General features: G+C 42.4%; 17 protein-coding genes across 33 annotated transcripts in view; 6 read left to right on the top strand and 11 right to left on the bottom strand.

Annotated features, from left to right (window-relative positions):
* Window positions 1-1008: 1008 nt before the first annotated feature.
* rerea (arginine-glutamic acid dipeptide (RE) repeats a) lies at window positions 1009-124511 on the bottom strand. 6 transcript variants are annotated; one of them, XM_075476562.1, is made up of 23 exons: window positions 124236-124511; window positions 99306-99372; window positions 74511-75015; window positions 63110-63180; window positions 38977-39082; window positions 37342-37438; window positions 35633-35737; window positions 31019-31067; window positions 30304-30428; window positions 29292-29391; window positions 28419-28517; window positions 18521-18601; window positions 9239-9401; window positions 9030-9122; window positions 8284-8483; window positions 7897-8058; window positions 7690-7803; window positions 6193-7571; window positions 5393-5615; window positions 4586-5303; window positions 3599-3772; window positions 3314-3494; window positions 1009-3228 (listed from the first exon to the last, which is right to left on the bottom strand). In XM_075476562.1, exons 3-23 carry the CDS (start codon window positions 74869-74871, stop codon window positions 3195-3197), a joined length of 4635 nt encoding a protein of 1544 aa, XP_075332677.1. In that variant the 5' UTR covers window positions 74872-75015; window positions 99306-99372; window positions 124236-124511; the 3' UTR covers window positions 1009-3194. The 6 variants fall into 6 exon arrangements, with proteins under 6 accessions (XP_075332677.1, XP_075332679.1, XP_075332680.1 ...); XM_075476564.1 differs by lacking the exon at window positions 99306-99372; XM_075476565.1 differs by lacking the exons at window positions 99306-99372; window positions 124236-124511 and adding an exon at window positions 91714-91790 and having other exon boundaries at window positions 3599-3742.
* Window positions 124512-126333: 1822 nt separating this feature from the next.
* Window positions 126334-135174, bottom strand: eno1a (enolase 1a, (alpha)). Of its 3 annotated transcripts, none has more exons than XM_075476568.1 (12): window positions 135066-135174; window positions 132907-133001; window positions 131048-131143; window positions 130503-130561; window positions 130046-130115; window positions 128828-128961; window positions 128440-128662; window positions 127877-128074; window positions 127302-127503; window positions 127097-127205; window positions 126946-127004; window positions 126334-126831 (listed from the first exon to the last, which is right to left on the bottom strand). In XM_075476568.1, the coding sequence occupies exons 2-12, from the start codon at window positions 132989-132991 to the stop codon at window positions 126768-126770; spliced, it is 1299 nt and encodes a 432-aa protein (XP_075332683.1). In that variant the 5' UTR covers window positions 132992-133001; window positions 135066-135174; the 3' UTR covers window positions 126334-126767. The 3 variants fall into 3 exon arrangements, with proteins under 3 accessions (XP_075332683.1, XP_075332685.1, XP_075332684.1); XM_075476570.1 differs by lacking the exon at window positions 130503-130561 and adding an exon at window positions 130840-130898; XM_075476569.1 differs by lacking the exon at window positions 135066-135174 and adding an exon at window positions 134955-134974.
* Window positions 135175-144225: 9051 nt separating this feature from the next.
* Window positions 144226-149854, top strand: ca6 (carbonic anhydrase VI). Its single transcript, XM_075475644.1, has 10 exons — window positions 144226-144384; window positions 144976-145155; window positions 145572-145720; window positions 146041-146136; window positions 148041-148107; window positions 148236-148393; window positions 148492-148618; window positions 148746-148829; window positions 148926-148958; window positions 149033-149854. Exons 1-10 carry the CDS (start codon window positions 144291-144293, stop codon window positions 149665-149667), a joined length of 1623 nt encoding a protein of 540 aa, XP_075331759.1. The 5' UTR covers window positions 144226-144290; the 3' UTR covers window positions 149668-149854.
* An 85-nt stretch (window positions 149855-149939) lies between these two features.
* On the bottom strand, window positions 149940-157073 carry slc2a5 (solute carrier family 2 member 5). The gene is made up of 12 exons (XM_075475645.1): window positions 157029-157073; window positions 156791-156889; window positions 156549-156709; window positions 156341-156465; window positions 156103-156255; window positions 155870-155995; window positions 155602-155789; window positions 155324-155434; window positions 155106-155207; window positions 152873-152948; window positions 152528-152655; window positions 149940-150336 (listed from the first exon to the last, which is right to left on the bottom strand). The coding sequence occupies exons 1-12, from the start codon at window positions 157071-157073 to the stop codon at window positions 150112-150114; spliced, it is 1539 nt and encodes a 512-aa protein (XP_075331760.1). The 3' UTR covers window positions 149940-150111.
* A 5067-nt stretch (window positions 157074-162140) lies between these two features.
* On the bottom strand, window positions 162141-170076 carry gpr157 (G protein-coupled receptor 157). The gene is made up of 4 exons (XM_075476571.1): window positions 169492-170076; window positions 165383-165596; window positions 163225-163419; window positions 162141-162782 (listed from the first exon to the last, which is right to left on the bottom strand). The coding sequence occupies exons 1-4, from the start codon at window positions 169866-169868 to the stop codon at window positions 162561-162563; spliced, it is 1008 nt and encodes a 335-aa protein (XP_075332686.1). The 5' UTR covers window positions 169869-170076; the 3' UTR covers window positions 162141-162560.
* A 21320-nt stretch (window positions 170077-191396) lies between these two features.
* Window positions 191397-199205, top strand: spsb1 (splA/ryanodine receptor domain and SOCS box containing 1). Of its 6 annotated transcripts, none has more exons than XM_075476573.1 (3): window positions 191397-191625; window positions 195439-196323; window positions 197687-199205. In XM_075476573.1, the coding sequence occupies exons 2-3, from the start codon at window positions 195630-195632 to the stop codon at window positions 197812-197814; spliced, it is 822 nt and encodes a 273-aa protein (XP_075332688.1). In that variant the 5' UTR covers window positions 191397-191625; window positions 195439-195629; the 3' UTR covers window positions 197815-199205. The 6 variants fall into 6 exon arrangements, with proteins under 6 accessions (XP_075332688.1, XP_075332689.1, XP_075332690.1 ...); XM_075476574.1 differs by having other exon boundaries at window positions 195443-196323; XM_075476575.1 differs by having other exon boundaries at window positions 191397-191554.
* A 4924-nt stretch (window positions 199206-204129) lies between these two features.
* On the top strand, window positions 204130-211758 carry slc25a33 (solute carrier family 25 member 33). Its single transcript, XM_075476580.1, has 7 exons — window positions 204130-204350; window positions 206423-206596; window positions 208113-208190; window positions 209231-209331; window positions 209509-209575; window positions 210480-210760; window positions 210860-211758. The coding sequence occupies exons 1-7, from the start codon at window positions 204310-204312 to the stop codon at window positions 211057-211059; spliced, it is 942 nt and encodes a 313-aa protein (XP_075332695.1). The 5' UTR covers window positions 204130-204309; the 3' UTR covers window positions 211060-211758.
* A 2111-nt stretch (window positions 211759-213869) lies between these two features.
* Window positions 213870-219046, top strand: LOC142390809 (uncharacterized). The gene is made up of 8 exons (XM_075476579.1): window positions 213870-214304; window positions 215448-215486; window positions 215577-215885; window positions 216227-216535; window positions 216840-217154; window positions 217331-217480; window positions 217579-217652; window positions 218193-219046. Exons 1-7 carry the CDS (start codon window positions 214274-214276, stop codon window positions 217620-217622), a joined length of 1197 nt encoding a protein of 398 aa, XP_075332694.1. The 5' UTR covers window positions 213870-214273; the 3' UTR covers window positions 217623-217652; window positions 218193-219046.
* Window positions 219047-219048: 2 nt separating this feature from the next.
* Window positions 219049-224385, bottom strand: LOC142390811 (uncharacterized). Its single transcript, XM_075476581.1, has 7 exons — window positions 224206-224385; window positions 223908-224006; window positions 222772-222803; window positions 222291-222316; window positions 222100-222153; window positions 221946-222008; window positions 219049-220221 (listed from the first exon to the last, which is right to left on the bottom strand). Exons 1-7 carry the CDS (start codon window positions 224285-224287, stop codon window positions 220014-220016), a joined length of 564 nt encoding a protein of 187 aa, XP_075332696.1. The 5' UTR covers window positions 224288-224385; the 3' UTR covers window positions 219049-220013.
* Window positions 224386-225106: 721 nt separating this feature from the next.
* LOC142390813 (uncharacterized) lies at window positions 225107-228261 on the bottom strand. Of its 2 annotated transcripts, none has more exons than XM_075476583.1 (7): window positions 228128-228261; window positions 227871-227910; window positions 226043-227782; window positions 225876-225942; window positions 225698-225764; window positions 225497-225616; window positions 225107-225413 (listed from the first exon to the last, which is right to left on the bottom strand). In XM_075476583.1, the coding sequence occupies exons 1-7, from the start codon at window positions 228128-228130 to the stop codon at window positions 225297-225299; spliced, it is 2154 nt and encodes a 717-aa protein (XP_075332698.1). In that variant the 5' UTR covers window positions 228131-228261; the 3' UTR covers window positions 225107-225296. The 2 variants fall into 2 exon arrangements, with proteins under 2 accessions (XP_075332698.1, XP_075332697.1); XM_075476582.1 differs by having other exon boundaries at window positions 225698-225767; window positions 228128-228260.
* A 184-nt stretch (window positions 228262-228445) lies between these two features.
* dnase1l1l (deoxyribonuclease I-like 1-like) lies at window positions 228446-231656 on the bottom strand. Its single transcript, XM_075476584.1, has 8 exons — window positions 231516-231656; window positions 231337-231425; window positions 231161-231247; window positions 230950-231071; window positions 229242-229354; window positions 228895-229052; window positions 228684-228780; window positions 228446-228599 (listed from the first exon to the last, which is right to left on the bottom strand). The coding sequence occupies exons 1-8, from the start codon at window positions 231654-231656 to the stop codon at window positions 228519-228521; spliced, it is 888 nt and encodes a 295-aa protein (XP_075332699.1). The 3' UTR covers window positions 228446-228518.
* Window positions 231657-232474: 818 nt separating this feature from the next.
* Window positions 232475-239826, bottom strand: traf3ip3 (TRAF3 interacting protein 3). Its single transcript, XM_075476586.1, has 15 exons — window positions 239585-239826; window positions 238458-238577; window positions 237342-237794; window positions 237098-237242; window positions 236890-237007; window positions 236677-236704; window positions 236393-236422; window positions 236147-236242; window positions 235389-235460; window positions 235043-235183; window positions 234738-234875; window positions 234522-234657; window positions 234254-234396; window positions 233525-233641; window positions 232475-233352 (listed from the first exon to the last, which is right to left on the bottom strand). Exons 3-15 carry the CDS (start codon window positions 237759-237761, stop codon window positions 233152-233154), a joined length of 1785 nt encoding a protein of 594 aa, XP_075332701.1. The 5' UTR covers window positions 237762-237794; window positions 238458-238577; window positions 239585-239826; the 3' UTR covers window positions 232475-233151.
* A 171-nt stretch (window positions 239827-239997) lies between these two features.
* On the top strand, window positions 239998-245135 carry atp5pb (ATP synthase peripheral stalk-membrane subunit b). Its single transcript, XM_075476587.1, has 7 exons — window positions 239998-240116; window positions 240875-240911; window positions 241488-241633; window positions 241834-241997; window positions 242190-242315; window positions 243114-243293; window positions 244890-245135. Exons 1-7 carry the CDS (start codon window positions 240089-240091, stop codon window positions 244965-244967), a joined length of 759 nt encoding a protein of 252 aa, XP_075332702.1. The 5' UTR covers window positions 239998-240088; the 3' UTR covers window positions 244968-245135.
* A 2056-nt stretch (window positions 245136-247191) lies between these two features.
* eps8l3b (EPS8 signaling adaptor L3b) lies at window positions 247192-255679 on the top strand. Its single transcript, XM_075475646.1, has 18 exons — window positions 247192-247298; window positions 247385-247449; window positions 247542-247700; window positions 249203-249352; window positions 249490-249575; window positions 249681-249814; window positions 250021-250142; window positions 250279-250408; window positions 250517-250593; window positions 250711-250785; window positions 250891-251036; window positions 253021-253231; window positions 253586-253614; window positions 253717-253810; window positions 254516-254632; window positions 254720-254808; window positions 254925-255057; window positions 255139-255679. Exons 1-18 carry the CDS (start codon window positions 247268-247270, stop codon window positions 255178-255180), a joined length of 1890 nt encoding a protein of 629 aa, XP_075331761.1. The 5' UTR covers window positions 247192-247267; the 3' UTR covers window positions 255181-255679.
* Window positions 255680-257096: 1417 nt separating this feature from the next.
* Window positions 257097-264508, bottom strand: LOC142390255 (glutathione S-transferase Mu 4-like). The gene is made up of 8 exons (XM_075475647.1): window positions 264389-264508; window positions 261661-261736; window positions 261503-261567; window positions 261334-261415; window positions 261121-261218; window positions 260947-261042; window positions 257864-257974; window positions 257097-257258 (listed from the first exon to the last, which is right to left on the bottom strand). Exons 1-8 carry the CDS (start codon window positions 264422-264424, stop codon window positions 257166-257168), a joined length of 657 nt encoding a protein of 218 aa, XP_075331762.1. The 5' UTR covers window positions 264425-264508; the 3' UTR covers window positions 257097-257165.
* A 1643-nt stretch (window positions 264509-266151) lies between these two features.
* On the bottom strand, window positions 266152-272224 carry LOC142390817 (glutathione S-transferase Mu 4-like). Its single transcript, XM_075476588.1, has 8 exons — window positions 272068-272224; window positions 269092-269167; window positions 268947-269011; window positions 268778-268859; window positions 268565-268662; window positions 268391-268486; window positions 266862-266972; window positions 266152-266494 (listed from the first exon to the last, which is right to left on the bottom strand). Exons 1-8 carry the CDS (start codon window positions 272101-272103, stop codon window positions 266399-266401), a joined length of 660 nt encoding a protein of 219 aa, XP_075332703.1. The 5' UTR covers window positions 272104-272224; the 3' UTR covers window positions 266152-266398.
* Window positions 272225-278324: 6100 nt separating this feature from the next.
* The window catches only part of ampd2b (adenosine monophosphate deaminase 2b), a 23721-nt gene continuing 17425 nt past the window's right edge, over window positions 278325-284620 (bottom strand). For all 4 annotated transcript variants that reach the window (XM_075476589.1, XM_075476591.1, XM_075476590.1 and 1 more), the window contains 8 exons: window positions 284573-284620; window positions 284297-284460; window positions 283515-283641; window positions 283252-283415; window positions 282258-282378; window positions 281857-282030; window positions 280926-281036; window positions 278325-280831 (listed from right to left, as the gene is read on the bottom strand). The exon at window positions 284573-284620 is cut by the window's right edge and continues 84 nt beyond it. In XM_075476589.1, the coding sequence (XP_075332704.1) occupies window positions 280616-280831; window positions 280926-281036; window positions 281857-282030; window positions 282258-282378; window positions 283252-283415; window positions 283515-283641; window positions 284297-284460; window positions 284573-284620 (1125 nt within the window). In that variant the 3' untranslated portion in view covers window positions 278325-280615. The remainder of the gene's footprint in view (window positions 280832-280925; window positions 281037-281856; window positions 282031-282257; window positions 282379-283251; window positions 283416-283514; window positions 283642-284296; window positions 284461-284572) is intronic.

Genomic DNA, 284620 nt, shown 5'->3' on the forward strand with positions numbered 1-284620 from the left:
GAGGATGGATGAAATGAGGAGGCTCTATGTCCTGGACCTGCTGCATCAGACACAAAAACACTGCGAGAACAGCAAAAGACATATCGTTATTCAGACAGAAAGATAACTTTTTTTTTTTAGGACTATGAATCCCTGTGTGCCTGCCTGAGGGGTACACACAGTATCATGAGAAGGATTTGAGCTGACACAAGTCACAGTCGCTCCATCGCCGGTGTGAATGAGGAGGAGGGGATGAATTATTCAAACAGCCAGCTCTGCTCGGCTCCGACGTCTTGTTGTTTTATGGGGAGGTGAGGCGAGCAGCCAACAACAAGCAGCATCTCCTCACAAGGCTGCCACTGTCACGTGACATCCACAGGACGCAGCCTGCGAGGAACCTCGATTTTACCGAGGACAGGGCATCATTTCAGAGAGCAGCAGTGGAATAATAGCTCCCTCTCAAAATGACAGCCATCGCCGCACCACACCATCACAGATTGCTGGCCTATCACTCCCTACTCGCAGGATGAAATGACAGCCCTGCCCCGCTGATAGCAAGGCATCGCAGCCTGAGTAGGTGTTCTTTGTGGCTTAGCCCGGCTTTGATGTTTTTAAAGTGAAGCAGTGCAAAATTCAGCGCCGAGATTCACAACCTGCTGCTGCAGTGATCTTTCAAAGCTCTGTTTGTGAATCTGGGAAAATGGAAGGCTGGGGGGGCAACAAACAGCGATGTCTTACCTTTTCTGGAATAAATATCTATTATTCCAGAGAAAATGTTACAGCAAGTAACAGTCGCTCTGCTCAGCTAGAGAATGACATATCACAAATGTATAAAACAGAGGAAATTAGGGGCATACTTTGAGAGCAATTCAGCATTTGAGCAGTGAGTAGTCAAAGTTGTTTACCTTGAAACTGGATTGTAGTGGGCGATTAGATTTAGTGTGCTCTACCTCGGCGTACAAACAACCCTGTTTACGACAAAGATGCAGCGAACGGCATAAAGAAAACAATAAAAGATGGAGGCGTACCTTGTGGTGTAACTTAGTCGTTTATTTTAATTCCACAAATTTTTCAAAAAAATTACAAAATACTCAAATGGAGAGAACACAGGACTCACAATTTTTCTTATTATTTCTACTTTTTGTTTACATTGTGTCATCCCATGGCGACTACTCATATATACAATAAGCTTCAAGATACCAGTATATATATAAATCTTAGCAGTCAGAATTTACATTCTGCTATTGCCGCTTTGAAACAAGAAGCTAAACCATTGACAACACTTAACATCAAAGGTTTCGGAGACACAAAAAGAGGGAATAAAAGGCGAGGGAATCATTGGGAAATGAGGCAAAGGATGACGATGAAGAGTACGTTGTCAGGAGAGAGACAGGAATCGGTGAAAGATGGCAAGACAGTGACAGGCTGTTGTCAGAGCTTTAAAGACTTATTCATAAAGGGGCAGGAGTTTGCAGGCATTTAGATGTAAATATAGTGCTCCATGGGAAGATATGGTCACCTTTAAATGCAAGTACAGTATCTTCAACTGGTTAAAATAGATGGAAAAATATATATATAAAAAAAAAGCAAAAAAAAAAAAAGCCACAGTTTTTTTTTTTAAATGTCCATGACAGTCGAACAGTCTTAGTGCATGGAACTGAGGCGGAGAGAAAACAACAAAAACATGGGCTCATGTGCACTGGTATGACACGTCAACACTACTTGTAACAGTCAGTGGCACACGAACACATCACTCCTGAGCCCGAGGAGGCCATGTGTCTCGAACCAAGGCATACGAAAACATAGAGGAATGCACTAACAAATCATCGTCCCTGCACCTCACGGTGGTCACGTGTTGGCAGACCTCCTCTAGTGTCACAGTGAACATTATTACAGCCTAGTTGGAGGACGACTCGGTTCGGTTTTAGCCCTGCAACCAACACTGATGACTGGACCAGGTCAGGAAAAGGAACTCCAGAGGACAAACTGTTACCGACTCACCACCACTCGCACATTAAAAACAATCCTGAAGTCCTGCTGGGCTCGGCCAACAGTGAACAAAGTTTAAAATCGGGTCCTGATTATTTAAAATATATATACGTCGAAGTTGAACTGCGGATTTCTTCAGTTCAGCCGGAAATGTTTCAGGTGTCCAAATTGCTAAGATCATAATTAAAACCACTCTGTGTAAAAACAACAGAAAGCAATCAAGAACTACTCCTTTTTTATTTATTTTTTGGTTTAAATACGAATTAAAAGGATAAAACCAGTTGAGTAGAGCTCAAGGATGCTCCTTCAGTGCAAAGTTTTCCTTTTCTTTTTAGTCCGTGGCCTCGGTGTGCACTCTGCTGAAGCGTCGGGGACGTGCGTCGCCTCTTCAAGTGTTTCAAATCAGTAACTCGACGCATTCTGACAACCTGCTGCGTGTCACAGGTGATGAATGGATGTGGAGGGTGTGACGGGGTTAGGCTTTACATACAGTAGTGTATGTGGGACTAAATCTAACACAGTGATGTCACAACTGAACCGCAACTCTCGGAAACTGCTCATATAATGCCATGGTGTTCCCCTCTGAAACAAGGGATAATGCTTTAAAACAATTATTTTGGAGGCTGAAACGACTTGGTTTGGAGTCCACACCTAGTAACAATAATAATTATAATATTTATATGTTTTATATACTATTTACAGACTCAAAAACGCCATGCTGTAGCTTTTCTTAAAATTATGAAAAACCTCCAACAATGTATTAAAATAAATGTTGAATTTAAGATAGCACTTGTTATTTTTCCATAAATGGTCTGACGGGTCTTTTTTTTTGTTTTCTCGATAAGCACAGTGTCTTGTTCTAGCACCTACAAAAAAATGTCAGGGAAGCTTGTCATGCAGGAGTCTTGAGGACGTTGTCACTATTGGCTATATACCAACAAAAAAAAAAAAAAAAAAAAAGAGAAAAAAAAAAAAAAAGAGAAGTCAATGTCTTGATAAAATAATAGTTAAAAAAAAAACAAAAAAACCCAAAAAAAACAAACAAACAAAAAAAGTCCTTGACAGGAACAAAACCAAATTTCAGAGGAATTCTCAGATGATCCACTTGGTCTTTTTCTGTTCTTCAAAACTGAATGTGTTTAGAGGTCCACGAGGAGCCTTTGCAAGACCGATCTGTAACAACTTCCTGTGTCCTGCATCTGTCAATCGCCGCCTCCCCTGACTGGTTACAGCTGCTTGTCACTTTCTTTCTTCAGCCGGCTGGAAGAGAAAGAGCATCGAGTCTTAAAATCTGGACAGTCAGAACCATGCTCATTCCAAGTCTGATGTCTGGTGCTTATCTGACCTGTAGTAGTCCTCCTGACCGGGCAGCGGCCCTCCGTGCATGTGATGGTGTCCGTGGAGCCACTGCTGCTCCATTGCCAGCCTCTGGAGCTCGGCCGACTGAGCGTGCATGGCCTGCAGCTGGTGGGCTGCAGACATGGGAGGTGGAAGACCTCCTTGTAGGTCCCGGGGGTATGGAGAACCTGGGCATAACACAATAAGAATATATCAAGAGGTCTGGCAGGGCTCTGGGTGAAAGATCAGATCAGATATTTCTGGTTATGAGACTTGACAGGTGAGAGCCTACCGAAGACGGGGTGGCGCAGCATCTCGTGTTCATGTGGCGGCTGGCCCAGGAGAGGGTTGGGGATGGCGCCGGGTGGGTAAGGGAAGCGAGCCAGGTGAGGTCCAGCTCCCAGGGGATCCACTGCCAGGGGATGGGCCCCAGAACCTGGAGGACACACAAGACATTCACCACCACCTACTGGGTGTCAGAATCTTGTATTCAAAGTACACTCATTACAAGATTGTGTATCACAGAAAGTGCATAGTACAGGCATTGGCAATACACAGCTTCATATAATGTTACTCCTCTCATGGGTCAGTGCAGGGACAACTTAACTGTACGTTGTAACTGGAAACTTCATGAGGATTTAACTTGCCTTTATCCAATGTCAAATGTCAACATTAGCAGAGAATTTAATTTAGAGGTGATGTTCCAGATCAAGTGGTAAAAAAATATTTGAGTCCCCTTTGCTCACTATTCACTGTGATGAGAATATATGTATTAGTAGTATGATTTCCAGAAAGCTTGATTCAAGTTACAGCACACCGACTGATGCAGTTATCTGTATACTACAAGACATTCAACTCAATTCAACTTCCTTGAAAGTTTCTTACTCTTTAGTTTTTGTTGTAAATAGCTAAACTTGAATCACAGAAAATGAAAAGGTTACTTAAATAACAATCCACACTCATCTACCATTTATTTTACTGAAGCCTGTTTGTTGCATTTTACCACAGAACGCAGACAAGCTCAGTTCAGTAAATGAAGCAAAGAAGTGGCACCAATTCAAAGAGCAGCGGTATGTTAAAATATATCCAATCACATTATATTTCACTTTTATCTAATGTTTAACTAAAAACAACTATCATCTAGCAAACGCTCACATGATCGGTTTGGTGAACACTTCCCAGCATCTACTGTGAGTCGTGTGTCTAGAATTCTGTGAAGAGGTGCCATTTCTGCAGTGTTAAAAGAGCATTTATGTCTACAAGCAGGGCTTTCTTTTACCTTGGTGAAGGGGATCCTGCTGGTGGAGGTGGAGATGGGAGTGAATGTGCGAGTGCTGGTGGTGGTGCGGCGTGACATTGAACATCTGCAGACGGGCGATGGGGTCATTGGCCACTGTGGCCATCCTCTCAGCATGGAGTCTCTCTGCGGCCAACCTCTCTGGGTAGCTCATTTCTGGCCGAAGCTGGGGCCCTGCTAGAGCTAGCCGCTCACGCTCCAGTGGGTTCAGGCTCGGATGGAAGGAGGCAAACGGGTGATGGCTGGCCATGGGGGGCAAAGTGATGGCCCCATGTCTGGCAAAGTGCTCCATGGGGTTTGTGGAAGGGTGGAGTGTGTCCATTTCTGGAGGTTTGACTTCGAAACCAGGTTTCATCCTTTCTCTGAGCTCCCTCTCACGGATCTCCCTCTCGCGCATCTCCCGCTCTCGCAGCTCACGTTCCCGCATGCCCGGGTCAGCGTTGTACAGGCCGGGCATGTGGTAAGCCAGCAGCGGGTCCGCGGGGTTGAGGGACACAAAGAAGGGGTGGTTTCGATTGGTGGGTGACATGACGTGGGGTCTGGCGTACTCGCTGAGGGTGCGCAGGGCCGGGGTGTCAGGACCGATGTACGGAGGCACGGCTGCAATCGTAGTTGGAGGGCCGTCAAAGTGTTGACGCATGTGAGCGGGGCCAGCCATCTGAGGTTCACCCATTCTGCTTTCATGAGAGCTGGAAGCTTTCTGTAAGGACACATGTGCAACGTTTAGTATGAAAAAGATTAAATAAACAGATGCCAGAGAAAGAGGTAAAGGAAGGTAAAAGCACTCACCGCAGCACGCTCCACCTCCTTCTCTCGCTCCCGCTCTCGTTCCCGTTCTTTTTCCCTTTCCCTCTCTCGTTCCTTCTCCTCCCTTGCTTTCTGTTCTGCTTCCCTCTTGGCTTTCTCCAGAGCTTCCTCTCGCTTCTTGGCCAGTTTAGATGAAGCCAGTGGAGTGAAATAATAATCCGTCCGAGCACAAGAGTTGTAACCCCGGTCCAGGTGCTTGTAGAACCTGTTAAAACAATTGACATTTTCTCAAATAGCTGAATTTCAGTTCTTAAATTCATACTTGTTCCAAAGAGGTGAGACAAAACAAGCTACAGCTATTTTGTGTGCTGAACGGCATTTTAATATCCCATCAGATTAAAACCAGCTTGTATAAGCTTACACTAGTTCATTATTCAAAAGGAAACAAACTCCCACAGCACCTGCTGCTGCTATGCTGACTATGAATTAAAATCCTCATTGCTATTCATTGACTGTCTGAGAGTCACTTAAGCACAAGGCAACTACAGACACTCATATTCAAATGCTCAGATCCTCAGTTCACTCACATCTCTCTGTAATTAATCTCCCTGTGCTCCAACCCTGATAATTCTGAGCCATCAGCCACCAAAAGCTCAAGGCTAATTGTGGCCTTGGATGCCTGTTTTGCTGACGACATTGGATTTGTTGCCTACATCAAAGCCTTAAAGCAGGAAGCAAGTAACTTTATAGTTGGAAAAGTAAGCAGCTCAACACACTGATAAATAACAGCTTATGCAGGTTTTTCTTCTCCTGTTGTTTGGTCACAGTGTTGCCAGACGTACCGTGCTGACTGGCTGGCGTGACTGGGCGTATTGACGACCGTAGGTTCTGGAGAAGGGCTTCTCTGGGGAGGAGGTGGACTCTCAGGCTCTTCTGGCTCATCCAGAGGCTCCTCTTTGATGTGTACAGGTGGGATTACTGGGCCAGGACCAGCACAGGCTACTGAGGCAGGGAGTGGCATGGAGATGGAAGAGGATGGGGCGGAAGAAGATGGAGGCTGTAAGCCAGGCATAGAGTTTGAGGAGGATGGGGGAGGGCCAGTTGGAGGTAGAACTGTACTGAAAGGATGAGAGGAGAAAGGTGATTGAGGTGGCCCGTTGGGGTGTGGGGCCGCTGCGGAGGGCGGGAGCGGAGGAGCTGCCGGAGGCTGGTGGCTGGCTGAAGGTGGCAGACTTTGGGACTGGGTGAGAACTGGAGGTTGGGCTGGTGGAGGCTGAAGCTGCTGCCCCTGAGGCATGAGCTGGAGGGGAGGTGGGTGTGCTGATGGAGGATGATGGTTGGATAAGGAGCTGAGGGGCTTGAGGGCAGGAGGTGGAGGCAGGTTTGAAGGCATCTGAGGGAATGGAGGTGCCGACACGTGGGGTGGGTGTTTGTGAGACTGTGAGGCGGGTATCTGAGGGATGGGTGTAGTTGGAGGGGGCTTGATGTGAGGCATCGACATGGGTGCAGGGGGCAGTGGCTGCTCTCTTGGAGGCTGGCCTCCACTTTGAGAGGATGACTGGGACTGAGAAGGAGGCGTGTGAGCCCTCTGCTGTGACTGGCCAGAAACTGGTGGGGGTGGGACCTGAGAGGGACCCACAGGGAATCCCTGAGGGGTCATGGCAAGAGGGTGTGGCATGTGGGAAGGTCCAGGCTGTAGTGGATGTGGCATGGGAGCCATGGGGCCGTGATGTGGGCTGGGTAAAGACTGAGGTGGGACTGTGGGGCCAGGAGGCGGAGCCTGAGTTATAGGTGAATGAGGAGAAGGAAGCCTTTGAGGATGGAGCGCTGCTCCAGACTGGATGAGAGAAAGAGGGCTGGTCTGTGGCAGAGGCTGAGGAGGTAGAGAGGTGGAGGCAGCTGCAGGGGAGACCTGTTGGGGCAGTGCTTGGGTTGAGGTTGTAGGTGGAAGAGGTGCTGAAGGGGTAGCCGAGGTGCCGGGTTGACACTGGATGACTGGAGGATGCTGGCTCTGCAGGAGCTGCTGCTGCTGGGCGGAGGAATCCGAGTCGCTCTCATTGTCACGGGGGCTGGGGATGCTCGGGGAAGAGCTCCGGTTGTCCTGGTCAATGTCTTTTGGATCGCTACTAAGCTCTTCATTAATGCTTCGCCCGTCAGAGCTCTCACCCTCTCCCTCACCCTCTCCCTCGCATTCTGATGGCGAGTCCTGCCGACTCAACTCCTGTTGAACCAAGCGGAGAACAGGATGAGCCTCATCACATATTATTAATCTTTAAATTTCACAGAAATACATACTGATGAACTAAAAACAAAAAAGAACAAAACAAACCGAGACTCACTTGTGTCTTGGACTTTTTGGCATTGGCCCTCTCAGGCTCTTCTGAGTCTGAAGCTCCCTTATCTCTTTGCCGTTTGGCACTCTTCATGGGTGAAGGAGCCTCCTCTTTAATCTTCTGTGAGGCAAAAGTAGCAGAACCATTAGATTATACTTCACAGGTATACAAGCACAGAGACACAGGGTTTTGATAATTCGCAGTCATTTTTACCTTGCTTGGCTTCTTCATGGAGTCCGTCTTGCTGTCAGTGCTGTCGGTGCTAGCTGCGCTGGGTGAAGTCCGACCACTGGAGCGCAAATCCTCGTTGGTAGGCGAGGCTCGGCCATCGGGACTGGCTGTCTGCTTCTTACGACCACTACGTAGCGTTGACATCTGTTAACACGAGAGATATTAAGCCTCCATGTGACCTTCAACAATAACATCCTCAAACTTTAGAGCCTTTTAACAACACTTAATAGGTGATATAATGCAGGTTAAAGTTGTCCCTGCACTATTTGTCATGTGATGATAGGCTCTGTAATGCGGCTGTTCATTACTCCAGGGATAACTCTGACAATATGTTTCTTAAGGTGAAAATAGATGTATGTGGTGGCGCACCGAGCCTCGGTTCCTTCGGGTCCTCATGCTATGCTTCCCGCTGAGTCCATCCTCTTCCTCTTTGACGGGTTTGAACATAAATGGCGGCGGGTCCACGGGCTTCTCGATGGGGGGCAGCTCAGCGTACTTCTTGAAGTGAATGCGGCAGTCGGTGCAAAGCAAGATGTTCTCCCGGCCCCCGTGGTGCCAGTCCTTGGAGGCTGAGGAAAGCCATTTACAGTTGTGAAATAAGACACTCTCTCGTGGGTGGTGAAAGGAACAAACAACACACAGAAATGAGCTGACATCTACAGAATACAGAGAATGCAACTAACTCTGTATTTCAACATTTAATAAGATTAATTCATTTCCATACAGAAGAAAAATCAAGGACTACGTCTCATCTAGCCTTTCATACATTCTATATTCAAAACATTCAGTGATGTAATCATAAGGTCTATACGGGTTAACACTGTAAAGCCAAAGGTATCAGCCTTCCTTGTTGTGATGGCAACCTAAGTGTGATCAGATGGGAGTCTGGTACTGGGAGCCAGCTGTGTGGAAAAGGGGGAAGGATAATGAGGTGCAGAGCGTGAACGAGCTGTGGGCTCATGTCTGACTTGATCAAATTAGTTTTGACATCTTCTGATGCCCATCTGTCACACAGCACAGTGCTGGGCGGGATCACACGAATCCTGAGACTGAACAGGAATAGCCGAATGCATACGAGGAGTGTGTGTAGAAAATGTTTGAAGTGGGTTCCTTACTGGTAGTGAAACAGTGGCGGCAGGCGTAACCCTTTAGCTCCTGCTCGCTGTCTTCACTGTCAAAGTCATCTTCACTGGCTGAGCTGAGGTCCACTGGAAGAACGACAAAGAAGAAACCCTTCAGATAAACGTTTCACTGCCAGAAGATACTTGTCATGTCTCCCCCTTTTCATCTCATCTGAAAATAAAAGGGTTAAAATACAACATACAAAACTCGCTTGAAGGGGGGCGCGAGGGGGTGTTGACTGGAGTAGAAGCTGTTCGTGTCTTGATGCGGCGGAAGACAGGCTGGCGGCGGTGTCTGCGGTGGGCTCTACAACTGGCTGCCTCAGGTGTCTTCTTCCAATAGTAGTAGAAGGTAATTAACTCTCCCTGAAAGAAACAATAAATTCTGATGAGGGGCTGTCAGCTTTGATCGAAAAGTTGTGCCTGAATCAGAAAGGTGTCGACAAATAACTGGATCATCTTCATCTTCACTTAGACACCGATTGATCAAGTTGAAAATTCTACTCCAGCAGTCGGCACGGCATTTGACAGTGAAAGAACACGGAGTTGGGTCAGTCCATGCCGGGATTTGTAGCTGGCTGGCCATGTTTGTGCTACGGCCCTGTCTGTCCCCGGATTAGGCGAGAAGGCTCACTGAATGTAGGGATATTAGGATCAGTGCAATGGTGGCTGCCTGGGTGGCAGGAGGTTGAATGGGAACAAAAGAACATGTCAGGCAGAGCTTTGGCGCTACAAATAGGGAGTGAAATGGCTCCTCGCCCCTTCACTGGAAGAGTCAATTGAACTTTAATCAAACATTCAGAGGGGCGCACTTGCCAGCGAGCCAAGCGGATAAATCCAGTGTACAAAAGGCCGCCAGGAAATCAATACCCAACCGAAACATTAACACATGCAATCATGGATCAGAAAGCACTTTGCCGAGGCAGCCGGTGCATATTAACAGCTTCTTTCCGGCAACACTCAAAACAAACAAGCCCAGAGAATTTCAGACAGGAGTCAGAAACAGTTGTGTAGTTTACGACGAAGCTTCACCTTTCTCCCAAACCATAAACTCACTAGTTAGTAGTCCTCCACTGGCTCCACATAAAATTCATGAAGTCATGTGGTGTGATTGTTTGGTGAGCGGTAAGTCACCTGTAATCTTTAAAGCCCAGAGGGCAGCCATCTACAGTCTGAGGTCTGTTAAACTGCTGTTCAACAAAGCTCCCACGGTTTAATGGCTATTGACTGTTTTCCTTGACATAAATTAGTCAGTCCATTGCTCTCTAAAATGCATTAACAGCTTTTCAGCAATGGCCCAACAATGTCTATAAAAATGAACCAACACAAACAACAGCAGGAAAAGGATTTGATGAAAAGCACATTTAGAAATTGTTGTAAAATGACTGTTTGACACAAAGCCAACGGTTTCGAAGTATAAGAGGCCGGTGGTAATAATGGAAACAAAGAGGCAACAGCAGCTTTCATTTCTTATCATGAAAAGCATGTTGTCGGCTGTGGGAAAACACAGGCCAGCAGTTATTCCTTTATCACTTCAAAAGGTCGTTTTGAGAATCTAACATTAAGAACTAGTCTTTCTCAATCAGTGCTTTGATTGGCAGAAAATGCCTGACTCAGTGGGCTTAGGCCACTTTAATAAGACCTCTCTTCATGTGGCTCTTAAGGGAAATTTATATCTCCCAGACACTGTAGGGCTCCATCTTATCAGGCCAAGCAGTGCTGGGAACATTTACTGTGGGTGTCTGAGACTCTGAGCTCAGTGAAACCTCACATTTCAGGGTAAATTAAGGTGCAACACTGACAAAGCAACCCCACAGCTTGTGATAGTTATTTTTCACATTTCTGCAGATGAGTACATCTGGTGAAATGGACTTGTGGCTTCCACGTGCGAGACTCTTGAGAAGACAAAAACCAATTGAACAAAGAAAAATGAATCTACTTTACAAACATTTCCAGGCTGTGCTTTGTTCAATTTTATGGCAAAAACAGAGCAGCAAATAATTATGATGTCCCCAAAAAGCTCTGTTGTGCTGCCATCCATTTGTAGTCGTTTCCTGTGCATCTCCCTCTTCAACCTGTCCGGCCAGTTGGGAAGGCAGGCCGCAGGTGCTAACTGAGGGAAGGCAGGCATCCTGATGTGAAATCTAATTGAAATGTGCAGATCAAAACTGTCGAGTGGTGCCGAGCGCTGGCTTTGCTCTGTGCTTAATGACTGTTCTCAGCAGTGCCCCTCTGCCTCCTCGCTGCGGGCTGACAACTACACGGCCTCGGCAACAGCTTGGCAGACACGAGGAAAGGTCACCCTGCCTCTCCATCACTTACACTGTGTCAAGCACCATTACATTAGGCTGGGGCTAATGAAAACATTAACTTGAGCCTTTGAATGGGAATTAACAGGTGCGCTGATGAGCTGCTGCAGGAACACAAAAGAGGCAGCTTTACAAAAAAAAGTCAGTAAATTTACGCAACTGAAAGTCCTTTTTTTTTTTTTAAAAAAAAAGAAGCCAAGAAAAATAAGATCTATTAAAATAAAAGCTGTGACGAGCACAAAAAGTGTCATTTTTTTTTCAAACACCAATCTTGGATGCAGTCAGCAAAGGAAATATTGCTGTGTGTGAGACTTCACAGGAAACACTTCAATGTGTAGTTGAGTGATACAATGTCTGAGTTAAAAGGAGTCAAAGATGAACAAGGCGTTTGTGTGGCTGGGAGAAGCTTTGAACTGTAAATTAGTGTCAAAGGGAGACTGAGAGATTACCCCTACGCTTGCCTCCATGTCAAATTTAGGTCCTCTGAAGCCACATCAGTCCCATCTCCTACACGGACTGTGTACTTTTCTCTACCAAAGTCACTTTGTCACGCTGCCATATGCCCACGGCAACACTAACTTTCATTACCTTCTGTTTCTAGCCCATGATCGGATGTTTGGTCAGATGTGTGTGTGTGTGTGTGTGTACCTACTGAAGTTTCTGCGTGAAGTAGCCATTTCTTCATAAATGGAAGAAGACAGTAATACAAACAATTCCTTGAACCTGCATCCAAAACTGTTCAACAGTATGTAGTTGGAAAAAAAATGAAGGTCACACTTGAAATAGAAATCAAGGCAGGCCCTGGTTTTTTTTGGCGTCAGTATTTTCTCAAAACCCACTGAATCACTGCAGAATGGCACAAACTGTGCTGCTGCTGCTGCTCTGCAGAACATGAGATAGTGACAACATAAGCTCAGCATTATGAGGCCTTTTAGACTGCTTCCATCTGCAGGAGCTTTCTGGCTGCTGGATTATCCGACAAGGAAAGGGCTTACGCTCCTATCACGAAACTCTTCCATTCCGGTTACTGCCACTTAAAATGGGCGAACACACACAAATAGGCAGTAACTATTTGCAAAGTGCCAGAAAAATGGGTTTCAACAGTCGTTTAATTATCCCATTTATAGCAACTGGAGTTGATAAAAGGGCCAAACATGCAGAAGTTTCTTGTTGACACATCAATACATTTACGTGTAAAAGTTTAATTTTAATATTTTTTTTTTTGGGTTAGAAAGTATTCACTTATTCTGTGAAAGAGGTCAACTGGCAATAGAGGATAATAAGATGATAAGATTTTGGCTGAATAAGATTGACCATGAAACCACTCACAGCAGAATTGCTGGTGGGAGTGCTGGTTGAGTGGGAGTGTGAGCGAATGATTCTCCACTGGGCTCTGTGGTCCAATGTGCACGGGCAGGGCTGAGGGCGAGGGCTAAACTCATGTATTTACACCCTCATCCGCTCTCAGGCCTAGGCCTGAACAGATGGTTTCTGTTTTTCCTGGCAGATTTGTGACAGAGCCACAAAAGGCCCCTGCTTTGACATGAAGCCAAACGGTTAAGGCCGTTACTGGCAAGAGCAGGGGAAGGAGGAGAGAACAGGGGAGAACGGGGTAGAGGGGGAGGGACGAGTGTGGAGGAAAGCTGAGAGGGAGAAAACTGAAGAGCCAGCAGTGGATAACAATGGACAATCAACACTAAAACCAACCACAAACCATTCTAAAAATCTCTCAGCAAATAAAAATTTCTATTGCCTGACCACCTGAAATATTTCTCAGAGAGCACGGGGAGCATGCCGTTTCTGGGCTCTGGCGGCTGATGTTGAGTTGTGTAAACATCCATTAGAGCAGCATGAACCTGAGCTCCCTCCCGTTTCCTCCACAGTCTGCAAATGGAGGAGGGAGGATTGCTTCCTGAGTCATTTCAGAAAGGTGAAAGGGGAAGTATTTCTGAGCTAAATCAAACCACGGTTTAATTATATATGCGCTTGACCCTTCGACTTGTGATTCCTCATCGCCCATGGCAGGTTGTACAGCGTATCATTTGTAGGGATGTTCGACTTTTTTCATCATCCTCATGTTGACTGTAACTGTAGGAGACAACTTGGTGAATGCTTATGGAGTTAAGGGGGTCAGACTTGTACTTAGTGAAGCATACAGGAACATTTAAGGTGTTTTTTACTTTTATTACCTTTACGTCTTTTAACATAGTTTGAATAAAAATACGAGTGACCTTTAAAGAATACGAATAACAGAATAAATTTTAATTGAAAACTTAAGCTCATCCAATCTGTGATGTAATAAGAAGTTAAAGAAGCCAGAGGCAGGCATAAGAGCATTCTGTGATACCGGGTAAAATAAGAAGCAGTCTCATACAATGTTAAATTTCATTGTTGGTTTAGACTCCGAGTTTAATGAAGGTGCTTAACTTCTCCTTAGTCTTCCCCAAGTAACTGTAACTGAATTAAAGAGAAACAAAAATTCAGTTTTTTTTTTAAATAATAAAACTTCTTTTTAAACTGCCAAGGTTGCATGGTGTTTTTGATTAAGAAAACTGAAGGTCAAATATTTGTGGTATCAGCCACATGTACAACATGTAGTCAATCAAAAAATAAACCAACGGCACTGTCATGTCTCTAAGACAATGGACTCGGAACAGTGAGAGGATCCCGGCTGGTGGAACAGGCTGCATGTGAAAGGCGGTTAAATAGACAGCCAGTCCCTGCTGTGCCGAGCCTTTCTGCCGGAGAATGACTGAATAAGCTCCGCTTTCACAGGTCAGGGATGCGCATGCTGAAGAATCAGCACTCGTGTTTTTCCTGCTGTAAGCGTTTTTGCCAATGAAAGCAGATTGGATGGCAACGGTGCCTTTTTGCTGAAGGGTCGATCCGCCGTGTTCTGCTGATAAGCCAGTCCCTAAAAACCACAACGCGAAGCCTACCAAAGAACTCAATTACACAGGGAACGCTGGCTCTCAGGGCCGTGTCTGTTATTCTGAAGAAAAAAAAGAAAAAGATTTTGCCAACACTCAGCTGAGCTGAATTGCTTGCGGTCTGCTAAAAGAACATCAATATTTTCTGGTTGGGTTTCTATCAGCCAAAGGCAATTTCACTGCCAAAACAAGTTCTATCATTTACCAAAACCAGAAGCTGTTCTGTCGCACCACTGACAGCTGCTGCCAACTGCACCTGGTCCTGTAGATTCTTGCCGGTTTAATTGGTGTTTGAAACTAAGTTTTTATAATCACACTCAGTCACAAGGTTCTGGCTGCTGAACTAAGGACATGGCAATGAATTCCATTTGACGTTTGTACAGATTGTACTGGGGCAAACATCTGCTGTGAGGTTGGGTCGAGAACACTGCTCTCCTGTTGGGGAGGGGACACACAAAGTGAGAACAAGATGCAATGTTGCCGGCACGTTACATCCCGGTTGATCTGAACGCCAAACACAACGGGGCTGCGATTGAAAAGAAATCTCACATAGAGCTCGGGTCACTTGAAAAATCAGGAATGAATAGCCGTAAATAAACACAAGATCGAGCATGCAGGCAAAAATCACTGGCTTTGATTCTCAAGCATTTCAATCATCTTCCCCAGATGTGGGAAACTAAACTGCTGTCTGGGAGAACTTGTTTAGTGTGTGATGGGATGAGGAGCCAAACGCACGCAGTGGTTTCACCTGTGCTAGCTTTCCAAACGCAGTATCACTGCAGCTCCAAGTCTTTTCCACCTCCACGCCAAAGCAAGGCAGGAACCAACAACATTAAAAAAAAGATGTCACTTCAAATCAACTTGATGATTCATTCCGTCTTTCCTGGCCGGTAAATCCACCTGGCTTTTAGCTGACGTTTTAGGCAAAAACTACTGCAATACTAAAACGCATTTCTACATAACTGGAAAAACTGCAGACTAAAAGTCAGACTGACACTAAATTATGTTGGCATTTCTGAAAGTCACTACACTTCATGCACTTAAAGATTTAAACAAAGGGGGAGAAGTCACACGAGACTCAAAGACAGAAAGCAGAAATAAAGACACCGAATTGATAAAAATACACACATGCTTCGAGCTTTTCGTCTGAGCTAGTAAATGGTTTTACGTTGCCTCACTGACTTTATTAGATTACTCTTGCTCTGTTCTCTATTGCTATTCATTTCTATGATCTGTAAATATATAGTATAATACACTTATATGCAAGCATGTAGTAAGTAAATTACTTGTGTTTTCATGCAATCTAAAATCTCCCTCTCAGGACACAAAAACACACTGAATACAATTTCAAGCATGAGCTGTTTTTGCAATAATGTTTTTTGCTCAGTGATGCATATTTCACTTTATGACTTCTGCAAAGTGAAAGGGAACTGGTGACTGAACAGTGAAAATAGTTGTTTCTGTCATGAAACAGTCAAACTGCAGGGATCTTAAATATGTTCTTGTTTGCACATTAATGTCTAAACAGCAGTGAATCCACAAATCGTCTGCTGTATCGTTCCCAACCTAGGATGTTCTTTTAGGTTCAGTGCTGTGGGGAGATAAATGAAAACTCTCCATTTCTATCCAGCTGTCTGTGTTGAGCTTCATGGCAAACAAAGCTGATACAAATCAGTTCAGCAAATACAGTTTGTTTATATCTCCTAAAACAACATCATCATGAAAACGCCTCCAGTAAAAATATGAGTTATTTGTGATCTGCCATTTCAGCATATTTAGCTGTTCAAACACTCGAAGCAGCGAGCTCATGTTCCATGACGTCCTCTCTGGAGTGAAGGAAATGGTGGCAGCAAAGCCAGTTGCAGACGGTCAAACGACACACCCACTTCCCCCTCTGGGTTTTATGTGACTTTATATAAGGCATTCCTGACTGTTAGTCAGGCCTGGTGTGTTTACACAGCGCTGGGTGCTTACCCTTGGCACTGGCTGTTCGAGCCGTTCTGCCGCTTCAGGGCCAGTGTGGCTAATAGGAGCTAGCGGGAGGAGCAGTGAGGGGCAGACACACGCTGTACTGGACCTCTGTAGCCCTTGATATCAGCCAAAGGGCTTTAAGCTGTGCACTCTGGCCGGGATTTAGGGCAGGAGCACGAATATTTGTGCAACATGCTTCTCTTTTCATGGCTTGTCATGTGAGGGGAGCAGCAGAAATGTACACGTGTGACTGGAGATAAAGAGGAAATCTCTGTCATTTCGCAGACTGAAAATATCTTGAGATATTGTTATGTTCCAGAGATAGGATTTGGGAATGAACAGGTAGAGAGGAAAAAAAAAAATGGAGCTTTCCTCTGGGCATTGACTGGCACTCACTCAGATCAGAAACAAAGTTGTTTTTTCCCCCCGCTGCGACAACCCAGGCTTTTCTGTGTCTATACTGAGCTGACGCCTATTTCACCCTTTCTCCTCAGGTTGCTACTTCCCTCCACTTGCTCTTACCGTCATCCTTTCAAATGTTTAAAGGCCAGTTTATTTTCCATTTGCAGGGGGAAAATTAATCTTTCTCTGCTCTGTGGTGGTGGCGGGCCCAGATCCTGGAGGAGGTCTATTACCTTTCCTGCCAAGTAGACTCCCCTCCAGGTTGAATTGCATTAATACTTCTTTTATAGCCAATCAACTGGACAAGTCATATATTTCAAAAGCAGTAAAAATAATTGGAGAAACCTCTATAAGGAAACAGTATTCATACACTTTAATCTCTTATTCAAAAGGTTCAAATTGGCTCTCGGGAATAAAAAATGCTGCACAAAGGAAGTGACACCAAAGGGCTCTTGTGTGTATGAAAGTTGGGTTGTTTGAGGAGGAGGGCTGACAAACGCTAACCTCACAGCAGACAAGGAAATGAGGCAGATGAGAAGTATGACAAACAGTTTGTGATTTTTCCTTGAGGTCTGTGTCAGCACTGTACCGGCACCCTTTCAACAGGAGCAGCCGCACAAAAACAGCAAAGTCTGCACACGTTTATGAACCACAATGCTTCTCTGAGAATAATTTACCAGCCAAGTCAAAGGTGTAAAAAGACTGAGGCCACACGAGCTACTTGTTCCCTGTTGTAGGAAAACGTAAAATCAAGAAGTTCTGATGCACTAAGAGTTTTAGGATCTATTGTAAGAAAAAAAAAGAAAAAAAAAGAAGCTCAATACAATGTTATCTATCAGCAAACAGGAACAACAAACCATGGTTGCTATATTTTGTTTTCAACGGTAGGACTCTATTCGATAAGGTTAACAGATGTTAATCATTGCAGGGCCTGGATTTGAGCCATCAGTACCATGAAACAGGTCACGCAGTTGTTCAGTTACCACACAGACGTGTGTGTGCACACACACACACACACACACACACACACAGAGGAGGCAAATGTGACAGAACTAATACTCCAGTAATTGTGTACATAAATAACACGATTACAAGGTGCGAGATACTGAACGACCATCTTTCAAAAACCAAAAGCTTTGGCACCAACGACCAAACCTTACTACTGCCAGGAAACTAGAGTTGCCACCGAGTTAGAAATGTAAGCAGCGTTTCCACAGCTCACTCTCAGTAATTCATATTTTAGGATGCTGCCAAATGTTGTTTACATCAGCAATGTGTCCAAACAATTTAGCCTTTATTCATCCAAAATTCTCCAAACTTATTTACAGAATCTATAAAGCGAAACTGATTTATTAGGCTTCGGTAAAAGACGGCCTTTAAAGTTATTACCTCTGGCATAAGAAATCAGACTTAAATTTGGCACCATCAGACATTAAGTGTTTACAATTCTGAAAACAGATGAGAAAATAAAAAGCAACAAATGTGAAGTGCTGCTATAAAACACAAACAAGCAGGCTACTTCCCGGACCTGAGATAAGCTACAAATCACAACTTATTTACTAGCTGCTATCAGAGGGGGCAGATTAATATTCTGCAGGTAACTTCCCTTGTTGCAAGTGAAGCACAACAAGTTTCTTTTACCATCAAGTCTGATAATATTGCAAGACTGTTGCTCGCACTTCTTATCAACAAGGCCTCAGGTTAAAAAATAAAAACAAAAACAGCCGTGCTTAAAATATCGCACTGAAGATGCTTTACTGTTTAAGCTCTCCAGTAGTTTCAAGCATGTTCCTCATTTTGTACGTTTGCGTGTTAAAAAAACCAAACACACACAAAAAAAGCACAATGTATAAGTTCAGCTAAATGACCTTACCGTTTCTTTGTTGGGCAGCAGCTCTTTCCGGATCCTGAAGAAGTTCTTGCCAAACTGTCTCAACCCTTTAATGAAGCGCTTCTGCAATGTTTCACAGAGGGAAAAAGAGAGAAAAAAAAGACGAGTTAGTGTATGTGAAGTCAGCTTAGCTGCGGTGGCATAAAGTTACTGCTGAGCATCAAGGTAAAAAACAAAAAAACAAAACACTGTTTTCATATCGCCAGTCTGTGGTTGGAGAGGTTTGATGTGTGTTTTAGGAACCTCTGTAGCAGTTTAAACACCCGAGCAAACACAGCCATGTCAGGGCAAAATGAGAGAGGAAATGACAAGCAAGGCAGCGAGAAACGCCGAGATTAAGCTCGTCTCTTTATGTGCTGTGAAAATAGTTACACAAATACCATATGATATGAAAACATACGCAGCAGACATGGAGAGCTTGCTGTTAAGTCTCACCAGGAAAAGTTCAATGTCAAAACCTAAACTTGAGTGTTGGAAAGCAAAAAAAATAAAAATGTCTCGGTGGGAACGATCCATTTCCATTTTTCACAATTTTAGACTCATAAGAAATATGTCAAGATTCAAAATCAACCCATATATTCTGATAAGGGAGAAAGGAGCTGAACTACTAGATGACAGAGATTGCTACTTCACGACATGGGCTTCAATCTGACATGAAAAGTGAACGTGAACATGCCACCTCACCTTAATGAGATCAAAAACAACACCAGAAACAAATAAAACCAAAAATCTAAACAGCCCGGATAAATTTTCTTCTCCTTTAAGAGCCACAGACTGCAAGCCATTAAAAGCGACGGCTGAAAACATTCATAACCAGCGAAGCAGACAACCAACAGATTTACTTTCTTGCTCCAGAGGCGAGCCCCGTTCCCCAGTGATCTCAGCCAACCGTTTCCACCAAGTAACTCCAGCAAAAAGAAGGGAAAAGTCCACAGGGAGTGCAGCACAAATCTCTACGTCCAGCCACAGGTAAAGGGCTGGTGAAAAAAATCTGGGGACAAATCCACAACGTCTCCGACAGCACGGCGATTTTTTTTCTTAACAAGAAAGAAATAGCTTGTCACTCTCTGCTCTTCCACTACAAAGGGGAAGGCTTTACATGTGATCTTTCTGCAAGAGAGCCTCTGGTTTGCAGCAGGCTGGAAAACCTGAAGTGGAGTTGTGTGCTTCATGTTAGTGTGAGGCACAGTGCTCATTTCAGCCTGTTCTCATTTCCTCTAACACTGAAAGAGCAGGCTTCTCATCTCTACTCTCACATAAAAAAAAAAGAAAAGAAAAAACCAGAGCCTCTGTTTGTTATTAAAAACACACCAAAAATAGCTGCCCTGAGAGGAAACTAAAGCAGTCCTTTCAATGCATTCAGAGCCTGGGGTGAGCATACACAGAGGAAAAACTCGCTGGCAGCCTGAGAGGGGAGGCAGGCTGACACAATTTGTGAGGAGAAAGGTCCTGGACATGGTGGAAGGAGACAAGTGAGAGGGAAAACCAGACATGGAGCCTCTCGTGTGTTTTTGAGACCTCATTTTCCATGCCGTTTACAGTGCGTTATGTAACCACAGATTGTTTACATATTCAGCTTTGTGAAGAACAAAGGCCAAATGTACAGGAGTAAAACGCCAGCTGCAAAACACAACTATATATTATTACAGGCAAGAAGGAGAAGGAATGAATCATTATAGTTATGATATCCTCATGTCAAAAACAAACCACGGCAGTCTCAGGTTGTGCAGTTCTAGGGTGTAACCGTGAAAACAAAAAGTAAAGATTGAAAGTATAGACTAAACAATCAAACATGAGAGACCTAATCAAAAGCCACATGCTCTTCCCTCTCTGCTGACATCTGAACAAAAAGGCCTGTCCCATCAGCGTCACGGGACAGCGCTTAATTTGCATTCATCACACTGACAGCGGAGCGGTTGATTAGCCAGTAGATGGAGCAGTCTCTAACGCATGTGAAACCCATCTCCGACCACTTGAGGGGTTAAGGGCAGATTACCATTTACGCCGTCACTCAAACTTCACTCCAAAACATAACCGGTGTTACACCGCTGGAGAGATTCAGGGGATCAACATCACAGGCCCTGTTCGACAGGCGATGATAAAACCAGGTGTATGTCTGTCTAAAATATTAGCTTGCAATTTTTCTTAGGGAGTATATTTGAAAAATTGCCCGGGGATCCACAAATATATGAGGTGCTTCTCAGTATGAGGGGATAGGATGCAGATACACTTCCATGACATCTCTTTAGCTGCCATAATGTGAACACATCTATACCTGAGCTTGTGGGGCTGCTATGTTAAAAATCAATTAGACCTTCTCATGTAGCCTCTGTCTCTCCTAATTATGTCCCCTTAATTACGTTTCCCCAACTGCACTATTTACTCAGTCTGAGCGTTCATCTCCACAGTGGAGCTGTGTGCATGCTCCCCCTCACTCCTCCTTTCAGTTTTCTTTTTCTCGCTGGCTCCCTCCTCCCTCTCTACATGTCGGCTCCAGTTTAAGGCTCCATTTCAGCTGCCTGGGCTCACTGCTCTGCAGCCCAGCTAATAAATCATCCGCCAATCTGCTCCCTGAATCGCTCTGCCCCTGCTCCGATTGCTCCAGCCCTCGGTTGCTAGGCAACACAGCAGCAGAGGAGGGGCTGAGAGAGCCAGAGCAAGCAGGAGAGAGAGGGAGAAAGGGGAGGAGGGGGTGGCAGCTGAGTGGAAGTGCTACCAAATGGCCATCCGCTGTGCAGAAACAACAGGCTTCTCTCTCTGAGTGTGTTCCAGAGAGCTGGCGCTTTTCACCCTCCCCAAGTTTCCCCTTAGAGCCTAACAGTACGCCATTGTGAGGCTGGAGAGGAGTCACATAAAAGGAGGAGGAGAACCAGAAAAGAATCATTCAATGGGCCATTGTTGTGTGTGCGCACATCCTGCTTGAGAGCCGATTGTTTGGAGTTGTAAAACTGGTTAATATAATGTGGACACAGGCACAAAGATGCTATCATGATGACAAACAGAGGGCAGACACACACAGGGAACATAATTCCCACTAAATGTCATTCCGTGAAAACACTGACGCAAGACTGTCCAAGGGAAAACAAACCTACTTTCACCCAAAATGGAGTCATTATACTCGACTTGTTGTTAAAAGCTGACCTTTTTGAGCCTGCTGTGTATAAACACAGAGGGCTGAGGACAATCAGGAAGTACGCCGAAACCGAAGGGGAAAAAAACCCCAAAAAACACAGTCTTTTATGAAATATCAGCTCGTAATAAGATTGGCCACGGTGTTGAGAGGAAATCACAACATCCTTGAATAAAGAGAACCGCACCGACAGACTCTTTACTACCCACATCCTTTCTGCACAGACACCATACAAAAAGATGCAATCTATGTTTAGATTTACCAAAGGGTGTGCTAATGTTAAAGCTGAAATATGGCCTTCAGAAATAAAAAATCTAAATTATACTTCTCTGTAGCTGTAGCCTTCCTGTAACAGACAGGAAGCAGATTTTATATTCACTCAATAATGAATACGACACCACTGAAAACATGACCTTTGGAAGGCAAACTAACAACCACTGCTTTCTGTAGCTTGTACTGACACAAAAGGTGACAGGAAATTCCAGTACACACCCATCCTGCCCGTTATTTAGTTACCAAACACACACCCCTCTCAAAAAAAAAAAAAAAAAAAAAAAACATTGCTGGCACTGTAGCGTAAATGTGATTAAACACGGATGACATTACAGCCTGCAGCCAAAAATACAAGGCAGTGGGGGTTTTTAATAAGTGCGGTGTTGTTGCTTTGGTGATGTGTCTCCACTCTGTATGCTTGTGTTCTACCACTGGGGGGCCGCTCTTCTGTCCTCTCTCGTCTCTCTCACAGCCCCCCCCCCCCGCCTCAGTACAGTCATCCATCAGCTAAAGACACAGCCGGAGATAAGCCACGGCACAGCGCAGCTGGTTGAGAAATAGACCTCCCGCCCTGCAGCAGTCATAGATCAGCGTCTGACTCTGACATGGCGACACACAGCAAGGCTGCAGCTGCTGCTGCTTTTGATTGTTTATATGGCACCTCCTGTTGGCCGATGCAATATTAGCACCACTTATTTACAATCGGGAATAACGGTAGCCACAGGTGAATACATTTTAGTCGACTTTTTTCTCTCTCTTTTTTTTCCCCAAGAGTCCTTCGATCACCCTTCACCTTGTCTGCAGGTCTGGTGGGTGCACACTGCTACTAAAACATTAACTTCATGATAAAATGAACTCACTTCCGACATTGAGATCAAAGAATATGAGGCGTATGATATCTGCACACATGAAAGGATCATGTCGCGGCATCATTAACAAAATCTGTAATACACAGCAGCTAAATAAGAGGTATTTGTCTTTTATCTGTCACAGTATCCCACAACAGCTGTAAAAGTAAGGCCTGTGTAAGTTTTAGGTTTTATTGCACAATGACTATATTAACCAAACTTCTTCATTTGCTGAGCCACAACTTTATTTCATAACTCAGAACATGCGTCAGCAGTGGTCATCTACAGACCGACAGCCAGCCACCCAGTCGCAACCCATGGTAACAAGATTCTTTAGACTGAAGAGTAGATGATGTGTCCACAGTTATTAATTGTATCCTGTCAGCCAATTACGGTTTCATGCATTACAAGAGCAAGCGCTCAGTTGCAGCATTATTTCCATTTCATAACGGGGCATCAGTGGAGAAACACGTAATGACAGCAAGAAAAGACGCAACCTGTCAGCTTTTCGCTTGACGTGCTTTTTGTTCTCAATATCAAATGGTTGATTTTTTGCCCTGTGGTCGCTGTTAGCATTGATTTGGCAGCTGATGAAACGCATACGCGCTGGGACTTCCTTTTTTTCTGTCAGTAAAAGGCAGAGGACTGCTCTCTGTCTGAAACCGTTTTCACCAAACGGCAACAACAGATCACATTTCCTCCGTTTCTTGGTGGTTAAATCAACCGCTGCTCTACCCTAAACAGCCCAATGCATAAAAAGCTACATAGAGGTTAAAGCTGTGCACTTGATGTTTCTTATGAATCATTTATTTATACTTTTACATTTTAACTGCTTAATAATGCATGAGAGTTTTCTTTGGTGTAATTTAGAGTCATCGCCAAACTCGCACATTATATGGCTCGAGAGGTGCTCATTTAAAGATGATGGATTTTCACTGTGTGAAAGTTGTTCTAATAATGACACTGTAAAAGATTGTTTAGGGGCAGAATGACACAATTCGTCTTTGCTGCCAGCACTTCCTGCTGCACTATAATGAAATGATTTATAAATGATCTTCTATCCTTCTGTGTGTGGGGGGGCAAAAAGTAGAATTATTATCAAATGATGGTGAGACATGGTTCAGTATTGTATGTTATTTGGCAGCAGCTGCAGGCAAAGAGAGGACAAGAGAAGTAGAGATGGGGGCAAGAGATGTCACAGGGGGAGGGGAAGGTGACAAGTGACCCTGCAGACAGGCTGATTTTGTCATTTAAGTGGCCCCCACTGTCACTTTTATTCATATCTCTGGAAGAAAGGATGTGATGAAAAAGAGCAGGCAGGAATAATGATGCCAGTCCTAGAAGGGGGTGAGACGGAAGGGTGATAAATAAATAAGGAGCAGCATTGGCTGGCTTCAAGAGCGTCAAGGTTGGAGCTACATTTACACCTGTCCCTCAAGGCTGCGGGGCTGAAAAGGCACAAGTGGTGATCAGATCACTGTGAGCCATGTCCTTGACAGGCCGGAGTCAAGGCACTGCCTCCCCCACCTGAGGACAATGTGGGGCAAGTGGAGCGCGTGACTGCTTCCACCGGGAGACGCAAACCGCAACCGGCTCGGAATGATGCGATTATTTGTTTCACATAAAAAACATAAACAACAATATTCTTAAAACAGGCCATTTGTAGTGTTTTGTTAATTTTCTTAATAATATATATACTTTTTTTAAAACGACACGTCCATGTGTATCTAGACACCTCCCTTTTTATTAAGTTAATTAAAGCACCAAAAACAATATCATTGGCCCAAAGTCTTCTTGAGAATGACGCCACGAGTCTTGCAAGCCTTCCATTTGGAAGTTTCATCCAGAGTTCTTGTCATAAACCTTTAAGCTTAAGGATGTTAAATGGGGAGTGTCACACAGTAATGTTCAAGTCTCTCCAGAGATGCTCTGCTATTTCTGATCCAGATTTCAACCAACTAACTAACTAACTAACAATAACTTCCAGAGTTTTCTTCAAGTCACTTCTTTCTCGGAGGTTCTCGTTGTCTTGATAAAACGTACGCCTTCACTTCAGCCCAAGAACCTGACGACTTCAGTAAAGAAAATGTATACACTTTATGTGTATTAAGAGGAATGGAGACAACCTTGCTAAAAACATATTAACTGAAAAAGATTAAAAGGATGAGTCAAACAGCTGTTGCCAGACTGAGCTGGCACGCCGTTCACTCATCTGACTGACTGCCGTCTTCCCAGATATGATCAAATATTCCACATATTCCCAGAGATTAAAGTCATTCTTTCCTCTTGTGGATGTCCACTGCAGCTGTTGTTTTTTTTCCTCCTCAATTTTTGTGTAGATGAAAGGATACCTACTTCTTCTAATGAGCTTCAACAACTAGGAGCGTGGCCTATACTTTCGGCTCGGGGGAACTCTACGCGGCCGAGTTTATTTGCTTCAAACTTCACAGACTATGTGATTCACATATCTTTTCAGCGACTTTTCTGAAGATTGCGTCAGATTTGCTTTGCTGGTGAGTGAAACCCAGCTCATCTTTCCCCCTATCCCGACAAGTCTCCCACCACTTTTTTTTAGAAAAATCGTCCGCACGGAATGATGCTGTCATTACAGCGAAGGAGAAATTCACAGCAAGCTGTCATGTGCTTTATGGTAAGAAATGGTTACTGTCAGGCCAGTCTGGACCTCATTCATAATGACCATTGACTTGTTTGTTACCCGTCTGACCACATCCCTCCATCCTCAATTTCTCAGTCTGGCCTGGCAGCCAGATCTATCAAGCCTATTGGTAGTTTCATATTTCTTCCACTTTACAGTGATGAAGGCTACAGCGCTTTTAGGAACTTCAAAGGCTTCAGAAATGCCTCGACACAATCCTGCGTTTACCGGACAAATCGCTTTCAGCTATTACAGACTATTCTCTTGACCTCATGGTTTGGTTTTCACTCTGACACATGCCACCACCTTTAGATTATTACAGACGAGCATTTGGGAGCTTTATGTCCAGTGGATTCAAATAAGGACAGGTGGACAAGTGGTAAAAACAAGCACCACCACAGATATATTTAGGATGGACCAACACTTCATAAAGGCTCTGAATGCTTAATGTCAAAAGGATATTTGTCTGATTCAGGTCTTCAGTGAGATAAGCATTTGTTTTCAAGCCATCTTGGTCTGTGCAGCAAAGTTCAATAAAGATATATTTAAATATCAAAGGTTAGATACTGAAGATTTTTTAATCGTCTGAACCAGGTCATTTATAGCTTCTGCTGTCAAGCTCTTGCGACCATTCTTTGACTAGTGGTATGTGGTGAACTCGCTGCGGTGGAGTGCCACAATAAAGCCTCCCATCAACATGCGCCCCCCCCCCGATCACCTTCACACAGCTGTTCAGCCTGGTGCCAGCAAGCAAGCATAAATAAAGGAAAACTCATAACTAGTCCACAAAAGAATGGGCGACTTGATTTGTAGGGCTGCCCCCTAATAAACGACTTTAGCCGATAATAAAATCTTTTGTCAAGACAAATTTTCATTGGTTGGTTATTTGTGGGGCGGAGCAGGTGTCGGTGCTTTGCGTGAATTTATTGCATACGCTTATTGTTACTAGATTAGAAGCAACAGAATACCTTCCTCTCTCATTCAGAGTGACATTCTGGTCTGCTGTCGTGTGGCTTCTCGTTCATCGCCTCTATGGTCGTTACGTAATAAACCGACAGAGAGTCTTACTCTTTGTGCTTGAAGCAGTGAGGGACTGTCCTACAACATTTAATTGTTTGTTCAAAAATGTTGCAAGAAGGAATATATATATATATATTTTAGGGCTGTGACTCGATTAAAATTTTTAATCGCGTTAACTACAGGCTTTGAAATTAATTAATCGAAATTAATCGCATTTTAATCGCATATACTTTATCCTTTAGAAAATTAACATTTTCAACAATATTTCAACAAACACAGAACATATCCCTATTTGAAATCTGAATGTAGCATGCATGAAAACACAGTATATAGAATCTTGGATGTTAAGCTGCGTTGGGCCCCCGTTAGCTTCCACGCTAGCTGCAACATGTTCCGAGACAATAATTGCTCGGCGGCCAGCAATCGGATAAACCAATGAAGTGAATCAATCCTGTGAAAGAACGAAAACAAGTGAATGAAACCTGCACTCACCCATTATGAAGTTAACTCTGCCAGCACCTCCATAACCTGCTCAGCCAACTCCTTGACGTCGGGTATGGTTGGTAACGTTACGGCGGCTAGCATAGCAACGAGGCTGCTAGGCTTGCTAAATCGGTAAGCATTAGGCTACTGAAGAAAGCTAGTCTTTTTAGCTACGTTATATTATCATCTTTCTTCTCGGCTATAACCTTTGTTTACGGCCACTGGCCCTAACCTGACGCCCTAGCTGTCAAATCACCGGAAGTTTTCACCGGAAGTACTCGCGCACACACAAAAGCTCTCTCCAGACATATCTTTCTTTCATTCCGCCCAGATGAAATTTAATGCCGCATGAAATATTGGCTACACAACGAGCCCCTCGTCAGCCCTCATCATCAGTAAATTTCTGAGTGGGTGCGATCAGTCTTGCTTGACTTGCGTCCATCCGTCTGTACTTAAAAAAAAAAATAAAAAAATTATAGTGTGCGATTAAAATGCGTTATTTTTTTTAACGCGCTAATATGTGTGTAGTTAATTAATCGAAATTAACGCGCTAAGTTCCAGCCCTAATATATATATATATTTTTTTTCTCTCTAAATTCTACAAAAAAGATGAGAATTAACTATTATGAAAGTGCAACATGTAGTGAACCATTTGTTTCTAAATTGTGACTGCTGGTCGACCACGAAAGGTTTAAGTCAAGGGCAGCCCAATTGATTTGTAGCACTTAATTGTGGTCCATCGCTAGCCTGCGGCTTTATTCAAATGTAATGCATGCTTTCATTTCTACAAGATACGAGATGCTGGGAAAAAGTTCTCCAAAAGATGATACAGAGATGATAACAAAAAACGGTAAAATCAGGCCGGGTGTTATCTTTAAAAGGGAGTGGGTATGCAAACATGCAGCCGAGTGCGTTGTAACATATAACAGCCAAAGCCGCAGTGCTCAGTCATTTTGACATAGAGTATTTCAGCACTTCCATTCCCCTCCTTCCCACTCATGATGTGGTGTTTGATCAGCCATTTTCTGATTTTTCCCTTCAGCAGCTGTGGTGAAATTCACATCCACATTCAAATGGAGTCTAACATTACCAGCCCCCAATCCTTTCCCTTTCCAGACTTCCATGCAAAAGATTTATTTTGTGGGTGACAAACAGGATGCAGCTGCTCTTGAGCCTTGGAGGAGCTGGAAACTGACGAGTGTTTTTACTGATGCCGTGTGAGGCCAAGCCAAGAGCCCTGTGTTAGCTCTCTCTCTCTCACTCAACAGCTCCCTCTAAAGACACAAACTCAGCTCTGACGGACAGCAAGTACCCGCACAAAGAAAACACCCCAACTGCAGGAAATTAATTGGTAGAAAATCAACTTTTTTGAGCATGAAAAGTGAACGGTTTAATGTTTAAATAAAAAATGTATTCCACAAATTAGTAATAATAATAATAATAATAATGATAAAACAAAAGGCGTCTTACCACTTCATCGTCAGACCAGCACTTCTCTATCAATTTGGGTACCGGCTTCTTCACCAGGCGCTGCAGAGCCTTTCCTGCATCATAGCTGCTCTCATGAAGCTGAGAAAAACCAAAATAAAAGCATCAACACATGTATATTCAGTATAAAACAATGTATAGATGTACAAAAAAACCAAAAACAAAACAAAAAAAAACAAAAAAAAACATTTAAGCAGCTGCCTAGTTTCTTCAACAACATCAGAGCGACTTCTGGGCTGTTTTCACATCTTTTGTGGGTCGTCATGCAAAACAAAGAGATTCTACGTCTAGGTCTGACTGAACTTGTTAGTGCAAATCTTATAGCATTAGAGGAAATGCCTGCCAAGACCTGAGAACCAGCCTGGAAATAAAACAACACAGGGACAAAGGCAATTGCTGTGCAGCTTTAAGCTTTGTGTCACATTCGATTGGGTGAAACAGGCAGCGCTGGAGCTCTTCCTCCGAGAATAAACAAGCATTACTCATTGGAATTGCAAATAAAGACGAAGGTCAAGAGACAATGACCTGCTCGCTATGTTAATTTTGCAGTTTATAGAGTCGGAATATAAATGCCCTGTTTATGATGACTCTAATCTCTTTGTTGTGCTTGATTCTTCTGCATTCATTGTCAATGTGACGGACAAATCTCTCATTATGCGTAATGTTTTGTTAGCCTCTGAGGCTGGGTTTACCAAAGGGGGCCTGTCGGCTGGCTCTGGGGCCTTATCATCGCCCACCTCTGCACAGCTAAATCACAGCAGCAACCTGCGGTGACATCTCAGCAGTTCAGATATTATTGTGTAACATTTTCTGTCAGGTGGGGTAAAGTGTTCCAACTGTTGCATAGCTACTTACAGTGTTAAGTGCGTTTAATGTAGTATCATCTCGAGAGGCTGCTAGACAACCGTCTTCTGTTGAGCCTCCATCACACATGCCTGCAAAGGCAGCCATACTCCTGTGGACACAGAAAAATGCTAAACAATGCAGTTACATGCTGTCATAATAGTGTTTTTTTTTACTTTACAACCATGCACGTGGCTGTATGCGTGGGCCACCTGTGCACTTCTTCTGGCATTCAACACGGCCAACCGCGTAACATCATAAAACTAAAAAAAGTTTAACAGCGCGCGACAAACGCACAATATTCACCAAAGAGGTCACCTCACTGACCAAACATCCACGAGTAAACTCTGTAATAAGTAAGGTAAAGCTGCAACGGGTATTTTGATCATTGTTTCATTCATTTTGATTTGTGCATTTAATAGATCCAAAATTTACAATTAAGCCAGTGGCTTATTTTGGGGTTTTGGGCCACTTGAGTCTTTGTACTTAGTACTGGCAAGCAGAAAACCAAATATCAGATAAAAATAGACCTCAGTGGAATTTCTGCAATGCTGTCTGCCATGGTGACTGACTGATTGATTGATTATATTGCGGCTCCTGATGACAAAATACCAGAGAAACCTGTTAACACATATCACATGAACCGCAAAAACATCTCAGGGAGCGCTGATGACTGATTTGGTCCCACGATACCGCTCCAGATGAAGTGTTACATTATTAAGTCGCATCAAAAATGCCAATCGGAACGTGCTAAGAAATTACAGACATTTTCCTTTACAGATATTTGGAAATGTGATGGGTGGAAGCCACTGCTGTTCTTCAGAAGTTAAGATATTGGGAAACTACACTCATTGATGTCAGGCGGGACAACTTGGAGTTGCTTGTTGTCTTTTTTCAAAAATAACACTCAAATCTTTCAATTGGCTTCTTTTGTGAAGTGAGTTAAGACTTTATTGTCATGTAGATGCATAAGTATTGTGCAACAGGTTAGATTTTGTGGGTCCCCATGTTTCTCTGGACTCACCTTGCGGCTCTGAGGTACATGAGAAGGTCACAGTCGTTGACCCCCGGCATCCAGACCAGCTCCTCTTTCTCGGTCACGGCCTGGCCACCAGGGGAGGGGAAAGGCTGCAGCTCTGGGAGCTTGGCCTAATTAGGTCCGCGGAGAAAGAGAGGGACAGATGGTGTCATACTGCAAATAGCTCACAAGCTTGAAGAAAATATCAGCTTTCAACTCCCTGTCATCGGGTTTTTGCTGTGTGGCTGAGTGGTGGCGGCGGGGACAAATTACAGTCACAATGATTCAACATCTTGACACACAAGTATGCTACTCTAATGACTTTGTCCTTGCTGTGGATCAGATGTACAGCACTGTTTGCATATGACCTTTTATTAAAAGAAAGATGTGACTTCCTGATATGTTTGTGCTTTTAAAACAGTAGTTATTGACACGAGTGTGAGACAGCGAGTATGCTTACATGCACAAAGAGTAACATTACAAATACAACCATATTTATTTTATCTTATTGGTGGACTTAAATGATTTGTTGCACTAATGCTTACAGCTGTAAGCTGAACAGCCAAAATGTGTTGACACGTGTCGTTTGGATCTGAAAGTTAAATTTAACTGGGAGGCATGGAAAGAGTTGGCTGACGGTGTGGTAATAACATACAAGTCCGATATCATTCTGAAGGCTGTATCTCAGCTCCACACTGACGTGTGCTCTACTAAGACTTACTTGGTGACTGGGTCCCACTCGGATTTCCCCCTGTGTGCTGTTTAGTCGTCTGGGAAGAGACAAAGACAGCAGATTGAAACAAAATGATTACTCGTTCAAATCTATCTGAGAGTGAAAAAAAAAAAAAAGAAGCCTGTCGGCAAACTGAGGCCTGTTGAAAAACCAAAATGAAACTACAAAAAACAGCGAATTCACAGACGCTTAAAAGCAGAGAGCAAATAAAATGTCAGAAACCACAAATTTACAACGAGGACAAGATCAAACGAGGGGACAATGTACTGTCAGTCATGGAACTTATTATGAGAAAGTATGTCACACGTGCAAGAAGTACATTGTGTTTCATTCTGAGAGGCAAATAAAGATTTCAGGAGAATATTCCTGCTTGGCTGCTCCTGCGTTACGAGCCGAGCAGAGAACATTTGCAGGCCTAATATTATGGATGCAGCAATAAAACAGAATCCCCTGAAAGGAGGCGGAGGGGTGGAGGTGGAGGTGGGGGAGCTGGCTCTGGATATGCAGGGTGAGAGCCTCTGGAAGCGGCTGCTGGTACAAACGTTGGTAGCCATAGCAACAGCAATTTAATAATAGTGTTCTGATTCTACAGCTGCAGTGGATTAAAGAAAATGACAAGATGTTCCTTCTGAAAAGCCTTTCCCTCTGTTGCCTAGGCAACAGCGCCGATTTTCATACAAGAGAGCGAGGAGAGGCCCAGAATCTGTCAGCGTGATTTGCACCCAGAGAAGCTCGCACTTCATCACAGAGACCTGGAGGAAACTTGAGAAGCCAAAACCCTCTGGTCTTTTTCCAACCCTCAGACCTACACAAAACCTGTGACAGGCGCATATTTGACCCAACTCCCCTTTCCTCTTCCTGATAGAACTCCTCCACAACGTCCTCTCCGACAGGATGGGGCGATTAGAGGTGTAATCCATACCGTCGTGAACTATGGCTGACAGAGGTGCTGGCACATATCTAGATATCAACAGTCCAAAAACTAAATTTCGGCAACAGTAAATGACCGCTGCAGAAACTGCCTACAGCTCTGGAGCATGTCGCAATACTCCATCTCTTTTTATAACAAACATTCTCAATGTATGAGACAAACTAAATGTACAGCACTCAAGTTTTCAGACCGCAAGAACCCAAAGTGGCGAGCAGAGCAGATGAAAGTAAAATGTGGTGCTCTCCAGTGGCACCAGCACTCCTGACTGGGTCCTAAAGGTTTCACAGCACATTCATCAGCCTTGAATCCTACTTTAAACTGGGTTTAAAGCACCAGCATGTGAATGATACTTTCCCAATAGTTGTTACTGGTGAATAGTACTATGAATTTGGATTTATTTGAGATGACTGAAACATCTGACTCCATTATCCACAACAATCATACAACATATATAAGAAATGAAGGTGAGTGTGCATGAATCTTATCCGTGTTTAAGCAAAAAGTAAAAAAGCTGCAAATGTGTTTCTGACAACATACAGCTGGCCAGGTCCAAGGTGTGTTTGGCAGGAGGTTGTAAGGATGACAAATGAGGACGGGTGCACCAGAATAAGAACAGTGTGTCTGAAGACAGCCGCGCTTTTATGCTACAAGAGTCTTGAGAGACGAGGCAGAATACAGATCGCAGCCAGAAGCTCAAGAGGATTTGCCTTTAAGACTGCTGAATTACTTTCACAGAAACACCCAACTGAACAAGCAGACACGTACATGTTTGTAGCAGAATTAGTTCCTTATAAATAGGAAAACTTTTACACTCACAGTGCACAAATGTTGTTCTCACTTATAACGTTAATTATAGTCTCTCCTCATCAGCAGATAAAAGAAGGCTGACAAGAGCAGTAAACAATTTAAAACATGCTCACTTTTCATGCACATGCTCAGGTTGAAGCCAGCATTACCACACAATCCTGTCAAGTAATTACAAGCTTACTTATAAAACCCAAACAACGTGACAGTCTGGTAAACTTTGTGTGCGTGCAATCAAGGAAAACCCCACCCCCTCCATCAATTTCAGCCAATCGCAGCGCCAGACTGTGGCACACTGACATAATTGCAGCATAGCAAAGACACACTCAACTTCAAGGTATTAGTCTTGTGACAAGCGGCTTGTGCAAATCACAGCTCGCAAGCAAAGCCGGCTGAGCTTTGATGGCGCCTCGACAATGCTTTACACGCCATGTCGTTCCGGTTGTAAACAGGAGCTGCAAAATGGGAGCGCGGAAAGCCTCTCCGGGTACTCAGCCCGTCATATGACCACTCTGGCTGCACGTTTATCAGTAGTAAACACTGCGCCTTAATCGATACTGTGATTAGGTATGTCAAAGGTGCGAGACACAGCTGCATTTCCACGATGACAGCGAAACCACGCAGCGGTATGTGAGCTGCGGTGACAGCCCGAATGCTCAACAGCATGCCGTTATCGGGATACCGTCACAACGTGCACACTCCTTCATTCCCCACGACACAAACACAGCCGCTCAACACAATGACAGTGACTCGGACAGCTTGCAAACACCACAGTTTCGTCAGTCAGCTGGAACACGACCCATACAAATAAGACGAGACAGCACTCGCACTCGCGCAGCAACCGATAACGGCACGAGAGAGCACGAGCGTGTGGTGGGAGACCTACCTCCGAGGACTGAACAAATCGTCCATTTCTGACATCGAGCCCTAAGGTTGGGTGGTGACACTGTGTGTACAAAGCTCGTCGGGTCTAACTCCCCCTCTCACACCTATTACTAGGTGCTCAAAATGGAGAACCACGCATTCACTCCCGTAGAGGTGTTCACTGAGCTTGTGCTGTGACCTCAGCCAGCACGTAGAGCGTCGCGAGCTCGGCTCTCTCCTCTCCAGACACTACTGAGCATGTGCTGCGACCTCACACAAGCGCACGCGCGCACACAGACGCACAGACACACTGAGAGACAGGCGGACACTAATGCAGGATGTGGAATTCATGTCTCATTGTATGTCTGCACCATAATAAACAAAAGTGAAATTGCAATGCTGCAGACACCTCGCTCTGAATACTGAACGAGCAGAGCAGAGAAGGGAGGGAGAAAGGGAGGGAGGGAGGGAGTGGAAGACTAGACTGAACAGGGGCCCCAACGAGGGGGGCTTCTCACCAACAACCCTGAGTGGCAATAACAAGAACAGCTGTCACTGCAACACGTGAGACGCTCCAATCACAGCCAGAGGATAATAACAAAGGGGTTCACCCATTTTGCATGTACAACAGCTTATCCTGCTTTATACATCCTTTAGGCACATTTAACTTTCCCACAACACAGACGTAACAGCGATGTTGATGTTGAAATGTTCAAATACTGTACTGCAGAGAACATTAAAGCCTTAATATTCACAATTCTGTCTTGGGCACAATAAACAAACTCAATCGAATATATGCTGAGTTTAGTTATACCTCTAAAAAAAGGCTCTTGCTAATCTTTAAAGTCCACAAGATGTTGCACTCTTGCTGTTTGATAATTACACCATTCTGAAACACATCGACACCTCATACCTGTTATCTTCCCTGAACAAATATCCAACGTCTAAATAAACTATATACAGCTATAGACTAAAGATCAAGCACAACAGCTGTTTTATTTTTAACTGAAATCACCAAATCCTGAAAAAGGTGACGCCAAGCCATCATTCTTTTTCTATTTTTTTTTAATCTACACCTGTGCTTTTCCTGCTGTGACGTGCCTGAAGTCTTCTGTTAATTTTGTTCCAAAAGATCAGTTATTTAAATATGAAATGTAACCAATTTTATCAAATACTTAAACAATTAAAAAGCCACAGGGGGTCTTTCCTTCCAGCCCCCTCCCCATAATTATACCGTATTAGGGTAATTTTTTGTGTATAGATAAGATTATCAGCATTAATAAGCAGACAGTAGCATTAGATAATGTAGCTGCACACAAAGGAGAGTTGTTTAAAAAAACAAACAAAAAAAAACTGTAATAGCATATTACCACTGCCAAATGATACAGGAACAAGTAAATACATTCATCTGGTGTGAAATTACACAATATTTGACTTTCTACTGATATGTCACATGTTTCACTGTTTCTGTTGTGCATTAAGTGCATCAGATATAATATTAACGGCTTCGTTTTTAAAGCAATTAATCCATGATGACCAACAACTTTGTTGAAGAAAAAGAAAAAGAAAAAAAAGTAAAACTTCTAAAACCTGAATGTTTTCCGGAAAAACTCAAATTGCCCGCTTTAAACTTTTAGTTTTCCATCTCTGAAGAAACCAGAAAAATCATCAAAAGGGGCTCAACCTTTAGATTTTAGGGTACATTATTGACGTAGTCCTAATATCTGAAAAATGTGGGCGTGATGCCAACACGGAGTCATTTCTTAAGACCCAGAGGAACACATGAAGTGGTTGTAATACATTAATTGTGAAGGGCCCAGCTGCTTTTTTTTTTTTTAAACTTATCTGACATTTATAGACAAATCATGATAAACCAAAATGGTAAATACTGGTTAGACGTAGGTCTTTTTAATTGTCTTATTCATTTTCGGACCTGTGGAGAAAAAAAAAATCAAGGGGGGACTGTTATCAGTGGCAAAATAAGTGGAAGGTGAGCTCCTCACCTGGTCTCTGGGTTGTATCCGAGGATATAGAAAAAGGAGTCAATGCGGGCTCTGAACTCCCGGGCAGCAAAAATGTCGGAGAAATGGGAAATGTTGCATTTCCCCCTGCAGAAGAGAAGACAGCCTCTGTTAGACAGAAACAAATGGATGACAAAGTGATGCCCTGGCAGTAGCACCAGTGGCTGTAATTAGGAGCTTTTTGGATGTTCATCAATCGGAGGTGACAAACACAGCGGCAGGTATCTACTGCCTGTCAGTGCCTGCTGAGGGAGTAAACACCAGCTAAATAGGTCTGCTGTAGCTAAGGTGTGGGAGACAAATAAGACGCCGTCGACATCTAGAGAGGAATTCAACCCGTCTGCCCCCCCGCACCATCCCTACCCCCCAATGAGCCAAGAGGGTTGAAGCTCTGACCGCATCTCGATACCATTTCCTGTTTCCAGCACCCTGCTGTCTGACTCTATCATAGTAACAGACATTGCAGGCATATGAAGTTGGGCAGCCTTGCAGAGAAACAGGATCTTCCTCTCCCTGAAAAAGATTAAAGAGCGCCAAGGAGAGCCGTCTTTGGAGAGCTGCGGCATTACAGCATCCCGCTGGAATTCCCTCCCGTTTATCTAAAGCCCAGAGAATAAGTCAAATCAAAGGGAGCTCTGCGTAGCAGAGGTTGCAGCTAATTTCCCCTGAAATCAGTGGTTTCTGGAAGACAGGGATTTGCTGCTCACAGATGGTTCTGGTTAAAGAGAAGGGGAAGATGGAGATGAGGGATGGTGTGGTCAGCCAGGAATGGATGAAGAGACAGAGGCTGGGACAAAGAATGATCACCCAGTCAGCCTTCACGTGTGCCCACAGACATAAAGCACAGGGTGAGAGCCAACAGCTGCACAGCTTCTGACCCTTGTGTGCACGTGAAACTGATACTGAAGCGTGTTAATCAGCGTTTTAATGGAAGACGACATGAGGACTGTGTCTAATTTTTTATGGGTTTGCATCTTTACACATTTGGTCGGTTTTGGCAGAACCTTTTCCCAGTGTTATATAAATGTGGTGAAAATCTACCATAAGAGCAACAAATACTGCTGCTGTCTTGGTTCGTCTGAGCAGTCAGAAATATATGAATGATGTGGTCGTGAAACCATTTTGCTGCAGAGGATAAGACGTATACAACCAGATGTTCATTACGTTACACTGTATAGAATATTGAAAGGTTCAGAGTGGAGAAGTATAACAAGATTGTGATGCTTTGATTTTTTTTAAATGTGAGGTTTCCTGCGTTTTGCTACCACTTGAATAGTGAATTCTTGGTCCAACAGCACATAAGGTTATGGACTATACTACTTTTCTGAAATGTAAAATCTTTATCTCACACCATTTGTAAATATGTCCATTATCCATATGAAATACATGAACTACAGTCTGCCGTGACAGAAAATGACTAAATCAAAAGAACAGCAGAGGGCGCCACTAAAAAGTGACAGAAATTCCAGTATTTCATGTAAAAGCCATCATCTCTCCATGAAAACAGAGCTCAACAAACAAAGGCAACAACAAAAACAACAAAACAAAACATTTGCCAGGACTGCTTAAGGAAAACACTGCGGTTCCAGCATGTCCAGTCTTACTGGACATCACGAGGAGGACACCGGTGCAGCGCTTCTCTTCTGTCACAGCTATGATATCAAAGCTCTATAGTGTGTTTGTTTGTGTACCTGAGAGCAGCAGCATGATAAGTGTCCACGTAGTCAGAGATGAAGAGTTCTCGACTCCTGACCACTGGGTCTGTGATGACCAGCTCCCGGCCGGAGTCTGCAGGAAGACAAAAGCGCACTCATCATATACATGAAATAACAAAAACTTATTATTCCAGCACACAAGAGGCAACAAAGATTAAGGAGTCAAGAGGTTTTTTTTTTGCTTGAACTCCCTCATGAACTCCTGAGCATAGATCTGTGTACACCTGCAGTAACAACTACCTCTGCAGAGGTCAATATTCTGCCACATAATTCAATAAAGTCAATAATCTGCCTTGCCCTGAGGACAGGAAGTAATGTTCAGTTCTCCAGTGAAATCACCTCAACAGGGGGGTTTAAGATACATCTCCAAGAAGGAGCTGAGGACTCATCTTTTTACATATGACCAGAGCTGTGGTGTGCTGTGGCTAACCACGCTCCAGCTCTTGTGACATCAATTCTAATAATCTCGACTCCCTGCTGCAAGGACGGACGGCAGACAGCAGCGGGTGGTGCTTTGGTGGGAGGGGCAGCATACGTGGTGTTTGGCTGATCATCTCGATGACACAAAAGAAAACAGCAGAACTGAACGCATTCTTATGGGTTCTCTGAAAACTAAACTGTTATGAGTATAAACTTAGAGCTGGTTGCATTCTGTGAAGCAAACTGAAAAAAAAACTAAACAAAAAGAAATCAGCCATTAGAGACAGACTGGCTAACGAGAAGCGCTAACAGGATGTGTCAACGGGAGAGTTGGTGAGTATCGTGAGACTGAGTTTGTTCCCACAACTCAGTTCGAGTAGAAGCGTTAAAAAAAATAAAAATCAGCAGCTTGAAAAAGAAACTACAAAGCTGTGTTTGAACTTCAAGTATGTGTTACAAACCCTCCAGAGGTATGAAGGACCTTCAAGGGCAACATTTTGGCCAATATGCAACATGACAGCAAAACGTTTCAACGATAACAGTAACCCATCAATCATTTGTATGTTCGAGCAGAAAGTAAAACATTTACAACTATTTCATAATTGAACAAATTCTTAACTTGTTAAAATTAGACTTTTTTTTTAATATACTATGTTAATATGATCAAATGTACAACGTGATGTTTTATGGCTATTTTAGTCGAATTTAAATACTTATCCATCAATTTATTATTTGAAGGTTTTGATCGTCACCGGGACTTTTTATTCAGTTGGAAAATGTCACTGGTACAGCTTATGTTTCCTTTGATGTGTATGTATTAGAGTGAGATGAGTCCACTGGCACCAATGGTGTTGAGTGTGTATGCTCAAGGGCCACATGACACTGCGGGTTATTAACACTTGACAGTGCTGCTGTCTGGCCTGAGGGAGTGTTACCCAGGGAACAGCACAGAGGCATGGGATTGGCTTGGCTGCCTGGGACTTTGTCATCTAGTTTCTGTTTGAAATGCAATTCACAGCAAGCTCACATATCACCCAACAGCCTGGAGAGCAGAGGCAAGTAGGTGTGTACGTGTGCGTCTTTGTGAGGGCATATCGAGGGAGGTGATGCACACAATTTAAGCATATTTGCGTCAGTGTGCTGCATCTATGCACATATGTGTGGTTTTTGAAGCTCTCGACAAACACTCACCGTTCTCATTGTTGCGGTCCTGCACCAGGTGCTGGTACACAGAATCAGGCACCTCTGACTGGCGGTAGTACCATTTCACATTCATCAGCAGATGGTCCCGTTTACTCTGAAACACACAGAGACACAGAGCGTATGAACAGGAGACACAAAAATCCCACATGTAGACAAACAGACATCATTTTGTTTGATTACAAAGTCACAAACTGACTTTTTGGCACAGAATTATGCTGTGCAGATGCACTTTTTTTTAGAATTCACACAGACTGATGCCAAAAAAAAAAATCCCACAGAGACCAAGTCAATTAAAAAGAGATTGTAGGGTATTCAGAGACTTAATAAAGAAAACACTAGGATGGCCATCGCTAGGGGACCTATAAAGGAGAACCATTGTGGATAAAACTGCCTTGGTTTGCCTTCACCCAACTCAACTGAGATATTTAACACAGTGTAGCAGAGTACCACTGAAGTATCTTTGATCTTTATGCTCTTTTATTGCTGCCACCCACTGGCCCTTTTTATTAAGTGCAAGTAAGCAAATACATGTAATTCTTCAGATGACCAGCAAGTGGCGGCACTGAGGCGAAAAGAGAGCCTTTCCAAAGGAGTGTAAAAACAGAGAGGGAAGGAAGAGGGGGAGGTGGGAAAAAAAATGGTGAAAAATGTAGCTAATCCTGAGGTGAGGGATGAAAAGGGCAAAATACTGTTTTCATTTCACATTCTAAAATATTTATTGTGTCTTCATACAAGCCCGACAGCCCGTCACAGCGGTTTGAAAGAGCACTGGAGAGACAGTGAGGCTGGGTGCTGGAATTCGACGCAATCCTATTGGCCCTTGCCATCTTTATTAGGGATTTGCCCGCACTCTACTGTGCTGCCCTGAGCAAAGAGACCGAAAACACCTGCACCACCCGTTGACCACAGGAAAAAATGAACATGTAAAATAGAAAGAGGCTATGTTAATCTAAGACAGACAGTTCAACTTCCACCCTTTCCAGACTCTGGTACATGTGAACACTTCTTTGTGTGTTGAGGAACATGAGGTCAGAGTAAAGATATTTAAAGCCTTTCGAGTACATTGTTCTGTTATGTCACTGGGGAGGAGACTGAGCACAAGCAGCCAAGCAAATCATCACCTCCCTGAAACCTCAAGCCCACCTCTGGTTTTCCCATTCTCTCCATTCCTCACTCCTCCACTTTTCTCAGACCAATGCTTCACTCCACCACCTCTTCATTTTCTTTCGTTTGAGCTCCCCTTTCTCCAGCCTTGAGGAGGGCGGGGGAATGAGTGACTAAGTGAGCCTGGACGTGTTAAACAGCAGCTGGCATGCAGTCGGTCAGCTGCTTTACTGCTCTGGATGATTACAGGAGCGTACACGCAACATCACACAGCCGCACACACATTTCTTCTGATTCAACAGAGAGCCATACTGATGGACTGACACAAGGACCCCTGAGCATGAAGGCATACTGTGTGTGAAGACATGTGTGCAATGACGTCATGTTCCTCCCCCTCCCTTCCAGCAGTCAGCCCAGCCACCCCAATCTCTTGTCTATCCAGTGTACAGACACTGTTGCCTTCTAGACTAACAGACTGCCTGCCACAGCAGAGTGAGTTGTTATCTGCTGCTTATACATAATTAATACTTTAAGGAGACGGTAACTGCTACAAGTGTGCTCCCCAAACATTTCATTTTCTGCCTGTAAAACCACAAAATCAAAGGGATTTTAGAGAGCAGGAGCGCAGCCTGCTGCAAACAGAAACACACGTATGGCGGACGCAAAGACGCAGGCGCATACAGCCCTCTTATTCATAGGCTTACATTGTTTCAAACAGAGACCAAATGTTATTTCCACTATCATTGGTTTCCTTGTTGCTACAGAGCGGCTGCCGCTCTCAAGGGCCGATTGCTGTTATGAAGCTCACAGCAGCGTTAAGCCCTCTCAGGCAAAAGAGGGAGGGAGATGGAGAGAAAGACTGAGAGTGCAACATATGGGGCACGTAGTGGGAGTCGAGCATAGCTTTCAATTATCACAATTCTATAAACATGCGGGGTGGAAAAATGAGTAGATAACACGGGGAGAAAATGAAGGGAGATGATAGACAGCTCAGACTTGACAAACGAACTACTAGTTGCATTGTCTGGGTTTGCAAAGCCTGCAATAGAAAATGACAGAGGGAGAGCATATAAGAACCACAATGCTGAATTGATTAGAGACATTCCATGCTGCCTGCTGAGAGCTGAGCAAAGCTGAATCTCGCACAATGTCAAGACATCTTTGTCTGTCCTGCCAGAGGCTAAACATTGCCCGGCCCTCCCTCCTCCTGAGCCCTAAACCCTAGGAAAAGTGCACACTGCAGAGAAGCCAAAAGACTTACTAACCCACTACTGAGAGGAGGAAATGAAACAAGAGCAGAAAAAAAAGGGGGAAAGTGCAAAGAAGCAGAGTGGAGCAGATAAGGAGGGTAAAACACGGGGGGGGGGGGGGGGGGGGGGGGTTGGATAAAGGTTAGAGGAGTATGGCCATCTCATTTCATCAGACTTAAAATTACAACTCCGCTCCTCCCACTTTAGTGGAACCCCCAGGGTACAAGGCTACCCCTTTATTCACTGAGGTGATATAAATCTGAGAGTCATGCTTTGGGGATGAACACAATGACACCCCCTTCCTCCACTAGCTCAGACTGGCCTGTGGTATTCTTGGGATAATTCATCAGACAGAGGCTGAAAAACAGGAGAGCCATATCCCAGAGGCTTATATATGTGTTAACATTACAAGATTTAAATGTGTTCTTGTAGAGTAAATAAAGAAAAGCGTCAATATTAATAAAAGAAAACAAATGCATTAATCTCTCTTGTAACAGCAGCTAAGACAAGCCTGCGTGAGCTAGTTAATTCTGCCTTCGACTAGCTAAAGGTGGCCGGCCCCTTGGGTCTATAATGGCTGTGCAGTTTTCTTTGTATAGCTGCATGCGTGTGCAGTCAACTCTGGAGCTGGGGCCCCTGTGTACAACCGCAATACTACAAAGACTGCGAGTAAGAAAGGGATACAGAGGGCAGCTTTTTCCTCTTTACATGGACTGTCTTTAAATGTGAAAAGAACCGGCTCTGTTATTTAGGGGAAGAATCTGTAATGGTATACACTTAAGATGGACCGGGCGAGGAAGGAATTCTGTTTTCAAGTTTCAAGAGTGTGAAATAAAAGCAGCACTTCTTAATGCAAAACCCCTCCTAATGCTGAAACCAACCTCCGATAGTGCTCCTATGAATGCAGAACAGCGAGTGCTCGCTTACGTGTGCTCATACTGGCCTTGACAACATAGTCACTGCCTTTAAGTCAGGGAATGCAGTTACAACCTGTAAACCTCAAACCTTGTGCTATATTCCTCCTTCTCCTCGCTGCAAAGCTTTGCTTTAAACAATACCAGATCCTCCTGCTCCCACACGACAGCCCCAGCAGTGCACCTCGTTAACAGGAAAGCTCTGTTTATTTTCACTGCTTTTCAAACACTCTCTTCTTCCTTTGCCAACCCTGTTAGTGACCCGCCTCTTACCCTAACTGGTGACAACAGCAGCCTGGATCTATGGCTTCCTTCTGAAGGCAGTAACCAAGAAGTAAGGAAGCAGAGACGGACCTCTAACACACAGACAAAGGAGATGGCGGGGAGTGAGGGAGGGAAAAGGGGGAGGTCAAGCAGACATGAGCAACAGCAGCAGCGGCTCAATGTTAGCAAGGAATGTCAAGCAGTTGAGCTAGGCTAGCAGAGTGCTGAACTAAGAGCTTAGTTAGCCAATGCCCCAGGGGCCGGGAAGCCTTGGGTATGATAGATCCAGGCTGGTAGCGGTGTGACATTGACACGGGGGCTCAAAATGGTAGGGAGGGCAGTGTGGGAATGTTCACCTTGCATGTCGCAAGGGGAGAGTTAGCACAACCAAAGAACAAAAGGCTGATTGTGGCATTTGGAAGCAGCGATGGGATCTGGGAGGAATAATCTGCTGCTCCGACATGATAAGATTAGAGAGCAGAGGCAGGAAGAGCTGGCTGGGAAGATCACACATTCACTCACATTACCGGACACAGAGGAAGATGATGGATCTGATTGGAAGGGTTTTCCACCTTGCTTTCTCCCCTTCCTTATTTTCTCCCGCTCTCAGTGAGACAGGGATCTGCCAGCACACTAGCACTTAATAAGCACTTCCATCTGGACGACAGAACACACAAACCTGCGTGTGCTTGTGAACGTGCACTCGCGAGGTACAGCAGATCTGCTGTGCTCAAGCAATCTTCCACATCTCAGTGACTGACAAAGGAGGTGTTTAAAGAAATGCCAGCATGCTGTGTGAACCAACACACAAACGCACACATACATACACAGAAATAACAGGCTTTCAGGGTAAGCACCACTATTCTTCTCCCCAACCTTTCAGTAGAGGCAGGCAGGGACTCTGCGTCAGAGGTAAGAGAAAGCATCTAAATCACTGTCAGAGCAGGCAGCAGCAGAAATCCACTCCTTTCCTTATGGCTTTCACACTGAGCACTTTGCTACTTGGAGGGAGGCTCGCCTCTCAAGCCAACATCTACAACATTAAAAAAAAAACAAATGCTGATTACAATGTTTGTGAGGAGGAACTGTGCACATGCTGCTTCCCCGCCTGGCAGCAAGAACAAATGGAGGGAGTGTGGGAGGAGAGGCAAGTCCCAGCTGCGGTTGGCGGCGATGGCAGGACCTTTGAGTCGTGTCTACACAAGGGTGCCTCTCCCTCTATCTGCTTCTCTTTGGCTTGACCTGTTTGGATATTAAATCGCCACCCTCTGCTTTGAACACGCTGAGCCCATCTGTCAGCCCAGGTCCATATTGGACTGGATGAGCATTAGCCGATTCAAAAAGTGGGCAGATTTGCTCTGGTTGTTCACTGTTTTTATGTTGTGTGTGCATTTTCGAAGCATTAGCGCCGACGCCTGCCTTAAATCTAAATCCCCCTTTTATGGAATCAAGAAGACACACATTAATCACTTCACGACAGACTCACTAGTTGTGTCATTGTGCAAATTAATGACAGACAGCAACACATACGAGGATGTTAACAGGTCCTCGTCTCATTCAGGCAAAGACAAAAAGATGATGGCAGCAGATAGAGAGAAGGAAAAAAAGTAAGGAGAAGAGAGCGGTTGAGTCACGCGAAACACACAGATGATACTAATTAAGACTTCAGGGCTGAGGGCCACTGCTGGTGCATAATACCAGCAACAACAGGCGCTCTTTACGCTGTGGAGAGTCACAAGCGCCACACATGACTACCAGATCTGAGATCTAATGCCTCCAACACTTTGCTTCCCTCCATTTTGGTAACAAACAAGACAAAGTGCATCTGCATTATTTCAATTTCTCCTTTCATATGAACGTGTCCCAGAGGCAGAAGTAATAAGAAAAATGCATCATGTTGAGCATAACACTCCCCTTCCAGAGCGACAGTGAGAACCGAGAAGCACTGGCTGCTCGCTCCATGAAATAGCTAAGCTGCGTCCAACTTAAATATTTGCCTTAGCCTTCAAAACACTTGTGCTGCACGGCAGTTTTAGCCAAGAAACTCAAGACAAGCTAAGTGGTGGTGGAGAGCAGCACTGTTTCAGTTGAAAGAGGAGAGCATATAAAGAACACACTCACTGATGATGATAATTAACTTAAGACCAAAACTGAGGAACGGGGACCTAACAAATACTTTTCGGTGGTTTAGGCCAATACATTAGCTATTTCTTTTATTTATATTTACTTTTATTTTGAGGAACTCAGAGATCTTTGCAGATCTAACAGGATATAAACTAAAATGAAGTTTCAAATAAGCCTTGAACCCCCCCGACTGCAAAAGGACAGGTAGAGGGATTTATTACAGCTGATATCTGGGTGATACATCATAAGACTGACTTTATTTCCCAGGCTCTCCCTCTCAGGCAGACATAATGTTAAAGCCTGCCAGAAAACATTGTCATACCTACCTTCAGCCTTTTATTTAGTAGCTTCAAAGCAATCTCACTTTGATACCTGGCTTACAGTGCATGTTAGCCTATTTGCCAGCGCACGTGTGTGTGTGTGTGTGTGTTGTGCATAACCCCGGATGTTCTTGGGAGAGCAGAGACTTGTCTGGTCTCAAGATAATACCTGTGAGTCAGAATTCACAGCAAGAACCAAACACAAAAACACTGAGGAATGCAAACAATTTTTCTTTTATCCTTTGGAAGATGCAGATTTGTGTTGTGCAGAGTGTTCAAACCACCTGCTGTTTCGTTTGTCTATAATCTACTGTGGAAGCTTTGCCTTGTTAGCATAGTATGGGGAGGTAATGAGACATCTTACTAATACTGACTAAACCACTGCTTTAGAAGAAGACAGGAGGGAATGCTCACAGAGAGGGGCGTGCAGAAAGGATGGGAATATCAGCTTGCATATGTGCGTATTTGTAATACTGGATATCTGCCCAGCCAGTTAATCCAAACCCCTGTGACTGCATGACTACCTGTGACAGCCTCCTGAGAAAGGCATGGTAACGATGGAGCTGCGGGCTGATCGGGAGGGAACACAGGAAATGAGAGGGTTTGTTTAAGGCATAATAATCAATGTCCAACCTTAGTGTAACTCACACACACATCCGGGCACTTACACTCACACATATACAATTGCCAGTTATGTTTATGCTTCCCCGTTCTCCACACTGCTACTGACATGACTATAGCTAGTGTGCTCTGATGTTGTTTCATCCGATCACGCACCACCTGCTTCTTGCAACCTGGCACACGTCGTGCGAGTGGTAGTTTTGAAAAACAGGAAGGGCTGCAGGGAACGAGTGTACGAGCGGGTCTGTCTCTACAGGCATCTGCACTTCCCAGCAAAACACAAAAAACAATAACCATTTTAATGTTGGGGGGGGGGCGACAAAAAACATTAAAAACCACTTAAAAAGGTAAAACAGAAGTTGACACAATACAGTTAAATCTGTATATGCAAATTGTATCCTGTGGTGTCATTTTCTCAGCAGTGATTAATCCAGTTTATGAAGAAAACTGAAGTGAGTCTAGCGTGTGTTGACGTCACAATTTGCTCTGTTAATGACGCAGTGATCATAATCACAGCTTGATGTGCAGCTTATGGAGTGTGTGTGTAAAAGGTAGGCAGGCTGGTTTTTTCATTGTGTGTGTGGGGAGTGGTCAGAGAGGTGTGTTTGCTTTGAGATATGGTGAAAAAGGAACATGGTGTGTGCATGAGTATGGATGCTTTGGTCTGCTTTTTTGTAAGCGTCTGTGGGGAGTATGTGTGAAAGTGACATACAGGCTCAGGTTTTTAGTGTGTGTGTGTGTGTGTGTGTGTGCGCTGCTCTGTGGTCACCATAGGAGGAATATTTATGACCCATCTAACACACACACGTAAATACACACAAATACAAACACAGAGACACCCGGGAGGGAGAAGAGTGATAAACAGCAGGAGATAGGGGAAAATAAGCACTGAATGGTAGTGCAAGCATGCAAAAACCAGATCTTAACGCTGAGCAGGAAACCGGACAGACAGCATTGCACACAGCCTCGCAGAGCCCATATCTTCATGGGCTCAACCATTTGTGATTGTTCTGTTTTGTCCGCTTCTGAAGATATCCATCTCTGACTCTCCCTCCTCCCTCTCCGTCTGAAGGTGACCTCGCCTGTCTGTCAGTCTCTAGTGATGACACCGGCCCTATCAGTAATACATCATGTAAGCTGTGTATCAGCCAGATGCTGCTCAAACTGAGCAGTGGGTGGTCTGTCAGGCATGCTTGGTTTGTACAATATGCAAATAATCACATGCAAATTACCTGCCTCTGTGTGTGTGTGAGAAAATATATCAGTATGGACGCAAATGAAAAACGCTATCTGATGTGTGTTGGAAGATTTAAAAAGGTTGCAGGCCTTTCGCCAAAAAACAGGCAGAGACTGCGGTACGAAAGCTGGAGAAGAATGCAATTAGAACTCATGTACATGTGTGCGCGCGCACACACTCACACAAACGGAGGCCAGAAGCTTAGAGCAGCCTCCTGCTGTTCTCCAACAAGAGGTGTATTGTAGACAACACAGCTGCAATAACAAGGCTGGCCCAGTGCTAGAGGGAGATGTGCTGCACGACTCTTAGTCTAGACCAGAGACAACAGCCATATTCTAACATGATTAAGGATGGGGTTATGTCTGTGTCAAGACAGCCACATCTTTAAATTCATTTGTAACATGTCTGATCTGTTGATGAATTTTAAGACACCATGATAAAACATTTTGCTTCCCCAAACTTGAGAACAGGAAGTATTATTTTACTAAGTTAAAACCCGTTCTGGTATCAGTTATAGCATGCAGAGATATTTTTAAACTGGGGGGAAAAGGCTGACATGTAAAAATCAAGATGTTTGTACTATAAGCTGTCCATACGGGACATGGTACTGTCAGCAGGTTGAACTAAAAGGGAAAAAAGTGTAAATGAAGATATTATGTTTAATTAAAAAACTAGCAGAAGGCGCATGTAAATCTTCTAATTTGATAGAACTAATTAATGATCAGAGCAAAAACTGGTGGTGTAAAAGGAAAACACGGGGAGAAGAAAAGTATAAACGATAGATGTTAGTAAAGCAGATACGACGCACAGCTGGTTCTGTAATTACTGAGCACATGCTGTGAATACAACTCATGGCTTTAGACATTTTTGTCCACACATTCGGTCAAACAGTCGAGAACCCGCTGATGTCATCTTTTCTTTTTTTTCTTTTTTTCTAAATCAAATATGCATTGGGGTGACATAACTTTTCATTAATGAACCCCTTTTTCTTTGTTTGGTTTCATCTTTGCAAAATACCGAGTCAAAGGGTGACTATTTTGCCACAGGAAAACAAAATGTCTCGATTTGGTGGATAAATGAATATTTTTAACCCCGCAAAGTAAAACTGCAGCACCTTTGCAGGTGCCCCCCTGATGACTTCTCGGACACCAGGAAATACAGACGGTTAAGTCAACACGTCCTTACTAATTGATAACAAGAGGGAAAAACACTGGAGTCATGACGAGCATTGTGTGTAAAACACACTGGTTATCTCTCACACGTGCACAAACAGAGCACCCACGGAGAGAGAGTGTGAGACAAAGAGGTTGAACAGCACACAAACATCTCCGCTCTGTGCAACCCGAGCACATCAAAGCTTTCTCCGCCCATTTATCTGAGTCTGCCTGTAAATCAAAAGACATTCTTTGAACATGCACTCACACACACACACACACAGAGAATGAACTGCATTTGCTTTGTGTAGCAGCGTCTTCCGGGACTGGATAGGTAAGGTGAAGGATTTGTTGTAGAAGAGGGAATTACTCGCCTCAGCTCACTCTGTGAAAGGGGAGAGGAGGATGACTGTTTACCAGGAGGAGAAGAAGAATGAAAAGAGGTGGGGAAGACAGAGAGGTTGTTGCCTTGTCTTAGACGGTGCTTTATTCTCTGCAAGTCACCTATTCACTTCACTTTCACCTCTCACTTGCCCTGACAGTATCAATGAAAGGAGATGTGCACACATACACACAGCTACCGCTTTCTTTAACAAAAACAGGCTCAACGGTGTAGGCAGGAAGTCAGTTTAGTGTAAATAGCTGCAACAGCACGTTCGGAGTGACGCACTATTAGCATAAGAAGGATAAATGCACAAACACAATGAGAGATGATTTGAGAGGGAAAAAAAACCCAAGAATGCACCCACACACGCATATAATCTGTGCATCCCAGTGTGACCATATGGTTTGGCGGGGACTTCCTAACCACCACAGAGGAAGTGTCCGTTTACAGTGCACAGTTCAGCTGTCCGCCATCACATCCTGTCTCCCAGCTCTAAACGGCCATGCTCGGCTCAACCCAGTCACAGCTTTGAAGTTAAATCAAGCAGAAGGGAGACACAGTTCACCATACCATGCAATCAGCATGAGCATGAGATGTGAGGGGGCACGCAACCTCAGATGACAAAGCAGCATAAAGAGAGAGCTTTATGTGTGAAGCTGGTTCCCATTCAGACTGTGTTACTTGGTAGATTTTCACATTTTTCCTCTTTTTTTGGTGCTGTGATTGACATCCACTTGTCCTTGTGTGGAAGATTATATGCCGTTCTTACAGCTGGCTTACTGTTACAGAGTGGATGGATGTAATAGATTGCATCTGGAGAGTGATATGATCTTCTGACGATGGAGCGATCCAGCAGACATTGACTAACAGGGTGGAATCCAACAGGGCGGGGTTATTGATGACTCTCTTAAACAGTGGGTATCATTGCCATGGCAGCCCATACATTATCATCATGTAACCACACCCCTTCACCGTCCCAGACCAATGGGCAGGCAGCTGCCAAGCAAACAATCTCCAGCAGTGTTAGAATGGTGGGGGGGGGGTATGCTAAATGTGCCACTTCATCTGGTGATTGACACAGAGGCTCTTGTTTACCGGCGCCATGGAGATTTGCATCTTTTTACTGCTGCCCCTCCTTTTCCCGCTGCCCCTCCTTTTCCCCTTCTTCTCCTCCTGTCCCCCCCGCTTCACTCCCACAATCCTCCCTGTTTGTGGCAGCTCTGCATGAAGTGGATATTACCCCACCCTGCTGCTACGATATTGATCAGCCTCCTCCTCTCCCCACTCCTCCTTTCTCTCCTCTCTTCATAGGCCACTGCATTGATTCTACCTCTCCCTCTGAGCCTGCCAGCCAGGAGTGATTACACAGGCTGCTCACATACAGTGTAGCAAACACACACATTAAGAGTCTTTGGAAGGGATGTGGGGACGTGTAGCCTTGCTGTACGTTAAAGGCCATAAAGCTCAGTGGCTGCTGCATCAGCTCAGAGAAAACACTGCTTCTTTTCATTCAAGGAAACCAATGACTCCAAGCTTAGCGTGACATATTACCATAGTAAATATAGTTGTTATAGCACGTTAGCATTGCACGCAAGCCATCTGGCACGTAGCTAAATGCACTCTGGTGTTTTTCTGTCAGGCTTGTGCTAAAGACAGCTGCGGTAGGGCTTGACAGGTGGACTCCAGACACCTTGTGATTTTCTGCAGAAACACAAAGAGCGAATACAAGCTCCTTATATGGACGTGTGGGGCAACACTCATCAGCTTAAGACTATAAACTAGCCTACTTAAGTCAATACAGTTAATCTAAACAACTAAGATTGGGTGAAATAACAGATACAATACTTTATCAGAGGAAAAATCCGCTGTGTACACTTGGAGATTTAAGGTTGTGATTAAAAACAGCGTTACTGAATGACTGGAGAGTTACACAAGCCCGCTGCATTTCCACAACAAAGACAAACGGGAGCTGTTGGCTCGTCCGCAAACACCAGGACAATGATTAGCTAACCATCCATCTCCTACTTACCAGATACCATTTCTGTTAGTGACAATAGCCTACAGAGTATGAAAGGTTTCGTCGATGAGAAGTCCTGGCTGATAAGCTAACAGAAGCAGTGTGGGCTGAGGTAGCAAGAGCAACCCACTTATCTCTGTGTAACCTCTCCCTGGCAGCAGCAACAATCCTAGAGAGAGTCGAAAGCAGCAGGACAGAGATCCCACATATTATACACACCCTCACTGCCATTTGGCATTTAAGTGGCATTTTAGCATGACGGCAAACAGTTTGCACCCAATTATGGCCAGTTGCTGCTCTGTAATGAGTTAAGGAAGAGTCTTCAACTGCCACCCTCACTAGAGCTGGACTGTTAAGACTAAAGGCGCTAGCATGGTTGCCGCATCTGTCACGGCGGTGTCGCACCGTGACGTCAAAATGACGTTTCAGGCATGGCGCTTCCCTTGAACAGACGGCGCAGCCCGTTGTCATGCACCAGTCGATTTTTGTAACTTGGCGGCGCCACCAACGAAAAACCGGATGAACCGATGTGAGACCGGCTCAGTCAGGAGGTGCGTTTGTACAGGCAGCTGTACGACACTGCAGTGTATCAGCACAGGGAGCACGTAAACTCCTAATACTCGTGCAAAGAGATTGGCAGAACTTTGGGGAAAGAGGGAGAGTTCTGTAAGAATGTGTGGAAGAAGCTACGGGACAGATACGTGAAGGCAAAGAAGAGGGCAGAGACTCTGTTGATGCCGGGGGCTTCAAACCTTCACCTCTATTAACTGAATTAAAAACTTAAAATGATCCGAAAACTGCAGCAGTATCATTAATTGCAGTGTTCCTGCTCTTGACAGCGGCATTGTTTTCTTCTCCACTTTCGTGGTTGTAGAGTAGCGGTAACCTTAACGTAGCAGCGCCACCTCTGTGACGGAGAAAATTGCAACTACTGGCGCGCAACGACTTGCGCCACTATACATGGCGGGCACGAAATCGTGACGTCATCAACACTGCTCGCGCTAGCAGACGCGGCAACCATGCTAGAGCCTTAACTCTCTCAGTGATAACCACCATCTGTGCCTTTAGACGTAAAGCTGGAGGGGACTGCCAACAATGTGGGCCAATCCAGTGTGAAACGTTAACAGGTAAGTAAAGTAAAATCAAAGATAAAGACAATGAAGAGAGCAAGGATAGTGCAAAGGTGATCAATAGTAGTAATCAATATTTCCTTACTGTAGTTCTCATTTTTTGGATGAGCACTTGTCCAATACAACAAATTAGACCCGTTCAATGGCTTTATTTCAGTTTATTTCAGTGTGATTAAAAAAAAAAGAAGAAAAAAATGCTTTGAAGTAACAGAAATTCATCGGTCAATTAGTAGCTGCAAAAAAAGCTGAAGCTGTGTTTTGGCAAATAAATAACATCATGCCTCATTATCACTCAAAGTAGGCCCATCTACAAACCCCTGTGATGATCTAGTGGTGCATCTTTTGAGGTGATATTTTGGGCCAAAAAGTACTTCAGGAGTCGCTCTGCCATCTGTTAACAGCAAGCTTCTCAAGTCCCCTGCAGGACTTGTCACAGTCTACAGCAAGAGGAGTGCAAGCACAATTTCCACTGCAGTGTGAACACAGATGAAATGAGGTGTGCGTTCTGTGTAAATGTGTGTGTCTCGACTCTGTGGGGAGGACAGGACGAGAGGTCAATGTCTATCCAAGAAGCACACGTAGACAGACGGGGGTCTCAATCACCTTCATCACCCCTTCACACCCTCCACTCACTGACGGAGAGAGCCACAGCACTCATCCACCAACTCCATTTCCCACTGACAGGGCTACGCATTAAATCATCCCATTTCACCTGGAGAGGAGGGTTACGGTAGGAGAAAGAGAGACCCCCCCCTCCCCTCAAACGCTGTCTTCTCTTGCTGGAGTGAGAATGTAAATTCAGAAATCCCCATGTGTGGGGTGAAATCAGATCAACCCTTTCACCCAAAATGCCAACAGTCACAATATCTGTCCAAAGGACCAGACAGCAGAGCAGATAAAGAGAGGAGGGGGTGGGTAAAAGTGTAGTAAAAAGTGAATCAGCCACAAAATGGGGAGGGCATTATGGACAACGATAAATGGGCTATTAAGCCCAACAGCCCAGGGTTAGCTTGTCGTGACGCTGAAGTCAAAGTCTGTACAGCTAACCGTGTTAGTCCAAGCAGAACACACACTCACTTTAACATCCTTATGCCATTTCTCACTCCGTTTGGTGCAAAGGACTTTGAATTGCCTTTGTTTACAACATGTGCCGAACCAAAGAAACCTGCATTTGCAGGGCCTGAAACTGATGTAAAACACCTTAATCCTTCTCACTTTTTTACCCTAACTATTAGGACTCGATCCTTTTAAATAGCATGTCAATGCGGACTGAAATGCAGGGCGGCAGCTTTCCGTTATCACTTCACAGGGGAGCAGCCATTAGATACTGTAGAAGACATAACTGGGAGCTTTACAAATAGAGACTTATGGGGGGTCTGAATATTTCTAATCTTTTCATTAAGATAGTGCTTTGGCTAATTTAACAGTGGGTTTAATAACGCAGACTTTCCTCCCTCTGCTCTGTACACAAGTGTTAACTGGCTGCTGGAACAAAGGCGGCTCTGTTCATAAACAACACAGCCGAACTGTTAAGTACATTCCTATAAAGAGAGGAACAAAGAGCATTTGAGCGTGGCGGGAGGAGAAATGAATACAGCTACTAAGGGGATAGCACAGCTCGGTCCTTTGATGGCAGGAAATGTCTTTACCATCACTGATTGTGTTTATGCTGTTTTGTAGCACACTTTTTAAGATTACGGCAACAATATAATAAAAAGGTAGTACTGTGGGATCTCTGAGGAAATGTTTGCAAAGGATTAAGGCTGACAAAGAAAGGGAGTCAGTGTGGTATGTATTGACAAACAGCAGACAAAGACGCTAGAGAATTCAGAGGTTTGGACTGTTTTTGGTAATAACAACAGAGCACCGGAGGTTTACACAAGGCAGGAATAATGAAGTGTACAATGCTTTTTGTGTGGATGCGAATCACCAAAAAAAAAATATAAAAGCCCGAACACCTATCTGCAGAATAATTGAAGTGTGTGCGCAAGTGTGGTGAAGCGTTTCTGAGCCTTGGCAGCTGTGGTTCCCTCAGTCCATCCACTGGCAGTGACAGACAGGCAAATATAATCTAGACTCGCCCATCAAAGTAAAGGCAACAACCAGCCACAGCGGGCGGAAACGAGATGCACCAAATGGAAAACACACACACACACACACACGTCCCTGTGTTTGAGGGAAAACAAGTACAACACCTTTTTCACGTTTTGTCTTAATTTTTTCCTTTTTTTTAATCTCCTGAATTACTCTTTAGTGTGCACCTAACCAAAGACGAGCATTTTTTGTGAGAATATGGAACTGAGCTCAGTCAATCTCTGGGGATGTTGATGGATTTTCACATTTGAGAGGATTTTACAAAACATACAGGAATCCCCCCCCCCCCCCCCCCAAAAAAAAACCCAAAAAACAGAGAAATACCTGGAACTATGAGTCCCATGAGCATTTTATTAAACAGTACCAGATCAGCTCCAGTGCTATAGCTTGATAACAAGATTGGCTCAATTACACTTTGTTAGTTTGTAGGTTTAGAGGGTTTTCTTGTTCACATAAACAGGCATCACATGAGATAATGCGTACGAGCGTTTTCAAGCAGAGATATTCCCCTTTCACGATCAAAGCGTGAGCATATGTGCACCAGTTGTCTTGCATTAGATCAACAAGCATTCAGAGATGAAGGATAGATAGAGTTAGCTGGGAGTCAAGCTGCCGCACATGTACAAAATGTCAGAGGGTCTGTATAAGCTTGCAGTTCTGCTGCAGGGGAGCCGCTGTAGATGGCAGCCTGTGGTGATGTTGCTGTTGTTTTAAAGGCTGCGTGAGGCAGCGGGTTCCAAGGTACAAAGTGTAGACATTCCTCAGACCTCACAGCAATCCCTGAAATTTCCTCTTCTCGTGTCTGCTCCTCTCTTTGACCGATGCCCTTCTTCCCCTCTTTCCTTCCCGTTTCTCTCCCTACTGGCAACAGTTAATTTGCACCATGTGTTCTTTAATGGAGAAAGAGAGGGGGAAAAAAAAAAATAGGGCCCTAGTAGAAGCGTGTGAACCCGATACCACTGTAAATCTCCACTTCCACAGCGTTACACCCTCCGCCCCTCCTCCTCCTCTCCTGGTCTCTCTCATTCTTTTTTTATTGGCATGTCACACATTGGACAAGCTGGAAATTACACTGAGCCGAGCTGAGAACCAGCGGTGAAGCATGCCAGATATATACTTAAGCTGAGAGAGAGAGGGGAAAAGGAAAAAAAAATAGGGGACAGAAGTGAAGTGGTAATGTAATGTGAAAGAAGACTAGGTGGTTGGTTAAAATTAGCCTCCCATTTTCAGAGCAGAGGGCAATCCAATTAAAGCTTGACCAGTGCACGCAAATGTGTTTAGTGTCTGGTTACTACACTCGGCACTGGGTGGCCAGAAAGAGGAAAAGAAAAAAAGCATTCTCTTCCCAATACTGAGACACTGAAAAGTACGAGTGAGAAAGGGGGGGAAAAAAAAAAGGGAACTCATCCACAATTTAAGTCCCAGTTGTGCAAGACCATATAAACATAAGCTTTCTTCAAAGGACCCATCACCCTCTCATTTAGCATGCAACCCCTCTACAGAGCAGTTGATCTTTTACATTTTTTAACAGGAAGACTTGACCAGGTAATTCAACACTTCAGGGTATTATTTTCATGTATACAACAACCAGGATGGGGGTGCTGTTGGTTATGAGAGCCGAAAATCTATAAGCTTTTTTAAGAGGCCCCCCCCCCCCTTATCAAAGCCCAGTGCCAAAGAAGACACAAGTGTCTGTTTGCTTTTCTGATTTTCAGCTCTTCACGCAAAAGCACAATTAATTCATATTAGATGCGTGTGAGAGACAGAGTAAATATTTCCCTCTTGTGACAAGCTAGAAAAAGGTACTGCTGGATATTTTAACAGGATAGTGGGGTGAAAGCAGCACTTGTATCTATAAGTAAGGCCAAGGTTTTATCTCTCACTTTAAAATGTCATAACACATTTCTCAACATCTATTTGTGGGGGAAAAAAAATAAAAAAATACAAACAGGCAAGCAGACAGGTGAAAAGGGATGATGCTCCAAAAGGAGAAGAGCGGGCAAACATGCCTCTCTGCTGAATAATTTAGGATTGGTCAAAGAGTAGCTATTGATTGAGCTTCTAAAGAGCCTCGTGAAAACGCTACAGCCGCTGGCCTTGCCCCTTCAGCCCAACCAGCCCCCATTGTTCGGAGGTTGCGCCCACTCCCCATCTGGGAAAATAATCACCACTCATAAAAACACATACAAACCCCGTTTTGATTTCAGCCCCCCCCCCCCCCCCCCCTCCCGTCTTCGATCCAAGAGCAAGAGATAATCCTATTGGCTGAACAACTAGTTTCCATAGCAGCATTAAGCTAATGCATAGGGATGGCAGAGTAGGTGAAAGAAGAAAGTGTTATCTGTCCAAAAAGATAAAAAGAGGGAGAAAAAAAAAGAGAGAGAAGCCATGGTGAGGGTTGAGTAGGTTTTATACCTACAAGGAGTGCTGAATGCAGCTCACTCCACTCTCTTTGGGGCTGAAATGCATTATTTCAACCTTTGCAATTTTCTATTGCTTTATATATTCATCACAGTGCACGTGTGTGGACAATCAATCTTACCTGCCTCTCCAAAGAGACAAACTGTAGCTGTGAGAGATGCATGCCTGTCTCTATCTAATCTGAGAAATGCACCAAGCATGCAAACTGACACCAGAGTAGGACTGGTACTTTCCAGTGTTGCACACCGCGACTTCTTAAGGGCATGTTTGCATAGAGGCAGCAGCTGCTGCGGCAAGTGACCCCAACACCTCGGCTGAATGTGCTAATGTTATTATAAAGAATGGCATTAATGGCTTCACCTCAATGAAATTTAAAGTGCGCACAGACAGAGGAGGAGAGAAAGAATGGGAGGGGAGGGCAGGACTGGTGGGGTGCCTCATACCTCATACAAGAGCATTAATCAAAACGGCCATAATGGGGGAAGTCACCTGATACGGTGATAAAAAAAAGAAAGAAAGAAAAAAAACTTCGCTCATGGGTTGTAGTTACAGCCAACTGCGAGGAGAGCAAACTGAGAGGGCTATTTGTCATATAAATGTAGGTAATCTGAGAAGAATTCATCTGTTTAAATTAATTTAAAAATCCACGAATGGCATTTTGTTTTTCTTTTCTAGTTCATGGCCAAAAAGACCTGATGCAATACATATGTATGCTAGTTATCACGTTTACAGGAAGTCGATGCGTTAAGAAGCATTGTGTCGGCAATAATCTGTTCTGTTTTCATTTTGTATTAAAGTGACACTGAAAGGGCATTCAGAGTTTAGCAGCCATTGTGCTGTGATGCTATTGCTTTAAAGCTGCACCTCAGAGGGATACGTGACAGGCAGAATGCTTCAATCAAACAGCTTGAAGCAGGTCCGAATGGCCTGCCGTGTCTATAGAAACATAGATGCCCTTGTCAACGCTGCTTCCTCACAGCGAGCACAGAGACAAGCAGACACTTAAGACAGCCCCACACACAACTGTGAACGCCTGCACCTCCACAATGTTCATGCCTGTGAAATGTACCAGCTCGCTTACAGCAGCCGGAACTGTGGAATGAGGGCTGAGCACGCATACACACACAAACACAAAATTGCCCCTAATGACTGTAGCGCCCCTCTCTCAAGAGATGGCAGCGGCTGCCGCTCTACTCAATAAATATTAACAAGAAGTGCGACTGATGGCGGTGCTCACTGATCCATAATTGCATTTCAAATGTTCAGTGGGGGTGGGGCAGAGGGTGGTCAGAGGGAGAAATGGGAAGATAAAAAGGGGAAACTCTGGCTTCAAGGCAGTGACAACCGACAAGTGATGGCTGTCTAGTCAACCTCCTGCCATCATCTCAATGGATCAGCACCAAAGAGGGCTGTTTTACTGTCAAATGGTGTTGACTCGCTGCTGCATGCATCACAGACCATTGGGAGTGTGTGTGTGTGTGTGTGTTTGGGGGGGGGGGGGAGAGATCAGAGGGATGGCTGGGAAGTACATTATCCATCCAACATGTACATTAAGTGATATTTTTTGCATCAATCTGAATACATTAAGACCGCAAGCTAATTAGCATGAGGATCTCATTGTTAAGCTAATTCTCAGCACTTTGGATTCCATTAGGGCTGTAAGTCAGGGTCCGCAGAAAACCTAATAGCTGCTCATGTTAAGAATGCGTATTTATGCACATATATTTGCATCTTTGAATGGGTGGCATTTTCCAAGGCATGGTTATAAGCTCCCGCTCAAACCGTCAGATGAGAGAGAAACAATTAAGATTTGGTGTATGTAGCACGGGCACACGTATGTTAATTACAAGACTATTGTGGTGTTATATATAACCAACACAAACTGATGTGTGAATACATGTATAACCACACCTGTACAGCAAAAATGTACAGCACACGGAGAACTGCAGATGTTAAAAATAATCTCATCACACTTTCATCACCATATAGTGACTTTGTAGCATTGTAAATTTGCACCAGTCATTTAAGTCTGGACAATATTCAAAGCAAATCTGCAACGCTGTGTGACAGTTGCAGAAACAACCGTCACCCTGAAACTGTCAAAAAAATAAAAAACAACACAAATAGTCCTTAATTTTATACTGTTTCTATATTAAACCAAGTCTACGTAGCCGGGCAGGGACCTGGGAATCAGACATGGTTTTAATGCAGTTGATGGCAAAAGTTCAAAATGCTTCCCACAAAATACGAATAAAGAATAAATATACAGCTGACATTAATCTTTAGGGATAATTCTGCTTTATTTGACAGCTTTAGCTTTGGAGAGAGTAAATATGTAAAAGAGAAAGTCAATTATTAAAGAAATTGGCAAATATCGCAGTTGTGTTTCTTGGCTTCAGATCAAGCTTATTTCTTCACTTACAGCCTCGCTGATTTGGCATTAAGTGGACATGCAAACCTTTTTTCCACAGATCTTAAAAGCGATTTTGCACAGATGCACGGCCAAAGATCACCCAGTATGAGCTATGGTTTATCACTCAACTCAAGTTTTCTCTGCAGACACAACATTTGTTTTAGTATATGTCATACATTCGATTGGCACACGTAGATTACCTTGAGTCCCACATACACACATCCGCAGCACATGTACGGCCATGTTACTTGACAGAGCTGGAAGCCTGAACAAACACACCATCGCGACACGAATGCACCGCTTGTCAGAATTTGCTTGAACAAATTTCACAGTGGAAATAAAGCAAATGCAATCTTGTGATGGCTGTAAACTTGCAGCGCTGCCAAATGAAAGACACCAAATGAAAATCTGTGAATACAGCACGCACATGTGCTGTATATGGGTTAGATGACAAAGAAAATCCTTCGTCTGCTTAAGCTAATCAGGCCTGCAACATATGAGATGGACTCCTGGCAAGATAATTAGCATTGTACGCGGCATCTAATTAAATGTCCATAAGCAGGAAAATCCAGGGGTAGAGTTGTGTGTGTGTGTGTGTGTGTGTGTGGCTAACAGTGGGAGAAAGAACATGTGTGGGTGTGTGCTGGCATACTGGGCTGCTCAATCCCTTGTTCCCGGAGGGAGAAACGCTGCAATCACTCCATTAGCAAAAGTCGGAGGGAGACAGGGATGCTGGGAAGAAGCAGAGAAAGAGAAGGATATGGGGAGGAACGGAAGAGGGGGGGAGGGGGGAACACAGCTGACTTGGCCAATAACAGCAAATGAGGTTAGATACAAGCAGAGAGGGTGGTAGTAGGGTCAATGAGCGTCGAGGACATGGACACAATGACTTGAACATGGGATGGGAGGAGGGAGGGAGGGAGGGAGCTGAGTGACAGCAGATAAAGAGAAGTGAGGGGTGAGGGAGAAATGAAGTGAAGAGGCCGACATAAGGGAGTGAGAGAAATGAAGACAGAGGAGACAAACGTGGTAAGAACAGCAGGAAGGATAGATGAAATCAGGTTCAGTGGGCAGGTCTGGCAGCAGACTGTTCAACACTCAGAAGTTGTATTGTTTTAAGATCGTGCGCTCAGGAAAAAAAGAAAGCAATTTCCGGATGTCTTTGTGTGTGCATGCGTTGTGCTGACCCAGATAAATATGCATCAAACTGAAGTTACACGACCAGAATACAAACATGGCAAATAAACAAGTCCCATGCAGGCACCCTCACACAAACCATTAACGTCTGTGGCTGGCTTCCAACAAATATAGATTGTTAACACATTACAAGGTCATGGCAGTGAGGCGAAACTGAAACCAGCCCCTGTGGAAAAACACACTGGAGGATTGTTGGCCCCTAATTGACCTAACTGATAACACCAGAGAAACTCAAAGACACATCTTCATGATGGGTTCGTGAGCATTTAAGTCCCCTCAACATAAATTTGTCTTAATTCCTTCATTTGAATACATTCACATTCACATTTCATACAGTACTGTTCTAACAACAACTTTTTTTTGTTTTTACGGCTTAAATTTTTTTTCATCTTACTGCGCAAGTTTTTTGTTCGTAATTCAGTCATTTCAATCATATTATTACACATTTTCCCTCCTCAATCAATTTAAATATGCTATCGCAGAAAACTGACGAGTGGCAGCGTTTGACATTTCTTTGAAAGCCTTGTCCACTCCTACTTTAGTTTAAAAAACGGTTGAAATGGCCTCCCAGCGGACATCTTTGTATCTGGGCAGACATGTTAGGAGGAAGGCAGGAGGCTGAGATCTATAATGCTGGATCAATATGTCACAGAGGTTGCAGTGGGCACCACAGCTGCCCCTGTTGAGTAAACAAGCTCAGGAAAATGATTGTCCTCCAAGTCAAGAATGACCCCAATCATGCTGCAGGATTGATTTTGTTCCCACCTTTTCTTTCCCTTTTTCTGTTTTGCATGCGTCGTTACTTAAAGACGGCTAAACGTTTGTGTGTGTACATAAAACCAAATGCATGCAGCGTGACTGAGTTCAGAATGACTCCAAACACAGAGTGCGAAACAGATATGGGGAGAAAAAGAGGCGGGCTTCTATCCTTGTTCTTATCCACACAAGGGAGATTGATGGCTGTGCTCATGTTTTCTACACACCACTAATTGGATTCACAGATCATTAGATAAAGTACACAAGTGAGCCTGTTCCAGCTTAAAGACTGGGGCAGATAGACAGGGAAATAGAGAAGGGTGCGAGAGGGGCAATATTGATGAGGTTGTTTGGTTCAGGACCAATAAAATTCCCTCCCCCTCTACTGTGCCTCCAAAGTCCTGTTCTGCCTCTTAGAGGGGGGTTGATCGATAATTTGTGCTGCACAAAAGAGGTTCGGGGGAGGGGGGTGAGGCAGGGAGCGATGAGAAATAAAGAGAATAATGTTTGGCTCTCTTACATGAATCTCAAGTTGCCTGGTGTCACTCCTTAATATTTCATTGCAAGGGGAGGACAAGAGATGACACCAGCCATTATGTTCCACAAAAGAGCACAATCAGTGGGTGATTTTCTTTTTTCTTTTCTTTTTCCCTCTCCCAAAGGCACACCAGAGGCACAAGCCTGTGCCCCAGTTTTGAGGATGACGGGGTACATCAAAGTTAGGCCAGCAAGGTGGTAGTTTATTCCGACATGTGCTCTCACATACGAAATCAGCCGTCATTGTTAAAGAGGCTGTCAGTGTAGTAGCAGGGTTTATGTGATGTGTCACCCAGTGACAAAGTGAGCTCACTGAAAAACGCTGTACTTGCTCAGAAAGCCAGCAGGGCTTGTTGTTTTAACATAGGAAGACAAGGGTACAGTCTGCTCAAACACATACAAGCATGCAGATGGCTGTTGGTTAATTACAGATGGACTGGGGGAGGGAGTAACAGAGACACAGACACAGAGATCTGAAGATGGAGGTCAGCTAATGCAGCCAGTCTTCTATCCCTTCTCCCTGGACTATTACCTCTGTCAGCCCCAGACCTCTCGGGGCGCTCTTTAACAAGGTGCAGGTGCGTGGGTTTTCATGGAAGAGCGTGTGCGTGCACGAGGAGGGGTTCTTGCCGTCCTCAGCATTCTCTGGCTGCAATCCGATTAAAGCCCCGCTACTGTGGGGCCTGGCTGCCAGGCCTTCAGCTCACCTTAAAACTTATTTTATACCCAACAACGGCCCATTATTTTCAACACAACTCATACACACTCACTCAGATGTGTCCCATCAGTTACACACATACACAGATATATACATTCACTATTCTACCTTTTCAGAGAGCAGTGCATGTGGCCATTGAGCTGACTGTGGCTTTTGGCAGCGATTACTTTGGCCCTGGGGCCTAGCCGCTCCTCACTAAGTGTTTTTTGCTCTGCTTAGACAGCCCATCTCTTACAAGATGGGCTGTACTCGCTTCAGGAAGCTTAGCCATGCCTTCATTAGGCAACACGATCCCATCGACTACATATTGCCCATTAAATGGCGGTCACGTTTGCAGAAACCTTGACCAAGAATGTGTTCCGCTTTTCGTCTGTGGCAGTTAGAGATCACATAAAAGACTTATTAAAAACAATCACATTCAGTTGGATAATCAATTTCAGGCTTCACTGATAAATACGCATTTTGACCAGCAAATGTCCCCAGCCAAGAAGCAACAATTGTTCGGGTGCACTGACCTCAGAGAAAAAAAAAATCCAACATGGAGGAATCTATTATCACCGATGACATACAAACACCACTTTTGACGACAAAGCCACGCAAGATCTTCTTTATCTTACTCGAATAAAGAAATTCTGTGTGTGGCTGTGAAATGTTCCTGATTCATGTACAGTGTGTCAGTCAATTACAATAGAGCAAGCTAACTGCAACTCTCAAAATGTAATGCTGCGTCCTCTTTCATCTGCAAGAACAAAGAGCAATCTGTTGTGGGTGAACCTCAGAGTAACTTCCCTTTTAGAAAACAGAGACTGCAGAGAGAAAAATCAATTGAGAGAGAGAGAGAGAGAGAGAGAGAGAGAGAGAGAGAGAGAGAGACAAAGCGAGTGTGTGTGATACATTTTAAATGCCGTGTTGCTGAAAAACAAGCATCAACTCACTAAACTGACTGTGCCTGATGAATCAGCCATTCTCGGCAGCAAATTAAAAACTAATTTCTTCCTTTATTCAAGGGAAGAGGTAATTTGCTCACATTAGATTGTAAAAAAAAAAAACAACAACAAAAAAATCTATTTAAACCTGGTCATGGTCTCCCTCGTTAAATCAATTAAGTGCATCTACAAACATCTATATTTTCATTACACAACACGTTGCAATAATTGGATCTAAAAGGTGGGTAACGGACGAGCCAGACTCTCAGAGGGGTTCTTTTTTTTTTAAATGCTATCTGTCCACACAGCAAAACCAAAGATATAAAGTCATTTTAAAATCAAACTGTTTGTCACTGGGATCAATATTAAACTCTCTACAGACTTTTTGATGCACATGCACCTGTAGCAGCTGTAATTTCTTCTCTCGTGTGTCTAAAAGGTGCATTTTCCAGCACTGGACATGGGGCGGCTTTGGTGGGTTTGTGCTGAGAACAAAAGGGGCGTCAGAGAGGCAGATAGGAAGTGAAAAATCCACTCACCAGCTTGAAATCCTGAATGCTACAAATGAAGTAGGGAGTATTGGGCCGCCGACTCTCGATGTACACACAATCTGCAAATGAGGAGGAAGAAAAAACAACAAAAAAACTGAGTTTCAAAGATGATGCACGCACTTATCAAAGCATTCATGTTTTCAAGCAGCCACACTCGGTAATATATCATTTTGTGTGCTGTTACCTCTGCTGAAAAGACATTTTCTCCTTGAGTCAAATTCAATTGGAATGCGAGTAATAGGATTAAAGACTTTTGGAGCGCTACAAGGTTGCCTTTCCAAAGCAAACATTACGCCCAAGGGGAATTATGTTATTGTTCCACTCCATTTATACACCAGTGAGCAATACTGACTTTAACCTCATCCCGCCCCCCGAGTCATCACACCACGGAGGGACAAAAATCTGGCGGGGGGGGGGATTTTGAAAGCTCATTTCCTGTCGTTCTAGGAAAAAAAAAAAATCACTAACAAAAAAAAAATAAAACCTGTTATGCATCCTTAATAATAACATTCAATGTCAAATGTTGTATGCGTTTGTCTCATTTCATGTCACAGTGTAAAATACAAGATATGACAGGGCAAGATTGTACAACCACACCCATAATCATCAGAGATGTAAAAAAAAAAAAAACATGTCAAGTGAAGACAAGTTCAGATACTGTGGCCAAGTTTTGGAGAATTTCATGGACATACTCAGACAGGGGCGTTGTTAGGATTCTTAATACATTTGGGGCTCAGCCCAGCCCAGAAAAGTCTGGAAATTTTAAATTGTTCAAGAGTAAACGAATTTAAGAAGTAATGTACCATCTTGTCATCTTAGGCCTGCTTTTACAAAATAAAAATAACCATAAAAAGTCAAATCTGAGGTGTCATTAAGCTCTAGTAATACTGATCTTTTATTCCTAGCAGCTGGATTAAAGCACCGAGAAGGAATTTAGGCCTCGACATGGATGGTATTCGTGTTGTACTGGATGTTTTTAACAATGGTATCATCTTTTGAGTGTCTTTTTTTTTCATTTTTTTATTTAGCACATCAAAGAATCTGCCTCTACTGTGAAACAAGGGTTGCTTTTGATTTGTAGCAAACCATATTAACTCTGCGTCTCATCTCATCTCCTCTTCTTCACTTGATCTCATGGTGCCCCATCTGTTTGTTGCACTATTCATCACTTAGTCCTGCTCACAAGGGTTTTTTCCCCACTTCTGTTGTTTGGGTCTGATATTCAAAAAGTAAGTTATTTATTCATTTATTTAATACAAGCTCAGATTTTTCTTTCACATTTTTTCACATTGCAGGTGTCCCTTAAAACAAATTCTATTTCACGATGCTCTGATGGTTCAACAGCGGCTGCTTTTCCAACTGTGTTACCATTTCTATGTTCTTACTTCGTTGTGAAGTGACAATCACGCAGGGTTTTGGTTCTTTCACTATTCAGCTAAAAGGAAAAAGAATTTCCCAGTTTGACATGAAGTCTTTTTTTACAGCTACACCCTAATCATCCGTGTGCCTTGGAAATACCCCTTTCATTAATGGTGTGCTTTGTTCCTAAAAGTGTTTCAGAACCCACGAGTCACGCAAGCTGGATAAAGATCGCTCCTCTTCGCCAACTTGTGCTTGTAGATGAAGCTGTGCCATTCTGCTGCTGTATTTACAGGATCAACTCCGCCAGAGGAAAAAAACAAAACTATTCGATCCAAGCAATTACCTGCCTGATAATCTCTCACTGAATCGCACCACGCAAAATATGTAAACGCCAGACACAAACAGCGCAGATACCCTTTAGACAGGATGCACATAGATGCGAAGATTTAACGCTCGCAGGCGGGCGGGTGAGCCTGATGCTTGGAACTGTAGCGACTTCAGGTAATGAGATCAGACACGCGATTAGTGAGGCGGTTTGATTGGTTAGACTCTAACCAAAAAGCTCTAACCGTTACAGCCTCCACTGCTACTTGGGCAAAAGTCAACTTTACACTGCAAGCTACGCTAGCAAAGCAAAGCAAAGCAAAGCAAAGCAAAGCAAAGCAAAGGGCCCATAATTCATTCTGGCCGCGAGACACTTGAAACGTGTACGTGTGACAGCCAGGTACAAGCACATATACACATCTCAAAAGCGGCAGAAAGACAGACAGTGTCTGTCTGGCAATATGAAGTAGATGCTGCGAGCATGAAACACAGAAAAATCAAAGCACAGCCTGTTCATGTTTTTTTAAGCAACCATTTCTGTGAGTTCAATACATTATTGGAATAAATCTGTTTTAAATTCTTCTGCTTTGAGATCCAAGCTGAACAGAAAACTTTGACGCCTGCGTACTCAGACATAAACCTGGGTGGCTGCAGGGGGGTTTGCTCCACTCTCCACCCATCTTTACACACAGTCCACAGTACTGCAGCCTGCGTGATGCTGACATTACTTTGGAGTTTTTCCCTTTTTTAATCCATTTTGAAAGTAACAAGACAGAAAGACAGCGCAGCGTTTGACATCAGCTGTCAACTGCACCAAACCACATCAGTCAGCAGCATTTTCTTTTTTTCTTAATGTTCCCGTGCACCACAACACCACTTGGACAAATCCCATCGAGCCCTCGTGCAAGTTCAAAGTTGGTTCAACTTGTGAACGTTCAAACAAATGTGCTTTTCCACGGGCAAGTATGCCGCATTATTATGTTCACATAAAGTTTTATTTTTCTTCTGCATACAAATGGTTTCCACTGAGGTCCCCTATAGTTTATTAAAAACGTCTGTGGAGAACAAAAGTCCAAAGAGATAGGTTGTGTTCTCCACTCATTACTGTTCGTGTCCTATTTTCCCTGCAGTTTGGTGTCGTAGCATCATCGGTCACCATAGAAGCACTGTTGCTAAAAGCAGTCGGTGCTTGTTAGCGTTATTTGCGACGCAGACATTGCAAATAGCATTTATAAACAATAACATGTGGCGACATAAAAACATCAAACAGCATTTAGATGAGCAGCAACAGTGTACAAATGCAGATGCCACCGGGCCTTCTTTCACTGATGGAGACAATTGCTTCATTAGATTAGATGAATCAGGTGACAAAAATCTAATTGCTTTTACAACGCTACTATAATTTCTCATACAAACTACAGCTCTCTGATCCAGTTTTCTAGGTCTGAAGCCTGTTATAGGGTTGCCGAACGGCACATAACCAATTCAAGTTCAACACTGGCTCCAAAGCAGCACCGGTCAAGGCAGGTATTACAGAACTGCATTACACTGTAATATTAGAACTATTAGAACTAATATGATTATTTAAAAAAACTGAGGAGTATGAGTCACACCAGTATATCATACGTCTAATAAGCTTTGGATTAGCCTAAGTGAGAGAGAAAAATACTTATTTCAGCCCCTTTGTTGCATTCATTTTTAAAATGGTGCTTAATGATGTCAGCAGCCGCTCTGTAACATTGTGGGCGAAGAAGTGGCTTTGGCTGGCTGTGTTGTTAAATTGAATGTGACTGGTGGTATGGCCAGGTCGTGAACTCTCATCTCCTTAACAAAAACATTCACGCTGCAGAGGACAAGAACACACAGCCACTTCTGTGGAGAAGAAAAGGAGGAGGCGGCAGGGGAAATGGCTCGTGGTTACTGCTAAGCCTGCCACAGCACTTTCAGGGCACAGACAAGTGTTAATAGACTTATTATAGAAAAGAGGGACTTGAAATCACAAAAGTCACGCTACACTGCTTCTTAGCTGAGACACAGAAACGAGAGTGTGTCCAAACTGTGCAAAACACATATTCAGTTTGGTTCAAATAAGATCCTTCAGTTGACCGACAGGCAAAGCGTTCCAAAGACACTGCTTAAGAATAGATCTGACACACGTTCATAAATGACTTTTTGTTCAGACAGAGCCTATGAAAGGCTTTCGGCCTGCTCGCAGGGTGTGTTTTCTACAACAGTTTTGTTGCAACAGAGTGCGGCACTTCTGCTACCATTAAAATGTACGCACATTTATGAGGGAGGACGACATTTTGCTGCTCTGCGAGCTTACAGACAAAAAAAGCCGCCAAAGGTAAGATTTACACTGACAACACAACCTCCTGCTGCTGGTGTCACCAAAACACAAGCCGAGCCTTTCCAAGGACAAGCACTAAGCCGCACTCTGCCTGACAAAAGATCGGCAGTTACCTTTTTTCAATGACTGACACTGCCATCATCTGTTATTTATTTGTTTGTGTCAACACAGTTATCGATCTGGCTGTGGTTTATCTTACCGCTTGCAGAGGAAAAGAGGGGTGGCAAAGATATTAAATGGCTCTGACACCCAAGATACCATTTGTAGAGGGGCTGGTGTGTACAAGTGCGCCTCTGACATCACAGGCTTTGTTTTTTTGAGAGGTTCTGTGTGTGTGTCTAACCCCAGGGTGGGCTTGTTATCTGCTGTGAGCTGAATGAGCTGTTCTAAATGGAGGGAGGGGGAGTTTATCGCCCACACTGGGTCTGAGTGACGCATTATATCTCTCTCACTACTGCCCTCTTTCCATTTTTCCCCCCTGTCCCTCTTTTTCCCCCCTCCTCCTCTACACCATCCCTGGAAGTCATTTACAAGATAACATGAATGAAAATATCCATCAGTGCTATTGTGTGATCTGTGAGCAACGCTGGGTGTGTGTGTGTGTTGAGAGACACAGCAAAGCGGGTAGGGGAGGAGGAGGAGGGAGCAGGATGGAGGGAGTGGGGGGAGGGCAGAGAACAAAAGAGACTAATCTGAATGAGATGACATGTTTCGAAAGAGTCAAATTCGGGGGAATTAGGGTTTAGTATCCCCCTCACCTTGGCGGCAAATTCATTTAGAAAGGCCAGATCTCCGTGTCTACACCCATGAGCACATCAACGGGCAAAAAGAACCGACAGAGAGAGTGAAAAAGATAGGTGGTGGTGAAGAGAGAGAGAGGAGGGGGGGACAGGGATCTAGTTTAATCATTCACAGACAGCATGCGAGTCTATTCTTCGAACGTCAAAAGCATATTTCAGAATTCATTTTGGGCACTAAAAGTCTTCCTCTCAAGGGCATTTCTGTGAGAGTGACTATAACACGAAAGTTAAATCCAAGTTAACGCTTCAGACTCTGCCTTTTGAATGAAAAGAAGGCAATTGAGCTCAGGGAGCCTGCGTGGGATAACGGGGAAGGGGAAGGAGGAGGGTGGGGTTGAAATGGGCAACCCAGTTCCTCAAGGGTCTGCCTGGCTTGTTAAACATTCCTGCCATTTTGTGCATTTGGAAGTGGGTCTCCTTGCTCAAGTGGAGAGGTGGAAAGGGGAGGGATGAGAGGGTTTTAACAGTGCTGGGGGTCTTTATGGGGGATGGGCCGATTTTCTTATTTTTGTTTTTTTTTAAGTTAGTCTTAGCAGCATGAATGTAGTCTTCACTGTATTAGAACGGAGACCTCAGCAGGGCATTAGTAAATGAGTGCTCTCATTCCTTCGGCAGCTGTAAGTTTAACGCGCTGTACAATCTATTTCTGACTGCCCTGCCACACAGACAAAGGCTGGGAGCTCAATACTTTTTACAAAAGGAGATAATGGCGAAGCTACCGAGTACAGTTCCTCACACCCGAACGAACCCTTCACTGAAACCCGATTCTGTTGGACACTGTTCCTCAAATCACACCATCACCGCTGAGTTTTAGTAATTGCATATCGACTGTTATAACCTCATGACACACACACAAAATAATTTTTTGCAGCTGTAGCTCTTTGTTCAGCCTGCTATTCTGTTAAGGCTGCCAAGCATGTCTAATGTAAAACACACCTACCCTCAGCAAAACAGCCATGTGCTATTCTCTCGGTATCAAGCAAATAAGATGCAGTTTAATTTGCTGCAGCATTCCAGCAGGGGGGGGGTGTGTGTGTGTGTGTCTTAGATACTATCAGAGCGGCTTTCTTTTACGAGCCAGCAACAATGAGCAAGTCACATTGTGAACGCGGTCAAATATGCCAGTGTTTTGTAAACAGTGCTGTGGGAAAGGGGGGGTATTTTAGGATATGAGACGGGCTTATTAAATCAAAAGGGAGTGTTTGTTTAAGTCTTGTTTGCAGGTGGGGAGAGTTAACCATGAGGCAGGATGCACCTGCATTGTTAAAAGTAGTGCTGGGCTCAAAGTGAAAGAACACACACACACACACACACACACTGACAAACACACAGCAAAGGAGAGTGTGGCTTTAAAAAAAAGAAAGAAAAGCTACCCCTCCCTTTAGTCTACTGATCCTAAAATTAAATAGCACAAGGAATGTAATAATGGAAGCACAGTGGTGTGAGGTGACTAGAGGGCGAATAAAGACAAAGACAGCTTGGAAGAAAGAAGGAGAGTGGTGTTACAACTGATTCACCACAGACTCCAGCAGCTCAGTGATCAAGACCAGTTGATGGCCAAGGCTGCTTTGTCCTACTTCCTGTTGGGTCCTTCCCAGTGGGGTGGCGTTACAAGCAGTCAAGGCCTAAAGGTGCAAGGACACTTGATTCTCCCTCGGCTTTCCTCCTACTATTCCCCTCAATCAACACAACAAGTCTCTCTTCTTCTCGCTGGAAAAGCAATGGGAAATACCTGGCAAGCGATACCATCAGCTCTCTAAAATAAGGGCAGGCCTACAGCTGACTGAGCTCCTGGGGGAGAACAGAGGCTCTTTGACAACACAACCCCCCACCTTCTCCCCCACCTCCACCCCTCCCGGCTAGCCCACGCTTTCTCATTTAGCAGTCGGCAGGTGGTTGAATTTCACTAAAAAGTCCTTTTCCCAGAGTCTCCAGCGTGGGGAGAGACAGTAGAGCAGAGAGGGCCTTTTTAAAAATAGATCTGTTCAGTTAACGACAGGCTACAGATTCACACTGCCATGTTTCAACAGGAAATGACTCCCAGGACTTGTCCCTTATGTAAACTCAACTAGAGGCTGCTAAGTGATCGACAGCGAGCCTTTGCAACACAGGAGATGTGCTATGCTAATATGCCAATCCAACATTTAGGCTGCGGCTACACGGAAACGTTTTTCACTGTAAACGATACTTTTTCTTATCGTTTCGCTGTCGCGGCCACACGGAGCCGGCGTTCCCACTACCCCAAAACGATAGTTTTTGAAAACGGGTTCCAGAGTGGGAAAATTTGAAAACGGCCTCGTTTCGTTTCCATTGTTACAGCAAAAACGTTTTTGCGTCAGCCACACGTTGACGCTGGGAGCCAATTTTAACACCTCTCTATTGTCTCACAGCGTGGCGTGACACAGTGGCGTGTGTACTGTATCGTTTCATCGTTGTCGTCTGGACAGCAGCGCGTTTCCGTGTGGTCGCAAGAATTTTCGAACCCGTTTTCAAAAAAAACCTCGTTTCGTTTTCGTGTAGCCGTAGCCTTACTGAAACCACATTTTACTGGCTTCTCAAACTTGCTCCAGATTTGAAAAACTAACGTTTCTTCTCTAAAGCATAATGAACGATATTTGGCTGATTTTCTCAAAATACTAATGAAACAATTAACATGGGGGATTTGCGTGAGGGCCGACAGTTAGTCCTAAGTTTGACAAAAGGAGATGGACTGGTTATTGAGCCCTTTGTGTGTATGTGTGTGTCTCAGACAGACAGTCCTGCTGTGCATGCACATGACACACACACACACACACACACACACACCCCCTGCGGTGGTTGCAGCAAAAAGTGCCATGTGTTCACATCAACAACTTCCTACACACTCATAAACACAAGGTGTTTTTCTCAGTCGAGCCTGCATCTTCTATGAATTCTACAGAGCATTCACTCGAGAAATGATCACTTTCTACGAGGAAATGACTGAAATTAAGCAAGTCTGCTCTTTGGTGTGATAATGAGGCCGCTATGTTGCATCACGTACACTTAAGTAGAAGGGCAGAAGTGTGTGTGTGAGACAAGTGTGATGGGAGGGGGTCTCCATTTTAAACTCGCCAGCCAGCTTAGTCAGTCAGTGAGGAAGGAAGGAGACACGCAATGGCAGCCAGCCACCGGCGACAAGCAAAGTCCTGCTGCAGTAGAGAGAGGGGATGAGCACTGGGGATGGTATTGTGTGTGAGAGACATACTGAGCTGCTCTGTGTTGGAGTGCGCTTATCAGTGACAAGAAACAGAAAAACTGTAAAAAATCTAATAAAAAAAAAAAATCTCACACCAATATTTATTTGGACCAGCTTCAACTTTGATTAAAGCGAGCATTTGCCATGGTGGATTTTAGATAAGTTTAAGCAATGTCCCAACATTTCCAGTCATTTTCTTCCTTGTATTGACCATTGGAGAGTCGAACCGCTGCAAAAAGCTTCTTCGGCACATCCCAAAGATTTTCAGTGGGGTTAACATCTGGGCTCTGTGGTGGCCAGTCTAAGTGTGAAAAGGATGTTTCATGCTCCCTGAACAACTCTTTCACAAGTTGAGCCCGATGAATCCTGACACCGTCATCCTGGAATATGCCCGTAACATCAGGGAAGAAAAAACAAAAACTATCGGATGGAAAAACTTGGTCATTCTGTTTGTCTGGATAATCAGCTAACCTCGTTTTTTGGGGCGCATAATGTTGCTCAACATAGACCTGACCAACTAATGCAAGCCCAGATCATTTGCTCAGTTAAATGCAAGCGGTAGTCAGGTAGTGCACATCAATAGAATACATTGTGTATCACTAAGTATGTGTAATGAAGATGTATATTTATATATGTATACATATTGAGTACTGAATTTATTTTTGTGTCTCCATGCTTTTAAGGATGTCTCATATTGATCCCCTCTGGCAGTGAGTATAATCTCTAAAGAGAGGATCTGTACTCTAAGGTGGGGGTGGATGAGTGTAAAGAACAGGCTTGGAGCTGTTGAGCCAGGCCTAGAGAGGTGGTGTAGGCTCAGCCACAAGGTACAGATCGATCTGGCATGTCTGTTTGCCCTGCACTGGGCTCTTCGCCCCGGCAGCGGACCATACAAATAGCCCCAGACACAGTCCACTGGCCACCAACACACACACACACTCCTCCATGCCTTTTTAACAGCAGCAATGCTTGAGTTAGCTGCAGGCCCACCTACTGGCCACTTGCACTTCCCTTTCCACCGTTCCCCACCAAATCGATGTGCTCCAGGCAGGCAGCTTGCCTGAACTCATTTTCAAGGGATAGAAAGGCTAAGCAGAGAGATTGGAGGATGGCTGGAAACTGGGAGGGTTTCACTACTAGCTTCACTGTTATTTCTTATGTGATGTCACAGGTCTGTATGTTTCTAAAACCCCCTGTGACAAAAGCAATCAAAACAGCAACTGGTCTAGAATCTATTTCGGTTTCTGCACTGCTCTCCATCACAGCCCTCCTCTCTCCATGTCTCGGGTGGTGCAAATCCCTCTCTGAGGGTGGTCAGTTTTACATATTGTGTGTCACTAGACGGCTATAAAGGGATTTAACATTTAGTAAAGCATAATCCATTGCAGGCTTTGTGCCTGCCTAAGCTGCACACATCAAATCTGATTGCAAGAAGGCTGCCACCAATGACCAAGCAGGAGGAGGAAAATAAGCACACACACACACACACACACACACACACACACACACACACACACACACACACACACACACACGGCTTATCTCTTGAACAATAAGGAGAGGAGACAGCAGGAAGTCAGTTGGAAAGGTGGAGGATCTTCAATGTTGACACCGGGATGTAAATTACAAATGAGTGTACGGGTGCTGAGGCTGTCACTACTGAGTCGAGGCTCATTCCTAATCTAAACTGATCTAACAGCTCCAGCCCTCATGGTAAGTGTGGGTTGTGACATTCAAGCTCCTCTAAACCTGTCAAACTAATTGAAGGAGAAGACGGGAAACATAAATATTCCACATCAACCAGAGGCTGGCTGCACTGTTCGCTCGGTTGGAGGAAATATCGGGCAGGGTTAATCAGCCGAGATGGTCAACTTTACATCTTCAGACTTCAAGGATGGAATTCGCCGATTCCATTTCAATAAAAAAAATATATATAGATAAATAAATATTTCAATGAAATCCCAGTTAGCCTTTTCTCCTTTTCACATCACGGTCGGCATGGCTGATTATAGCGTCTCTTACTGGACAAAAAAGCATCTAACATTTATGTTTTTGAGGGTATGAATTGTATTCAAAGCTGCGTCAGAAGACTCAGCAGCAGTTCATTATATTCGTCAGGTCCAACTCTGATTGTCAGTGATGTAAAGTTGACACCTGGGTGAAAGTGTTCTACTTGGGGCTGCAAGAGTGAGCAAAGCCTTGAAATAAGTTTCACCTAGTAGCTTACCAACCCCACTATGTCAAAATGAACTGAAACTGACAGGAGCACCAACCTGCAGATAAAGAGAGACACGATGGATCCATTTTACCAGTTTTTTTTTTTTCATAGCGGCTGCCATCCGCACTCCGTCTAACTGTATACAGCTGACTTCTACTGCAGGGCAGTCAAAAATTACAAGTTTTTTTACAGACACAATGCTTATTAGAAACTGCACTCCACCAAAGTTAAATGTCATTCCTCTCTTGCATAGTGTGCTGAACATTTGTGCGGATGGGTGTACACCGAGGTAGTTACAGAAGAGGAAGATAAAGCAAAACACTGGCTCTAATTTCTTAAGTCTTCCAATTAAATTCTTAAGCAGTGTGAGAATGTCCCCTTCCACTCCTTGACCTTTTGCTAGTTCCTAGATGAATTGAACGACACAGCTGCCATGATTTCACTGCGAGGCGAATGGCACTGAGCAGCAGGAGAGCAGATGAGTAAGTCTGGCTTCCTTCTGTCACTAACAGTTGACACTGTCACCTGTAATAAGACCAGTTTATAAATAGTACGTGAATGTGGGGCTGTGTTTACAGCAATGGAAAAGGTTTGTTCTCTTTTCATCCTGGGTCATCTGATTCAATCAAGACATGATACCGCAGCTCAAAAATCTCATCTCTCCAGGAAACTGGAGTACGTTTTGGCCCCAGAGGAGACGGCATATTTTCAGCGAGTCAGACGGTGTTAGGATGAAATCATTATCATGGCTGTCGTCACGATCACATCATCCAGTGAAGCACCACTTTGCTTTATTGACTTAGCTCAAGACAAAGCTCTGAGTGGGTCATGGAATTGATTGCATGATGCATCGGCCTCTAGCCTGGGGGAGTGTTTCTGCTGTTAGAGAGTTGATACTTTTGAGAGTCTGCAATCCCTCTGCAGCTTACTGCAACAGAGACGCTGGCTCTTTAAGAAGGATCAATTATCGCCCAATTAAGGTTTTATTATTATTTTCGTTTAACTCCTAAACTAATCTTATGGAGTACAAAGCCTGATGTGCACGTGAGATGTTAAAAAGTGTCGACCCACCTGGTAACATAACTTAAAAAAAAAAAAAAAAAAAAGCCAGGACTCACCTCCGGGTCTGTAAACAACATCGTCTTCTGTAATGAAGGAAGTGATTTCTCCATTCTCTGTGCGCTCATAGCGCGACTTCTTCTTCGGCATCTTCTTTTTGCCTTTCTTGCCAGCCTCCTCGGCCGTGCCGCTGCCCCCGCCGGTGCTGCCATTGTCGTTGTCCTCATCCTCGCTGTGCTCGCTCTCTGCATAGTTCTTGGCCCCGCCCTCCAGCGTGCAGCTGCGCCGGGGCCTGGAGCTCTCACTTTCACGGTCGCCTCGGTCTCCGTCCTGCCGGCGAGACTTACCGGCCTCTCTTTTGTCCCTGTCCCTGTCTCTGTCCCGCTCCTTCTCCCTTTCCTTCTCTTTGTCGGCCGTCATGATCCGCCACGTGCCTTCCTCAGTCCTCTCACGGCTGGGCCTCCGTGAAAGGTAGACTGTGAGCCTGGGCTTCAGTCTTCTGAATTTACCAGTCAAATCCAGGGAAAATTTGGCCACACCAACAACCCCAGTGTTTCAGAAAAGCTGTGGATACAAAAAAAAAAAAAAAAAGAAAATTAGTATAATTTAATAACCACTGCCTTTATGTAAAAAGCTACATTTTCATGGTAAAAAGAGTTATTTTCTATCTCTTGTGAGTGATAAAAGCAAGATTTGCTCCTGGAGATGAGGCAGCTGTGCATGCTATTCTCAACATTCCCCACCACAACTGTGTATGCTCTGGAGAGAACTTAGCAGTTTCATCAAAGAACAAACTTTCTAGGTTCCTACTTGAAACACATTTCCATTCTTTAAGAGAGGTGCTAAAGCAGTTTTAAAGAGTAAAGGAGAGAATAAAAAAAAAAGGCACAGCAGGCTATCCTACCGAATATTGACGTAAAGGCTCACAGCCTGCAGAAGTTTCACTGCGACAATATGTCAAGAGTTTTGTTAGGGTTTTCTTTTTTTTCTTGGCACAAAAAGTAGAAATCTGGCTTGTAAGGTCACAGGAAATGTGTAGCATAAAGCTCAATGACAGTCTTAACTGGCTAGCTTCTCGGCACACCATTTGCGATGACACCAGGCTCAATATTCTGCTCATCCCTGAGTGTGTGTGTGCTTGTGTACTCTGGCTTATTGGACTGCACCGCACCCCAACCCTCTGCCCTGGCTGACAGTCACCAAAGTGATAATTCGAAGTGACAGCTCTGGAGGGAAGAATCTAGCAATTCGCTGGGTAAGGGAGGGGAGAGAGAGGAGGCACAGTCAGTCATTTACCATCCCTAGTCTGCTGCCACTTGCATCCATCTTCACCCAGCCACCACTTTCTCATGCCATGTAGAAATCCTCCAGAAAGAGTGAAGTGGGCATAGCTGAAGCAGCACGATGTCTGCACTGCCCCTTACACAGAGCGCCCATAAAGGAGGCTACTCATTTACTGCCAGTGTTCAGCTCCTCCACCCCCCGGCAACAAATTAACTAGAAATAGTTATTACAGCCCCGAGAGGGATCAGTCCAGGCAATCAGCACCCGCGTTACCATGGTCGTGAGGGCACGGAGGAAGACTGGAAGTGAAAAATGAGGGAGGGAAAGAAATTGAGCCAGGTTAAAAAAAAAAAAAATTGAACCCCATGTCGGTTCAGAACAAGTATTTAATGGAGGAGTGAGGTGAAGAACAGAGAGAGAGAGAGAAGGCGCCAAGGTGGAAAAAATATTTTTGGTTCAAACCGGCACACGAACGCACACAATGAAGGGCTGTTTGACAACGGCACTCCTCAGCAGCGGGTGCTGTCATCTCTGAGCAGACACCAACTGACAGGGCAGCTGCTCTTGTCGTCGGCTTCAACACAAACACCGGGCCTGATTAAACTGCAGCCTCGTCACAGCCCCATTAATCACCTAATGATGAGTTACCACGGCGACCACTGGGCTGCCGGCATAGACACACAAGAACACATTAGTGAACACAGATGATGAAAGAGCTCTGGAGCGTTTTTAACGGGCATGTTTGTGCAAGGACACACACCCGCCACCAATACATACCTAAGAAGGTGTGAAAAGACACAGTGTGGCCCCCTCCTGTGCCTCGTGTCCAAAATTAACTTTCTGACTCAACGGCTATGGGTACATGAGAAAATCCACCAGCCAAGCACATTTTTACTGGCCAAAATACCAAGCACTTTTTGTCCTCTAACATAACCCCCCCTACACACACACACACACACTTAATTCAATGTCAAAACTCTACTAAACTTATTTATATCTAATACACATAATTAGCAAACATAAAAGCCACATTGAAGATCCTCGATCATTATCAATTCAAACCTCCTCATCACACTTCTCGCTCTCTACTGCAATCACCCTCTCTTTTTGCAGTCGATAAAGTCCCGCCCCTGCTCTGCCTCTCATTGGCTGGTGTTCATTGCTTGGTTGGGGTTCTGGGTTTCACCAAAAATGTCAATATCACAGAACAGCTGCAGCACATCCTGTAAATGGCACCAAAATGGAGCAGAGATCCAGTTTTGTTTTATTATTATCATAAATGACTCTTGATACATTTACCTGTCAATATGGCTGAAAGCCTTCACAGATTTATTACTAAAAATAAAAATCGATCTACATTGTACACTTGCCAGGTGTCCATTTCAGACTCTGGCAGTCCGCATCCAGCAGCAGGTCTCGGAGGTGTGAGGTGTATGAAAACATTCCTGACGGCACCATTTATGCACTGCTCTAATCCTGGGGGCTGCGAGAATCTGTGTATAAGCCAAGCACCTCTTCTGTCCTCTAATCAGTAACATAAGCCTCTTCCAGGGAAACCAACAAGGACTCTAAACTGTTGCAAATGGAGGGCTGACCCATACCCCTTTGATGTTTGGGGCAGATGTTAAACCCCAGTAAGGATCTCTACAATCTAGGTGCTATTAGTTTGCATCTGGATACACTTTATGCAACTGCCTCATTCCAATTTCTGAATCTCCAATTATCTTTCTGAAGCTTTTGTCAATTGTATCTTTTAACCATAAAAGGAAAAATAGATCTTTGCACAGACGCAGGCACCTGCTCATATAATCATTTTTTTGTGTTGCAACAGCAATACCAGCATTTCTGTGGTCTCACGTAGTAATTGAGGTTGAGCAAATTGAGTGAGTAAAAAGCAGCGAGTGAGTTTGAAGTACCCACTCTGTGGGTATGAAAAGTCGACGTATCTATGGCTGAGAGGGGAGACAATGAAGTACAGAAAGTGAGATACAAAGAGAAAGCGAGGGAGACGGCCCTCCACCCACTACCCAAAAAACAAAGTGCTTCGCGTAAAGCAGCTCTGACTGCCTGGCCGATGAATACCGCTGTGAGGGGGCAGGTAAGGCTTGGAGCTATTACACATCAATCACTGGGCCAGGACCCTTTGAAAGATACCAGCTGTCTTAATGGAAAAGCGAAGGAGGGGGAAAGAAAGAGGCTGGAGAGGGGTAGAGGGGGTCCCAGCTAACGGCACCTAATCCACCATTTACATTAGTGCAACGGAGTCAAGGGCTAGCAGCCAGCGGGGCCAAGCTCAAATACATTTCTCTTTTGCATGCCAGCTATAATAAGACCTCTGGCTTGAAAAACTACACAGTTTGTGACTCTATTAACACATCATCCCCCACAATGACCACACAGCAGGTTTCAGTTACTAAACGCAGCTTTATTTTCCTGCTCTCTGTCTCCTGAACAGCCTTTGGAGAGGTATGTTTTATTCATTCCAATCACTCCCACATTCAACTAAATCCATGCTCATCTCCGCAGGTCCAATCAAAACTTGTCGTAGGATAAACACTCAAATATTCATGCTTTGCTTGAGAACCCATACAGCGCGAAAACGCCGTAGGATTTATGTTCTATCATGTCAAATTTAGGGAAACGATTCCAAATGTTGCACAAGATGTACACTTTTCCTACATTTTAATGCAGATAAAAATGTAACAACAATGACCAACGCGGGGATCCACTCAGATTAGGGAGAGACTGAAAAGTCATTCATGGCATATTCAATTGGAGAATTATGAAGAGGCAAAATGTGATTGGCAAGGATTTAGGGCCGGCTTTAGAAAGGGATTGAATGAAATACTCGCGTGAATACAGATTAGAGGAGAACAATGTTAGCATTAATATACACAGGGTTATTAACAATGAGGGCGACACAAATTGATCTGAATAAACCAGCCAGATCCTCGGCAGCGTACGCATCCTTGCTGTGGTGATTTTGAGCTGCAGCAGGTTTTTGTCAGCTCGAATCCATTACTCAGTGTGATCTAATCTAAGCTGCCATCCAAGCTCCCTAGAAACAACAGCACAATGAAAGGCTCAGCTGGAGGCGAGGGGTAGGCCACTTCATAAGGGATCCTCTGTGGTCTCTGCACCCAGCCTGCTTTGTCTTACCTGGCGCTATCCTTGCTTGCTTTATACTCCGAGGCCCTCTCTGTTTTAGTTCACATTGGAAGGGCAGAGACATTTGTCTGCTCCACTTGTTTTTCAATTCACTGATGATAACCACATCTTTTTTTTTTTCTCTCCCTCTGCTAAAGCTGAGTTCACAAACGCTCTATATTTAGCCAACATCCGGGGTTGGTTTAGTAGGTAAAAGCCATGCTTGGAAGAAGAAGAAGAAGAAAAAAAAAAAAAAAGGCAAAGCGTGGGGCTTTCCAACATAAACATTTAAACCTGCCCAGACTCTTGTGGTATGAAGCAAATCACTGCAGCACAAGAGCAGATTCTAACGCAAAATGACACTGAGTGCTCTGACGTATCACTATCTAAAAAGATGAACTAGGACATTTTGCAAAATCTCACTTGGCTAACAATACGAGTCCAAACTGATCAAATGTGTTCGCTGTCCAATGGTCAAAGGGCCCTTCAAGCCACATAAAGGAACATCCTCTGTGATCCACACGGTCTAAGCCTCTTCTCTATCTCTAAAGACGGCCAAATCCCCCTCCACTCACTATTTGTGGGCTCTCCACGAGTTCTCCAAATGTCCCTGAGGGGGCCGCACCACAATGCAAGACCTCTATTATCTACGTGGGTTTGCGAGCAGGGAATCATTTTGCAGCCTAATACCAGCTACTTCATAACACAGCACCTCTGGGTTTGCCATGTCTGGCTGAAGCAAAGCTGACTGCTATTTCATCAGCTCTGGCCGCTCTACGAGGCATCGTGTTTAGACAAGGCTCTGGGGTGAGTGGGGGGGTGCCAGGGTTGTCCATTGTCACCCTTTCTCTTTCTTCTAAATGAGGAAGTCCTGAAAATTGTAATCGTGTGGGAGCCAGTAAAGGACTTCTCCTAATGTGTCATTGATAACTGAGGAAGGAGAATGTGAGCTATGTGCTGGCAGACAGTGCTACTACAGACAAGGCGCTTAATTGAATTAGTCTTTAGATCTGTGGGCAGCTTCTTTATAGTGTGATTATAATGTCTGATTTGAAAGGATTTCTGGAGTCTTTCACCTCCGGTGAGGGAGTGACAATTCAACATTTTTTGGTGTATTAATACTGTTGAATTGGAAATTTACCCCCAAAGTAAAGCTGGGATCATAAGCGGTATAAAAACATGCTGGGGAAATATTTATGGCTGATTTGTTCTGGAGAATATCTCTCTCATGTACGTGTCTCCAAACATTTATCTTCACAAAACAGAGTTGAGCTGTAGCAGGGGGGGAGGACGGGGAGTCACATGTCATCTTTTAAATTTTTTTTGTTCAATCAGATGCATGCAGTAAAAAGATTTACTGGGAGAGGGGGGGGGGGGGATTTTTGTCAACTGTTTAAAGCACTCTTGAAATTTTAATATCTAAGCACTCAATCATGTATCACTTTCACTGATATTCCGCAATCAAATATCCCCACTCTTCCTCTGCAATCTGCCCATCAGCTTAACGAGCCTATCCATCAGCTCAACTTCAACTGGTAGCCTAAATGAGTGCGAGAGGGGAGGAAATGTATTCATACGGCTGCCCTACATCCTCCAGCTACACTAATCACTATGCCACACAGAGAGACGTGCCAACACTGAGGAAAAAACAACACAAATAGATTAGAGTGACAGATAAGACAGCTCTGAGGTTTCAGACTGACAGCACAGACCAGCAGGGGCACAGACGGATGTCTTCAGAAACGGCTTCCAAAAACAAAGCCATTAGGTCAATACACAAAACCATCCCTCGACCTGAAATATTAAACAGTGTGTGGTGGCAAATTCTGTTCTATCCCTGAGCAGATGGTCAGGGTGGTGGAAGACAATCCCTCCTTTCAATTGCTTATAATGATCCCAGCTAAAAAACACCTCCACCTCTACATACCACAGGATGGTATTACCTGTAATTAGGTAGGTCTCTTTTTTCATACGTCAACGGCTCTCTTCTAACCACCACTACACAAACCATCCTGACTCGTTTAAATTAGAAAACAACTAAAGCAGAGTATTCCCCTGTTTATCCCCTTTTTTTTTTGGTTCATCAACATGATGATTTCAGCACTCTTGCAACCACAGCTTCAAATCTCAAGATAATGTGTAAACACTGCAAATAGATGCTGTCAGTAAACCTTCTACATTTGGAGATTTGTTTGTTGGAGGAAAAAGGACTGGTTTAGAGAGCAGTCTGCAGGGGAGGCGACTCTGGGAGGGCAAAATTCAGTGCAACGGTCAACCTTGTCATCCACCATCTCAGTCATGCAGGGCTGTGATCCAAGTCAGAGGCCAAAGAACCCTCTGCAGTGCGCACAAGTTAAATAATATCAATGTGGCTAACCTGTGACGCTAGCCATGCTTAACAAACTATAACCAAAGACAAGGTGGTTTACTCGATTCTGCCTGCATCTCTTTTCACTCACACCCCCCCAGCAGCTCGGGGTGATGAAAGCACTGCTGGAACAAGCATGATCTGAGCTCAGAGCTCCCATATCCTCTGAGGACAGCTCATAAAACATGCAGTGCCTGGGACTGGGCCTCTTACAGCAGTGGCATTTTAGTGCACTCTGCCACAAACACCCAGGCCGCACACACGGGCAGCCTGCAAATACACACAATGAGAGTGTGAAGAAGTCGGACCTGCATGGTTTACTGCGTTGGCCACAAGCTCACAAGTGAGAGGTGCTCACCTAAATAAAGACATAAGCTACACAAAGAAATGATTTTCCAAAAAATATTAAACAGCAGGAGTCAGCTGTAAGAACAATGGGCTTTTGGAAAAATGTAAGACTTACAAGCCGAGTATTACACAGTGTACAGTGGTGATCTGCGGATTAACTGTGTCTGTTCATGTGTGAAATGGAGACTTGATCCCCAACTGATAGTGTGCTATGCCTCAAGCAAACATAAGCTGCATATTATTCATCTTTACCAAACACCTAACAGCTGCCATATATTGGATTACAGATTGCGTCCTTCAGAGTGCAACAACAATGGCGCATTAAAAACACATTCCCAACAGCATCACAACTCAGACTTCCTGTAGTCTGACTGTCTTCTTTAAGCCAGAGATGAACAAAGCTGGCTGCGTGTCTGACTTGCAGTGAATAAGCCTCAGATATTCTTGGAATGTTAATGTTAGGCTTCGACTACGGCAGTCTCACAGACGTCTCCTCTCATCACCAGAACATTAATAACAGTGAAAATAAAACGTTAGCCCGGCCTAAACAAATAACATACTTTTAAATATGAGAATGACATGCTTTATCAATAATTGAGCACACACTGCTGGAGTTTAACTGTTAAAAGACCACAAATGTTAACTAATCGCATGCTTGCATTGTGTTTAAGCACACCGTATGCTGTGTCCATGCATAGGAAATTAGCCTCAAATGCAATGTGCTATTTGCTCGGTGAAAATCTAAGAGGGCTGGTTTGTGGAGCTACACTCTTGTTAAAATAGCTTCCTGCTGCATCTGCAGGCTTATAAAAAGCATATTCACTACAGTACCACATTCATCTGTCTGTATGCACACATGTCAAGCTAAAAAAGTGTTGGTTACTGACACACACACACACTACATAAATATATAAACAAAAACTGCTGCTGCCGCTGAGCAACTGTATTTGCAGTCCTGGTTAGACTATGTTCTCAACCGATAAATGGCTGGAGTGTAATGTGCCTTGACCTTCTATCTTTCTTTCAGCAGCTCTTTACATATATTGCTGTCTCTCCTCATATATCACTTGGGTAAATGGCGTCCTTCACCCTGCTCCCTCATGTCCCCTCCTTAAAAGGCTGAGGGGACATCTTTGTCTGCTGTACTCAATTGACAGCCCTGGCAGCCTCCTCAACAAGCACAAGGGGAGGGGGGAACAAGGCTCAACGAGGGGAAATGCCGCAATGAATAATTATGTTTCATAACATGCCCCACCCCCACCCTCCTTTATTAGCATCAAACAATAATTAACAGGGAACAAGGGGCAATGAAAAGTCTGCTTTTCCCTTTTCGGAACACGGGGGTCAATATGCCCTTCAACCCTTTCCCGCTGTCATAGCTGAAGACGCCGCGTCTCTCTAGAAACGTGCTCTTAGCTTATTTATGATGCCAGTTGCTCCGCTGGAGAAAAACCAGCATTCCTGCTACACTCAGCAAAACCGGCCGGATCACTTTACGCAGCAGTTCACCACTTCCATCTCTACACCTCCTCTCAGCAGGCCAACCCAACAATTCAATAATGAATATGAAAAGCCTCCTAATTGAAGTCCGTGGGAGTTGGAGCAGCTGAAAATATGTGGCCACTGTACACAGGCTTGACTTGATTACGTTTTTGTTTAACATTGAAAAAGAAAAAGGAAAAGAGAAAAAAAAAACTCTGATCAGCAGTAGCAAAGCCATTTGTGATCGAATTAGCTTGCACTAAGAGCTCCATTGATCTTGGCGCTCATCTGTGCGGATGAGGCCTAGAAAGGCAGCTGGTAATCCAATAGCAGGGATGGGAAGTGCTTCAAGGACTCTGCTGTGTTTACCCACCTATTCCCTTCACAGAGAGGCATGATGTTAGTGTACGCCACTCGCTGGACTGATTGGAAGCCTCTGGGCCTTGGGAGCACCGGTGAAATGAAAAAGAGCCGCAGTGTGACCAGAAGCAAGGTACTCGAAAGCTGAAAGTAATTGTTTTCACCACAGCTATCATGTAATGAGTAAACAGGATGAATCGAGCAGAGCCTAGACGAGTGTTTAAATATGCTCAGCGGCAACATAGCCCTAATATAGGCTTGACTTAATTATCCAAACCCGAAATCAAGCAGCAACACCGTCATCAATTTAAAGGTTCTCCTCACTTGCGATTTAAAGTATCAGGTTGGGGGAAATCGATGGAGGGAAATCTGTCTTTACACTGTGATAGCTTCATTGCAGCCAGGACCGACTCTAGCCGTAGGAATCAATTTTGCATGATGTAAGTGACATCGAACAAGCGTCCAGAGGGCAGAGATCCTGTGACATGAGGAGAGAGAAAAAAAAAGCAAAGCTAAGGTCGTAAAAGGCAACATATACCTGTTCAAGTGAAGTGTGCCTCAACAGTATTGCTGTTGTGCATTAAGCGCAGAGCTGCTACCACGACAGCGCAGATTCTCACACACATACACGCACCCATAATACATCAAGGATTCATGAGCGAATGCTCAATAACAGACCGAGTTCATTTCTCTCCTTCATATCACTGCAGCAAGAAAGGAGTGAGAACTCTTTAGCAACCCACAGACACACCACAAACACACACTACTCTCTTACCACACTAATAACCTTGGGCTGTCTACCAATGCCATGGCTTTATGGAACAGTATGGGCTCTAAATAGAAGCTCAATTTCTCACCAGCAGTCTGTAACAGCTCTATCTCTGCCACCATGTCATTAAATATTTATCCAAGCAGAGTGGCAGATATCAAGGTGATAACCATTTAAAAATCCAAATCTGGGGCTTTTTTTTTTTTTTCCCCCTCGCCCCCCATCCTCTCACAGCCCAAACTCACTCCAGCACTGCCACAACAAAGAGCCATTTCTAAAAGGATTATCTACAAGTGTTCCTTTAATCAGTGCATAGCAGAACTGTAGAAAATCCCTGAACAACAGTCCCAGTGGAACACCTTTCTCTGAAGCCCTATCAGGCAGAGGATCTCCTTCACTGACAGCGACTGACTGAGTGGGAGCGAGTGTGTTTGAGGATGAAAAGATGTGCTGCTACCTCGCTGTGATGTCCTCTCCAACAATCTCAGAACAAAGGCCTGTATTTTGAAGTGGAGTTATGATGGCACAGGGCTCTTAAGGTCCTCTGTTGCTGTCTGTCCTATTGCTTTCCATCCTTTCTGTTAGCCTGCTGTTTGTTATGCTTGTGAGATAAGCCACTGCTGTGGGTGGCTCGGTGTACTACAGCAACCGGTGTGCTGCTTGAGAGCCAAAGCCGACAGTCTGTGGGAGGGATTGTGGGTGTTATAGATCACCGGGAGACAGATGTCCGGTCTTGCCCCAGCGCTGACTCAAGCACTAACCCCAATAACTGTGTGTTTGCAAACTGGGCTGCTTCCTGGTGGGTCTTAAGTTGATCTTTATCAGACTTTATCATGGCAACCCTTCTCTTGTACTGGCACAGGGGCTCAGCAGCTTTGTTATTTATGAAATAGAAGAAGTGGAAGTCTACTTTACCGCTACAGCCTGATAAACATTACAAGCAGTCTTGTGGAAGCAAAAACTCTGATTCAGTGAGCACAATTTAAACCAGACTTGAGCGTAAAAAAACAACAACAACCGAGAGCCCAGGTAAATGTATAAGTATTAAATCTATTTAGCAAATGCTACTTAAGAACAGGTGACCGACGGGGCAACGGTATCACCGTCTCTCCCATGAACGTATCGATAATTTCCGTTGCATTCGAGCATCTGTTGTCTTCACCTTGCTCTCTCTTTGTTTTACTGTGCACTGTCACAGTTAATGATTCCCTCAAGATCTCCATTTTCAAAACATGATTTACATGTCTGAAATGCACAGTTGAGCAGAAACAGGTTTGAGAAATAACCATTACAGTCACGCTGAATCCAAAGAGCAAGTGGAGAGAGCTTAGAAATTTCAGTATCAGCATACTGCCTTTCAGTTTCTTTGTGTTTACATATCTGAATTGTGCAGTCATCCCTTCAAGAGAGAATCACCGCCAGCAAAAACAATTACATGCCCCCCGCCCCACCGCACAAGCCTTTCACTGGCTGCCTCAGCTCAGCTCATTAGATCGTCCTGTGAATTAACTCTAGTTAACTTAAAGCACTGACACACATCAAGAATAGTCATTTGCCTGTCTTTTTAGCATAAAAAAAAACAGGCATGATTTGCCGGTTCAGAGAGATCATCTTCCTACACGCAGCCTGGGGCAGCTCCTCCTGTCTACCTCATTATTTTTAAGAAGAACAAGGGCACTGATGAATTCTGCTGGATTAAATGTAAGGTGCTCTTGTTGCGACCTGGCTTACGCAGAACAGCCGTCTGCTTTAAGCTCCTCTTCTCACAGACTAAATGAAGTAATTCGCCAGCACTATAAATACGCATCAAAAAAAGAAGAAGAAGAAGAAGAATAAGAAGAAGAAGATTCCCACTCAGCTGAGCTGCAGAATCAAAGTGGAATTGTTGGACTACATCACTCCCACACTGCTGTACATTCTGCAGTTAGAAAACCTGTCAAACGTTGGCTTTATGTGGATACTAACTGAACTGACAAGCACCACCGATACACTTTGACTGATAAAGACATTCATTCCGGCTTAGAGAGTTTTTCCAGATGCGAGTGCCTGCAATGCTCCAGCGCTTCATTTCAAGACTGAATGAGGTAGTCGCTGTGTTTTCCCATTTAAGTTTCCGGGGTGACAAATGAAAAGCAAAATCCCCCATACAACTAATCAAATGAGGGAGTGACACTAAGTCAATATTTTCGCATTGTGTGGACAGGCAATATATCCGCAGTTACAGCCTGCGCTTGGAGGCTTAGGCAATGCCAGAGTCACAGCGTTATAAGGATAATGTGTCGATAATGTTGCTCGGTGTGGCTGTAAAAAGCCGCGCCAATAAAGACACCGTATCAAAAGACGACCTTTATCAAGTATTGACTACTTTACCAACTTGACAGACGGTGTGTAGACTCATTCTGAGGACAGGCATAGCCTCTCGTGAAATGGCTGCGAGAAAACAAAGACGAAAATGTAATTGGACTTTGATCTGTTGAGGAGCGAGGATAAACTCACTCACTCCGAGAGCAGCCACGAAGAGAACAATATATCAACACACCAACCTCAAATGTTATGGAGCAGAAAAAAAAATAGAGGAAGAAGAAAAAATAAGAGCTAAACGCACTGAGCACCGTCTCTACTTAGGAAACTCTGACTGTAACCATTTCAAGCAGACACCGTAAGGCTAACGTTTCATTGTTCTAAGGCGTTTTTCAAAAGAAACCCAGATAATTAGCTGCTTTTGATTACACTTTTAAAAAATAAAAATAAAAAAAAATTAAAAAGGGGGGGGGGGGGGGGGGGGTAGTAGAAAAACCGTCAACACAAAACGAAGCACATATAATCTCCACAAGCCTGGTTAAACACAAGCAAGATCAATGGGCAAATTTATCAGCAAATATTACCATTCGCTGCCTGGCAAGTAATCATTAAGGAATGGCACTGATGAATTATTCATTGGCTAATGTATAATTCACACTTTACAGCAGATTCGATGCATAAATAAAGCTGTGGTACATTTAAACACATTAAATGTTTACTTGATAAAATAGGATTGGTATGCGCCGCATGAATGCTTCCCCACTGGTGTCGTTTGATTGCTGGTCCCATTGAAGCTGCGTGTAAAAGGTCGATACCTGAATACCGGCAACTGATTCTTTTAACATGTGATCTCAACAACGATGGCTGTTTGGGTGGAGCACCAAAAAATTCCACGCAATACGTTTCTAAGCAAATAAAAGGAGTCAGGATTGGTGACTGAAACCGCACGTCACAGCCATGTAGCGATTTAATTTTCAGGCGTGTGATGATTTATGTACCGTCACGTTATCTCCCTCGCACATCAGCAGTGTTTAACCCTCATAGCAAGATTGCAAGGTTATTCTTATAGATGTGTCAGCGCTGGTGTCAAAGGGGCAGACAGTCAACAGGGAGGACAAATAGGTACAGAGGACACACGGGCTCCATCTGATGTTGTTCAGAGGAGGCAGGCCCTGTGGGGACCGCCATTCCACTTTATGACCATACACTGAATTAACAGGGCCAGATGTCCCCCCCACCCCCACCTCCCTAACACTTAACATGTGAGAAAACCGCCCTCCGATGGGCTCAGCTGCTTTAAGGATGTACAGACATAGAGAGAGGGGGGAGGAAATGGGGCCCATTTTCAATTATCCCAATTTCTCACTCGTCGCTTGCTCCTGAGGTTTATGTTAATTAAAGATATGAACCCCTTCCTCTGCGCACAAACGCACTGGTTGGAATTTTTTTCTATGAACAGTCAGAGCACCTCTCCAGTCCTTCATCGCTCTCCATTTCTGTAGTCACCCACCAGAGGGTACTGCCTCCTTAACAGTGCTACTATTGTTACTATGTCAATCTGTGGCTAATGTATTCAAAATGAGTCACTGAACTATCTGCGAGGACAATAGGTCATGAGGAGCAGAGCGAGCTTGTACCATTTAGACGTAAAAACCCGCAAAAGACCCGACGAGAGTCGTCTTCGCACCATGAGTGAGTTTCAGTGTGTGGGATGGAGTTACTACCAAAAAAAGAAAATGGTATGGAAGTTATAGAGTTGTAGATTTTTCCACCTGCATTTTTGACGAGGCAGTTCTTGCCTTCACACATTCAGAGGACACAATCTGCCTTTGTTTATATGCTAAAGACCCGTACAGTCACACATTATGTGTTTCCATTCGTGTAACCTATTGTAATAATAAGTAGATCATGGCATTGTAATTACAGTGGAACACAAATGAGTTAGACCATTACTCAAATAGAAACGATTTCGAGACCCGAGCAGACTCCCTCGTTAGGGAGAAAATGAGAAGTCTGCCAACACGGCTTTAAATACGACCTGCTTTTCTCCAATTCTTTATGCATTACATCATAACATTTGGAAATAAATAAATAAACCACACAGACAACCTCTATGAGTTATTCCAACATCCAGCTCCTGCCATCATCCTGACACGGGGAGGAAAGGAGGGGGCAGAGACGCAGCGTGGTGCAACCCCAGTGAGGGCCATCATGCGAGCAGATTAAATAACGTTTTTCCAATGCCCTGTCAAACACTGAGCCGCCTCTGCGCTGCTAGACAGCCGTTACAGCCTCCCACTATGGAGCATCTCTCCCTTTGTGTGGCCAGAAACAGCCTCTTTGATCCTGATATCACCTCTCTGATTCCTCGGAGGTGACACTCATGCGCACGCCTGTATGTGAGCTGCATGTTTACCAGCTCTCTGTACCTTGTCAGCGGTGAGACGAGTGTTTGTGAAGCAGGGGTGACTCACGCTGCTACTATGCTTTCCCTGGTTTACATGAATCAACAACACAGACTGTGGACCCGGATCAAATTCCACCTCAGTTTTAATTTCCCACAAACACTGTAAGGAAGCGCTGCAAAAAGAGACGATTGAAATGATAGCGACATTAGAATGACTGTGCGTACATGATTTAGAATGAGGCTGCTGTATCCTCATCTGACAGTGAAACGCTCAGCCCACTCTAGCCATACAACCCCATAGTGCAAAACAACTCCGCCTCCTGTATACAACTCAATTAAGACGGCCAACCACTTCCTCTTCCATTCAGTCCACATGTAGTGAAACTAAATGGATATTCTAACCTCTGGGGAAGTGAGGAGGATGCCATTTCAGAATAGGTTCAGAGGGACAAGCTATACAAGTTTTCCCACGTGACAGTGTAGGATGAGATCGTGATTATATTCAATCAAGATGAAGCTGGCGCTGAAGTCCTTTCTGTCACACCGCTGATTGTTGCCCGTCAACCTAAAAAATTGATCGTTCAAAAGTGTTTTGTTTAGGATGCTGTATTTTTTACAATTTAGTGGCACAAGAACAGGTGATATCAACTAAAAATCCTCAGTGAAAGGGATATGCACTTCAAAGGAAGCTCAAACCCTTAACTACCATTCACATCCAAAATTAGATTCAAAGTGCAGTTATGAGCCACAGGGACAACAAGAAAGATCATTAGTGTTAACTTCTCCCTCTAAGTGTACCTTATTATCAATATGTTGTCACACAGTCACATCCACATGACTTTTAAAGCTGTGTGAACTCTAATATGTTTAAGCTAATACCTCAAGATCCTTCCACTGCTTGCAGTGTTACATTAGCCAAAGCACCGCCGTCCCACTCAAGTGGATTAATCACATCTGAATCGTTAAACTAGAGGTCACTTCTCAGCTGCAGAGGACAAAAACTGACACAGGAAGCCGGGAACGGCGTAGATTAGCTCCTGGCAATTAGCAACGCAACATCTGAATCCATGTAACAGTCCAGTGAGCATGTTCACATGGATCTAGAAAGAAACAGTTGTCGTGTTCATCCAACCAAGACCAGATGTTTAAAATACACGCAAACATGTCATTCCAACCGAAACTGAGCTTCTCAAGGCCGGACGAACACATCCGGAAGAGATCAAATGACTCTGCACGTATACACTCAACCAGACTCAAATGGACCTAAAACCTTAGTGCATGTTAACGCAGCCGGATTCCCTAGAAAGCTGCTGTCATTCAGTGGTTTTTCAAAAAAAAAAAAAATAAATCACAATTCAAACCTACAAGCTGAACTTGCATGTACAGCGATGCCTTTGAATGGTTTCTTACGACAATGTTGCATCACAGCACATTTTTCAGTCTCTGGCTCAGTTCCCTTCCCCAGCATGTAAACACGGACAAGGATGGCGGTCCAGTGAAACATCACAGTCGAGCTGTAACCGTGGCTCGACTGAACAGTGCATGTAACCGCGCCGAGAGGAAAAATGCAGCAGCCGGAGAGCGGGATTTCAGAAAGGAGTGTTTATGTGGCAGAGATTGAAGGCCCCCCCCCCTGTTAAATTTGAATCTTTGTCAGGGAGGAAGCTTTCTTTGTGCTTATGGAGCTGCATACCATGTGGATTCAGCATGTGACATCAAGAATAGCTATGATCAGTTTTAAGTAAACACACCCTCCTCCCTCTTTCACAATAACTCAAAAACACTATAAGCTGCCTTTCAGACAAATAACTGTAGTCTGCTCCTAAATCCTAAACTGGTGCCCCTAAACACACACACACACACACACACACACACACACACACACACACACACACACACACACACACATCCCACCAGAAAGCCCCCACCCCACTTTGCTCTTTTCAACAACAGGCTAGGACCCCCACCACACACACACACACACACACACACACTGAGAGCTGCATGTGCTTAGGCCAGAGTTCATAGCCTCTAGGGTGCTGAAAGGAGGGGGGGGGGGGTCAAAGTAATTTGGTGGTTCTTCAACAGTTTGGAACTGGTAAAGCCGGTCTCATACCCACGCTTTCCTATCCAAATTTTAAAGAAGAAAGAAAGATAAATAAATAAATACTTTTCATTATTCAGGTCCTATGATCAATTCATGGCAGGGGTAATGCTGCAAATCACACACTCATTCCTTCATTGAAAAACCAGGGGAAATCCCCCACTCATCAAGATCTTTTTTAGCATTTCTCTTGTCAAAACAACTCATTTTCCCCACTCAAGGTCGTTTGAACCCCCCCCCTAAACACAGACACGAGTAACTTTCACGTCTGTACGTTTCCTGGGCAGCCAGCCTGGCGTGTAAACTCTCCCGTTTACTTCATTATTCTCACTCTAAAACCATTAGCTCCTGAAGGACTGTAGCGGGCTGGGCAGGTCATAGAGGTTGCTTCGGGGTGCACAACAGTCCAGAGAGAGCCAAGTTTTACAACAATGCAGCCAACTTTCAGCTCCCCAGAGCACTCAAAACATTTGACTCCAGGTCACTCACGCTTCCTCCTCCGGGTATAAACAAAATTAGGACACGTCTAGCTGAAACTGCAACTGTCACCCGGCTTTTAGTCACCACTATTGCCCGAATTCAGTTTCTTTTATCACCCATACATACACCCCCCCCCCCCCCGTCCTCCTCCAACCACAACTATCCTGCAATCTTTTTTTTTTCTCTTTTTTTCCCCCTATTCAACTACTCACCCGCCAGTCTGGTGATTCTTGGAGTCCCACAGACTGCTGCAAACAAGTTGAAAAGACGATCCTTGTCCGAGGTGACCCAGCGAACCTTAAAAAAAAAAAAAAAAAAAAAAGGGCAAGCCAGCTGGACCAAATCCAAGAACCGGGACAAAACGAAGCGAATACTTTTTATCCCCCCCACCCCCCCACCCCACGTTTAAAAAGAAAAAAAAACGCTGCCCGCACGGAGGGGCTCGGGCGAGCACTTGCTTCAACAAAAGACGGTTTCACTTTACTGATAGACTGCTCACGTCCGAAATAACCCGATAAAAAGGCACCGCAACGTTAGCGCGTCTCCCCCGAAACTGCTCCTGATTCCTTTGGCCGTGTTGTTGCTGCCGATGATAAGTGTCCTCATGAAAAGTAACACGGCGCTTGTTTCGAGAGGTAGGAAACCAGTGAGTTCGCTGTTAACAGGCTCTGCTTCCTTTTTCCACACACTCTCACACCGCACCATACACACACACGCGCACGCGTGCGCGCGCCCCCTCTTCTCCTCTCCCTCTTTCCTATGCACACACACTCCACGCTCTCCCTATCGCTGCCTTCGTCTCTGTAAACCACCCCCCCCCCACCCACCCTCCTCCTCCTCCTCCTCCTCCTCCTTCTCTTCAGCTGTTCAACAGACGCATCCACATGGCTGACCTAGTCTTTCTTTATCCAGACACAAGTGAAGGAGAATTACGCCGACCACACTAAAAAAAAAAAGCGAAATAAAAACTCGAGCGAAACAAAAACCATGGACTGGACTCAAGTAATCGTCAGGGACAAAGGGGTGGTGGTTGGGGGACGCCAATGGGGCTGGTGATTGATGGCAGCCCCGCAGGGAAGCGCAGCGCACACCGACTGTGTGTGTGTGTGTGTGTGTGTGTGTGCGTGCGTGCAACTGCACGAGGAAGCGAGATCCACGGCAGCCAAAGTGGCCCGACCGACCATCATCAGTCGATCAATGATAACGCTCGTGGGAATGTGACTAAAACACAAGCGCGAGACAATGGGAGCCGAGAAAGCTCGTACCTCTGTGAATAGTGGCTTAATAGCCCACACTTACTCTGCGCACACGTTGTAATGGTAATATAAATATATAAATAACCACATAAAATGGCGTTCTCACGTACAGGTCGCCGAATTAAATCTGGAAACATTAGTGTGTGCACCTCCAGGGACACGCGCAAGAGGGAGGCGACTGGATGCTGCTCAGCCTTGGTGAGCTCGTTTGCATTTTTTGGATAATGAATTAATTAGTCACCCCACCCATAAGAAGGCAGGAACAAGTAGGGATGATGATGTGAGTAGTCCATTAGCCATATTTGGGAGGCAGATTTTAACAGCCCGCATGTCACATCAATCCCCCCCCCCCCCCCCCCCCCCATATCTCATTTTCGCGCTTTGCAGTTTTGTGCCCGTCATGTCAGTCATGTCAGGAAACACCTCACACACAGTTTGCTTATTCTTTGTCTGAACGCCGCCAGTGGACTCTCCACACACGAGGAGAGAGCGGAAAACAAAGATTGGACTGCTTCATAGTCATAAATTAATAGGATCGTTTTCATTTCACCCAAAGAGCAGGTTGACACATTTTCATCATCTTAAACGTGATATTGGCTCGCCGTCAGAATCCAATTAACTACAGCAAATAGTCCGCGCATTTGAGGTCCTTTTTTTTTTTGCACAGAAGCCAAACATGGGGCAGCAGGAGACACGGGCAGGAGGGATCAATAGAGATTGAGTTGAGGGTGGTGTGCAGGGGGCCCTTCATTGTGCTACAAACCACGTTGGTCGCCTTTGCTTCAGTAGTGGTGGGGGTTGTGGGGATTCTGCTGGTAAAAAACCTCTTCCAGCTCCTGAGGCAACTGTCCTGAGAAGCCCCCCCCCCCCCCCCACAAGTAACCTAACACCACAGCAGCCACAGAGCCTCCCTTATCACAGTATGTATACATTTCACAAGGTCAATGTTTATGATATTTACACACGCTCACAGAGTCTGCACCCTCGCCTTAGTTACACAAACATTTAAAGGATCCAAGATTGATAAGGAGGTGGAAAAGCACGTCAATCTCAGTTTCTACCAGACAGCCAAACAGCCGTTTTTTTTGTGTTCTGAGAAGACGGAAGCAAAACAGCAACATTTTCAGGACAACGTGAGGCTTAAGTTGGCCCAAGACGGCAGTGAGCGAGTTGAGTGCAAGTGAATCCTCTCTGAGGGCTGTGCACAGCAAAGCTGGATTGGCTGGCGGGGCAGGCTCCCCTCCCTGGCAGATGAGATCCCATTATCAGGCAGACGAGAACTCCACCTCCAGGATTTCACAGCTCCTCTGTTTATCACATGGCTCTGTCAAGTTGGGCACCATTAACAGATAATGAAAGAAGACAACCGGTGCAGTTACAAGCAAAGCACTCCACATTCTACAGGCCTAAGCATGTATCTGGGAAGCTGACTGTGTCTATTCAATTTTGTTCGGCATTCAAACGGGCAATCACAATACCTTTTCCCCACGAGCACCTTTCTTCTGTGGCTATAAAGCCTTTTTTCCCCCTGACAAAATAAAACTGGTTACTCCGTCTCCGTTTCTGAATTCAGGGGGAAATAAACTCTAATAGGGTTGTGCACTGCTGGAACAAGAAACATTACATTCTCCTTAAAATTGTTAACAATTTTCCTTGGAAGAGCCAAACAGAACCAGAAGGCGTGGACCGGGAAAACAAGGGATCATATATCAAACATTAACTGTCAAACCGAAAACGGTTTCATTCATGCACATCAATGAATAATTAGTACAAGTGTTGCTGAGCAAAGAGAATCAAAGACCAACATGCCCCTCGCCTTCTCCCTCCCAGTCTGACTACTCCATTTATGCTTTACAGGATCCTGAAGAAACTTGGGCTCATTAAAAATGAATACTTAACAAAAGCCGTGGCTGACACAAACTGTTTGCTTTAGCCCGATTTCTTCACGCCGGGGGGAAAAAAAAACACAAGCCACTCAGAGGCAGCAAACGGAGAGCGAGAGAAGGAGAGAAACAGAATAAGTGCTCAGTAATACAAATAAGTCAGCCAGTAGCTGAAACAACAGGGAAAAAAAGTGACACGATGACTGAGCCAAGCCTGTGAGAGACTTGGCAAGCCTCAGAGGCCTTGGCCTCTTAAGCACTCATATCTAGTAACTTCATTTAATACATTCACCAGGGATGAGCACACAAGTTGAAGGAAAAAGAGATTGGGGGGAAGAAAACAGACTTGTAAACCAAGAGGAGGGTTAGGTTGTGGGTGGTGGTGGGGGTGTACTTCAGAAGCTCGACTTTAACACATGACTAAGTCTCTACAATGTAACAAGCCAGCTCCTCTGCTGCCAAAGCATAATAAAAGAAGGAAAAACGGACGTGCAAGATTGATCTATGAGAATATTTGAACCATTCTGAGACAGGTATTACCTAAAGGGCCCTTTCTTCTTGTATTAGAAATCGGAACAGTGCTATTCCAGATGGGGCTTTAAAGCAGCGCCTGTCTTTGTCACACGTACTACATCCATAAAGAACAAAGGCTCTGTGTGACTGCTGTTAGAAGTTACTGTTCCTCATACTGAGAACAAGAGCCGAGAGTCCCTCCCATTTCTCCACTGGCAGGCAAAGCTGACTCCAAATCATTCACTGCCCCTTCACTGCGCCTTCATGGACTCTTAAGAGAGCACTTTACAAGTTACGGGAATCCGAGGGAAAAATAGGGTCTAACGCGACTAATTAAAACAGAGTCTTTGCCTGAAGGGGGTTTGGGAGGAGGGGAAGCAATAAAACAATCCTCCTCAATCTCCCAAGAAAGTAACTCAAAGAAATGACCCCACAAAATATGGTTAACTTCACACTCGTGGATACCAGGATTCAAGGATTTTCAGGGGGGGTTGTTGGCTTTGCTGCAAAGAATAGAGCTTGACAGGGAAACGAAAAGGGTAGCGGAGGGTTGAGCATCTCTCTTTATTATCAAACACCTCATCAAAATGATATGAGAAAACTAAATGGAAATAAAGCCATTCTTTGGAGACAATCCAAGTAGATAGTAACCGAGCAGCTACCTAGCGAGCTTTTATTTGCTATCATTAACACAAGTTGTAAAAATGTGATGGAAGCCAAGGAATGGTATTTCACTTTAGGCAATCAGTGCAAGGTCTAGCCTCAAATAGCTATCTTGTTTACATAGCTATTCACAGTCACATTTGGTAGCCTCGCAACACTCTGAAAACCAAGACACTTGTAGGCTACATATGCTTAAACTCTTTGCCAAACTACACAGGCTACTCATGAGAATGAAACTTGCTTGCATTAGCCATTTGGTAAACGTGTAGCATATCTACAAGAACAACAACAACAAAAGAAAAAACAATAATGGAAGTAAATCTTACTCCAGACGGAGGCAGCTAACACCTCGCAGATGAATTGATTAAATGTTACTGGGAGAAAGCACAGCGTTTTTTTTCCTTTTTTAAAAATACAGCAAACACCGACTGCTCATGTGCAGACTGAGATACATTTACACAAGCAAAAAAACAAGCCGCCGTTAATAGAAGCCGAAGCTACAAATTGATTCACACAGAGAGCTCCACAGTTTCCATTAGATCGCAGCTCACTGGGATGAAGAGCGGATCCAGGATAAAAGCAAAGCAGGGCGTGGAATGCTTATGAAAACATAAACAAAATCTTTTTGGTTCTAAGCTCACACGTATGGAAGGTGAAAACGGCCGCAAAACAAACGCACACGTGTAATACCTCAGATAGCATTTCACTAAGCCCCTGATTTTCCACAGACATTCTTCGAGCTCTCACATGGACTGTGTGTCTGTCTGATTCTCCAGGCAAAACAGGGCCTCATTCATGTGAATAAAAGAGCAGTTCAGCCTGCCGTGGCTGCACTGAGAGCGGCCTCGGAGGAATGAGACTGTATTTTCAAGAGGGCCAAGGAGAGACAGGGCACTGTGGTGTAAAAGAGGAAGTTTACATTTCGGGCAAGTCCTTTTGTGAACAAAGACACGGCAGGATAAACAAACGGCGCATGTGTCTGACGCTTAGTTCTGGGACTAGCCGGGGAAAATCCTCTTCTCAGTGGAGTGTGACTGTGATTAAAAGTGATCAGGCGCTATTTGAGCATATGAGGGCCGTGGTCCTGAAAGCAAGCGACGGAGTGGCAGTTGGGGTGTGTAATTATTGTGTGGTTACAGTCTCCAAGCTAATGCACTCAGATAGCCAGTGACTGCTCTATTTCACACAGGGCACATGGCTGTCTCACCTCCACTCGCTGCCACCCTGTGGACAATGAGCAGGGCTGCAGCTTTGTTCTGAAGGGGGGAGGGGGAACCAAGGCTCATTCATGTGTAAAACAAACAACAACCAAAAAAAAATAATAATAATAATCAACTCCATACAAAAGAATCAGTGACATGTGTATGCTCAACACAGCACACAATGCGACATCTTTTCTCCTCCCCAGTACCACAGCTTATTCAGAAATCAATTCCTCTACTCTGGCTTCTATTCTCAGTGTGAAAGCTGAAGATTCACCCATCTAATTTACAGATAGATGGTGATAACCAGAACAAGCACATCTATTATAGGTCAGAGGAACACGATGCCCAAGTCCTTCGAGCCACTTTTTAATTTCTTGGAGTCTTCCACCTCACTGTCCTCTTTCCTTTTTTTTCCCCATTTAGCATGAATGATAGCAGAGAGAAGTTATCTCAAAGGCAAATGTACGGTCAGCGTGTGTCAGCACGGGGTGCGGTGAGAAAGGGATGCCTTATTCAAAGAGACAGCACACACTCAGAGTGCTGAGGATGTTTTATGAGATTAGACTGTTTTTATGGGAGCGAATGGTTAAAAGTCTGTGCTCAGTCGGAGCAGACAGTCTGGAGGATCAGTGCTGAGGTCAAGAGGAGCCACTTAGCTGTGTTTTAGCCTTGCAACCCCTACAGCGGTCAGATTCAACTCTTCCACTGTGGGAGTAGATAAGAAAAGCTTGGAATTGGTCCTGCAGAAAGAGATGGCTACAATTTGGCAATTCATGCCTGTTTTTTACTTATAACTTCTGGGAGGAATGAAAAGGAAGTCATGGGAATCGATAGAAAGTTGGGAAGCTGATTTGTTAGCCACAATATGTATTAGATTAGCTGTGCCAGCACTGATCCCCGTTAAATCTTCCTCTAAGCAAACAAACAAAGCAGTAAGCGATTCAGACTCAAAATCAATCTTATTTAAGCGACAACTCACTTGACGATCTATTATCACAACAGGTTCATTTGTAAATTAAAGAGATATGCAGCTAATGCGTCACAGCATTGACAAGAACAAAAACAGTCCCTTTGATAGGTTTCTTGAGGAAATTCTGAACTGAAATCACAGCATAATGGATTGTGACTACATAGCAAGCTCACCAGCCTACTAAGTCCTTTCCTTCATTATCTGGACTCTGTGGCCACTCATAATCCTGCTGTGGCCACAGAGAATTACAACCCAGAAGTGGTGAATAGGAACTTTGGCAAATTTCTTGTCAGGACATACAAATTCTGAATGATGTACAGAACATAAAAATGTGTGCGCGAGCGTGTGCGTGTAGTAGGAGGTGAGAGTGTGTGGTAGAGTTAGCAACCCAGTGGGAGAGAAGGGGGGTGAGAAATAGAGGAATGCTGTTGATATTCAACACAGAGCAGAGTGGAAATATGAAATATAGCATGGTAACTGTCTTTATGAACTGTGAGGCATAGATGGAGGAGGAGTGGTGCAGCATTAGCTCCTCAATCCCACTCATGGAAGACGGATGGGTGGATGGCAAGATAGATGGGTTGAGTGAGGAAAGGAAGGGGGAGAAAAAGAAAGAAAAAAAACAGAGAAAGGGAAAGAGTGGAGGCTGCATCTCTCTCTGTTCCTGCTCACATCAGCAGCAGGAGGGCAGAGATGTGCGGAAGCCACAGCAAGCCAATTACCAAACTCATTAAATAACCTGCTAGCCAGCTTTGAACTGCAGCCCCATCTGTATCGTGACTGGATTCTCCATTGCTGTTGTGGACATTCAGATAAATACTGCAGTCTGCCTTGAAAATGGCACAAGAGCTGGCACAAAACGGCAAGACAATAATCACATTCAATTTAAGGTAATGGAAACTGAGCTTACAGTCTGAAAGAATAGTAGTTTTGGAGCTTTGATGGTGCAACAGTGCAAAAAGGCACCTGTAAATAAGAAAGAAAAAACACACGGACAAACAGGTAATGTTAAAAAGAAGAAAGCAAATGATTAAAGAAAAAAAAAACAAAGCCAAGAATGAATTAGCTTGAGTTAGCAACTGAAGGGCATGAGCTGCTCCCTCCAGAAGGATTCATACAGCGGGGAAGTTGTTTGCGCTACAGGAAAAGAAGAAGCAGCAAAACAAGAGGTGAGGATGATGATGAAGACACATCACACCAAGAGACACAAAGCGAGAACGGGATCAAGACCCATGCGTGAGGTAGAAGAGTTAGGGCAGAGGAAAAATGCTGCCTTAGTCATCGGTCGAGTGTCACAAACCATTGTTCACTAACCTTGACTTCATTTACCTCCTAGCTCAATGCCACACTGCCTCTCAACAAGTACTGACACAACGACGGTCTGCAAGAGAAAAACAGGAGGGGAGGAAAACATACACACAGAGGACAGGGGGGGGGGGGGGGACACATGAACGATGTGTAAATGGAACAAACGAGGTGATAACAGATTGACAGTAGAGGTGTATGCCTGGGTGAAGACGGCTGCCATATTTGGCAGCGACTGAAGGCGACAAAGGCGCTCAAAAAAAATTGGAACAAAAAGCAGCCATATTCACAGTGTCATTTTCTATGAAACTGTAAGCATTTATCCAAAGCTACTATTCATCTCTGACTTCTCAATAAACCTCTCTGGATACACACAGATGGAGGAACTTACACCTGCAATACACACTGTAAAACAAAGACACACGCACGCACACACACCCCTGAACCTCCCCCATTATCCCATGAGCCCTCTCTTCTCTGCCTCGCTCTACAAGAGCTTGGAAATAAAAACATCACAGCTCTGCCTCGCAGCACTTGTTCAATAACATTGACATTTCACATTCAGCATCCGCACACGGAGAGAGATTCCCTGCATTTACTCTCTTTAACACACAAAAACACAAAGCCAGCGCACGCACACGCGCCCGGTACGTGTCAGTGTAAGCATTTTAATACAGCAAAGATGGGGATGTGCAATGTGTGCGCAGCTCAGTCCCGCAGTCGCCTAACACCTAAATTAATTCCATGGGGTAAAGTTCACATCTGTGTTTTAACAAATATTTCTACAACAACTAAGAAATTAAAAGATACGGATTCTCACACTAAACTACTCTGAAGAAATCCTAATCGTTTTAGTCAATCATTGGCAGTTAGTTCGTGGCAAAAACAGGCACAAGCCCAGGAGAAAATGGGGAAAATATGTCTGCACGGTTCAAAATAATATAGACGTTTCAGGGAGCTAATAAGGAGGTGATCACGATGTGTAGGAGTTCAGTCTGTGCTGTAAAGTGGAGTGTTGCTGATGATTAATTCATCGTTAAGTCACAGCAAAGACAACACAAACAGCATCCCCAGATATTCACCAGATGTACAGTATCATTCTGTTTTATCATTCCCTTCCTGCATTTCACAAATTCAGCCTGCTTGCAGTGAAATGTTCTGCTCGGCTTTGAATTGGAAAATAACACACAGTGCAGTGAATAAAATCAAAGTCGTTCCATCCAGGCAGTAACAGCAGTGCTCTACACTACAGTAAGCAGGGTAAACAGTACCGTTATCTGACATTCGGTTGGGGGGGGTGTAGCACAAACATACACACACACACACACACACACACACACACACTAACATCCGCCCATATAAGCCTTTCTATTGTGACATTTCTATTCACACTGTTCTCAAACTCCTCTAAGATGATGTGGGGGCCAGAGATGTTGGATTTCAACATTTGGTTTGACTATCTTTTGGATTATTATCCCACTCTATGGAACACATTTTATATAATAGTTGCCACCTGAGGACAAAATGAAATGTGCAGTGGGCCACCTACTGCCAGGGCTCAATGGTGCCACCAGGTGCAGCCTAACCTGGATGGCTGAGCAGGGACATCTGTTTGACAGCATTAGCGCCATCAGAGCCCTGCCATAACCACAGATTAAATGGCAGTAAATCTGAGGATTAGATCCGTGTATGAATAGCCCACATTGATTTTCCAATCTCTTCAATAACTCGGGATTTCCTTGGTGACAGACAAGCAAGCACACACACACACAAACACAGACTCGTCTTTCTCCCAGTTTTGTAAAAACCCGCTAATATCTTTGTGACTAACCCATCTCCATTTTAATCTGCTCATATCGCGGCCTGAAGGCTGCCACATTATTCCTTCAACAAACTGCCTATCCATCCAGTCTCTCCCAGTAGTGACAACAGGGAAACTAAGACAAACTCGAGAGGCCCAGAAATGTCCTTTCCCATATTGCATTATGTGTGCTCATGTGAAAGCCAGATCGCTTCTGTGCTCTGCAAGTTGAGACATATCTTTTGTGAGCATCGTGGGGTGATGGGGATGATGACAAAGACAAACTGCCCTCTCTGTCTTTAGAAGCCTCACCTCGGCCTAAAAAGCTAAATATGCATCCATCCAAGCAATTCACTCTGTCCTACTGCCACCTTTTTGACCCAACAACCCTCAAAAAACTTTGCTGAAACCCCAATCCTCTCTGACCAACGCACCCCCCTCGGAGGCCGGCTGACATCAAAGAGAAGCGTTTGGTTTTCGTGACCTCAGTCTGCCTCGCAGGGTCTCGGGCTGTCCACCACATGCTTGTAACAAAAGCTGCTATGTTAACACCAGGCTTACGTTAACCATTCCCAACACCTCAACAGCGCAGCATGAAGAAACCAGAGACAGCTTTCCACACTCAAACAGGACAGCGAGCGTGTTCGGATATGAGCAATGAGTCCAAATGGTGCTTCTAAAGAGATGGAAATGAGCTGCAAAATGTTCATGTAATGTAGAATAGAATAATGCATTGTTCATCTAGGGCCAGATAAAAGCTGAAAAAGCCTAGAATAACATAGAGCACAAAGCACTATTTTCTTCTCAAGTGAACTCAGCATCCATATTCAGCAATATGCAAGCAACCTTCCAAAATGGCTGTCCTGGCCATCATGGTTGACCTAAACCTCGGCTGAGTCAAACAAAAGCGACTGCCTGATGATTAGAGTGCGTTGTTAGATAGCTCTATTAACCTTTAAAAAGAGCAGGTGTGTAGCAAAGTGGAACGCTCTCCTACGACATTCAGAAAAGAAATGAGTGAGGAGAGTAAGAGCGAGAGAGATGGAGAAACTCGATGTGACAGTAGAGCTGCTCCAATTAGGTAAGCACATTGAGCCATCAGGCCGGCACATTCATCAACACACAGAATGCCAGTCAGCAGCACCAGAAGGCTCGCCCGCCTCTCTAACGCGCTACTGCTACTGTGGTGTGCCGGGGAGGGAAGTGAAGAGTGACAGGGAGGCATTTGCAAAGCAGATTTGGATCATTCTCCACAGCATTTGGCAGTGCAAATGTTTCTACGCATGGTTTGGGTGGTTTTTACTAGCATTTACCCTCCCATAATAGGTTGACCACGGGCTGCTAATGATAACATTATCATACATTCACAGTAATTATCTCGACCCATGGAGTGTCAAGATCAATGGACGGCAAAATCTGAATCCATTGATTAGTCTGCCGCTGTTAAGCTGCTGAAACATATTTTGCAGGCAGTCGATGTGTTGTTGGATGGCCTGTCAATGAAATTGGGCCTCTGCCTGTTTTCAGACAGCAGTATCCAGACGTGGGGTTAAACGGGTGGATCTGTGCCACGTTGGACGTGAACTGAATAGGCAGGGCTGATGTGGTCGCTCCACTCATCATACCGGCAGCCTCAGCTACAACTATTAGACACAAAACTCCAAATTACAGAATTTTCCATTGTCATTGAGTGGTTCATTTATAAAAACTAGATTATCAACAATGAGCAAGTTTCCATTCCAAAGACCGTGTTCCAACTCAAACACATTCAAAATGCACGTTGAACAAAACAAAAAGGACAGATTACACTCTATACGGTACCGGAGTGTACTGAACTTATAATGACACGATAAGATTTGGGTCAGTCAGAAGCCTAAAGGACCCGTCTATAGCATAACTACAGGACCAGCTGAGATGTTCGGCGCCTCCTTTACAGTCTCCATCAAGAATAACCAACAAAATATCAAAAACTAAATGGTAGGTACATTTTGAAGGTCACCTTTGGCATATAGGCCAAAAACGAGCTTTGTGTTTTTTATATCCTTTTATTAATCGACTTTTTTAGTTTTCTTCCTCCAGATTTACGGTAAGCCAACACATTTGGAAGGAAAAAACAAATAAACACCTTTGTTTATTGTATTACCAAACTTGTTAATAGCCATTTTTTTAATAATGTGCTGACATTTTATTGATTTCATAACTCACTGAATGAATCAAGAGGACAACGGGTGAGACTAGTTGATTAAGGGAAACAATCCTCATTTACAAACCTGTGGCACAGATGTTAATTAAGCCACATAGAGTAATAAGCAGTTGACAATATAATTAAAAAAATTAAAAAAATAAATAAATAAACCCAAGTAAAAATAATAGAAAATAGAGAATATAGACCCAAATTCCAAACAGGGTTGATTGAACACCTCTCTTCTAATCAATGCAGCTTTCAAGCATTGGACTACATTATCAGCTACAGATCCCTCTGCTGAGCAGCGCTCGTGCTTAAAATCATAAACCGCTTGTATTCTCCTGCTCCTGACTTTTCCTCAATCACAACCGTAATGTGAGAGCTGCCCGGTTTTGTCAGGAGGTAGCTGATTGCACTGATGAGCAGAGAGCTGCTGCAGAGAAGAAAGTGGGCCATTGAAAATTAACAAATAATGATGACAACATGACACTGATAACATTGCGAGGAAGATATTGGAGTTACCAAATAGAGCGCGTCAGTTTTTATGGATCGTCTAGTAACCAGGCAAGAGAAACAAACAGTAATCCTTAAAAAAAAAAAAGGCTTGCAAAAAGTAATACTTCTACAATGTAGCAGCAGCAGCAGCATGTAAATCACATTTCAGCGAGCCCAATATAACCACAGGTTCAACTCTATTCTTGGGTTTGCCTCTCGTCATCCTTCGGTGAGCATGATGCAACTAATTTTAGCATACAAAGGCTAATGCAGGTAAATCACACCTCGTGGACTTGAAAGCTTGACACTAAGCAACCCAGAACACTAGCTAGCTCGAGTGGGCGAGAAATGAACCTTGTTATGTGTCCTGACACTGGGCCCTGCTCCCCAGCAAATAAAAACATGCCTCTCACTTACTGGCTGCCTGCGCTCAGAGCCCCATACATCAGCATTATAAAGGAGCTCGGCAGCCTCAAGGTCAGCTCAATTTCCTCCTGCCGTTATGAAGTATCAGAATCACAGCGAGGGGGGGCACCCACACACATGTAAAGAAATGATTTAGGGAGTGCGAGAGGGGAGGGAGAGAAAGAAGGAAGGGAAAAAAAGGGAGAGGGGGTTGAAGTGTGAAAGAGAGGTGGTGTGTAATACAATAGGGAACTGTGACAAATCACCAGGAGAGAACCTGCCTCTTCAACAGCAAAGATGTGCGAGTCTGGACATTTGCGAGAAAATCTAGAGAGCATTAAGCCTACTTGTTCATTCCACACACTGCGAATATGGGAGTCTATAGCATAAGTAATAGGATTGAGCAGATTCTGTTTGACAAGTTGATTCCACTTGTGTAATCGCTCGAGTGTAGTCCGCAAAACTACTGAGCAATTAGGCCAACTGAAATATTGTTTAAGAAAATGTGAATACAATGTTTACCATCAAATGTAATTAAATTTTAAGCTCTTACATGAGAAGACGTGAGCTAATGCCTTTTTTTTCCTTTTGAGATCTGGGCCCATTCATCACATGCCCAAGCAATTTGATAAATTACACAGAAGCATGAAAGCTGATCATGTGCGTGGCAGAGTGTGGTGCCTGTGTGTGTTTGCCTCTGCCTGAGTAGGCAGTCATCCTTGGCTGCCTCACTGGCTGAGGTTTGACATCTTCAGCTAAGAGCCTGGGGAAATAACAGCAAATTCACTTAATGGCACCACCTCATCTATTCCTCATACAGAAAGAGGAGATAGAGAGGGAGAGTTCCTCGAGGTGTTACAAAATGGCTGTGTGCTCTCGGCTGTGCTGCCGTCTCCCATCCGTGTGGGTGCAGGTGTGTGGGTAAACACTGAGAGCAATGAGATCCATCATGGGCCCCGGTCGACCAAAGCTGTAATTTGCACTCAACTCTGACCCTTTTGCAAAAAGCCAGCCAGCCTTTGCTGACGCTGTGGAGGTTTTGTGGTGACAGCGCAGTCTGGCTTGATATGTGTGTGTGGTCACACATGGTATGCGTGTGGTGATCTGCGCGGGTGTAGACAAACACATACAGAGCTACACTTAATGGCTGCAGGTACTCTGCGCTTGTCTGTGCGGGTGTAAGTAAGCACGCGTGCGTATGTTTTGTGTCTGCAGGGAGTGTTGCAGAGCCAGAGGTATAATGGCCCCACTCCATCTTTGTGTGAGGTATTGCAGAACAGTCCAAAGAAGAGCACAGCAGCTGGGAGGAAGCCTAGACTGGCTTGCAGTTGGATAACATCTCAGGGTAACAGCAGGTATGCTATCAGTGCAGCCCGATCCCCTCAGGGCTATTTTCAGAGACTCTGACCCCAGTGTGACTGGCTGGATGACGTCTCTGTGCCCGCAACACAGGAAGACCATGACCCAAAAACCATGCTGCTGCTTCCTCTCGGTTGCACATCATTTCATTCCAGCAGCCCTGAACTGGTCTGCTAATGTTCAGATGTTTGAGGAAAAAAAAAAAAGAAAAAAAAAAGGACTCAATGACTAAATGTACAAGGACGACAGTTTTTAAAAGAGCATCTTACACAACAAAGACAATTCCAAGTAATATATTTCTATGTAAACAATATCTTACAACCACAGCTCAAGAGGTCACAGACACAGAGAGCTCAATGACATGCATTTCTACAGCCTTTTTCAACAACATTTTATAGAGTTACACCTTTTTGGAATTATGAATCACAATCAGAGCTGAAAGCAATCAAAGAGGCTTGACAAAAGAGGCTATACAGCCATTAATGTAGTTTTGAGGGGGAGTAGTACAACTGGCACCTTTACTCCAGATTAATGGCACAAATGTACACAGCTTGTTACAGCTATGTAGTCTATGAACAGGAATTGGTAACACACACACAGCTCACATTATACTCCCGTAATAGAAACTAAAAAGTAGCCGTCAGGATCATATACAGCTGCAACTATTATTTTCATTTTTGGTCAAAGACACACATTAATTTTGTAATCAGTTGATTGTCGATGAAAAAGAACTGTGAGAAAAGCCCATCAGCCTTACCTCGAGCCCAGTTTGATTTTGGTCTCAACGTGGTGTGCAGTTTTTAACAGATTGACTCTCATCGAAGTGTTTTAAAAACAAGCAGAGAGCACATTATTACGATCCCGAATGTTAACAGTTTTGGATCAAGACTTGGTCATAAAACAAATGGGAGGGAACATATTCTCGACCCTGCAAAAACAGAAGAAAAAAAAGAAATTGCCACAGTCTCGGTGTAGAAAAATCGAACTAATGTTACATCACGCTGTGCTCTTTATATAAATTTCTAGCTGTTGCAACTGTTAAAAGACCAGCTGATAACAGTCGGATAATATGTATCTGTGAGCAGCGGTGCTAGAGTAGGAAGATGGATGCCTCCTGTGAGCCTCGCTCTTATATAAAGCTATCTCCTCTCCCATGTTACTGAATGGCTTCCCACCACTTTGCTCCCCATGGTTAGCTTGTCAGACCCCCCCCCCCCTTTTCTCTTCTCTCTGCACCTGCATGTGACACTGCAACTGTTTTGTCACCCACCTCCTCATCCCCCAGGAGAAAAATGCTCAGCCCCACCCAGCTAGCTCCCAGCAGCCCCTGGGGCCCGGGACAATTAAAACGAGGCAGGAGCTCAGTCGAGCTGTCATGCCGAGTCTCAGATGGGACCTCGGATGGCTGTGTGGCTGCAGATGTAATGGGAGTGTGGTATGTGAGGATGAGGAAAATAATACTGTGTCTGTTGTACTTGAGATCAGCATTGACTCGAGTACAAGGTGATGGCAGTATATCAACACCCTGAAAGCAATGCAGTCTGGCTGGAGTGATATATTTGGCCTTACAGTACTCAGACATCGCCCGAATGCGCACACACACACCCACAAATCCACTGCCATATTCCAGTGTCAGCCAATTACAGGCCTGCCCTGACTGCCCTTGACTACAATCCCTAACCTCCCTCCACAATCCATGTCAAACCTCTCTTCACTGACTTTTTTTCTCTCCCCCCCGCCTCTCGCTCCCCTCTGTGCTGCTTCTTCTTTTACTCATCGTCTCTGTCTTTAGGGTCTGAAATATTTAGCAGTCCTATCTCAATGCACCTTCAGGCAGAGAGTCTGAGCTGTCTCCCAAATCAGGTGGGAAGTGGCTCGCGAGAGCACGAGGGGGAGAGATGAGGAAGGACTGGTGCAAGATCTCATCAACATTATTAAATCGTTTCAGCAGTCCCTGGGTGGTCCCGGCTTGTGTTATTTCTCAGTCAGGGTTCAGTGGCCTCAGCTCCTAGGGTTGAGTTTGGCCGGTTTCTGTACAAAGCAGGTGTCTGGGGAGTTTCCCCTCAATTAAACAGAGGTAAAGTAATGCCTCTCACTGTGGCGGCGCCATGAATACATTAGTCTACCTGTCACCACAGGCTACAGCATCGAGATGCGTGAAGAAGACATCCAGCTGCTGGTTAAGCAAACTAGTGCGAGGATTCCGTTTTAAAATACTGCTCCAATATTAAGCATATGAAATGGGCTAAAGCAAATGATCTAAAACCTTTTTTCATGAGTAGGAATACATCAGTATAATTTCCAGTATACTCTAACTGGATGCCAGAATCTTATCTAAGTTACTGGCAGTTAGGCGACATTATTTGTAGGTGGAGGACATTAAACCCTTGTTGTGTTAATTAAAACTCAATTAAATGAAGTCGATAAAAAATTAGCGTGACCCTCGACCACAGTGAGGGATACAGCCGGGAAAGCTGGATTTGTTGCATTGTTTTTAAGGGCAGGCTGACGGAGACGATAGTTTTAGGAAAAGAAACCAAAGCCGAAATATTCAGTTCATCCAGTGATCTGATTAATTCAAAGCGGGAAACATCTGGGGAATCGACGACACCCACGACGAGAACAAAGAACGATCTCACATTTTTATACACGCACATAAAGACAATTGCATCACTTATATGGTTACTGTTCTGCACTTGCTTATCTAGACAGCACAAACTACCAGGCGACCATTTCACTCAATATAAAAAAGCCATCTGAAAAAGGGTTTATATAAATATGTCAACAGCAGCAATAGTGCCTGCCTTTGTCAGTCCTTATGTGAGAGTATTACATTGTGCCGGACAGGCGCATTGAAAAGGGCTGATTGATGGCTTTACTGAAGGCTGCCTGTCCACCTTTCTCCCTGATGAGACATGTCAATGTAAAGACACATGAATGCAGCAGCCTGTCCTCCATTTTCTCCTCCTCTCTCCTTGTCAGAGGCAGGGGGAATGACGCAGTAAATACAGATGCAGTGTGCACTATAATTCTGGGGCCCACTGCCTTTTATCTGCAGTGACAGCCACTGCTGCCGTAGAAATCAAACACCCGGGTGTGAGGAAAAAGCTAGCATTCCCTTTAATAAACTGCCAGGCAAAGCAGGGTAGAAAAGGAGGCACTCAGCTCTGCTCTGCACTGGCCAGGCTTGGCTGAGCAGCAGCAGCTGAGGGAAGCAGCAAAATAGAAATGAGGAGAGCGCTCCTTCAGGCATTAGTAGGTATTATGCCGCTCACGCAGGCTCAGGCATCCAGCATCATTGCACTTACCAAGAGCCGTCTGAGCCAATCGGTCAGCGGGGAATGTTGGGTACTCGGCAGTGATATGCACACTGGGATGAGGACTTGTGTGAGACGGTGGGCAGCACACACGGCTCCTGCTCCCCAGCTCTGCCGCTGCCCCCTTTGAGCTGCCAGGGTCAATTAATTACACCCCTCTCTTAATGCTATCCATTAGGATAAACAGAAATAAGTGAGGAGCACTCTGACAAGAAGGAGAACTGTGCATCGTCTCCAGCTTACTCACCATGACTGCAAAAGGAAAAGCTCGCCTTCAGATAACAATATAAAATTAGTCCTTTCTAAAAAAAAAAAAAAAAAAACAATGTAAAACTGGAATGTAATTTGATCACAGTCAACTAAAATCTATTTTGTTCTTGCTGCTAGTCGGCCATGATTAAACATCACACACCTATGTGGTACACAGGAAGAAAAACTAAAGACCAAATTATCAACAAATTTGTTCAAATACATATTTGATCAATTAATGAATTGTGAACGCATAATTTCTCTCCAAATTATCCGACAAACTCATTTCTCTTTGTGTGCGTTCGACGAGTGGATGATGAAGGCTGCTGCTTGGGAAATAGGCAGCTTTTTGTTCTGACCCCACAGCTGTCACAGCAAAAGAGGGCCAGTCACTGGCAGCACACACAAGCATTTTACTTATATGCAGTCACACAAGCGCACGCACACACATACACCCACCTTTGTGCAGCACAGAAGGGACAAGAATGTAGGGGCTTTTGGAGCCAAGACCCCTGGGGATATACTGTCAAACTGTTGAGGAGACGGGGGGGGTAAGTAACTAAATACCTGGTCTATGTTAGTTCTTGGTGGCACCAGTAACACCATTAATGCTCTTCCTTAAAATCCAATTATGAGACATGTGTGTCTACACAAATCAGCCATTTTCATTTGAGCTGGTGGTCTTCTTTATCACCATTACTACGGCAGTAATTGAGGCAGCGCTGTGGAGAGGCAACGCAGTTTACCTCCATCTGAGAGGTCAAGAGGAATGCAATTGGTTGACAATGATTATGCTCTTGCTGATTAGGCTGTGGTCTACTGCTGAATATTTAGCACTGATTAGACTAAACCCTGTAGAGAGCCATGTGGCTCACTAACAAAAGGGACAAGCCACAGGGCAGGGAGGAATGGCTACTAATCAACACAAGCCCACTGAACCACGCAGTCTCGGACTTAATGATTGGATCAATCTGATTTCCACAATTTCACGTTGTGCTTAGCAACACTCCATTTATGATCATGTTATTTAATACATATCGTGAAGATAAACAACAGCGGTGAATGAGAATGATTAATTTTCACCAATATCTCATCAACACAACCTGAAAAAAAAAAATTACAGGAAGGAATTGAGATGGAGTGCAGTCATTTATCACAACAGAGAAATTATGGACGTAATTTGCATGTTGCAAACAGATCTATGTTTGACTGCATCAAAGGAAATCCATACAGCTCCCCTACATTACTAAATTATATACAAAATTGCACTAGAATCCAATTGTGGATGGGCCACCAGAAGTATTTACTCATCTGCTGTCGAGATATTAAAACCGATGATCATTCCTGATTAAAGCGGAACAGAGGGTGGACGAGGAAGCATGGAAAAGATGTTCAAAGAGGGAAGGAGACAAGCAAGGTGGAAATGAGACACGAAGAAGAAGGAAACATGACCAGGAGGAATGACAGCAGGGCAGAAAGAGCAGGAAAAAACAGACAGATGGAGGCAGGCAGAAGTGCACTTATTTGCTGAGATTTTAAGTGTCTTGATCCTCTATGAGGAGGTGAAACTGATTAGGTTTATATCAAACGGCTGCTTGTAACACTGTGCCTGTCGCTGAGAGTGCAAATCACAGTCTAGTCAGGTCCCCCCCCCCCCCCCATTCCAAAGAGCCAGCTCTCTCCTCACTTGTCTCTCTTTTATTCAATGCCGCACAGCCTCCGAAAGCATCAGTTTGTCAGAGTGATAGATGCAGACACCACCACTGACCTAAATCAATCTTTTCCAGCACATTAACCTCTGTGTCCCTCCACCTTTTACGCAAATCATAAAACACCAACATAGGGGAACACTAACACAATCGTCACGTAACACTGCACAATGAGAACTATGCCCACAAACCCCACCGAGGTGCATTATCACCCAGTGCTTTTAATCCTGAAAAAAAGCCTAAGCAGGAGAGAAAATAGCAGACTATAAGGCTTAATAAATCTGTTCCTAAAGGGACTTTTTTTTTTTTTTTTTTTTTTTAAATCCAACACAGTGACCAAAAGAAAAGAAAAAAAGAAAAGATGTTGTGCAAAGTGGAGGGCACAAAAACATTTTGTCCACCTTGGAGCCAACAAGGAAAAGATCAATAATATCGTAATTAGTCTGGCCCATGTTTATGAAATGCAATAATCATTCATTAAAGATGCAGACAGCAGCGTGCAGGCAGCCTGGCCGGGCATCGGAGCTGCGTGCGAGGGTAGGAGAAGGGAGGGGATGGGAGGACTGGCGTAAAAGATTCATGGTTTGATATCTCTCCTGTATAATGGGCTCCTCCGGGGAGCTGCAGGGGCTCCACTGCAGCGACTGACTGCCTGGCTGGATGGCTGCCTGGCTTGCTCCAGCTCTGCCCAGCCTGCTTCTGCCACCGATGTCTGCTCCTCAAGATTAAAAAAAAAAAAAAAAAAAAGACTTGCCTAACCATGAAAAGCCACTCGGTGAAAACAGAGAGCAGGGATATGCACATGCACACATAAAAGGAACTGACTTGATTCAATATTGTGTGACAAAGAATGTGGGGGCCAAACGGAGAGGGAATGAAGGAGGGGAGACGAGCTTCTTCTCGAGAGAAAACAGCTGCATAAATATTGAGGATGCTTGTCACATTTAGTGGAAATATGGCAGCTTTTCTTGAAAAAAAAAAAAGTATATTTTCAAATCTGTCATAAAATTCTACTGATGTGTGTAAGAGTGATGTTGTATCTTGCTCTGCAAACCAGCAATTTGGCTCCTGTGAGATTGAGATTTGTTCCTTTCAAGCTAAGATGATGGAACTCTTTAGTAGTCTAATACATACATCTATATATATATATATATACGTACATTTTTGTGACTAAAAGAATTAATAAGAAATTGAGATTCTAAATAAGACAAGAGATTCACTATGTAGCCTGAGCATGGCGGATTGATAAATAACATAATGTGTTCTTCTATGCATTTAACCCTTTTTCAGATGTTTGCTTAACTCCTGATGGCACAGTTGCACTTTTGAGGTTTTATCCTCACATCACCTCTTCTGTGGCAGTAATCGGCCTGTGAGAAAAGGGATACTCGTACAAATAACTCACAGCTTTGCAAACGTCATATTTACATAAACTCTGACCGCCGTGAAACCAAGACTCGGTCCTTTCAGGATCTCTCAGAGCATGTGTGGTGAACAGCTTTTTCCTACCGACTCGCTTCTTGCAGAACTCATTGGATAAAAGCAGACAAGATGTCATACATGTACTAATACAGCCCAAACACAGAATCCAATCATTTGTGCCAAGAAACAATAAACTGCACAAACACCGCAGCTATCGAATCTGCAAAGTGCAAATCTATTTTCGAGCAAAACACAACTACTGAGCACTTCCTCGAGCTGCAGCTCCACAAGGAGCCATCGAGGAAAATAGCAAGATGGACACTTGTGCTAAATTAGCAATCATTTTGACACATGCCGACTAGATTTTGAGTAGCAGGGCTGCTGAAGATTCGTGAATCTCAGCTAAATATGGAGTGTTTGGCTGTGCAATCTACTGCCAATTTCATGTCAGAAAAAAAAAAACGCACTGAAAGGCTTCAGGTACAGAGTGGAGAATAGGCATAGTTACAGAAATCAAGACCTATTCTCGCTGACACATGGGCATGTCAGCATTGTTTTACAGAAAACAAAAATCCTCTTTGAGCCAACACGACACACCGCCCACCAGTCGGTGCCTCCTCTTTACCCCGGCAAAGAGAGTGAAAAAAATTTGGAGATTAAGGTTGTAACGTGTTGGGCTAATCATAACATAGACAGTTTAGCGCCATCTCGCATAATTAAATGCTTTGCACTAACCACCTAATGCATACTAATTTAGAACAATCCACTCCGAGAGTTGGCAGACCATGAAGCTCCCTGCAAAGGAGGTGCCCATCTCCCTCTCTCTGCATGGGTGTGTGCTTATGCAAGACACACACGGGCGTTGATTTGCACAGGAGTGAGGTTCTAAAGGTCAGGCCGTGCACTTGAAAGAAAAGGTCAAGCATTATTACAACATGACTAAATAAACAGGATCTGCACAGCCCCCAGTCCAGCCGCTGTGGATGCACAAAGTCTCTATCTACAAGCTGTACTACCTGCCCGTTTGGCTGGTGGGGATTCAGCTTCATCCCTTGTCTTTATCCACATATCCCTCAAGCTCTATGACAGCTGACATGAGGACTGTCATATCCTGCCTAGATTCTTATCCCCATGCTGGCTTTATTGCTCTCTTCCTCCTGAGTCACAAACACACACATGCATACAAAGAAACAGCGAGAGGGAGGCAGGGCTGCTGGAGCGTGCTTTAAAGCACATTAATATTAATTGCAGCAGTAGCTGGAATGATAACATAGACAAGATGCCCCTGTGAGGGAGCTGGGCGCAGTCAGCCCCTGGTTTTTTGTTAGCAGCTCTACTCATCTGTAAGATGGGGCTCGGTGAGATGCCCGTACGAAGAGTATTTCATCTTCGAATTGCTTGTTTTATATTAAAAGGGGTCTAGCCTCGCCAGCGAGGGGAATTTGTGTCAGTGAGTCGTAACTGTGTGCGTGGGGGCGTCTGTGTTCGCGAGTGTGCATGAGCGAGGCTGTGATAAAAACTAGCAAGATGAATTATTAGACTACTGACATCAACAGCAATCGAAATGTGCTTCAAATAACAGAGTGCTTAAGCGATTCTGCTTTCATCTCTCCTATTACTCCTGGCTTGGCCACCTTTTATGTCTTCCACACTAAACTCAGTATTCTGCGAGCAGGGAGCTCGGCTTTAGATGTAAATAATCTACTGTTCTGGTGAGAGAACCTGATGTATCAAGACAGGGGAACAAATACAAATTGATTTGAAGCCTGGGAGGTGGAGCCTACATCACCTCTCTATTTTTACCCACCTTCCCCTAAAGGAATAGCAGACAAGCCATAAGCATCAACAGATGACAGCTATATCCTATAGCCCTCCATTTTTTATTTTTTTTTCAAACTACGGTATGTCAATTACTATTGACGAGCCTGACACCGCCTTTACTACCACCTCATGGTGGTGGATTTTTTTCCTGCAAGGTTTTGTGCTCCTTTCCACCCCCAAAGACTCATCAATGCTCCATTAACAAGTCAAATCAGGTGGTGCTGCAGATATTTGAAGAGAACCAAGGCTGAAAGCAGAGATGTGGATATCAGAGGATTCATTCAAGAGGTCTGGGAGGTATTCCACCAGTCGCACCACAGGATCACAAACACAGAGAGGAGGTGAACAGAGGGGGGAAAATAAGGGGAAAAAGACAACACACTGTTGGCTAAACACTTGTGAGTGGTTTATGACTCAAAAGACAGGAAGGGAGATGGGCACGTGGTAATGTATCTTTCCGACACGCCTTCAGGCAGCCCAACAGATTGCAATCTCCTGGGTTCCCAAGTAGTCAAACATTGTTTTTCATCTTATGCGTCACAAACAATTAAAACCAGCCAGTCAAGTCTTCTTCCCTATGAGCTCCATTCGCTTATAAACATTAAAGGAATCTAAAAGGAAAAAAAAAAATTATTCCACTCCCACTTGTGTATATGTGGGCACACACCCGCATCTCTAAGCCCAAGTCCCAGAAAATGTCACACGTATTTTTGTCACTTTCATCATCTTTATCTCTCTGCGACAGCAAATACAAAGTAGACAAGCCGTGTGTAATGCGAGCAGCTGCTTTAGCATGGCGGAGTGATAAAGGGAAAAAGCCAAAAGAAAAAGGCGCCAGGGTTAAAAAAAATAATAATAATTAAGTGTCCTGCTTTCTTCGTCTTCATTGATGCTATTGGACAGTAAAGGCAAGAAAAAACAACAAATCATGTGAAGAGTCAGGCGGCAGAAAAAGGGAACAGACGACATTAAAGCAAAAAAACAAAAACATTGTGCATTGTTTCATGTTGAAATTTTCACAATCTTGTTGTTGATTAGACGAAAAGGCAGAGTGTTAAATACTGAGGGAAACGAGGAGAAGAAAGGGTGAACTGCAGGTTCTGAGCGCTGCCAGAGGTGGTGGTGAATCTCTCCCCTGTGACAAAGCTGTCGCACTGAGGAGTGAAATTTAAACTCCAGCCGTTATAAAAATGTTCTGGCTGTCATTACAGAGTCCATGTGTCTACGCTCTCGTGCATGAGAGCGCAGGTGCACGAGCGTGATACAAAGCCAGATGCCGCCTTACTTCACTGGTGCTTAGAGCGAAGGCTGGCTTTGTGCTGAGCATGTTCATTTGCTTTGTGCCAAGAATAAAGAGAGGCACAAAGTCTGACAGCGCTCCCCTCGCCCTCAATCACAATCACGAAACGTGCGCACAAACAAAACAACAACCACCTCGATGAGAGAGTCGGCAATGCAGCCGTACCAAAAACTTAAACCAACCGCAGCAAATCGAGATGGAGCGGTGCCGACTGGACCCATCCAGCTGAAATGATCCGAGATGTGATCAGCACTTAATCAGGTTGTCATCAGCAGCAGCCTATTAATGTATAAATGAAGATGCAAAGGAAGAGATTTTGAAGGGCAGGAATTAGTTCATCTGAACAAACAACAAGGCCTCAGTGAGACCATGACAAATAGCATTTTCTTCATTTGAGAAGGTGGTGAAATGAGGAGGAGGATATGGGAGCTGCTATGCCCCAGCTCAACTAAGTGACACTGAATCCAACAGAGAGTCGATTTGCTGCTTTTGAGTGCCTGGAAACTTGTCGGGTAGAGTGCTCACAGGGGAGACAGACAGATGGAGAAATGGAGGGACAGAGCCTCACCTGTCGCTCTCCTCTATTTGTCTGTGCATCCCTGAAGGCTTTTGGGCTGCTTGGTACAACAAAGGGGTTTGTGAAAGGGGGGGGGGGGCAGAGAAAAAGCTTGGTGGGCATCCGCAGAAAGCAAAGGAAAAAAAAGAGGACACATTTACAGGTATACAGAGAGGAGCAGCTGGTTAAGAGCTGAGGCTCAGGTTTCAAGCGATCAATAATCATGCACTCCTCCACAACAACAGAAATATGGATAACACGTCAGCGTACCTTACTTTGAATTCAAGCTACATTGCAGGCCTTTAAATTCTAAAAACAGTTCTGGTAAACACTTAGAGCAAACAACACATCCTCAAAATGTAAGTCCAAAGACAGTGTTGCATGCACAAACAGATCCTCAAACGTTTAAAGTAAGCTTTAACCCGACTTTCAGCTGCACTAAGATGACTGTTTGAATCTGGGCAGCTGATGACAGGAGTAATTTGCCACATCGTTGATTTGAAAAGGAGCACTTGAAGATGACACAGAAAGACAACTGTACTGTCATTTTAAAGAGGATCTATGAAATCAATGGGACGAGTTCAATGCCGTCTCTCCCTCTTTCTCTCTTGCAGCACTCTACATAAGCAGCAATAACCACCACAGAGGCCACCATCTAGCTCACCGATATCCTGTGCAGGGCGTCCGCACGCCTCCAGGCTACAAGGCTTCTCTCACTCCATCAGTGCAACGGTCACATCAACAACTTCACGCACAAGGCAGAGAGGAGGTGGTGGTAGAGAAAGAAAGCAGCTGGGGGGGGGGGTACCCCAGGCAAGCCAAAGCCAGATAGAGAGGGCTGTAAGGCAGGGGGAGGAAGAAAAAAAAAAAGAGGGGTTGGGGGAGACTAGCAGAGTGTCTTCATTAGAGTACAGCAGCTAGCCAAGCACTGTAGTAAGAGCGGCTCATCCTCTCAGTTAATTAGGATTTCTGCTGCTTCATTTTGTGGCGAGGGACAGGATGTTGGAGGCTTGATTGCTTTTTATTTCCCAGCCTAACAGCTCGGCTGCCTCTGCCGCTTTATTGACAGAAAATCTTACATATTTACAGCTTCGCAGCAAACATCAATTTCAATAATTACAAGAAAACTGTTGGAGGACACAATGAAGCGCACGCTTTTTTTTTTGCTTTTTTTTCCCCTTTCCTTCTTCCCAACGCCACCACCACTCAAAAGCCCCACCCACCCCTCCTTCTCAGGGTCTCATTTCCATAGATGTGCCCTTTTCGGGGCTGCATATCATAAACGCATTAAAACACACGCTGATTTGCCTCAGTAACACTCTGCTCCTTTAACATTTTTGCAACTAATCCCCGGGTCAGAAAGGCAGAACAAATGCTGTGGATGACACAATTTACATTCAACACTCACCTCAGCATTTATGTAAACAAAACACACGAAAGAGCAACTGATTGCATGAGGCACTCTTCATACTCAAAATACACATCACGTCTCTTAAGTGAAAAACTGAAGTGGGAAAAAATAAAAAAATATAAAAAAAATCCTACATGGGATTACAAAAGCGACGCCCTCCTTTTAACTACATCTTTACACAGAGAACATCTCACTATATGATGAGGTGCATGCGTGAGAGTGAGCTGAAAGCTGGTCTAAGACGGCGGTTTACAGAAATAACTCTGAAAGGCAACAGATATCAGATTCAAACGGGAGAAGCACAGATTTCATTTGAATAAAATCAATAATTGTGTTGACTTGCAGTGTATTGCTTCCATGTCTTTTCATCTTGCTTTCTAATGTTTCTTTCATGAGCCAGCTCACTGCTGGTGACATTATAGCTACAGCACTTCCACAAGTCCCCGATGGACCGGTGAAAATGGTTGGCGTAAAACACAATTAGTACGGTCCATATGGCTGCTAGTGGAGGAGGAGCAGGAGAGGTCCCATGTGGTCTTTATAGAGGCCTGCTCCTGTGTTACCTTAAAGATCAAACTGCTGTCATAATAATTGGATCATTTGAATTCTGCCACTTGCGTTTAGTAAAGCACCACTTCTCCAACGGATCCTCACACTGCAGAATGAGTCTTGGTGACTAAATTGACCAACCTTAGCCGATGCCCTAATCAATAGCTCCTTTATCGTGATTAATGATTCATTGTTGGATAATGGGCAAAAATTAATATGAGGGGAGTTTTGCTTCCTGATTTCAGTGCTCAGCCCTATTGATTGGTTATAACACCCCCCCCCCCCCTTTTGAGCAATGGAATGTGCAGATAAGAGAGCAATGTCTTCCTCCAATGTAAACTGAGCACAGAGAAAACGATTTACTGTGCTTTAGGTGCGTTTCATTCACTGATAGCTCTGTATGCCCAGCCTGACAAGCATTTTCTTGCCTGAGAAACGCAGACACCTTTTACTGAGGAGAAGCGAACAACAACAGCTTGAGGCAACAGATTTATTACAAATTGATCTATTAGATAGCACTGCTGTGCTTTGCTGTTCCCCCCCACCTCTCCCTCTCTCTCAGTCTCTGACAAGCTTCCCCTGATGGTAGCTAGAGTGTATCAGAGAGGAAGTGCTACAGTGGCAAATCCAAACCCAATCCTCAGAACTCATTTTCTCTGTGCCGGCTCCTGAAACTGAGGTATAGAGACAAGACATCCATCCTTAAACCCGGTCGATCCGGCCCCAAGTCCCAGCGTCTAAACTGAAGGCTCAGCACGCTCAATAGGTGTGTGCCTAACTTGCAAGGACAAGCAAGGACACCGTTTACCGGAAGCACCTTGTGAACAGGAGAGCGGAGAGTCACAATGTCAACGGGGTCTTTCCCTTCAGGCAGCATAAACCCTGAGTAACCTTTCTCTTGCCTGCAGTCTGCATTAAAACATCAGTCACAGACCACGCAGCTCTACAACATGCGCCTTGTGTGCATCATCCCAACATAAGTGCAGGATCCGTATTAGTCACAGAGACCACAAAGCACAACGAGCACATTATCAAAAGATCTATGAATGATTTGTCTCAACTAGTGTTGAAAATCAATGTCCAGCACACCCATTATTGTGCAAAAATGCACACCATAACAAGCCATTACAGCCACTTTAATTAATGGCAAAGCCATGTTCGTCTACACAATGGAGAGCCGTTATTGACAAATCTCTCCATAAAATAATCAATTGAATCAACTGTATTGTTTAGACTTGCTAATCGAGGTGGCGCTCTGATAACTATAACAACAGCTTTCCCTCGATCGCCTCCTCTGAGGAACACCGTAGGTTTTTACACCTCCTTATCATTTCAACCAAAAAAAATGTACGACAATTCACCTCAGTCTGACACAGATCTATAATTAACCAAGCCAACAAGTGAAGACTCACTAAAACGTTTGTATATCAGAAACATCAATGGAAACGTCCTTGTTCCAGTGCTGGAGCAGAACACGACTTGTTCCCTTTTAAGGTTAAACAAAACAGAGCAGAAGGTCTGTCGGGGTTATGTGGCCCATTCAGTCACATATATTTGTGCTGGAAAGCAGTAACAATGAGCGCTAATAGAAAACTACACACACTCCATTGTGCTGCTCTCCTTGAAGCACCTCCACCTTTTTATCTGTGCTGAAGAGGAAAATAGCCAACAGAGAGAAAAAAAAAAAAAAAAAGCTATTGGCTTCTGGATAGAAAACGAGCGTGCGCGTATAGCTGGGAAAGGTAAAACCCTAAATATGTTGAAACATTCAGGGGAGAGTGCGTATATGTCTTCAGGCGGGCAGCTGCAGGGGGTATGCGCACTAAAACACTGGTATGCATTGTTTGTGTTTCTGCACCACTAGCACCATGCCATGTCATTACATGAGGCAATCTCTTACCTAATCAGTACTGACACACACACACAGCAGCAGCAAAGCACTCCTCCTTCTCCAACCACCCCACCCCTCTCTTCTTCTCCTCAGGGGCCAGCCAGCTGATCCTACACCATTTCATTTTTCCTCTTTCCTCAAATGGCTGACTGTTATTTTAGACTTTCACTCACAACTCATGTGTTCTCACACTGTCAGTGTCTCAGTGCTATGAATAGTCCTTCTTTACAAAAACACTGAAAAAATTAGATCGTCACCCGCTTCTCAGGTTTCGGTTTTTACATACGATTGGTGCGACTTACGAAGAATCCCAAATGGTGTAAAGATTCCCAGAAAAACGTGCTCGCCGTCTTTTCTTCCCCGCGTTCGTTTGCCGTTGCTTCGCAACTCAAATATTACACGCAACACTCCGTTTTCAGTGTCCACACACACTCCATTGTACAACCACTCAGGTACACAGAGCACAAAGGACACTGAAATGTGGTGAGTTGCAACATGCTTAACTCAACAAGGGAAATATGCAAGCTATCTGTGACCTTCTGAGATGTGGGCAACAACACAAAACACAATGTATCTTGTTAGATAAGAGGTGCGCATGGCAAGCCAGCCCTGAAACAAACCTTGCCACGGCCGAGCTCACGTGGAAAGCAGATTTGATCACATCTAGTGCATCAAGTACAACTAGCAGCAGGCGGCAAGACAGTTTGCAATTGTTAACACGAATGCCACTTGCCGGCACCAGCTTCGTGGCACAATTGTGGAGCGGCAGAGCCAAGCCCGAATCAAACAAAGACGAGATGTGATGCAGCGTGCTTGGATCTCCTCTTATGAGAGGTGAAGGGAAGCTGTCAAAGAACACAAAACACATCCAACGTCTTGCCTCGTCTGACTCGCTCGGGGAAGCCAGGAGAAAGAGGAAGAGAGCGAGGAAGAATGTGCTTGCCTCATGTCTGCCAGTCGGCCCCGTGCGTGTCAGTCCAATATCTTAAAACAACACATGCAAGGCTTTGCTACAGCCAATTACCCGGCTCTTGGCACGGGAACTGAAAAACATCTTCGGAGAACAATAAAGAGAGCTTGGCTTGTTGTGCGGGCTGTCAGTAAGTGCTGACAGATTGTTATTTTTAATGAATATACAGCACTTGAATGGCCCATCAAGAGGTCTTTGAGCGAACATTGCTCCTTTGTTCGGGGCATTAATTTTCTATGTAACAGCCAGATATCTTGCAATGAAACACATATCTAGGAAAAAGCTAAATCAGTTCATCCACTTGCTTCCTTATTGTCGGCTGGATGCTCTTTGATGCGAGCATACATAATCACAGGGATACAAGCAAAAGGCAACATACTTTTTGAATGTGTATGTGATACTTTGGTTACTTTCTGTGCCGCCTCTAGACAGCATATGTTTCGCTACTTGCATCTCCTGCCGACATCATTTCATTCTGTGGATGAAAACCTTGAGCAAAACTGTCTCAAACAAAACATAAATCAGCCTAATCACCTCTCTTTGAAACGTAATATAGTCGCTGACAGTATAATACCTCTCTTAAAATACAGGGTAGTCGCTCCAATGACAGCTTACAGCACCATCTTGTACCGCAACATAATGCCACAGTGCTTGAGACTACAGAATGTAAGTAGCTGAAGCTGGAGACAGACTTTATGATAGAGAATCATCCTTCATAACGACTACGGAAGGAAAGCGGTGACAGCATATAGGCGGAAAACAGCAAAATGCCACTTGAGCTCATCGCGTGAATATTGAATTCCAGGGCATGTGTATTGACACATCATCCAACAAAGAGGTGTCAAAAAAAAAAAAATCATTCCCTGGCCTTTACTTGCAGGCAGCAGCCTTTCCTCAAATGCATATTAGTCACCGAAGGCAAATAGCAGGTTTATTACACTTCTCTTATCATTACTCTCTTGCTACTAAAGCCACACGGCTAGATTAACATTCAATGGACAGGGTGTGTCACTGGATATATGACTGAGAGTAATTTTACCCACTGCTGCTCCCGTTCAAAATGAAACACCATAAAGCACCCTGGACCACATAACAGCTCTGCGAATAACATGAAAGCAACAAACAAACACCATAAATGTGCCGTTTTAAGCCATTCTAAATTATCATCTTGGCAGAGGCTAGAGAATTCTCCTTTCACAAAAACCAGACATTGAAGGTGCTTTTCAGTCACAGCTGTGCTTAAGTGGTAATCAACATATAGCCTGTAATGGCAGACCGCTGTACCTAACCCTGGCAAGTTTATGGTCTAAGTGGTAGTTAAAGAAAATCTAAATCGCAACCGCTAAGCCACTGTAAGAAGGACATGCCACTAAGAAAAAAATCCAAGATGGGAGATGGTTCAAAGGTTAGAAAGATGTGATGATCTGTAACAAACTCGCTCGACTGTTTTCCCACACAAATGTGCTGTTAAATCAAATCCAACTGAAATTTATCCGTCACACAACTTAACGATTCAAATTGCTTTTCTCTGGTCCTTTTCTAACACTAACACAGTGCAATCCTAAAGAACGATTCAATAACACACACACACACACAATTTATAGAACAGTAGTGGGCAGGGTGCTAGAGCTGAAGGTGTTCTTTTTTTTCTTTTTTTAGGACAAGTGGGAGTGACGCTTTTTGACCCCGACCTTCTTTGCTCCGAAATCCAACAAATTGCCACCTCCGACTTATTGGTCTTTACTTTCAATTTGGCGTCAGACCAAAATGGCTTCACGCCAGTGTTCTGGCGTTTGGCTTCACGGCTCAAGTCCACAAAGTTACTGTGAGAGGAAGCACACAGAAACGGCAGTTTTCTTTAAATATCAGGGGTAAGTCTCTTTACGAGAGAGACAGCAGAGCAAGGGGTGCGACGAGATAAAGTCATGGGTGTACGTGTGAGTGTGCTTTCTAACCCAAACCCGGAGTTACAAACATTAGCCTGTAGCCAATATTACAGACCACAAGTGCATTTCTTCTTGTGATTTCCTGTGCTGTGACCTTTCTCTCCAGTATGTCATTATCCAGAGACTTGAACAGTTGCCAAAGGATGGTTATATGCTGGTAAGTAGTAGTGTAGCAGCAGCACATTATCAAAAGCTGCCCTTGTTAAGCTCTTTACAGCCATTGAATGCAATGTATTGTCAAGCTCATTTTACAGCAATGGTGTCAGGACATCAAAAAGTGTACAGATGATTTCCTTACGCCCTGCCTGACGGCGACAAGTGAGGCAATGCGGGCTTTGCTGTCAACATAGAATCACATTCTCCCAGTGAAACAAAAACAGCTCCTTAGGTATAAAGCAAACAAATGTTTCTTTCTGCTTTGATGGTTTACCATAGTGTGTTTTCATTAGCTATAGTGGAGCGCACTACTGGGCAGGGTAATGTCAGGAGATAAGCACAAGAAAAAATAAAGTTAGAAATAACTCATAAGCTTTCAGTCCATCAAACAACTGTTGTTTTCTTTGTTTTTGAATGGTACTTTCTTCTTAGAGTCACACAGCAACTTAGATATGATTCATCTTTGCATTTACAGTCCTTTTCAGGATAGTTTACTCAACATTTCTATTCTTAAGTGTTGTGAGAGGATTCTCTTTTTTTGGAAAAAAAAAAAAAAAAAACTTATTAGTACATCATAACTCAAATGATACAATGATTCTGCTGTAGAAACTTTGCAAACACCACCGCGGCACTCCATTTAATCTCCTCTGCTGTAATGTTTTGAAATGCTCGGAGTTGATGCATATTGCATTTTCCTTTTAACAGAGGAGGAAAAAGTGAAGATTTTTGCCAGCCTTGCATCTTTGTTTTCACAAGTCAACACGACTGGGCCGTCATCTGGTTATGGTTTTGTACGAAACCAGCCCAGACTGTCCTCGTAAAATTACTATGTGCAACACAACAAACAACTGAGCACAAGTAAAACACACAAAGACAGCAGGTTAGCATCGCCTGCTAACGTTTCCTGGAGCTAATGACAATAGCTCCATGGGCTCTGACTACTCCCCGGAAAAGACACACTACACTGGGTAGTTGAAATAAAGAAAAACGCTTGCTGTGAGGCATTTCAACATTGCTGAAGGTTTGCATCTAAAAGCGGTATATAAATAAATGTCACGTTGTGTGTGCTGCATGTGGCCTGAGCTAACCGGTGTCAATGAGCTGTTTGTAACCAGGCATTACACTGCTCCTAGCTGGCATTCCCAATCAGTGCTAGTCATTGGCGTTAGCCGCTAACGTCAGTACATGGTAACCAGCAACAGTGAGGGGCAAACAAGTCTATCAGCTAACTGGCTAGCTGATGCTAATAGGCAAATTAGCCCAACAGCTAGCAAGCACAGATGAACGTTAACAGTCCCAACGTTTACAAACTATTCCACCATATTTGTCATTTCTTGCTCGTTTGTTGATGCATGTCCAAAGCAAAGAAGAAACCGACTGCAGCTCACAGCACTTACCTTAGAGAGCTTGATCTACAACATCTGTGATTTGTTTGATGAGAGACTGCAACAATAAACAATAGCAGCAGCAGGGGCAATTAGCCAACGTTAGTTAGCCAAGTGTCGCCACTACACGAGCAGTACAACAGCTGTAGTGCCACCTGTATGTCTTTTCTTATGTAGCTATAACGGAGCGAGCCACATTTGATATAATGCTGTCATAAGTGATGGACTTGAGAGTAAAGAGGGAGTAATCGTTGCCGGGATGCTCAGACTAGTGAGTATGAGAGGTACTCAGCATGACAGCATCCTTCTTCATCTTGGGGTGAAAGCAGTTGGGGGTTCTCAAAGTTCAACCGGTAAAATATCGTCACCCACTGGCCAAAGCTGGGAACATCCAACCTCACTGGGACTCCTCAGGGGTGTCAACTGAGCATCAGCTCCAGCTTCATCCTTGTGAAGCCCAAGACAATGACTGAGTGCACCCGGACTGTCAGTAAGCACAGAAACATGTTCATCTCGGGAGTTTTGAATGTAAAACGACATAGCAATACTTACTGATTATCATATTATTGAAAAAAATAAAAAATAAAAAAACAATAAAACAGAACATAATACCTGTGAGAGTAATAGATCAGCAATGCACAAAACATGACAGTGAAACATTGTCACGTGAATTTTGTTTCTGAGTAGAATAAAAAGAAATATTCCTGACACACATCAACAGAATCTACAATTATTTTACAGAGTAAAACATACAGTTTTGTAATAGCACTTGGCGAAAACGATGGATTAGAAAGCAACTGCTCCTAAAAGAGGGGTGAGCTAATTCTGCACAGCACATAAAACATTAGGAGACTCTTTGTTTCGTACAGGTGCGACAAAAACAATCTTAGAAAGGTAATGAATGGCAGAGCTGAATCACGCGGCACCAAAGATTACATGTTACAGGTCAGTCAAACACAGCTTTTATAGCTGGAAAAAAAAAATCATAATAGAACCTCTATGTGATGCTGTTATCAATGCGCATGCGCACAGTGAATATGGAGTATCAAAGAGAAGTTGTAGCGGGATTCTTGTCGGTTTATTCGTTCATCTATGTAGTCACCCCCTTACAAGTAACCGCAGCTGAAGCCGGTTTTGCTCTTTTTCATACCAGCAAAAGAACCATTTCATCATAACCTTTCTTTCAAAAGACGTTTATATTTTCTCAGTCTGCATCCTGAGGCTCACTCATTTGCCGTTTGAAAGAAAGAAATTATAATCACGCCTGCCTTCTCATTGAATTCGAGATTTTGTTTCAATTTTCGAGTTGGTGCGTTTTGCAATCTTTCAATAAGGGGTCCGTCTTAAGTACGACTACGGTCTGTGCAGGAATCGTCACCCACTCGCGCTACAAGGTGCAGTGTGGATATTTCATCACTAGATGGCGCAAAACTAAAAGAAATGTATCCCGTTTCTCTGGGGCGTTCCAATCAAGCCCATGTAGCAGTATCAGTTCATAATCCTCATGTCAAATGATTAATTTGGTAAAAGAGCATTTCCAATGGATTAAGGTTTAACTCACGCATGCACTGGTCAATGAAATGCCGCTCAGGCATCTCTGGAGTTCAATCTGTAATAGGTTGCGTCTTTGCAACAGCCATTTGTAAAACATGTCCTTTGTGACGGTTAGACAATACAGACAGGTTCAGAGAGGGCTCAAACAAAGAATACTGGTGTGGCATGAACCCAGCTGGCAATCCCTTGTGGTGCCATGCCATTGGTGAATAGACCCTCATTTATCTTGGCATGGCTCAGTACAAAAAGAGCTTGCAGAGTGCCTCAAGATTCTTTTACCCAGGGGACAAAATTGGCATCACACAGCACTGGGTTCATGTTTCTGCCTTTGGCAGGCTTTCAGATTGCATCACAGGCTTCACACAGGCATGAGCAGTTACTCAAGAGAATTTTCTGCAGCAAATTTGACTTATTCTGCCAGGAAGCTACACTTCTCTTAACCAATTGTGATTTTAATAGTGCCTTCAGGAGCTGTTCGAGGTTTTATTATGAAGCTCTGAAATCAAAAGAAAACTTGAAGCTTCTTTGTGTGAATAAAAAAGGAAAAAACAAAAACAACTTTTGAAACTATATTTTTATTACACATTTCTGCCAACGCATGTCAGCCTTGTCAGATGCGACACATTGCACATACAGAACTCTTAACAGTGCTCGAGGCAGAGCCTTACTAAAGTTACAGTAGCTCAATACTCAGAGGACCACAGTCACTAAAACTCACAAGAAGTTAAACAAAAATCTCTCACACAGTGACACAGACACAGACAAACACAAGGACCGACACTATTCAGGAGCTGAAGCATAGGTTGAGGATGAGCTGAGCCGTGGCTGCTTGAGAACGTACGGTTCCGTCTCCACGCCACAGACTTGGACCTTTGATGACAGCGGTGCCATCTTCTCTCCATACAGGGCAGGCGACCTAGCGTGGCGTATATGTGTGGGGATTATTTATGAGCAATAAACACGCAGTGGCCCAAGGAGGAGGACCCCAGCTCAGATGGGGTGCCTGAAGTTCTGGCCGGCAAAACGGGCCTTGTCACCGAGCTCCTCTTCAATCCTGAGAAAAGGGATGATAGTTTGTTAGGGGACACGAAAACTGATGCAATCACTTTTTTTTTTTGTTTGTTTGTTTTTATGAGCTGGTCATTTTTTGTTTTTGGTGCAAACTCACCTGAGGAGCTGGTTGTACTTGGCCAAACGCTCAGATCGGCAAGGTGCTCCCGTCTTGATCTGGGAAAAGGAATAGTACGACATTAGATCCAAGTCGGGCTTAAGTACCATATGAGGAAAAAAAAAAAATAATAATAATAAACTCAATTTACTTGTCCAGTGCAGAGGCCGACCACAAGGTCAGCAATGAAGGTGTCCTCCGTCTCTCCAGAGCGGTGGCTCACCATCACACCCCAGCCGTTGCTCTGGGCCATCTTGCAGCTATAAACAAAAAGGATGACCCCCTCCCCCTGTTAGTCAGCTTATTTCATGTTTACTGCCTGCAACAAGTGTGAGGGCACTGCTGAGGACACTCACGCCTTCAAGGACTCCGTGACCGAGCCAATCTGGTTGACTTTCAGCAGCAGACAGTTGCAGGACTTTTCAGCCACACCCTTGGCAATGCGTTTGGGGTTGGTGACAGTGAGGTCGTCTCCCACCACCTGGATGCTGGTGCTGGCTGTGAATTTGCTCCATGCCTCCCAGTCATCCTGGTCGAAGGGGTCCTCGATGGAAACAACTGCGAGGCAACAAAGAAAGACATAAGGGCCATTGTAAACAACAAACACACCAGCATCATTTCAGAAGAACATTTAGTGAGTTGTCCATCTCCAAAAGTTGCAATAATTATTTCTGTCACTTGGGTGCAGCGGAAACTACTAAATACCTCAACTCCTGTATGCTAATAAGCCTGTGCTAACTTAAACATGCATGTCCATTCATGCCGCTTGTTGTGGCCAAGAAAACAGAGTGAAGTGAAATACTGAATGGTTCTACACACAAAATATCCATGGCTTCATTTTTGCAATTTAATTTCTGCAAAAGCAGCATCCTCACTGGCACAGACAATGCTATGTTTCAAGCTGTAAAGGAAGACAAGTGTTAAAACCCACCAGGGTAATCTTTGACAAAGCTCCTATAGAGATCAGCCAGCTTGTCAGAAGAGATGTAGCGGCTGGGGTCATCTGGAGACTTGAAGTCCAGGTCATATTTGCCACCCTTGTAGAACTCAGAAGCGGCCACATCCATGCCGATAACAATCTTGTCAGTGTAGCCGGCCTTGGCAATTGCATTCTTTAGCAGCTCCAGAGCTGGCAAAAATAAAAAATACTGTGGTGAAAATGCAGCTAATGTGCTTCTATTCAAATCAAAGCAATCATTTTCATAGACGAGTAGCCACTGAGGACTCTGCACCGCTGGGGCATTTGTCCCATCAGCATGTTGACTTGACACTGGAGTCAGAGCTCAGGCCTTAATTTAGAAACTGGATGTCAGCCCTTAGAGTAAAATGACAAGTGAAGTGAATGGAGGGTCTAAGAATGCACTGCTTTCAAGACACTCCCCTGTGGGCATGTTAAAGAGAACTAAAAAGACTAAATGTTTCATGAAGCAGTTCTTACTCTGTTAAATAATGATCGATTACAAACCAACAGTGTGGCAGAGCAATTTCTCACACCTTCTTTGTTCTCCAGGATGTTGGGGGCGAAGCCGCCCTCATCTCCTACATTGGTGGCATCCTTGCCATATTTCTCCTTGATGACGTTCTTCAGGTTGTGGTAGACCTCGGCACCAACGCGCATTGCCTCCTTGAAGCTGCTGGCTCCAACAGGGAGGATCATGAACTCCTGCATGGCCAGCTTGTTGCCTGCATGGGAGCCGCCATTAATGACGTTGAAAGCCTGAGGAGAAAGCAGAGGCGATCAGCTTTCTAGTCCAGTGGAATCATGGCTGCCTATAATGATTAGTTGGATCACTTGCGAAGAGTTAATGTCCGCTAGGCCAACATCAATAGCTTCCAAAAGGCCTTCAGTTCATCGCTTAGCTAATTGCACCATTATGCTCACAGGGACAGGGAGAATGACTTCAGGGTTGCCAGCCAGGTCAGCAATGTGGCGGTAGAGGGGAACGCCCTTCTCTGCTGCACCAGCCTTGCACACAGCCAGGGAGACGCCCAGGATGGCATTGGCACCAAACTTAGCTGAGGGAGGAGGACAATCAATTCACTATGCCGTGTATAAAGTGCACGTCTATCCAGACTACATTTCTGCTGCCTGCATACAATGTATGAGTGATGACATTTTCCTTAACATCTACAGTATCATACTACAGTGTTAAAAATGTTACTCAATGTGCAAGTCAAATGTTGAATTTTCAACAAAAATGTGGACATTCCTCTCATTTTTCCCACCGTTCACTGAAGTCTAAACTGAAGTAGACTTAAGACACAAGCAATTATTTAATTCAGTGCGTTTAATTGGCTATTGAAAAATTAACAGCAAATATTTTTCCATTAGCTTTCCAGATGACAAAGTCCTAAGTGGCTCCGATACCCCCTCATCTTTTTAAGTGGACTGCTTGTTCTGTTGCCTTCTGACTAACCTCTCATTCTAATAAATTGTCGTTTGAATTAAATTCTCATGGGAGGTAAACGCGTCAGTGTGCAATATTTACAGGCTTGCTGACTGCAATCAGCCTTAGATGAAATAGATTAAGTTCAGCCAACGGCTCGTATTTATCTGGTGTGTCCTGGTCGTGCCGCGTTGACTGACGACATTTATTTGCATTTAACTTTGTTGCGCACTAAAAAAAAAAAATATTAAAAAATGTTGGGCTATGTAATCACTGATAAGTCATCAAGTTGTTAGTGGTTTAACAGCCTAAAAAGTTTGTTAACTGCAAACACAACAAGACAGATGATCCATATCAGTGCAAGATTAAACAAAGAGGTTTATTCATACCTTTGTATCAATGAATATGCTCATTTCAAGCGCCATGAAGGGATAAGATATTTTAAAACCATTCACTGATTTTCAATTATGCATATTCAATCTTTTACCTGGAATAAAAAGGAAAAATGACAAACTGGTATGGCCCTAAATTATTTCTAAAATGTTGAAATTGGGTCTAGTGCCCAGTGGGTGTTGCACATCTTCAGGAGAAGCAATAGAACAGCTTTCAACAGATGAAATACCTGGACTCAAGTTCTAGTTGTGTCCGATTACCTTAAAGTAAATACCTCACAAATCAAAACATCTTTATGAAGCAGCACGGTAGCGCCTTACATTTGTTTTCTGTCCCATCCATGTCGATCATCAGCTTGTCAATCTTCTCCTGCTCAATAACGCTCACATCCTGCATTAGACACAACAGGACAAGTTCAACAAATAGAAATAAAAGATTAACTTTAACCGATTTAATTAGTTAGCTCGGAAGAAAACACTCCAAGGATGTTAAGAGTAATGGAAGCGTCTCAGAACTGTACAACCGGAATTATGGTACAATCTATGCATCCTTTTAATTACACACAAATGGTAAAGCCACAACTAAAGAGACGCGTCAAGTTTAGGTTTTAAAACGGTACATGTAGCCATTTCAGACTTACTGCTCACAATGTATTGTAACATCATCACTTATGAAGTGCCATTAATTGTTTTCAGATTGAATTCAAGAAGCTGATCAATCAATGAGGTTTCTGACATTAGCACACAGTAATATTAGTCAAACAATAAATGGTCCTACCTTGCTAACCAGTGCAGGTGCAATAGTTTTATTGATATGCTCAACTGCTTTTGTGACACCTGCAAGGGACAAGCAGACCATGACTGACCCAGACAGAAGAAAACCATGCAGAGCAGGCGAGACAGATATCCACAGAGCATCCAATTTTATGTGAACGTCCAAGTAATTTATCATAAAATATCAACTTATTAATCCACTGATTATATTGCTTCATTTTTTAGGTCTGTGAACATCCGTTAGTGCCTGACGAGGTTAGATGCAAACTCATTCTTCATGCTGCTGTGCAGATGTTTTCACAGGAGTCATCCTGTTATGTTTTTCCACACACGTCATTTACCTGGTTACATAATGCAGGGGCCAAGAACTCATTTATATATTTTACTGCCCTTTTGACTCCTAACAGGAGGAAGAGAGATAAAGGAATCGGAAATGAAAAAGAGATGAATACAGACTTTGTAAAAGTGTTGCAATGACTTGAAGGAATGCAAAAGGATGGAAGTAAGCAGTAAGTTTAGAGCAGGGGAAAATCGATGGAGAAATCTTACCCTTGCCCATGTAGCGCGTCTTGTCATTGTCACGGAGCTCCAGAGCCTCGTAGATGCCTGTGGAAGCACCGCTGGGAACTGCAGCCCTGAAAAGACCTATCACACACAGAGGACATTTTGTTATCTCCACGTGCTCCGTCATTCCCAAAATTTACAACTAAAGATGGTAGCAATCACATGCTGTATGAGATATTACCGTGACAAACTACTTCCTGACTTTAAAGTCAGTGGCAATACAGAGCACATGATCTGCATACAAGAACATGTTTGATGAGGTATTGGGAGCGGGGGTTTGCTTATATCCACTCAGTCAGCTACAGTCTCTCTCTGTCAAAGAGGGAAGCACGGCAGTAACAGAGGAAGTTGTCCTGGCTCTGCAGCAGGAGGCTGTGATGTAACAGTAGAAGACAGGCTGCTACTGAGCATGTGCAGTGAATCTGTGGCAGGATACCAAACTACACCCACACATAAAAGGGTAGCCATTTTGGATTCCTTCAAAAGAAAAAAAAAAATGCACAAAAAAAAAATAATAATAATAATAATCTATTCATTTTGCTCAGTAGAGCGGCAGAGGTAGTGAGAGTCTGAGGGGATTTAAAGCTTAGGACAAGAGGACACAGCAGCTGTCTAGGCCACGAGTTCACACTGGACAAATCAGCTGGCAGCAGCACAGGAAGCTGGCAACCGTCCATCTATTCAGACTATAAATCAAGAGCTATCACAACCAAATCTGGAGAAAATGTAATCAAAAGACCTGACTCGTGGTTTTAAAATAGCATGAAAGAGTTTGTGGTCTGTTTTTTGCTCTGTTAGACACTTAATGATTGTGACAGGTACGCTCTGAGTGTAGGACACTCTCACTGCGGTCTGTCCCGTTAATGATGTCAAAACAACTGCTTGAATTGAAAGGCAATTGTCAAGAAAATAAATAAATAAAAAGGCCTTATTTAGAATAATTAGAACACTAGGCAATCATCCCGAACTATTGAAAAGATGTCTGGAGAATAGCCGGTTCAGTCGGGGCAGTTTCAGTCGCTTCCGTGTCAGTGATCATTCAGGTTGCCTCATCAACATTCAAAAGTCCTTTGAGCAGTTGAGCTTTTCTTTTGTTTCAGCTCACAAAACAGAACCCCCCCCCAGACAGAAGTCATTTGTTGATAGAATAAATAGATCTCAGCCTCAGGAGCCCTGAGGTCTCCTGCCCCTGAGTCTGGGTAGTTTATGTAAACTGAGGGAAGTCAACTGTAGGTCTAGTTCAGAAATATCTACCTTACACAAAATAAAAATGAACTTACAGGTATGATACAAGCACCTACTGTACTGCATGTGCTCCAAACAGGAACCATTACAGTAAGAGAGCTGCAGAGGCAGTGTGACATGACACCAGTTATTTTCACACATTCATTATTTGATCCACTCCGGAAAACTGAGCAGCCACACCAGCTTGAATTAACTCACCCCTTAACCATTTTTACCGACTATCCAATTACAAAAATAAGAAAATAGAACTGAATTCTGTCCAAAATGGTGATAATACTGAAGGATTATACATCAAGTGCAAAAACTTAATGGTTTTATTATCAAAAAAGTTCAAACTACCTGTTTTACAATATAGTTGTTAGAAGGTTAGTTGTGCCAGTCATTCCTCATTTCTAACAGCCCAATAAAACAAACCACAAATTAGCCTCAAGGAAGATTTTTTTAAACTGCACGACATCCTCTTTTCTTGACATCTTTTATTCTGATGAGCTAAAACTGGAAAAACCTTTAAAAACGATCCATCTTCCAGGAGGAAGAGACACGCAACAGATGTGTGTGAAGAACATCCACAAAAACCAGACATGACGGGTATACGATACCTTTCTTGGTGTATAGATCGACCTCCACAGTGGGGTTGCCACGGGAGTCAAAAATCTCACGAGCATGGATCTTCAGGATGGACATGGTTCTTGATCTGCGGGTGAAATGAGAGCAGAGGAATCACTACAGTGCGGCTCCACAGGAGAGGCAGAGGGACCACCCTGCTGCGTTACTCACCGAGTTCAAGTTTTAAGTGAGCACAGTGACTTGGCAAAAAGAAAATAATAATCTAAATGCTCAGTGACACAACGAAAAGCAATCTAAAGATTGAGTCCAGAGACAGGGCAATAAATCATCTCATTTGGTCCCTTAGCTCAAACCCGTGCATTAACCCTGGACACTGCCAGATGGATGAGAGCCAGCCAGGATGGCGGACTTTTGTTTAAGCCAGTGAGAGGCGTGGCTACTGCAGTAGCAGAAGAAAAAAAAAAAAAAAAAAAAAAGAAAAAAAAAACCTCTGCAGGTCCATTCAGTTCAACAAACATGTCAGATGACAAAAAAAAAACCTTGCAAAAAGTGCAATATTATCAATGCTTATGCAACAAATCTTTACAAAAGATAACGAGTGAGTGACCTGGCACGATTTAAATGTTTGGCTTGTCTTTGTTAAAGCATCACTCTGCTGATATCGATGACAAGCCTGAATTGTAACCTAATCTCACCCACCCCGTATCGAAATTTCAATAGCAGTGGTCAGAGAGGGTTTCAGGCCAGGCTGTCTGGCCATGATGCCTGTAGCGCTATATTGATCGCAGTTTGTTCAATACTGCCCCAAATGCCTGAATTGCCCTGCTCTGAATGTCCAACAGCATACTCTGAAGTTTAAAATGCATCAGAACCGATGGAATAATGTTGTCCTTAAAAGCCTGTGTGGAAACTTACCGCTGGTCAGAGAACACAAATTAACGCAGCTCAATGGAAAAAAGGGTTCATGGGGGTGGAATTTTAAAATCTCTAAAGCTTTTTAATATCAATGAATATACCAGAGTAATGAAAGCTTGCCAACAACAGCACTAGGTTTATTTTTTCCATTAGGAATCTATTGGTTGATCTATGGGTGGATATGTTCTAAATTTATTTTTTTTAAATCATGGGCTGAATGTCATTGGGTTTGAGCATTTGGCCCATACAGAAAATACGCTTAAAAAAGAAGTAATACATCTCTTTTTTGGGAATTTTTTTTTAATTCTTAAAAGACCAAATGATCAAACGAGTCATGAGCAACTTAGTTGTCGATCAATGAATTGTATAAAACTGTCCATTGACAATTTTTTTTTTTGTACCATTACAAAAACAAGCAGGTGAGCTACAGGAGCAGCACAAAATGGCTTCCATGGGCAAATAAATAATTAAGGCTAGATATTTGATAGTTTTCTAAAGTACCATTCATGCCCATGAGGCATCTCATGGACAATACAAGTATAGATTAGCAAGTAGTCAAAGTATTTTTTTTTTTGTACGAGTTTAATTAATATGAATGTTTTTTTTTAAATACCTTGAAAACTTCTTAAATGAACTTATAATCTGTTGACTGAATGACTCTAAATGTATGAAGCCTCTGGAGGCCCATTTGCTAGAAGCATGACAATGACTGTCTGTAGCAAACACTGCTGTGGTATTGCTCCACACAGTAATTTTCCTTTCCCCTGTGGACACACCTCCGCGTCTGCTGCAAGCAACTGGTAGCTGTCGGAGTCGTCTTTAAAACTGCGAGCAAAAGACACAGATAACGGCTCTTTCGCGACATAGAAAATCAGGCCGTACGCTGAAAGTTGGACATGCAACTTGACGCCCTTTTCCTCTAAATGGAGAGAGGTCTCACCAGCTGACGGCGAGGTTTAAAAATAGACGGTGGGCTACAAAATGCTCCATCCCGCAAAACACAAGACCGCGAGTTGAATATTTAAACGATGTTCAAGCCATGAAAAACAGGAAATAAACGACACGAGAGCCAGCTTACGCAAAAGGCAAGTCTTTCAGCTGTCGTCGAGGATGAAAAGCCAACATGTGGAGAGTTATTTTATGACAGTGGTTATAACACACACACCATTTCAGAAGAGGTCCTTAAATCTTAGCTTTTGTCTTCCCGTACATTCAATTGTCTTTTTGTTCTTCTTTAAAAAAAAAAAAAAAACAAGCAATAATGGGATTTAGTTACCTTTCCGGCCTAACTGTGTGCAAGGACGGTGCTGTCTGTCTCTCGTGCGGGCAGGCAGAGAAGGCGGTCGTGACGCTGCGAGCTGTATGATAAGTGGACGGAATCAGGAAGGAACGGAGCAACGGCGCCACCCCATTGGCTGAGACTGCCTCACGACATAGCTGAGAGCGAGTACGGGTGCACGTTCACCATCAGGAGTCAGACATCCCAAATGAAGGTGAAGAGGATGCGGATTTTCCATCTTAGCGATAACAACACCAGTTCATTCAAACCCTACAGTCAGAGAGAGGGAGAGTGGGGTTTTATTTTAAAGAGAATTATTGGGGGGGGGGGGTCTGACATTTTGCTGGAGCAGGAGTGTTTGAATTAAAAAGGGACTGCGATGCGGAAAGAAAGATGACGCAGAGATGAGTACGTGCAGAGAAGCAGGCAAGGATAGCCACGATCTCCCATGCAGTGTTCCGTTGTTGGTCACATGTCGGTTGTGGTCACGTTTCCTGGAAGTGACTCCTCTGGCCACCACGTGGTTTAAAAAAAAAAAAAAATTTAATGTCAGTGGGAATGGAGAAGTAAATCATCCAAGAACAACATGAAGTCCACACTTAACACTGACGAGTTGGTTCACGAATCTAAAGATGCCCAGAGGACGTTAAAGCCAGATGGGAGCATCGTAGTGATTGCTCAACACGTGGCTCTCACATTTTTAATTTCAGCTGAAATATATACATCTACATATTAGTTTTAGCCCAGATTTAGAGGTGTTTTCCCTAAGAATCGCACAATCGGTGTGTAGGTGTAGATTCTTCGTCCTCCAGATCATAGCAATCCTAAGAGTTGCCTGCACTGCTCATTTGGATATTGTAATAAGTTACAATATGAGTATTGGGTTTCTCCCCACAAATCTGCCGTCTCATTTTTGTAATGGCAGTTTTTCTTTTTTCTTTTTAATACAGCTGCGCAGTGCACAGCATCAATGGCAGCAGCAACAGTGTGATGAAATCCTGCTGCAGTGACCTTGAGGGGGGTCATTGTTTTAAAGCCAACTGCGCCACCTGGTGCTCGGGTACTCGGTAAAGCGTCGCAACAAGTATCTTGAGCAGACGTTTTCTCCCCCCAAGTATGAATGGATTTCAACAGGAAGTGTCTAAAAACAGGGCAATACTTGGTCCTGAATAGAGAGCAAATGGGCTACCTTTCTAGATTCCTGAAGACCTTTTACCTCTAATCTTAAAGACTTTTTCCACTTCAGGACTTACTGGCAAGAAGTGAAAACTTGTGACAAGAGAGGTTAAACGTCCTATAACCTATGAATGGAAACAAAAGTAAAAGACCAAGTGATATGAACCAAAAAAATGCAGACTAGAAGACCTGATGCTAAATAATTGGGGGGGGGGGGGGCTTAAATACGACTGAGTAATCAGTTAAATGGATGCAGGTATTAACAAACGGAGAGCAGCAGAGGTGAGGACATCAGAAACAGGCTCTGGGGACCTCTGGTGGTTTAATAAAGACAAGGCAAACGGAAAAATGCAAAACTCATTGTAAGTTTACCTCTATCTCTTACACTGATAACCAGAGACCATTAAACTAATCTCTTTTACTTCCAGTAGATCAAAATGCCAGAAAGAGCCGAGAGTGCGTGCCCTCAGTGTGTCCAGTGGGACTTATCCTGCAACTACATTTGGGATTCTGAACTGACTGTGAGTTTATGTGACGGACTGGTGACCTGTCCAGTGTGCCCCCATCCCACGTGGCCTGAAAAGGACGGAGTATAGATAAAGGATGGTTTTGTGTAGCGTAATGAAACAATGGTATAAATACTCTGGAAAAAGGAATAGTCAAATTATTTGTGTTTTGTAACGGAAATCACGTTGTAGAAACTCTCCACATCAAGTCCTGCTTTCAGAATTTTTCTTAATCGCACATCAGTATGAACAATATAATGTATCATGAGCCTCTGCGTCCTCGCCCGTCCTTTGGGTGGTGCATGGGTGTAGTTGTCCTCATCGGTTTCACTGGCTGCACCTGTGAAGGTGTGAATATACCAACCCGGTGCTCTTACTGCTGCTCACTGTGCTCTTGGTTGCACTGCTTTTTATGAGATGTTTCCCATTGTTTGGTTGTTTTATAATGAAATTTCCTAACATACACCGTGTTTTTCTCAATCCATGTGTTCAGTCTGCATTTAAGATGCAGCCCGGTGAGCCGGGTCGTAACAAATATAAAGCACATTATCTAGGGGGCAGCTAATTTTGCCTCCCTATGTACTGTTGTTTTACCGATTAGGAAACAGCATAACACTGTTTTAATTAATCATATGTGTTGCATGTAAAAATCAGCAAATTTACTACATATCACGAATGACATGTTGCCCCATACAAAACGAGGTTAAATACAACATGAGTTAAACCAACTCTTGTCAGTGATCAAAGAACAGAGAAGTTAATCAGCTAAAAAAATATAAATAATCATTTGAGTTTAAGCATAAAAGCCAGTTCCCTCCAGTCCATGTAGCAGTTGAATATTATGGGTTTTTTCCACTGTTGCTGACTGAAGGTCGCCTAATCGTCAGCTAAAAGTTAAATTATTAATCGACAATCCATCTGTCGTCTGTACCCAGTTCATCCTGTTCGGGGTCATGGGGCGTCTGGAACCAATCCCAGCTGAAAGGCAGACTACACCCTGGACAGGTCACCAGTCCATCAGAGTAAAAACACTGAGAAACAGACAGAAATACACACTCACACCTGCGTCCAATTTAGAATCACTATTCAACCCAACATTCAGGAATCATAAATGATCAATTGACTGAAAGACTAAGAATCGCTCTCTGGACCTTGTTCGCCGCAAATGTTTCGACTTGTCATCGTAATAAGAGCCCACGTGTCACTGATAACTTGAGTATTTGTAAGTCACACTTTCCAGTGAGGCGGCACACGCAGCACCAACATACAAAAACTAACATCCCTGAATTGGAGCTCAGCTGTTATCAGTCCTGTTGTTCACCACGTTTGCTTTCCCCACAGGGACATGTCACCTCTTCTTTGTTAAAGAAAAAAAAAAATGAAAAGGCAAACAGTAAATTTATAGAGAAAGAAAACAGGAGATTGCACTCTTGGGACATGCAGCATTTGAGACATTTATCGAGGGAGACAGCTACTTATTTAACATCTTTTAATACTAAATACAAACATTTGGAGCACCTATCATAGCACTAACTAATCCAATGATGATGAATAACACATCACTGCTTTTTAGATCATTTCAGAGACAATTACCTTGCCATTGGAAGGTATTTAGGCTCCATCAGCACAGTTTCTTTTGAACATTGAACCGATGACCTCGTGAAAAATATCTGCACAGAACTGGACCAACAACAGACCGGTCACATGTTTGTGAAAGTAAGATAACTTATCTGTGACTGTTTTTACACATTACAAAAGCAGAATCAATGGATATATAAAATCTAAACCTCCGTGTCTTTTTTTATAACTTACAACTAATTTGATGTGACTTGAAAATGAGAGCCTGCTGTTCAAAATAATGTTGAAAAAAGTCGTGATGAGTCATTTAAATAACGCATAAGCGGTTTCATTTCAAAGAAATTTATGACAATTGCAGTTCTTCTCAAAGTGTCAACGGGGAAATTGTGAAACTTTGCTGTAAAATGTGAACGTGACATTGTGTAAGACCTGCTTAGTCACTGCCTCGCCAACTAGAAGACTGATAAGGACATTTTGTCTGTGCACGATCAATGATAATCTGTTGGTCTGCACACGAATGTTTACAGCATGTTGCTGCCAGCCAGTCTTAAAGTTGACTAGTGGCAGCCCCTCTCTGATGCATGAGGGAAAAGCATGAAAACTCTTTTTCCACCACACGAGCCAGAGACGGCAGCATATTTTGGTGAGCTGGCTCTTGAGGAATCCAGAATCCTATTAGCAATCAGAAGAGCCGGATCTAAGTGCATGCCCTGTACGTGACTAAGACCACACACACAATCCTGTATTCTTTAGAGAAAAACTTCTAACACCGGCTGTCCTCATAGAAACGTCTGCTGCTGCCTTTTTGCATTAAAAGCATAGAGCACAGTTGTCCCAGAGGACCTTCTGTGTGACTCACAGATTGGATGAACTGAACAGCTGTGAAAATGTGCAACCGTGAGAGCAAGACGTTCCTTGGAAAGAGCATTCATACTCAGTGGTTCCTGGTTAAAAACTGTAAGTAAAGACCAACATTAAGACTCATCACTTCTCTCTAATTCTAATTCTCTATATATACATATATATATATATATATATATGTATATATATTTATATATATATATATTATATTTTTGCTCAAACACAGTAACTGTTGTCACACCCATGTGGTTCCAGGAGACGCAACTTGCCCTGATCTATGAGTGTGCATGATTTGAGTGCTCGCTTGATGCATTGAAGGAAACTAGTTCCAGTTTTCACCCAAGCCAAGAAAAGCAATAACTCTGATTGTTTTATGACTTATAACTTATACACACACCAAAAGCACTTCACAGAGTGAACCATCTCAGTCTGTATGTATTTGCAAGAGATTAATTTCTCTCGAAGCAGCATAGAAGTGCAAAAATAGTTGAAAAGTATTGTTTTAAAAAAGTTGCGGTGTTAGATGGGAAATGATAAAAAGAGGTAAAAAGACAATATCAATGATGTTCAATTGAACGTGACTCAAGATAAACAGTGGCATAGAAATATGACAACATGAAAGAAATAAAAAACACAGTCATTGAATAATGCTGGACAGGAATGTTAGAGTGTGAATAGTTTAGCAAAAATAATTACTAAAACGGACCACCAGATTCACAAGATTTTAACCTGATACTCTTGAAAAAAATGGATGTTCGGTGTAATATTTCTCTCATTTGGCTTATAGAGATACAAACAGCCTCTGTTAAAGTCAAACTCAGGATCCCTGCAATGTTGTTGTTGTTTTGATTGTTTGTGCACAGCTTTGCTGTGAGTTCTAGCCCACATTTAAGCTGCCGCGTTCAAAAAAAATGTGACTTTCTTTGAAAGACGGATGCTTTGTTTTGTTAATTTGTCTTCTTTGCTCTGGCCTGTCTGCAGCTGAATCATACAGTTGTCTACATTTCAAACTCACCTTATGTGGGCTTTTAAAGTACCAGCTTGCTCTTGGTTAGTACAATTACACCATTAAAGTTTCCAAGATCTTAAATACTGTCATTGCCGTCATCCCGGAGGTCAACCTAGTGATTAACTAAAGAAGAGGACAGTCAAGGTTCATCTCTAGTACAGCATTAAGGGGCATCATGTCTGTGGCTTCTCCATGACCTCAGTCTTTGTGGAAGCAGAAAGTCCACTCCTGTCCTCTCACCCCTACAGGTCAGTTCTGGCCTGGTTTTGGCTGTTAGCCAAACAGAGTAATAACTGGTATCATTCAACGGCAAGCTGCAGTCCAGAAAGGAAGGATGTGTGTGGAACAATGAAAGTCTTTAATAATACTGGGTCCTTTGATCACTTTGTAACCTAATCGAGCCAGTGCACATAAAAAAACACACTTACAGTGATGAAAGAGAAAGCACATCCTCTTTTCCGATGACAAGGTTTCGCAGTATAGATCACAATAAAAAAAAAAAAAGAATTATCTGGTTCTTACCAGGTCTTGAAATTCAGTAAATACAACCTCAGACAACCAACAACATATAACATCTGTGCTAATATTTATTCAAGAAAAACTAAGCTGTGTTGTGTGAAAAATGATGTACATCCTGTGATTCGTTAGTTTGTAGAACCACCTTTAGAAGCAGTAACTAATCGTTTTCTGTTGGAGGTTGTCAGTCTCTCGCATCATTCCGGAGTTGCTCCGTACAACATTGTTGGAAATTTATTACACGTATCTCTGGATAAACCAGATAAATAATTTAGTTTTTAAGGGGGTTCATAAAAGTTGCTTCAGTTGATTGAGGTATGCAGCATTCATGTACTCACATATCTCTTAAAGTCCCACCACAGCATTACAGTCAGGTTGAGTTCTGGACATTGACTGGACCGCTGCAACGCCTCGATTCTTTTCCTTTTCAGACATTAAGTTGTAGATTTGCTGCTGTGTTTGGGATCGTTGTCCTGCTGTGTGACCCACTTTCAGACAAGCTTTAGCAGTCAGACAGATGGCCAAATATCTTACTCTGGAATACTTTGGTATACGGAGGAGTTCATGGCCGACTCAGTGACTGCAATGTACCCAGGGCCTGTGGCTGCAAAACAAACCCCAATCATCAGCCCTCTTTCACTGTACTTCACAGTTGGCATAAGGTGTTTGTGCTGATGTGCTAGAATAGAAACAGAATAGAAAAATACTTTATTCATCCCCCAGTGGGAGAAATTCAATGCTGTGTTTTATGCAAACGTGCTGCTGTGCGTTATGACCGAACATCTCCACTGTGCTCTCGTCTGTTCAGGGAACATTGTTCCAGCAGTCTTGTGGTCTGCTCAGCTACAACTTTTAAAAAAAAACCTGACCTGTGCTGCCGTGTTTGTTTTGGAGGGGCATTTCACAGTGTGACCTCGGGGTGAACTTGCTGGGACGTTCACACCTGGGACGATTGACAACTGTCTTGATTGTATTCTTTCTCACTGTAGAATGATGGACTCCACATATTTTAGAAATGGCTTTAAAACCTTTCCCAAATTGACAGGCAACAACATCTACTTCTCTACGATCACTGCTGATGTCTTTCTTTCTTGGCATTGTGTTAACACTTAACCCACACCTGAATACTCCAGAGCAGCAAACTGCCAAAACTTCCGTTTTTAAAGAGGTGTTCAAACCTGCGAATAATCATTTAATCTCACGATTCAGTCACTTTGATTAAATGATTGAATGATTAGCTGCACCTGGCCACTACTTACCCTCTCTTTGCTTCGATGAAAGCATTAAAGTGTTTCAGACTTTAATGAAACACTTTAATGCTAAGTTTCGGACTTATTTTTTTAATGTCAAGTGTTGTTATTTACCCCACAGTGGGAGGCACAGAGTAACCTCCCCTGCAGAGGATAAGGTTCTTTGTGTATCTAGTTTGTGTAACAAAAAGCTTAACTGTTCCTCAGCTTACGGCTCCACCTAACTGTCCGTATCAACTGTCTAGAGACGGCTTCAGGTAGCAGGCTTACGTGGAATAATTTTTAGGAAAAAAGCTCTCTTACAGTCCTAAAACGAGTGAGTGAAGTGAGCCAAGAACTAATCACATTTCTCCGAGGATGACTGGATCAGTGTCCTTTGGACCAACAAGCGTTTACCACCGTTTATGGCCATCATCAGACAGGTCAAACCTTGATTTCTCAGTAAGAAACCCACACGGTGAAGCACTGGGGAGGGCCGGGGATGCTCAAGTAAAGCTGATGATCCTGAACAAGCATGGATATCAGTCCATCTTGTCTTCTCTAGCTATTACCCTCAGGAGCGGTTAATAGGTTCCAACTTTGTGAGTCAGCGATACAATGGTCTCAGACACACCTCTAGGCTGTGCAAAACCTACTAGGAGACGGAAAAAAAGGATGGTGAGCTATCAGACTAGTCAGGGTTACCTCATTCACCTGACCTCAGCCCCACAGTAATTGTAACTGACATCACACACATACTACACCAAGAGTATAGATTATTACCTTCAAATAGGCGTTTTAGAGTTCCCTTCTACAACCGCAACAGACTTAAACATTCCTTCACACATCAATCTATTCTCTTGTTGAATCTGCAGTCTTAGAGTTGTATGTAGTACAATCACCCCATGGAAAATTGTCCTCACTTTATGTATGTCTGTATGTATGCGATGTATGTATGTAATGCGCAATATTGTGCAATAGTCCTGTGATGTTACATGTTTGTCTTGTCCTTCCTTAAACGAGCCTTGTTCAGAGATGCAAAATTAATTTCAGTGAAAACTGACAATAAAGTATTATCGTATCGTATCGTATCGTTTGGGATGACTTTGACCAAAGAGTTCGAGGCACGCACTGCTACTCTGGTTACATCTTAAAACTGCAAGAGAGAGATTATAGAAAGCTACTCTGAACAACTCAGAGTCAGCATGGTGAGAGCTGGTAGAGCTGTGTTCAAATTCAAAGGTGCTTATTTTGAGGAATTGAAAATCTAATGCCTACGTTTTTTTGCATTTCCTCAAAGTAATCTTTGTAAATATGGGGGACCTGAAGTATAACTGTGCTGCTAAACTTGAACATTTTTAGCTGCATTTGTAGGCTCTGTTAGTTTTGCTCAGATGTGCCCAAACATTTGCCACACAGCTGTAAACTCCCTGGATGATGATGTTGTCTGACATTTAACAGACAGATGCCAGACTGTATTTCCAGTCTAATTTCATGTAAGGAGGTGAAGCGGCGTTCTTCCACGAATGTTGAACTTTTCATTTGAGTTCCTGATTTTGGCCCCTTGCGCTTCTCTGAAAAAGGAGAAAAGGTTTACTTTATCCTCATGAGGCCATCCAATCCTCCAGGCAAACTGCACATTCACACACACCGCTTAGTTTGACAGCTATGGCATTTGGAGCTGAGGTGTTGGGCGTGTTGTAACTGGCATGCACTATACAGGTGATACACGCTGTAAAATGTTATCATTATAAAACCATATTGTATATTCACGGAAATGGTTTTATCAGCTGTCATCTTTTTTTTTTAAACTCAAAATGACTCTATTAAGCTACAAAGGGAAGGTGGCATGAATGTGCTTGTACTGTGGGTTCCTGTGTTGGCTAATACTCAGTTCAAGTACTCCAATAAGTTATTCAGCACTTATTCTTCTGCTTTTAAGTGGTTTAAAGTCCCAGTTTGACGAATGTACAGAGTGCTGACATATTTATGGACAACGATTAGATCTTTGAAAATCCTAATCTTGAACGTCAGTTGTAAAGGGGAAAAACACAGCATTTATATTATCTAACACGATTGCAAACACCTTCAATAAAATATCCATACGGTTTCCCCACCAACACCACACAGAGATAAAATTCAGCCCAAGCCTAAATTAAGAACACATTTCAGATAAGGGAGCCAAATCGTGGTGTAGAGCTCTTTTCCAGTCACTTCGGCGCTGTTGGGAAGCGCTCTGGGCGTTTTCAGCTGAGGTTTCAACACCTCCCTTCCTCACTTGCGAGTTAAATGAGGAGAGAGAACCTCTGTGAGATGTCAGTGTCCTCCGTGACAGAACAGAGACGCAATGATGGAGATCCTCTCTGCTTTTGTCTCCGCCGTTTTGGTCTGTTTGGTCAGTGCTGGGGTTCCTCATGATGACATACACTGGACATACACAGGTGGGGTTCTTGCTCATAATATATTATTTTAAAAGAACAGATTTGTTTGTGTTGCATTCTAAAACATCAACACTAAAGATGAAAGAGTTGATGCGTACAATAGGAATTGTCAGTCAGACAAATAAGCAATATATGAATGTTGTGTTTTAGTTGATGATATTGTTATCTCGATTCTTTCATTGGAAGCTCACGAACAAGAAATAAAGTTATAGCTAACAGACTTTCATATCCGAGCCAAATGTCGCATTTACTGGGCAACGTAAATACTTTTTGGATAACCACTTTCAAACTCTTGTTAGATCTGGAGCCCGTAAAAACAGTCATTGGAATATATATATATTTTTTTTTGCTGTGTTGTTTTGTCGTAAATGTTTCTGGGGTGAATATAAAGGTAACTGAATCAATATCCAGTTTAGCAAGTTCTTTGAGTGCCTATTGAAACCAACAACCTGTAAGCTCAACAAACATGCGCTAATACAAACGAGCATGTCAAACTGTGTCACTCATCGAGTGAATTTTTTGTCAGCCAGGCGGCATTTTTACTCCACATTGGATGCTAATTGGTCTTATATTGATCTGTTTCGCTCACAGAGGGAGCTTTGGACCAAATGCACTGGCCAACCAAGTACCCTGCGTGTGGCGGCAAGAAGCAGTCCCCTATTGACATCCAGCGGCGCAGCGTGAGGCACAATCCAGACATGTTACAGCTGGAGCTCAACGGATACGATGCTCAGAAAGGGAATTTCCTCATGTCCAACAATGGGCACTCTGGTAAGAGTATGATAAAAATGTATAAATGACTTAACAGCGGCTCACTTTTAAAGGGCCAGGCAACTTTTTTTCACCCTAAAAACGCAAACATGATGGGATTTCAATGGCATTTCATGTCAAGAATTTCGAGCTTTCTAGAACATCTCTGGGCTACTACTTCTTTTCATTACTTTATCGAACAAAAAGTATGTTTCTATAAGAATATCAGTCCTTAAAGGCTACTTGTCAATTTTCCTATTAATAATGACACATCAAAATAATCTGACAATTGTTATTGACATTTTTATCTTTTCTCTTCTTTGACATTTGACATTTTTACCAGAAATGTAGGACGACACATTTAGAAACATCTGAGACACATCAGCAGTATTGTAAAGTATTCATGATCGCTGATAAAATCTTCATGTTGCCATCAGTTCAAATCGACCTCCCTCCCACTATGATGATCACCAAGGGCCTCCCAGGAAAATACACAGCTGTCCAGATGCACTTGCACTGGGGTGGATGGGACCTGGAGGCCAGCGGAGCAGAGCACACCATAGACGGCATCCGCTACATGGCAGAGGTGGGCTCAGAAAACAGCCTGCTGTTGTAGAATGCAAACTTTACGGTAGAATGATGATGAAAGATCATTTTCAGAAGTATTTCCTGGTCTCATTTTTGTTCATAAAGAAACTATCTGCATCTATCCATCTCAGAACTTATAGAGATATTTTCTTTTCTGTTGCATGTTTTACTGCTAACAAACGTATTAACAGGCCTGTTATTTTATTCTGATTTAGTTTACGGTTTGTGTTTACACTTATATCACTAGATGAGCTTTTGATTTGAACTGGAGGTGATGTTGGCACCTAACCTGTTCTTGTTTTCCACCTTTTCTTCTAGCTCCATGTCGTTCATTACAATTCTGACAAGTACAAGAGCTTCACTGAAGCCAAGGATAAAGCGGACGGGCTGGCAGTACTCGCCTTTTTTTATGATGTACGTGAGCTACTTATACCACTTCCTCTTCATTGTTTTATCACCAGGTTATTTGACATCCACACAGGACTTGTGGAGAAAAATTAATGTGGTTTCTATTGTAGGAAGTTTAGAAAATGAAAAAAGTCTTTGAACTGAAAATTATAATTTATGTTCCACTGGTCTTTGAAGTGCATTATTTTGGTCGTTCTGCTGGATTAAAGACTATTGAGTCTTCAGCTGGTGACCTACATGTTGAATGGGAGCTTGTTTCCAGCGGACTGAGACTTCTCTGAGACACTTCCTTTCCACTCCTTTGAGAGGTCATTGCTGCAGCAATGCCACCGCTGGCATCCACCGTGGCAGCAGCATAGAGTCAGTCTTGTTTGGACAAACCATTGTTCAAATAGGGGTTTTAACAACAATGCTGTAGATTACAGCAAGTGTTGCCATCATTTCTACGAGATAGGACCCCAGCAACGCTGCTAAACCAACAGTCTGACCATAAAATCACAAAAGATGATCGATATGTCGGGAATGTTTTACTATCAAACGTATCTTTGATGTTTGCTTCCAGTGAAGAATAATATGCTCTTATACCAGATAAAGATCACAACCAAAGGTGACAAAGCAATACCCAAGTTGAAGATTTCTGTGGAGCTAGAACCTGATTATGCTGCACATTGTCATCTACAACTTGTTACATACGGATGCTTGATCAGGACTCCTTTCTGCACATTAAGATGCACCGTGTCAAAGTTTGGAGTCAGTCTTATGGTACTTTATAAAATGGTGACACGGTGGACAGTTTCTTTTGTGCCTGCACCACATTTTGGGTTTGCAGGTGGAAGGTATGAGTTCAATAAGCAAGAAAATTGAGATTTTTAACATGGATTCTAAAGGCATTTTGAGGAAGTCTTTCTTAAAGCTTGACACAATGTATTTACTCATCCTAACCAAGCGGTTTTCAATGCAGAAGCTTAACAAACTTGTTTAGGTGCTGAAATCTAATCAAACAGCAAGTGGAAATGAAAATGAATTCGATTTTTTATGTTTAATATTTCCCTTCTGCTGCCTGTAGGGGCGGTACTTTACAGGATGAACATATGCGTCTTTTTCAAGGTGCATGACCAGATAACCTGTATGTTTTTTGGATTGAATTCTTATGTCGACGAAAAGCAAAATTATGAAAAAAGTTGTGTCACGTTTCAATAGATTTAGTTTTGTAACAGATTCACAAACTTCATTGAGATAGGGTTGTTTTTTTCTGTTAGTCTTTGTTTAAGGTCCCTGCAGTTTCTTTGTTTTCTGACAGATTAGCATTGGACTGATGTTTTCAGGCCTTCTCACCACTTCTTGTTTTCATTGTGCTCTCTGTTTGGATTATCTTCCTCGTCTTTTTCTGGTTTCTTGTTGTTTCCTTGTGTGTTTTTGGATTTTTGAAGCAGAATAGTGAGCTTGAGAGATGGCTTTTGTGTGTCCAAATGGAGATTTGGTTGGTGATGGAAGAAAGTCGGTGTCAGCAACCCTTTACTTTCGCCATGTTCAGGTTTTAACCACATAATTACTCAGTTCTATTAAGTAAGACGTCAAGGTTTCAGTTAGAATACACTCTCTGAGAACAAAAACAAAAACTCGCAGATGTCACATTTCTCACTTCTGCATCAAGCTTCTTCATTTTCTTGGTTGCCAGGGTGAGACATTATTTGGTGTGGTTCCACGGCATCTGTGTCAGCTTGTTATATAATTTTTTTTTAAAGATGATAAATTACCATCTGTAGGAAATGTACAAGGTGTCGTGACAGAGCATTTGTCAAGCTGACAGTGAGAAAAGGAATGGAGGTGAAGCGTCAATAAAATATTTTTTTTGTGATGATGTTTAACCTTTTGGCTTCATATTTGACACAGTTATGGTTCATTTCCAGGATGGCCATTTTGAGAACACCTACTACAGTGATTTTATCTCAAACCTGGAGAAAATCAAGTACACCGGTGAGTTTTATGCTGTCATTGAAAAAAATGCGACATTGCATGGTTGGAGATCAAACTTCACAGGCGACCTTCATCTGATCCTGAATTGTGCGTTTAAGTCTAATCAGACATTCGCGTAACCCCGACAGGTCAGTCCAGGAACATATCGAGCATCGATGTGCGCTCCATGCTCCCAGAGAACCTCAACCATTTCTTCAGGTACGAGGGCTCCCTCACTACTCCCCCCTGCTATGAGAGCATCATCTGGACTGTGTTTGATACACCCATCACTCTTTCACATAACCAGGTTCGGCAGGCAGACAGAACTTTCGTCTTTAAAATTCAGAACTGATTAAAGAGTGTAACGTTCTCGTTTGAGAATGATGTGCTATTTGTGACATTCAGATCAGGAAACTGGAGAGCACGCTTATGGACATTGATAACAAGACCCTGTGGAATGACTACCGCATCGCTCAGCCGCTCAACGACCGTGTGGTGGAGTCTTCTTTCCTGCCACGACTCGGGAAAGGAAGTGCGTATCTTGTTGTGAAAGTGTGATAACTCAATGGTTTCAATATTCATTGCTCAGATGTGATGAAGTAAACTTCCGAGGTTTCAGTCTAAGCCTCGTAATCTTTGTTTATTTTTTGTCTCCTCAGCATTTTGTCGGCAGGATGAAATAGAATCCAGACTCCTGAGGATCGAGGGTTTGATAACATCTCTTGGAAAGAACATGTATTCAGGTGATTGAACTGAACTGTTTTAGATGCCTGCATTAGAAACAGAGGCGCTCATATTTACTGAACAGTGTTTGCTTGTTTCTTACTTCTTCTCATTAGGAGGACCTCGCAACCTAAAGCCATCCAGATACGGTGAGTGCCTCTTCCATTGAACTATGACTGAAAGATGGTTCTCTCTCTGATTCTAGTTTTTGTGTCTGCTTCAGAACATCGTGATCTGTTTCCACTGGTGCTCAACTTCCAAGACAGGAATTCTGGCAGCTATGCTTTGGCCCGCCTCAGCCATCACATGGAGCTGGACTCCTTCACTGTCTGCATGCACGTCCTGCCTCAGTTTGAAGGAGTTCACACCGCTATCTCCTATTCCAGCATGGGCAACGACAACGAACTGATGATCTCCATCGGCGAGGACTCGGGTGCAAGAGAGGTGGGCCTCTGGATTGGCAACGAGTTTGTTAACCTGCCGCACAACTTTAGGCCCCACGACTGGGCGAACTACTGTGTCACCTGGTCATCCCACACCGGTGGCGCGGAGCTCTGGATTAACGGCATGGTTGGGGAGCAGCGGTACTTGAGGAGCGGTTACACAATCCAGCCTGGTGGTGTGTTCATTCTGGGCAAAGACCAGGATGGATTACTGGGAATCTCTAATGCAGATGCCTTCATGGGTAAGATGACTGATGTCAACGTGTGGGACTATGTGCTAAGCATGGCAGATATCAGGGACCAGATGTCATGTGAAACTAACAGCACTGTGGTGGGAAATGTATTCAGCTGGGGAAGCACCAAACTCAGCCTGTATGGAGGGGTGCAGCTGGACAGCCAGTACAGATGCTCCTGAAAAGCCTCACCTACTGCTATGCGCTTAAAAATGCTGCAATAAACTAAGATATCACTGCTGATGGTGGGGGGGTTAAATGTTCATTGTGTGTGTAATGAAGGACAAAGTAGATTTATATTTAAAATGTATGTCCCAGCTTCCTCCATGTATTCATGTCTTTGCATTATCAATAAAGGCTTGCAAGAGACTTTTTGGTTTGTTTAATGACTTGTGCAAATAATTCACACTTCCACAGATAAATGAAGTGACATTAACTCAGTATTTTTAGCCTGCACTGGAATGTTCAAAGATACACTGCCACAAACTACGCAAAGAGATTATTTCAATTCCTCCTTAGATAAGAAATACAATCTAAATTAAACCACTGAAGTCCATTACTCCACACTTCTCCTCACCCCACATTGCGTTGAAGACTTCCTCTCCTTTCGGTGCTCTGATTTTTCTTCAGAAGGCCGTGACCTTTTCTGCATCTTCCGGACTTTCTCTGCTGTCTTTCAGGGGTAGATTGCCATCGCCCAGTTTGATCTCTGTTTTGTTCCTCTGAGCAAACATCTGCGAGACCTCCAGGAAGGTCTTGTTCTTGGTCTCTGGCACCACCAGCCAGACGTAGACCAGCGTGACCAGGCAGATGACAGAAAAAATGATGAAGCTGTAGGGGCCGAGGTTTCCCTGAGGGGAGAAGGAAGAGAGAGGAAATGTGATCCATGTGTCCTCAAGATGAAAGGTTGTAAATCTGTCGGCCACAGACAGTTGGAAGTAAACAGCAGGCAAGGTGAGGTGAAGAGTGCTTTGATGCTGCTTTTATGGGAATACTCTTTTGTTTGGTCTCTGTTACACAAACACATTCATTCCTCTCTTGTTTGCTTTTCTCCATCTGGAATGTTTCGGTCTATCTCAATTATTACACCACGCTGTCCATCAGAAAAGAACAACAAAAAAAACAGAGCTCAATCAAAACAAAACTACTGAACACAAGTGATTTCACTGACAAGGTCATTATCAGCGTTGGTTATAAAGTTCACATTTCTGTTGCAGTCTCAAAGCCATATGAAAATCAAACCTTCCTCCTTCAGCCAATAAAAACGACCCTCTAATTTGAAGCCTTTCTCATGGAGTGCAAAACTTTTTAGATATTTGGCTGCTTATCATTCATGTGGCACCAGCAGGAAGGTATCTGCTCAGACCCCTCACTGTTCTGCAACATGAGAAAGACTTCAAACACACAGCCAGAGTCACACATGAGGCATTTTACAAAGAAGACCAGAAGACTGCTCTATAGATTTGCACGTTGTCCAATTTTTATGTGAGAATGTACAATTCATGTGAGAAAGAACTATTTGACTCAAAATGCGTAATTAGTTATATGTCTCAATCTTCAGTCAGGGGGCCATCACTGACTGCAAAATCTGTCACTTGAATTTTTGCAATGATGCAAAAGCCCTGAAGTCAAATAGCAGAAGTTAAGAGAGAACATGGAAGTATTACTACTAACTAAATACATGTCACTGTTTATAATGCAGAGGGTTTATTTTTTACTGGACTCGCCAAAAATGTCAAATTATTCTCCCAAAGAGTCAGAAGAATTTAGAATTTTCTTGCTGTATTTTTTCATATTTTTCTGTACCTTTGTGGCAGTTTACATCTTCATATACACACCCAGACTTTAGGCAAATACAAGTCACTGCTAAAGACTAAAGAAAGAAAAAAAGACTCTTTTAAAGACATGGTTGGTAATCCTGTTCAGAAACACATTTTGTAATACTGGGTGAAATGGTCCGTCTATCCTGAGAGAAATCTATACAAGATGTATTTAGAAAAAGGGACGAAAATAATCAGACCTCTGTGGCAGCTGCAGGACTGAGAAAAAGCTTAGAGGAGGGGACACTTTCGAATCTTGCTAGCTCTCTTGCTAGCTCTCTAGGATTACCTACCATAGCTTTAATTCTAGTGAAGTACGACACCCAAATAAATCATTTTGTGCTGATTTGTTTTTCCATCCATCCATCCATCATCTTCCGCTGGTCCGGGGATCGGGTCGCAGGGGCAGCAGCTTGAGCAGAGAAACCCAGACGTCCCTGTCCCCGGCCACTTCCTCCAGCTCTTCTGGGGGGACCCCGAGGCATTCCCAGGCCAGCCGAGAGACATAGTCTCTCCAACGTGTCCTGGGTCTTCCCCGGGGCGTCCTCCCAGTGGGACGGGCCCGGAACACCTCACCGGGGAGGCGTCCAGGAGGCATTCTCACCAGATGCCTGGTTAGAATGAGATAGGGTGAGAAGCTCGGTCATCCGGGAGGGGCTCAGAGTAGAACCGCTGCTCCTCCGCATCGAGAGGAGTCAGATGAGGTGGCTCGGGCATCTGGCATCTGTTTTTCATTTATTCTTATTTATTGTATCTTATCGCCTTGTTGTTCTAGTTGTAAATTTTATTTGACCGTAAAATCCGCTTTGGTCACCTTTGTTTTCTTTTAGATATGCTTTATAGATTCATTTAACCTTGACCTTAACCTTGACCTTGACCTAAAAAAGAAAAAAAATGAGGGAGAAATTAAGAGTTAAGAGGCCTTTTCTGGGGGCACCAGTGCACCACTGGTTTCAGGTGTTCGTGGTTTGATGCTCAGCAAGAGTCTAACTGAAACTTGAGACACAACAACTTGTGGTCAAGTTTACCTTTGTTTAGTTGACTTATACTAAAGGTTTTAAGTACAGTATATAACTGTAAATAAATCCAAGTGGAGTGTAAATGATGTGGATTTGCCTTGCTGGTTACTTTTAACAAACATCTGTAGCTAATTTGATTTTGAAATGAAAGAAATGTTTTAAAAAAAAAACACTTTCTTCCTCCGTGTAGTTGTGTAACCAACCTCCATGAAGGGAAATACAAGGCCCACAGTGAAGTTGGAGAGCCAGTGGACGGAGCCTCCGACCATGAAGGCCGCAGGCCTGGCCGACTGCCTGAACATCTCAGTGGTCACCACGTTTGGAATGGGGCCTGCAGGGAGCAGATGTGGTTAAGCGCAACCAAAACACTCGCAACACACCATCACTCCTCCAGAGTCGAGGAGAGAGTGCTCATGTCTCAAACAAACCGAGTGCTGATTTACAAAACATGTGATTGCATGTCTGCACGCATCCAAACAACACTTCAGCTAATGGGGCACCCTGTTGTAATCAGTGTGTGTGAATAACCACAGGTGGGTCAGACTCACTGGCTCCTATGGCGTGCCCTATGACGTAGATGATGACACATGCGATGCTGACGTAGGGCATCCATGTCACACTCTCCTGTGGACAGAAATAAGAGGCTGTTTTTATCGCTGGCTGGTCGTATTGATGGTTTCCAACCTGACATGTGTGTCTGCTAAATGACCATTAAATTGTGTCTTTTCGGCATTTAATGATGTCTGTCTGAAAACGCAGGATCCAGGAGAGATTGTAGGTTTGAAGAGGCTGTGGTTCTCTTGTAATGGACCTATGTTTTAATGTCTCGGCTTTGTAATGACTTCAGCAAAGAGAGATGCTAAGTCATCTCTTTATTTCGCAGACCAGGTGCAAACTGCAGGTGTAAAATAGTGTCCGAGAACAGAGATAGGGCTGTTTTCTTTGCTGGTTTTGCACTCTGGTAGCTGATCCGAAGTCTTTGGACAGTCTATAATTTCCTGTGGTGTCGTCCTGATCAAAGAATTCTTATATTGTTTTACATACCCCTTCCGTGTCTTGCCTTGCCTGTCTTCTCCTGTTTTTCTAAGACTTTTTAGACATGCTCGTGTGTTCTTCTTTGCCTCATACTGGTAGAAAACTTAAACTGTTTGTGAGAGTTGTAATCCTATGCTAATTAAACCCACCCTCTCCTGTACGTCCTCGTCTGCTAATATGCCTGCATGTAATTTAGACTTGTACTGTGCTGGAGGCAATGCGGAAGTGGGGCTTGCTCTAACCCGTTAAGAGTGCTGTCACAGCTTTTTTATGGAAAAGTACCAGGATGCTCATTCAGACATTTGGCCGACACACTCAGATGGCCTCAGATTAATGGAAAGCAGTGCAGATGAGAAAGGGGCTTTCAGAAGTGCACCTGAATGCCTCATTCATAGAAATAGGTTGTTTTAATTTAGAATGGAAAATGAATATATGCTGAATAAATGTTAAAAACTGTGTCAGACTGCAGTGAATCATATTGTTCGATGTAAAAATGTGTCATTCCTGAATTACACTGCTGCCCATGTACTCTCTACGCCTCTTGTTATCTATATGATGGAAAGGATTTTTTTTTTCCAGCATCAAAATCGAGTTCTACTAACATGGATGGCAGGGCAGTATTTAGTAATGCTTTGCTGTTTCATCGGCGCAGGACAGATGTAGAAATGTAACATAACTAAACAAGAGAGACTTAATTTTATGTGACAATGACAGACAGTAACTAACGACACAGGTTAAAGTGGAAGAAAGTAAACACTGCAGGTGGAGATGATTCAGAGCTACTTTTCCTTATCTGTGGCCTTATTAAGTGAACTGACGATGTTGGCTGTAAGAGCAGATCTGACTCAGCGTGTTGTGTCAGTGTTAATTATCATTATATTGTTCTCTATTATATCTGATCAGAAAGGTTAGATATTCTTAAAGCGGTGATATGATGTGAGGATCAGATTGCTTTGCACCGATACAGCTGGTGGGATTTTTTTGAACGTTTATACTTAAAGTACATTTCAGAGCCCGTACTTTTTCCCTTTTACCTTTAAGTGAAGAAGATGAATCAGTACTTTTATCTTTATCGAAAATCCTTTTTTTTTTAAAAATAATAATAATCCACTTCTGCTTGTATAAAGGAGTAAAGACTGTGTGTACTTAGTAACCTCTGCCTGAGACTTAATCCGACGGCTTTTGGTTCAGAAGAGAACAGCAAGCAGATCAATCTAAGACTTTTTTGCAGCCGCACAGTCTGATCCAGAAACAGTGATTTTGGCTCCAGAACGATGTCCTTTAAAATTGAAACTTTATATCACCATATATAAAGTAAAACTTTAGACAATGTGTATATTTATGCCCCTCCTTTGCACCACCTTTAGTCCATTTTTACAATCTAACTTATCTTCAGCCCTGCTCACTAAAATATTTACATTATATTCAATCTAACTAAGACAGCAACGGTTTGACCAATCATTGCATGACAAGACGCAACTCAAAGATCAGTCATTTATGTCTAAAACTGCACACATTTACAGTGATTGTAGTGCAGCGGTGTTAAGCCTCAGTATGTTTCTAGACATGCCTAAAAAGATAGTCCTAAAAAGTACTATCTGTGCCTTAGACTGCACTCATAACTCTTTGGAAGCAAATCTTCTGACGTCGACTGGACATTGATTATCTATTTGAATGCTCGGCCACTAGATGGCAGCGGTGTAACATATTAAAGGTGTAGATGTCACTGTCGCTATCACACAGTACCTGAAAAGAGAGGGCCACAGTGAGCAGCACACAGGCTCCGCAGCAGATACCAAATCCCAAAAGGAGAAGCAGTTTTCGGCCTGAGGACTCCACAATGAAGACCTGGGACAACAAATTCCCTGTTCAGCAAAAAGGTGTCCTGCTGGCATGATCAAACAACAGACTGCTGATTTCTGCTGCTCCCCTTATGTTCAGTTTCAGCTTTTCAGGGTACGTACGGCAGCTATGGTCATGAAGACGTTCACAGCACCTGTGCCCACTGTGACATACTGGACGTCATTCTCATTGACTCCTGCAGATCCATAAATGCTGTCTGCATAGTAGTAAATCTGGAGAAAGAAATTGTCATCAGAATATTAGAATTGGAGAACAAATTTAGAGAGATGCTCCAGACAAAAAGAGGTGAATATAGATACTTAAACAGAACATGATTTCAAAACAATGCACGCTTATGCATGTGAGAGGGACATGGGGCGAGTAGGCAGGCACGTCTCACCGCGTTGACCCCCGACAGCTGCTGACCCATGTTCAGGATGATGATGGAGATCAGCTGCCAGCGGAGAGAGCGCTGGGACAGCAGGGAGAGCACTGTCAGATGGCCCTCAGACCGCTCTGATTGGTCCTCCAGACGCATCTCTGTCATCTCTGCATCCACGTTGTCCCAGCCACGCAGACGCTGTAGTGCTAAGAGTGACAAATCATTCAGAACGCCACTGAGTGCAGTTTTATTGCAGCCATGTGAAGCAGTTTTTGTGTATTCTTACCTTTCTTTGCGTTCTTCTCGTCTCCCTTCTGGATGAGCATGTACCGGGGGCTCTCTGGGAAAAAGGGCAGCAGCAGAAGTTCTGTCACGGCGGGAATGCCGGTCAAGCCAAGCATGAGGGTCCAGCCTGGATATGAAGATGAACACACAAGGTGGCTCTTTTTAACCGGTTTTCATATTTTATTATATCTGTCAGTATCCAACCAAAAAAAGAAAAAAACTTTAACTAAGAACCTGTGGTGTTCCCCAGTATGTTTCTGATGCCCAGCACTTGTGCACAGAGGATGCCAATCGTGATGAAGAGCTGTGGTATGATGCCAAGGGCTCCCCTCAGGTTTTTGGGAGAGAGTTCACCCAGATACATTGGCACCACATTGGAGGAGAGACCTGCAGACAGGGAGGGATGCTGGGATGAAATCAACTTCTACCCATGCCTGAATCCTAACAAATGGCTGAAAATAAAGAATCCTACCTGCACATATGCCCACTATAAACCTGGCAACAATGATGATCTCGAAGGACTTAGCGATCTCACTGACCCCCATCATCACAGCAGGGACGATGGAGAAGATGTTGTTGAAGAGGAGGGTGCCCTTCCTATTGCAGGGTTGAAGCAGATGAAGGACATCCACCGTGCAGCTCAGACAAAACCTCCTTAACATGGCATAAAGGAGTTTTACCTTCCAAACTTGTTAACCAGAGGAGCCACCATTAAGGAGCCAAAGAAGCCTCCAAGAGGGTACATAGAGACGGACAGAGACCACAGCAGAGTCAGGAAGTTCTCCTCCATCGCTGTGTTGTAACGCTCCACATAGGTGGTGTTATAAAACTGCTGCATGTACTGAAGAGAGCAGGACAGTACTGAGAAAAACACATGTCAGAGTTACAGGCCTCGGTATGCGCGTTACAGTGAAGTGGTTACCGGTGCTGGGGAGTTGATAACCGCCACGTTATAGCCATACTGGAAGGATGAACCAAACGCAGATATGAGTGTAGCTAGTGCCAGGACAGCAGTCAACCTCTGTTGAGGGACATCAGTAAAAGAATTTAAAAAAACCTATTTTATCAAAACAAACACCATCTATCATAATTCTTTGAACTCTTTTGCCAAAGGACAGATCAACATAAGGCCTGATATTCCCACCTGGGCAGTAACTCACCCCTCTCCTCTCCACAGGCTGCTCCCAATCCTTAAGCTCTGCCATGGCCGTGTTTGGACTTGTTGTCACCTTCAGCAATCACAACAGTGCGTTTTGTTGTTACTGCACCACTGGATCCGTAGTGCCCTTTGGACGCGAGATCAGAGAGCGTCGCTGCGGTTTACGGCTCTTGTGCTGCTGATTGTGCTCTCAAGTTAAAGAAGATTCCAATGCAGTGGTAACGAGATATTAGATCCTGCTTGGATTTAATGCAGGTATAGGTGTTAGTATTGCACCACACCTTCAACTACGGTACACCGATTTAATGGATGAGAGATACAACTGTCATTAAAGCATAAGAGATAAGGATAAGGCATCTTTATTGCATATCCACCTGCAGGTTACAATGTTATTTATTAAAAGAGCAGTGTTTAGCATCGCATGATTTAAAGGGACTATCTGCTTTCATCCCGGAGTTAATTTCCCACTGATAATACTGAATAGACGCATTTTTTTTTTTTTGCAGAAGCACCACTGCTGCATATGTCCTTTTATTTACTGTCTGCTTTGTCTGTGATTTGTTTTGTGCTGCATCACCGCTTATCTCTAAAGCTGAGTCTGTTTGTCAATACAATGCCCCTGAGGCTGTTTGCTCTTTAAGCTGGTTGTCATTTGCTTCGAGGCTTCAAGGACGCCTCAATGCAAAGACAGGTTGACACATGGGAGCTTATTATTATACACTTCACACAAAAAAAAAGAAGTTTCTGTTAAGCAGGGCGAAACATAAGGCTGCATGTTTATGTCTGCATACATTTGGAACGTCTATTTCTGAGGGGAGCTGTACAGTTAAACTTGATTTGATCGCACAAACTTAACAATGGAGTGTGCTTCTTCTTCTATTTATGAGACCCAGCGGGCGTTTCAGTATATAGACACTTTACATTAGCAGTTTCATTAACTAAAAGTTCCGTTAAAAGTCTGGTTTTAAAGTTGAATGTATTTAAGATTTGTATGGAGAGAAACATCAGTGGAATCACACCTGACAGTGTTTTGATGAACTTGTTCTGATTTGAACTGATTCAGTGAACAGATGCTACAAATTTGATTCAAGCCTCATACTTAACAGTTTCAAGGAGCAAATCTTTTTAACTTGAGGCTTGGTCCAAATCATAGAGCACATTTTCAAGATCAATCGCCCTGTGTCTCTGAAGAATTAGAATAAAAAGACAGAAAGAAACTGTCCAGTAAAGTAACGCTGAGACTGCGTCATACAGAACTACATGTAGATCTGGTGGGAAATCTGCCGCAGCCTTTCCCACTTAAGTGTCATGGTTTGTGAGTTCATGTCCTTTGTGTTCCAATATTCTTGGTCTCGGTTAACTTGCGGTTTTATTATTTATGAAGTCTGTTCTCCTTGTTCTCCTCAGTTAGTTTCCCTCCTGCCTTCAATTTACACTGGTGTTTGCATAAGTGCCCTGCACCTGGCTTTCATTAGTCGTTAGTGTTGTTCATTCATTCATTAGTTTGATCAGTATTTCAGCTCCTCATTTTCCGTTGTTCTCTGCCAGTTTGCTGTTGCATGCAGAGTGTTGTTTCATGCTAATTCTGGTTCCTGCCTCCTTCGGCTTTGTTTTTTTTTCTGATTTGTGGACTGCCTGTCACAGCAGCACCTTTGGTTGAGGGAGTAATAAGATGTGAGCTTGGGAACATAAATTTAAAGTCAGTGCTGTTTGCATTTAAATTGCTGGATTCCTATCCTGTATAATATACTTTTTGGTTTAGCTTACAAGACCACTGATGGAGTCTTGTTGGAGATAACATGTAGGCACATCTTACTATTCTAAGCATATCTTACAACAGTGCAAGTCAAAGTGCATTGTGGCTTTATCAGCTTATTGCTCACTTATTGAAAAAGACGTGCACAGCCTCATGACATGACACTATAAACAGAACATTTACTGAGCACAAGCATAGAAGCACAAAGAATTAAAAGGTCTCTGGTCCAGAATCTGTGTTCAGTGCGTTTGTTAAATTTTTGTGATAGTATGTAAAAACCAACACGGAATAAGGACAAAGACATGGAAAATGACAGAACGAACACTAAGAAATGGAAAACTCAAAAGTGACATGAGATATAGAGCTTTAAAAAAGCATTAAAGCCAAAATGACCTAAAAGGGCTAAAATGAAATTCAGGCAAACTACACTTAAGAAGACACAAAGACACATAATGATAATGAAACAACTACAATGAGACTAAAAGCCACAAAAACAAATTAAGTGTGTGTGTTCATCATTTGGGGGCATTTGGATGGTGTTATGACCTGGCTTAGCTAGGGAAAGGGCAGGTAAACCAGATGGTGATAGGAAAAGTTGTTTCTTGTTCATGACAACAATATATAAGAGTACAATAAAAAAAAGCAAAACTGGATCTTAACTGAGAGCCTGTGGGTGTTAACTGATCAATAGAATTAGCAAAGCAATGGACACTAGTCAAAATTTATGAGGCTAGAGAAAAGAAAGTAGTGAATCAAAAGGCAATTCAAATACTTTTAAAATAAATCAATAGTTAACCACCCAGGTCTTAATGACTCTAACAAATGAGAAAAACAAACTACGAATAACAAAATAATAACAACAACCAAGCCTGGCTTTGCCTCAAACAATAAAAAAAAAACGTGTATAAAAAGCCCCACAAATTTCCTTCAGGCTCAATAAAGCATTTATTTATCTATGAAGAATATCTTAACAAGGCCTATACCACTGAGGTGGCACTAAAACAAATATTGCCTCTAACGCTCACAGCCTCTGAAGGGTAAGCAATACTGGTACAGATACACAAAGTTCAGACTAATTCCACAAACAAATGCTGCCTACCAAACGTAATACAATTACAGCAATGGATATGCCGAAACAAAACAGGGCTCAGTGGCAAGTTGCTCACATTACAGCTGCCCCACATAGTGGATAGCACACAACTTAAGTGAATAATGTGCTCCACAGATTGGTGGATCAGTATGAAAAGCAGTCCAATTGGTGGTGGCAGAATGAAGGGAAGGAGGAGACAGGACTACTCAGCCAATTCTGGATGGGGAACAGCTCAGCCCATGTCTGCAATCACACACATCCAATCTGCATAAACAAAAATAAGCCAGAGGCTGTAACAACTCCGCCCTTAAGGCATAAACGACAATGTCTGTGTACAGTAAAGGAAAAGAAAAAAGAGCTGTTTGATGCTGATGAGTTTGAGATATGTTTTAGTCAGTATATTATTCTCCACACCAATGTTGCCTGCAAGCCAGCAAGCCTGCCCTAACAGGGTCTGATCATAACTACGCAGCCGCATTATCGGACATGATGGTTAGAGATAGGGCAGTATTAGGGATAACCCTGCAATCTGACCTCTATCTAAGTCCATTCCCCAGTTCATCTTTAGTCTCAACCAGTTCAAACTCAAGTGACAACTTGAGGCAGCTTATCAGATTCTATACATTTCACTCCGACTTCACAGGAGTTTATTTAGGCACATTTGCAGCAGTTGTTGGACATCTATATTCTGGTGGACAGACTAGACTGGCAGGCTAGGCACGACCAGGGCTGTTCTTTTTTCTCTAATAATATATTGAGGCTTTTGTAGCATTCTGAAACCTCAAATGGGATCATAAATAGGAACTTTGCTTTACTTGAATGGCTTTATTTGTTTATCTGACAGAATGTGTGCAGTGCAATATCAGCAGTGAACAGACGGTGGAGCTAATGTGGTGGAGAACTTCAGGAGACACACGGGATGTCACATGCACGGTGCAAAGTGGAGTTTCTGTGGGACTTTTGTGGTATGATAAGTAATTGTTCACAAACTGAACAAAAAGATAAATATATCAGTAACTTATCTCTTAATGTTCACGGTGTTTTTGTATTTTCTGTGTAAAAGCTGTTGATGTAAAATATTCAGCTGAACCTCCGACTTATTGCGTTTGGTGGGCAGTGAGTTTGGCAACTGGTTCGTAGAAAAATCGATACAGTCGTTTGTCCTGGATGTGTTGTTGAAAAAATTCCCCCCACTGGTGAGAGGTCACCTCATTTGCTTAGCAGGACTCAGGGCTACTCTCGAACTTAATGAATTAAATGGGCACGGAGCCAGCAGAGGAGAGAGCAGGAAGCTCCTCCTTAAGAGTTTGCACCAGCTCGAGTTGCTTCAAAGTCAGCCAAATCTCAGTACTAACACAATGGATTAATTCCTGCAGGAAACGCAGTAACCAAGGGGTCCTCTGTGTCCCCTGCTGTGCACAAGGACAAAAAAGGAAAAGAAAAAAAACTGTCCACTGGCTGCTTGAGATGCCATCAGCATGGGCAACATTCACTACCTCTATTTTCCCAGACATGGTGTCCAGTACACTGTCACCAGTCTAACGGATGGCTTGAGAGAACGAGCCTTGCACTCTGTCCCATTATTATAACCCAAAATAAAGTTAAAACCGTTCATTTATTTTAACTATTGCAAAGCAAATAGGGGAAGTTAACCTACTGCATGGGAACTAACTGCTTTGAAGAGCTTAGTGTTATTCATGCACAGTTTAAGAGACAAAACTCTGCAATGTTTCCCTCCACAAGGCCAACAAAGACCAAGAACCAGCACAGGAACCAGTCAAGACCCAAATGGACTGTAGGAAGCAACATTATGGTAATAAGGTGGGCTGGTACTCTTCTCTGGTATTTGGGTTGTGGCTAACTGGAGCACACAGGAGCCACCAGCAGCGAGAGTCAAAGGAGAAGTGAGGCTCATGTGTGCAGCTCAGGTTGCAAGGAGGAAGCATGACATGTGACGAGAACTCATACTGCTCCTGACCACAGTGACAGCGATGATGCAGGTGCATTTGGTGACACATCAGACTGTGGTGGTATTTTGCAACTACTGTCTGGACTATGTTGCAACTACCAGGTTAGGCAACAGTTAACAGATCAATTAAAGATAGCAGAAGCACCGTCTGCTATGAGCACCACAGGTGAGGGGCTAATTCAATGCAACTCTGGTTCCTGTGTTTAAAGAATTATTTCTAATTTCTAACACTTTGTTCAGCGTTCCAAGTGTTGATCTTTCAATTTCAGCTCGACAAACTGCACACTGCGCTCACAAGTCAAAGTGGGAACAACTTTTGTTTTACTATTTTCAGCACAGTCAAGTGAAAATATATCAAAACTCGAATTCCGAAAGAAGAAAGCTAAACATTCATTCACAGTGACAAACTCACAACAGTACATGATAATCAGAGGCTTTTTACGGTCAACCGTCGTTCACGGAGTGTGTCATCGACAAGCTAGAGTAAAAACAGCACTTTAAGGTGTTCTTAAATGCTTCGTTTAACGCTGGCGTGCAGCATCATCCCATCACCCAAAGTGCAGGCATGTCACACAGATGTGCATGCACCTGCAAAATCTACAACCCACTCAAGCAGGCACTTGCTTTAATGAGGCTTAATGTAAAGTGGACACCTCCAACTGCTCCCCTTCACACGAGCCTCTCAGTCTGTCTTTGCTCATCCACAGAGTAAAGTATATCATCTGTCCGTCCGCACTCTGCCCGTGCTGTCCTCCTCTCTCTGGGTGTAGGAGTCCTGTCCGGGCGGCGGCCTCTGTGCGGCATCATGCGAGCTCTGCACCTCTTCTCGACATTTAGATCCGCAGCAGCAGAGCGCAGTGCAGAGGCGATTACGGATCGGCTGAGTAAACAAAACGAACATGATGCAGTTGGCTGCTCCCTGAGAGGTGTTGCCGATGCCCTGTGGGGTCAAATCAAAAGAAGGGAGAAGCAGTTATTGATTTTTACAACGGGATTAAATGTCTTTCGGTCAAGAATATTTCTTTATATCATCATACAGATGGAGTAATAACTTCTAGGCAACTGAAATCGTAATGAGTTCAGATGATGTTTTAGCAGCTGCTGCAAATATTACCTTTTACCATTAAAATACGGAGAAAAATTCATTAAATGTTAAAAACTTCAAGTTGCTTCTTTAAAAAAAAATCCCTTGCATGATTGAATGATGTCTGTGATGACTCACAGGTTTGACAGCATGTCATCACACACGACTTTAGCAGCACATCAGCCAAAGATAGCCCAAATCCACTCCCACACTAATGTGCTGTCCTACTCAAGTCAGCAAATGGGTATTAATAGGCCCCGTCCACACTGCACATCAGTGGCTTCAACTTTAGACTCACATGTAGTGTGACGAGCACGGGGCTCTGCCTGACCGGAGAGTCAGCGAGCAGCAGAATGAAGCGCACTGTGCTCCAAATGCGCAGGACGATGAAGATGATGGGAATGAGAGTTAGCTTCATGTCCGCCATGGAGGAGAAGGAGTTCGACTGACGCCGGTTGGCCAAGATGGGACGGTACTCAGACAGGGCGGCGTGCTGCGTCAGACACAGGACAAAGTGAGAGCATGGTTTTAGAACTGCAAATAAAATAAAAAATAAAAAAAGAATGAATTGCGCCATCAAGACCGATGGATAAGTTTCTCATGACATTGGCAGCTGTTTGAAGCAGATATGCTCCTGTAGGACAGATATTTGACCACAGGGGCCACTTCCCAGCAGAGAGAGACTACAGTCTTCAGTGTGAATGTGTTGATCAAGCTTTAATTTCAATTAAATAATACTTATTAATCCCTGAAGGGAAAATATTTAGCGACAGATAATAACATAAACAAAATAAAAATCAGCTGAGAAACATTAAGAAACTTGGGGCGCAGCAGAGATGGGTGAGGTAGAAGTTTTTTCTGAGACTGTCATGATTAGAATGGGGGGGGGGGTTGTTTACGTAGCTTGGCGACAGCTTGGCTGATATGTGACGAGTATCAGGGAAGTAATTCAAGTGAAATTTCATCGACCAAAAGAGGAATTATAAAGAGGATGAATGCACGCGAGTCTGCTGATCTTTCTTCCGCATTTATATCACAAAAACAGCTGATCCTTCATTTGTTGTGTGTGACACGAACGATAATAAGCTCTTAGGAATGGAACTGTATAAGCTTTTATCAAAAAGGAATATTTTAATGTAGAGTAGAGTAGAGTGCACGTCTGCCTCATGAAACCCAAACCAGGAAGTGGTTCGGCAGGAGAGGAGCCCGACAGCTGAATCCTTCGCTTCCTATTCCTCTTTTAGAGACTCAGTGAATTACAAATAAGCCTGCACTCTGAGAGCCAATGACTCTGTTAAGACAAAAAGGTGCTTTCAGACAACAAAAATCTTTTCCCCGCCCTCTCTTTTTGTATACGCACAGCAGGAAGTGCAGTCTGTCTCAGTTCGCAGTGCTGCTTTTATAGGGTGCCTTTTACCTTCTACTTTAGAGTAGAAGCTTTCCCAACATGAGTGGAACAGGCTGTGACATGGGTGTATGGTGACATACCTAATTGTAACCCGCCATTACAAAAAAGAAAAACAGAAAACAAACAAAAAAACAAACAAACAAACAAACAAAAACACTTGTTATCTCAACGGTAGCGTCTAAAAACTTAAAACACAGCGGAACAGACCAGTTGAGATAGAGCTAATGGTGTTTGTGATAACAGAGCAAAAGCTAAATTCTCACTTGTCTAACACTTGCCAGCTGGTCATGATGTCAATGAGTTCCCATCTGCTGTGCAAATACAACCAGAGGAAAAAGCCCATGATGGATGGATGCTTGTCTCCCTGGCTAGTTCCCATCAGAACTCTTGCTGCAGCATTATTTGGTTCGGTCAGAGGCTTTTCAGACAGTTCCAGGTACTTGAACCCAATAAAAAGGAATTACAACTGTCTGGGCGACAAGCAACTACATAGAATTTAGAAATATGAGATTTCTGACCTAAAGACACAATAACAGAGGTTGTAAATATTCATAAACTGGTACTTGCTCCCTGTAAGTGCAGGGCCACTGCTGACCCTGTCGAGTGTCAGGGTTTAGGCAGCTGGTGCTTTACCTGAGGGCATCCTGGGACTGTTATGGATGCTAGGTTATGAGACGAAGACTCGCGTCTGATCAGGCAGGACATCGTAGCTGTATAGTTTCTTACCGTTTTCTGGGTGTTCTGAAGATAAATTCTAAATAAGCTCAAATATTTTATGCAATCAATACTTCTCCTTCACACTGGGCCAACTTTCAGCCTCACCAAATGAAAATGATGACAGATGATGATGATTTGCATAATATCACATGACTGACTTGAGATAAGATTTGTGCATCTTTAATGCGTTACTTTGTGATTGAAACTCCGGGATTTTGTTGTTATTCCTCGTCAGAAATGATTTAGCACAAGAGAAAACCGATCAACTCAAAATTTGTCTAGTTTAAGCACAAAACTTTGTCCAAAGACGGCTGACAGATAAGGCCCTCACCGCTTTGTGGATATGCCTTTTGATCAATATGTAGAGCACAGGGAGGGTGAGGTATGCCAGGATCTCCCAGATCTTTCCAGTGAGCAGCATCCATAGGATCCGGTCTGGAGCATGGATGCTGACCCAGCACCAGCCCACTGACACCTCAGATGCATCGTAACCGATCTTGTTGAGACTCACGGCGGTGACGGTGATGGCCAGAGGAACGCCCCAGCTACAACAAACAGCAAAGGGTTCAGAGATTAAATGTTATCAGTCTCAAAGATCAACGTCACATGTTTAAAGTCAGATTTTTATTTCCCCCCCCCCCCAAATGCTTGGTGGGTACAACATCCACAAATACCGAAAAGACATGTGACTCCATGTGAAAGATTATCTCGCGCTTAAGGCTTGTTTGCGTTTCATTCTGCAAACTGCAGAGTCATACCAGTTTTGTTGGTTTAGCTTATACATCACAGAACCACAAAATGATTTCCACTTTTTAACCAACAACGTTCTGCGTTTGTGAGGCACAACCTCTACTCCTAAAACCTCAATTTAAAAAGAGAATACTTCCTTTTCACTCTTCCATTTTCATGGTAATCCATGGCAGATCATTGTAAATACCGCAACGCTCAAGGCCCAGTTGGGTTCATGTGTTGTAAGCCTCAGTGAAAGGCTTCGTTGTGTAATTGAGAATTCACAGAAACAAAATTAGGATGACAACCGCATACACTGTGGTGAGGCAAACCCAGGGGTGAAAATGTTCCCGTGTCCATAAATAGAACAGCTATGGAGAGCTACAACACAGCAAATCAACCCCCCACCCCCACACACACATAAAAATCAGCACGGACAGCTCATTAATGTGCAATTAATGTTCACAAAGTTGTGAAAGAATGCCTTAAAACATAGTAAGCACACCTTAAAAATGTAAGTGAATTAATAATCAGTCTATGCATAATGAACAAAAAACAATTAAACAGGTTATTGTGGTATTATTAAAAATTGCATGGATACTATGAGTGATCATTTTTGACACCAAATTCTGTTTAAAACAAACTATTAATGAGTATTGTTGTGTGCATTTCTCTTCCTGACTTCCCTGGTTTGTTATCTAAAAGCCTGTTCTCCCTCGGGTCAGTAGAGCTGTAACATCATAAGCAGCTCACTAGAATCCACCAACAGTGGAACCAATCAGAGAAAACATGCCGACAACGAAAATGTCAGGTCAAAACAGATTTTCAAAGACGTGCAATTTATGCATTTCTCAGTAAGTGTAGACAAAAGCTGGACTTAAACATAGGAAAACAGAACTACTATGGACCGCAAACTGTTTAACGAACAACGCCCAGATCCACTATTACCTCTTCAAATTGTTCTCCATCTATATTGTCCCCCGTGAATCGTTTCTATCCTTATGTATTTTTTCTCCAAGACGATGTAACAAGATGCCTATTTTTGGTTTATGTAAACATCTCTCAGGTTAGATTGGAATAAGGCCCCAAGTGAGACCTTGGAATATTGAAAGAACTGGATATTATGAACATTATGTGAGCAGGAGGAGAGACGATAAAATGAGCTGGCGTGCATACATATGTACATATAAATATTAAGTGTTGAAGCTGGAATTTTTGCTTTCATTTTTCTATAAGTAAAAACGGTCAGAAGGTGAAAACAAATGGGGAAGAGGAACCCTGATCTCTTGATTGAGCAAAGTACACATACAAAAGTTAAAATGCTGCTGCATGAAAACTACTATTTGACTGAAGTACATATCCTGGAAGCGATATCCTCGCATGTTCTGTATGCATGGGTTCTCTCGGAGTACTCTGGCTCCCTCCCACCGACCAAAAACACGCATGTTAGGTAAATTGGTGTCTAAATTGACCCTAGAAGTGAGTGTGCGTGCATCGTTTGTTACTGTGTGAACCTGTGATGGACTGGCGACCTGTCCAGGTCCTGCTCCAGGGCTCCCACGGCCCTAAATTGGATTAAGAAAATAGATGGATGGATATCCTCACTAAAGCATCAGTGAGAAGGCAGCGTGTTGCTGTGAAAGCTGTTGCAGCTGCTTTGAACTTCTGCATATACATTTTGTATATATGTATGTATATTCATTTATATACAAAGGACAGCTAGTAAAACTCAGGGGCAGCCTAATTAAGGGAAAGGAAAGAAGAATAAGTTGTTTTACACAAGCACCGTTTTCAGTTTTTGAACATTTTCTCTCATCCTTTATTTTTGGTGAGCTATTAAATCATTTCAACAATGAAATGAAACAATGTGAGAAGTTTCAAAGAGAAAAAAAACGACTTTTCGAACGACTCACAAACATGTCAAATGCATACTATACACCGCTTTTTGCGTGGCCCTGAAGGCCAAAAAGGCTGTAAACCCCCGCCGTCCTAAACAATGTTTACTTTTAAAGGAGCACTAGGTAGCATTTTCACCTAAAATTATAGCCTTCAGGAGTTTAACAAAGGTTAAACAAGTCAATGGTAAGCGAATGAAGCCTGTCTCGCTCCCAACAGGGGTCTGTATGCTGAAAATCCCATATGTAACTTCGGCAGGAGCGACCCGCTTCTGAAGTGTCGCGATGCGCGAGAAGAGTCGTTTGTGTTTACGGCACTTAGCTAGGTACTGTATGCTAGCTGTAGTTGAATGCTATGTGTTCGCTTGCGTTGAAGAGCCAACACCAAGCGTTTCATATTCTGCCTTTCACAGACTGAATATGAAACGTTCGATGTTGGCACTTCCCATCTTTGTGAAATTTTTCCAAGCGTGATCTTGTTCATCTACCATAGTGACCTGCGTTTTAGATCGTGAAGAGACAGGTGATGAGGTGCTCTAATTCCCCCCTGATTTCGAGACGTAGCCTAGCTTCAGAAATACACGGACTGACCTGATTAGAATAAGAATAGCGTTTTGATCCGAACAAGAATTGTTGTCTACTCTGCGTTTATTGCGGCGTGTGTTGGTAGTGCCTGCGCGCATCTGTCTAAGATGTAATTTTTGTAAGTGTATGCTAATACAAAGGAATCACTCCACGAATACACCATGATGAGGGAAGAATCCCATTCAAGATCAGCAACAGTCCATCCATACATCCATACATCCATTATGTGCCGCTTGTCCGGGGATCGGGTCGCGGGGGCAGCAGCCTGAGCAGAGAAACCCAGACGAGCTGTCCCCGACCACTTCCTCCAGCAACAGTATTATAGCATATTATCTTGAGTTCTCTCTTCAGAAAATCTCTGATTATAGTATCTTACGTGGGCAGTCTACACTTGTGAATCAGATGACCTAACTGCACTGACTAAATAACACAACGGCAGCATTCGCCACGATGGTTAGTTAGTGGGTGTGTACAGGTGGGCATTTTTACGACAGTGTAGAATTTCAGTTTGACCAATAGAGATCGCTATACTGCCGCTAAACTACCTTGTATTCCTTTAAGATGATTTAATAAGACTTTCTGTCAAACAAACCCACATTGAAGCTGTCAAATAAACATTCTGGAGAGGAAGCACAAACAAAATAAACTACAAGTACTTTAAAACTTGGGTACTATTTACTTACTCGGGTGTATTTCAATACTGGGTGAAAAAAAAAGTCAGGTTGTTGTGATAACATCAGCTGACCCGCTGAGACAAGGAGCCAAAACAAAAACAACGGGTCAAGTTTAAGCCATAAAGTGAGTTAATTTATGTTTCTAGTGTTTCTTGTATACACAAAACAGGATTTTCTTGAATTTTACTTTGACCGAGTCTCACTCCCCCCAGTGTCACCATGGAAACGCTGTGCTAAGCGTAGAAATAGTCCGGAGTAAAAGTTCAACTTCACCGTTTTAAACGAACCATTTTCACAGTGCAAAACAAGCTGAAATCAACTCTTACTTTTTAAGTGGACTTGCAGCAGTGTTTTACAAATAGAACTATTTATCTTGGTGAAAGAAAAAAAAAAAAAAAAAAAACAAGAATAAAGTTTAACCTCGGGATATCCCCCCCCCCCCACCCCCCACTTTAACAGCTTCACCAGATATCCCAAGATGCTTCAGGCTACTGTTTGGTGTCCCTCCGAAGCTAGTTTTGTTGCTAGCTAGCTCCAGTTCACAGCACAGTACCTACCTGACAACGTGAAAAAACACGACCAGGCTGTCAGCGACTCTCTGGCTCGACCTCACAATGAAAACGTACAGGTACACAGCAATGGCCACAGTCCAGAAGAAACTGCTGGTATTGGCGAAAGTGGATATCGCTCCTTGAGCGACGCAGTCAGGCGAGTCTGTGCGGAAAACTCTCCAGACTCCGAAGGCGTAGGAGACAGCGGACAGCCAGTCAGACACCGACAAATAAACCAGTAGTTTCCTCGGTGTTGTCCTCAAATCTGACCAAATAATGTACGTGAGTATGATCAGAGAGGAGCCCATAAACGACAGAGTGCAGGTACACAACACGACCACCTGCTCAGACAAATACAACTCTGTCTGATTCCCGTTTTCCATCGTTTAGTGGGGGTAAGATACGACCTTCTATATAACCGTGTTTGCGAACACAGCTCGGACGATCAGCAGATTAACATCAGATGTTATCATAATCCCATGATGTTAGTTTCCCCAAATGCCAAGCCAAACTTCTCTCAGTACTTTAAGGGAAACAAACCAAACTTTTCAGTCCGTTTTAAACCCTCCCAGTCCCTCCACACCTCCGCTCTGTTCCACCAACAGGAACCCAAAGCAGAAGTTAAGTCAGCTGGTAAGAGGCAGACACGGGTCTATTTCTGTCTCTTATTTATCTTTGCTTGTGACCCCAGTTCAGCTATGCCATCACCATCTGTCATATATGACACATGACAATATGTTGTAATGTTTTTAAGTATATATATATATATATATGTGTATAGATAGATAAAAGTGCACACATGGCTCTCCAGTAGAGAATATAACGTAAAAAAAAAGGATCTTGGGGTCTTAATTGTTGCCAAAATATTGTTATTGTTTTTTAAATAAACACAACATCACACCACAAATACACAAAGCCATCAAAGGTTACACAAGGCACCATTAGTTAAAGTAACATGAGCCCTGATAGAGAAACAATGAAGAATCATTTTAAAGGTTTTGTACAAGGTGTATTTGTGCTTTAATGTTGTCATAGTTGCTTGCTCCTGCATGTGCGTTATTCACTTTTTCTACATGTTAGTCTTGGTCATTTGAGTGGACCGATATCAGTGTTTCAGATCCTGTGCATCATGCACCGGCTTCTTTATGCTTCACAGTATTTTCAGCCATCTTGAATCAAAAGCAGCTCTGCTATAGTATACTTTTTTAAGATTTAGATTTAGTCATGTGCTTATATATATCATTTACCCAAGATAATGATTAATAGATTTACATTGTACCGAAGAACCGTTCCCTCTGCCGCTGAACTTTTGAACTCAACTTAGTTAGTCACAGTTATCTGAACTAAAACAGGAGTCCAACAGGGTTTGATTTCAACACTCTTTTAATCCGCGCTACATGTCTCAGACTTTAGGTGCGTTCATATGTCTTGTCAAACACGTACAATCTCTGACACATACCTGACCTACATGACCTATCTAACCTAAACAATGAACAGGTCCACAGAGGCAAACGTTGGTTAATCATCTATTTTAGAGGAAGGTTAGAGGAAGCCTTTCCAGTGATAATTAGGGGTACGCAGGGTACAGATTGTCCGGTCTTTCAGATATCTTTGTGTTTGTCTGGAGTGTAAATTCAACCGGAAAAGGAGCGGTGAGCTCGCATTCTTCAAGGGGACTCATTCATGACCGTTCTTCTTCCTCAATCCTTCGAAGCTAGCGCCTCAGCGTCTTGTAAGCTCTGCTCTGCTGGGGTGGAGCAACGTCACTGCTGAGGAGAACATTGGCTACATTAAAACTGTTTTATAACTTCAATGGCCATCCGTCACATCGTGTTTCTAGCAGACTCATTTAGTAAGCCACTAGTGAGCGTTACAGACTCTTTTGTCTTGTCATAGCACTGGTCAGAGAAACGACAGCTTTTGCCTGCAAAGAGATTATTTCTGTTATTACTGCTGTGAACCAGGCATCGCAGTCAGTTTTGGTAGCGGATGATCATTTTATTTTTCCAGATTTCACTTCATTCATTTTGAGCTCGTCTCATTTTGTTGCATTTTTCCCGATAAAAGTCTCAAACCCAAACTTCAAAAATGAGCCTTCAAAAAAATCATCGGATGCTTACTTTACCGTCTGCCAGCTTTTTAAAAGGACAAGTGAAAACAAAATGCAAATTAAAATTCTGAGTGGTTATCGCCAATGATTTTTCTTTTGTTGGAAGAATTTGTGAAATAACTAATCATGTCAGGACCAAACACTGTAAGTGAATTGAAATGATGGTGAAGCGATGCAGATGAAGCGCATCATCCTAAGCTGTTCTTAAGCATCCCGAGACAAATTCCTCTTTCCAAACAGCTTGTAGATCTCCTGTAATTGTGGCACAGTTAGTGGCATTTTGAGTAATGAGCAATGTTTGCCGCGGTTTGCGTCCAGCAGCTGTTGATTATTTGCTGGCCTTGTAAATGGGCTCCTCCATAGAGCTGACGTACAGAAAGGTCTAAAGCCGGTGAAGCAGTGACCTTGTGTGAGAGCGCGGCTTTACTGCTTCTGCACTGCTGCAGCCCAGAAAAAAACACTGCAATCTCTTTAAGTGTTTGCAGCAGTGCAGTGGAATATCGGCACTCTTCCTGCAGACTGCAGCAAAAGCAGCGTCTGCGTTAGAGTCAGTCACACATGAGCAGCAGTTAGTTTGAGACCGTCTGAGTATACCAAAAGAGAGAAAAAAAAACCTGAACACGATACACTCAGCTGTATAGTGTGTGTGTGTGTGTCTGTGTCTGTAAATGGATGTGCACCTGGTTCATCTGTACTCATTAGGTCTGCTTTGTTATCATTGGCCATGTGAGTTTTTCAAGGGTCTCTTCATCCTTTCAAAGTGGTTTACACAGCCCAAGTTTTCCATAATTACAAAATGCAAAGTGTGATGTGAAAAATAAACAAGGCAAACTGATAAATCTATCTTTATGTAACTTTTATTTTCTCCCCTTTTCATACAGTTCGAATGCCTAGCATTAAGAGAATATTAGACAGCAATTGAAAAATTAAGAAACATTAACTTCAATTTGTCAGCATTCGGAAAAGAGAAATGGAATTTGCGATGCAAAATTGGATTTGGTGAGAAAGGATTGTGCATTTGCTACTGAAAAACAAGGAATCTGTTGAGCCAAGTCATATTTTCAGAACTAAGGGGGGTTTACAATGTCAACGAAAAGCAAAACATTCGACTTAGGTGTTGCTAATTGGCGCAGTGTTTGATGAACAAAAGCATGCTGGGAGGTTGCGCTCAGTCACAAGATGGCAGCAGAGGATTATGAAAGCACAGCACGCAGTGCAGAAGTTTGACGCTTTGATCTAATTGTAAATGTCGGCGAGGCTGTTAACAACACGGCACATGCTCTCAGTCTTCAGTTAATTCTGTATCAGGTTTAGACTTACAGGAGCAGCAGCGTCCGTTTAGAAACTGTGCAAATTTTTCTCCATCTCGGGTTTTCCCCCCCATGACAGCTGTGATTCTGGGGCCTCTTATTGCGAAGAATTTCTGCGGCAGTATACTTGCTGATTGCTTCGTTCTCACTCCTCACAACAACCAGCTAAGACACTGCCAGAGAAACACCCACAGCAGCCATGTCCAACTGTCCAACTGTCCGCCGGCCTCCTCACAGCAGGATCCCGGCTGGTCTTTGCACATTTCCTCCTGTGTGTCTGGCACTGCAGAGGACCGCACATGTGATGCCCAGCTTTAGGGTGGTGTGAAGCTTTGCCAACAGCCGGAAGATCTACCGAACAGAGAAAAAAATAGGATTGAGTAACATTCGTTTTATAAGAACAGGTGATAGCACGTTTATACACCTTTACATTCAAACTGAAGAAAACACTGATGTGTTTGTCAGAGGTCCTTTCTTTAACTACGATGCATCGGCGAGTCTACACTGACCAGTGACCCAGAGATGTTCCCAAGCAGATTCTCAATATTCCTCTCGCCTTTGGCGCAGCATCACTTTAAGTTCACATAACTTGGACAAACAGAAAAACACCTCCAAACTAAGAATAGACTTGCCATGACTCATGATTTTGCAACAAAAAGCTTGGTTTGATTTTGCTCTCACCTACTCATGTATGCGTTTGTGTCTGTCTGTTCACTTGCGTGCTGTGCAACCCGGGGACAACAGCTAAAATCCCCGCGCTATCAGCTGTGTCCGCTCACTTGACTGCTATTTTAGGTCGACTGACCGCTCCATACTCTCGTCTCTGTGTGGACTCTGCTGACAGGACAACAGGGATACTAGAGACCGGCGTGCAGCTGCTGGCAAATGGCGGAAACGAGGGAATTTTGAAAAAGGTGTGGGGGGGGTAGACTTTGGATGAACGCCTTCTATTTGTGTTTACACTTCCAGGCTGCAGCAAGGCTATTTGTAGCTCTGAATGTCTGCGTTTCGGTGAATTGTGTGACGCATCTTTGCTTGTGTAACTGGAAATTCCAGGGTTTGATTTGTGCTTTAAGCCTCTAGACTTTATGTTTGATCGTGAGTAATTTACGTACTTTTAAGAAAGACATCTGTGATGATCATATGCAAGTTTCGTCTGCTCCTTTAAAACGGAGAGAACTGATGTTCACGGCCCTGCTTTTAGGTGCCTAGCAGCTGCATCCATGCCCCTTTGTTTCAGCCCAGACGCCGTCTTCACTGAGCACATGGTGATGGGAATTCCTTCCTGCTCAGGCCTTGATGTAATCCCTAATACAAGATTGAGGAATGCCAATGAAAACACAGCCCTGGTTGCTAAATGAATGACCGACCGGCTGCCTCACACAGCAGCAAAGAGCTCCGACTCACCAAAATATGTTTCAGGCCGCACAAACATATTTCGGCTGGGATAAAGCCGTTTCCGAATTATCACAGAATTGTTCTAATTATTAGTGAATTGAAGCTGCAGCAAATAATTATTTTCATAGCTTAGTAATGTGTTTTGAATATTTTTTCTCATCAATCAATTAGTCAGCAAAATGTCAAAGAAAAAAAACCTGTAAATTAGCGTTTTGGGCATCCCCAAATGTTTTGTTCAGTTTAATTCAAGTTCAGGAAGCTGTAATCATAGAAATGTGACTTTATTGGAAAATTACTCAAAACAGTGATCTCTATCAAAACCAAACGGGATGAATTTGCTAAAAGAATTAGTTTGATTTATCATTTCTTGGTTCAAAGGGACGTTAAACGTGTGGGCAGGTGAATGATTGATGCCTTTTGCGACTTGTCTACTTGAAAACCCTGACAGTCAATAAATGAAAACAATGAAATGTTTGGTATTTTTTGCTTGACATGTCAGATAACGATAAATTATCAAAACTATTGATGCCAGTCAATTTTCTTATTGGTTGAACCGTGACTGCCTCGCCCAGATTTTAAGGTAAAAGTTGGTTTTGATATTTTAGATCTTACCTGAAGGATTCTGATGAGATATCAAAGGTGTCTCTGAATCATCTTTAGGGATCACTTAACATGTATTTGATACATTATTGTATCTTTTGAATTTCGTTTAATTTTATTTTTCTATTTTTTGGCTATCAAATCGTCGAAGAAATGGTTTGCGTTTCCACGTTGACAGAGTTAACGAGGAGCCACGTCATTACGTCAGTTTCATATCAGGTTCTCTTGAGGCCCAAATGGAACATATCGTCAGTCTCATCTCACCTGCTGCTCAGTGCGTTAGAATATTAAGTGGCGCCAGTATCAAAGAATCTTTAACTACAAAAAAATCTTTCACAAAACCACATATATTAATGTCATAACACAAATAAGGGCTTTAAATACCTTATTAAAAATGATTTAGATTAAAAAAAAAAAAGATTAGTTTCTATGTGTAACACCTACTCTGTCCAATGTAGTAGCAATGTAGCTTAAGTGACTGTGGGGCTCGGCTGTTAGAGCAGAAGCACTCCTGAATATCCCTACAGTTTGTGACATGTTCAACCTACAGGCAACAAATCTTCTCAGCAACACAGATTTTGAATCACCTCATCAAAACACACACTCACTAACCTCAGGCTCACCTACACTCTCTTGAGTACGCTGGGTCTCGCTGCTGTCAGGCCTCAGAATGTGTGGGCTAAAAAAGACATTCGCCCTACAATGCATCAGCGGCCCCATGCACTTTGCCTCTCATCTCCACCCGTCCTCGCTCCTCTCTGCTGTACATTGTTTTTGGTTGTTAAAAGTGTCAGCTAACAACACTTGAACAGTCCTGCTTCACTGCCTCAGTCTCATTCCACTCACCTAATCATCTTATGGCTAACAATGCCGTTAGTATTTACTGTACATGACCCTGAGCAGTGTTGCAGATGTGGTTCACACTCTGAGCATGCTGGAGCCGCTGCTCTATAAGAGTTTTGATTTCAAATGAATGATTAGATAAAGCCATGTTGGAAGCATTCCAGTGAAGGACAATCAGAAATGATGATACTTGAAAACAATTTAAAACCATTTTCTTGGTGCGAATAAATTGAATCTCCATCACTCTATCAGAGCTACGTGTCAAACTGCACTGTGTTAATAATTCAGTGCTTTACACACAGTGTACATTACTCCTGGTTACCAGAAAACACAGTTACCCCGGTAACTATTTGAGGGCTTGACCACACATAAATGTAAAACCCACAGTTCACAGTGCAGTGAACACTAAATGATTATTATCTGAATCACTGAGTGATTAATGTAAGTTTTCACAAGGTCTTATGAATTTTTGCTGTTGAGCTTATCACTAACGTGATTATGTGTGACAATGTGGACAGTCTGGCCCTGTTGATCTGCGTCTCTGTGTACACTTTATGTAATCTTATTGCACATTCTGACTGAAACACTGATGACACTTCTCTTTAGAGAGCGATTGAAATCTTGTGTCACGACGTCAGTCCTGAGCAGAAACTAAAAATGGCTGCTGTCAGACTTCTTTAGTAAGATATTAGAAACTCTGAACTCTTTGTTTGGTCTGGGATTTGCAGAGGGGAGGCTCCTTGCTCGGTATCTTGATGGAACCGGCTTTTATTCTGAACAGAGGAGAAACAAGGAGAACACCATGTGTCCCTCTGTTAGAGGAACAAACTATGGACGGGGTAGAAGGGTCACCGGTAACACTGTCTGTGCAGAGGTTACTGTGCCACTGTGTAATTTGTTACTGTGTTTGGGTGTGTAACCGTCCTCTGGCATCATGCTAACCTCAAGATTCGTCTCGGACGCTTTCACAACACAGAAAACTGTATGCTTCAAATGAAAGGATTTTCATGTGCATTTCCATCAACTCACAGTCTTAATTTGGCTGATCTGAAGGCCTCGGCTTGGCTTTTTGAATTACTCGTGATACAAAATTCTGAATCCTGATTCTGTTACACCGGCGAGAGATGCACAGTGCCCCTCTTTGCAATAAAAGAAAACAAAAGGTTGACAGAAGTGTTCAGTTGCAACATTAATGTCAGAGGCATTTATTCACACGCGGTGTTGATACTCACCAGGCAGCAAGGCAGCAGCGGAGCTCCTCCATCCACCCTCACCTCGATGCTCGTGTTGAAATCTGCAGGAGTCTGACCACGGGTGCTGCAGGGCTCTCCCTTTGTATGGGTCACTTCACACAAGATAGCAGCTGACCACCAGCTTCTTCCCTGTCTCCCTCTGTGGCTTGTAGCTCTCTGCTTCACTCAGGCAGCACAACAAGTCAAGGCATGTTCCAACACGCCACCAACAGCCGGACCGGTGCATGAGCCTAGAGCACAAGGGGAGGAGCAGAGGATCAGACGGGGGAAACCCAGAAAAGACCCAGCATGACTCAGCCTGCCTCAGTGACTTAGCATAGCTTTCACTCTAAAACACTTGATGGAGTTACTCTTCTAGGTGACGACGTGAGGCAAGAAGATGGCAACTAAATGAAAATCTGTTAAAGTGACGAGCACTCCTAAACTGGACCGACTTGCCAGAGCACGTTTGTTATGCCACAGATGATAAAGAAGTCCAGTTTGCAGGAAGTGACTACCTTCTCTGCCCAGAGGTTGGAAATGGTTCACAATGTTTATGCTTCCTGACTAATGCTAAAACATCAGGTTGAAGCTGAATGAATTTGAATGAAAAAAAAATCAATGATTAAATATCCTGCACTTGTAAATGTCCCTCCTGCTGTTCACTCATACTGTTATTTGCAAGTAGCTCTGCTTAATCTTAAACACAGCTGTAACCGGACACCAGCAATGCAAACTAATGAAAGCTGCTGATTCATCAAGTCCTATTATACAGTAACACTCAGTAGATCACATCAATCACAGATGAATCCTGTCGGTATGAATAATAAAACAAAAAAAAAATCACAGGGAATGCATCAGTAATGATATGAAATACATGTTAAAATATTCATGTTTTCTTTGAGCATTCACATTTGATGTCAAATCTAAATTTAAAAGCAATGAAATTATGGGAAAAAGAATCTTCTATCTGCTGGATCAGAGGTAGGAATGCATTTGCTGTTTATATCTATACAAATGTGCGTTGCGTGCTGTTTAGCTCCTGACACATTAAACTGCATCAAAGGTGCAGAATCATCACAATCCACGAGCGCTAATTATTCTGAATCACTCTGATGTTTTTTTTGTTTTTTTAACTAGAGGAGGGGTGATGCCAGTTCATCACTGCTGCTAGTGAAAATTGATCACTAGGCAGATTCTGGCTACAGCTGCAGGAGCCAGCTCAGCAAAACTCACCTGCTACAATATGGCCTGAGTTCAGCTGCCTGAGCATCTCTAAAGCACCGTACTGTACATCACTGGTGCCACTCGCCACTGCAGAATCCACTATCCACTATCAATGAAAGAGCAAAGTCACCGTGACGTTACATCCAGGCAGATAGCACTTTGAAGCAATTTAAGCTTTTCTCAGAAGTTTGATTTTGTCCCCCTGAATGTAGCTCGAGAGCAACTTTGTAAAAGAGGAGGAGGAGGAGCATTTGGCTGCAGATTTGCTTTAATTTATTGAAAGGTGTGATGCAGCACTGCACTGCACATTCGCCTTCTGACAAAGTGCCAGCAATTTCACCACTGAGTTGGCTGTTGATGTATGAAACTAAGTGTTTACACAAGAGTGAAATATGGACAATTATTGAGCTTGGCTACCCAGCAAATTATTTTCTTTTTGTTCAACAGCTAAATTCTCACTTGAAACTCTAATTGATCAGTCTTCCTACCTTGGACACAGACTGCAACGAGGCCTCACATTTACATCTGTGTCAGCCAGCATGGGGGAGTTGGAGGGGGGGAAGGAACCCCTAGCCCAGCAAGTTCAAAGCTTGCTGCATTGATTACATCATCGGAACTGGAGTGCTGGAACGGGACAATGCACCATCGAGGGTGAGGAGGGTAGGTAAGGGGGGGTGCAGTCATCTGTTTCTTTCTCTTCTGTCTCTAACTCTGCTCAGTTCAATGCAGAGCGAGACGGCCTGCTCTGCCTCACTCTGACCACCACTGTGTCATGTGACCAAAGGGCTATCTGAAGGGGGAATGACAAATGTACATCTCCATATTCCTGCGCATGTGTGCGCATGTGTGCTATTAGAGGCCAGCACTGCAGGAACTCAACTGCTGCAGGACACTGCAGGATTGGTGCTCACTGGCTCTTTCTTTTCTCTCTCTTTCTCTATTCACTCAGGCAAATTGCTCAAGGAGGATGGTTAGAGCATGTGCTGCATACTTTTTCAGCGGAGGGGGGGGAGCAGGAGGAGGAGGGGGCAGAATCACAGAGGTGCAAAGCATGCCGGTGAGGTGCTGTGTTGGCCAACTGTACCTCTGAGAGAGACTACAGTAAAGAAACAGGAGATGAGGAAAGAGGAGGAGGGAAAGAAGAAGAAGAGGGAGGTGGGGGGAGGGAAGGAATTGGGTACAAGGAACATCAGGTGAGTGCGGCAGTTTCCTTTGCTAGCAGTGCAGCACCCACCCCCAGTGAGTATGTGTGCTGGAGAACTGCAGATGTTCCTAGATGATGTCAGGCTGCAATTGTAGCGCGTACCTTTGCTATCATCACTGCACTGACCTGCCTGCAGTGAGGAGAAATCCAAAGGCCTGAGGGATACTCACAGAGAACCAGCTCATGACGCGGGGACGGCATTTTCAAGGTCTTAGCACAGTTGCCTAAGGTGAACTCAGAGGGGCCCAAGCCTGCGTACAGTCAAACTGATCCGGCTTGACTCATCTTCCAGACCTCACTGCTTGGTTTTAGAGCTTACTTTTAATACTGACACACTTTTATTACAAAGCATCTCCTCCATAAACCAATTTTGCATTGCCTTTGGAAAGGCCTGGAGTTGAGCACAGACACTGTAATAAGATAGCTACACTGACTTTAAGAGTTACTGCTGGTGCCTTCAGGGATATTACGGAGTGTAAGAGTGGTTCTGCTCCGAGGATCTATTTCAGTTTGGCTTTTTTATCCAAGAGATCCAAGAAAAACCTAAATATATAAAAGCTTGTGGAAACAGCTCAGTATACTTTGCTTCATACAGTCTGTTTTCAATGCTGCCCAAGTATCCTCTTATAGGATGGCAGAGAAGTCTTTGGAGCTGCAGCACAACTTCATGACTGCACCACAGCTCCCCTGTCCCATACAGGCCACAGCAGCCTCATTCTCATTTCACCAGGCAGCACTCATCACTAACAGTCCAGGATCACCGTCACAATACATCCTTCTAACTAATTTCACAATTAACTCATTCTTTTAAATAAAAATCTGCAGCGAACGGGGAAAAGTAGTGCTGGGACTCTCTGTACTCTGCTAAAAACGGAGTCAGCAAAGATAAAAGTCTCCTCCAAAGGAGAAAACTCTTTGCATCCAGGTAAGTTTTTTTTTTTTTTCTGTCCTAATGTCAAATGGCAGTTCTCTCAACAAGCCGCTATCTGACACGCCAGCTGCTATTTCCAGCCTGTACTATGTGTTAAACATGGATGAGGGAGCAGTGGAGCCTGATTGCTCGCTGACTGGCTGTCTGGCTGGCCGCTGCCTGGATATTACTGGTGCAGAGGAGGCTAAAACCGATGAAATAGAAGCAGCCCAGATCTTAAGCATACAGGCATGCACACAGACACACATATAACTCCTGTAAAGCTGATTTAAGAAGAAGTCTATCCTTACAAAGAGGAGAACAGTGAGAAGACAGCATGCAAGACAAACCAGACTACAGAGGAAAGAAATGTGTACCTACAGATGAGCCTTGCACCGCATCACACTCTGGGAGGAAAACTTCTCTGCACTCACTCTGAGCCTCTTGGTCGCTGGTGATGTGCTCTCATGGCGCGGCAAACTTGACTGCAGCATTGCCTCCTGAACAGAATGACATTGTTTGCACTCCCTCTCTCTCTTTCCTTCACTCCTCCTCCTCCTCCTCCGGTACGCGCTTGCTCCCCCTCCTCTTCTTTGCACGCTTGCTGGCAGCATAAACTGCACAGCTCAGCAGTGTTCCCCCACTGCCGCAGCAGATCCTGCATGAGCTCTGCGTATCTGAGTGGGATGGGACTTTTAAAGGGGAACGCAACCTCCAGGGTCAGTGTGCGTGCACATCTTCAGTCCGCCCTCCTCTCCACCCTGTCTTCCTCAGCAAACCCTCCCCCTCCCCCGAGAATCATCAGTGTAAAGGACTCCTCACAAGAGAGACCCCCCTCCACGCACACATAACTCACCATCATCTCTTATTCATTTTCACACCACAGCAAAAGCTGCTTCGAGGTATGAGGATGCTCAAAGCCCAAGAAGGAACTGTTCCTGAGAGAAGAGAGCTCCTCCAGAGTGATGTGCAAGTTGTCACAGTAGACATTTCCTGGAAGGAGGGTTGTCTCCACATATGAGTTGCAGAAATATGAAATTCAGAATATGTGAGATAAGACAATCTGACGCTAAACCCTGAAGTCAAACTAAGTCAGGAAAATTAACATTTTCAAACTTAAATCACCTATTCAGTCAAATTTGGATGTATTTATTGAATAACTAAGAATCATATTTCAAGAAAGTACATCAGCAAGACAACAAGCATGCCATGGGGTTATTGCACACACTGTCACCAAATGGGACAAATGAGTAATGAACCTGCAAGCCTGTCAACAAGAGGCCATTTCAAAGCCAGTTGGAAGTTTCACAATTCTCTAAGGTACAGTGCAAAATCCCCTTCTAAATGCCTAAATGTCCTTAATCTGCAATCCCTATTGCCTACCTTTCATTACCCAGGATGCACTGCTGTACTGGTGCTATTCTGCAGTGCGCTAAAATATAGAAATATCTTGACCAACGGAATTTGTCTCCTGCGTTGTACAAATCTGTGGGAATGAGATCATCCATCATTCAGTCAGACTTTGAGCTTAAGTTTCCTCTTACTACAATGTCTTCTTGCTCTTGGCGTTGCTCTTCAGACATGACATTTGGGCACTGTGTGGATAACGGTGCCCCCCATAGAAGCCTTCTGTGTAATAGACATTAGATTCTTGGCTATTTTGCTGCAGCAGTGCAGCTCTCCCTGCTACTTACTGCAGGAGCTTTTTTTTTTTTTTTTTTACATGACTTTGTTGTGCCTGGGCCCACGGTTGAATGCTGTGATCCTCCATCTTCTGGTAAAAAAAACAAGGAGCTTCATGCCTCATATTAACCCTGTCTCCGTCTAACTGAGTCCCATGCTTACCTTTTTTCAAACACATAATTATATCCCAGCTTTTTTCTCCCAATTAGCTCATGGATTTGCCCTTAGTTGATATACCACTGCTGCTACATATAGCTGAATCAGTAAAACTCCCATAACGTACTGTTGGGAAGGTACTGCACGGGGCTGTCCATATCAATCAGTGTCTTTATTAATCGCAGGTTTGTGTGTCATGCAAAAAACTGTTATCCATCAGCTGATAATGAAGCATCATTCCCTGCATGTACGATCAGCTGCTGCACCAGTCTGCCTAGCCTTGCAGCTTCTGTCCTCTCCTCTGCACTCTGTGACACCCGGGAAAGTGCCCCCGCCAGCATATACCTCACATAGCCCACGCCATTCTCAGTAATGACACCCCCTGTAATGAATAAGCCATGAGGAGGAGCCCTTTTACATGTCCTATCAGATTACCTCGCTAAGCTTTACCTGGCTACGGTCACTTCATCGCCTCTGGTTCTCTTCTTAACCGAATGTTCTCTCGTTAGCCAAGCAAAGGACACAATGTGTAAACGTGTGTGAAGGCTCATGGATCAAATAACTTAGAGCTGAGTCATCTAACTTTAGATATCTGTACTTGCCCATGTTTCACATTAAGGTCTGAGAGGGCCGCGTCACTATGAGCGTTTATAGATGTTTAACTAAACTAGTGATTGTGTTTTGGCGCCTGCTGTCACAGCATCAACTGTAAGAAAACTGAAGTAATGTTCATCTGAAGAAATTAAGGTCATCCGTCAAGTATGGACAGTCTTAAACACAATGGTGTCGAGCCTAACCATTGGCTGGTGTCTGAGCGTGTGTCTTTTTCTTCCCCCTCGCTTTTTTTGCCATTCACAGCTCATTCCTCAGCTCAATTGATCTGTCCGGAAAAGATAATAGACCGATTGATTAACAAGCTCAGCAGCTTACTTGTTTTACTTATCAGTTCAGGCCACAATCGTCAGTCAAGAAGAGAATTGCCTTGACTGACGACTGACTTCTGGTTCTTTGAAAGTTGAAAGGGAAACTTGCAAAAAAGAGAAAACAGTCAGAAAGGAGGTATAACCCAGTTTTTTTTTTTTTTTTAATACACTTTAAAAGATGAATATAAACACAGCACAATGATTTGCAAATAATTGAAGTCCTATATTTAACTTAAAAATGCTTAAAAATAAACAATGGAAACAACAAATGCGCAAACTGAGAGATTTTATTGTTATTTTTTAAAAGATATTAGCTCATTTTGCATTAGATGCCAGCAATATGTTTGAAAGAAGCTGAAACAAGGGTGTTTTCCAATGTGCTGCGTAACCTCTTCTTTTGACAATACTCTACTGGCAGGTCAATTAAGCACTTCGGCCCTCTTTTGCTATTGTCATACATTCAGAATGTGGTTTGGCATCTTTCTGCTGAATTAAGCAGGCTCCTCTTTGTTTGAATGGGATTTTTCCCCCACCTGCATGATATAGTTTAACTTGCATCTGTGGATAGAGCTGTGAAATGCAAGTGTTCTTCGGGCTGTGCAGTGATTTCTGCGGCTGATTCAGTATTGATCATGAATTGATCCCTTTAGTACGGACATTTCTTTCAGTTCTCTGAATATTCTGATGATATTATCTCTTGTGATTCTTCGAATTCTTCGTGATTTCATCCTTTGAAATGTTGTATGCTTTTCCCACAGTCTTTCACTCAGAGGTAAACCACTCTCCATCTTTACTTCTGAAAGACTCTCTCTTTGGATGCTGTTTTTTTTTTTACCGAATCGTGTCACTGACCAGTTGCTGATTAAAATGATTAGTTGTCCGATGATCCACCAGCTTGTTTGTTTGGTTATTTTTTTTAAGCATGGTGTAAATTTCCCAGCTGCTGTTGCGGCTGTCCCAAGGTGTTCTGTAACTGTTTTATTTGAAGATTAAATTATTTCATCATCATTGCATTTATATTTTACGAGCATTCTGATTTTTGGAAAAGGGGTTTTAATTAAGGCTGGCCGACAATAAATTAACTTCACTAAAGTTAATTTATTGCTGTAATGAAGGGATCCTGACTTTGCAGAGAGAAATGTATGGTGTTCCTCACTGCACCACTGCTTCTTTGCTGACCTCATTTTGTAAAGCTAAACAGATTCCTCCCAAGGCCAAGTGGAGTTGAAGACACTGATAACAACAGAGCAGATTAAATATGGTTGCATGTACAGGACAGACTGTGCTAAAAGACTGACATGTTAAATAAAATTGAGACGCTCAGACTTTGTTTTTTCCCCAGTGACGTGTAAACATTGTTTTCTATTAAATCAATCCATCATACTCGCAGTGATATGAAAGAAAATGTTTTGAGCACAGAGCCTGATATATGAAACATACGACGTTCAGGGTGTCATCGGTTCCTTCGTCAGCGTGAGATGGATGGTAGCAAAGGCTCTATGATGGAGAGAGTGTGAACTTCTAACAGCTGGCTGCTCTGTTGTATTGAATGAGCAGCAGCTCTGTCAGCAGCAGCCAGCCTGTCTTTACAGCAGCGCTGTCTTACTCCCAGATCAGCCTTTACTGAGGAAGACTGCAGATGATCAATCCCTCACTGAGTTATGATATCAATTACAAACATTCCTATGAGATATTTCAAGGTAAGCAACCAAAAAAAAAAAAAGAAGCATTTTAGCAATGATGTCGGATCAATATCCATTTTCAAGGACAGGTAAATTATTTCTCTTGATGGAAAAGAAAGAAGTTGGATTTTGTATTCACCTTATCTGTAGCCTTTGTATGTGGGTGCCCTCTAAGCTGAACTGAAGCTAAGTGATACCTTTCCAGCTTGATTAGACTTTAGTACAGATTAAAAGTGGTGATCAGTTTACACAGGGAAAAAAAAAGACTAAATGATCCTTAAGAACCTCACTTTGATGAAAGCCGCTGCAGTCCATCACCGCGTAACAGCGAGAAACAAAACTTCATGTTCAACTGAAAAAAAAAAAAAAATATCAGTTAATCTTCATGATTTTATTTGTGTGCTGCAGGGACAGCAAGCTGATTGTTACTTTGGTCCTTTTCCCTGCTGCATTGTGTTCTGCGTTCCAGGTTCTTGGAGAATTTGTCGCATATCCCCCACAAACAGCTCGTGTCATCCGGAGCGGAGCGTTGACTCCTGGCCTACATTCACCACTGCCGTTTGCTACCATCAGAAATGGGTACAGCACACTGGAACAAAGATAGATAATATACTGACTCCTTCAGAGTGGCCTGCTGATGCCTGTGTATGCCTGTAAAGCAGCCTGCAGCAGCTGCGGCAGCTCCAGGGTGATTCTTGACACATGCACCATCTTCACTAAACCCAGAGTCTTACTTAAATGTAATTTCCGGTTTTCTTGATTAATAAATTAACATCGAGGATATTAGTCTTTTGAGGATTAGTTTTAAATGTTACACTTTTATTTTGCTAATGTCAGCTAAGGAAATCAAAACCTTTTTTTACCTCAGTTTTTCTAACTTCCCCATCTGTTACCAATGAGAATATAAACCCTTAAAATAGATCACCACGTACGCTGTGATTTAAAAACTGGAATTGTGTTTCTCTCCAGCATTTGAATTCTGTGCGACTCAAATTGAACTAGACCAAGCATTTGCAGGGAACTACTTTGGCCAACAGATTAATCGACATTTGGTGCATTCGGAAGCATTTCTGCCCTCAGAGTACTGTATATGCAGCTTGGATTCAGCGAGTGAAGAAAATGGATGGATGGGTGGATGGTTGGATTTTCTAGCATGTGTCTTATCTTATTTTATATGTGTTTGTTTGTATGAAATTTGGAGTTGTGAAGTTATCATTTTGTGAGTCACAACACAACACACAGGCCAGCTTCAGAACCATTAATGATACAATAAGATGTTTCAAGCATGTCTTTTTGGCCTTGTGTGATAGTAAGGGTTATTATCAAGGTCAATATTGACGTTATTAATAGGATTAGGATTAGATCATTATGCAGTTTCTTTGTCACTGCCTTCATACATTTTTCTGTCATCAAACATATTTTTCAGTTATTAAAGGTCACCAATTCAGTTAATTCTGCCACAGAGACCCTTCAAATTGAAATATATTTGCGGAGCTTAGTTAATGGAACCCACCTCCGAGGTATGTTATATCCGACATAAAAATCTGTCTTGTATGTCTTTTGGTCTCAACTACTTTACTAACTTGCAGTGAACTATAGAGGGGCCTTTGGTATCAGTAGTATCTGTTGTATCTGATACATATCTGAATATGGCACCCAGAGCTATTTTTATACATGCAAATTTAGACAAACTTATTTTGATCTTTGAAAGCTGTCATCTTATAAAACGATTTGCTACCCTGAATAAATGATTATATTCATTTCAGTGTGAACCTGCAAGAGTGAGTTTTTAACTGCATTCGTGACCTTGGTTCAGTCCAGCTCCATTATTCTCTCCAGATAATGAGCTAGATGGGAAAATGATGTATGTTTCATTCATTCATGATTTCTGCTCATAGTTTTCCCTTCCAACCAAAAAGGTGTTGCTTTTTTGCCAGTTTCACTTCTGGATCAGTACCCCGATGAGCTCCTGTACCTACAAAACTGCTGCGTGACAGATGAGAAGGGTCAGCCCGCATCCTGGATCCTGGACTGTGAGAGCTGAGGATGGCCTACACCCTACCAGAGTATGCAGATGGACGGATCAACTCCTGGCTTTGCCTCTGATCTGCAGGATTAGCTCTGTAAGTCTTCCCATCCACTGCCATGTCGGTCAGTAGAACCCGGCTACTTTACTCTAACTTTAAGTTGGATTTAACTGCAAAGATGTAAGGTGTATCCCCTTATATGAACATCTTGCTGACTATATTTTGCAGACAGCAAGACACTTATTTACACGTCAACCAAGGAAGCTCTCCACCTGGGTCCCAGGTGGATGAGGTGTGCTGTTCCACTGCTGATTGCCTCTCTGCGTTTCAGCAGCAATGCACCATTCAAGTCTGCAGGCAACTTGACAAATGAGCAGCGATCTGAGCAGTGGGGGATGCTTGTACTGCGCCACATCCTGTCCCGTCCACATCCCCCTGCCCTGCAGTGGTTCACCTCCCTTAACTGACGCCCTTTCCTTACTCTATACCAGCAAAAGCTCCGCTCAAAGTCACACGAGTAGAATATGTGCGAAATAAATGCTTGCCGACGCATGCATATACAAAATAAAAGCTGAAAGAGAGAATGAACAAAGGCCCGTGCATTTCTATTACCGGTGTATATCCTTTTTCATTGTAAATACCAACCAGGTTGCAATTTGATAGAAAACTATTACAGCTTGACTGTTTTCATAATCGGTTATCTCAAAAAGTCACTTTTGGAAAAAAAATGTTTTTGCTTCCACAAAAGTGAGAATATGCAGCTTTTTCAAAAATATATATATATTCAATGTGACTATAAATCAAATATATTTTGGTTTGAGGCCATTAGTTTGATAAAACAACAGATCTGAATTATAGTTAGAATATCAAAAGGTTGTGACACATGATTTTCTCGCGTTTTATACACTAAATTAAATATCAATGAGCATTTGAAATGAATCTGTCAGAAGTGCTTCTGTGAAAAATAGTTTGTGTTGCATAACTGGTGTTGACCAGAAATGGGTGAATATGAGAGAAATGAAACAGGGCTAACAGTAACTCACTGGGCCTCTTGAACACTATACGGTGCGGTTTTATTATAAATAACTGACCAGAGGTCAGTATTCCCAGAGTGAATGATTTTCTCAACCTCACCGCCCGTCCACATTACTCTAAGAACCAGTAAAGATTATTTTTACTGCTGTGTCAGGATTTCTCCTTCACAGAGCTGAACTGTGCAGGTCTTGTATTGCAAGCGATCCACTGAAACATGAGATGTCTTCTCACCTACAGCATGAATCTATTTAAGTGCTCAACCTCCAATACAGTCAAAGATGTGTAGGACGATTAAAAAAAAAAAAAGGAGGGATTTGTGCAGCGTGCATCAGTTCCAGATTTTTATTCATCTCAATGCATGTTTCTGAGTTGGCTTGAAGATGGAAAAAAAAAAACAGTCCCTGACGGCTGAGCTAGTTCACAAGCTTCATCAGTATGTTGCCTGCAACTGCATCCACCACTTGAAGACAGCATCCACCCACTGGCCCTCCTCAGAAACTGCATGTCGGAGCAAGCGAGCAGCAGAGTGTCTGACGCAGCATGTGATCATTCACCTTGACTGCGCGCATTGCTCGGACTTGCCTCGGTTGCAGCTGTCCACGCATACTCACAACCCTCCACCCGCTGTAAAAGCAGCACTCTCTGCCAGCCGTGGAGTGGGACGTACTATCGATCCTGCTGAAATGATGGTTTCTAAAAGGGAGGCAGTAAGCATGTCTGTGCGCCCCTCCTCCACCGTGGAGTGGCCCTGAGATATCACCAAGCTCAGCACATTGCACCATCACTGCATGGGAAAATGGGATTTTCACTGGGAGATGAGCTGAGTGGAAGGTAATTCAAGTCGCCAAGCTATGTTCCTCACCAAGGATGTAAAATGAGCCGTGTTACCTTCAGAAGCCTCGCACGGCAGACAAATAAGGTCATTTTAAAAAGCCCCTTTAATTCCAGTCCCTGTCACAGATAATTCAGATAATAAATGTGAAAATATGCACGAGGACTGACGCCATAAGGGAAGTTCAGAGGAGGACGTTTCATCCCAAAACTGACTGCTCATGAATCAAGGTTTTAGTACTTGACCTGGATGAGTGTGTGTGCATTTTGCACGGCGAGATTCCTCCAGGAATTAAACGTTGCTCTGAATGCGTTCTAAATTAATGGAGTGGAGTTGTGTGCAGACTCGGTGCACAGCGAGGACCTTCAAAGCAGGAGGCGTTTGTGCTCCAGAGAGTCCACTAGATGGCAACAGTGTCCAAGTACTTCCCAGGGTTCCCTGAAAATTGCTGCATGTGTTTTCTCTGACTCAAACAGGGCTGCAGGTCTCAGAGCATCGCACTCAATGTCGGGTACACAAAGTAAAACTAAATTAGAAGCTGATAATGCTCACTTGGGTCATCACTCATACAGAGTAAATGACTGTACTTGTTTCTGTTCCCTTTATGACTGGACATTGTGGTAATGGAGCTTCTGCTTATTAACATTGTCAGATGTAAAAATTCGAAGTGACTGCATCTGCTGTCCGGCACATGAGCGAATTACACATGGTGCATCACACTGTTCAGTCCAAATCAGCCGGCAGTGAACAAACTGGACATTCCCCAGGGTTCAGTGTGTCAGGCAGCCGAGTACGATCGCGTCTAAGTGAGCAGCAGCGGCCCATGTTGAGGATCTCGATTCACTGACATCATTTGTTGACAGACTGAATGGCTTGAAGGTCAAGCTGAGCTACAAAATGCATCAGTGTTACAGCGCGTGAACAGTCACAGCTGACCGGTGCTGCCACTAAAGTCATGTTTGTGTTAGAGTGGGTCGACAATCATTTTTGGTTCCTTTCACAGTCACGTGTCACATGTATATATTCAGGACAAACTGCAATAGTATGATACTGTGCAATAATACACCAATCATAGGAAAACAGAGGTGTCCTGCATATATGTTGTGAAAGTCCTGATCAGTCAGATTAAACCTAGATCATCTAATAGTGCTACAGACGTGACAAAGTCCTTTTTGATTGAAGATTGTTCTTAGGAAAGACGTACACATGAAACTAGCAAAAAAGGGAATGCACAGTGGTTGTGTGATGACCTTGTACACCCTGTTAGATCGAAATAACTCGCTATCAAAAGCATTATGTGGTGGGGATACACTAAAGTTGGAAGCTGTATCTCAGGAGATATTTCTCCTCGCACTAATGTTGTAAATAGGTTTAAATGTTACGGATATGCTAATCTGCACATCCTTTCACCAGAGATGCAGGAAGAGGAGACGGGAGGAGTGAGAAGGTCAGGTAGAAGGCACACATCAAATCCAGACGTCCTTGTTTTGGAGCTGCCATCTTTAACTGATGATGGCATGATATCTCAGCTGTTTGGCGTTATTTCTGTCAGACGAGCATTAAACGTGTTAAATGTCATAACATTTCATTCTCATGCAGTTTGCACTACGGGGACCTCACTGAGGCTGAAAAGACTTCTGCAAAGGAAACAGGTGTGTCCCTGCTTATAGCCTCTTCGGTAACTCTTCGGATGCAGGAGAGAGAACAAGAGGCACAAACTAGACAAATGAGACTGGCCCCTTATTCCATTTCTCAATTTGAACACTTGACTCCACCCACTAACCCCACTCCTTGCGTCTTAGTCCTTTCCATCAGAGCAGAGGAGACAAGGACAGACAGGTGGAGAGAGGACACAATGTGAGAGGCATTTAACAAGCATGAGGCCTCCCTGTTTCAGTGCCGTCGCTTTAAATCAACGTTAAATGTGACGCCTGACACGTCATCGAACCCTTGCTTTGCTGCAGCATACTGTTATATTTCACTATTTCTGACAGATGAGAATTTGTACATTTATGACATAGTGAACATGTGCTTTTAATCCAGTTTTTACAGAGTAGGATTTACATATGAGGGTGAGATCAGACAAGTGAGATGAGACTCAGGTGTTTTTACTACGGTGGCCCTGAGGTACAAAACACAACAAAACCAAAAACACCAGCACAGAAAATAGGAAAGTTAACAGAAAACAATAACAATATTCCCAACAGCGCAACATCCTACAAAACACAAAAAGATTCAATTGAATGAAATTCACTTTCCCCGATAGAAATGTTGTGCTTTCTTTGTTTTTTGTGCCAATACTGTTGTATAATCTAAAATATGATGGTGCTCTCTGATTTGTAGCAGTTTTTTTTATTATTATCTTAATGTGATCTATACCTTATAGTATTTTAGCTTTGTTTTAACCAATATGCATGTGGCATATTACATCTATTTTCTTTATGTGTCCAGTTAGTTATGCAGCCAGTTTTCTTGTTCTTTTATTTAATTGACTTTGAAATGTAAAAAATATTGTCGCTCTTATTAATTTAGAAGTAAAACAGCAGATAAACATGAAAATCGGAGAAACTATTTAGTTGACTCCGTCAGAAACAGATGGGTCTTTGTCTTTACTTCACCTGGAGGGTGTGCACTGATTGATATTACTGTACTTGGACCCGTTTTCTGCAGAAATGAACACTCTACAATTATAAGGCGCCATCACCACAACCGACATGAAGCCATCTTCCGTGTGGCTGCAGATCGTCATGGGGAGGTCCTAATCTGGTGTAGCAGCTGGGAGCATTTTACCACGTGATGCGAGGGATGTTAGAGCAGCCATCACCATTTCACCTTATTCATGCCCAGGCTGAAATCGTAAAAGGTGAGACGACAAGCTAAAGAGGAACAACGATGAAGTAGGTGAAGACTCAGAAGCCTGACCCGGTCTCTTCCGCGCCGCTGCCTCACCGCCGCACAACTTATCAAGGTCTGTTCTCTCTGCGCTCTTCTCGCCTCTTGTTTGCTGCTTGTACGGTGGCCACCGAAGCGTCGCTTTCTGTTCACATTGTATCGTTGCTGTCGCAAACAACGCCAGCAAGCAGTCTCTCTGCCCAAACGTCCAGTGTAGAAGTGGTACGCGGTTTGTTTTCTCGTCGTTGCCCCCCGTTAACATTAGCCACGCTGAGTGGAGTGCTAACACCAACGGTTGGTGCTTCTTGTTGTGTAACAAACGGTTTTGAACGCGGTGGAGCTGCAGGTAAACGTCCACAACGTTACAAAACAACGGGTAACAACGCTCGGTTTGCGCGTGGACGTTCTTCGAGCCCTGAGCACACGGTAACCTAGCCGACGGCGACGAACGCCTATTTGGACATTAGGTTGCACTTACAATGGCTAGCATGGCAAGCCCACGGGATAGTAGGCCTCCAGGTACTCATTCACACTGTCCTAGTTGAAGTAGTGTACTCTGATACAGCAGCCAACACATTTTACTCACGTAGAAACGGCTGTGAGTCACAGTTTCGTTCAACTGTTTTGGAGACGTTTGTTCATCTCGGGTTAACTCGGTCTGGGCCTGTAGCTGGTGACACTGTTGATTTGTGAGAGTATCCTCACTGTTTTTAATGGAAATGTTTGAGTCCACCACGTTTAGCTCAGTGAGGGTAAACACAATAGGCTCGCGGAGACAATTGTTTGACACAGTACAACAGACAACAACCTCATAAATGTTGCAGTTGAGTCAATAAAAACGCATTAACGAGTTCAGACAGGTAGGATTTATTGAATGGCTTTATTACTGAATTGCACTTAACTGTACCGAGCAAAGTTCAGAAAAGTCCCCTGAGACAAGTGTTTCCATTTGTTTTTTTTGTTGTTGGTTTTTAATCGGTGAAAAGCAAAATGCATGACTTTGTGTGCTGTAGGTCAACAAACAAGCTAAATTCAAGTGGGCCCAGTCTAAATTGAGTCTTACATGAGAAACAAGTGTTTCCTTGGCACAGCACCTCCACCAGGCCCTTCCTCTTGCATTTCAATCAGCTCCAAACCAAGCCATGGCCCCAGGAACCTCAACCAGCCCAAAGCACCTCCCTCCACAGGCCACCTTTTCTTTTTCTTTATTTTTTTTAAATAGTACAAATGGTTACGTTTGTTTTTGAGGTACAACATGAATGTGGAAAGACCTTTTTATTGTTCTATTGTGAATTGGTTGAGTGCGTTGCACTGGGAGGTGGAACGGTAAAGTCCTGGCTCAAAGAGTGTGTAAATGAACATGTTTCACTCTCCCTGAACCCTGGACAGGCATTGAAAAGGAGACTGTTTACATTCAAATGCTGGCCACCCGCTACTGGCTTTTTCTTCCATCCTGTTTTCCAATCGCTAAGGAGACATGACCCATTTAAATGGTTATTTACTTGCATTAGAAGAAGAGCCAAGGCACTGCTCAATGAACTCTTGTCTACAATTCAATTAGAGTGGCCTTCCCAGCAGCACAATTTTCCACATTACACAATGCTTTCTGCAGTGTTGCTGCTTTTTCAGGCGGAGGAGGACCAAAGAGCAGCAGTGACACCTGCATCCACAAGCCACTTTTTTAATTCTTACACTGTTGTACTTTGAATTTCAAAATGAAACTTGAGTTGAAGTGGGTTTTCAGCAGATTTGGGTTCCTCTGTTATTGAACTGTGTGGTTGTGCCTTTTTACAGCTGTGATCTATTGTAGTGGGAATTGGTGAAGTAAGCGTGTATCCACCAGGGTTTTATCGTAAAGTTTCTGCATCAAAGCAGCTGTGACCCTGCAGTTTCTCCATCAAACATGACAAAATCATGACTTTTTTTCTTTCTTTAAAGCCAGACATTTTATTACCACTTTTCCTGTTTCTCCCTGACTAGACGGTCATATAAAGGGAAATGACTGGAGTTGTTTTTTTTTCCATCTATATTTGGAGATGGTGGGAATATTTCACTTTCAGGGTAGCTGAGTAATGTTTTGCCGTGGAAGACTTTGAGTCATGTCTAAAAAAAAAAACATGTCAGTGATTCATGTTCTTTAGTTTCTTAAAGATTAGCACTATTAGATTTTGTGATTATCTCCCGTTAATGCAACATGCTTTTACTGTTATGACCAACATGTTTGATTGCAATCGTTTGGCTGTCTTAAAGCGATACTCCGGAGTAGATTCAACCTGGGGTCATTTGAACCGTGACATCCAGCCAAGTAGCCCACCTGCAGTTTTTTTTGATATTGGCTGAACATCAGCTGAGTTACTGAGTTATCCCGAATAGCTTCGTACAAGGGTTAATGGATCCTGGTCCGTATCTCCAAAATTACCACACTAAAATCACATGCCATGACACCAAACTTCTACAGTAGTACAAATATGGTCTGTACTCACCAAACGATGCATTTGGAAGTTTGTACATAGTCCAGGAGTTTATTATTATCAACACAAGCCTGATAGCTTTTCTGCTGCTAAAGCTGCGTCGACGTCACTTCAGGGAGCTGGGAGCTTCAAAGTAAGATGAGGGTTGATCTACTACTGTAGACAACAAAGTATATGCTATATTCTACATGTTTTTTTATGTTGTAGAGTTGTGAAATTATTTTATCAATGGAGAAATTGAGCAGCCTTGCTTTGTTTTTTTTTTTTTTGTTTTTTTCCCCAACCATGTACGACGCACAAGCAGCTTTGGGAGAAGGCGTTGATTTAACACTTGATAGATAAAAGTATGTTTTGTGTGGCTTTGAGTTGAGGTGAAAACGTACGGCTGTCGTGTTTTTTAGGTCTGCAGTTACCGACCAAGGGTGGAGACGTAAAAGCAGTGGAGGAAAAAGCATCTGTGAAACACTCAAATGCTTTGCTCGTGTTTTTGTCCAGTTGTTAAAAAAAAAATCTAAGAGGATAATTGTGTTAAAATCGTGCAAAACTTAACCTTCTGTTCTTTAGTAATATGAACTAAAGACTTGAGAATCGAGGCGGAGATGTTTGAATAATGGGACACGAATAATCGCCGCGTTACCAAGCTCTATTCAGCCACTTGTTTGTAAAGATTGTGTTCACAGCAGCTAGAATCTCTCTTGTGTTTAACTGGAACCAGTTTTCTCTATTCTGTTTATAATCCAGTCCATTACATGTATAATCTTTTTGATCTTTGGAAGGAGGAAAAAAAAAAAAGAAGTGTTTGGCTGTTGAGTGACAGAAACTTGTTGATCTTGTCTGTCTTGGTTGGCTCGACGTCATCGTGAACTGATGGAGAAAAACAAAGTCAAACAGTCTTGTTTTTCCTACAGTGCAGTTCAGCAGCTCAAGACTTGAAATTAGATTGAGTTGGTTTTGGATGAATGCATCATAATGATGGTATGTCGGCCAGCTTTTGCGAGGCTGTGGAAAATTAAGCCACGGTCAGCAGATGCGCGTTTTCTGCTTTCATTGTAAATCTGCATTTAGGTTTATGTCTCGGTCGGATCTCTTGGGACGTAGGACACTGTCGTCTTTATGTTTGCTCAGAGAATCACATGACAACAAAGGCACTGTTGAGACCACTCGCAGCCCTGCAGCTTATCAGTTGTTTTCCAGCCCTTAAATTAATTAGTTGAAATATTTACAGAATTTCCTGTTTGGATGCAAACTGTGATATTTCCAGGAAATACTGTTTGATGAATTCGCACTTTGTTGCCTTCAAGTTGAAGTTATTAAATGCCTAATCTTGTAAGGACTTGTTGATGTTTTCTTTTCTAAAGACAAAATTGGTTGATTAACTTGTTTCCCTTTTGTGTCTTCATCTCTTGTGACTTCCCCAGGTAGGCTTCAGACGACACTCGTCTCACCTTGGCGGTTTGCATCAGACGTTGGTTGCCAGACTTTTGTCCTGGGCTGCAAGAGCACAGTGGAGGAGAGGGTCAGAGGCTGATTACTCCCCCCGTTTGTCTTTGAGGAGGGGGGGGAGGAATAATAGGAGGGGGAAGAACGAGCTGCTATAACCACCTGGAGCATGGGGCAAAAGGTCCCAGGTGGAATTAAAACCATTGATATGCGGGATCCGGCGTTCAGCCCTCTCAAGTTGGAGCTACAGACCCTGAGTCAAAGCAAGCCGTCTCGGCTGGATCTGCTGCTGGATATGCCACCTGCCAGCCTTGATGTCCAGGTCCAACACTCGTGGAACAACGAAGACCGCTCCCTCAACGTCTTTGTCAAAGACGACAACAGACTGGTATTTCACCGGCATCCTGTGGCGCAGAGCACTGATGCCATTCGTGGACGTGTTGGCTACACGAGGGGGCTGCACGTGTGGGAAATCAGCTGGGCCATGCGTCAGAGGGGCACGCACGCGGTGGTTGGAGTGGCTACAAGTGACGCCCCGCTACACTCGGTGGGCTACACGGCTTTGGTTGGAAGCAACGCTGAATCCTGGGGCTGGGACTTGTGCAGGAGTAAACTCTACCACGATGGCAAGAATCTCCCTGGAAAAACCTACCCAGCATTCCTCGAGCCGGATGACACCTTCATAATACCAGACTCCCTCTTAATTGTCTTGGACATGGATGAGGGGACTCTGGGTTACATAGTGGATGGACATTATCTAGGGGTTGCGTTCAGAGGACTTAAAGGCAGGAAGCTGTACCCAGTGGTGAGCGCCGTCTGGGGACACTGTGAAATACGAATCCGGTATATAAATGGACTTGATCGTAAGTATAGCCTTTAAAATAGCCATGATAATCTCTTATTATGAATAACTGTTTCATTGTGATATAGTGTGTACAGAAAAAGGATTTATTGATCCTATAAACAAAGGTGTAAAAGTTGATGTCTTGTCGCGAGGTATAATTGAGACGCATAACTGCAGAACAGCTTTATCGTATCAGACTCACATCTGTATGGCTGCCTCTCTGCCTGGTACATAAAACGGTACATATTGTAGCCCCAGTTTATCTGTATTCTTGCCTTCAGGTACAGATTACATGGCAATGAAAACCTAAATGCCTCCCTGACTCTCATTCGCATATCAGGGTGTCTGCATCCTGATCTAAAGAAGGTCTTAAGACAGTAAAGATGGTGATCTCCCAGTGAACTGCCCTACCTGCTCATAACTGTACTTTGCCTTAATTGTCCAACAAAGCCCGAGAGCCTTCGATACAGATGTTTAACAACACCTCAAGTAGTTCCTAAAATCGAATTCTGCTTCTTTTCTCCCGGACAAATTGAAATCCTATGAATTGGTAAAAGACATGTGAGCTTATAAAGATGAAACATGGGTACGTATCAAAACAAGTCCTAACCAAATGTCCCAAGTGCTCTGTGCTCATTATTTTCACGTTAGGCTCCGATCTCTTGACCTAGTTTGGGCCTGTGCTGCACATGATTTCAGTTTGAGGTGACAGTTCTTCTTACTGTGAGCTGAGAGCAGGGGAATCCTGGTCTTCATCTGTGTTTTTGGCAGTTTCCAAGTCTCGCTTATCTTTTTGCTTACCTAAATGGGTTTATTATTTTTAAGATCGCAGTTTGAGTTGCTGCTGAAGACGCGTGGTAGGATTAATCTGTACGTTAATGGTATTTGTTATGTATTCTATCGACGCATATACTAAAACTGAGAAATTTCAGTTGCCATGCCAATGCAATACCATAGTGCCAAACACTGAAGAGTTTAATGTTTGACAAGCAGTCAAATAAATGATTAGATCAGTAGATGACCCAAATTCTCCCCCGTTCTACCCCACTAATCCGTATAAAGTGCATTACAGACATGAACCAAACCCACTAAATATATGTCCAGTTCATTATTTAAGAGTAGTTTTTCTGTGTGTGAACAGCCTCCTCGAATATCAGAGGAAGCAGCAGAAGATGCATATTTTACCAGTTGAGAAAAGAATTGAGAATAAGCCTTTTCTGTTTTGATGGGGGGTTTTTGGGGGGGGGGGGGTGTGACTGTCTTCTTCTGTTGATACAGACCATTATATTCGCTGCATCTTGAATGCAGATTAAAACAAGATGGTCATCTTGGACTGATTCCATTCCTTACCCCTCTCACCCTCTTTTCTCCCCCCCTCCCAGCTGAACCCCTTTCTCTGATGGACCTGTGTAGGCGCTCGGTGAGGGTGGCCTTGGGAAAAGACCGTCTGAGTGAAATCCATAGACTGCCCCTGCCGGCCTCTCTCAAGAACTACCTGCTCTACCAATGACGACGCCGGCGGCCACATGCTCAGCACGCCCTCGTTTGTTTCTCATCGTTCTCTGGGATCGTTCTTAGGTTGAACCCGTCTGACAGCATTACTCAAGCCTCTGGGACTGACTCAGCCTCATGGGTGATTCAACAAGTACGCTTCTGTCGGTGGCTGGACTCCTTTTTTTTTTTTTTTTTTTTTTTTAATTTTCCTAACTTGTTTTTATGACTCTTTGCAATTGTATTCTAACTAAAAATCAGGAATCACAGAACACTATGCACATGCTGATCCAGTCGATGCCCTGACCGACATAATGTTGGTGAACCACCTGCAGTTTGTTGGTTGACGCTGCATAAGTGGTCAGTGCCTCTGCCGTGACCTCCACACTTTTTCCATTTATGCATTCCTTTCTTGTAGCCTTTGGAGTTTAAATGGTATTGTGCTATGACAACACTGAGGTGAATAACATTTAACTTGAAATGTTGGCACGGTGGTGTACTGCTATTATCTGACCACAAGGTGGCAGCACACTCACGTCAACAGTGCATTGTCTCAAATTGAGCATTATAATCTTGTTTTTAGAAATGGGTTTTTAAATGGATATTTGCTGTTCAGACAACACAGGGGAGGGAAAAAAAGAGAGAGATGGCCGCCACTCCGTAGAGAGCCTTTAGGGTAGTTTGGATGAAAGCACTACGAGGCATTTAAAGAGCAGTACTGACCACTCGCTGCGCTGTCAGGTTTCTCCGTGATGTGACCCATCAGGCAGCCGACGGGAAGATTTTCAGCTTTTTTTTTTTTTTTTTAAAACAAGAAGATATTGTCACTGTGATTATTTGTAGCATGCATCTGCAGGAAACTTATGTCGGCACACACGTCTTTTTATCATCCGTCACTCCTGCTTTTAGTTTTCAACCACATGCTGTTGGGGCCCAAGAGTGTTTTTAAACTCCCCTCGTCTCTCCCAGCAGTTGATCACTGGTTTGCACATATTTAAGCCAGTTAATGGAGAACCACCTGTGTAATGGTTGGCAGACTCTTGGGTCCCAGTGGCACAAAGCTGAGAACCATTTGATGTTGTGTTAATGAGATGTATGTCAGGGGGAAGGGGGGTGGTCTGGGTAAACGGGCTCTGTGGGTGCCTGAATTTTTCAAACTTTGGTTTTAAAGAACCATGCTGACAGAAAAACGACAATCTACAAAGTGCTGCACAAATGTAACGAAATAAGATCGGTTTGCCATATCATAGACATGTTTAGTATTTTTAAAATGTGCAGAAGTGGCGCACATTCAGTCGAATGTGAACGCACTCTGCTACACCTTACCCTTCCTTGCTTGCAGCTTCCACTTGATTTATATTCCTTGTTGTAGATTTGTTTAAGTATCTATTAAAGATTATTTCAAATGAAGTGCTGTGCTTCATCCAGCTTTCTGTTGTGACATCACCACACTTGTTACTTAGCCCCACTGAGTGTTTCATCCAGGGGCAACAGATTATACATTAAAATCAAGATTTGTTTCCACACCAGATGACCTTTTAGGAAAAGCACAGATGAAGCGATGGCTGCACTGTTCTGTGCTCTGTTTTGCTGTCCTGGTTTACTTTGGGTCATTACAATGCATTTTTGATATGGGATTAAAAATAATTCAAAGGCCCGTTGGTCCTAAGAAAGACGTTTTTGCTGTGTCATGTTAAGCCTGACTGGTAGTTTTATCAAGACACTTGAATATAACGTGATGAAGTTGATCCTCTTAATGACGGATGTCCTTTCCCTTCTACAACCTGCTGTAAAGTGTTTTGTTTTCCTGCCAGGACCAGTTGTATTTTATTATTAAGGACCATTTATTAACCGCATCTTGAGCGGAGTTCTTTATTTCCTTGGAAAAATTAAAAACAAACCCTGTGTGAACTTTTCTTAAAGAGCCTTTGAACTTAACGGTTCAAGATGCATAAAATAGATATTTAGACAGATGTTTTGCAAAGATGAAGCGGCTTTCTGTTGAGCTTTAAGGTCCAGTCTGTGACAAACGTGACACGAGAACAGGTCTGGTAACTGGTCTGATGTGACCCGCCCCTTCTGTTCTTCACAGAGGACCCTGGCCACAGCTGTCTAATCCACTTTTTGGAGAGTTAAGAAGCAGTGGAGATTAATGAAATTTAATCCACATTCCCAGTTTCCAGCTGTGATAGCAGGCAGTGAGTTTGAGTACGTACAGTCACATTGAAAAGAAACTAAACCCTCTTACAACTCTTAAAGTTTTACATTTCAGTGCATAATGAAACATCTGGTCCTCGCTCGGTCTTAAAAATTTGGGGAACGCGACCTTTGATGAACAATGCGATATATTGTTCTTTAGCAAAAACTAAGTCAAAAGTTAGAAGCAGTGTGATTTTTTTTTTTTTACAAAAAAAAAAAAGTACACCAATTAATAGCTTCTCGAGCCACCTTTAGCAGAAGTGACTGGAAGTGATGATCTTCTGTATATTGTTACCGGTCTCTCTTATTGTTGTGGAGGACTTTTGTCCCCCTCTTCTGTACAACGTTGCTTCAGTTCATTTGTGTTTGTGGACATTTGTTCATGCACAGCTCCCCTGAGGTTCCCACCAATGTATTTTAGCCAGGGTGAAGTTGTAACTTTGACTGGAACCATTGCGACACCTTGATTCTTTTTCTGTTGCAGATTTACCGGTGTTGACATGAATCATAATCCTGTTTAATGACCCAATTTCAGCAAAGCTTTAGCTGTCAGGCAGGTTCTGTCAAAGTCCAGGTCCTGTGGCTGCAAAACAAACCCAGAATATCACCAATGGCCTTTATTCAAAGTTTATTGGCAGGAAATGGGGACAGAGACAGAGGGCCTGAGGCGGGACTCAAACCCAGGCCAGGTGCAGCGAGGGACTGACTGTGGACTCTGTACAGGGTTGCCTGCTCAACCTGCAGCGCCCTGCACTGCTGTGCTTAATGGCGGGTATAAGGTGTGTTGCTTATGTGCCGTGTTTGTTTTTCACCTAACACTGTGCTGGACATTGTTTCAGAGGTCTTAGGGGTTTCCTCAGACACAACTTAACAACCCTGAGGTTTGATGCCATGGTTTTTTTTTTAATGTTTTTTTTTTTAAACATGCAAACTGAGGCCTGTATCACACAATGACATCACAACGTTGTCATACAATGTAATATGTCATGTGTTGTTCACCTCAGGTTATGTTCCCGTAAAACCTGGTGAGGATTAGATGTGTTTTTATCATCTCCTGATATGTAGGATATTAGATTTGAAACAGGATGTACTTTTATTTTTCACATAAAACACAGGGAAAGTCTTAAGCATTAAAATGGGTATAAATGCAATTACTAAACTGAACACAAAAACAAACAAACATATTTTTTTAACCTTTGGTCCACAGATAGAACAGAGCCTTCTAAAACCAGGTGAGGCGCAAGGCCTACTTTTATGGACTGCGGGGAGATCTCCTGTGCACAAAAGCAGGTTAAGGGCCTGAAAATACAACTCACAGTTATGTAAAGATCCATGACTTCTCACCTCTAAGAAGGCTAAGTGCTTGTTATTGCTTATTTGTGTTCAGTTTTCTATCAGGACTGCACAGATAACGACTAATCTGGATCTCATGAAACTCGGTGGAGAGTTGGAGCTTTAAAGAAAAACAACTACACGTAACTCGCATATATTTACTACCTCAATAGTCACTGGAGTGTAAACGAATGTGACCGTTTAGTCTACATGAATTCATGATACGTTCATTTAAATGCATGGATTTTATTTAAGTATTTCAACTTTGAAACATTTTCAAAAGGTTTGATTTCACAGTTTTCCAGGAAAGGTAAATGAGCTCTGGGCATTTAAGATGTAATGTGTGCACGTGTTAGTAGGTCAAACCAGTGAGAGAAAGAGATATTGTCAAAGGCAGCAGGTAGTCGGATGAGTGTTTGGATATTTCACTTTTACAGTTACGGCAGAGTCCGTCTTCTGTGGAGGTTTAATAGAAACCGAAAAAAACACTTTAATCCCCCGCAGTCGTCCAGCTTTTTTTTTTTTTTTACATCGGGCTCAGGATTAGTGGATCCTGCTGTTCCAAAAATAAAGTGAAGTCAGTGTAACGTGGAGCTGAGCTGGACAAGCAGTTGCAAAGCAAAACCATAACACACTGACACAAGAAATAAATAGAAATCCCTCTGATGGTGCGAAGGACTAATATATTCAAGGGAATGTGGAGTTTTTTTGTTTGTTTCTTTCTCCACAGCTGCACATTGCATGTTTGGTCACTTGATGTCAGCATTCCCAACACTAAAACAACTGTAACAACAAGTCAGCTGATAACAACCAAATGTACTCATTTGGCTGAAAATTAAAGACACTTCATGCATCAATGTTACAGCAGCATTTTGACAATTTGACGAATCTTATGATCAAATTTTTCTTTATGTTATGAGAAACTGGTCAGTGTCTGCTCATTGGGCCTCAAAGTGACCGTCTCGAGCAACACACAAGAGTTACACTACAAATTAAATGCTCACCGGTCATGACACGTGGAAATCTATCCCCGAAGCTTTCCTATATATGCACATGCCTTTGTAATGTGGTGCATCAGAGGCAAAGCCAAAGAGAGAGGGGGTGGTACCTCACGTCACAGGTTGGAGTCATTTACACAAGCTTAAATTAGGCCATTAATGTTGGCATGACAGATGAAAAGGACACCCAAACCTCGTTATGCAGCGGGCGACACGGCATTGCTCCCTCGATTAAAGCAAACAAATGCAAAGAAACAAACACAAGAAACGGACACCCGGAGTTATTGTTTCACATGTCAATACTCTGCCAATATATGATGACAAAACCATTGTTTTAATTTGAAACAGGACAAAAGGCAAGTGCATCCGGTTAGGTGAGACTGCTTTGGCTAAAATGGCACAGATGTTACTGTACAAACAAACAAACATGGTGCAGTCAAGGTGACTGTGTGGCCAGTCTCTCTATAGATATCCCGAGGGTGTCAGCTGGAGCTGCATGCCAAGTTTAATTGCATGCTGTGTGCGGGAAGCTGCCAATATAATGCTACATGTCCATAATAACACGGTTAACAGTCATGAGGTAATATTTTCTCTCCCTGTATATTTGAGGTCTTTATTATTGCATGTTTTTACTGCTATAAAAACAGGCTTGTCTTTCTTTTGCTTTCAGTCTCGCCACATCCAGCCGAAGACCAGGTGGACAGGCGGGCTGATAAAGAATCTGCCAAAGCCAGACTATCAGCAGGAAGTCAGAAATACCAGATAAAAAGTTAAAGATAATCTTTCAGACATCTTTCATCAACAGAACGGCTGGTGCAGTGGAGCTTGTGTTATAACCGTATTTCAGCAGTACTACTTGATTTAACAACTCTGTTTTCCAGAAATAATGATGTAAAATTTAAATCATAACCACTGAGCTGCTAAGTTTTGGAGGAGAACCAGTCGATCACCAAAGCCATCCACAGCCAATCTGTTAAAAAATTCTGGTTTATGGATTCATCAATCCACCTATGCAGGTTTTAAAGGTTTACCTTTTTTTTAATATATATTTATATTTATATTTTTATACATTCTTCATATATTACAACTGCATAGCTCTGTGGTAAAATAATATGGGTGTTAGTATGGCCTCCCTGCAGTCATCGCCTGTCATCTGCGGAACACATTTGGCACCTTTGGCAAAGGAATGCCTGAAATGTTAAGCAACAGAAATCCTTTACCATGCAAGAGTGGGATTCGTTTTAAAGCTATAGCAGTGGGTCTCCCTGTCTGCAAACACTTACAGTGGTCTTGGAGGAAAAGATGATGCAACCCAGTGGCAATCCTGCCCCTGACCAACTTTTCTCAAATGTATGACTACCATCAAATTCAAAATGGCCATATGTTTTTTCCAAGAAGCACTACGATACCCCAGTTTTCCCAATTTCATCAGGTGTACTTGAGTTGGAATGATCTGCAAATCTCACTACTTGTTTTTTTTAATGATCTATAAGTATATATCTTTTTCATGCTTGCATGTTAACGCACTGCAGTATATAGCCTACTCTCAGATGAAAACACAGGCCATAATAAAAATATTGGTATTGATTTAGTACATTATGCAAAGGGTCGGCTTTATTTTGCCATAAAATGGGTGAAGGTCAGCGGGTAAACAGCAGATGAAAGCATCGTTCAGTTGTTTTTTAGTTCTGATGGTGCCAGTAATTGTGCAATAACTTGAAAAAGGCCAAAGGGACATGGGGGTAAGCACATGTGTCTACGTCAGGGACAACACCCGCGTCAGGCTGTCTGACGTAAATGGGAGAAGCTCTTCATGTCACCCAGCAGCTCTGTCTGTACCGACAGCTGATGCAAGACGGTGGCCGGGTGGGGACGCAAAGACAGAGGAACAGCAGCACACTGGGATCATAAGACCTTCTCTTTGATTTAACGCGGTTTTAAAAGAACGTTTGTGAGGCCATGGTGGCTTATTGAAAACGAAAAAGATGGCACAGAAAGACACGCTGCTGCATCTCTTCGCCGGCGGGTGAGTTAATTTTAATACTCCTTTCAGCCGCGTGAAGTTCTTAATAAATCAAAGATCCATGTTGCGTAAGAAATATCTCAAGCCTCTGTATCTCTATATTTAGCTATTTAATAGTTGATTTATTTCATTTTTTTACATTTGATCTATTTAGCGTCATATAACCAGCATGCTAGTACAGATGCGAGCTAGCTCGTGTCAGCACAGCTCGAGCTTTCGACTGTTGTAAAACGTTTTTCGTTTAGTTCAGTTCAATAAAGACCTTAATATGGTGTCAAATAAATAGGCCAAAAAAACCCCACTTGGATTTCTGTTTAAGGTTTAGACGTTAAATTCATAAGCTAGTTAACGTGGTGAACAATGAACCACCCGGTAACATCTATCCAGGATCGGGATATCTTTGCGGAAGTTTGCTAATGCTATATCGTTAGCTAGGGAGCTATCGCTGCCGGTTGTTGAGATGTGACGGGTAACAACGATCAGTTTTCGATTAAAAAAAAAGATTTGTAAAAGTGACACTTTAATGTGACAGGGCAGCACTGAATTATCTGATCACCAGTCTCCTGTTGTGACTGGATTTAGCGCAGTGCAGTCACGGGTTCAGTTAGCCTTTTGCTGTGCGATGTCCTTCACTGTTATGTAACACTGAAGCCCCTCACTGCGACCTGCCACTCATATCTGCTGCTGGTGCCTGACTGTAACTCTTCAACACATGCTCGAAATATATTATGTAAGAACCCTCCTGTCCTTGATTATGTAAATGCGACTTAAGATGAAGCTAAGTGACATACAGTCACAATTAAGGTCACAATTTTATAACGCACTTGTTAAACATGACGCCATTTTATCCTTGAGATATTCAGGCGAGCTTTAGTATTATCTCAATTTGGCTCAGCACATGAAACTGATCTAAACCAGCGAGTTTAAACCTCCAGTATACAGTCATGCTGTTTTCTGGTATCAAACTGGTGTCACAGTTGAACTTCTTTTGCAGATTTCTGGCATTAGGAAAACAGTCTTTTGGTTCTTTTTAGTTTTTTGAAAATTCACATGTAGATGATGTCGACGTAGAACATTTTATAGTTAAAAAAAAAAAGAAAAAAAGATGTGATTGAAGCAAAATGGCCAAAAATATATCAACTGAGTGAGGGGAGGGAGAAGGGGGGAAAAACAAGACGTTGCCTGGCCTTGAAGGACAGAGAATCATTAGACCACAGAGGGAACTGTTTGATTCTCAAGTTAACCTTGAGGTACAAAAAACAGTTAAGTTTTTTTTTAATACCTTTAATAGATTAACTGAATACCGCCTTTAACAACAAAGTGGTTGAGGTCTAGTTTTTTTTTTTTTTTTAAGAAGAAGCTAGTTGCATACACGGACATGCATACAGAGGTGTTTGTGATTTTGACTGCACACGCTGGTTTCCATTTTGCCAGACGTGTTATGCAACGTATAAAACTCATCATCGGTTGCAGTTTCTCCTCTGCAGGTGGATGAGAAGTTATCAGTTAATAGATGATTAAGGCCCATGGCTCTTTTGCAAAGATGTTTGACTCTGTCCTTCAGACACGACACGGTACAGAGGATTAGTCTAATCTGTTCCAGATTTCTAAGCTTGTCACAGACAATGTTACACTGTTCATGTAGGATGCGCTGGTAGGAGCTTCCAATAACTAATTCATTTAATTGGTTTAGGAATTCTGAAAGTACTTTTGTTAAAGGAGACTTTCTTTGGAGGGAAAAAAAAATTCCTCTCCATGTGCCGTTAGACTGTTTGGGTTTAAAAAACCCAGACAGCGGATGTGTTGGGGTTTTCTTTTTTTAGAATATTTCCATTGCAGGGCTAAGGATTGGTCTTTGACCATAATTGTTTACTGTGCTTAGCCTGAAGCTCTGTAGCTGTGTTTTAATGGGGAAATGACTCTCCTCTGTCAAAGTTTATGAGTAAACTTAAGTAGTAGAACCACCGATACTGCCACATGTATTCAGTATGTTTAATACATGCTACGGGCACATAGCCAGCACTGGTTTTTAAACGTCACAGTGCTCATTGCCCTTCTTTCTGATCAATTTGCAGATGCAGTGGCACGGTGGGAGCCATCATGACCTGCCCACTGGAGGTGTTGAAGACGCGCTTGCAGTCCTCCGGCCTCACCCTTCGGCCTGTCTTCCAGGTTCAGCTTGGCGGCCTCAGTGGCGCCGGGGTGATCCGACCAGGGACGGTTACACCTGGGCTACTGCAGGTCCTACGGTAAGAAGTTTGTCTGCATTGTTGTTTGGAAAAACACTGGAGCAGTATGCTCTGTGGGCTGTCCCCCCTGAGACGTTGTGTTTTTCTACTTGGGCGAAGTGTTACTTCCTGACAGCTGGTGGACTCTGCGGTTCATCAGCATTACCATGTGGGGAGTGTTGTTGTTAGCAAATAACTTCTTTTATTTTTTTTAAAGCCTCCATTTACTATTCAGGCATTGCCAAAACAAATTGTTGCCAAAACAAATGAGCAAAATAATCATTTTGTTTTCAATAGTTGCGTAATGTCGTGCATAGTTCTTTCCGTTTGTTTCTTGATTATACTCAGAACATTTTTCTGAGCTTAACTTCGCTGCTACAAGTTGATCGCCTGCATTAAACCTAAAGTAAAGTCTGTGTGGACTTCGAACCTCTTCTCCTCCCATTGAAATGTTGTGATTGGACGCAGCTTTGACCTTAAAAGAGGTCATCATTGTCATTGTTTGAGAAGGTGTCGGATGTCGGTTAGTGGAATGCGTGGACCCGGCTTAACTTAGGAGGCGTGCATTACAGAATCCGCCCCAGGTATGCTTCCTGGAAGAGATGAAACCATTCTCTGGCAAATACAAGTGACTCCCAACAAAATGGCTTAAAGGACAAGACCGGTTTTTTGACATTGGGCCCTTGATTTCACATTATAACATGATGTTCTACTCACCCCTGCTTGTTGTTGGTAATTTGGAGCTGTTCCGAAGATATTCGAGAGGCGTCTGGCTGCTCTCTTGAGATATTCGGCCATGAAACGGTTTCCTATGGGCAACGTTATACAGGCACAAACTATGCTGTTTATAATTTATTAATTACTGTACACTAGCACTGATAACGTGGAGGTGCGTCGCTTAAAAATCCGGGTTACTGTAATTTTGAATTTTTGTTGTAAAGTCAGTGTGTGTTTGTCTGTGGGCTGTCTGTGGTAGTAGCACGACGATGACGTCAGTAACACCCACTTTACGACAAAAATTCAAAATTACAGTAACCCGGATTTTTTTAAGTAAGCGACGCACCTCCACGTTATCAGTGCTAGTGTAGAGTAATTAATAAATTATAAAAAGCATAGTTTGTGCCTGTATAACGTTGCCCATAGGAAACCGTTTCACGGCCGAATATCTCAAGACAGCAGCCAGACGCCTCTCGAATATCTTCGGAACAGCTCCAAATTACCAACACAAGCAGGGGTGAGTAGAACATCATGTTATAATGTGAAATCAAGGGCCCAATGTCAAAAAAACGGTCTTGTCCTTTAAACACTTTAGTGTGTCTGTTGTGACATGGCAAACACCACCCAGGCCACAAAGTTCAATTTGGAATCCACAAAAACAGCTCAGGTTCACTGTGGTGGCGTAACCGTGGGAATGATTGTAGGAGTGAGCAAGAGGACAATCGTCCATACAGTTTAACAAATCATGTTGCATATTAATGAAAGTGTGTTGAATATTTAACTGAATTTAATGTGTGAAGACGCTTTGCTTTAATTTCAGATCAATTCTTGAAAAAGAGGGACCAAGATCTCTTTTCCGTGGACTGGGGCCGAACCTCGTGGGTGTTGCCCCATCAAGGTACAGTGGAATCAGGGTTTACATTTCTTATCTTTGTTCACCCTCTGCCCACCATCATTCCACTTGTTACGGTACTGAAATCCTGCGATGACTGCTTGCTGGTGTAAAAGTTAATGCACACCAAGATGTCTTTATTTTCTCAAAAACAACCAACAAATCGCACGTTTTTCTTTAATGTATTACACCATGGCTGCCAGCCAAGGGAAACAGAAAGCAGGAGCCCGAGTTTATATTTTTCATTTTTAATGGCTGGAAACATCAACTCGTTGCACAAACAGGAAGCTGTTGTCATGACAGTGACTTCCGAGTCTTGTTCCGAGCTCACTGAGTGAGCTTTTTAGTTTATAAAAATATAAATAAATATAGCCTGTGCATTTGTACTTGTTGAACTTAAGCCATGAGTTTAACTGATGCTGCACCAAGAACAGTTAAAATTTAATCTGGGACAAAAGTTAAAATGTACAGGAGTACTCGGAGTTTCAATTTCACCTTTGTTCTATTTTTAGTGTCAATAAAGTCTGGAGCAAAGGCACTTTGCCCTATTTCCGTATTGCTGATAATCTTGAATGTAAACTCTACTAAACACAGCAATAAAACGGTGAAGTGAAAACCTTGTGGCATAATACGTGTGTGAAAACCATGTCGATGAGACTTTGAAACCCTGTTCAACTAAATAAGGTTGCGTATAATTTCCCTCTAGTTAAAAATTAGCTGCAGCTGCATCCTTTGCTCAGCAGTTCCACCGTTCAGCTGGCCAACTTGGACATTCAGAGCAGCTCTGTGGGCATCACCGGTGCCCAGTGCTTATTCAGCCCTTTCTGGACGGTCTGTTCCAGAAGTGGAGCTGGGAGAGCCGGCACAGGGGAACAGATTGCTCTGGACACCCACTGTCAAAGGCTCCCTCCAGCACAAACTCATTTGTTACACAATGGCAGAGATTTAAAAAAAAAAAAAAAAAAAGCAGCAGTCATGTTTTGAAAATGCACTTGTGTTGTTGAACAGTGTGTGAATCTACAGCTGGTTCCTATTCTGTGTTTCAGAGCCATTTACTTTGCTGCATACTCAAAGTCGAAAGAGATGTTCAATGGGCTGTTTGTCCCCAACTGTGGATTGGTGCACATGTCCTCAGCCGGTGTTGCAGGTGAGCAGTCTGAGGGCCTTTTTTACTTGTATAGATATATGCATGCGATTGCCCTATGCGTGCTTCCACTGAAAGAGCAGTCACTGAGGCGTTCCAGCTTCATTATGAGTCATTTAGGGATGATTGTATTGTGTGATGCTCAAAGTATAAAATGTCCCGTTTGTCCCTTGTTCTCAGCTTTTGTCACCAATTCTCTGATGAACCCCATTTGGATGGTCAAGACAAGGATGCAGCTGGAGAAAAAGTAAGTAAAACATTTATTTGACATTTTTACCTGTAGACAAACTACTGTTCTGTTTCAGATCTGGGTAAAACAGTCCAACTTATTTCAGGGCCTTAGCAGGTGGCAAAGTATAACGTGACCTTTAGCAGGAACCTTTAAAAGAGAGCCTACCCCTCACCACACTGTCCTAGCATTCTGCAGTTCGTGGGACAGACCGTGTGACCTGCCTCCATAAATACGCAGGGCTGACGCACTGTCCTTCATGCAGAGTCTATATTTGCAGTACCAAGCACGGGCCAGTAGTATCATGTGAGGTGACAGGAACAGGTCTGTTCAGTCTGTCCTTAAATAATAAACGTGTGTCCTGCAGCACAAGCTAGTGGCCCTGCAAATGAGGGAGATAAAGCTTTGAATAATTTGTCAGTTTATCACAGTGCTTCCTTATATGGTTGGAAATTGACTCGTCACTCACACCAGTTGACCTCCCCACCAAGGCTCCACTTTCAGTTGTCAATGTAAAACCCCAGTTCCAAAGAGGTTGGAATTCCTTTGGAATAATTTAAGGCTTAGGGTAACCCTAACCCCTAACCCTTCAAGTTGTACTTTGAAACCCATATGGTCAAACACAGGTGAGGCCACCGTGGAAACTGCGGACAAACCCACATGGGACCCTTATCTGCAGCCCAAATTTAAACCTTATGGGCCCCACATGGACATGCTGGCTGGGTAGCTAGGTGTAATGGTCATGGGTCAGTAAAACGATCAAACCTGGGTTAAAGTTTGTTTAAGCTTTCTTATGGGCTCACTTTTGAAGACCTCTGCCATAATTGGCCTTTGATGTCTTGTAATACTTTTCACTGAGTAATTTGACCTCCCACCACATGTGACTGTCGTCACTCATGACCCTGTCTTGCTTGACTTTCAGAGCCAGAGGAGAAAAGAAGATGAATGCACTGCAGTGCGCTCGCTATGTTTACAAGACGGAGGGCGTCAGGGGCTTCTACCGTGGCCTGACTGCGTCTTACGCTGGCATCTCGGAGACCATGATCTGCTTCCTCATCTATGAGACACTGAAGAAACACATCGCCAAGAACCAGTTCACCTCCCCGAACAATGAAAAGAGTAAAAGAGCATCAGACTTTCTGCGTCTGATGATGGCAGCTGCTTTTTCAAAGGGTTGTGCATCCTGCATAGCCTACCCACATGGTAAATGAATACAGCTGTTGCTTATTACAGCGTAATGTCTGAGAAAACATTTTTTGTTGAAGGCTCAGTGTTTGAATTCTACCTTGCGTGTCTCCACAGAGGTCATTCGGACACGGCTGCGCGAGGAAGGCAGCAAGTACAAGTACTTCTTCCAGACAGGGAGGTTGATAGCGGTGGAGGAAGGCTACGCAGCTTTTTACAGAGGACTCATTCCACAGCTAATCAGGCAAATCCCGAACACGGCCATCGTCCTCTCCACATATGAACTCATTGTCCATCTGCTGGGAGATTCCAAGTGAAGGCATGTTTGAAAGTTGGGACTTTCCTGTCAAACAATGGATGTCACGCAAAACCCAAGAGACACTGGGCAGGAGACTTGTGAAAATGCAGCACATAGATTTATTTGATGCAGTGCTACACCAACCATTTTGATGGAACTGTAGCAGCTTGTATTGTTCTCCAAAGAGCTATACACATTATTTAATATGAAGGCCTAATAGGAGTTTATCAAAGTAACGCAAGATGCCAGAGCACTTATTTAGACTCCGAACCTGTGGAAAAGGTCATCCTGGTAGAGGACTAGTTTTAAGTTAACTAAGTTATTTTATTTTTTGTTGTTTCATGACTGTGTTTGTTTTCTTTTTATCGTTGTACCACACACGGCCGAGCAGGTCGACTCAGTTAGAAAAGGGAAATCAATCTGAAGATGTGTAGTAGTAGCTGTTCTTTGCATTGTAACGACAACACAGGCTGCTTTTGAGATTTTGGGTTCAATAATCTGTTGGATTTTAAGTTTGAGCTACAGAGAGATTTATCATATGATTTTTTTTTTTTTTTTTTTTTCATAATTATACATATCTACAGGCTTATCTTTTTGTTTCCTTTGACAAGGATGGTTCGTGTTTTACAATATAAGGACCTGGATGCTTATTTGGCCGTTGGCTCAATAAAATGCATCGAAAATGACATCAGTCAAGACTGAACTGATGAATTTCAAACTTGCTTTATTGTTTATTGAGCACAAGGAGGAAACAGGGTTGTTGCACTCCGTAAAGATCAGGAACTTACACAATGGAATATGATAATTTTTCATTTCTGAAAAAGTGTGAATTGAATTGAATTTAGGACCTTGTACCAGCTGCTGTCATCGATAGACTTGACGGAAAATACATTTTGAGAGCTTTTGATTTCATGAAAGTTTTTGAAGTGATATGTCTTTAACCCCGTCTACAGTAAATGCGCTTCTATACCATCTTCTTGAAATACAAACACATTTATTTATAGTCTGACTGAAATTTTAGATGGTTTCAATAAGTTCTAAGATTTCATTGAGTAAAAAAAGATTTCATAAAGTGTTCTTTGTTCTCAGTGGCTCCTAATTCGCTGAGAGTCGTACTGACCTGAAAGCATCTTCAGATTGCTCGGTAATGTTTAAATACAGTAGCTGTAATCAGGCTTTTTATTCTTAAGCGAAGCCGGCTCCACGTATCTCAACACGGATAAGACATTTTAGTGTATCATTAATCACGCTCTAAGTTGGACTTTGATTTTTCAAAAGCTTCCTTTTTTTAGCAGCTACAGTTGATGTGCAAGTTTAGAAGCACTGACTGCAGTTTGTCTTCACTGCTTTCAGCCAGTCGTGTGAGGGACCATGAATAAAACAACCCGAAAAATAGTCCTCTGAGCTGCGGCCCCTTTAAAAACGGGAGAAACGAAAAAGGCCACAAGCCTAAAAGCAGCCTAGTTTTCTAAGATGGGGAAACTGAAAGGAAATGGGGGGGAGGAGAAGGAGAAATAAAAAAAAAAACCTGACTCCAGCCATTTTGTCACTTGCCGTGTGATGACTCTCAGACGTGAGTCAGCAAATATGTCCTCTTCCTGCTGTTTTTTGGTTGATTCAGCCACATTTTCCTCTTCGGCTGGTTAGAACAGACTCCTGAACAAAGGGTTTGAAGTGGGAGGACGGCAGCGGGTGCTGTCATGTGGAGCAGGGTGAAACTGCTGGTTCCTCTTTGAAATATAGACAACATGCAGCTTTGATAGGTCACCCTTTATAAAGGTTTATATATATATATATATATATATATATATATATAAAATGGTTTCGTAATTCTTTATAAATTACTTATTAACAGTACCTTTTTTGATTAAAAATGATGGAAAACTCCCAATTTTTTTCTGATTTAGGGTCGTAGAGATAGAATAATGGAACACTAGAAGAGTAGGTAGACTTAATATTGTTTTTTGAAACCATACACTTATTTTTCTCTTGAGAATGTGAACCTATCAGTGTTTGGGAATGCCAGGAAAGCAGGCTTAAAGATTTCAAAGCGACACATTGCATTGAAAAAAATGTACAGTCTATGACGTATAGTCCATGTGACTATATGTTCTCAATAATCAAAAAAGGGAATGCCATGTCTGCCATGTTATCTACAGCAAAGGGTGAGTTTTATACCAACAAGACGGTAACTTTGGAACATTCACACAGTGGATTTAATGTGGCCATTTTGATTAACATGAAAAATAACATTCACTGCAATCAGCAAAGTAAATCTGTATAGTTTGTTTTTTGATTTTGACACAAAAGAAGGAGCTAAAGGTTGTTTCAAATGACAAAGCACAGACAGGATTAAGGCCAATACAGTGACAGGGCCACTGAGTTCACACAGAGTCATGTGGAATTATGACAACACCAACAATACAATTTGCCCGTCTGACTTCACACCTAAAGTTATCTACAGGCAACATCGCATAATTCACATTCAGAAGAACACTTACAAAAAGAAAATAAAGGATAAATGTTCTGTTAGCACATACTTTGTTACATAACTTGTGATCACAAAGCTTTGAGTGATTTTCAGGAGAGTTTGATGTAGAATCGAAAGCTTCTAATGACACTATTTTCACAGCATTCAGACATGTAATATTTTTTATTCATCTGTACGTTATAAAGTATATTATTTTGTGTAGACACTATGTTAATCCTGGGATTTATACGTCCCTGTTCTCTGTGGCGAGCCTCCAGAAACAGGAATGTCCGGTTTTTAAATGCAGGCTGCGGCTTGCAGTGACCTCTGTCTGCCGCAGGGAGAAGGACTCCACACCGGAACACAGAGACTGGAGCCGCTGACGTGAGTACGGAAGCCTGGCGGTATGTAGACCAACTCCGGTACCGTGTTGAACGCAATTTTGTAGTGACAGCCACCTGGACTCGGCAGTGACCTCCTCACTTGATGTCGAAACGGGAGTCATTTGTTGGCTGTATTATTAAGTAGCACTGCCTCGACAAATGTCTCTACCTTACGAACAACCGCGCCCTGAGTATCAGTTAGTTACTGTTGGTTAGCCGTTAGCTTCCGTTCCTGCTGTGTTTTGATGGTCCAGTTCTGTTAACCAAGTTTTTTTTTGGAGCACGCCGTGTAGCTAAATGCTCTTAATCGACTGTCAGCGCCATCATTAAGACAACGGACTCCCTTCACACCGACTGTCTGATGGAAGGCTGACAGAAAGATGCTGAGATTCCTCCGTATCCTTCTAACAGGTAGGCTAATAACGTTTAGCTAAGCCCGTTTGCAGGCTAACTCGGGCAGACCCTGCCAGGTCGATTTTTTTTTTTTTTTGTGATTACGCAACATTGTAATCAGCCACCGTTTGGGCACTGTTAACATTACTATATTGCATCATGTATCCGTTGGTTAGGTGATCGTCTTGAATACTAAGATATTTAGTAGCAATATTTACTGTGGTTTTCTTGGAAACTTTAGTTTACCAAATGTTGAGTCGAGAGGTCCTATTAAGTTTAGCCTCATAAGGTGGCTAAGTGGGTTAGTGCTGTGCTTCGGAAGTGTGAAACATTTCTAGGATTGACAGCACGGAAACAACAATGGAAATGAATAAAATTGAACAAAATGGAAAATCCGAGATTTTACAAAGCAGAGTGATGCTTTAGAAAACGAACAAACAAAAAAAACCCCACTTGAATAAAATGTATTTTGTAAACGCTGCTTTGTTTGGTGAAATGTGGCCTTTTTGTGGTGTTCTATTGTATTTAGTGCTGTTATTCATTGCCACTAGATATTCACATATGTTCAGCCTGACTGCCCAGATCCTCTCTTTGACATATTGTGTCGAGAAAGACCCAACTCCCAAAGAAAGTTGTTGCTAATTTGTTCCAGACCTGATTCGGAGGGGATTTGAAATGCAATTCAGATCAGATTTCCACAGGTGGATGTGGATGTGGACGGTCTGGCTGTGTTATAGCGGATTTCAAATGGTCCAGTGCTGGGTGGAGGCTTCCTGCAATTAGCTGATGGCTATGGAGGACAACATAGAGAATCCCGGGACATCTCTTTATTGGACTCTTCTGTACATGCAAAAGTAGTGGATACTTTTTGTTGGAAAGCTGCGTTACCGGAGGTGCTTGCTAGCACAGTAACACAAGATGACAGGCCGGTGATGTCTTGACAGGCAAATCCAGCTGGATCACATGCAGATAACTATGTGGTAACGCTGTCCTTAACATCAGATCGGACAAACTGAACGTGGCCTTGCATGCGTAAAGCCACAGCTTTCTAAGTTTGAGTACTCAGACACAGAGGAGTGTTTTTTTTTTTCTTCTTTTTATTGTTTTGCATGGATCTGATTGTGATCTCGGTTCTTTTTTTTTGTTTTCATTTCTTCACAGGCCTGTTGGGTGCTCTGTGGGATGGAGTAGTTGCCTTTGGTAAGTCTGGTATTGATATTAACCTGCTGTCCCCACAGTCTTGCCTTCAGCACGTGTCTCTTAGGTGGATTTTTTTTCTCTGATCCACAGGTGGGGTGAGACTAGTGAATGGAGATAACAAGTGTTCAGGCAGAGTTGAAGTCCTCCGCCATGAAGAATGGGGAACTGTGTGTGACCATGGCTGGGACTACCACGAGGCTGACGTAGTGTGCTTGGAGTTGGGCTGTGGCTTGGCTGAAACCGCCTCTCGCGGTGCAGAATTTGGTCGAGGCAGCGGAAAGATCGCGTTGCATCATGTCCAGTGCTCAGGACACGAGGCCAGTTTGACACGCTGTGCTGTCGTCCTGCACAGTAACTCCTACTGCACCCATGAGAATGATGCAGGTGTGAGATGCTCAGGTGAGACTGCACCCTGCTGAGGCAGTGCCAGGTGGTTGACTGCTGATCCATTGAGATCATTTGCATGAGTGACAAGCTTTACATATGCATATTGCATCTGTATACAGCAGACAGAGCGGCTGAGGTTATTATCGCTTCCTTTTAAATAGATGCTTAAAATGTCAGCATTCCTGGCAAAAACGTTCAAGTAAGGATACTCTGAAGTATTTAGGAGATTTGTTTTCTTACACTGGTGTTCTGTTGGTAAGCTATGCTGATAGATACTCAGCATGAGCATGTATGGTAACAGTATGGTCTAGCAGGTCATCCTCTTATTGTGATTCACCCGTCTTTACCCACAGGTACGCTGTTAATGCCCAGCCTCTCCCTGCTGTCACCTCACACTGTGTTCTCTCCCGGGGAGTCTGTTCGTTTTCGCTGCAGCGTTCTGCTGCGTCACCACCTCAGCGACTTCCACCTGTACAAGCACGGCGTGGCCACGCCTCTGGTCACACAGAGGGCCGACCAGGCCCAGATCGGAGTGGACCTCACCCTGTCCGACATAGAGACTTTCCACCAGAGCAGCTACAGCTGTCAGTACAGCATGAGGGGCGGCTTCCCTTCCCAGCTGCTCAGCTCTCCACCCAGCAATTCCATTGACATTACTGTGGGTGAGTCATAACTGCTTTTTCCTCTTCAGATTTGTCCACTGCACCACCTTTTACCGTAACACGCTACTTTGTGGCGCAACCTGTGTGGCGCAACCTGTGTGAGCGTGCGTGTTGCTGAGCCCTACTCCCACCACGTATCGGTAAGCCGATGAGCTGGTTTGCAGAAACACTTTGTATTTAGGTTTTAGGAGAGAGCTGTGTTAACCCAGAATCCGTCTTATTTTAAAAGAGTAGGGGCCTTCCTTTTTTTTAAAATTTTTTTTATAAAGAAATGGAGCTAAACTGTTTTTCGTCTGGTTGACAGTGCAACTGATGACGCCCCAACACTGGTACAACACGTCCTCTGAGGCCCCGGCTGGCTCTGTCATCAAGGGCCAGAGTTTTAACATCACCTGTTTCACACCGCAGCAGTACCCTGGTGGTTCCTTCCAGCTGCGTCTGATACGTTTCAACGGCACTGTGCGCCAGTCACTGCCCGCCCTCACCCAGTCCGTCACTTTCACCTTTCCCAACGCCCAGAGCTCCAATGAGGGATACTACTCCTGCCTGTATCGGGTCCAGCTGGGCGGACGTACCTTCGTCTCCAGAGAAAGCCAGCCTCTGCCTATAGCCATCAGAGGTGAGGCTGTGTTGACCGTAAAGACAGAAGCTTGAGTGTTTTGTTCTTGTCCGTCATTTAGACTTTGATCGGACATTCCAAAATGTGTGCTGCCACTCGGTGATTATTTTGTTTGCATTTGTATGTATTAAAACTCGTCCTGAGTGAAACTCACAGACGACTCCTCTCACTCTCAGATCCTGACCCAGTACTGAGTCCCATCGTGATCAGCTGGCTTGTGTCTAGCGTGACGTTTGTCGTCGCCGTCATCACCATAATCATCGTGGCCAAAGTACTGTGTAACAAGGAGAAGAAGCCTTCTGAACTGGAGCGAGAGACCAGGACCTGTGAGTTCCTTCTTCCATCCCAAGCCTGAAATCTTTCAGACTTTTCAAAAATCATCCCGTTTGTGCATCCAGAATAACTGATGTGCCTCTGTTAACAGGTGTGGACAACACTTATGTTGCCTTATCAATTAACAAGCTATGATGGGATGTACAGGCAACAGATACTAAAAGGGTACGTAAGATCATCATTCTTTAAGTTTTCATGTTTTACTTAGATAAAATAATGTGGATTCAGAATTCTCTTACTTTTACATGCAAAGTTAAGCTGAACCATGTTTTTACCTCAGCTTTCCCAGTTAATTGAACTACTGCTGTGGACTGTGTGAGTGAGTGTTCAAGACCTCCTGCAGTTTTCCAACTTTCTCTCTCTGAGGTCATCGGAGCAGAATTCACTGCACAGACGATTGTCTTTAAGTTACTTTAACGGTGATGTGTCAGATGAATAATAATTATTAATAATAAATAATTAATCAGCAGAACGACAGACTGGAAGTGGCTTGTTTGACCATGAGTTGACACTTAGCTGTAATGGGCTGGTTTTTAGTCACAGTTTGCCATGCCTTTAGCTGGTCTGACTTGGGAAACAGAAAAATATGTGAATGAGAGCAGCTTTTCTCATCTGATATGCATATATGTAAGATTGAACTTTTATTATGTGTATCTATATTCAGAAGTGTGCAACAGCAGTATGTTTTTTATTTTCTCAAAGCAGAATCACAAGTGTGTGGACAGTCGAGGGGGCTCCAACTGTGTCTTTAGTGAGTCCAGCTGTGAACTGAACTGCCTGGTAGGAGGTCACCCACCACCTGCTGGCGACTGCTGGTACTGCGTTAGTTCACTTTGGATGAGGCACACTCTTATCTCAGCACCACCATGGACCCGAGACTGCACTGTAGAACTCTTTCATACCAAACTTCAAGCTAGTTGCTGCTGGAAAACAACAGATATGATTTGCTGTTTTGCACCATTTTTATGGTCAGTGTAAGCTAACAGCCACTGTGGATTGACAGCGGAATATAATTCTGCTGTTATGTTGGAAATTGTATCACCCCCAGAACCTGGCTACTGCCATGAGTGGAAAACCTTTTCCTAAAAGCTTAACTGGGAGAAACTGACGTAGGTTCATCAGGTTTCTGCAAACCCAGTTCAAAAACATTGTTTTGTATTTGTGAACTAACAACAGGCTCCACTCGGTAATTATATCCTCGCCCACAGAACAACTGTCCTTAAAGGATTAGAGGATGTTTTTTTTTTGTATTTCAAGTCTAACACTACTATGCATCTTTCTTCATTAAAGGTATGTTTAGTAACGCACTTATGTTTGTAAATAGAAGCAGTTGTTCATTAAAACACTGTCGTTCAATAAGTGTACCGTGTAAAAATGTTGCTTTGAGCATCTATAGAAGGCACTTGTTTGTTTCTTTGTAAGCATCGGATCAAACCACATCCCAGGAAAAAAGATGTTGAACATGACACAGCGTGTGCTTGATTTATTTTTATACCCTCAGTTGTTTGACTGTTGAAAATTATTTTTGTTCTTAAATAAAAATCACTTGAAACTTGGAAGCTTATATAAAGAAGATCTTTATTATTTTTAATTTAAGAAAAACAAACAGTAACACAATTCACGTGAAAACTGGCAGTTTCTATAGATTTTGTAGTATAAAAGTGTGATATCTGAATGAATTACACTTAACCCATACCAGTACAGCCTGTATGGGGCGGTTTCTTTTTATTTCAAACCGCAGAAAATGATGATAAATATTTACAATCCAATTATTATTAAAATATCGAGGCACTTTAATTCAAAACCTGACGTTGATTGATATATTTTAGGAAACGGGAAGCATCACACCTGTGTAAATTACAAGAATTTGTTCAAAGCTCATTAACAAAGCACAGAATTATGCACATTGTCCCACAAATCTGGGCGTATAAAGCATTTTAAAATGAGCTAAACTTGCAACCTTTTCCAGGTAAAACAACGTTTGTCACCAAGAATTTTCCCACGCAGCGGAGTCGCTATGAACTGCTGAGGTTTACAGGAGATTTAACCTGAGGTCCCTCACAAAATAACGCGCTGGACTCTCTTCTTTCCTCTTCAGTTTGTGAGGCTCAAACTACCAAACATAACCCACGCTCGCAAATCCATCTTATTTCCATAATCTGCGGAAGCGAAACCGAAACGGCGAGCTCTACAGACGGTGACCTCTACGACCTCAGCAGCTCGCGCTGCAGTTGTCCGAATGGGAGAACTGCTTTCCATGTATCACCAAGAAAGGTTTAGTGCGGTTTTTTTTTTTTTTTTGATTATAGGGGTGGTGCTGTAGCGAAGCTGGGTGAAAATTACACATTTTTACCTGTAAGCATAGGTGAGCATAAGCAAGTAAACTTCAGTTACAAACACACGTGTTGCATAAACAACAATTTCAGCCACGTCTTAAAAAAAAATAAAAATTTAAAATCATTTCACTGTTTAAAATGCAAAATGAAGCAATAAAACATCCCTCAGTGCGAATTAAAGGATGAAAACTCATGCTATTCCTTTGAGGGATTCATTCGTCTCCATATTGGTGAAAACAAAATAGAGGAAGGCGGCAACAGCCAGGAAGAACACAAACTGAACCCACAGCGGGACGAGCCGAGACGTCGGAGCCTTCGGGGCATCTTGACCGGATTTCATGGAAGTTGCTTTCAAACTGGAGTTTCTGAAAGTGGAGGGCGTGTCATACATGTCGGGCCTAAAGAGGGATGATAAGAGTTAGGCTACAGTGGATGAATGAAGTCCTGTGCTGCCTTTGCTTCAAACGGAAATGTAACGTTTGTGGTACCTGAAAAACCTAATCCTAAATTTGAACAGACAGAATTGTCACAGTAGTTAGACACAACCCCAAAATGTTCTTGTTGAAGGAAAACATTTCCTGAAGAAGTCCTTTAATTAAAAACACCAGATGACAACCGACAGTCCTGCGTTTCAAATGCAATGTATGTGAGAAGATGCAGTTAACACACAACTTCAAACATAAAAGTTAGTTTCACGATATAGGATTGGATATACAGTACACTGCCCGTCCCAAAAACGGCACCTGATCGCTGTGGCCGCGAGCTTCTGCAAGAGTCCAGAGTTGCATTCATTTTTCACCAAGTTCTTTTAGAGTCGGACCGCTGCTGTGTAAAGTCTTCTCCTGTAGATCCCAAAGATTCTCAGTGGGGTTGAGGTCTGGACTCTGTGGGGGCCGATCCATGTGTGAAAATGACGTCTCGTGCTCCCTGATCCACCCTTTCACAATCTGAGCCCGATGAATTGTCAACTTGGAATATGCCCGTGTCATCAGGGAAGTAAAAATCCACTGATGGAATAACCTGGTCAGTCAGTATATTCAGGCAGTCAGCTGATCTCATTCTGACCATCTGCAGCAACCCCAGATCATAGCACTGCCCCCACAGGCTTGTACGGTAGGCGCTAGGCATGATGGGTGCATCACTTCATCCGCCTCTCTTCTTACCCTGATGCGCCCATCACTCTGGAACAGGATAAATCTGGACTCATCAGACCACATGACCTTCTTCCACTGCTCCAGAGTCCAATCTTTATGCTTCCTTTATGAAGCCTTTTTTCCCCAATTAGCCTCACTGATAAGTGGTTTTCTTAAGGCCCCACAGCAGTTTAGTCCCAATCCCTTGGGTTCCCTTGGTGCGTGTGGAGATGCTCTTACTTTCACTATCAAACTTTTAATAACCCGTTGGACAGTTCTTAACCCAAATATAGTAATTCCAGCAATCTCCTTAAATGTTTTCTTTGCTTGATGCGTGCCAATCATTCAACCCTTCTGAAACAGATTAACGACCAAGGGATGTGGGTTGTTCATATAATCATCCACATAGTAATTATCCAATAGGAGGCTCTTACCTGTTTGCTTAGTTAAATCCATGTGATTACTTTTTGGTTTTTTGGACGGGCAGTGTATATGCGTACAGCCTATACGGGTGGTTTAACATTCAATAGTAAGTCATATCTCTCTCATGCTGTGAAGAGATTAGTAAAAAAAAAAAAGGAGTAATTAAATGCATGAAATGGAGATAATTAAACTGTGTCCTAAAAATAGAGCTATGGCCCCCATAGGAGAACATTTTTTTTCCCCTTTTTCAAGGAACCCCGCTTAGGTTTTATACTTATCGGGTCCTGTGCGTCACAAACAGCCCCGAGAAATTAAACAATTCGTACAATTCGTACAAAGACTGACGAAAACGAGGTTAAGACACAAGAGCGCCAACTTTCTACGTCAGTTCGTAAAAAGAATGAATCCATAAACTAACAGTAAAAATTGAGTGACTGACCCAATTACAGCAATCCTCAAACTACACTGTTAATCTGATCTGAGATACCTGCATCTGATGGATATATTTTTCTTTTTTCTTAGGTAGGGCACTCACATATACACATTATTAAATGTAAGACACTTACGCATCAACAAAATCCCTCCCTCTGTACTCAGGCATTGACCTGGAGTAGCCCGAATAGGAAGTCCTGTGGAAAGACACACAAGAAGAGCGTAAGGGAGGCTGTATTATAAGCTTTTCACCCACTGACAACAACGGTTTGTTTAAAACCAACTTACTCGTGTTCAAATTCCCTCTCAGTCCACTCTGGTCTGGACCTCATATAAGTCCCGCTGGATTGATGAGACAAACAGTCGTCACATGTCCTGAATGATATTTGCTTACCTCATTTGTTTGTTAAATACGGAGTGTGGATGGAAACGGGGGAGCAACAGTTTGAGTCCAGTAGAAGACTTGTTAGTGCACTGACCTGTCTCCAGAGCATTCGCTTCTGACCTGAACATTTGGACAAGAGACAAAGGGTTTTGAACATTCGGACACTGCTGAAGGAAACGATGTACATTGGGTTGTAAATGTAACATCCTGCTGTTAATGCAAAGCTATGCAACTTCTCCCTCCCTGTCAATGACAGTTTAACTTATTTATCATCTTCCATTTCTGTACTCAGGCACCAATAAGATTCATTGGAATTCAAACACGCCTGTGGACAGATGTGTAACCATCAGCTGGAACGTTACTGTCGGCGATGTAACGACGACTTTATCCCAATATTTCATTTTCATCCTTTGACGGAGGGTGCGACATGAGCATCCATTACACCATGTCCTAAATCTCCCAGCGATGAGGTCAAAGCTTTGATCGTCTCCGTCTCTTTTAGATTCAAGAAGCACGCGAGGCAAAACAATAAAGCCACCGAAACACCTGAGCGCAGAGTGGAAAGAGATACTCACCGGTGACTTGTAAACGTAGGTGACTTCCTCCTCTGAAAGAAAACACACAACACCGAATGTTTAGTTAAGTGTACATGTCCACACATTCCCCGCACATTTATAATACCCGAAAACTAAAAACATATACATACTTAGACCACTTTCAACTATACACAATTGCTTTCAGTGGGTCAGGGCCTCTAAACATACTAGCAAACAAAATGCAGTCATAAATAAATGTAAAAAAACCCAAAAAAAACCCAGCAAAAATCTGTTTCAGTTTCCATAGGATCAAAAAACAGCATGCAAAAATCTGTTTCAGTTTCCATAGGATCAAAAAACAGCACGCAAAAATCTGTTTCAGTTTCCATAGGATCAAAAAACAGCATGCAAAAATCTGTTTCAGTTTCCAGATGATCAACAATTCTGTAAAAAATGTCTTGCATAAAACCAGCCGCCCCTCACATTCAGCTAGTTTTGCAGTTGATTTCAAGCAGTACTGCACAGGCTTTAGAGGTGGTTAAAAGGAACACGTCTGGGTAGGGAGGTCGACTTTCTGTGTGTTTCTGGGTGATGTCAGATTGGAAGAAAAAGACCAGACTAAGGGTAGTTCTGCGTTTAAAAGTAAACCAGCGCTTAGAGTCTATGGAGTACAAACATCTGACATACAGTGACAGATAAGGCTTTTAAGGTTGGTGATGAACCTCAGTGCTCTGGGGAAGACTGTATCGAATGCGTGTTAAGCAGTGAAAAGGAGCATGCTGCATGATATTAACATTTTCCTGACATGTCGCATAAAAGATAACAAGTCAGCAACAACAGGTGTTGGAAACTATTTATAACCGTCAATCAATGAAAAGCTAAAACACACAAGGTATATTTATAAATGCCTGAGTCACTTTTCAGTGAAGTCTCTGATGAATTCCCTGCTGTTAAAAGGATGCTGCCCATATTTCAGGTTTAACGACCATAAGTGCTAATCCGCCCTGTGAAAACAATTCAAATGTTGTTTCAAGTCAACGTGAAAGGAACACGTTAACATTGAAGATGTATAATTACACACATTTATCTTCAAACTATATTTATCCCGAATAAACGTTTAATGTCTAAATCTGTGTGGCAAGTAGACGACAAACAAAAGAAGGAGAACAATCTACCCTCTTCTCTGTAGTAGGTTTTATCAGGTGAAGGTTTGGCTTTCTTCCCTTTGCTCATGGCCTCTTTCAGCTTTTTCTCGTACAGGCTTCTGGTGGTGTCTGTTGGAAAGATGTAGAGAAGATCACACACGTGTAAACATGGGGAAGAAAGACCAAAAGCTGACAGCAGACCATAGTCTTGACTGAGTGTGCTACATGTGTTGAGTCCATAGAGACCTGAGAGGCCAGAGGGATTAGCTGTTGCCTGCGTTGATTTAAAAACGGGCGCAAAGTAAACGGTTGGGTGTGGGCCACTTACCGACCACAGGTCCATGTTTTATTCCGAATTCATCCAACAGGTCGCTGATATCCTGCGAAGACATATTACTCAGTGAAGTCATGTTAACTTTTCTGTAGTGTGCCGATTTGGTGCGTTTTTTCTTTCGGTTAACCTTTAGTTTCAGTTGCCAAATATAGAAAACAGAAATCCCTCCTCCCTCCGAGAGTAAACGAGAGCTCGTTTCCATCGCCTTGACAGCGCTGATGCTCTGTGGAGTCGTACGGTTACTTGGTAACCTAGTAAGCCTTTAATCTCCGCCCTCGTTTATTGAGCCGATTAATTAAACAAGCGCAATTTAACTTGAAATATGACATCATTTCCGTTTGATTCTTCTATGTGTGCCTTAAATGAGTATTTTTCTTTCTACAAATGAAGCAGCGCCACCTGCCGTCAGGTATTAATGTCTCCAAAGCGATGGTAAAGCCATCGATAACGCCTTATGTGGTAAAACTGCTTAATCTGTTTTAGCAACAGTTTGTTAACAGAACAGTTAACTGTTGCTATAGCTGTTGAGTCAAACGGTTAAGAAGTAAAACCAAGTAAAAAAAGTTTTGTCATCAAACGTTATTCACAAAACATGCTCAGAATATCAATTTTCTGCACACATTATGCACGGCATACACATGACACTCTAAAATACATTTTTATTACAGTTTTTGAGTATTCTTTCCTTACTCTGATTATTCTCCAGTCTTGTGATTTGTCAATTTGTGATCATGATTAGAAATGAATTACATTATCCTCTGAGGTGTGCTGCACTGTATGAGGAAACGTATGTGTGTACGTATCAGATGTATCAGCCCTGAATGCAAAGCCCTGATTCAGTCTACAGTGCCCAAAGCGTGACTCAGTATTTGTTTATGTAAATAAATCAGCCTCGTTTAAAACTAAAAGAGAACTTTATTAAGCACACAGCTGCATATCAAAGGTGACGGTACATGTTTCTGTATGTACAAAAGTTTCATTGTCTAAACTTTACAATGCATTCTTTACAAGACAATATTGTCATTTGAGATTTCTTTTTTTCTTTAGAATATAAACTCAGTGTAACAACCAAATAAGCTACAGCCCTAAAAGAAGAAAAGCTGGCTGAGCCAGTCCATCTGGTCTGTGGTCAGCCAGAACATCAGCAGTCCCACTCCCATCACCACACCTGTCTTCACGGTCAGCTTCAGCATGCTGAGAGTCTGTAAGAAAAAAAGGCAGGGCGGAGAGGTAAAATCCACCATATGCAAAGTGAACGTTCAGCAGTGAGTGTGTGAGTACACACCTTGTTTGTTCCCGTACAGGTTGGTGTGTTGCTGTGGTCTGACAGCCTCTCTGGCACCTGAAGGTTTGGGGGGTCTGCTGCAGGTTGTATTTGCAGGATGTCCTCAGGCTCCCTCATTTCCTGGGCACACACAAAGCAGTGAAGCAAAGTGTTTGTTCATGATGTGTCATTGTGTGGGATATTGTGTAGGATTTGTCTTACATCAGGTGTGTCTGTAGAGCTCAGGTCCTCCTCCCTGTCTGTTGAGCTGCTGAGGGAATCTCTGTCACTGCTGGGTGAAGAATAGAAACACGTTTTGGTTGGTTCTGTCCAGGTTGTATTTAATGTTATTTAATGTTACGTACAATAATGTTTGATACCAAGATGCAATTTTGCCTACCTCTCAGTTTCATAGCGAATGACTTGAGACAACGGATCTGCACAAAACTGAACTCTTATCTGCCTGCCTAAACACAAGAACAATTGGAAACTGATGAACTAAGTGGCAAGCTGATGTTTTTGCTTCTCTTATTCTGATTCAGAGTTACCCGTCTCATGAACACCCACCTTCTCTTCTGTTCTCATCATCACTGTCATCGTAAAACTCGTAGAAAGCCTTAATTCTCTCCTGCTCCTGTTCCCAGTTTCGCTCGTCTTCGTACTCATCGTCTCCCAGCTGTCCCAGCTCAGAGACCCCAGAGGCTTCAAGCTCAGCGTTGAAGAAGAAGCTGTCATCAAGGGATCCCTGATTAGAGAGGCTTATCATTTTCGTATCCTTTCTCTGGACCTCAGAGTAACTGTTGACATCTTCAGCGGGACACTTATTCACATCGGAAGGACGTGTTTCTGTCTTGTCTGTGTCTTCCGCCTCTAACAGGTAGTCAGACAGAAAGGTGTCAGTTTTTAACACGTCGAAATCCCAGTTGATGAAGTTTGCTGGATTAGCTCTGTCGTTTGTGACGTGATGGTCATCAGAGATACTCCACTTTGAAAGCGCAGCACTGCTCCCACCATAAAACTGAATGTCCTCCAGCTGCTTGTCATTTTCAAGATGGTTCACCCTCATACTTTCTGTGAGTTCCTCTCTGGTTCTCCTCAGTGGCTCCTCTTCATCACTGGAGCTGTAGGAGTCACTCCCCCCTGTCTCATCTCCATCATCACACTCCCTCACAGCCAGCAGATGCTCTGATTTCCCCTCATCTCGTTCTCCAGGTGCCACATCCAGGCTCATCACCTCATTAGCATTCATCTCCAAATCTTTGCTGTACAGAAACCCGTCTTCTTTCTCATCATCGGTGTCCCCAACACTCCCCATCCATGTCACTTCGGTCACAGCATTTTCCAGGCATGCGTTTTGTCTCATGCAAGTTGAGGCGCTTGATTTATTTTCTTGATTATTCCCTCCATCCTCTGTGTATTCAAAAGAAGAAATGTCTGAGGGATAGTCTGCAAAGCACTCACCGGCCTCTTGGTGCTCCTCTCCTGAGAAATCTGTCATTTTTTCCACATATTCCTCTCCATCAACTTCAGCAATGAGATCCTGCAGGTTTTGCGAAGATATGCTCGGAAACTCCAAACTGGCTTTTGTGGTAACATCCCTGTAAGGATTTTCAGTCTCCTGCACATGAACATTTTCTTCTTGTTCGATTTTCATGCCCTCGCACTCAGAATCAGAGGAGCCCTCCTCTATTTCTTGCTTGTCATCCTCAGTCCCAGCGCCTTTCATCATCATCATCATCATCATCATCTCATTGCCATGTTCAGGGACTCCTCCAAAATAGGCCACCTCCTCATCACTCTCAGCCTCACCTTGCACCTTGTTTCTATCTTGAGGGTTATCAGCACCCTCAGGGGCCATAGGTTGCCCTTCAGCAAAGATATCGTCCTCTTTACTGCTATCATGGAACCCGTCACTGTAGCGAACTGACATCAACAAATCCCCTGCTTCCTCCTCCGACCCCACATCCTCCTCCTCATTTTCCTCCCCAGAGACGGAACCTTCCTTTTCAGATTCTCCATCTGAGCTTGTGTAACCGTCCTCTGGTGTTTTGCTCATGAGACTGACCCCTTTAAAGTCCTCCTCATCACTTTCATCATTGCTCTGGTCCTCAGAAGCATTTTCAGCCGTGTACAATATATCTTGAGCTGCCTTGCCTAACAAAGCTGTTATTTCAGCAGTTGCTTCCTGAAGCAGAGCCCCGTCTGACGTTGTTGCTATGTTTTCTTTGTTGTCCTCTTCACTCTTCTCGTCAAAACTTAAATTCTCAAAGTCCAAATCGCCATCAGGGAATGATGGAACAGAAGTCTCTGTAACAAGACCATCATCCGAAAATGACTTATTAGAAAATAATTCTAAAAAATAATGAATATCACTTTCCAAAAATATGTTTCTTACCTGAAAATGCATCCGTGAGGAGATCAGAAAATCCTTCCATCTTTACAAACAAACAAAACAAGAAGTTAACTAGGAGTTATGTTAAGACAAATGTGAATTAATTGCAACACTCTCCCCCCTCAAAAAGGAAGAGAGCTCGAAGTAAGTCTCATCTGGTTTTGCCGCGAGTGGCTTCCTGTCGAACAGATTATGTATTACACATTACATCTAAGATATTTGGGTAAATGACAAGCGGTGTCTAAATGATCAGAACCTACCATAAAAGATGAAGATGTGAGACAGCTCCTCTGGTTTCTGCCCAAAGTGAGATTTAAAAAAGTAATGTTTTGTGTTTTCTGTTGCTGCAGGAGTGCACCTTCATGAGCTCATGAAATGATGTCAGCTTTGATGTGGTTTTGGTTTCAGATGCGCAGTATAAACTCCAGCAGAACGCAAAGTTCCTTCATGCTGAAACAATGTTTTTGCTGTGAGATGTGTGCAGTGCCGCTCTGATTAAAAAGAAGAGTTATTCTAAAAACAACCAAAAAAAAAATCAATGACTTCTATGTTGATGAACTAATTTATTTAAAAATCATGTAAAACAACAGTTTTGACAAAAAAAAAAAAGAAAAAAAAAGTCCAGGGTTGTTGGCAGTCATCTGGTGAAATCTATAGCTCATGGCGAAGGAAGTAGCGGTGGTTGGGCTTTAGTTCGACTTCTACAGGAAAATGGTCACTAACTTCAAGAGCCTGAAGTGTTGTGAAAGGAACAGAATTATTGTTATGTTACATATCAAACTGAATTAGAGTCTGGTATTAATTTGTCAGGTTTACCTCTGCCTCTGTGAGCTGGAAGTGCTCTTTAAAGTTGAACGGTTGAGCTGAACCTGGCACTATGCTGGAAATAATCTCCCGTCCGTGCACAATGATCCTGTTTGACAGTGTGAAATCCATTAGATATCATGTCTTGTGGCATGAATGTTTCCTTCAGAAAAAACAAACATTCGAACTCGAAACTGTTGAAGTTCAGTTTTCAGCCTCTGACCTGTCGTAGGCACAGTGTGTCTTCTCCCTGACGGTGGTGTCTTGCTCGTCTCCAATTAACCAGCGAAATGTGGGGTCACTTCTTAAACGCACGGCCCTCCAGCCCTTAATGGTGATGTAGCTGCAGCCGGCATTTAGGTCCCCTAAGATCATTACATTCTAGTGTGAATGAAAAGAAGCAAAACAGGAAGTGCAAAAACATGAAGTTACTCACAGACCATGTGTGGAGGAGAGAAACCAACATGAACTCAAGCTGAAGAACTCTGAAGAAGATGTAATGGGTTAACATAAACTTAATAAGGGTGGTGATGATGATGATAATGATGATAATGATGTAGCTTAACCTACATCAGTCTTCCACTTCTTGTAAATCCCTTTGACGACAGTATGCAGTTCATCGATCTCCTTCATGGCCGTTTTAGGACAAGTGTGATGCCCGATCAGGACAAAATCCTTCACCACTGGAAACAAACACATGATTAATGAAAGCTTTAGTTTTTAATCATGCCCGCTCTTTGATCACATTTTCCGTCTGATTAGAAGAAAACTTACTTAATTTCCCTATTATTCAAATGTAATCAAGGTCTTCGATGTCTGAATAAATGCAGGTTTCTGGATGTAGGAACTCTTATTTGCCTTTTCATCAGATCATCAGTCACATTGCGTTTCTTCAGAATAGGCCATAGTTAACAGGGGGGGGCAAGAAAACCCCACAAACAAGTCCTACTAAAGTGCAAGAACAGCTTCAACATATCTTGGTACTGATTGTACAAGTATAACTTTGTTGAACGAATGATAAATCATTCTTCCAAAAGGTTTTTCCAAAAGGCTCATTTGGCTTTTTACAATTGTCCAAAATCTTCTTGAGTGTTCAGCTGAGTTGGCATCTTGTGACTGTGAGGGCTATGCACTTTGAATTACCTTGTGTACGAATTGTGCTCTATAAATAAAATTGCCTTGCCTTGCCTTGCCTATAGCATATGATTCAGATTATCCTCATGCTCATCAAACCATTCACTGACTCCTTGTGCTCAATCATAGAGGCTGAAACAACCTGAAAAAAACCCACTTTCACCAGGATTGAAATGTTCAATCAAAGGCCGATGGTCATCGCTCAGAAAGACTTTGAATCAACTTTTGTTTCTGCCTTCGTTTCCAAGCCATCCCAGCAAAACCCTCCTCCCACTATGACAGATACACCCACTGTTTGGCCGAAACTCTTAAATCTGCATTCATATTTGCAGTGGGGGGTTTATGCACTAAGACAGGGATGTGATAACCGTCTCTATGTAACAATTAAATGAGGAAAAGTGTTTTTTTGTTTTTCCTGACATATGACCTTAATCCACCTTTTTTTCCCACAGTATATCCGGTCCTATTAAAACACAAACCAGTTGAACAGTCTTTCTGATTGAAGCCTCTGCGGTCCGTTTCCCTACAATGAATCTTGTTCCCAGTCACTCGGATCTTTTCCATCTACAGCAAATGTAGATGAGCGTAAGTGTCAAAATTCATTGTGCTACTTAACTCACTTAATCAGCCATTTTCATATGTTGTTTACTGTTTATCTTATCTTGCAGCTTTTCTTGGCTAAATAGACTGAAATGAGATTCTCTCAAATGGAAAATAATCATTAAAGGTATTGCATGTCCACTAAAAGCTCAGGGACAGTCACAAAACCAGCCTTGGCTTTGTTCTGATATTAGTCTGGTGTAAGTCAAGTTTTATCAACACAAAGGCTGAGTGACTCAGCCACATTTTAAGAAACAGCAGCACCTCAGCTTATCTAAACATCTGTACTACTCAGATTGCAACTGGAAGCTTTTTGTGTTGTAACACTATTCAACTGAACCTGCCAAACGTCCTCATAACAAACAAGTTCTCAGTCAGCAATATTTTCTAGATTTAAAAAAGTTCTAATTTACTCCAACTTTGTAGCACACTAGTCCAACAGGTGATAGCCAAGAAGTTAGACACCTTTGCACACCTGAAGTCTGATCATTATTTAGACTGGCACTTGTTTTAAATCCACATATGTGTTTCCATTCAGTCTTACATGTAGAAGGGGAGTGAAAGCGGACAACAAAAGGCTCTCTGGAGAAAACATCAGTTTCATTGGTCCCTTCTCCCTCCAGTTTAGGATACTTATAATGCTCCTTGACCTTTAACAAATTGTTCCTGGAGAGGATCATACAGGAGAGGCAAGTGAGGATATCATGTCCATTAAAAAAACAAAACAGTTATGTTTGACATTGATCACAGGTTACCTGTAAATATAGACATACTGCTCCTTGTAGCTCTTCCTCCCCAGCCTTTCACTTTCCACATAAGAATATGAGTTGAGTTTGTCAAATCTGCTGACAACATTATGAATAAAGATCAATCTGTTTTTTAGTAAATGTTTGAAATGTGACAGTTGATTCGACAGATGTTTTTTTTTTACCTGTTAAGATCCTTCACCAAAGCTTGTATTACTTCTCTCTTGGAGTCTCGAACCTCCTGAATGAGACTCAAGTCACACCGAGACAGAATCTTTGGAGAGAAAATAGATCCATCAGCTGTGTAGTTTTGTTTTTCTTCTTGGTCTCATATTGCATTTGTCGTGAACACACAGCAGGATACCTTTAGTATAATCCCCATGACCTTCCTGTTGTTTGCCTTTGATTCACCAAAACTCTGAACATTAAAAGCGCAGATTTTCAGTGAAGATGCAACGCTCAACACACACATTCCCAGAACAAGCAGCAGCATTGCAGCCCTCATGTTGCAGACAAGTGTTGCTCTGTAAGTAAAAGAGAGTTTGGCAATATCCCATTTGTAAAGTTACAAAATATGTTACAGAAAGTTTCAGCCTCAGCAGCCACACACACTGCCTCCTCTTACCTTCAGTGAGACGATCACTGGGAGACTGACCTCAGGCCAGCAAAGATTCATCTCTTCAGTGAGCGCTGATGTATTTGGGGAACATACAGGTAAAAACGCTTGTGAGAGACAAGAGCTGCGGATGTGCTGTGTCAGTGCTAGTTGAGAATGGAGCTTTATCTGGAACAGTTGAAACCACTGAATACAATGAACAATGACTCCATCCAACTCAGAGAGTGCAGCTTTGAGTGGGTTTTGTCTCTAAGTTTGAGTGTAATCAGACAATAGATGCTGCCGTGAGCCATGTCCGTCAGCTTCATGAACATTTGTGTTGAATAAATGTGTAACTGGTAGTTACCACTATGTACTTTCACAACTCGTCACTGAGATTGTGCTGATTAAAGCTGCAGTGATGCTTTTTTCTGTTAAAAAAAACAATTGTTTTTATGTCAACTGAACTCAAAACAATACAAAGATGCGACAGAATTTAGCCAATTATGTTTTCAAAACAACCCGACTCTACTTCTGCATTTCCACATAAAGTCCATCATTAAAAGATTAAATCTGTATCTGATACACTTAACAGAATGTAGAAGTGTTCATGTACTTGTGCTTTATTTGGTGTATTTCCATTTTCTGCTTGTTTACTCCTCTACTTTTGACTCCACAAAGGTGATTATTGTAGCTTTTACTTCACAAAAGCACGCGATAACCAAGGTTATCTCTTTAATTTTCCCAATATCAAAAACACTTTCCACACAAAAACAAATAAAAGTAGACAAATAAGTAAATACACAGTAACATTTGTTGGTATTTTACAGTATTTTATTTATTCTAATATATAACTCTAAAGCCCTTTATTGTGTTTGAGGCACCTTTGAGAAACACTGAATCTGAAGTAATTCCCCAGAGTATCCGACAGAACCATCATCACAACAGCTTAAAAAGTTCTTTAATATTTTGCTTTTATTTCAGTAACTTTTGCGGGGTTAGAAAACATGCAAGACAACTAGGGTAGCATCCAATACAATGGGATATGCCCACATTTTGTTTTTGAATCTGTGGGACTGTACTTTGGCTGTCCACATTGTTTAATAATTCATGGTGGAATATTTGTTTACAGTACAAAAGATATTTGCCATAGTTCAACTATTCTGTTTAGACTCACAACAAAAAAACCATGTGAGTTGCAAACAGCTTGCAAACATTTCAAACAAGCATCATTGCATTTGTCACACTGTGTTCACCTGAGGTTTCTGCACACAAACTTTGAGTTCCAAAAAAAATAATTAAGTGTAAAAATACTAACAACATGCACACAATAAAAGTCTTATTTTGAAACAAATTCTACAACTGAAGGGGAAAAAAACAACAATATTTCTAAGCTATCACATTATCATATTGGTCTAAAACAGCCCGAGTGTTGAGGAGAAGCCATTTCCATGAGATAGTCTTGGATTCTTGTCTCTATGTCTAAGTACAGGACTTCAACTTGATCCCTGAAAGGAGGATGCCACAACCACAACATGGCAACCCCTGCTACAGCAAGGAGTAGGAGGAAGAACACACACACCCTCCACCAGGAGCCACACGGTGTCTGAGCAAATAAAGAAGACAGATATCTAAATCACATCAATAACAAACACATTATAAGCATAGATTTATAACCTTTATTATTTCTGCTCTAATAGGTAGGAAATGTGAGGGAGAATTAGAACTTTATGAACACTGCAGGGACGTGAAGTCACACACACACAAACGCAACTCACTGGTCTCCTGCGACGGTGGCTGAGCTGCCGGAGTTCGTCTCTGCACTGCGACAGTCGGGCCTGGCTGGACTGACACTCCTGCTCCATAACATGCAGCTCCGTCTGCAGCTCCTCACACTGTACACACACACACACACACACACACACACACACACACACACACACACACACACACACACACACACACACACACACCATGTGGAACCAGAGCATTCAGATTATATTTAGCTACCCACCCAAACCACATTTACCATGCTGGAGATCTTTAGGAATTAATTTCTAAAAATGTATTTAAAGCAAGAGGTTCTGCTTGTGCTCTTATCGATAAATCCTTATTCTAACAATTTTAAAAACATTTGGAATATTCTAGCAATGTATTTTGAACACAATTTGAAAAACTAAAGCAAGTGGGGTATTTTCTTTGATAGAATGGAAAACTGATCTTAAATGTTTTGGGAAAATTTGACTAAACTACACATTGCCCTTTTGCCCTTAATGTATCATTAACCATTTTTATTGATTTTTATGGAGTAGTGTGCATCCATCTCTGCATAACCCTATATAATATACAGTATAAATAAAAATGACAAACAATCTTGGGAAATGGATTCACCTAATTCCGCAATGTACTTAATTGTAATTGTACTTGTGCAAGACATTTGAATCCTGGAAAAAAAAAATCAAGCTAATGGACGTATTTCAGTTTATTGTGACGTGTCCTCACTTTACCTCTTTCTCTTTGAGCTGGAGTTTCTCCTGAGTGTGCCGGAGCTGCCCCTCTAGCTGAGAGTCTCTCCTCATTGTCAATCGTGGCTCTACTTCCTCTGACCTGAGAAACTCCTGCAAGAAGTCCTGCCTCCCTTCGCCGGCATCTAAGACAGAAACAGGATTTTAAACAGGTACGCCATGCTGAATTTGCAGTAATGTCAGAGCTTTTAAAAATGTCAGTATTCACTACTAAAGCTACTCCTTAGTAAACATGACTCAAACGTCTTGCCTTGCAGATGCTGGATTTCCTCTCTCATAGTCTGGTTGTCCTCTTCCAGCAGGCAAATGTTGTACTGAAGATCCTGCTTTTCTTGTCTTAATGATGCCACCACCTCCCTCAGATCGACCTCTCTGGATCTGGACAGCTGCAAAGGACACACTCAGGCTTTTCACAATCATTTACTTTTTGAAACTACTAACCAAAGGCTTTGTCACAATACCATACCTCCACTTGACTGAGCAGCTGTTGCAGCTGGTCATCACTGATATGCTGGTTCTCCCTGAGTTGTCCAGAGCTCAGCCTCAGCTCCTCGTAAAGGCTCTGCCACCTCAGTGCCTCTGCCTTAGCTGTAATTAGTGCTTCCTGTTGTCACAATAAAAATATAATACATCTTCAAAAAAATCAGCTGCAGTATAGTCACTGTGTTAAACCTGACAGCAGGTCACAAGAACCACAATAAAGTGCCTGAAAACCAAATGACCAGGTGATAGTTCTGCAGTCAAGTCAGAATGATATGTCTGTTCTTTCACCTGCAGCGTCTCAGCCTTGCTGAGGGCCTCAGATTTCTCCTGTGTGGCCTTCTGCAGAGCAAGCAAGGCCTTTTCCTCAAACGTCACTCTATGCTTCTCCATCTGTTGCACCACTTTCTTCACTCCATCTTTTGGAAACCTCTGTGGGGACACAACACAGCAGAGCCAAAGCTTAGAATAATTATAGAGTGAGATGCAAAGAAAAACATAGAGAAGCATAATATGCTCAGTAATGTCAGAGCAAGTTGTCTCAGTAGTGAACAAGTATTTGCAGGAATTAAAAGACATTCCCAGTTGGATTGAAAATCCACAAGTGGTTGTTTCTTGAGAGCTAACAGTAGCTTACCTGCAGACAGACTTGCAGCTGCGCCTCCAGAGTCGTGATCTTGTTTCTCAGCAGATCCTCATTGCAGCGAGACTGTGGGTTAGAGAGGAAATGAGTGACTGACACCGCAACCTGCAGATGGAATTAATAGTTGATTTATCAAAAGCTGTGACAGACAGCATGTTGTTTCACAAACTACTCTAACAGGTGCAAACACAGGAACTGACAGCATCAGTGATCTTAAAAAAAGATCACAGTGTATGCATCTGCTGCAGCTCCACACTAAAAACAACATGCAAGCTGATGATAACATACCTGAGTGGGGGACAATTTACAAAGATGAAACCTCAACCAATCAATCAAAATGGGTCTTTAGTTGTTAAAATTGAAATATAAAATGCTCGAACAAACAAAGGTAAACACCAATATTTCCTTCTCATTCATTAGAACCACACTAGCCAGACTAATGAGGGTACATAGCACCTATAACAGCTTCTCTCAGACTGGTACACCCTTCCTGTGTAAGAATGACAGCTTGCATTCGTCCTATAGACGAGAGCGGAAGCAGGAAGCTCCAAACCACAAGCTGCACAGGCCTTCCTGAGACATCAGCTGCTGGGTACACAACTGTGACAAGAGTGTAGCGCCAACCAAGGATGAACAAAGGCCAGCAAGAACACAACCTTACAAAGTAAGAAACATGAGTTTGGGATTTGGAGGGAGACTGCAACCTTGAAGCTCTATGGTTGTTCAAGCTGCGCGTACAGATAGTGTCTTACTGTCCACACTGTGCCCGAGGAGTCTATGAGGCTTGTTGCACACTCCTGGAGGGCAGCTAGCTTCTTCTTCACTGCCTCCTCTCTCCACAAGGCCTCCTGACAGAAAACCAACAGCAGAAAAATGAGAGTTACGGCATTAAAACCTATAAGCAGCACACCTGAAATCACTTGGAATAATTCAGTCTTCCAAAGTTCTATAAACTGGCAGTTCACTAATAAAAAAAACAAACACTCGGGATGATTTACCTGCAAGTACCCCGATAATCTCTGAACATCCTAGTTTGAATGAGAAAAGAAACATTAAGGGTAGTTATAGTTTTCATTCAAGCTCTCAGATAGAATGAAAAATGGAATTAGATTATGAGGCTCAGGAGCAGATTTTTGGGAAGTGACTTGTTTCGCCTCGATTAAACTAATTCTAACCAATCATCTTTTATGATGCCCTGCAAACACAAAGTCTCACCCGGACCCTCTGCCTGCACCTGAGCCTCGTAATCTAACATCTACCAGGCGAGCAGTTCAAAACTTACTGCTTCCTTGACTGTGACATGGCCGGACCTGCATGAAGGGAAATATGTTATTAAGAGAAATATAATACACAGATCACTTCTCCCTCTCAATTTAAAGCGGATTTTTGATGAATAATGAAACTATGTAATTGAACTGTATCATATCATTTCCTTTTTGGGAAAAAAATAATGTATTTTTTCATTTCATTTCATCTTTTTTCATTTCAAACTCACTCTGTTTGCACACTGATCTCTCGAAAAGTATTTTTTGGACAAATATTTTCAGTCTGCACCGAAAGTTTTTGGTGATTCTTTTCCGCCTGGAAGATTGTTTTGAGGCTTGTCTTTTGAACTACGAGAAAGATGAATAACAGCATTATTATGAGGACAGGTTATACATCATTTGACAGCACCTATTTTAAAAGTTTTATAAGAATCTCACTTTTAATAGTACTCTCTCTTTTATGTATGCTTCTCATCCAGTCCTGGCTTGATTCCATCCTTACTGGTGTGGAGGTAAATGACTGCTTCCTTTCTTTTATTTTCTCCTGCTTCGTCAGTGTTATTGGTTCTGACCATAATGAAGCCTAAGGAAAGGAGAGGGGAGGAAAGGTGATGCAGATGTTACTCACACTTCCCCTAAAAAAGATTGAAAGGGGTTAAAAGAATGTCAATGGATCATTTACCCAATTGCTGGTGCTTGGATAATCAGCTATTCTGCTCTCTTGTGTTAGGATCATCGCCGGGCGTCCATTAGCAGAAGAAGAATATTGTGTGTTTATATGCAGTGTCTCAGACTTACTGCTTGAACTAGGATGCCTAATTGAAAACATTAGTGGAGAAGATCTTCTCTTTGAAGAACAGTTTTCACACTTGGAGCTGGATGGCTCCGGGCTCACCGATCTCCTCTTCAGAAATGCCTGATGCCTCTTTTTTTTCAGTTCATCCTTGATCGATCTTGTGTCTAAGTCTCTCGTAGGGCTCCGACACGAAGTCACGTTGTTACGTCCTCGTAGGTGCTCATGTCTCTCAGCTCTAATGGTCAGTTTTTGGTCAAATTCTCTCTCTGGGAAGTATCGTATTCCACTGAAAGTCAGGGCATCCATGGCAGCTCCTCAGGCTGTTACATTGCCCATACACTGCAAAAACAGTGTATCACGAAACTGTAAATACTCATAATGGTGAAATACAGTATACAGCAGGCAAAACAGAAGCATTTTGATCGCATTATTTATTCACATTTAAGATATCCCAAAGTGAGTAATTTTAAAACTTCATGTGCTGAATGAAGGCCTGATGATTACAAACCAGAGGAGGTTGTAAACTATTATTTTTCAGTGTTAAAGTGACTGCCTTAATTCAAAGAAAACATTGAAAGATTTTGAACTGTGCTCTTGTATAAACACTCCTAACATTGTAATCTCAAGAGACTTTTGAATGCTTACACAGGGGAAAGTTGCTGATTTGCATCAGCAGGTGTGCTCTAAGTTGATGTGAGCTGTCTGCATAAAGTAAAATAAACTGTAGAGTGTATCTTTGACATTTTGGATTCTCATTGTGGCTCAGAAATGCATTTCCTCTGTGAACCATGCAGGATGAAGCTGCTGAAAAAGTATAGCTCTAAAAATACTCTTAAAGTAGCTTTCATATTTTATCAGAGAGTTCCTTTAACATTGATAGCACAGTTGTCACAGCGACAGACGACCGAAGGCCCTGCCAACTGTTGATTAAGGTTGTGCAAGTAGAAGATAATTCAAAGACAAAAAGCCACCTAATAAGCAGGAAACCGTAGTGAGGCTTACCTCGGGTGCCATCTCATTCAGTCAGGGAAACTCCTTGTGAGGCGGCCAAGAAGTCATCCATTTTCTCACTTGTCTCAAAGAGCGTCCGGGGTTTTGTCACCGTTTCACATGTAGCTGTTTCTGTTGAACATAATTTTACAGGAAGTGGAGACAAGCAAAGCGTCATATGTTCCTCTATCTCAGCAGCCACTCGCACCACACTGATGCCACACACGGGTGGGCCCAAAGATTATAGACAGAACACCCCCCCTAATGCACTCTGCGATAAAACTCACCACTTGGGAGACATCAAATGTTTATAACAGAAGTCTAATTTGATTTTCTCATTCAAATGTACTGATGATGTCAAAGAGCACCCCTTGCTTTAACTGTGTCAGTTACTTTAAGCTGACAGACAGGCTGACCTTTTTAACTTACTGTCAATTCTAATGAAAGTTAAGCATATTTCAGGATTACTTAACCAGAAGCATCACTCCAAATTCAACTTAAGGATGGTAAAAATATGGCCACAATGTACACTGTGGAAAAATACACTGAAACAATTATATTTATTACACATTTTTCTCTCCACACTACTAATATGGGACAACAGAGGTTTTATATTAAAGAGGAAATTAATTAATATATATCACTGGTATGACAATGGCTTAACATCTGGTTATAAAATATATATTGGATGTTCTGTCTCATGTTGATTTCTCCAGAAGGTAATAGCCTAATAAAATTACTATTTCCAGTGAATATTTAAATTAAACTTGTGAAGCAAATCTCTTTCCTTTGCTCTGAATGTTACACAGGGACATACTCCATGTATTGAAATAGAAAAAAAACATCGTTTTGATGGAAAAAAAATAATAACAGAAATAACAGAATAGTTAGTCTGGGTTTGCTACTGCTAATACTGCTAATACTACTAATAATAATTATCATTTTTAATATTGGTTCTCATTCAAGTTTCTTATCTACATGTTTACTTTTTAACTCTGCTGTTTATTAAATGAGACCATCCTTAATGCTTTCTGAGTTTAAATATGTGCTGAATGATTGAAATGAGAAAAAAATAATAATAAAAAAGGTTATGAAATGTGAACCAGGTTCTATTTTTAATTTTCTTTTGCAACTCTTACCTTGCTCGTGTGTGATCTTTTCTTTTGTGCTTTGGTTTAATTTAGAAATGTTGTTCACTCTTGATTTTCATGTATATTTCAGCATAATGACCCCTCTTTTGCTTGATATTTGTCCTCTAAGCGTTTGCTGATGCACCACTTCCACAACTGTTGTCTGAATTGCTAATGCTAGCTTGAATTTCCTTCAGGGTCAATAAAGTATCAATCTATTTATCTATCTATCTATCTGAACTCGAAACCACTTCTTTATGAGTGTCCTGCTGGAGCTATTTGTACATTTTCTTCTGCTAAATAGAGACTGAAAGTTATATATTTGCACACAGTGCCATCTAGCGGTCTTCTTCATTAACTCGCCTAAAGTAAACAGGAGCCCCGCTGTAATCTCGCGTTGTTTCAGGAGGATTTCTCGGGTGTCCGCCATCCTTGTGGCTCTTTGCAGAAGGGCACAGAGACCGATACAAGGGTGCCAGGAGTAGCAAGAACTTGGCACTTCCTTCTATAACCATGCTGTCCAGACTCGTTTTTGTCTCAGGTATGTATTAAACTAGCCTTTGACATGCCAGTAATACATCCATATCGTTACTATAAGCAAACTGTCAAGCGGAAGAAGTATATGCTTAAATGACTGAAGCTGAAGGGTAAAATGAAGGCCGCATACTGAATGAGATATGCTAATGCTAGCTTGCTAATATATCTACAAACAATGTGTCTGCTGGGAGGCTCTTGCTTCTAAATTTGTATCAACTGTTACTAGGTATGCAGTTCAATGTGGCTATGTACTTACATACATACACATTATGTTTTATCATAGCTCAGTGAACTAAAGCTACGTTAGCTAACGTTAGCTTTGCACGCCTGCAAATGTCACCTTATTGACAGCTAGCTCTCTAATCCTGATATCTAACTCACAGCATGCTCTTCAAATGTTTTTTCTTTTTTGTTCCTTCACAGTCTGTTCATATAAATATCCTGTTAAACTTTTATTTGACATCGAGATATGTTGTGCTTTCAGAGCCAACATCAGTCATGACTTTTATCATAAAGTATTAAAGTCACGTCTTCGTCAGTTTTTTTTTTTTTCTCTTTCTTTCAGATACACTTGCGCCACATAATCCTCCAGTACTTGAATTAGATTTGACTTTGTAAAAGCTTAAAGGTTTCAGCTGCACACACTGTTTAGGATATATTTTCAATACACAGTAAAATAAGTAGATTTAGACATTGGTGATTTAAAAAAAACAAAACAGAACATTAACCTTGTACTTAAGCACTTGTCTTTTCTGCTTGCAGCCAGCTCCCTGAAAGGCTGTGGCCCCATTGGAGCAGGGTAAGTAACAGCAACATTGAATTATTCTTGCAGTGTTTCCCCTTCAGTTCTTCAGACAGACCAACAGGAGTGACATAATCAATCACTGAAGCGGCCATGACTCCATCTTACATTTATTGAAACTAATGCCGTACTTATTCGTGCGTATGTACGTACTTTAGTGAATCGAAAATGTGTGCAGGTTTAGTGATGACAGCTCAACACTGGGTACATATGAGCAATGAAGCAAACACTGCTGATTGAATGTGAAAATGCAGATAATACTTCTTACTGTCTGTGAAAATCAATCAAAGACTCTGGTGACATGAACTTGACTCATTAGAAACTGTTTGTGCAGTAAAAGCATCCAAATGACTGAAAGTTGGACTTAAATCGTGTCCAAGGAAGGTAGCTTTCGCTCAAAGAAAAATCGGCAAGGAAAAGTGCTAACAGCAGCCCAGCAAACTTTATAGCTGTCAACCTACGGGAAACACAACTTTATTGATCTTAAATCAACACGATATCATACTGTACAAAGAAAATAAATCCCACAAGCTCTGTCCTCTAAAAAGTTATAAACAGCATTGTCTCCCTCAGTCTGGTCCATGCATCACGCTCCCTGCACACATCGTCCCAGAGTCTGGCCCCAGTGCCCCCTCTGCCAGAGAAGGGAGGCAAAGTCCGCCATGGCATAATCCCAGAGGAGCTCTTCCAACTGTTGTACCCCAAAACTGGAGTCACAGGTCAGTACGCTTCCAGCAGATGCAAGACCTTTATCTAATGTCCCTTATCTAAAGAAATCCTTCTTGGTAGACTGCAGTTCCTTAAATGACTGCACACTCAGTGTTTTAGTTCCACCCTCATAATAATTATTCTTTCAACAACAAGCTGCTACCTGAGTATTGCGTTAGTGAAACTCTTCTCATGTTCCTTCTCTCGATAGGACCTTACATGCTGGGTACTGGACTCATCCTCTACATGCTGTCCAAGGAAATCTACGTCATCAACCACGAGACCTTCGCTGCCGCCTCCATAGGAGCTGTCATCATCTATGGTGTCAAGACGTTTGGTCCAAGTGTTGCAGCTTTCGCTGATAAATTGAACGAAGTAGGTTGGCAACTGTAGATGTGTGTTTTTCTAGTAAAGAATAAGGTACATTAACATTCACAGATTTGTGTGGATGCTTCAGTTTTCTTTTATCTTTTTCTTAAAAGTGGCAAGAAAACTGTTCAAAATAACTCTGTGTAACCATGGTTATCATCCCTGTAATCCTGCTGTCTGTCTCCCCCTCCCCTTTAGGAAAAAGTGGCCAAGGTCCAGGAGATTAAGGATCTGGCCATGTCCAGTTTGGTGCAGGCCATTGATGATGAGAAGAAGGAACAGTGGAGAGTGGAGGGAAGAGCAGCGCTTTTTGACGCCAAGAGGGTAAGCACCATTGACATTTATATTCCCCGATATCTTCACAAATCAGAACATGCTCTAACTCGCACATTTACGCTTCAGAATATATATCGACAGTTGTGACTTTTAGCTCAGACATTTGAAAACGCTGTTTTTTGTTTTTTTTTAACCTCTACTGGCAACAAGGTGACATTGCAAAAACACACTAAAGCTAGGTGATGACAGAAATCATCACAGCCTTCCATTGATAAGAGGAGCTCTGAAAGCAAAGCAAACATCTGTTGGGGAAGTGGACTAGAATATGATAAAATGACTGAGAATCCACAGTGATTTATAATGTGTATCAGACAGAGTAAGTAAGAACAGTTCTTTCTCACGAAGGCACAGGCAGAAGGTGAGTGAAAACGTAAAACATGGCTACTGCAATAAAGAGAAAAAAATTGCATCATATTAGCCTGTCCAGTGTTTGCTTTCTCTCCACTACACCTGTGCACATTTACTCTGCATGCAGTTTGTCTCGGCCCTCTTTAAGAGCTTTTCACACTTCCTCTGTGGACTTATTCTGTTTTTAACGGCTCCTGTTTTTTTTATGAAATCCCAGAAAAATCTTTGAGTGGAAGTCAAACCATCTCCCTGTTTCTTGTTATTGAAAATGGTTCTTAATGGCCGTAGTTAAGTGTTTGAGTTATTGTCAGGCTGCAGAATGAATCTGGGATGAGTCACATGCCTCCCTCTTTTCTTAAATACTACTTCCTCCCAGTTCTTTGTATCTGAATGCTGACTGCACAAATCCGATTGGTATGTTTTATCTCTTATTCGCAGAACAACGTGGCCATTCTGTTGGAGACCAACTACAGGGAGAGGCTACATATGGTGACCAATGAGGTGAAGAGGCGCTTGGACTATCAGATTGCCCTGCAGCACCTCCACCGTCGGATGGAGCAGGAGCACATGGTCAACTGGGTGGAGAAGAGCGTCGTCGGTAGCATCACCCCTCAGCAGGTCAGTCGCCCATGACTGTCGGTGTCACCGATGTAAAATGCATCTATTTTTTGCTGCCAGATTAACTTAGTATGTGCAATTAAGATAAGTAGCCTTTTTATGGTAGAGCTGGTTTAAAGGGACATTATGTAATTTCTTCCCCCATCTAGTGGTGCAATTTTATTTTGCAAAGTTGAATGAATTTGCTCTCTAGCGCCTCACGTTTTCAAATGTGCGTTGCAACTTCTTGAACTACGGCAAGCGGAATGTGTCAAGATTCAAGAAGCTATAGCTTCAGACTCGAGGTCCATACAAACAAAAAGAAATCAAGACACACAGTACAAAGGATTAACACACATACAACACACTATAAATACAGATGACAGATAACATGTCAGATAACATAAGTTGACATAGCCTTTGGTGTGCAAGCAATGCAATTAGTCATATTCCGGGAGTTACCGTAAGTGACGTCGACGCAGCGTTAGCATTATCAGCGTTAGCAATAGGAGCATTAGCAGCGGTAAATAAACTCCCGGTAAACTTACAAACTTTCTAATGCCTCGTTTTGTGAGTTAAGAGCCTATGTATACTACGGCAGAAGTTTGGTAACAATCAATGCATTATTAGTGGGATCATTTACGAGACAAAATCTATTTAGCATTTTTTTTTTTTTTTTTTTTTTTTTAAACTTTATTAGTAAATCAACAAAATAACAGTTTACAAATGTGAGCATAACGCCAAAAAGAAGATAGCCAGGGGGAGCATAGGAATAATAATAAAAAGAAGAAGATGATGCACTTACAAAAAGAAAGCTAATGAACACAAAGACATATGTGCCAAGGAATAAAATCTATTTAGCATTAGCGGCTGTAATAAGCCATTTGGCAGAAATGACGTCACAATGACGTCATTTCTGCTTGTAGGCCTGGTGGGGAAATCGCGATTCGAAGTGCTTTATGTCCCTCTCGGCACTTCGTCGTTTTTCATAGACCAGAAGGACATGGTAGCCTCCATAGAGCTTACCTGCTCTATGTAGATACAGACAAGTTATTCTTCACTCAGGAGGATAAGTGAGATTTTTGACAGAGATCATTTTACACCAATGAGGACTAACTTATGAATGAATATGTTGATTTGAGCTAATAAATGACTTAATTTATTACATAGTGTCCCTTTAACAATATTTACTGTATTGGCCTGGAAACAAGATAAGTCTGATTGAAATCTAACCAACTGGGACCCCGGTGTCCCTTTTTTTTTTTCTCCTTTCTTTTTAGGGTTCATAACAATTAGAAAGTTAACCTGAGATTTTACCTGTCGCCCTTATTTTTTTTTTTTTTTTTTTTAGCCTTTTCTCTAAAAAAAAAAGAATGATAGTTAGTCAATATGCACCCTGCAACATACCCTGAAAAATAGCCTTGTTAGACAAAACATTTTTCTGTTGTGAAAACATCAGGCTGTTTGTTTTAAGTTTTCATGACTCCTCATTCACCTCTTTTACATAATGGAAGATTTAATCTTCTCTGCTTGCGACTTAACGAGTCTGCTAACTTGGCATTAAACCACTTTTCGGTCTCTAACGTATCTCTGTGTCTTTTTGGGGGTTATTTTCAGGAGAAGGAGAGCATTGCCAAGTGCATCACAGACCTGAAGGCGCTGGCCAAGGCCACTCAGGCCAAAGCTACGGTCTAAACTGAAGACAACTTATGTGCTCAACTCATTGTCCCAAGACGAGACGCCCCTTTTCTTTACAGAATAAACTATTTCTCTTCAAGAATTGTCTCTGTCCCTATTAAGGGTGTGTACAGTATTTACACGTCAGCAGATGGTAAAATAAATGGTTCTCTTATTCATCTTCAACTGGTTGGTTTCTTTTTTTACCCCCGACATTTTGATTAAGCCTTGCATTTTCTTCAGTGACGTCACAATGTTTTTAGCTTGATAGATTATGTTTGAGTTCCGTTATTGTCTTAAGTTTGAGGACTTAACTAGAGGCTTGAAGACGTTTTACCACTCTCAAGGAGGCTTGGTACAGCAGTATCTGCCCTTTGGACTTATGAGGTGCAGTTTTTCTGCCTTTCACCATACCTTAAACAACAAATTAGGCCACCCCCCTCGATACGTCACTCCCGTCGTTGAACTTTGATCCATGTGCTTTCACTCGGAAGTCAAGGACATTTTTTTTCCGTAAGGTGTGTGAGGAACAGATGTTTGTGCCATGAGAAGACTTGGTAGAAAATCATTTTGAAGGAAGGGAACGATGACACTGGACCAGAGCTGACGCTGAGGTAATGATCAGATGAAATTCTCTTAAGAGTTGGCCTTAAAATCGAATGAAATTTAATGAATCGCTATTTGCGGCACATCGTGTTCTGTTTTGAGATGGAGAATATTTGCTTTTACAGAAAGTGGGTGGTTGTTGCCAGGAAAAGTCATCGTACATCTACGTTCAGTGCAGAAGGTAGGTGACGGATCAGAGTTGAACTGAATCATCGGTAAACCGATGTGGGATTTTGCCAAATCGGCTCGGATGAAAAGTGTCTGTATGCCTGTACCTCTCAATATCTCACCAGGACCAGCTGCAAAATATTCATACTTGTCCACCATTAATGTTGGCCTGTGTAGTCAGTCAGGAGGTAAAGTCTTCATGGTCGTTTGATTAATCTGAATTTTACGATGGCTTTTGTAACTGGTAAACGGACATTGCCCTGTAAGTCTCCTCTGGATATATAATCTGTTTCATATTAACTTTTTGCTTAAAACAGACAGAAGGAGCAGTCATTGGATATTAAATACTTTAGAGCAGTGGCACAACAAGAGAGCTGACGGCAGCAATGTTTCCTCGTGATATCGTGTTAAAGAAAGCCAATGTTGGCCAAGAAAAAGTGCAGAATATATTAGGAGTCGGCAAGGCAGTAAATCATTTGCTAGGTTGAAATGTGATGTCTTTAATTTCAATGAATTAACTGTTGACTTGCAAGAAAAAAATAGATTACACAGAAACTGGTGTATTTTTATAACTCATATCAAGGAAAGATTATTAAATGAGCGTGCTTGGCCCAAACAGTAAATGAACCCCTGTGTCAGAGACTTATTTCAAAGGGAGCTAACATTTCTCATGAGCCAGTCAAACCAACACACACAGAGCAATAAAAAAAACGCTAATGTAAACGCACCGAGAACCGCTTGAGTGAGATTTAATACAACCATAGAGAGAGACTATAATTGCTATTAATATTCACAAAGCAAAAGTCTACAAACATTGAGGACTCCAAATGAAAGAGACTTTGCGGTTGAGACAAAGCAATGACAATAAAAAGACGAATGGAAAATGAGCACAGATGCATGTGAAACCACTTTGATGACCTCAGAGACGCCATAAACATCTATGCCACTTAAAGCTGCTTTGACTGTTTGAGGCTGGACGTCTTGCTTCAACATAACAGGGCGTGCAGAAGCCCATCAGTTTATGATCTGTCCTTGCATATTATATTGTTATGAGTGACGTCTTTTCTTACAGGTTTGAGCAACTTCTGAGAGATTCCTGCTGATCTGAAGTTTAGAAACGGGGGACTCATAATGTTAGGAAACAGAGGTGCATTCTCTTACTTCCCAAAGTGAGTAAATGTCAGGTTTGTGTTTTAGTCAAGTGTTTATTTCTGTTGAAGTTGTTTGACCATTTTGAGATTCTGCCAACACTCTACATACCTGTTCACACCCTTATGTGACAAAACACCTCTGTACTGTGGTAACCATGCAGCTGATTTGAGTTGTGGACTGTGGATAGCTTATCTGCAGGTCGCTGTGCTGGTGACTAAGATGATTTTATTGGCATGTAATGTGCTCAAGCTGCACCATCGATTCATATACACCACTTAACCTGTTTATGTTACCTTTTGTTTTTCCTCAGGGGTTTCTCACCCGAAGACCTGCCTCAGAGGCAGACCTTTCAACAAGATGACCCTAAAGATTCCCCGTTCCAGAGAAACAGCATGACCAGACCCAGTGGAAGATCCATTTACAGTACGTTCAGACACATCAGCACCTCTTCTCTGTTTATATGAAATTTTGTGCAAATTAATTATGTTCGAACATGTCCTTTATGTCAGTGCAGAGAAAGGAATACGCCGAGACGCTCAGCAGACAACCAGACAATTTTCAAGTCAGAGTGGAGGTATGAATTCTATGCCTGTGTGGAGACATTATTCGTTATTAAGAGTTTAACCTGAACTCTCTTCAGTCACAGTCTTCCTCCTCTCTCCACAGCACCTGTTAACCTGTGAGCTGGATGGCCAGGAAATGAGGACAGTGAACGAATGTGTGGCCAAGCTCAAGAGACTGGATGGCAAAGGTCGTCTGTGGCCTCAAGAGATGATCATGGAGATTCAGGGAGCGAATCTTCGGCTCAGTGACATTGAAACCAAGGTTGGTTGTAGAAAGAATAACTTACTTGGTCTTAGCAGTTACATTCATTTGATGAATGTTTTCTGGGGTAATTATTGGTCTTTGGACCTGAACATTACACCTACATGTGATTGTTTAACAGTTTTAATTGTAGCTTTTTGTTGAAAAGAAAGAACTGCGAGAGCATTAATGCTTGAGAAAACAAAAGTCTGGCTAGCTGTTGCCTTTCCAGTTCATACCAAAGGTGATGGATGTGTAAAAGACAAAACGTTTACTTTACCTTGGCCACAAAATACTTCCTCAATTAGTCAAAAAGGCTTTCCTTCCCAGAGCTTTGTAAATAACTGCAGGCAGTTGAAATGGGACAGGTCTTGCAACACAAAGTTGCAAGCACACAATGGACTCAAAATCATGGCTTTGAGATTCACGGTAACTAGAATCAAGAGGCCGATCCTGTTCCTGTAATAACTGTGTTAATATTATTTAGATATACACATCAAAGGAGAATACCACTGAGCTGTGCCTACTTACGACAAGTATGAGATTATCTGCTGCCAAGAGTAAAATTTTTACCTGACTGTAGATAATTGAAAATACATGTAATAAATACTGTAGAAACAGCATGCTAGATATTACGGGCCCATTAACAGAGTAATAATGTCATGGATCAAGAATTAAAAAATATATTACTGAATGGGCCTACCAGACACAAGTCCATGGGTCCAGGTAGTCAGGTGGTCTGGATCCAAAGGTTCTTCTTTACACGATGGTTAACATTTCTGTTTGGCAACCAAACACAAAATAACGGAAAATAGCTAAAAAGATGCAAAAAGGGGTAACAAAGAGACATAGATTGTTGTATGAATGAACAGAAATATTAGATTAGATCAACTTCATTGACCCTACAGTGGGGGAATTCAGTGGGTAAGGCAGCTCACAGGAAGGAAAACATCAAGTGCAAAGACAGTTGTTTAAAGTGAGTGAAACCTCTTCAAAAGGGGATGCAATGAGCAACAAAGCAATATAAAATAAGCACAAATGAATGCGCATCCAATGTAAAAATCCCAGTTAGAACATACAAAACAACAAGGAGATATGAGAGGACCACTACTGGATGCTAGACAACTGCAATGAGCCGCAAGAAAACAAGCAAAGAGACTCAAAATTACCTAAAAGTGAACCAAACTGCTAAGAAAGGGACTCGAACTGGTGGGTGATCACAAATGAATGCAAGCTGAGCAGAAAGATTAAAACTAACTAGAGGAGAAGCAAAATGAAAACAAATGTGGGGACAAAACAACAACAAAAAAAAGGACAAAACTTTAACACAAAACATTTTATTTTTTGGAGTGTGTCTCCTTCAGTTATGGTGTCTTGTTTCTCTGTGGGACAGGGGGCCCTATGTCTCATAACCCATCCGTTATTTCCATCACTGCACGATATGACCAGTTATTAAAACATCATGAAACTGACTATAAACTTTTTATTCACTTTTATTGTGGCTGCTTATTGTTATTCTCCAGGTGGAGCTGGATTCAATACCTTTGAGTTGCATCACGGAAACCAAAGCTGTGCTGGACAGCTGCGTCTACAACTCTCTGCTGACACTAATTGTGCAGGAGCGCAGTAAACGCGTCCCACAGGTCTTCATGTTCCAGTGTGAGGAAACCGGGGTAAGTCCTATTTTGCGAGGGCCAACTGTAAACTTAACTCTCACCTCCAGTTCCGGATAAAGCGGGGTATTTGTCACCAGCATCTGTACTGCTACGGTCACTGTTAGAGTGAGGTTAAAACAGCTGTGTTTTACCAGGCAGAGGACATTAAGGCTGATCTGGATAAGGCAGCGCAGAGTAGAGGTGGTAACCTGGAGCCATACAGAGAGCCATTTAACACCAGGTACAGTGTTCAAATAAACACGCAAACAGATAAAATCTCATTAAAATGAGAGGAAAGAAAAAAGGTAGTGGTCAAACATTAACTACTGTCTGTTGGTGTTTTCAGGAGGAGTCTTGAGAATAACATCGGTCAGCAGGCTTCAGGAAGCTTCCATCGTGCTGGGCCCCGTCCTATGCAGCGGGAGATGACGCCGCCACCACCGGACCCCATTGTCCAACAGTGGGACAACATAGAGCCTGGTACGCTCAAAACATTAAAGAAAAACAAAATTTATATTATTTAACCTAGCGGAGAAACCCCCACAAACTCTGACAGATGTGCTTATCTAAAATGCAGTTTTTAATTTCCTCCAAAAACATTTTATGGATGTGTTATCTCAAATAAGCAATAAACTCTCTTGGACCATGTCAACATCCTTATTAGTTTTTGTCTCATTTCCACTTAGATTACATGCCTTCTCCAAAAGCTTTTGTTCCACAAGATGAGATGATGCATCATAATAATCTTCATGAAATGCAGAGCAGCCCAGTGATGGCCCCTGAGAAACTGGATGTTCAGAGGAACATGGTCAGTGCTGCAATAACTGTGCTCACAACCATCAGTTTGCAGGAAATCATCATGAAAATCTCTTTCAGGGCAACCATTCTTTGGCTTTTTTAAGTTTCAGAGAGATTTATTCCATCTCTTTTTTTCCTTTTCACAGGATATTCTAAACCATGTTATAGGTGATTTGGAGATCTTCATGGGAAAAGCGGCGGCGGCCGCAGCAAGCGCACCCTCACTGGAAGAGAACATGGGCAAGAGCAAAAAGAAGAAAAAATCCAAGAAAAAAGGTATCATCCAAGTAAAATGACTTGTATATGAGAGATGGACCTGACTCTCTGACATAGATGTTGGCTATGTTTTTTCACATGGCTGTAATATATATTTTTCTCCCGCAGCACCATCTGCACCTCTGCCATCTTGGGAGGAATATGTCTCCTGTCTTCAGAAAATCAAATATGGATTCAATCTTCTGGTAAAAACTTTCACAGATTACAGAATGATAATGGTTTGGGAATGATTTGGTAGAGCTTGAGAACATCTTTTGCTGGAATGTGTAACCGCAGCAGAAAAACTCTTCATTCCATTCCAGGGCCAGCTGGATGGGGTTCTCAGCAACCCCAGTGCTCCTGACTTTGTCCACATCTTCTTCACTAATTTAGACCTAGTAAGCAGTTATAACACAGTTTTTTTTTTAATCAGTCTTTGGCACTCTGCTTTGCCCATATTTCCCCGTCTTAGTTGTGACCGTACTTGCTTCATTTTCCCTCAGATAGTTCGTCTGTATCCACCTGATGTGCCTCCCACTGTGGTCTCTCCGCTGCTGACAGATATGGCTGTGCAGCTGCTCGGTCAGGTTGTTGGTGAAGGGGAGGAATATCTGTGGAGGTCTCTGGGAGACTGTTGGATCATTCCCAGGTAGGACAGATCTTTAGAGTCCTCTTACAAAGCTTGTAAAAACCTCTCTTTTATGGCCAACTGAACGCACCTACTGTATATCTCCCCGACACACCCGAACTCTGGGCGTTGTGCATCTCACTGCTGATGTGTAAACACAGGTCAGAGGTAATTTTACTTTGATTACAAATGGAGAAAAAATGTCATGTGGGCATATTTGAACTTGAGGCAGTGCCCGAAAACAGAAACTAACATGGTAATATAAAAGGAAATGTGTCTTCAAGTATTGGAAACCCAGTCTACTTTTACCAACTCCCTTTATTTGTTTTTCTTACCCAAAACCCGAATCAGAAATCTAAATGAAGTGGCTCTCAGTAGTGTCGTTAGAGGGAGTGTGTATAGGTTCTGGTAAAGTTCTCTTTTCTTCTCCAAACATTGAGCCGTCCTCAAAAGGATTTGGTCATTTACTCTTTGAATTTTTGTTTCTTTTTTTCACACTTTGGAAATATTCCTAAAAGTCTCCCTGAATACCTTTTAAAGAGTTCTGTGGCTACAAGAGGAAAAGCCTTTAAATATGCTGACCTCAGAGGAACCTTCGCACTACTGCCTTAAACATAAACAACTCTTAACTTTCTGGCTCTCACTGAGATGAATAACCCTCTCGGAAAAATATGACTGTCACAGTCAGTCCCCATTGTTAATGATTCTTCTATTTTATTGTTGTCCAAACCCGTTTGTACAGATTAGGACGTGTTACCGGCCCCATTGATTGTGCTGTCATTTTTTTTTTTTGTCTTCAGTTTTTGTCTTTTTGTAAGAAAAGAAAAAAAAGGAAAAGAAAGATAATACAAAAGTTGTTAGAAAAAATTAACTGCAAGTTTTTTTTTTAAGTATTAAAATGTTCAATTGTTGATTTATTATTCAGTTTCAGTTTCTCTATAATTATTGGTCAGCCAAATAATCATTTGCAAATACAGGAAAAGCTCAAGTTTACCAGTTTGTGAGTTAAAGAATAAAGGATTGGTATCACAGATTGTCCAATATTAATTTATTAGCATAATCCTATTAACATTTACAGTTAAAGAAACGATTCATGCTAAAACCTTTATTTTTACCTTGCCAGCACCTTTACTCACAGAGGTGGTGTCTGATCAAAACTCAATCATGCTTTATGAAACATTCACATCAACATTTTTGTAACAATACACATTAGCAAAAGAGGGTTTATTAATTTATTTTTTACTATTTTACCACACGAAGGCTTCTCTTTTATTGATAAAAACTGCTCATAGATCTATACAGCATCACAGAAGGAGTCAGTAATAATCATTAACACTCAATATTTACACGTTTTGAGAAACTGTTAATTTCTTGTGGTAAATTAAATGAGCAGATTTATGTCACTTTCGTATCGGATTGTTAACATGAAACCATGAGCCTGCCTCTGGAAGCCGTAATAAAGATGTGCACTTTAAAGATACTTTGTAACCCTTGAACAGTTACAGATCATAAGTTTCCTCCTTCAAATATTCAAGTTAGGCTTTTGGGGTTTTCCCCTAAACCTTGAAGGTGTTATCAGGCTTTTTGTCACTAGGCCTGAGATGTCTTAAGACATTTTTATGCTCGCAGCATCTGTCACTGCACGAACAAATGTGATGTCAGCACAGTGTCATGACTGCTTTTACCAGTTGTACAGAAAGTATCCTCTGTACACACAAATGTAACTATCCAGTTTTGGTAAACAGACAGACGATAGAATTGAGCATTTCACAAAGAGACAAGAACTGATGTAAATAATGATGATAACAGTAATAGTAATAATAATAATGATAATTGTCTTTATGCATGTTAGCACTGTAAACCTATAAATGAGCATTATATAACCTTTCTTTTTTTTTTTTTCAACCTTCGTCATGAAGGTTTCTTAAGACAAATGAAAGGAATTCCTCTAACATATTCTTTATAATGTCGGCTTACTGTTTACCGCCCTCCTCCTCTCTTCCAGGTCGAACTGGCGAGATGATGTCCCGCCTTACATCCCAGAGTTTTACGATGGCTGGCAGCCACCTGCTCCACCTCATATACCTTCCTCGCTTTCCCATCAGAATGGCCCATTGAGCAGGAGCAACAGCCAGCGGTTTCCTGGTGGACCAATGAATGAAGGCCAGGGTTTCTCCCCCAGAGTGATGCACTGGCAGCCTGAGGAGATGGAAGAGGTAATACAAAACACCAACCTACAGGCACCGTTAACATGGGGATTCAGAAAAAATTTGGGTAACTCTTGGGTGTGACAAAAAATTGGAATCCAAAGCACTGCAGCAATCATATCTACTGTCTTCTTAACAGTTGAAGCATTACCTACAGGTCAACACATCTAACTATAGCTGAGTGTGTTTCCCCATATGCTAGATAACAGTGCCAGCTGTTGGCAGCAGTTGAAATTACCACCACCGGCAATCAACCCATTTTTAAGTGCTAGTTTGCAATAAAAAAGAAGGAAAACATATCCTATGATTCTATCACATGGCCCAGGTTCAGTTTCATCATGATGAACTTTATGCTTTCTACAGCCAATGGCCAGTGGTCCCAGGAGTTCACCGTAAGCTCACACCACATGTGTCTGCACAATCCCATTTGAGGCAAACATTTCTGCACTTTTGACTGCGCATTTCCCTAATTTCTTTTTCTGTTGCTGTTTCAGCCCCAGTGAGCAGTCACTGCAAATGCGTGTCATGTACAACTTCATGGCCAGGAACAACCGAGAGCTGAGTATTATGAAGGGGGAGGTGGTTGAGGTGAGAAGACGAACACGTTGCAGTAACATTCAGAGAGATTGTGAAATTGTGGGACGATACCATTTAAGATATTAAAGATAACAATTTGGCCAATAGCTGATACAGTTTTTGCCATTTGTTTTTTCTTTAATGCAGAGGGCACAAAGAAATATGCATCATAAAAAAGATTTATTCTTGTACTGTCCAAAAGGGTTCAAAGAAGGTTTGTAATTGTTTGTAAACATTACAGAACTGCAGAGTGAATATTGGAAGAGGCTTCATGTCAATCTTGTGTGTAGTTCACCGTCTGCCTTACAAAATACTGTTTCTCATTATCAAAACTGAATACATAAAACTCATAAAACAACATTTTAAAGCCATCTCCACTGACACATTCTGTGTTCCAGGATACTTCGCAAAAATTGCCCCAAAGCCCACTTATGTGTCGACTGCAATGAATAAATAATGAATAAATAATTTTTCTAAACTACACAAGATGGGGAACTGCAATCTTAGAGGGAAATTAGGAATGGCCTGGATTCTGAAATGCTTCTGGCAGAAACTACAGCTGCTGCAGCCAAAGTCCAGGATTAATAAAATATAAAAAAATTGTTTAAAGAGTTTTTGCTTGTTAAATCAACTTTAAGTTTGCATACATACCATGTTCCTAATCATTGCTGTAACATTTGGTTACTTGAGAAGTTTCTTTGTGTGTGTTTTTCGTAGGTGATTCAGAAGTCCAAACAATGGTGGTTTGTTCGCAACTTACGGAATGAGGAGGGCAATGTTCCCCAGAATGTTTTGGAGCCACTGAGTAGCGGCGGACCTATGGGTGGTCTACCGGTGAGCTGAGTGACAAGAAGTTTTGATGAAAGACGGATATAACAGGTTTCTTGTGTGATAGTTTGTTCCTTTAACTGTCCCTCACAGCGGGACACTCGCAGCTCAGTGACTCTGAACATGAGATCCTCACCTGCGGAGGTGAGAGCCTGGCTTGAGCAGAGAGGTTTCTCCAAAATGTGAGTACCATTCTTCTCAGAGGCTCAGGAAACTTCAAGATGTTTGTACTATATGTTAGACCTGCTTTTCACAGACTAAGTTGGACATTTTTTGTTTGCTGCCTTCTTCTGGACAGCACTGTCTCCAGCCTCGGGGTGCTGACTGGAGATCTGCTTCTGGGAATGTCCAAAGATGAGATACGGACTGTATGCCCAGAGGAAGCAGGAAAGGTCTTCTTCCAGCTGCAAGCTGTCAAGTCATCAATTGCGGTAAATAATGCATCATATGATGCAATCTCCACACACGCCAAACTCCAACACATCAGTAATGTTTAATCCTGTTCTCTGCAGCTGGCCAGTGAACCGTCAGGCATGTACAACGGCCGCTACTGAGAGACGCTGCCGCAGTACTGGAGATTGTTTGCAGCCGTGGATCAGCATGTGGAACTATTGGTGTCAAAATTGATCTTTGGTGTCAGGATTGATCCTGTAAATCCCAGCATCAACTGAACTTCATCCACTTCTGCTGTGTTAGTTCACCAAAAGCACTTTTAGTTGGAGGATCCACTATGTTGTATAACTTATCAGCAGTAATAATCAATTAGGAAATAATCTGCAATGTAAACTATATTGTCATTTCTTTTACTGATTAAATACAACTTATGTATGTTGATATCTGAACTATTCAGAACAACTTCCATCTTATGTTGCGAGTCATACGTAAATACCAAAAAGAAATATTCTTCTGTATTAACTTATATCCTCATTTTCTTTAATCTACAATTTTCAGATCATATTTACTGTAAAAAGTGTGACGTTGAATTGACAATCAAACTAAAATGAGAAGAGGGTGCAAGATTGACTTTAATAAAAAAATTGTGATAAATGTTAACAGGTGCTTTAATTGAAATTAAAGTTTCCACTTGCAATGTCTTCTTAACATCAGTTTGTTTTATTTTTTCCTTTAGCAGAATTTAGTAATGGTATTAGAAATGGAATTGCACTAGATACTTTGCCCTTCCTCAGTCAACAATCACAAAAGAAAATCAAAGTAAAGAACATATAGACTAAATACACCCTTAAGGTTTGGAATACGATCCAAAGACACCTAAAAGGAAGGGCAGCTTTGTCAAGGGCCATGCCCATTCTAGGAAATGTAGAATTTCTCCCATCTTTAGTTGACATAGTATTTAGAAGATGGGCTGAGAAAGGCCTACGAATAATCAATCAGCTTCTAGACGGACAGGTGGTCAAGACTTTTTCACAAATTAAGGATAAATTTGATCTGCCCCAAAGTGATTTTTATAGATGTCTTCAAATTAGGAACTACATAACAAAACATGCAGACTGGGACCTACTCAAGAGAGACCCCAGTAGTATTGAAACACATTTCACATATATACAGGAACACCTCACAATAACAAAACACCAAGTGTCTCAAACATACAAAAAACTAATAACATATATGTCAGATAATACGTTACACATCAAAGGACAATGGGAGCTGGAACTAAATACAATAATTGAAAATGATATATGGGAGGATATATGTACTGATTGTCATAGAGGGGTGGGAAGTCAATTATGGAAAGAGTTTGATTGGAAGGTAAAGGTGAGATTCTTTAGAACCCGACTTCAGATTAGTATCTTTAACAAAGGGGGTAATAATCAATGCTGGAGAAATTGTGGGATGGTAGGAGACCATACCCACATATTTTGGGATTGTCCTGAGATACAGCCATACTGGAGAGACATTAAGAAAGAACTGGAGAAGATACTTCACATGGACATACCATTTGACCCTGTATTTATTTTGCTTGAGAAAACAACAGAACAAAACTTCACCAAAGACCAGTGTTATATTTTGCATGTCCTACTAATGATCGCAAGAAAAATTATTACAATGCGTTGAATGCAGCATGAGCCTCCTATGGTGGCTCAATGGAGACAGAGGTGTAATCAATTCCAAGTGATGGAAAATATGACTGCCATCCTACAGTTAAAATTACCCCTATTCCTTAGGAGATGGACACCTGTCATTCTTTATATGGGTTAAGCATATAATTGTATAAGACGAATGTAACATAAGCTCGCAATCAAGGTGAACCTTTTTTTTTTTCTGTATTTTTATTTTATTTGTATATGTGTATTTTATGTATAAAATTGTAATTATTTATTATTTGTTTGTTTCTGTGTGGTGTGTTTGTTTGTATTGCCTATACGTTATTGGCAATAAAGTTAAAAAGAAAAGAAATGGCGGCTTTATATCTTTGACTGTTTTTTTAATGGAACAAAGGACAAAAAGCACAGAAATGGTTTCTTTAGTACTGAATTTATTTTGTACTTGAAAAGCGCTTTATTGTTTCACTGCTTCTTCACTACTTCTTGTTTCCCCATTTGGCCATCCTGTTGTTGAAGGGAGACTTTATGAATCTGTTCGTCTTCATGAAGGCATGGATCCTGTCCAGAGCCTAAAAGTATTTAAAAAAATGCAAAACAAAGGGAAAAAAACGTGAGTTTCATTGAGGCAAAACTTGATAACTTACATAAATACCAAAAACATTTTTTATCTTACTTGTTGAAACTGTAACTATGCCCTGCCAGAAGTATGAGACCATACAGTGCCTTGCGAAAGTATTCGACCTCAAAAGTATTGACCTCAAAGGTTCAAAAGTTCAAGGGGGCCGAATACTTTCGCAAGGCACTGTAAATGAACAAAAGATGATGATGATTTTTTTTCTGGCTTCTCCAATAGCCTTTAATGTGACTTACATGTATCCATCATCCAAGAGAAAAAAACTATTACAGAGAGCCAGGAGGAATGTCTAACTGGTATCCATCACTGCTACTTCTACAGAAATGCCAAACCCACCTTCTCGTCAAAATGATCAAGTTCTGCTGTGGGCCCAACACAGAAGTGACCCCCACTGATACATTAATACTGTACTTGGAAATATCATAGAAACTGCCCCTCAGAGGAAGAAAAAGTTAGCACGGAGCACAAGTTTCCATCTCAGAGGTGAGCTTTCAGTGGTCAGTGAAGTGTGGGCTGTTGGTATCAGTCCAGTGTTCTCACCTCAAAACGGTCCATAAAGTCTTTGAGATTTTTGAATTCATCCAGGCATGGAGGATGAAACATCCTGAGGGCAGCCAGCAGCTCGTACATGGTGAAGTCAACAAATGTGATCTGTTGTGAAGAAAAGTTCAAGTCAACAGCTGCTAGAAACAGCACTAAAAGAAAACTCAGTAGCAGGCTCATAGTAGATCATTTAATTGTGCTAACATTCTCATCATCATCATTTGTAAATTCATTTATTGCCCAGAGTCAGGACGAAACAAGGTGAGGCTGCGTTTCAGTTTTATGCTCCTAAAATCTGGAACAGCCTTCCAGAAGATGTGAGACAGGCCTCAACTCTGACAATGTTTAAATCCAGGCTGAAAACAGTTCTATTTAGCTGTGCATATGACACCTGAAAGTATTTTATCTGCACTCTTCACTTTTAAATTAATTAATTAATGATTATTTTTTATATTTTTCTTTTTCCCCCTCTTCTTTGATTGCTTTTAACTGTGTTTTAATTTTTATCTTTTAAACGCCTTGTCTTTATGTAAAGCACATTGAGTTGCCTGTGGTATGAAATGCGCTATATAAATAAAGATGCCTTGCCTTGCCTTGCCTTGCCTTATTTGTCAGAACTTACATGTTTCTTATTTACTTATAGATTTTTAATGTCAAACTACATTATCTGAACCCAACATGTTAGCATGCTGAACAAATGTGAGCTTTGTATAAGACAATCAAAGCTCATCCATATATAAAGGCTCCAAGTGCTTAAAAGGAAGTTATCAAGATCTCAAGTGTTGTCCTTTGCTCCTTCAGGAATGCATGTTAAATAACCTTTGAGGTATGAAAGACTAGCCATCTGAAAACGTTTCACTATAAACTCAGTTAAAAATGATAAAGCAGTGTCATTTTAAAAGTTTGAGTTAAATTCCCGTCAAAAACAGAAACCCAGCGAGTGTTTGTGTGTCCAAGTTGAAAGAGTTACGTGTAGTTTTCCATGACAACCTCTTGGTTTAAAAGACATTTCTCACATTACCAGGAGTGATTAAGTTAAAGAAATGATTCAGCCTGCAGTTTTCTCCCAGATCTGTAAAGCTTAATAACCCATCCAGTACTCAACAAAAAGCTGTGACTAATGGGGTATCTGCCGAGCATCAATCAGCAGTGACACAAAGTTAACCAAAAGCAGAAACAACTAGAAAAAGATCTTATTACACAATTTGAAATGAAAATACTAGAGGTGCACAGATATATCCACATAACATCTGTATCAGATGATATTCAGTGTCCAGTGCAGTGTTTATGGGATGTTGCATTGACTTTGCCCTGAAACTGACAGAATTAATTTACAGCTGCAGATTCAGCAACTATCCAATAGGTGGCAGCCTAATTCAACAGCAGGAGATTTATTTTTCACAAGAACATTTAGTTTGGCCAACCGAGCACTGAAAAGTCATGGAGTAGGTTAAAGTATCACAGGCTAAACAAGCATTTGAAACTGTTATTTTGCACAAGAAGGATTAAAAAGGTTACACTAAAGGTTGGTTAATACATTTGCACAAGAGAATTTGTGCTCATTCAAAGACAGACTGCTGAAGGGCTGAAATACTAAGTAACTAATAACCAGGGCTCTCAAGTTTTCAAGTTTGCTTGGAGTGAGATTCGGGCGGGGCAGGGGCCGGGCCATGTGTGTGGGGGGGTTTCTTTCGGGGTTTTTTTTGGGGGGGGGTCCCTTGCAGTATCCCATCGCCATAAACTAGCTACTTAAAGAACAAAGAAATTGTTTTATTTATACCAAAATCACAAATCTTCACTTTTACACTAAATTCTGCTATATTTTAAAATAAATTGTTTTAGGTATGCAAAGTCTTAACAAACAAAATAACAGACAAATTAAATTAAGAAAAACAAACATAACCCCAAATGGGCCCCTTGAGCAGTCCCTCTCTGTGTGTGTTTGTTTATGAGTGTTGTAAGTGTTTGTGGCAGATTTTGATGCTTGATGACTGATATTGGGGGCTCCCATTTAAAGCACTGTGGCTCAATGTCAGCCATTTTCAGTCATGATGGATGACAGAGTTCCATTCAGAAACAAAGTGTTCCTGGTCTTGGTTTTATTGAGCCCCACCATGGAAAAAACTCTCTCTGCATCAGCATTTCAGTGCGGCAGAACTAATACCAGTTTGGCAATTGTAGATAGCCTTGTTGGGAATCTGTTCATACCAGTCACCTTTGAAAAAAATTAACCACGGAAGCCTAATTACACTCCTACATATTTTTCATTTTTCATTAAGTTGCTCATGTCAAAGGGTGTGTGCTGAATATTTAGGTCTACTACTCAAACAAACACTTTAACCGGCAGGTATTGGTCTTTTACAAGGAGTAGGAAAACTATAGTAACTAACAAAAGATTAAAATAAATGAAAATATGACCTGCTGATGATCCTGACAGTTCTCTTCCACCTCCAGCTCGTCTACTACTTCTGCACGCATTCAGAGCATAATAGGTTATGTCCGCTGTGCATTCTTGGGACGCGTGCTTGCGGCTGAAAGCTATTTCACACCCGGCAACAAGAAATTCTGTTTTCTGATTGGCTGAGAAATTCTATTTTGTGATTGGCCGATGGGTTGCTAAATCAAGACAGCTGTACCAGAGCTATAGTTCTGAGCTGTACGAGCGCACAGTAACCTGCCATTGACTCGTTTATAGTATCGGCCATTAGAATTTCTGTGCGACGAAGTTGATCATTTCTCAGCGTGAGAAATGGCATGTGTGGCGTGTGAGCGTGTGAACTTGTTGAAATGCGTGTGTCTCACGCTCATTGCGTGAGACTTGAGAGCCCTGCTAATAACCAACTGCTATTTTTTCATAATGCTGATTTTAATGTTTCATTGACACTAAAGCAAGACAAAACTACTGGTATCAGCTATCGGCCAAATTGTTGTTTTGACATCAGTATCTATATGGGACCATCTCGAGTATATACCAAAATCATTTTGCATCTTGTGAAAAAGGCTAACAAAAAGTTATGAATGCAGCCTTATCATGACTGCCCCCCCCCCGTGAAGTCTTTTATGGTCATAAGTTGATGTACCTTTTCACCAGCAAACCACTTCCTGTTTCCCATGAAATCTGAGAACTGCTTCAGTACACCTGGCAGCGTCTGGAGGTACTCTGGCTTCATTTGATCCTGATTCCAGAAAGGAAAGACTGTTATTAGGGGAGATTCAAAGGTGTGAAATGAGGTCATATTCAAGTTAATACTTACAAAGTCAGTGTAGCACATCCTAATGAAGACACCTCTGACGTCCACAATCTGGTTCTCCAGGATGTCCACTCGGACCTTTTCATCCTCAGTCTCTCCGCCTGTTATCAGATCAAAATTTACATAATTGAGAAAATGAACCTGAAGCAATGAATTTGCTCCTTTCTTGAATGTTGTGAATAAACGAAAAAGAGGACATGGAACTTTTCGACTTACACAAATTGTTCTTACGAGCAATGTATCTCATGATGGCATTGCTCTGCACTATCTTCCTGTCTCCATCCACCAGGTAGGGTAGCTATAATGAGGTGTTAATCACAGTAAATGATCAAATAGTTTTAAAATGCCTTTCATTAAAATCATTATGATCGGGTTAAACTCTTACATTGGGGAAATCCATTCCAAGTTTATATTTCACATTAAACCAGCAGCTCTTGTCATAGTTTGGAGCTGTGTGAGAGACATGTGGGTCAAGTGAATGAGTCAGATCTTTAGTCAAATTAATGACATCTGTTTTATTTGGTAGCTGAAATGCTGAGTTACCTTCGCCGCAGACATAAACCTTGTCCTCGTACTTGGTGCCGGTGTACTCCAGCAGGAGGCGGATGGGCTGGGCAAGCTGCACGAGTTCAGAGGTGGGAGAAAGGTTGGTTTGATGTCAACACACAGAGCTCTGAGGTTTATTAACGGCTGTCCATTGAGGACATGCACTTACATTTCAAATAGCTTTGAGATAATGCTAAAATGTATAATTGAAATGTGAAACTTAACAGTTGATTTTGATTCTTGAGGACTTCAACAACTTTTTATATGAAAGCAATAGATTTTAAGTAATAAAAAAACAGTTTTATGTGCCTTTTAGTCACAAGCCTTAAGTCACAGACAAGACAGAAGGGTTGAAAGTGGACAAAAATGAGAGTGGATGGAAAAAAGAAAGACAACTGGCCAACTGGAAGTGCTTACTGACTGTGGATGAAAACAAGATGTTCTCTTTTTCTAGCCAGGAACCATGTGGAAATTTCCTTTATCAATCAAATAGTAACTCTTAACAGACCCAGAAATCTGTCATCTCTCCAACATGGCACAGATAGTGTGATGCATGCATAAAAAGGCAGATACGACGACGCTGCCGTGGACACTTTAAAAAATGGCTTAGACAGATCAACGTCTGAAGTGGGTTCACAGATGTTGTAACCACAGCTCATCTCTCAGACTGAGAACTGAGCTCTGACTAGCATTTGGAATACAGACATTCCCTTGAGACGACCAAATCTGAAGGTTCTGACAGATATCAAGCCGTTTCTGGGTCCTGAATTGACTTGTTGCCACCCAAAAAAAAACAGGCAAGAAAAGACAAGTATGTGAATGACAAATACACATCCATCATAGCTCTGTAAAAGGCTACCAAAAAGAATTAAAGAGAAAATAACATCAAATGTGGATTCAGACCCCAAAACCTTTAGATAATTGTGATTTGTAAAAAAGATTTCACATTATCTTGAAGTGAGAAGGTACCAAAATTTCAAACCCCCTCAAATGAAACATTTAGAGACTTAAACTTTCACTAAGTTTCACCAGGATAAGAACCGGCTGTTAATATTATTCAGAGTCATATTAACAGTGATAACTGCTCATAAAATAAGTGACCTGCTGCTTAATTTCTGATTGGCATTTTTTTAATTAGAATTGAACCAACTTAACAAACAAATGCAAAACTCAAGTTATCAGGTATTACTTGGCCAGAGAAAGCAGATGGCAGTGTCTTACAGCTTCTTACTGTCGTTTAAAACGTGGTCAATATATGTATATATATATATATATATATAAAGGACCCATGGACCTTTAAAAATAATAACATACTTTTAGGTAATGTTCCTGATTGAAAAAAAATATAATAATAACGATGGCCTATTGCATTGCATCAAGGTATCAGAAAGTTGCATACGGGACATATACATAGTCTGTCATATCCTCTCTCTATGAACTCTAATCAATATTTAAATAACAGCTGTTTTGTTTTGCAAATGAGATGCAAAATGAGGCAGACATTTTTGGCTGTCATTTTTTTTTTTGCCAAGAAAAATGTCTCCTTTCTAAAACGCACTGCGCGTGTTCAAACAGCAAGTGTTTTATCTAACAGGTATGTCAGATTTTGCTCTAGTATATTCACTCTAGTGAATATGGAGAGATGTGGTCTTTCTTTACAAAAGTCATTCATGGATACCGATTATGACTTTTCTAGCTTTGCCAGAAATAGCATTCCTTCTCAAATGAACAGTGTATGTTAAAAACAACTGCGTTTATTTCACGCATAAGTCAGACAATCTTTCATAAATCTAGTAAATATTAACAAGTTTGATTTTTCTTCACTAAAGTTGGAAGGGGAATAGATGCTGGCAGACTGAGAAATCCAGCTTGCCAGAATTGGCTGCATTTTCAGTAAAGAAAGAGGAACCTTCTCGATATTCACTAGTCATGAAAAAGGATCTGACATGTGTAAATTAAAGCACAAGATGCTTTAACACACACTGTGATACTTTTTTTTTTTTTTTAGCAAAGGAAAAATACAGCCAGAAACAACTGTCCCAGTTTTTATCTCTGTTGTTCTTTGGGGAAAAAGAAAAGAAAAATAAACCTGACCGTATTTCCTAGATCAATGAATGTTATTTGGCCTTTGTGCAAAACAGAACAACTGATGTATGAACATAGATTGGGGTTCATATAGAGAGGATATGACAGACTGTAAGTTCACAATGACCATATGCAACTTGGTACATTAAAATCGCTATAAATGGAATGCATTAGGTAATCATCATTGCAAAAATCATTATTTTCCATTTATGGAGGTGTAGTTTTGCATCAGACTCAACCTCTATAAGTATGTTATTCTATAAAATTATAGGCCAACATTATAATATTGTGAAATGATGAAAACGGTTTTGCAGGGAATAAATGGCTTACAGTAGGCTATGTCTCAGTGCGTTAGTAAGAGTTCTCAATTAATACATAACAAGTCCAAAGAAATCAAATTTTGTTACAAGCTCCGAATGACTTTGCAAAACCTCACAGACACAACAATACTCAAACAATTAATTAAAGCATTTACATAAACTATTTGCTATGGTTTAATTTGGTGGAGAAGCGTAGAAATATGGATCAAACTTTGCAAAGTGCGCGCTCCTGCGTGCAGAGGATTCACTTCATGAGAGGGGATAACTACCTTTAATTAGGAGCTACTTACTTCGTACTCAGTGAAAGAGGCGCAACTTACCCCGCGGACGTCCCAGTAACCAAATGTCATTGCCATTTTTGCGGAGTGTTCTGGAGCAGGTGTGGATATGAACGGAGTAGATGCTGTGCACAAAGCGCTGGTCTCTGTGTGGAGATGCAGAGGGGAGCTGATGTTTTATACAGTCTGTGAGCGGACAGGTGGAGGATGTGGGCGGGGTGAACCGGCGCCTGTTTCTTTTATTATTGCCTTCGGGTTGAAACTTACATTGTGCGACCACATTGCATGTAATAAGAATACACTAATCAAGGCAGCCACGGTTCGTAGACCCATCGCTCATGAGAATTGTATTCCTCATTAAAATACTATCAGGCTGCAAGTCAAGTTTGTATAACAGAGAAGCATAAGAAGAACATACATGGAGGGAGAACTTTTTATACAATGTAATGGATTAAACACAAATTTGACAACCATCTCCACTGACACTTTCTGCGTTCAAGGATACGTAGCCTAACTAGAAATTGTCCCAAAGCCCACTTATTTGTCGACTTCAAGAAACAAATCATAAAAGTGCAAAATGTTTTTGTTTTTTTAACTCCACAAAATGGGAAACTGCTATTCCTCAGAGTGCAAAAGGAACTAGTCAGAGTGGCTCCTTCTCGACTCAAGTATTGAGGAAGGAAATGTTCCCCAGAATGTTTTGGAGCCGCTGAATAACGCAGGCCCATAGATTATCCACCGGTGAACTGAGTGAAAAAAAAAGCTCAGCTGAAAGACAAATATAACAGGTTTCTTGTGACATTTGTTCTTTTTTCCCTCATAGCGGGACACTCAGTGACTCTGAACATGAGATCCTCACCTGTGGAGGTGAGAGCCTGGCTTGAGCAGAGAGGTTTCTCCAAAATGTGAGTACCATTCTTCTCAGAGGCTCAGGAAACTTCAAGATGTTTGTACTATATGTTAGACCCGCTTTTCACAGACTAAGTTGGACTTTTTGGTTTCTTCTGGACAGCACTGTCTCCAGCCTCGGGGTGCTGACTGGAGATCTGCTTCTGGGAATGTCCAAAGATGAGATACGGACTGTTTGCCCAGAGGAAACAGGAAATGTCTTCTTCCAGCTGCAAGCTGTCAAGCCATCAATTGCGGTAAGTAATGCATCATATGATGCAATCTCCACACACGCCAAACTCCAACACATCAGTAATGTTTAATTCTGTTCTCTGCAGCTGTCCAGTGAACCGTCAGGCATGTACAACGGCCGCTACTGAGAGACGCTGCTGCAGTACTGGAGATTGTTTGCAGCCGTGGATCAGCATGTGGAACTATTGGTGTCAAATTTTGATCTTTGGTGTCAGGATTGATCCTGTAAATCCCAGCATCAACTGAACTTCATCCACTTCTGCTGTGTTAGTTCACCAAAAGCACTTTTATTTTGGAGGATCCACTATGTTGTATAACTTATCAACAGTAATAATCAATTAGGAAATAATCTGCAATGTAAACTATATTGTCATTTCTTTTACTGAGTAAATACAACTTATGTATGTTGATATCTGAACTATTCAGAACAACTTCCATCTTATGTTGTGAGTCATACATAAATACCAAAAAGAAATAATCTTCTGTATTAACTTATATCCTCATTTTCTTTAATCTACAATTTTCAGATCATATTTACTGTAAAAAGTGTGACGTTGAATTTAATTCTGAACCAAAAGGATCAAAGTACAAGACAGATTTCATTTAAAAAAATAAATAAATAAAAATTGGTGCTTTCACTGAAATTAAAGTTTCCACTTGCAATGTCTTCTTAACATCAGTTTGTTTTATTTTTTCCTTTAGCAGAATTTAGAAACTACAAATGGTATTAGAAATGGCGAGTCTATATCTTTGGCTCATTTTGACCTTATTATGTTAAAGGACATGAGGCCTAAGCAACTAGTTAACAGATAACAAAAAGTGCAAATGGTACAGAAAAGTCTTAAACTTAAGGTTTGATCAGTCAGTAGCACTTGTGAACAGCACTTTATTGTTTCATCAGTGACTTTTTCTTCACTCCTTCTTGTTTCCCCATTTGGCCATCTTGTTGTTGACGGGAGTCTTTATGAATCTGTTCGACTTCATGTAGGCAGCGATCTTCTCTAGGGCCTAAAACAATGAGCAAAAGTGATTTTAAATAAAAAGCTGCAAAATCGCACAACATGCATAAATACAACATTTTAGTTTTTTTCAGTTGAAACTGTAACTAAGCCCTGCCAGAGGTATATCAGTCAGACAAGCAAACAAATTAAAGTTGAATAATCAGGTTCTTCTGGCTCCAAGAGCCTTTAATGTGTCCATCACTGCCATTTCTACGGTTGCCATGGTTACTAGCATCTACTTCAAGAAGGGGTTTTAGAGGCAGAGCTTAAGCACAACAGAAAGGGAGGGGCCTGCAAGTTCTGCTGTGGGCCCAACACAGAAGTGACCCCCACTGATACATTAATATTGTAATACATCAGTCCAGTGTTCTCACCTCAAAACGGTCCAAAAGATCTTTGAGGTTTTTAAAGTCATCCAGGCATGAAGGATGAAACATCCTGTGTTGATCCAACAGCTCGTACATAATGAAGTCAACAAACGTGACCTGTTGTGAAGAAAAGTTCAAGGTAACAGCTGCAAAAGTAAACTCAATAGCAGGCTCGTAGTCAATTATAGATTTGCGTCAGTCATCATTATTTGTATAGTAACTTTTTTGTCAGGAACTGCATTTTTAAAAAAAAATAAAAAATTTAATGTCCAACTGTTGTATCTTAACCCAGCATGTATGCATGTGAGCTTTGTATAAGATATCAAAGGTCAGCCATATTCTCACAGTCTGCATGTGCTTATAAGAAACGGTTCATTCAGTTATCAACGGTGTCCTTTGCTCCTTTAGTGATCTGTCAACTATGGAAAACCGCCCAATCTGAAAAGAGCTTCTTTAATCTTTTTTTTTACTATAAAAGTGCTGTTTTTTTCATTTATTTTTTAATTTCCATTTAGAGGACATGGAAGTTTCGTACAATAAAGTTATACATTTGAATTTTTTTTTTTTTTTTTAAATGAATGTAAAGTACAGCCTATGAAAAAAACCAACCAACCAAACAAACAAACAAAAAAAACTTAGCTTGACAGACACACACACACAAAAAAGGTCATAAATGGGAGTATGACTCAGTTCTGACTCAGCAAACAGGCTACTCACATGATGAGTCATGTGAACAATCAGTAGTTTCTGCTTCTAGAGAATCAACATGACTGGAATGATCAAAAATAGACATGAAAACCTCTGAAAACCCATTTTTCTCTCATACATGAACAAGGCAACTTATTCGGTTTTGATTTTCCTTAAAGTTTTGTTTCTGGTTAGCAATACTCTGTATTACAGCCATGCTCAACATAGCCCTGATCGGCAGCTGGAGGGGACACTGCGCAACTTAGTTAATTCAGTCCAAGCCAATTAATGGAAATGATACTGTTGCAAATTACAGTATAAAGCAGGATCATTTTCAATGTTTGCTTCAAATTCACTCACCGAATAGAAAGCATTTGTGTGTCCAAATTGAAAGAGTTACATGTCGTCTTTTTTTCTTGGTTTAGAGGAGATTTCTCACATTTACAATATCAACAAACAAGTGTTCACCAGGAGTGATTAAGTTAAAGAATTATTCAACCTGCAGTTTTCTCTCAGATCTGTAAAGCTTCATACTCCATCCAGTAGGTATTAAAAAAAAAAAAAACTTTAACTAATGAAGTATCTGCAGAGCTCCAATCAGCACAGGCAGAAACAACTGGATCTAAAGCTTATTAAGCAGTTTAAATGTAATACCAAAATTATTTCGCATCCTGTAGATGTGTAAAAAGGCTAATTTTATCAACGTTATAACAACATGACATGCTAAATGTTTATTTCTATCCTCTCCTGTTCTGGACCCAAAGTTGCCAATAACAAAAATTATGAATGCAGCCTTAATAACGACAGTCCCCCCCTGTGAAGTCTTTTATGGTCATAAGTTGATGTACCTTTTCACCAGCAAACCACTTCCTGTTTCCCATGAAATCTGAGAACTGCTTCAGTACACCTGGCAGTGTCTTGAGGTATCCTGGCTTCATATTATCCTGATTCCAGAGAGGAAAGATTGTTATTAGTGGAGATTTAAAGGTACGGAATTATGTCATATTTAAGATAATACTCACAAAGTCAGTGTAGCACAGCCTCACAAAGCCATTTCTCAAGTCCATGGCCTGGTTCTCCAGGATGTCCACTCGGACCTTTTCATCCTCAGTCTCTCCGCCTGTTATCGGATCAAAATTTCCAGAACTGAGCAAATGAACCTGAAGCAATGAATTTGCACCTTTCTTGAATGTTGTGAATAAACGAAAAAGAGGACATGGAACTTTTCGACTTACACAAATTGTTCTTACGAGCAATGTATCTCATGATGGCATTGCTCTGCACTATCTTCCTGTCTCCATCCACCAGGTAGGGTAGCTATAATGAGGTGTTAATCACAGTAAATGATCAAATAGTTTTAAAATGCCTTTCATTAAAATCATTATGATCGGGTTAAACTCTTACATTGGGGAAATCCATTCCAAGTTTATTTTTTTCATCAAACCAGCAGCTCTTGTCATAGTTTGGAGCTGTGTGAGAGACATGTGGGTCAGATCTTTAGTCAAATTAATGACATCTGTTTTATTTGGTAGCTGAAATGCTGAGTTACCTTCGCCGCAGACATAAAACTTGTCCTCGTACTTGGTGCCGGTGTACTCCAGCAGGAGGCGGATGGGCTGGGCAAGCTGCACGAGTTCAGAGGTGGGAGAAAGGTTGGTTTGATGTCAACACACAGAGCTCTGAGGTTTATTAACGGCTGTCCATGGAGGACATGCACTTACATTTCAAATAGCTTTGAGATAATGCTAAAATGTGTAATTGAAATGTGAAACTTAACAGTTGATTTTGATTCTTGAGGACTTCAACAACTTTTTATATGAAAGCAATAGATTTTCAGTCATGTGCCTTTTAGTGACAAGCTTTAAGTCACAGACAAGACAGAAGGGTGGAAAGTGAACAAAAATGAGAGTGGATGGAAAAAAGAAAGACAACTGGCCAACTGGAAGTGCTTACTGACTGTGGATGAAAAAAAAAAAACCTTGTGGAAATTTCATTTATCAAATAGTAACTCTTAACAGACCCAGAAATCTGTCATCTCTCCAACATGGAACAGATGCATAAAAATGCATATATGACAATGTTTAAGTAAAAACAAACAAAACAAAAAAAACTGTTCAACCAAGTGCGCTCACAGACTTCGTAAACCTAGGCACAGCTCATCTCTCAGGGCTGAGAACCAAGCAGGAATTTGAAATGCAGATAATCCCTTGTGAAGACCAAATCCCTGGATCCTGACAAATAAAACTCACTTCCTGCCACCAGAAGCAAGAGAGCAGCTTGACATCCGTGAATGCCAAGTACACATCCATCACAACTCTGTTAAAGGCTCCCAAAAATGCATTCCAGAGGAGGTACGATCCAATGTTGAACACTTTACTTTCCAGCAGCCAGTTCAAGTTTGTATTGAATTGTTCATAAATCTCCCTTTCTTCATTGTATGCGACAGCCCTCAGAAGTGAGGAGCATATCTGTACCTACAAATACATGCTTACGGATACACATATTTATCAACTTTAATCTCAGAATTGTGATCCCTGCAAGCATCCGTGAGCCAAACAAGAATTTGCAATCTTTGCTCATAATTTCAGCATGTGTACTAAAAGATCTGTAAAATGTGGGCATCGATACGTGAACATTTTTCCTTTAAAATAAGGTTTGTGGAGTTTTATCCCCGATATTCTCAAGTGGTAACAGAAGCCTTTGACTCCCTCTTTCAGACCCAAGCACAGTGAGTGTTGTTGCTGAAATGTCCATTTCAGTTATGGATAGGAATAATATCTAATCAAATATCACTTGCATCTTGTGAATCAGATACCCAGGCAATACCCAGACCCAGTTGCGACTTGCTCAGTGATATCGGGGTAACTATCAGATACACGTAGAGTTAACATGAATACAAAAATTGTAATCGGGGAATTGACTGGCAGCATATTCGATGTCCTCTGCGCCCTGCCAAAATGCCACTCCTTTGCATTTCCAACAGTGAGAAATGCATCTCCATTAGATAACTACCTGCTGTAAAGTGCATGTAAGAACAGCATCTGTGGGGAAAGTCTGGTCTGAATTGTCCATGCATACTCCAGAAATCTGCAGCTGTTCATGCGTGACAAATGGCTTAAACAAACATATTTACATAACTCTTTTAATACAACTTGCGTTTGACACTCTCTTTAAGCCAAGTTGTTATGGTTTGATCGACTGCTGTTCCACTACGTGCACAGACTTTATTGTCAGAGTTGATGAACTGAAGAATTCCATTTAAAAAAAAAAAAAAAAAAAAAAAAAACCTGCAGGCAAACACATCAAGTCTAATCCTGGTTCTCAGATACTTTGATTTCCTTCTCACCACCACAGAATTCATCATCAGTGTTCACAACATTGATCATAATGTATATGGTGTCGCTGTAATCACCGACGACCAAAACAGTCATTTTTGCACGAAAGGGGATGGCCCAATAGCTATAACACCTCCAACAAACACATGCACACTATTCTCACATCATGGCCTCCAAAAAATGGGTTTGCTTGGGTTTCCATTTCTGAACGTGTTCAGACCCCAAAGCTTTTAGGTCTTGATAAGTTACTGTGGTAAATCAGGGATGGTCGCCTTCAAACAGCCTATGTGTAGATGATGCAGGAAGAACTCTGCTGACACAGACTTGGTCGAACCCAGAAACCTTTTATTGACAACCAGGCCCGTATCAGAATTACAGAATGATCCTTAAAGCCCAAATGTCTAATGCAATCACTGTGGGTGCTGTTCCTTTTTAAGTGGGATAAAACTTTCCCCTATTTAGGCGCATGACCAGAAGATAATGTATAATGCGTTTTCCTCAAAATGTCCATATTTGACTCTATGCATCTCTTGGTTGGGACACACACACTCTGTGATGTCTGTGATGCTCTTTTTCAAACATTATCTTTCAGTATCAGACACCACATTACCAACATTTTTACGCCACACCCAAAGTTTAAAGACTTAGAGATTTAAACTTTCACAGAGCGATCTGGACAGTCTGTGGTTGTAAACACCAACCTGGGGCATATGAACCGTTTGATCTGCTCATAAACTAAATACATTATCTGCCGCTTCATTTCTGATAAGCATTTTGGTTAATATATGACCAAACAAACGAACGCTATAAAACTCAGGTTCTCAGCCAGAGATATCAGGTGCCCGTCTAACGACTTGATGTTGTAACCTGGACATATCAGATTACAGTTTCAATTTATTTAATTCGGATTCTGAAGCCGGTGCAAACGTCACAGATGGAGATCAGGCTGTGAGCATGCGCACAGGGGTCCCGGTTCCAGTTACATAAGTTGCGCGCTGCAAACAACAATCTGCTCAAAAACACATTGGCGTCGTGCAAGGAAAGTCAAATGTCAAAAGTGCACACAAAGGTGGGTAGTTCAACTTAACGGAGGTCTTGTACTTGTCCAGCGGCTGCCGTAAAACAGCAACACGGCTGCAACCATATGGAAGCTTCCTTTGTTCCTAAACAATTAAAGATGCGCAACTTACCCCGCGAATATCCCAATAAGCAAGTGTGACTGCCATTTTTATTAACTTTTTTGGCACAAGTGTGGCTTGGAACGAAGCAGCTGCTTCAAACAAAGCAGTGGCCTGTGAGGGTAGACGCCGGTGTGAGCTGAGGTTCTTTACAGCTTGTTAGGGGACGGCTGGGGTGGGCGGGGATGGCTGGGGTGGGCGGGGTGAACCAGCTTTTCGTTCATTGTTACCCTGAGCCTGTTCTGCGGGTTGAAAACCTACATGGTGTGTGCTCCTGAATGCATCTAGGCAGCTATGGTTGATAAATCCTCCCCCACTTATTGTTCGTGAAAATCTCATGAAGCCTCAAATCTGGAGGTTTCTATGACAGAGAGGCCTCACCTACAGAAGGTTGCAGTTAGACAATAATTCATGAAGGGATTGCTGTCAAAATCTAAAACTATGGAGCAACTTGCATACAAAGGAGCTTTACTTACAGTTAGGGTTGGCACAGGAAGAAATAATGGTAAATATCAACCAAGCCTTTTTCTTTTCATGCATTTTCAGTCCTGTGAAAACTCACCATGACTCAGCGGAAAGTTCCACAAAGGCAAAGATTATTTTGTTTAAAAAGTACTTGTTTAGTATTGAGTGCTATGAATAAGATGTTTTTGATGTACTAGATAGTAAAATGTTGACATAACAATTAGATATTCAGATTTCTGAGGCTGCAACCAGCAGCATGTGAAGTGGAGTTACAAAAAGACAAAAATGGCAACAGTCAAATGCTGACCTTGAGACTTCCAAATGGCAGCTCTCGAACCAACATGTTTTTATTATGACTACTTTGATTATTTATGTGCAGCCTATGGCTTCACAGTGGTCTTTTGGTTTTTTGTTGTTGCCAACAACAATGTTAATACTATCCAAAGCTTGGTGTATGAAATACAGATGTTGTACAGAAATGCTGACAAGTGATGGTCACAAACCATCAACATGAACATTTATAAAACAAGTGTTCCACAAACATCATGAAATTCAGAAAGATATCAAACCAAGATTCGAGGAAACGACAGTCAGCAAACACCTGGGCACACAGAGTGTCATTTCAGTAGCAGCTTTCAGAATCATATTGTAATGAAAATGTTCTTTCACAGATGACATAATGGTAAATATTAACCAGGCTCTTTGCTTTATGAGCAAGTTCTAGGCTGTAACTCACCATGACTCAGCAAAAAGTCCTGGGAAAAAGCAAGGTTATGTTGTGCAATAAAACTTCTGGTTTAGTATTAGGTACTACTCATAAGATGTTTTTAAGTACTACATAGTAAAAGCTTGACAACAAGAGAATATTTGGATTTCTGAGGCTGCAACCAGCAATAAGAGTAGTGTAGTTACAGACTAAGGTGGCAACAGTCAAATACTGAATTTGAGACTTCTAAATGGTAGTTCTTGAACCAATATTTTAATTATGGCTACATGCTTTGAATAAGAGGGTGAGGTGGAGGTTATTTTGCTAGTTACCATCTGCAGTTTATCCCACTAAATGACCCTACACCTTATACCCTGGACCTTTAAGAAGTGTGCTAGCTAACTAGGATACACTTTGGTAACATGTAAATTTAGTGTTAAAAAGAAACATCTGCTGCATAGTGCAATTAAAATCAAACATCTGTATAAACAAAACATAACAAGCAGTAGCAGAACTACCAAAACGAGAGCTATTTGGAGGCCCAAACATATTTCAAAATTACTAAAAGGAAAAAAAAACATTGTAAATGTCATAATTTGATTTTACTTTTCTTTTTCCACATGGAGAAACGTTTGTAGTAATATTCAAACTTTAAGAGTGAGTGGAAAAGCTCATTTCAGTTTACCAAACAACAGTTATTGACAAGTTTAGTAATCTCTGTGCACACGCCATTTTATGTGCTGTAACCTGTATGATTTTAGAGATTACATTCAATATCTCCTCTTGGTAAACTCTTACTATATTAAGTTTAATCTCAAAAACAGCGGTTCAAACAGCAGCTGGAATATTTTACAGGGAACTTTGTAGAAAAATAATAAAAATCAAACGTTGTGTCATGTTAAAATACACTGTTGTGTTGTTTTGTCTCCTTATCCTTTTATTGTGCTACATGAATTCATATGCAGCTAAAATCACCAAATAGCAACAAAAGACGCCAGAATCAGGACCTCAGTGTTCTCCGTGCTAACTACAGCCCTGTGTGCAATTAAAACTCCTCTCATTGCAAATCAGCTCCAACGTTTCCTTCTACAGTCATTCTTAAAGTCCGTGTATGTTTGATCAATAGTTTCCTTCTGGATGTTAATAATATCCAAAGCTTGGTGCAGGAATTACAGATGTTGAACAAAAATGCTGACAAGATATAACCATCAACATGAACGTTTTTAAATGAACTGTTCAACAAACATCATGAAATCCGGAAAGATATCAAAGGAGGACTCGAGGAAACTAAAGGTAGCAAACACCTGGGCACACAGAGTGTAGGTCATTTCAGTAGCAACGTTCATAATCATATCGTAATGAAGATTTTCTCTTTTCACAGGTGTGATATGTTTATATGCAAACATGTACAATGTCCTGACATGATGTTAAGGGATAGCTGTTAGAATCTAAAGCTATGGAGCAACTTGTATACAAAAGAGCTTTACTTTTAGTTTGGACTGGTGCAGGAGGAAATAATGGTAAATATTAACCAGGCTCTTTGCTTTATGTGCAAGTTCTAGGCTGCAAAACCTCACCATGACTCAGCTGAAAGTCCTGGGGAAAAAAAACAAGGTTGTATCGTGCAATAAAGTACTTGGGTAGTATTGGGTACTACTAATGAGATGTTTTTATGGACCAGACAGTAACATGTTGAGATGACAAGAGGATATTCAGATATCAGAGGCTGCAACCAATAATGTATGTGTACAATTACATTAAATGTGGTGGTACACAAAGAAGGCTATATATTTATAAGGTTGACTATACTTTCTGTAAGAAATTGAACTTTCTGAAAAAGCTTCATTCTTAAATTTTCAAAAGATGGAGCTTAATATTTGGTGTAGAATTCATGATAGATCCCTGCACACATTGACCCACATTAATGGGTCTGAATATGGTCGAAGTAAACAGTGCAGTCTTTGCACCTTTTACTCACTCACTCGCACACTCCCACAGAGTCCTTTCTGATTATAAAGTGCTGAGTCACAAGCAGCCCTCATTTTTCAGTGTAAATTACATTTCTACTTTTTCTTACTGCCTTGGTCTTTACCGCTTTCTAACTGGTATTTTCATGTAAAAGAAATAAGCAACTCAGCGTGACTAATATTTATTTTTTAACAGACACAGCTGGCATTAAATATCATTTCACCAACAGTACATACATTTCTCTGGGAGGACACAAATTCAGTGCTTTTGAATAGCAAGAAGTGGCCCTAGTCATGACACCAGGATACAAACTGAAGACAGGAGTTTGCAAAAGGCTTATCAAGTCAGTAGACTTTCCTAATATGTGGTTTGCTTGTGGATTTGGCACTGGTTGAATAGTGCAAGGAGTGAATACTTAAGGAATAATTCATCATGCATCATTCATTGTACTATTACTCAGAAACATATGTAGTTAAGATATGTTTTTGTAAAGGACAGATGGAGAAGAGTCAAAGTCCAGACTGCCAGTTGAAACAATATCGTGAAATACAAGTATGTACATCATGATACTGTGAATGTGCAGCGTCACTGAACGGAGGAAACAATTTTGACGGGTCATCATTCCACTCCACTGAATCACTGTAAAGACTGCAAACACAACACAAATATTACAGAAATACTGGAGATGGAGATTTCTCTGCCAGTCAGACAACATGAGGTGCCGTAGAAGGTGTCAAGCAGCCCACAACAAACAGTGTTTCTATTTAGACCATTAACCCTCTGAAAATGTTCTATTTACTTCATATGTTCAGAGAAGTCAAAGGTGCAGCCAGCCATTTAGAGATGTGAGGTCAATGTTTCACTTTACCTACGTCTCCCTGCAACAATAAAACCTTGTAATATCATTTAGCTTAGTCATGCCATATCTTTTTATCAGTTATCTATGTTTTGATGTCAATGTTATGGAGGTGTGCTTTCAGAATAATTTATTTACAATTCATACAATACATTTTCCATTCAAATAGATACAAAGCCTTAAAGATACACAGTCTTGTCCCGTCAAGTTTTAAGTATAACTTTTCAGCTCGACCTCACTGTCTGAATATGATCACTTCCAGCTCCAAAAGACTAAGATGCCAACAGTCAAATACTGAACTCGAGGCTTGAAAATGGTAGTTCTTGAACCAACATGTTTTCATTATGGCTACTTTCATCATTTATATGCAGTCTATGGCTCCACAGTGGGCTTTTGGCACTTGTTGTGGCCAGCAGAGTTTCTTCTACATGCTTTGAATAAGAGGGTGAGGTGGAGGTTATTTTGCTAGTTACCATCTGCAGTTTATCCCACTAAATGACCCTACACCTTGTACCCTGGACCTTTAAGAAGTGTGCTAGCTAACTAGGATACACTTTGGTAACATGTAAATTTAGTGTTAAAAAGAAACATCTGCTGCATAGTGCAATTAAAATCAAACATCTGTATAAACAAAACATAACAAGCAGTAGCAGAACTACCAAAACGAGAGCTATTTGGAGGCCCAAACATGTTTTAAAGTTACTAAAAGAAAAAAAAAAACATTGTAAATGTCATGATTTGATTTTACTTTTCTATTTCCACATGGAGAAACGTTTGTAGTAATATTCAGACTTTAAGAGTGAGTGGAAAAGCTCATTTCAGTTTACCAAACAACAGTTATTGACAAGTTTAGTAATCTCTGTGCACACGCCATTTTATGTGCTGTAACCTGTATGATTTTAGAGATTACATTCAATATCTCCTCTTGGTAAACTCTTACTATATTAAGTTTAATCTCAAAAACAGCGGTTCAAACAGCAGCTGGAATATTTTACAGGGAACTTTGTAGAAAAATAATAAAAATCAAACGTTGTGTCATGTTAAAATATACTGTTGTGTTGTTTTGTCTCCTTATCCTTTTATTGTGCTACATGAATTCATATGCAGCTAAAATCACCAAATAGCAACAAAAGACGCCAGAATCAGGACCTCAGTGTTCTCCGTGCTAACTACAGCCCTGTGTGCAGTTAAAACTCCTCTCATTGCAAATCAGCTCCAACGTTTCCTTCTACAGTCATTCTTAAAGTCCGTGTATGTTTGATCAATAGTTTCCTTCTGGATGTTAATAATATCCAAAGCTTGGTGCAGGAATTACAGATGTTGAACAAAAATGCTGACAAGATATAACCATCAACATGAACGTTTTTAAATGAACTGTTCAACAAACATCATGAAATCTGGAAAGATATTAAAGGAGGACTCGAGGAAACTAAAGGTAGCAAACACCTGGGCACACAGAGTGTAGGTCATTTCAGTAGCAACGTTCATAATCATATCGTAATGAAGATTTTCTCTTTTCACAGGTGTGATATGTTTATATGCAAACATGTACAATGTCCTGACATGATGTTAAGGGATAGCTGTTAGAATCTAAAGCTATGGAGCAACTTGTATACAAAAGAGCTTTACTTTTAGTTTGGACTGGTGCAGGAGGAAATAATGGTAAATATTAACCAGGCTCTTTGCTTTATGTGCAAGTTCTAGGCTGCAAAACCTCACCATGACTCAGCTGAAAGTCCTGGAAAAAAAAACAAGGTTGTATCGTGCAATAAAGTACTTGGGTAGTATTGGGTACTACTAATGAGATGTTTTTATGGACCAGACAGTAACATGTTGAGATGACAAGAGGATATTCAGATATCAGAGGCTGCAACCAATAATGTATGTGTACAATTACATTAAATGTGGTGGTACACAAAGAAGGCTATATATTTATAAGGTTGACTATACTTTCTGTAAGAAATTGAACTTTCTGAAAAAGCTTCATTCTTAAATTTTCAAAAGATGGAGCTTAATATTTGGTGTAGAATTCATGATAGATCCCTGCACACATTGACCCACATTAATGGGTCTGAATATGGTCGAAGTAAACAGTGCAGTCTTTGCACCTTTTACTCACTCACTCGCACACTCCCACAGAGTCCTTTCTGATTATAAAGTGCTGAGTCACAAGCAGCCCTCATTTTTCAGTGTAAATTACATTTCTACTTTTTCTTACTGCCTTGGTCTTTACCGCTTTCTAACTGGTATTTTCATGTAAAAGAAATAAGCAACTCAGCGTGACTAATATTTATTTTTTAACAGACACAGCTGGCATTAAATATCATTTCACCAACAGTACATACATTTCTCTGGGAGGACACAAATTCAGTGCTTTTGAATAGCAAGAAGTGGCCCTAGTCATGACACCAGGATACAAACTGAAGACAGGAGTTTGCAAAAGGCTTATCAAGTCAGTAGACTTTCCTAATATGTGGTTTGCTTGTGGATTTGGCACTGGTTGAATAGTGCAAGGAGTGAATACTTAAGGAATAATTCATCATGCATCATTCATTGTACTATTACTCAGAAACATATGTAGTTAAGATATGTTTTTGTAAAGGACAGATGGAGAAGAGTCAAAGTCCAGACTGCCAGTTGAAACAATATCGTGAAATACAAGTATGTACATCATGATACTGTGAATGTGCAGCGTCACTGAACGGAGGAAACAATTTTGACGGGTCATCATTCCACTCCACTGAATCACTGTAAAGACTGCAAACACAACACAAATATTACAGAAATACTGGAGATGGAGATTTCTCTGCCAGTCAGACAACATGAGGTGCCGTAGAAGGTGTCAAGCAGCCCACAACAAACAGTGTTTCTATTTAGACCATTAACCCTCTGAAAATGTTCTATTTACTTCATATGTTCAGAGAAGTCAAAGGTGCAGCCAGCCATTTAGAGATATGAGGTCAATGTTTCACTTTACCTACGTCTCCCTGCAACAATAAAACCTTGTAATATCATTTAGCTTAGTCATGCCATATCTTTTTATCAGTTATCTATGTTTTGATGTCAATGTTATGGAGGTGTGCTTTCAGAATAATTTATTTACAATTCATACAATACATTTTCCATTCAAATAGATACGAAGCCTTAAAGATACACAGTCTTGTCCCGTCAAGTTTTAAGTATAATTTTTCAGCTCGACCTCACTGTCTGAATATGATCACTTCCAGCTCCAAAAAGACTAAGATGCCAACAGTCAAATACTGAACTCGAGGCTTGAAAATGGTAGTTCTTGAACCAACATGTTTTCATTATGGCTACTTTCATCATTTATATGCAGTCTATGGCTCCACAGTGGGCTTTTGGCACTTGTTGTGGCCAGCAGAGTTTCTTCTACATGCTTTGAATAAGAGGGTGAGGTGGAGGTTATTTTGCTAGTTACCATCTGCAGTTTATCCCACTAAATGACCCTACACCTTGTACCCTGGACCTTTAAGAAGTGTGCTAGCTAACTAGGATACACTTTGGTAACATGTAAATTTAGTGTTAAAAAGAAACATCTGCTGCATAGTGCAATTAAAATCAAACATCTGTATAAACAAAACATAACAAGCAGTAGCAGAACTACCAAAACGAGAGCTATTTGGAGGCCCAAACATGTTTTAAAGTTACTAAAAGAAAAAAAAAAACATTGTAAATGTCATGATTTGATTTTACTTTTCTATTTCCACATGGAGAAACGTTTGTAGTAATATTCAAACTTTAAGAGTGAGTGGAAAAGCTCATTTCAGTTTACCAAACAACAGTTATTGACAGGTTTAGTAATCTCTGTGCACACGCCATTTTATGTGCTGTAACCTGTATGATTTTAGAGATTACATTCAATATCTCCTCTTGGTAAACTCTTACTATATTAAGTTTAATCTCAAAAACAGCGGTTCAAACAGCAGCTGGAATATTTTACAGGGAACTTTGTAGAAAAATAATAAAAATCAAACGTTGTGTCATGTTAAAATATACTGTTGTGTTGTTTTGTCTCCTCATCCTTTTATTGTGCTACATGAATTCATATGCAGCTAAAATCACCAAATAGCAACAAAAGACGCCAGAATCAGGACCTCAGTGTTCTCCGTGCTAACTACAGCCCTGTGTGCAGTTAAAACTCCTCTCATTGCAAATCAGCTCCAACTTTTCCTTCTACAGTCATTCTTAGAGTCCGTGTATGTTTGATCAATAGTTTCCTTCTGGATGTTAATAATATCCAAAGCTTGGTGCAGGAATTACAGATGTTGAACAAAAATGCTGACAAGATATAACCATCAACATGAACGTTTTAAAATGAACTGTTCAACAAACATCATGAAATCTGGAAAGATATCAAAGGAGGACTCGAGGAAACTAAAGGTAGCACACACAGAGTGTAGGTCATTTCAGTAGCAACGTTCATAATCATATCGTAATGAAGATTTTCTCTTTTCACAGGTGTGATATGTTCATATGCAAATATGTACAAATGTGTCCTGGTGTTAGGACAGGGAATAGTGTGAGACATGCGTTGTGCTTCTTGTTCACTTCTCTGCCTGCACTACTCCCATGCACAGAGTCCCCTCTTCCTCGATGGTCTCCAGCTCATCAGTGCGAATGGCTTGTGTTATTAAATTCAACTCCTCACACATGGTCTCGTAGCGGTAAGCTAAACGTATGTCGGGAACGTTGGTGCGCCTTAAGTCATTGCCCTCCTGTCCTTCCTTATTGTAGTTTGGACCAAGCCAACAGCTCTTCACCTGATCCAGGAGAGAAGTCAGAATGAGATTAAACTACTGTCTTATAACCATACATAGTGAATAAATTGAAATGTTCTATAAAGATGACTAATACCTTGTGAGAGAATCCACTCATCAGCACGCTGTTTCTGGCCAGCTCACACATGTCACAGGAGCTCAGTTTCCACACCTGAGCAGCGATGCTGTATTCTTCCATCAAGGGCTCCTACACAACAGAAACAGATGCAGTTAGGATTCTTCTCATCACATACTAAGCTAATGATAGTCTGGCTCCATACTTTCTGAGAGATAGAATTGTTCCATCTCAACCCAGAGGAGCTCACCGCTCTCATAGTTCTGATCTAATTCCTGTTTCCAGAATGAGACTTTAGTTCTCAGACTGCTCTCCTGTGGAACCAGTTTGAATCTTGGATTCAAACTCTCTTTCTCCTTTTAAGACAAAACTAAAAACGTACCTCTTTTCTCAAACTTTTTCTTAATTTGTTCGTCTTTCTTATCCCTCATCCCATTTTTACCTTTGCTCTTATTACTGCTTATATTGATATTTGAATGTTGTTTTAAATAGTGATGTTAATCATTTCATCTGTTTTACTTCTTCTTAATGAGGTTTTTTGTTCTGTAAAGCACTTTGGGTTGCACTTGAAATGTTTGACAAGCGCTATTCAAATAAAGCTAAAGACTATCAACTATTGAACTGTTTCATAACTATACTTAAACAGTCATTTAAAAAAAAAAAAAAGAAAAAGCAACATTGGTCTAAAATCCATTTTACGATTGTGGATCTTTCAGTGTCGGTTAAATATCATATTTTGGACCGTTTGACCCGGTGAAATGAAGATGCCTGCCCTCATTACACAAGTGCACATCACATTAAAAGGACAGAAATCACTAAGCTTTAAAGTCTACATGTATTAGATTTGAAAAATGTGTACTAGTATTCAGTACACATTATATTCAGTTGCCTAATAACTGTACAGACAGTGTAGGAAAGGTGGAAGTCTGAACTGGGTTGTACCCAGTTGTACCTTGGTGAAGTGAAACTGCAGAGGGTCATCTGTGGACAGAGAGACCATGAGCCCTCTCGACAGGTACTCTGGCAGAGGGTTACGATGGTAGCTGAGGAACAGGCTGTTATTGCTGAGCGGAGACATGGCGATGCCTATCTGAGCCAGGTAGTACAGATACTGCAGCACAGGAGCCTGGAGGAATGTAGAGATGGAATATTTTAACAAAGCACTGCATCACAGTTATGGTAATAGACTAGCCTTGGTTTTCCAAGAGCATTTTAAAGAAGCAAAATCAAAAAATATAAATGGATCAAACAAATTCAGCAAAATAATCTGCATGAGTCGAAGCCTGACAAATTCAGAATTTCCTCGCAAACTCTAATGATAGCCTCTCAGTGTAAGTGATTTTGGCACCACACCTTCCTGAGCAGCAGCCCATGGGAGATATTCTCTGACAGCAAGAAACCAGAAACCAGGTGATGGATTGGCCCGGCCTCCCCACAGTGAGGACGGAGGACGAGTGTGTGAAACCCCCGCTGCCTGGAATAAAAAAAACACACAGATTGTGGAGGGTAACTTCAACTTGGTTTGAGCTCAGCCTTCATACATAAACACCCACTGCAGTCCTCCAGTGATTCCCCATCAAACACATGACAGATAAAAGGATGAATCCCAGATTTTCAGGGTTGTAAACCTAAATATTTGGGTTGTTCTGCTGCTTTTTTTCAAAACATATTACAAACAAAAAGAACTGGAACTGGAATGAAAGCAGCTGGAAACTAAATACAGCAAAGTGACATGCTGAAATATTCTGGATTACAAATGTCACTGCTGTTGATAATAAAAAAAAAAAAATAGAAAAACAATTCCATAACCCCTCTGGAGCAAATATGACAACAAATATCCTTTGTTTATGATCATTTCCCACTCTCGGCACTCAAAAAAAGATTGATGGACTGACAGCTGGAGGGGTGGCAGTCTACCCCCTTGCCACGGCTAAGGTGCCCTTGAGCAAGGCACCCTTACCCCCATGCACCCAGGCAATGTTAGTGGCTGCCCACCGCTCTAGTGTATAGCATCTGTCTCAATGAGTGTGTGACCGTGTGCATGTGCATGTGTGTTCAACAGGTGACAACCTGAATGGGTCAAATGCGGAGGAGTAATTTTGTGTTAACATTCATGTGTACATGACAATAAAGTAATCTTAATTTCTCTTTTTGGTGAGGTTGTGAAAACAAAACAGGGTGCAAACATCCTGAGAAACACAAAAGAGTAAATATGGATAAAGACAGCTAAAAAAGTACCCCTAAATGACCGTTTTTCTTACTGTAAGCATCATAAAATTAAAGTTGGGCACTGCTGGCATGAGCAAAAAGGAGATAATGGCAGCAAATTGAACTCAGGTTAATGTACCTGCGCAGGTGATTCAGCACAGTCATGTTTGCATACATATAGTAGAGGTAGTATGAATAGGGCGGGTTGTCCTCCTCAGTCCAGTTGGCTGGCAACGGACTGTCCAGGTTGAAGATATGCTGCTCTGGTTTTGATTCATCATCCACACTGTCAAAACCAACAACCTGTGTGAGGGACAAAGAGCAGATCCATAAAACCCTCTCAGGACTGACAGTTGATCTGAATGATCAGATACGTTTTTTTGAACAGTTAAGATGTCGTACGTGCTGAAGGAAGAGGTGCAGCTCTGGGTGGCTGCTGGGGTTGACTGTAACCTCAAACAGAGGCATGAAGATATTCTCCAGCATCTCTTGGAAGTTAGACAGCTGTTTCTTCGTGTGATAGACGTCACTTTGGAGAGTAAATAAAAGCAAATTAAGAAGATAACTTCAAAATAATCATGGTCATGTTCATGAGATTACATGTTAAGTCTTTATTTCAGTCATGTAAGTGTGATAGGGATACTCTGACAGTAGTATTAAGGTCTATTTAAATGAAAGTTGACATATTATAAGAAAACAATAGACTACCAAATGTTTCTTTTGCAGTGGTCCTGTATTATTCCATCAACATAAAAGATAAAAGTATTGCCAACTAATAGCAGTAATTAAAGGTGAGTCCAAATCTGAGGAGAAAATGGACAAACCTCAATCGAATTGAGAATTGTGTTTTGATTCTGCATTTTCTAAGTAAAAGACACACATCAACAGTACTTTCTCATTTTGAGATGAATCACAACTTAAGAATCAGCTAATCAGGATTCACTCACTGTCATGAGAACACGACTCAAGCTTGATTTGTTTAACAATTATCATTTTTACCTGAAATACTTCAAAGACATTTGTTTCTGAAGCTGGACTACTTGGAATTTTCATCCATGACATTTTATGATATATGAAAAATAAAACAATAAGAAATATAAAATTCCATCAAGTTGAAATTCCGCATTTACATTCAGTCCTTATGTAATTGCTCTAAGTTTATTTACACCGCTGGTGAAACTCACAAGAGTCGTGGCACTTGGATAAGCCAGCGGACGTTGGTAGAGTAGACCTGATGTTTAACGGCCCACACAGCCAGTTTGTCCCACTCATCTCTGGAGCGCCCGTAGATTGACAACCTGAGCTCCACGTTCTGGTACTTGCTCTCCTCCAGGTCAGCCATCACCTCCTGGGTAGCAGAGATGAAAATAGTCACCAGAGGGCAGCAGAATCTCATTCAAATATTCTGAAAGAATGAAAAGCAGTGGCAGTGTGTCAGTGAATGTGCATTCAATGAGTACCTTTATCATGTGACCAAAGTATTTGCCCTCGATGTAGTTGTCTGTTTT

This window comes from Odontesthes bonariensis, chromosome 10 (genome assembly GCF_027942865.1).
Source record: "Odontesthes bonariensis isolate fOdoBon6 chromosome 10, fOdoBon6.hap1, whole genome shotgun sequence".
NCBI classification, from domain to species: Eukaryota; Metazoa; Chordata; class Actinopteri; order Atheriniformes; family Atherinopsidae; genus Odontesthes; species Odontesthes bonariensis.

Bases quoted from the DNA above. Each gene is read 5' to 3' on its own strand.
- dnase1l1l (XM_075476584.1), bottom strand. From the start codon at position 231,656: ATGAGGGCTGCAATGCTGCTGCTTGTTCTGGGAATGTGTGTGTTGAGC. The intron at 231,426-231,515 runs GTATCCTGCTGT...TTCTCTCCAAAG, and splicing joins TCATGGGGATTATACTAAAG to ATTCTGTCTCGGTGTGACTT. The intron at 231,072-231,160 runs GTAACCTGTGAT...GATCCTCTCCAG, and splicing joins CAGTATGTCTATATTTACAG to GAACAATTTGTTAAAGGTCA.
- eps8l3b (XM_075475646.1), top strand. From the start codon at position 247,268: ATGACCAGACCCAGTGGAAGATCCATTTACA. The intron at 249,576-249,680 runs GTACAGTGTTCA...TGGTGTTTTCAG, and splicing joins AGAGAGCCATTTAACACCAG to GAGGAGTCTTGAGAATAACA. The intron at 251,037-253,020 runs GTAGGACAGATC...CCTCTCTTCCAG, and splicing joins GACTGTTGGATCATTCCCAG to GTCGAACTGGCGAGATGATG.
- spsb1 (XM_075476573.1), top strand. From the start codon at position 195,630: ATGGGGCAAAAGGTCCCAGGTGGAATTAAAACCATTGATATGCGGGAT. The intron at 196,324-197,686 runs GTAAGTATAGCC...CCCCCCTCCCAG, and splicing joins GTATATAAATGGACTTGATC to CTGAACCCCTTTCTCTGATG.
- atp5pb (XM_075476587.1), top strand. From the start codon at position 240,089: ATGCTGTCCAGACTCGTTTTTGTCTCAG. The intron at 240,117-240,874 runs GTATGTATTAAA...TTCTGCTTGCAG, and splicing joins CAGACTCGTTTTTGTCTCAG to CCAGCTCCCTGAAAGGCTGT. The intron at 240,912-241,487 runs GTAAGTAACAGC...TGTCTCCCTCAG, and splicing joins TGTGGCCCCATTGGAGCAGG to TCTGGTCCATGCATCACGCT.
- LOC142390813 (XM_075476582.1), bottom strand. The intron at 225,943-226,042 runs GTGGGTGTTCAT...TCTTGTGTTTAG, and splicing joins TGATGAGAACAGAAGAGAAG to GCAGGCAGATAAGAGTTCAG. The intron at 225,768-225,875 runs GTAGGCAAAATT...TTCTTCACCCAG, and splicing joins ATTCGCTATGAAACTGAGAG to CAGTGACAGAGATTCCCTCA.
- traf3ip3 (XM_075476586.1), bottom strand. From the start codon at position 237,761: ATGGATGCCCTGACTTTCAGTGGAATACGATACTTCCCAGAGAGAGAA. The intron at 236,705-236,889 runs GTGAGTTTGAAA...CCCTTCATGCAG, and splicing joins GAGATCAGTGTGCAAACAGA to GTCCGGCCATGTCACAGTCA. The intron at 236,243-236,392 runs GTAAATCATCCC...GTTTTCTGTCAG, and splicing joins GATTATCGGGGTACTTGCAG to GAGGCCTTGTGGAGAGAGGA.
- gpr157 (XM_075476571.1), bottom strand. From the start codon at position 169,868: ATGGAAAACGGGAATCAGACAGAGTTGTATTTGTCTGAGCAGGTGGTC. The intron at 165,597-169,491 runs GTAGGTACTGTG...TGTTTGTTGTAG, and splicing joins GTGTTTTTTCACGTTGTCAG to CTGGGGCGTTCCTCTGGCCA. The intron at 162,783-163,224 runs GTGAGTCTAAAG...TTGACCCCACAG, and splicing joins CCGTGCTCGTCACACTACAT to GGCATCGGCAACACCTCTCA.
- LOC142390817 (XM_075476588.1), bottom strand. From the start codon at position 272,103: ATGGCAGTCACACTTGCTTATTGGGATATTCGCGGG. The intron at 269,012-269,091 runs GTAACTCAGCAT...TCTCTCACACAG, and splicing joins GTTTTATGTCTGCGGCGAAG to CTCCAAACTATGACAAGAGC. The intron at 268,663-268,777 runs GTAAGTCGAAAA...ATCCGATAACAG, and splicing joins TGCTCGTAAGAACAATTTGT to GCGGAGAGACTGAGGATGAA.
- LOC142390255 (XM_075475647.1), bottom strand. From the start codon at position 264,424: ATGGCAATGACATTTGGTTACTGGGACGTCCGCGGG. The intron at 261,737-264,388 runs GTAAGTTGCGCC...GAACTCGTGCAG, and splicing joins GTTACTGGGACGTCCGCGGG to CTTGCCCAGCCCATCCGCCT. The intron at 261,219-261,333 runs GTAAGTCGAAAA...ATCTGATAACAG, and splicing joins TGCTCGTAAGAACAATTTGT to GCGGAGAGACTGAGGATGAA.
- slc2a5 (XM_075475645.1), bottom strand. From the start codon at position 157,073: ATGGCAGAGCTTAAGGATTGGGAGCAGCCTGTGGAGAGGAGAGGG. The intron at 155,996-156,102 runs GTTCTTAGTTAA...CTTCATATCCAG, and splicing joins CATACTGGGGAACACCACAG to GCTGGACCCTCATGCTTGGC. The intron at 150,337-152,527 runs GTTGGTTACACA...TTCTCCCCTCAG, and splicing joins TTGTATTTCCCTTCATGGAG to GGAAACCTCGGCCCCTACAG.
- rerea (XM_075476564.1), bottom strand. From the start codon at position 74,871: ATGACGGCCGACAAAGAGAAGGAAAGGGAGAAGGAGCGGGACAGAGAC. The intron at 9,123-9,238 runs GTATGTTGTATT...TCGTTCTTCCAG, and splicing joins CCCCCCTTCAAGCGAGTTTT to TGGACCTCAGCTCAGCCAGT. The intron at 8,484-9,029 runs GTAAGGAACCCA...GGCTTTCCTCAG, and splicing joins CCGCCACTGTTTCACTACCA to CCTCCAAGGACTGGCACCAC.
- LOC142390809 (XM_075476579.1), top strand. From the start codon at position 214,274: ATGCTGAGATTCCTCCGTATCCTTCTAACAG. The intron at 215,487-215,576 runs GTAAGTCTGGTA...TCTGATCCACAG, and splicing joins GGATGGAGTAGTTGCCTTTG to GTGGGGTGAGACTAGTGAAT. The intron at 217,481-217,578 runs GTGAGTTCCTTC...CTCTGTTAACAG, and splicing joins GGAGCGAGAGACCAGGACCT to GTGTGGACAACACTTATGTT.
- eno1a (XM_075476568.1), bottom strand. From the start codon at position 132,991: ATGTCCATCCTGAAGATCCATGCTCGTGAGATTTTTGACTCCCGTGGC. The intron at 128,962-130,045 runs GTAAGGCGCTAC...CTCCTCCCTCAG, and splicing joins GGATGGGACAGAAAACAAAT to CTAAGTTTGGTGCCAATGCC. The intron at 126,832-126,945 runs GTGAGTTTGCAC...CCCTTTTCTCAG, and splicing joins AAGTACAACCAGCTCCTCAG to GATTGAAGAGGAGCTCGGTG.
- slc25a33 (XM_075476580.1), top strand. From the start codon at position 204,310: ATGGCACAGAAAGACACGCTGCTGCATCTCTTCGCCGGCGG. The intron at 206,597-208,112 runs GTAAGAAGTTTG...CTTTAATTTCAG, and splicing joins GGGCTACTGCAGGTCCTACG to ATCAATTCTTGAAAAAGAGG. The intron at 209,332-209,508 runs GTGAGCAGTCTG...CCTTGTTCTCAG, and splicing joins GTCCTCAGCCGGTGTTGCAG to CTTTTGTCACCAATTCTCTG.
- ca6 (XM_075475644.1), top strand. From the start codon at position 144,291: ATGATGGAGATCCTCTCTGCTTTTGTCTCCGCCGTTTTGGTCTGTTTG. The intron at 148,108-148,235 runs GTGAGTTTTATG...TAACCCCGACAG, and splicing joins GGAGAAAATCAAGTACACCG to GTCAGTCCAGGAACATATCG. The intron at 148,959-149,032 runs GTGAGTGCCTCT...TGTCTGCTTCAG, and splicing joins CCTAAAGCCATCCAGATACG to AACATCGTGATCTGTTTCCA.
- LOC142390811 (XM_075476581.1), bottom strand. From the start codon at position 224,287: ATGACTTCACTGAGTAATATGTCTTCGCAGGATATCAGCGACCTGTTG. The intron at 224,007-224,205 runs GTAAGTGGCCCA...TCTTTCCAACAG, and splicing joins AAAACATGGACCTGTGGTCG to ACACCACCAGAAGCCTGTAC. The intron at 222,317-222,771 runs GTGAGTATCTCT...CCAAATGTTCAG, and splicing joins CCTACGTTTACAAGTCACCG to GTCAGAAGCGAATGCTCTGG.